At 39.8% G+C, this 288,358-nt stretch overlaps 1 protein-coding gene, 4 non-coding genes and 1 pseudogene across 7 annotated transcripts; all 6 read right to left on the minus strand.

Moving 5' to 3' along the window:
* Positions 1 to 55,015: 55,015 nt before the first annotated feature.
* ZFR (zinc finger RNA binding protein) lies at positions 55,016 to 191,780 on the minus strand. Of its 3 annotated transcripts, none has more exons than XM_053701176.1 (21): positions 191,700 to 191,780; positions 172,179 to 172,308; positions 170,977 to 171,058; positions 168,898 to 169,174; positions 168,486 to 168,621; positions 152,687 to 152,932; positions 152,222 to 152,466; positions 150,863 to 151,054; positions 141,908 to 142,160; positions 132,780 to 132,967; positions 126,349 to 126,468; positions 126,076 to 126,221; positions 112,192 to 112,354; positions 110,959 to 111,164; positions 99,316 to 99,466; positions 99,013 to 99,154; positions 95,652 to 95,749; positions 94,712 to 94,807; positions 58,310 to 58,421; positions 57,512 to 57,609; positions 55,016 to 57,428 (listed from the first exon to the last, which is right to left on the minus strand). In XM_053701176.1, exons 2-21 carry the CDS (start codon positions 172,213 to 172,215, stop codon positions 57,249 to 57,251), a joined length of 3,168 nt encoding a protein of 1,055 aa, XP_053557151.1. In that variant the 5' UTR covers positions 172,216 to 172,308; positions 191,700 to 191,780; the 3' UTR covers positions 55,016 to 57,248. The 3 variants fall into 3 exon arrangements, with proteins under 3 accessions (XP_053557151.1, XP_053557150.1, XP_053557153.1); XM_053701175.1 differs by lacking the exon at positions 191,700 to 191,780 and adding an exon at positions 185,473 to 185,682; XM_053701178.1 differs by lacking the exon at positions 191,700 to 191,780 and adding an exon at positions 185,473 to 185,679 and having other exon boundaries at positions 152,687 to 152,908.
* LOC128650676 (small nucleolar RNA SNORA66) lies at positions 126,534 to 126,671 on the minus strand. The gene has a single exon (XR_008400940.1). It is a non-coding gene; the product is annotated as a small nucleolar RNA SNORA66 (small nucleolar RNA).
* Positions 151,154 to 151,287, minus strand: LOC128650677 (small nucleolar RNA SNORA66). The gene has a single exon (XR_008400941.1). It is a non-coding gene; the product is annotated as a small nucleolar RNA SNORA66 (small nucleolar RNA).
* Positions 153,384 to 153,514, minus strand: LOC128650675 (small nucleolar RNA SNORA66). The gene has a single exon (XR_008400939.1). It is a non-coding gene; the product is annotated as a small nucleolar RNA SNORA66 (small nucleolar RNA).
* Positions 159,574 to 161,113, minus strand: LOC128648480 (interleukin enhancer-binding factor 2 homolog; annotated as a pseudogene).
* LOC128650673 (small nucleolar RNA SNORA66) lies at positions 170,783 to 170,916 on the minus strand. The gene has a single exon (XR_008400937.1). It is a non-coding gene; the product is annotated as a small nucleolar RNA SNORA66 (small nucleolar RNA).
* Positions 191,781 to 288,358: the final 96,578 nt, after the last annotated feature.

A 288,358-nucleotide genomic window follows, 5' to 3' on the forward strand; every position in this document is an offset into this window, starting at 1 on the left:
CAGAATAAATAATGAATAGAGAAGATGTGTGACAGAAATCCTTGGTCGCTTGTAAGTAAAACTTCAAGGCACGAACCACGTCCAAGTTATGTAACAGACGTTCCTTCTTAGACAAAGTTTTAGGACACAAGGAAGGAACAACAATTCCCTGATTAATATTTTTATATGAAACAACCTTAGGAAGGAATCCAGGTTTAGTACGCAAAACCACCTTATCAGAATGGAATATAAGATAAGGCAATGCTCCGCGCCGTATGTCTTGAAGATGGACCCACTCCGCGTCGGATGGATGAAGATAGAATATGCCGTTTGGATGAAGACTTCTGCCCGTCTGGAGGACCACTTCTCCTGGCTTCGTTGAGGACTTCGGCCCGGCTTGGATGAAGACTTCTCACGGTAAGTCGATCTTCAGGGGGTTAGTGTTAGGTTTTTTTAAGGGTGTATTGGGTGGGTTTTATTTTTAGGTTAGGGAATTTGGGCTTGCAAAAGAGCTAACTGCCCTTTTAAGGGCAATGCCCATCCAAATGCCCTTTTCAGGGCAATGGGGAGCTTAGGTTTTTTTTAGTTAGTATTTTATTTGGGGTGTTGGTTGTGTGGGTGGTGGGTTTTACTGTTGGGGGGTTGTTTGTATTTTTTTTTTCAGGTAAAAGAGCTGATTTCTTTGGGGCAATGCCCCGCAAAAGACCCTTTTAAAGGCTATTGGCAGATTAGTTTAGGCTAGGGTTTTTTTTTATTTTGGGGGGGCTTTTTTAATTTGATAGGGTTATTAGATCAGGTGTAATTAGTTTAAATTTATTTGTTTATTATTTTCTGTAATTTAGTTTTTTTTTTGTACTTTAGCTAATTTAATTAATTTAATTGTTGTTAATTTAGTTAATTATAGTGTAGTGTTAGTATAACTTAGGTTAGGTTTTATTTTACAGGTAAAATTGTATTTTTTTAGCTAGGTAGTTATTAAATAGTTAACTATTTAATAACTATTGTACCTAGTTAAAAAGGAAATTTATGCTTACCTGATAAATTGATTTCTTCTACGATACGACGAGTCCACAGATTCATCCTTACTTGTGGGATATTATCCTCCTGCTAACAGGAAGTGACAAAGAGCACCACAGCAGAGCTGTATATATAGCTCCTCCCTTCTCTCCACCCCCAGTCATTCGACCGAAGGTATAGGAAGAGAAAAGAAAAGCTTAAAGGTGCAGAGGTGACTGAAGTTTTGAAAACAATAATATAATCTGTCTAAAATGACAGGAAGGGCCGTGGACTCGTCGTATCGTAGAAGAAATCAATTTATCAGGTAAGCATAAATTTCCTTTTCTTCTACTAGATACGACAAGTCCACAGATTCATCCTTACTTGTGGGATACAATACCAAAGCAACAGGACACGGATGAACGCGAGGGACAAGACAGATACCTAAACGGAAGGCACCACTGCTTGAAGAACTTTTCTCCCAAAAATAACCTACGAAGAAGCAAAAGTATCAAATTTGGAAAATTTGGAAAAAGTATGAAGGGAGGACCAAGTTGCAGCCTTACAAATCTGTTCAGAAGCATCGTTTTTAAAAGCCCATGTGGAAGCCACCGCTCTAGTAGAATAAGCCGTAATCTTTTCAGGAGGCTGCTGTCCAGCAGTCTCGTATGCCAGGCGGATGATGCTTTTCAGCCAAAAAGAAAGAGAGGTAGCCGTAGCTTTTTGACCCCTATGCTTTCCAGAATAAACAATGAATAGAGAAGATGTTTGACGGAAATCCTTGGTCGCTTGTAAGTAAAACTTCAAGGCACGAACCACGTCCAAGTTATGTAACAGACGTTCCTTCTTAGACAAAGGATTAGGACACAAGGAAGGAACAACAATTCCCTGATTAATATTCTTATTTGAAACAACCTTAGGAAGGAATCCAGGTTTAGTACGCAAAACCACCTTATCAGAATGGAATATAAGATAAGGCGAATCACATTGTAACGCAGAAAGCTCAGAAACCCTTCAAGCAGAAGAGATAGCAACTAAGAACAAAACTTTCTAAGATAAAGGCTTAATATCCATGTAATGCATGGGTTCAAATGGAACCCCTTGAAGAACATTGAGAACTAAATTCAAACTCCATGGCGGAGCAATAGGTTTAAACACAGGCTTGATTCTGATTAAAGCCTGACAAAAAGACTGAACGTCTGGGACATCCGCCAGATGCTTGTGTAGTAAAATTGACAAAGCAGAAATTTGTCCCTTTAAGGAACTAGCTGATAATCCCTTCTCCAATCCTTCTTGGAGAAAGGACAAAATCCTAGGAATCCTAACCCTACTCCATGAGTAGCTCTTGGATTCGCACCAATAAAGATATTTACGCCATATCTTATGGTAAATTTTTCTAGTGACAGGCTGTCGAGCCTGAATCAAAGTATCAATGACCGACTCAGAGAATCCCCGCTTAGATAAAATCAAGCGTTCAATCTCCAGGCAGTCAGCTGCAGAGAATTTAGATTTGGATGTTGGAACGGACCTTGGATGAGAAGGTCCTGTCTCAATGGCAGTTTCCACGGTGGCAGAGATGACATGTCCACTAGATCTGCATACCAAGTCCTGCCTGGCCACGCAGGTGCTATCAGGATTACTGAAGCTCTCTCCTGTTTGATTCTTGCAATCAGACGAGGTAGGAGAGGAAATGGAGGAAACACATAAGCCAGGTTGAACGCCCAAGGTACTACTAGAGCATCTATCAGTACAGCTTGGGGATCAATTGACCTGGACCCGTAACGAGGAAGTTTGGCATTCTGATGAGATGCCATCAGATCCAATTCCGGTGTACCCCATTGATGAATCAATGACGCAAACACCTCCGGATGGAGCTCCCACTCCCCCGAATGAAAAGTCTGACGACTTAGAAAATCCGCTTCCCAGTTCTCTACTCCTGGGATATAGATTGCTGATAGGTGGCAAGAGTGAGTCTCCGCCCATCGGATTATCTTTGAAACCTCTATCATGGCTAGAGAACTCTTTGTTCCCCCTTTATGATTGATATATGCTACAGTCGTGATATTGTCTGACTGGAATCTTATGAATTTGGCCAAAGCCAACTGAGGCCACGCCTGAAGCGTGTTGAATATTGCTCTCAGTTCCAGAATATTGATTGGTAATAGGGACTCCTCCTGAGTCCAAACACCCTGAGCCTTCAGGGAATTCCAGACTGCACCCCAGCCCAAGAGGCTGGTGTCCGTCGTCACTATGACCCATGCTGGCCTGCGGAAACACATTCCCTGGGACAGCTGATCCTGTGACAACCACCAAAGAAGAGAGTCTCTGGTCTCTAGGTCCAGATTTATCTGAGGAGATAAATTCGCATAATCCCCATTCCACTGTCTGAGCATGCACAGCTGCAGTGGTCTGAGATGAAAGCGAGCAAACAGAACAATGTCCATTGCCGCTACCATTAACCCAATGACCTCCATACACTGCGCCACTGATGGCCGAGGAATGGACTGAAGTGCTCGGCAAGAAGTTAGAATCTTTGACTTTCTGACCTCCGTCAGAAAAAATTTCATGTCTCCCGAGTCTATCAGAGTTCCCAAGAATGGAACTCTTGTTAGTGGAACTAGTGAACTCTTTTCTATATTCACTTTCCAACCGTGAGTTCTTAGAAATGCCAACACGATGTCTGTGCAAGATTTGGTCAGGTGATAAGTTGACGCCTGGATCAAAATATCGTCCAGATAGGGCGCCACTGCTATGCCCCACGGCCTGAGAACCGCCAGAAGGGACCCTAGCACCTTTGTGAAGATTCTGGGAGCTGTGGCCAACCCGAAAGGAAGGGCCACAAACTGATAATGTTCGTCCAGAAAGGCGAACCTTAGAAACTGATGATGATCCTTGTGGATAGGAATTTGAAGATACGCATCCTTAAGGTCCACGGTGGTCATATATTGACCCTCCTGGATCATTGGTAAAATTGTTCGTATAGTCTCCATCTTGAACGATGGGACTCTGAGAAATTTGTTTAGGCATTTGAGATCTAAAATCGGTCTGAAGGTTCCCTCTTTTTTGGGAACCACGAACAGATTTTAGTTTGTGGCGTAAGAGGAAGTAGAGGGTCCACCTTTAAAGTTTCGAAAGGAACGAAAATTATTTTGTTTAGTCCTCATCTTAACAGTCTTATCTTGAGGTAGGGCATGACCTTTACCTCCAGTAATGTCAGAAATGATTTCCTTCAGTTCAGGCCCGAATAGGGTCTTGCCTTTAAAAGGAATAGCTAAAAGCTTAGATTTTGATGATACATCAGCAGACCAAGAGTTAAGCCATAACACTCTACACGCTAAAATGGCAAAGCCTGCATTTTTCGCCGCTAATTTAGCCATTTGAAAAGCGGCATCAGTAATAAAAGAATTAGCTAGCCTTAATTCTATCAAAATATCATCTAATGGGGTCTCAACCTTAAGAGACTCTTCTAGAGCCTCGAACCAAAAAGCTGCTGCAGCAGTAACTGGAACAATGCACGCTATAGGTTGTAGGAGAAAACCCTGATGAATAAACAATTTCTTTAGAAGACCCTCCAATTTTTTATCCATAGGATCATTGAAAGCACAACTGTCCTCAATAGGTATAGTTTGCCAAGAATCCCGAAAGGTGTCAGATATGGGAAACAACATAATTTATGCTTACCTGATAAATGTATTTCTCTTGTGGTGTATCCAGTCCACGGATCATCCATTACTTGTGGGATATTCTCCTTCCCAACAGGAAGCTGCAAGAGGATCACCCACAGCAGAGCTGTTTATATAGCTCCTCCCCTAACTGCCACTACCAGTCATTTGACCGAAGACAAGCAAGAGAAAGGAGAAACTATAGAGCACAGTGGTGACTGTAGTTTAAAAATAAAAAACACCTGCCTTAAAATGACAGGGCGGGCCGTGGACTGGATACACCACAAGAGAAATAAATTTATCAGGTAAGCATAAATTATGTTTTCTCTTGTAAGGTGTATCCAGTCCACGGATCATCCATTACTTGTGGGATACCAATACCAAAGCTATAGGACATGGATGAAGGGAGGGACAAGGCAGGCGCTTAAACGGAAGGCACCACTGCCTGCAAGACCTTTCTCCCAAAAATAGCCTCCGATGAAGCAAAAGTATCAAATTTTAAAAACCCATGTGGAAGCTACCGCTCTAGTAGAATGAGCTGTAATCCTTTCAGGAGGCTGCTGGCCAGCAGTCTCATAAGCTAAGCGTATTATACTCCTTAGCCAAAAGAAAGAGAGGTTGCCGAAGCCTTTTGGCCTCTCCTCTGTCCAGAGTAGACAACAAAAAATGCAGATGTTTGACGAAAATCTTTAGTAGCTTTTAAATAAAACTTTAAAGCACGAACCACGTCAAGATTGTGTAAAAGACGTTCCTTCTTTGAAGAAGGATTAGGACACAGTGACGGTACAACAATCTCCTGATTGATATTTTTATTAGATACCACCTTAGGTAAAAAACCAGGTTTGGTACGTAACACTACATTATCTGCATGAAAAATGAGATAAGGGGAATCACATTGTAAAGCAGATAACTCCGAAACTCTTGGAGCCGAGGAGATAGCTACTAAAAACAGAACCTTCCAGGATAAGAGCTTAATATCTATGGAATGCAAAGGTTCAAACGGAACCCCTTGAAGAACCTTAAGAACTAAATTTAAACTCCAAGGCGGAGCAACAGGTTTAAACACAGGCTTGATTCTGACTGAAGCCTCACAAAACGCCTGCACGTCTGGATCCTCAGCCAGACGTTTGTGCAAAAGAATAGACAGAGCAGAAATCTGTCCTTTTAAGGAACTAGCTGACAAACCCTTCTCTAATCCTTCTTGGAGAAAAGATAATATCCTAGGAATCCTGACCCTACTCCATGAGTAACCCTTGGATTCACACCAATGAAGATATTTACACCATATCTTATGATAGATTTTCCTGGTGACAGGCTTTCGCGCCTGTATTAAGGTATCAATGACCGACTCGGAGGAACCACGCTTTGATAAAATCAAGCGTTCAATCTCCAAGCAGTCAGCCGCAGAGAAATTAGATTTGGATGGTTGAAAGGACCCTGAAGTAGAAGGTCCTGCCTCAGAGGCAGAGTCCATGGTGGAAAGGATGACATGTCCACCAGATCTGCATACCAAGTCCTGCGTGGCCACGCAGGTGCTATCAAAATTATCGATGCTCTCTCCTGTTTGATCTTGGCAATCAGACGAGGGAGCAGAGGAAACGGTGGAAACACATAAGCCAGGTTGAAGGACCAAGGCGCTGCTAGAGCATCTATCAGCGCTGCCTTGGGATCCCTGGACCTGGATCCGTAACAAGGAAGCTTGGCGTTCTGGCGAGACGCCATGAGATCCAGTTCTGGTTTGCCCCAACGTTGAATCAACTGTGCAAACACCTCCGGATGGAGCTCCCACTCCCCCGGATGAAAAGTCTGATGACTTAGAAAATCTGCCTCCCAGTTCTCTACTCCTGGGATGTGGATAGCTGATAGATGGCAAGAGTGAATCTCTGCCCATTGAATTATCTTTGAAACCTCCAACATCACTAGGGAACTCCTTGTTCCCCCTTGATGGTTGATGTAAGCTACAGTCGTGATGTTGTCCGACTGAAATCTGATGAACCTCACTGCAGCTAGCTGAGGCCAAGCCTGAAGAGCATTGAATATCGCTCTTAGTTCCAGAATGTTTATTGGAAGGAGTGCCTCCTCCTGAGTCCACGACCCCTGAGCCTTCAGAGAGTTCCAGACTGCACCCCAGCCCAGAAGGCTGGCATCTGTTGTTACTATTGTCCAATCTGGCCTGCGGAAGGTCATACCTTTGGACAGATGGAGCCGAGATAGCCACCAGAGAAGAGAATCCCTGGTCTCTTGATCCAGATTTAGTAGAGGGGACAAATCTGTGTAATCCCCATTCCACTGACTGAGCATGCAGAGTTGCAGCGGTCTGAGATGTAGGCGGGCAAACGGAACTATGTCCATTGCCGCTACCATTAAGCCGATTACTTCCATACACTGAGCCACCGAAGGGCGAGAAGTAGAATAAAGAACACGGCAGGAATTTAGAATGTTTGACAACCTGTCCTCTGTCAGGTAAATCCTCATTTCTACAGAATCTATCAGAGTTCCCAGGAAGGAAACTCTTGTGGGAGGGGATAGAGAACTCTTCTTTTCGCTCACTTTCCACGCATAAGACCTCAGGAATGCCAGAACAATGTCCGTATGGGACTTGGCAATTTGGAAATTCGACGCCTGTATCAGAATGTCGTCTAAGAAAGGGGCTACTGCTATGCATCCTTTCCGCCAGAAGTGACCCCAGAACCTTCGTAAAGATTCTTGGTGCCGTAGCTAACCCAAAGGGAAGAGCCACAAACTGGTAATGCCTGTCTAGGAAGGCGAACCTGAGAAACCGATGATGATCTTTGTGTATCGGAATGTGAAGATAAGCATCCTTTAAGTCCACGGTAGTCATGTATTGACCCTCCTGGATCATAGGTAGGATGGTTCGAATAGTCTCCATCTTGAAAGATGGGACCCTGAGAAATTTGTTTAGGATCTTGAGATCTAAGATTGGTCTGAAGGTTCCCTCTTTCTTGGGAACCACAAAGAGATTTGAATAGAAGCCTTGCCCCTGTTCCTCCTTTGGAACTGGGTGGATCACTCCCATAACTAGGAGGTCTTGAACACAATGTAAGAATGCCTCTCTCTTTATCTGGTCTGCATATAATTGTGAGAGATGAAATCTTCCTTTTGGGGAAGAAGCTTTGAAGTCCAGAAGATATCCCTGGGACACAATTTCCAAAGCCCAGGGATCCTGGACATCTCTTGCCCAAGCCTGGGCGAAGAGAGAAAGTCTGCCCCCTACTAGATCCATTACCGGATCGGGGGCTGATCTTTCATGCTGTCTTAGAGGCAGCAGCAGGCTTCTTAGCCTGCTTACCTTTGTTCCAGGCCTGGTTAGGTCTCCAGACCGGCTTGGACTGGGCAAAATGTCCCTCTTGTTTTGCATTAGAGGGAGTTGATGCCGCGCTCATCTTAAAGATTCGAAAGGCACGAAAATTAGTTTGAGATAGTGGGTGATGGTAGTGCGCTTAGTGTAGGGTATTAAACACCTTAACTAAATAGCAGATCCTTCAAGCTACTATAGTGAAAAATTAACAAGTGTGAGAGGGAAAGTAAGGGCGCTAGGAAAGCTAAAAATACCACTGAAAGCTGAGAGATAAATTTATAATGACCAGGGACTTCTAATAGATTAATAATGTATTTAATGTACCATAAAGGATGACAAGGAAACAAAATTACAAAATTAAAAGGGACGTCTCCCAAAAAATTGCATAATAAAAAATCAGTATAAAATTATTATGAATAAAGACTGGATTCCAGTTAAACGTTGGATACTATGTACAAATAAAAGTTCATTCCTTAGGACCTTGCCAATTGCGAGATACAATGTCTATATCTAAAGTCAGATGTCAGATATACAGATAATCTTGATTGCTGTTCTATGTAATATTCCCACAATAGAAAATCTTTACTTCATCTGTATTTTGGTAGGCTAAAAAGTTAAAACGTCTTTATCTTTATCTTAAAATGCTTAACGGCAACTTTACCAAAGGCCGGTCTCTGTCAGGCAACTCCGTGTGTGCTCCACGAGAATCCGGCGTCTGATGTCACGGTTTCCACCTCGAGGGCTCGCCTCTGATCAGCCAATTGGAACCTCCGTGGGTCCCTGTCTGTCAGTCTGTTGTTATCCGGTCCGATTCTTAGTAGTTTGCTTATAGTTGGAGGTTGCTCTTAGTGCTGTGCACGCCACCTCTTTTTTATGGGTATCCGCCAAGGGATAAAAATAATGCAGGACAACCCGGGTTGATAATTCTTCTGTACAAAGGTAGTTAATCCTTAGATTGTGTTATGTGGTGCTGGTTTTCTACGCGTTTCACTCCTTTCAGAGCTTTATCAAGAATGACTAGCCCACATTATCCTCCTCCTTTTCAAGGTGTCTCTGTGTTCTGATTGGTCAAAGTTTTGCTTGATTAAAGAGATTGAGTTTTTCTGACATCTGACTCTTTGTTTTTTCTCTGACATCTGACTCTTAGTTTTTTCTTTTATCCTTAGTGGAATATTCACTGTATCTTTTAGGTCCTTTTCAAAAGAAAGATTCACATTTCTTTTTATAGTAACAAGTCATATTTAACAGTATCATTCAACTTCTATGTGGTATTTTACAATTATGTATTTAATAAACTGTCAGCAAAGATATATTCTTTTAAAATATAACTTTTTAGTCCAAGATGAAAGGGGATACATCTGATTCGGAATTTAAACCTCTAGGGTTCAGAGTATCATATTTGAAGATAAGTTCAGCCTCCTTGATTAGTAACTTTTTTTCAATGTTTCCCCCTCTCCAATGTTTTTTTATAGTTTTAATTCCCCAGTATGTTAAGTCCTTTGCAAGAATAACAAGCAAAAAAGCCCACTGGTTTTGTACCAAATAGATTTTTTTGTATTGTCAGCTTTTTGTTGTTTTTTTGTCTTTTGAGCTCACTTGGTGCTAATATCGATTTTAAGTTTGTGGCTTTTTTAAAGATGAAGGTAGGGTTACTTGGAATTTTTTCTCCTAAGATGTTATCCTCTTTTAGGATGTGCCAGTGCTTTTTGACAATTTTCTTTACCAGATTGTAATCTACATTATACTCTGTAATAAAGGGTTCTTTAATTTGTTCATCATTAGTATCTTTAGTTTTCACTTTATATTCTAACAGGGTCTTCCTCTCAGTGTTTGTGGCCCTTTGTATGGCTTTTCTCGTGTGTTCTTTATCATAACCTCTAGAGTTAAATCTTTCTTCTAGATTCTATTTGGTACAAAACCAGTGGGCTTTTTTCCTTGTTATTCTTGCAAGGCCTGTGGTCACAGTAAAAAAAATTAAAGAAATTAAGTTTAATAATTCCAAAGATATCTTTCAAATAAAAGAACTAATTAGGTGTACACATACATGTGCCATTTATATTTTAAAATGCACGTGTAATTTGTTTTATATTGGAGAAACGAAAAGAGCAATAAGGGATAGAATTAGGGAACACCTAAGGAGCATAGAGAAAGGGTTGGAGGACACCTATTTGTACAAACATTTCAAAACAGTTCACAAAGGGAGAACAAAGGACTTAACATACTGGGGAATTAAAACTATAAAAAAACATTGGAGAGGGGGAAACATTGAAAAAAAGTTACTAATCAAGGAGGCTGAACTTATCTTCAAATACGATACTCTGAACCCTAGAGGTTTAAATTCCGAATTAGATGTATCCCCTTTCATCTTGGACTAAAAAGTTATATTTTAAAAGAATATATCTTTGCTGACAGTTTATTAAATACATAATTGTAAAATACCACATAGAAGTTGAATGATACTGTTAAATATGACTCGTTACTATAAAAAGAAATGTGAATCTTTCTTTTGAAAAGGACCTAAAAGATACAGTGAATATTCCACTAAGGATAAAAGAAAAAACTAAGAGTCAGATGTCAGAGAAAAAACAAAGAGTCAGATGTCAGAAAAACTCAATCTCTTTAATCAAGCAAAACTTTGACCAATCAGAACACAGAGACACCTTGAAAAGGAGGAGGATAATGTGGGCTAGTCATTCTTGATAAAGCTCTGAAAGGAGTGAAACGCGTAGAAAACCAGCACCACATAACACAATCTAAGGATTAACTACCTTTGTACAGAAGAATTATCAACCCGGGTTGTACTGCATTATTTTTATCCCCTGGCGGATACCCATAAAAAAGAGGTGGCGTGCACAGCACTAAGAGCAACCTCCAACTATAAGCAAACTATTAAGAATCGGACCGGATAACAACAGACTGACAGACAGGGACCCACGGAGGTTCCAATTGGCTGATCAGAGGCGAGCCCTCGAGGTGGAAACCGTGACGTCAGACGCCGGATTCTCGTGGAGCACACACGGAGTTGCCTGACAGAGACCGGCCTTTGGTAAAGTTGCCGTTAAGCATTTTAAGATAAAGATAAAGACGTTTTAACTTTTTAGCCTACCAAAATACAGATGAAGTAAAGATTTTCTATTGTGGGAATATTACATAGAACAGCAATCAAGATTATCTGTATATCTGACATCTGACTTTAGATATAGACATTGTATCTCGCAATTGGCAAGGTCCTAAGGAATGAACTTTTATTTGTACATAGTATCCAACGTTTAACTGGAATCCAGTCTTTATTCATAATAATTTTATACTGATTTTTTATTATGCAATTTTTTGGGAGACGTCCCTTTTAATTTTGTAATTTTGTTTCCTTGTCATCCTTTATGGTACATTAAATACATTATTAATCTATTAGAAGTCCCTGGTCATTATACATTTATCTCTCAGCTTTCAGTGGTATTTTTAGCTTTCCTAGCGCCCTTACTTTCCCTCTCACACACGAAAATTAGTTTGTTTGGTCCTTAATTTATTAGACCTATCCTGAGGAAGGGCATGACCTTTTCCTCCAGTAATATCAGAAATGATCTCCTTCAGTCCAGGCCCGAATAGGGTCTGCCCCTTGAAGGGAATGTTGAGAAGCTTAGACTTTGAAGTAACGTCAGCTAACCAGGATTTAAGCCATAGCGCCCTACGCGCCTGTATAGCAAAACCTGAGTTCTTAGCCGTTAGTTTGGTTAAATGAACAACAGCGTCAGAAACAAATGAATTGGCTATCTTAAGCGCTTTAAGCTTGTCAAGTATATCATCCAATGGAGTTTCTACCTGTAAGGCCTCTTCCAGAGACTTAAACAAAAAGGCTGCAGCAGCAGTGACCGGGGCAATGCATGCAAGAGGCTGGAGAATAAAACCTTGTTGAATAAACATTTTCTTAAGGTAACCCTCTAACTTTTTATCCATTGGATCTAGGAAAGCACAACTGTCCTCGACGGGAATAGTTGTACGCTTAGCTAGGGCAGAAACTGCTCCCTCCACCTTAGGGACCGTTTGCCATAAGTCCCGTGTAGCGGCATCTATTGGAAACATTTTCTTAAAAATAGGAGGGGGGAGAGAACTGTACACCTGGTCTATCCCATTCCTTAGAAATAATTTCTGAAAACCTTTTAGGTATTGGAAAAACATCAGTGTAAACAGGCACTGTATAGTATTTATCCAAACTACACAATTTCTCTGGCACTACAATGGTGTCACAGTCATACAGAGTAGCTAAAACCTCCCTGAGCAACACGCGGAGGTGTTCAAGCTTAAATTTAAATGTAGACATATCAGAATCAGGTTGAAACATCTCTGAGTCAGAAAAATCACCCACAGAAAGAAGCTCTCCTGCCTCAGCTTCTGCATATTGTGAGGGGATATCAGACATAGCTACTAAAGCGTCAGAGAGCTCTGTATTTTTTCTAGTCCCAGAGCTGTCTCGCTTTCCTTGTAACCCTGGTAGTTTGGACAATACAGCTGTAAGGGTATGATCCATAACTGCCGCCATGTCTTGTAAAGTAAACGCCATGGGCGCGCTAGATGTACTTGGCGTCCCTTGAGCGGGAGTCAAAGGTTCTGACACGTGGGGCGAGTTAGTCGGCATAACTTCCCCCTTGTCAATTTCCTCTGGTTATAAATCTTTTAAAGACAGAATATGATCTTTATAACAAAGTAAAATCAGTACATTTGGTACACATTCTAAGAGGGGGTTCCACAATGGCTTCTAAACATAATGAACAAGGAGTTTCCTCTATGTCAGACATGTTTAAACAGACTAGCAATGAGACCAGCAAGCTTGGAAAACACTTTGATAAATGTAAACAAGCAAAAAATTAAAACGGTACTGTGCCTTTAAGAGAAACAATTTTACAGTGTGTATAATAGACTAACAGAGCATTGCACCCACTTGCAAATGGATGATTAACCCCTTAGTTTCAAAACCAGATAAAAAAAAACATATAAACGTTTTTTAACAGTCACAACAAACTGCTACAGTTCTGCTGTGGCCCTACCTGCACATACAATGACTTTTGAAGGCACAAAAACCCTTTGTAGAGGCCCTAAGTGTTCAGGGGACTCCTTCAGGGAAGCTGGAAGTCTCAAGCTGCAAAAACTACTGCACGATTTAGGCCTGAAATTAGGCCCCTCCCAACCTGTACTCACAGTGAGAGGGCCATAAAAAACTATCCCTAGGCAAAATCTAGCCAGCCATGTGGAAAAAACTGGGCCCCAATAAAGTTTTATCACCAATATGTAGAAAAAAACGTTTAAACACTTCCAGCAAACGTTATCTTATTTTCAGTAATGTGAGAAAGTAATAAGAATATTACCTTTTACAGCAAGCATGATACTAGTCGTTATTAAATCACTGTAATCAGGCTTACCTTAAATAAATCCGGTATTAACAGCATTTTCTAGCATATTCATTTCTCTAGAAAAATTTAAACTGCACATACCTCATAGCAGGAGACCCTGCACGCCATTCCCCCAGCTGAAGTTACCTCATCTCTTCAGTTATGTGTGAGAACAGCAATGGATCTTAGATAAACCACAGAATGGTAACAATCATTTGAAAAAAGATAGAAAAAACGGTCCTAAATTTGTCACTCAGTATAATAACCAATATCACAAAATTCAAGGAATTCTGAGAAAACATTGGAAAGTTCTCAAACTTGACCCCGTTCTGAATCAGATTATAGGGGATAAACCGAATGTCATTTTTAGGAAAAATAAAGACATCAAGAACTATATTGCACCCACTAAATTAAGAAACCCTAAATTTAATTTTACAACGATAAATAGATGGTGTGGGGGAAAAAATGGTTTATACCCTTGTAAAACCCTTGATTGTGTTTTATGTCCTATAATAGACAGTAATTCAACCCATTTTTCTAATCATGATGGAACTAAAAGATACCCCTGCAAAGATAGGTGCACCTGCCATACTACCTATGTAGTTTACCAATTAATATGCAAATGTGGGTTAATTTACATAGGTTGCACTAAGCGTAAAATAAAATATTGAGTAAGGGAGCATATAAGAAATATAGAATCTGGTTTTGACAATCACAGTGTTTCACGTCATTTCAAGATGTTTCATAATTGCAATCCATCTGATTTATCTGTCAAAATCATAGAATGGGTTAAACCTAATGTATGGGATACTAACAGGCTTTTAAATCTTAGAAAAAGGGAGACTTTTTGGATAAAGACCCTCAATTGTTTGGAACCTAAATGGTTAAATATTGACATTGATCTGCAAGCATTTCTTTAGCCCATCATATTTAGAAATGTATCAATTGTTTGCAATATGGATTCTATATATTTATTTTATGTGGTATCTTCTGTATAAAAATGAATTTTAGATATGATGTATATATATATATTTTATTACATTTAGTGTATTTTTATGCTTATTTAGTATTATCTTTACTAATATGTTTTTTATGAATTTTTATGAATTGTTGGAATTCTAATATATATATATATTTAATAGATTTATTAATATTGGTTTTATTTTAGAATGATATATATATAAATTATTTCACATTATCTTCAATAATTTAGGTTTTTAATGTATATGCTTTGTTTGTATAATTGTATTGGAATTGTAAATTTTCACTTTTGTATTTTCTTATATAGAGGTAATATTATATGGTGCTTTTTAAATTGATGTCCGTAATTCACACATTTGCTATTATAAGCGTATGTTTACATCCCCCTTTCCTTGTATTGTGCATATCATTAATCAACACTTACCCTATTGGTGGAATACGTGGGAGTGTTAACACACACAGCCTACAAGAGGGTATGTACGATACTAGCTATTCACTCTTGAGAAAGTCCCTACGTCACTGGGACGAAACGCGTAGAGCCCCGCCCCTTACACGTCAGTTGTTTGATCCAGTGAGGCCGTCCTCAGATCTCAGCCTGCAGCAAAGAACTTTTGGATTTTGGAGCCTAGGATCACTTACACTTGCTGGACAACAGATTAACTTGTTACCCTTGCTACCGAAAAAACTGACTTTATATTGGCTGCCAGCCTGGTTTCTGGCATCTTTGGGAACGCACCCAGCTGTTACTTTGCTTCCTCCCGGAGTGAATTTGGATATACTTCTGCCCTTCCCTGGAACTTCTTGGGACACACTTGAAGAGGGGATAAGTTGCTAAGTGTTATTTATACACTACATGCCTTTTTAATTTTGCACTTTGTGAGTTGCCACTTGTCTTTGTGAATGTTATTAAATTGTTTTATACCCTACATTTGAGTCTGCGCTCCTCTCCTCTGTTTTTTAGACTACTTGCTTTCAATCAAGGTCTGTGGATTCACCTGTTTTAGAGGAGCAGCCGGATTCTCTTTTTTGTCTATACCTGCCACATATATGGACTTGAATACCTTTTATGTTTACCCGTTTATGAACTGATATTGTTTATGAATTTAATCTGTCAATGTATGATCAGTAAGCATTATCTAGTTAGTTGATTTTTTTGCACTAGTAAGCAATATGTACTTTTGATATAGCTTATTTTTAGCCACTCAGCTTATAACAAGGGATTAGCGCTACTTCAGGTGTGTTGTTTCATCACACCTAATTCTTTTGCTTAGTTACAACCTGCTAAGATCATCAAAAACCACAGGCAGATTCTTCTTCAACTTTCTGCCTGAGGCTAAAACAGTACAACTCCGGTACCATTTGAAAATAATAAACTTTTGATTGAAGATAAACTACATAAATTCACCACATCTCTCTAGCTACTTCCTATCGTGTCGAGAGCTGCAAGAGAATGAATGGTAGAGGCAGTTAGGGGAGGAGCTATATAGACAGCTCTGCTGTGGGTGATCCTCTTGCAGCTTCCTGTTGGGAAGGAGAATATCCCACAAGTAATGGATGATCCGTGGACTGGATACACCTTACAAGAGAAATTTTCTTAAAAGTAGGAGGGGGAGAGAACGGAATGCCTGGTCTATCCCATTCCTTAGTAACAATGTCCGAAATTCTTTTAGGGACTGGAAAAACATCAGTGTAAGTAGGTACCTCTAGATATTTATCCATCTTACACAATTTCTCTGGTGGTATTACAATAGGGTCACAATCATCCAGAGTCGCTAAAACCTCCCAGAGTAACAGGCGGAGGTGTTCAAGCTTAAATTTAAAGGACATCACGTCCGAGTCTGTCTGAGGTAATACATTTCCTGAATCTGAAAGCTCTCCCTCAGACAGCAATTCCCCAACCCCCAAATCAGAACACTGTGAGGGTACATCGGAAATGGCCAATAAAGCATCAGAGGGCTCAGCATTTACCTTAATACCGGCTCTACTGCGCTTACCTTGTAAACCAGGCAGTTTAGGTAATACCTCTGTAAGGGTAGTAGACATAACTGCAGCCATATCTTGCAGAGTAAAAGGATAAGACACACTAGAAGTACTTGGCGTCGCTTGAGTGGGCGTTAGAGGTTATGACACTTGGGGAGAATTGGATGGCATAATCTGATTCTCTTCAGACTGAGAATCATCCTTAGACATACTTTTATCACCTAAAATATGTTCTTGTAATGTAAGGTCCTTTCAGTACATGAGGGACACAATGTAAGTGGGGGTTCCACAATGGCTTCTAAACACATAGAGCATTGACTTTCCTCAATGTCAGACATGTTGAACAGGCTAGTAATAACCAAAAAAAGTCTTGAAAACACTTTATTTATTGAAAAAACAACAATTTTGAAAAACGGTACTGCGCCTTTAAGAAGTAAAAAAGCGCACAATTTTTCCAAATCTGCTTTAAAATGCTAAAACGCTCACAATTTTAGCATATATCTATCTTATATTGTAGCCTAAGTTTGCACCACAAGTAAGGGACAAATTAACCCTCTATAAGCAAAACGTTATAAAAATTAAATTAACAACCACCTGCACCTCAGGGGTCTGAGAAATCTCCCTATGACTCCGTTAGCCTATGTCTTCAGTTTGGGCCCAACCGGAGCTGACGTTTGCTGCCTTCATGTGAAAATCAACTGTGCATCTGAGGCGCGAAAATTAAGCCCCGCCCATCATATGTGTCTCCCAGCCTAAAAAAACGCTATGAAGCGGTATAGGAACTAACCATGTGGGTACTTGCATCCCAAATAAATATATAAGCTATGTGAAAACCTCCAGTATAATGCCCAGTAACAGTGAACATAAAAAACGTTTCTGCCATAAAAACGTTATGTTGCCCTAGTGTCTAACCATGCTGCCATTCCAAAAACATTCCCACACAGGTCTCCAGTAAAACCCCTTCTTATACATAGGATTACTGAATGACTGAAAATACCTCAATGCTTGTAGCATGAAAAACGTTCCCCCCACTGAAGCTTTTCTAGTACTCCTCAGCCATTCTGTGGGAACTCATCTGGATCTTAGTGACAACTGCTAAGATCATAAACCTCCAGGCAGAAATCTTCTTCCATCTACTGCCTGAGGAAAAATAATACCATTTAAAATAAAAAAGTCTTGTTTGAAGAAAATAAAAACTATCATTTTAACACCTCTTTCACTTTACCTCTTCCTATTACTAGTATAGGCAAAGAGAATGACTGGGGGTGGAGAGAAGGGAGGAGCTATATATATACAGCTCTGTTGTGGTGCTCTTTGCCACTTCCTGTTAGCAGGAGGATAATATCCCACAAGGATGAATCCGTGGACTCATCATATCTAGTAGAAGAAATAAATACAAACTTGCCTGTAAAATAAACCCTAAGATAGCTACAATGTAACTATTAGTTATTTTGTAGCTAGCTTAGGGTTTATTTTATAGGTAAGTATTTAGTTTTAAACAGGAATAATTTAGTTAATGATAGGAAATTTAGTTAGACTTATTTAAATTATATTTAAGTTAGGGGGGTGTTAGGGTTAGACTTAGGGGTTAATAACTTTAATATAGTGGCCGCGATGTTGGGGCGGCATATTAGGGGTTAATAAATGTAGGTAGGTGGCATCGATGTAAGAGACGGCAGATTAGGGGTTAATATTATTTAATGTTTGCGAGGCGGGGGTGCAGTGGTTTAGGGGTTAATATGTTTATTATAGTGGTGGCGACAGATTAGGGGTTAATAAATATAATGTAGGTGTCGGCGATGTTGGGGGCAGCAGATTAGGGGTTCATAAATATAATGTAGGTGGCGGCGGGGTCCGGAGCGGCAAATTAGGGGTTAAAAATGTTTTTATAGTGTTTGCGATGCGGGAGGGCCTTGGTTTAGGGGTTAATAGGTAGTTTTTGGGTGTTAGTGTACTTTTTAGTACTTTAGTTATGAGTTTTATGTTACGGTGTTGTACCATAAAACTCTTTTAACTATTGACTTTTAAATGCGTTAGGACTCTTGACAGGGTAGGGTGTACCGCTCACTTTTTGTCCTCCCAGGACAGACTCGTAATACCGGCGCTATGGAAGTCCCATAGAAAAAAGGGTTTATGTAAGTCGTTTTGCTGTAAGGCCAAAAAAGTGTGCGGTGCTCCTAAACCTGCAAGACTCGTAATAGCAGCGGTAGGACCTCAACGCTGCTTTTTCAGCCTAACGCACAACTCGTAATCTAGCCCTAAGGTTTTGAAAATTATTTTATATGTTTAAGAACATGTAACATCCTATCCCGTTTTTCCCTAATGAACAGCATTCATTATTTTGCTTGTGATAATAAGCTTTACTATAGATTATAATATCATACATTTAGGCTTTTTATAGCAGCCTTTTTTTTTTTTTTTAAATATCTTTATTTTAACGTGCAACCAACAGATGGCATTAGGTACATACAGCAGATTTCAAGTAATACATGGTTACAAATCACGTGGTACCTTCAGTTATACAACAGATTTCTTAAAGTTTCTTTGAACTGAACCCTGAAAGGCAATGCAGTCTGTCTTGCACTATTTTTCACTGAAACAATTCTATACATAAACTATATTAAACTCTTAACTATCAGCTGGCGTGGTGTCTCCCAAACGACCTCCTCACTCTCCCCCTCCCCCAGGGAACTCCCTCAACTAAAATTTCCAGTTCACCATTCTCCCCGCAGTGTTGCCTCCAACATGTATTCCGTGTTCCTAAATGGTGCTATGACTATGGTGCGTGAACTATCTGGCAATGTGCGGATGAAGGGGCCCCACTTGTTACAGAAGGACAGGACTCTGGTGGTCATGTCACCCAGACCGTCAGCTTGTTCAATAAATAGTTGTTTCAGCAGTGTCTGTTTTAACTGTGCTACAGTGGGTGGGTTTCGTTTGAGCCAATTTTGAAATATTAGATTTCTTGCCATCAAGACTATATTATAGATGAATAAGCTTGCATGTTTAGGTATATCTACGAAGTCTAAGAACACCACATTCCGAAATGACCAGTCACTCCAGGAAGCGCGGACGTTTGTCTTTACCCAGTATGCCGTCATCTTCCAAAATCTAACCAGAGTAGGGCAACTCCACACCATGTGCTCAATATCTGTGTCTATTAGACCACATCTAGGGCATTTGCTATCTCTGTTCAATTTCCATCTCTGGAACTTTCTAGGGGTGACATAGCTGTTATGGAGTAACTTAAAGTGTGACTCTCACTTCTGATGAGAGAGAAGCTAGTTTGACTTTGTGTATGCTTTTCTCGACTTCCACAGTTGTTACGGCTGTCCCTAATTTCTCACTCCAAATGTCAGTTATCTTATTCGTGCAGGCAGTCCCTGCCGGCCTGTTCATTTTCGTGTAAAGTGGTGATATGGATGTGATATCATGTGTCGCTAGTTCTATGCTTTGTAGTATGGCAGTTTGATCTCTATTACTTCCTTCTCTGCGTAACTCATTGAAATAATGTCTAGCTTGCAGGTAGGCATAATGGTGAGTACTGGGCAAGTCAAATGTCTCCCTTAAGGATGCAAAGGTCTGCATGTGTTCCCCTTCCATCATCACTGCTTGACCTACTGTACGTAATCCCTGATTCCTCCATTGACTGAAGGCTTTGGTCGATATACCTGCAGGAAACTCAAGGTTGCCACACCATGGTAAATATGAGGTCTGTCTATGATCGACCCCAACTTCTTGCAAAACTGTCGCCAAGCTCTCGCGGGTTGACTTAAAAGTTCCATATCTTTTAAATATTTAGTCGCTTGCGCCTGTGTCATGTGTGGGATCATCTCCAGTGCCCATGGCTTTGTCTGTTCACCCTCCAACCCAAGGTCTGTAAACTTTCCCTGTCCCGTCATCCAATCTATAGCAAATTTACATTGAGCTGCCCAGTTGTAAAGCTCAAAATTAGGTAGTACTAGCCGCCCCCCCCCTACCTTGGGGCAGTAAGTTTGAGGTAGCTAATCCTATGCTTCTTGTCACTCCAAATAAATTTGAGCACTCTCCCTGTGATGTGGTTTAGGTCTAAGTGTCGTAATATAGCTGGTAGAGTCTGGAAAAAAAATAAAGTAACTTTGGAAAATAAATAATTTTTATAAGACCTACCCTCCCCGATAAAGACAAAGGCAACCGAGTCCACCCCCCAATCAAATTGTCTAATTTTTTAATCAAGGGACCATAGTTGATGGAGTACCATCTACGTGGATCTAGATGTAATGTGATGCCCAAGTATTTAAAGTTTTCGTCTACTATTTTGAAGTCATATCCGGGGATTTCTTTTCCTCCCCTAGACATTAACCAGAGGAGTTCAGTTTTGTCGGTATTAATCTTATACCCGGAGACCAAACCGAACTCCTCAATAACTTTCATCAGTTTTGGAATATTTATGTGAGGATCTTGCACATATAGTGCCATGTCATCAGCAAAGAGCGAGACAGGTAGAGTCGACTCACCTATGCGCATTCCCTGCCTTATCTTTACTGCCAATGGCTCTATGGCCTCTGTGGAGTGTAAAGGGTGGGGTAGGTGTGCCATTAACCAAGAGGGATGCTTGCGGCCTACTATAAAGATTCTCAATTGCCTTAAACGCGCCCTCCACCCCCATCTTGCCCATGGTAGTATAGAGATGCTCCCACAATACCTTATCAAAGGCTTTTTCCGCGTCTAAGAATAGCAGGGCCGCCTCCGCCCGCCCCTTTGTGTCCGATTTATGCTGCGCTGTGTTCCAATAGTACTGAATAATTGTTTGAACCCTTCTAATATTAAGCACTGAAGATCTCTGCTTAACAAAACCCGTTTGGTCCCCCGTGGATTAGTGATGGGAGGATATTAGCTAGTCTATTTGCGAGGATTTTGGTCAGAATCTTATAGTCTTGGTTGAGTAGGGAAATGGGTCGGTATGACTGTGTCAGGAGGGGGTCTCTTCCGTCTTTCGGGATAATACTAATATTAGCCTCAGCAAATCTGGGCGAGGGTCTAACCTCGTCACTGAGCATTTAATTGAATAACCGTGTTAAAGTTGGGCATATCACAATTCCCATTATCTTATAGAACTCTGCCGGCAAGCCGTCAGGTCCCGGGTTTTTTTTTTTATAGCAGCCTTTTTTTTTTTAATTTTTATTTATGATCCAAACACTGTCCAGAAATATTATTATAAAGCTGAAGACATAGCATAATCAAATAATACAATAGATTCATCAACATAATAATATATTCATTCATGCATATAGTTAAATTTAAACTAATCATCATATTAATCAAACATAAGCACTTCTTTTCCTGACAATGCTTGGGGTTTTAATTTCCATATAACCCTCCCTTATTTCCCCCACCCATGCGAAGAGACAACACAACAAAAAGCCAAGAAAAAAAAAAAAAAATTATGTTCTACCACTTCCTTCCTCTTGATGTTTACCAAATCCCTAATAAAACAAATTCTGTATTTCTGAAAGGAAAGATTATATAATCTCTTTCTGAGTCAGGGAATATTTTTAAAAAAGCCGCCCATTTATTAAAGAATCTTTTGATATCTTGTTCATTATTTATGTCCGAGTTTCTCTGATCTAATATACATTGCTTTTTCAAGCAGTTTTTTATTTCAGAGATACTCGGAGTTGTATGACTTTTCCACTTCTTACAAATTAAATATGTAGTGGCAAGAATGGTAGCGATTATTATTTTTTCATCAGTTTGCCTGTCATGTTCTTTCTTAAGGCAAAGTATTATCTGAAATAGTGTCAAAGAAACCTGTTCTATCTTTAATACCTTCTTTAGCCAATATTCAACCTTATTCCAGAGATTTTTAATCTTTGGGCAGTGCCAAAACATATGTGTTAAATTAGCTGCTTGGTGCAAACATTTAGGACATTTATTAAACCCTACATTCACACATTTGAAGCCTCTCTCGGGAGTAAAATACGCCCCGTGAAGAAGCTTGGCATGTGCCTCCCTCCAGGTTGCAGATAGTGTCACTTGTGCAATTTTTTTAATTGACAGTTGGATGATTTTGGAGTCAATATTACTCTGAGGGATTAATGTATTCCAGTAGGAAACCAACTTTGCCAAGACCGGCTCCCCTTTATTTGTACCCAGAAGATGGTAACACGGTGCAATAGACATATGACCATTCTTTGTTAAAACAAGCCAATCATTCAATTTACCTAGTCCCCATTCCCATCCTGCCCTTCTTAACTAAGTCTTGAGCAAAATGTCTTAATTGCAGAAACGCAAAAAAGTTTATGTTAGACAGGTCAAAGTCTCTTTTTAATTCTTGAAATGTTTTAATATATTTTCTTTCTTTATCAATTAATTGATGTACTTTTGTCAGCCCCAGAGCATGCCATTTTCTAAAAATTTCAGAATGTAAACCTGCTTGAAAAGCAGGGTTACCTATTATGGGCAAAAGATCAGTAGCGCTATTATTAATTGAGAGAAGAGTTACTATTTTATGCCAGGCTTTAAGAGGATTAAAAATTGTTTTAAGTCTTTTAATTTCTAAGGGGACTTCCTTAGGTGTTAAATGTAGTAATGCAGAGAGAGAATATGGGTAGCAGACATTGGACTCAAGGTGATTATTCAGAACATAATTGTTAGACGATATCCAGTCTGCTACAACTCGAGCAAGAAAAGAGAGATTGTATAACCTTATGTCCGGGAGAGCAAAGCCTCCATCTTTTTTTGGTACTGAGAGTTTCAAAAAAGATATTTTTGACCTCTTATTCTGCCATAGGAACTGAATCAATGAAGTATTAATTGAACGTATTTCCTTTCCCAGAAGAATTATTGATGTATTTTGGAGTATGTATAAAAGTTTTGGAAGTAAAGCCATTTTAAAAAGGGCGATTCTTCCAGAAAGTGATATAGGAAGATTTTGCCAGGTTAAGAGCTTTTCTTTAATCACTTTCACCACTGGAGAGATGTTCAAGGTATAAAGATCCGCAGCTCTTGTCGGAATGTGAATCCCAAGATATCTGAAAGAATCTATTACTTGATGGAAAGGGGTTTTTAATACTGAAGTTTTATTTTTCCTAAGCCATAGTATCTCTGACTTTGACGTGTTTATCATGTAGCCAGAAAATGCGCCAAATTGTTCCAGGATCTGTAAGAGTTTTGGTAAGTTTAGTTTGGTATTGGACAAGTAAAGCAACAAGTCATCAGCATAAAGGCCGATTTTTATTTCGCAGCTGCGAATCTTTATACCATCTAATTGTTGACGAATTTTAATTGCAAGAGACTCAATAGAAATATTAAATAGGAGCGGAGAGAGAGGACAGCCCTGCCTTGTTCCTCTGCCTAAAGAGAGAGGGGGAAATGTTGTTATTTACTATCAATCTTGTAGTTGGTTGTTTGTTTAAATTTTCAATAAATTCTAGAAAGTTACCTCTTATACCAAATTGCCTTAGTGATGATTTAATATGTTCATGAATTATAGAGTCGAAAGTTTTTTCATCGTCTAAGGAAATAATAGCCAGGTCAGGTAGGTCCTCTCCTCCGTTACTGGATGCAGCTTCAATATATTCTGTCACTAGTAAAGCTTCCCTAATTTTTGAAGCCGAGTTGCGATTGTTTAAGAAACCTGCTTGATTGGAGTGTATAATTTCTGAGAGTGGCCCCTGCAGTCTTGATGCTAGAATAGCAGTAAGAATTTTGTAATCCGAATTTAGCAATGCAATTGGCCTATACGATTCCTTGTATTCGGGATCTTTTCCATCTTTTAATATCAAAGTTGTGTAAGAGTTAGAAAATGAAGAAGGGATCAGTTTACCACTAATAAAAAAACTATTAAAAAGTGTGCAGAGATGTGAAGTAATTTCTCCAGTCAGAATCTTGTAAAATTCGTTAGGCAGACCATCTGGTCCTGCTGCCTTATTTAGAGAGAGCTTAGAAATTACTTCCTCTATTTCTTCTAAAGAAATAGGGGCGTTGAGACTTTCAGCCATTTCTGATGTGAGTATAGGATGTGTAATACCTCTCCAAAAATCATCAGATTTATGTGTGTCACTTATTTTAAATGAATATAATTCCTGATAATATTCATGGAATGCACCTATTATATCTTCAGCTTCGGAAAGCGGTTGTCCTTTGCTGTGCAATTTGTCTATGATTGGTTGTTTCATCTCATTTCTTATTAATTTGGCCAACATCTTACCCGATTTGTTACCATATTTATACAGCTTAGCCTGCATTTTTAGCTCTTTTTGTGTTTCTTGAAATAAGACAAAGGTGTCCCTTTCATTTTTTTGCTTTGACATACTTTGCCCAATTTGCAGGAGTTTTGTCAAGCAAGAAATGGTTGTAAGAATTAATAAGACATTGGCATGACTCTTTTTCTCTAATTCGGATTTTCTTATGTAAAGCTGAAGTATATGAGATTATTTCCCCTCTCATTACTGCTTTCGCAGTGTCCCAGAATATTTCAGGGCGGCTTAGATAATCTTTGTTAAAGTTTACATATTCTTTGTATCTATTTATAAGCCAATTCTTAAATTTTATCTCAGACATCAGATAATAAGGAAAGAAAAAACGTGATGCAGTGGGGCGTGTATATGAGAGCTGAAACTCAAGTATAATCGGCGCATGATCCGAGAGAAAAATTGATCCTATATCTGATTTTACCCCTCCCATTAACATACGTTCATCTATCAGAAATAAGTCAATTCTAGAGAGTGTCTTATGCGCCTTAGAGAGGCAAGTAAAATTCTGAGTGAGAGGATTTTGATGTCTCCAAACATCTCGCAATGCTAAGTTCCGCATAATTTTTTTAAACATCTTACCCTCTAAATTATCTTTTTTTTGTTTTAACTGCTTATCATTGCGCCTTAATCTATCAATCGGGCATTGTGGTGCCATATTATAATCTCCTCCCATTATTAGACAACCTTCTGTGTAAGATATTAATTTGGTCTGTAAAGCATTCCAAAATTTTGGATCAATTACATTAGGACCATATGTATTACACAGCGTATACATCTTCTGGGCAATCTTTATTTTCAATAAAACGTACCTCCCTTCAGGGTCAGGTTCGACATGTAGAACTTCAGTGTCAATTTTCTTGCCTATTACTATTGCAACCCCTCTTTTCTTCTGAACACTAGGAGCAAAATATATTTCTTTTACCCAAGTTGTCTTAAGTTTTAAAGATTCTTCAGCTGATAAATGAGTTTCTTGAATGAAGCCTATGTCAGTCTGAATTTTTCGTAGGTGATTAAGAATCGCCTTTCTCTTTATGGGGGTAGATATACCACCTACGTTCCATGATACTATTTTGCAATTATTTTTCCGTTTATTCATTTATAAAATAAGGAGGGAGGTGAAGGAAAGGGAAAGAAAAAAAAAATAATTATATTTATATAGTAAAAACACTCTCCGCATGGGTGGGAGTTGTACCATAAGACTCGTGTCTAGAAGAGACGCGATCTTACCCATAAGCAAAAGCCTGTATATTATATTTAATCCAATAAATGGAATTCAATTATATTTATAAAGCCTAGGAGCCCAGTGTATTATAAAAGCTCTCGGCCAGATGGGCTTTTTCAAAGAAGTGCGTAGCCTCACCAACTTTGACCTTTAATTTATAAGGAAATATTATAGTTGCCTGGAACCCTTTTTGTATCAATTTTGAACAAACAGGGGCAAGCTCCCTTCTCCTTGCTGCAGTATCAGCGGAGAAATCTTGAAACATCAAAATTGTAGTATCTCCTATTTTAACAGGTTGTTGTTTGCGGAAATATTGAAATAATGTAAGTTTATCTTGAAAATTTAGTATTCTGGCAATAACAGGCCTAGGCCTAGATCTGCCTTTGTTATCGGAACGATATGTGCCAATTCTATGCGCTCTCTCTATTGGAATAGGGTATAAGGTGGATGGCATCTTTAAAATTATAGGCAAAGTTTCTGAGATGAAATTGACAAGGTTATCATATTGCTGTTCTTCCGGTAGACCTATAATTCTAATATTGTTCCTTCTAGAACGATTTTCAAGGTCTTCTAATCTGTTTTGAATTTTCTGTATGTTAATATTCACACCTTCTAGGTTAGAGCTATGTGCAACTGTTAGGTCTTCCAGGTCCGACACTCTTTGCTCGGCTTCCTGCAACCTGTTGGAAAATTGGCGAACCTCTTGTGTGAGAGAAAGAAAATCTTGTTTGATTTCAGCTCTAAGAGCTTCAAATTTAGGAGAGAGCGCATCAGATATGCTAGCCACTAAGCTATGTATATTGGTTGTTTCTTGTATAACTGGTGCATTTAACAAAATTGGTTGTGCTTCCATGGCAACCTCTTGATTGCCCTTCATTTTCCTGTCTCTCTGTCTTGCTGCCATGGCTGGAGAGGGATTCCGGGGTGAAGCGTAGAGAAATTTATCCATGTGCCAGTGAGAGAGAAGAAAATTATAGTGGAGCAGTTTCCTCTGCGTGTAAAAAATGTGAAAAGGAAAAGGTGATTGTGGTAATAGGTCCTGTAGAAGAAAAAGTTCTTAGGTGGATAAGTGAGGAAGGGTATGTGTACAGTGATGGTCAAGTGGGGAAAGGAAGGGAAGGAGGGGGAGAGAGGGAAAAAAAAAAAAAAAAAAGGGGGGGGATTTCAATGTGAGTTAAACCAGTGCTGTTTGGTTGTGAGTAAGTCCAGCCAAGGATGCAAGGATCAGAGAATAAATCAGGTCAATTTGCCAAACCACCTAGGTTCTTAATATAAACTATGTATAGTAGTTTATAAGAGAGATGTTATCTCTAAGGTGTCTAATCCAGTATTTTATTTAAGTTTATAACCATCAGAGTGCTAATATTGTTCCAGCAGTTATATAAAACTAGCAAGCAGATAACTACACAGTAGCTTGTCTAGAACTTAATTCCTCCAATTCCACTAATTTGTTTTATTTGCCAGGAGAATGGGAAGTCTATTTTTTAAAGGAAAAAATAATTGAGAATCTTCGTGCTCCTATAAAACCCTTCTCCCTACAAGGTAATATAAGATTTTTATTTTCAAGAGAAATAAGAGATTTATTCTTATAGGGGAGTTATTATGTAAGGGGGCTGAGAAACTTTTATGCTTATATATGTGCTTCCTCACCAGCCAGTAATAAGTAGTAAAATACCTTCAACAGAAATTATAGCAACTTCCTTAATTGGCAAGCAACTATTTCCTAAATTATACTGGATAGCCTTCCATTTCTTTTCCTAAGACCCAGTAAAACTTTCAATAACCTGCTTCCCAGTCAAGAATTCCCCAGTTATAAAAGCAAGTCACTTTTAGAGAAGAGGAAAAAAGAGGAAAAAGGATACAATATCTTATTACACGATAAACATATTTTGCATTTTTCTAAACATTGGTATCTCTGCCATGATATGTCAGATATGTTTTTATAACGATTTTCGCCAAAGAATACTGTGATTCAAGTGTCCCAATAAGTCATTAACAGGCAGTAGTTCTGTGGGTACTGAAGGTAAAGTCAAGAATTGTTATAGTGATACTAAAGTTCAGCCGGCTCTTTTATGTGTATATAAATCTTTGCCTTACCTGTTTTTTTCGACTTAACAGCGTTCACCCAGTGACCAGGTAGGTGTACGAAGGGAGCCTTTAAATATAGTATCATAAGAGTAATAGGTACCTATTAAGAGAACATAGTATACTGCCACCTTCCTTGCCGCTCTGTCAGTACCCGGCCCGCTGTGTCTCTGAGCAATGAAGTAACTCCGGTCAGCTCCTCCAGCGGGAACGAAGACAAGAAGAAAGGAACCGGTTGCCGACAGAGCCGTCTCCCAAGCCAGCCCTCCCCTATATCTTCATATAGAGTCAGGGCGGAAAGATCCCAAAGCGCCATGAAGACGGGCCGCAGCTGCAGATTCCAGGGCCGACCAGACACAGCCCCAGCCTCCCACGCAACACCGGTGGGGGAGAGGGGGAGCAGGTAAGTTGCCAAAAAGCCTCAGGTCAGTGCCCGGTAGGACCGCTTCAAACAGCCGTCGCTCCCTGCTTGGTAGTGTGGTTCCGCAACCCCAGGTAATCTTCAGTTCTCCAGAGCTTCAGTGGAGGAGAGGAGGGTGTACAAAAAAGACCATCGTTCTGCTGTAGGTAGCTTAGCCAGGAAAATCAGGAGAGTTCCTTTGCAAATAAGAGAGTGTTGATCTACAGCGATAATCTCGACCTCCCACGCAGCACCGGTGGGGGAGGGAGAGGTAGGTAAAGAGACTGCTGCAAGCCTGCTAATGCTAATAGTAGTATTCAGAATGTTTAATCAGCAAGACAGGTAGAATGTACAAACGCAGCCTCGGCCTCCCACGCAGCACCGGTGGCGGAGGGAGAGGTAAGTAAAGAGTCTGCTGCAAGTCTGCTAGTGCTAAAAGTAGTATTCAGAGTATTTAGTCAGCAAGACAGGTAGAATGTACAAACACAGCCTCGACCTCCCACGCAGCACCGGTGGGGGAGGGAGGCACCTGGCTTCTCTTTACAATTTCTCCTTAGCGGTTAGGTATAAAAGTTCTAATATGTAAAAGAACAAAGGCTCCAAGGTGCAGGCTTTTTACAAGCTGACTAAAAGTGTCAGCGCAGTGGGATGTCTGTCCACTGCCTGGTTCCAAGAGCGTTGATACAAGCTGTCCAGGTAGCTACCCAGTTCTCTGGGTTCGGCACGAGAGGGAAACTCCGCCAGCAGCTGCAGGACTGGAAGGTAACCACACACAGGTGTTTGCAGTTAGCTCCTCCTCCGGAAACCAGCTCTTATAGCAGCCTTTTAATGAACTTTTATTTTGAATTTACAGTTTGTTTTTTATACTTATATGGTATTGCTATTTATCTCGCTTTGACCTTGATTATCAAGTAAATTTAATTTTTGTATTGTTTATGTTGCACCTCTAACTTGTCCCTCCTTTTATCTTGCCATTTGTACACCTAAATAGCAGACAATATCACTCTATTGAATCAGGACTAAATGCTACGAAAGCGATATGTTCAGTGTTTCCATTGGGAGAAAGAGGACCTAAGACTGTGATAGTGCAGTGGTTATCACATCTGCTTGACATGCACAAGGTCCTAGGATTGAGACTGAGTGGGACTACCAATTTCTTCATTGGTTGACGCAAGGACATTTGACCAATGTTTATTTTTGTAGATTGGTCACTATCTTTATAGTGATATTTTTTTTTTATATTATATTTTTATTGAGGATCTGAATAAGGCATACATGAAATATGATGAACATAACGCAACAATAATGAAATACAGGTATCATATAACACAATTCTGTATGGAAACATAGTGCATTTCTGAAAAGAAAATTCAAAAGCATAGTATAGAAATATAAAGCCTAATATTCTGTATGCTCCCTAGATGGTAAAAGAGGCCACTCTTGGACCTCAACAAGAGATTAATAACCATATATAGGGGCTATTTCTAATACGAAAGACCACTCTTGGATCTTTAAATGAGAACCTATTTTTTATAAATTTAATAAAGTCTCACACAAGCTGTAGTAAAGCCTTCTAACAAACATGAGGGGTCACTATTGGGCCCTGTCTAAGGTTTAATAACTGCAAAGAAGGCACTTGAAATAAAAAGGAAGAGTGCATATATATATATTTGTAGAACATTCTTGGAAATAGGGTGCGGTATAGACTAGAGAAACCGCATATTTAACCCTCCTAGAATAGGAGGTATATTATGTGTGGGGGGGGGGGGAGGTGGTAACTTAAGTATGTTAAGAATAAGGTATATAGTCTCAGGATTATATCCATGTATGAGATCTCATGGGCGTATGAATTGCTAGAGGAGAGGCTGATTATACACTGGGTTAATGGTTCATTTAGGATGGTGGAAGGGAGTGGACTTTATATAAAAGTAATATAAATGTAGGATCAGCCTAAATCAGGAGCGTATCCAGGGCTTTGAGATGAGGCTATGTATCACAGTATAGCTATTATTTTGTAGATTGGTCGCTATCTTTATAGTGATTTTAACGTTTATTATTGATGTTAACAGAGATCTCAATAATAAGATGTTTATTAGGGGCACAACTTTTGCCTTGTACCAATAGCTAATATGGTTAATCTTCATTTGCATAGTTTGATTTGTGCTGCACAAATGAATGTTTAATAACACGTTTACAAGCACAGATTGTTTTTGATACAGATTATTTAGTGAGATATTATCAATGTAAAGAGATTATTAAAAACAAAGACACTATAGGTCTGTTGATCTTAGGTGTAAAATCTGCTAACTTTTTAGTTACCGTTTCCTCACTAATATTACAATTATTTTAGGAAATTAGGATTCTGCTTGATGAAATTATTTCTTTTATTTGACAGAAAATAAGTATTTACATAGAAACAAGTTATGTAAGGGAAGGTGTAAAGGGGGAGAGATGGAAGCGGTGAGTGAGAAGAAAGCTTAGCCTACCCTATATACAATGGCAACTAATTTATATAGTCATTCATTCTCTCACACAGCCCAGCCCACACTCAGCTGTAAATTCCTCAGTCAGAGACAAGATGACATCATTAGATCAGTGGGGGTAAAACATCACTTCCTTAGGCTATTGGTGGTAGGAACAGACATATAATCAGAGGATTGTAGTTTATGACAGCACCTGTGAGATGCTGTTTGTAAGGTTGTAACATTTGTTTGTAAATCCTTTCTTATTTTGAGGCATTGTTTTGAAAGAAAGAGTTTGCTCAGATCTTCAACTGGTTTTCCCCCAAACTTGTCTTGTCACCTCTGAACTGAAACCAGCTGGTAACTGTAGGTCAAAATCACCAATGTTGTTCTTAATCTGCATTTAACCCTTTAAGTCCTTGATGTTGTAGACAAATGTCCCATAGCATTTCAATATCCAATAATGTCCATGGAAATAACAGTCACCAAGACAGGTCTAATTCTAGACAGAGCCTGAACAAAACATTGGATGTCAGGGAGCTAAGTGAGTCTCCTATGCAACAAGACTGAAAATGCCGAAATCTGTACCTTTAAGGAACTGGCAGCAAGACCCTTCTCCAAACCATCCTGGAGAAAGGACAGAATCCTGGATACTTTCACCTTATGCCAAGGATATTCATGCTTCTCACACCAGGACAAGACCTCCACACCTTATGGTAGATGCAACAAGTGACTGGCTTCCCTGCCTGAACTAGAGTATCAATCACTTTCAGAAAAGCCTCTCTTGGCTAAAACTAGGCGTTCAATCACCACGCAGTCAGCCTCAGAGAATCTAGATTTCGATGCTGAAAGGGGCCCTGTGACAGCAGATCCCTGCAACAGGGTAACCTCTATGGCAGAGAGGATGACATCCCCACCAGATCCACAAACCACATCCTCCACGGCCAAGAAGGAGCAATCAGAATGGCCGAGGCCCACTCCTGTTTGATGCATGCCACTATGCGACGTAGAAGTGGTAATGGAGGAAAAATGTAAGATAGGCTGAATACTCCAAGGAACCACTAAGGCATCTATCAGCTCTGCCTGGGGATCCCTGGACCTCGACCCGTATCGAGGTAGTTTGCAATTGAGTCTGGCCACCATGAGATATATCTCCAGCGTTCCCCATCTGTGACAAATCTCCACCAACACTTCGGGGTGAAGAGACCATTCCCCCGGATGGACGGACTGTCTGCTGAGAAAGTCCAGTTCAAAGATGTCCACACCCAGAATGTGAATCTCTGAGATAGAGCAGTCGTGGGACTCTGCCCACTCCAGAATCCGAGACACCTCCCACATCGCGAGGGAGCTTCTCATACCCCCCTGATGGTTGATGTAAGCCACCAAGGTAATGCTGTCGGTCTGGAATCTGATTAAACTGACCAAACCCAGAGAATGCCAAGCCTTCAGAGCATTGTAAAATTGCTCGTAGTTCTAGGATGTTGATTGGAAGGAAAGACTCCTCCATGGACCACTTTCCTTGTGCCATCCTGGCACCCCAAACAGCTCCCCATCCTGACAGACTGGCGTCCGTGGTCACAATCTCACAGGACAGTCTCAAGAAGGATGTCCCCATGGACAGTTGCTCCGGATGAATCCACCAAGAGAGGGAGATCCGAGTCCGAGCATCGAGGGATATCAGCTGTGATAGATCTGAATGATCGCCGTTCCACTGTCTCAACATGCACAATTGAAAAGGTCTGAGGTGGAAGCTGGCAAATGGGATGACATCTATGCTTGACATCATGAGCCCCATCACCTCCAAAAATTGAGCCACCGATGGGCTTGAGGAGGACTGAAGGGGCAAGACAGTTGGACGCAAGCTTCCTGCGCCGCTGATCTGTGATGAATAACTTTATGGACAGAGTCTATTATCGCGACCAGGAACTTCCCCCTATTGCTGGGAACCAGGGAACTTTTTCCTGAGTTTATCTTCCAACCGTGAGATTGGAGCAAAAGAAAAACCCTTGAATGATCCTCTACGAGGCTGAGCGATGGCGCCTGAACCAGGATGTCATCCAGGTAAGGCGCCACCGCAATGCCCCTGGATCTGGCCACTGCAAGCAGCGCCCCCAGAACCTTTGTGAAGACTCTCGGGGCCGTCGCCAGACCAAAAGGAAGGGCCACAAACTGGAAGAAATACAAATCTTAGGAACCTGAAGTGGACCCTGTGGATTGGCACATGAAGGTAAGCGTCCTTCAAGTCTATAGTCATCATGACCTGTCCCTCTTGAACTAAGGGCAGAATAGATCTGATCGTTTCCATTCTGAACGATGGAACACTCAGAAACTTGTTTAAACAATTTAGGTCCAGAATCGGGTGGAACGTGCCCTCCTTCTTTGGAACCACAAAAAGGTTGGAATAGTACCGTAGACCCCTCTCATCTAAGGGTACTGGTACGATAATTCTGAGATAGGCAAGATCTCTCACACACTCTAGAAAGGCCTCTTCTCCGGTCTTGAAGACAGGTTTGACAGGAGGAATCTGCCCTTGGGCGGATGGGATCTGAACCCTATCCTGTAACCCTGGGAGACCACTAATAGAACCCAAGGTCCTGAAACCATATGTCTGACAATAGAGATAATCTGCTCCCTACGTGATCCGGAGACCAGTCAGGGGCCGATTTCGTCTTGGTGGGCTTCTTGCTCTGCTTGGACTTATTTCAAGATTGAGCCGGCTTCCAAGATCCCTTGAACTGGTCTGCTTTCGCGGAGGGTTGCTGACGCTGGGCCTTGTCCGCATGAAAGGGCCGAAAAGTAGATCCCTTAGGCTTAGCCTTCTTATCCTGTCGTAGGAAAGCTCCCTTGCCTCCCGTAACCATGGATATAATCTAATCCAATCCTGGACTGAACAGGATCTTTCCTTGAAAAGGCAGGGACAACAGCCTCGCTTTAGACGTCATGTCCGCAGGCCAAGATTTTAGCCAGAGGCCTGCGCGCTAAAACAGAAAAACCTGACACCTTAGCATTCAAGCGAATAATTTGCATATTGGCATCACAGATGAAAGAATTGGCGACCTTCAGCGCCTTAATTGTCTCCTGTTAATCGTCAATGGATGTCTCCCCCTCGCCTCGACCATTTCACACAGGGATTCACACCAATATGTCGCACAGCTCCAGTGACCACCGCAACGGCCGCTGCTGATTGAAAAAACAGAATTTATGTTTACCTGATAAATTTCTTTCTCCAACGGTGTGTCCGGTCCACGGCGTCATCCTTACTTGTGGGATATTCTCTTCCCCAACAGGAAATGGCAAAGAGCCCAGCAAAGCTGGTCACATGATCCCTCCTAGGCTCCGCCTACCCCAGTCATTCGACCGACGTTAAGGAGGAATATTAGCATAGGAGAAACCATATGGTACCGTGGTGACTGTAGTTAAAGAAAATAAATTATCAGACCTGATTAAAAAACCAGGGCGGGCCGTGGACCGGACACACCGTTGGAGAAAGAAATTTATCAGGTAAACATAAATTCTGTTTTCTCCAACATAGGTGTGTCCGGTCCACGGCGTCATCCTTACTTGTGGGAACCAATACCAAAGCTTTAGGACACGGATGAAGGGAGGGAGCAAATCAGGTCACCTAAATGGAAGGCACCACGGCTTGCAAAACCTTTCTCCCAAAAATAGCCTCAGAAGAAGCAAAAGTATCAAACTTGTAAAATTTGGTAAAAGTGTGCAGTGAAGACCAAGTCGCTGCCCTACATATCTGATCAACAGAAGCCTCGTTCTTGAAGGCCCATGTGGAAGCCACAGCCCTAGTGGAATGAGCTGTGATTCTTTCGGGAGGCTGCCGTCCGGCAGTCTCGTAAGCCAATCTGATGATGCTTTTAATCCAAAAAGAGAGAGAGGTAGAAGTTGCTTTTTGACCTCTCCTTTTACCTGAATAAACAACAAACAAGGAAGATGTTTGTCTAAAATCCTTTGTAGCATCTAAATAGAATTTTAGAGCGCGAACAACATCCAAATTGTGCAACAAACGTTCCTTCTTTGAAACTGGTTTCGGACACAGAGAAGGTACGATAATCTCCTGGTTAATGTTTTTGTTAGAAACAACTTTTGGAAGAAAACCAGGTTTAGTACGTAAAACCACCTTATCTGCATGGAACACCAGATAAGGAGGAGAACACTGCAGAGCAGATAATTCTGAAACTCTTCTAGCAGAAGAAATTGCAACTAAAAACAAAACTTTCCAAGATAATAACTTAATATCAACGGAATGTAAGGGTTCAAACGGAACCCCCTGAAGAACTGAAAGAACTAAATTGAGACTCCAAGGAGGAGTCAAAGGTTTGTAAACAGGCTTGATTCTAACCAGAGCCTGAACAAAGGCTTGAACATCTGGCACAGCTGCCAGCTTTTTGTGAAGTAACACCGACAAGGCAGAAATCTGTCCCTTCAGGGAATCACATTTATTTAAATGAATAGGAATTCTGGCTTCCCCACATTCAGAACACAGTCTATCTGGTAGTTCAGACATGTTAAACAGGCATAAACTTGATAAGAAAGTACAAAAAACGTTTTAAAATAAAACCGTTACTGTCACTTTAAATTTTAAACTGAACACACTTTATTACTGCAATTGCTAAAAAACATGAAGGAATTGTTCAAAATTCACCAAATTTTCACCACAGTGTCTTAAAGCCTTAAAAATATTGCACACCAAATTTGGAAGCTTTAACCCTTAAAATAACGGAACCGGAGCCGTTTTAAGCTTTAACCCCTTTACAGTCCCTGGTATCTGCTTTGCTGAGACCCAACCAAACCCAAAGGGGAATACGATACCAAATGACGCCTTCAGAAAGTCTTTTCTAAGTATCAGAGCTCCTCTCACATGCGACTGCATGCCATGCCTCTCAAAAACAAGTGCGCCACACCGGCGCGAAAATGAGACTCTGCTTATGCTTTGGGAAAGCCCCTAAGAAATAAGGTGTCTAATACAGTGCCTGCCGATATTATTATATCAAAATACCCAGATAAAATGATTCCTCAAGGCTAAATATGTGTTAATAATGAATCGATTTAGCCCAGAAAAGTCTACAGTCTAAATAAGCCCTTGTGAAGCCCTTATTTACGATCGTAATAAACATGGCTTACCGGATCCCATAGGGAAAATGACAGCTTCCAGCATTACATCGTCTTGTTAGAATGTGTCATACCTCAAGCAGCAAGAGACTGCACACTGTTCCCCCAACTGAAGTTAATTGCTCTCAACAGTCCTGTGTGGAACAGCCATGGATTTTAGTTACGGTTGCTAAAATCATTTTCCTCATACAAACAGAAATCTTCATCTCTTTTCTGTTTCTGAGTAAATAGTACATACCAGCACTATTTCAAAATAACAAACTCTTGATTGAATAATAAAAAACTACAGTTAAACACTAAAAAACTCTAAGCCATCTCCGTGGAGATGTTGCCTGTACAACGGCAAAGAGAATGACTGGGGTAGGCGGAGCCTAGGAGGGATCATGTGACCAGCTTTGCTGGGCTCTTTGCCATTTCCTGTTGGGGAAGAGAATATCCCACAAGTAAGGATGACGCCGTGGACCGGACACACCTATGTTGGAGAAACAAACCCCGTGTGCTGAAACATCTTTCTCAACATGTTTTCCAGATTTTTATCAATGGGCTCATTATACGACAAACTATCCTCGAGAGGAATAGTCGTCCGCTTTGCGAGCATAGAAGTGGCCCCATCCACCTTAGGGATGGTACCCCACTACTCAAGCTGAGAGTCCGGAACGGGGAACAGTTTTTTAAAAGAAGGGGAAAAGAACGACTCTAATCGCTTCCATTCATTCTTAATATTTGCCATCTTAACGGGAACGACTGAGGCACTACCTTGTCCTCTTATACCTTGTCAATCTTAGGAATCGCAGGTCCTCCGGTACCTTAAGTTCTGGAACCTCCAGAGTAGCAAGCACCTGCTGTAGCAGAAAGCACAAAATCTACCTCCTAAACCTATAACCAGGCTCCTCTGCCGCCGGAGGTTTAGATGACAGACTCCGACCCAGAAGGGGCCTCCTCCGGAGTGGGCCTGGTCATCGTATAGAGCCTCTGGATCAGTCATCGGCATGGACAAACCCTACGCTTGTGCTTAGCAGAACGAAACCGCCGATTGCAGTTGGTCCGAAAAAAAATTTGGCCAACGAATATCTCCTGAAAGATTAACGGTTGGACCCCGGGGCGCTGCATGTGCAATCGGAGATGAATGTAAGTGGACGGCTCAGTAGTACTAGACATCCGTTTACATTTAGATGTAACTTTATCAAGGGATGTGGAACATAGTTAAGCAGGCTGATCTACCAGAACCTCCTCACAAACACTGTAATGAGACTTTGTTAAGGAAGGAGAGTCCTCCAATGCGTCAGACCTCCATCGCTTGCACGTTTGGGTAGATTAACTTTATTTCTAAAAAAGGCACCTTTATACCTCCAAGGACCCAGACTACAGAAACCGCTACGTCTCCTCCGCCACAGATCAAGAGGATATATAGCCACACACCAGTCACATGAAATGCCTGGCAGGACCGCCCCTGCACTAGGTAAAAATGCACCAAAAAATGGCCGCGCAAAATTTCCACAAGTAACCCGAAAGTTCCACACATTGCCAGAGCCTCATCATGCAGCAATGAAACAACAATATCATGTATAAACCCCCCCTGTTCAATAATTCCCCTTCCAGGAATATTAACCCTTGATTCTGTAAAGATAAAAAGGTGCCACACTGTGACTCTGTCTTCTATGTTATTATTAATAAAAAATGAAACAATCTTACCAGAATCTACACCGTGAAACAGGAACACGGCCCTTCAAGTGTGACAGGTTAGCAGCCTCGCTCCTGACATGGACTTGAGTGAAGAAAGCGGGCAGCAAAACTCGTCAACGCTGATTGCCTATGGAGCTGTTAATATGAGTCGGGATGGTTTTGCAGAAAGACTCTCCCTGAATCTCCGGACTCTAACTTTCATCCAGGCTATCACGGAGAAGCTGACAGGACTACTTAAAACTCCAGTCCCAATGCGGAGTACTACCCTCCATAAGAGACTACTCCGAAACTCTGGCACTCCTCTGCCATCCTCCTGTAAAGAAAGGCAAAGAATGACTGGGGGAGGTATTTAAGCCTTTGGTTTGGTGTCTTTGCCTCCTCCTGGTGGCCAGGTTCTTAATTCCCAACATTAATGAATGAAGCCGTGGACTCTCCTCCCCTTTAGATGGAAATGGTGTCATGAGGGGTAGCAGATTAAGTCCCCTGGCTATGCTGTACCAGTGTCAGAGTAGCTACAAATAGCCTCTGTGTTTCTGATGTGTAAAGGCACTTAACGCGACACCCCGCCACTGGCTTACCAGACATGTTAATATTAATGGACCTGCAGCATTATCCAGTAGAGAGTACATCCAGTGCAGGTATTGAGAACCACAGCGGATTGCAGTAGGAAATACCGGAGTCCCTCAGGGGGAGGCTAAGGATAAGTCCCTGCGACGCCTGAGTGTAGTTATGGCTGAAGTCCCATTATAGAAATGCTGTGCACACAACAGATTATTCCTGTGCCCCTGTATCATTCAGCTGCTGCTGTGAAGAGTCTTTTCTATCTTCTATGTAAAAGGAAATTTATTTCTTTTACGATACGATGAGTCCACGGATTTCATCCTTACTTGTGGGATATCGCCTCCTGGTCAGCAGTAGGAAGCCAAGAGCACCACAGCAGAGCTGTATATATAGCTATTCCCTTCCCTCCCACTCCAGTCATTTGACCGAAGTTAGGAAGAGAAAGGAAAAGCCAAGGTGCAGAGGTGACTAAAGTTTAACAAAAATAAAGACCTGTCTTGTAAAAACAGGATGGGCCGTGGACTCATCGTATCGTAAAAGAAACAAATTTATCAGGTAAGCATAAATTTCTTTTTCTTTTACAAGATACGATGAGTCCACGGATATCATCCTTACTTGTGGGATACAATACCAAAGCTATAGTACACGGATGAAACGGGAGGGACAAGACAGGGAACTTAAATGGAAGGCACCACTGCTTGAAGAACTTTCCTCCCAAAAACAGCCTCAGACGAGGCAAAAGCATCGAATTTGTAAAATTTGGAAAAAGTATGAAGAGACAACCAAGTTGCAGTTCAACAGAAGCATCATTTTTGATTGCCCATGAGGAAGCCACAGCTCTAGTGGAATGAGCCGTAATTAGTGCAGGAGGTTGCTGTCCAGCAGTCTCGTATGCAAACCGAATGATACTCTTCAGCCAAAATGAAAGAGAGGGAGCCGTAGCTTTCTGACCCCTACGTTTCCAAGAAAACATAATTATCAGGGAAGAAGATCCTTAGTGGCCTGCAAGTAAAACTTCTTCTTAGGAGGAGGATTAGGACACAAGGAAGGAACAACATTTTCCAGATTAATATTCTTATTAGAAACAACCTTAGGAAGAAAACCAGGTTTGGTATGTAACACTACCATATCAGAATGGAAAATAAGATAAGGAGAATAACATTGTAATGCCGAAAGCTCAGAAACTCTGCGAGCAGAAGAAATAGCAACCAAAAATAAAACTTTACAAGATAACAATATCTATGTAATGCATAGGTTCAAAAAGAACCCCTTGAAGAACATTAAAAACTAAATTCAAACTCCAAGGAGGAGCAATTGGTCTAAACACAGGCCTGATTCTAGTCAGAGCCTGACAAAAAGGTAGAACATCTGCCAGACGGTGTAGCAAAATAGACAAAGCAGAAATCTGTCCCTTTAAGGAACTTGCTGACAACCCTTTCTCCAATCCATCTTGGAGAAAAGACAAAATCCTGGGAATCCTAACCCTACTCCATGAGTAGCCCTTGGATTTGCACCAATAAAGATATTTACGCCATATCTTATGGTAAATCTTTCTAATAACTAACTTACGTGCCTGAATCAAGGTATCAATGACCGAATCAGAGAACCCTCACTTAGATAAAATCAAGCGTTCAATCTCCAAGCAGTTAGCTGCAGAGAAATTAGATTCGGATGATGGAAGGATCCCTGAATAAGAAGGCCTTTTCTCAATAGAAGCTTCCACGGGGGGTGCGACGACATGTCCACCAGATCGGCATACCAAGTCCTGCGAGGCAACGCAGGGGCGATGAGTATCACCGATGCCCTCTCCTGTTTGATAGGAACATGAAGCTATGCATCCTTTAAATCCACGGTAGTCATAAATTAACCCTCCTGGATCAATGGAAGAATGGTACTAATAGTTTCCATCTTGAAGGATGGAACTCTGAGAAACTTGTTTAGACTTTTGAGGTCTAAAATAGGCCGGAACGCTCCGAGGTCTCATACACAACGTAAGAATGCCTCTCTCTTTATCTGGTCTGCAGATAATCGAGAAAGAAGAAAATTTCTGAACTCCAACTGATACCACTGAGACACAATGTCCAAGGGCCTGAACATCTCTTATCCAACACGGGACAAAGAGAGATAGTCTGCCCCCCACTAGATCCGGTCCCGGATGAGGGGACGACCCTTCATGCTGATTTGGGAGCAGCAGTTGGCTTCTTGGATTGTTTACCCTTGTTTCAAGATTGGTCGTGCCTCCAAATGGTCTTGGTTTGAGAATAACTCCCTTCCCGATTAGCAGAAGAGGAGGAGGAGGGGACTCCTTTAAAATTTTGAAAGGAGCGAAAATCACTTTGTCGCCCTCTGTTTGGAGTTCTTGTCTTGAGGGAGGGACCCGTGCCTCCCGAGATATGTGAAATAATATCCTTCAAGTCGGGCCCGAACAGGGTCCCCCTTGTAAGGAATAGCCAAAAGCTTAGGTTGAGATGACACATCCACAGATCAAGATTACGAACAGAAGACACAGCGGGCTAAGACAGAAAATCCCAAACTCATAGCCGCCAACTTGGCAAACTGCAAGGAAATATCAGGATTTAATAACTGAATTTCCTTTAATATTGTTGTGTGCTTCTGTTCCATTCCAAGTCCCAAAGGATAAATGCCCACCAAGGAACAGCAGTAAAGTCCTAATAAAAATTACCTTTATTGTCACTTCAACTTTATTGTACAAAAACAAAGGTAGATACTGCAGTAGCAGGTGGAATCGAACTCCCAAGCTCCTGCTTGCAAGCACGTAAAGCTACCCCCACTAGACCACAGAGGGACACTATTCGCGTGCAATACTGCAAAATGTAATCACCCTTCAGAAATTAACATGCAAATGTGGGCGCCTGCCAATCATGGGATGTAGGTGAAGCGCCAGTAAAAGGGCACCCATCGTGGGACATAGACTTAAAAGTGTTACTGTACTCTTTAATCATAAACAGTAACCAGATATGTCACTGAGTAGACAAAAACTTAGGTTAACAAAAAAAAACATAATTTATGTAAGAACTTACCTGATAAATTCATTTCTTTCATATTAGCAAGAGTCCATGAGCTAGTGACGTATGGGATATACATTCCTACCAGGAGGGGCAAAGTTTCCCAAACCTCAAAATGCCTATAAATACACCCCTCACCACACCCACAAATCAGTTTAACGAATAGCCAAGAAGTGGGGTGATAAGAAAAAAGTGCGAAGCATAAATATAAGGAATTGGAATAATTGTGCTTTATACAAAAAAAATCATAACCACCACAAAAAAGGGTGGGCCTCATGGACTCTTGCTAATATGAAAGAAATGAATTTATCAGGTAAGTTCTTACATAAATTATGTTTTCTTTCATGTAATTAGCAAGAGTCCATGAGCTAGTGACGTATGGGATAATGACTACCCAAGATGTGGATCTTTCCACGCAAGAGTCACTAGAGAGGGAGGGATAAAATAAAGACAGCCAATTCCGCTGAAAAAAATCCACCCAAAAATAAAGTTTAAATCTTATAAAGAAAAAAACTGAAATATAAGCAGAAGATTCAAACTGAAACAGCTGCCTGAAGTACTTTTCTACCAAAAACAGCTTCAGAAGAAGAAAACACATAAAAATGGTAGAATTTAGTAAAAGTATGCAAAGACCACCAAGTTGCTGCTTTGCAAATCTGATCAACCGAAGCTTCATTCCTAAACGCCCAGGAAGTAGATACTGACCTAGTAGAATGAGCTGTAATCCTTTGAGGCGGAGTTTTACCCGACTCGACATAAGCATGATGAATTAAAGATTTCAACCAAGATGCCAAAGAAATGGCAGAGGCCTTCTGACCTTTCCTAGAACCGGAAAAGATAACAAATAGACTAGAAGTCTTTCGGAAATTCTTAGTAGCTTCAACATAATATTTCAAAGCTCTAACTACATCCAAAGAATGCAATGATTTCTCCTTAGAATTCTTAGGATTAGGACGTAATGAAGGAACCACAATTTCTTTACTAATGTTGTTAGAATTCACAACCTTAGGTAAAAATTTAAAAGAAGTTCCCAACACCGCCTTATCCTGGTGAAAAATCAGAAAAGGAGACTCACAAGAAAGAGCAGATAATTCAGAAACTCTTCTGGCAGAAGAGATGGCCAAAAGGAACAAAACTTTCCAAGAAAGTAATTTAATGTCCAATGAATGCATAGGTTCAAACGGAGGAGCTTGAAGAGCCCCCAGAACCAAATTCAAACTCCAAGGAGGAGAAATTGACTTAATGACAGGTTTTATACGAACCAAAGCTTGTACAAAACAATGAATATCAGGAAGATTAGCAATCTTTCTGTGAAAAAGAACAGAAAGAGCAGAGATTTGTCCTTTCAAGGAACTTTCAGACAAACCTTTATCCAAACCATCCTGAAGAAACTGTAAAATTTTCGGAATTCTAAAAGAATGCCAGGAAAAATGATGAGAAAGACACCAAGAAATATAAGTCTTCCAGACTCTATAATATATCTCCCTAGATACGGATTTACGAGCCTGTAACATAGTATTAATCAGAGTCAGAGAAACCTCTTTGACTAAGAATCAAGCGTTCAATCTCCATACCTTTAAATTTAAGGATTTGAGATCCTGATGGAAAAAAGGACCTTGCGACAGAAGGTCTGGTCTTAACGGAAGAGTCCACGGTTGGCAAGAGGCCATCCGGACAAGATCCGCATACCAAAACCTGTGAGGCCATGCTGGAGCTACCAGCAGAACAAACGAGCATTCCTTCAGAATCTTGGAGATTACTCTTGGAAGAAGAACTAGAGGCGGAAAGATATAGGCAGAATGATACTTCCAAGGAAGTGACAATGCATCCACTGCTTCCGCTTGAGGATCCCTGGATCTGGACAGATACCTGGGAAGTTTCTTGTTTAGATGAGAGGCCATCAGATCTATTTCTGGAAGTCCCCACATTTGAACAATCTGAAGAAATACCTCTGGGTGAAGAGACCATTCGCCCGGATGTAACGTGTGGCGACTGAGATAATCCACTTCCCAATTGTCTATACCTGGGATATGAACCGCAGAAACTAGACAGGAGCTGGATTCCGCCCATACCAGAATTCGAGATACTTCTTTCATAGCCAGAGGACTGTGAGTCCCTCCTTGATTGATGTATGCCACAGTTGTGACATTGTCTGTCTGAAAACAAATGAAAGATTCTCTCTTTAGAAGAGGCCATGACTGAAGAGCTCTGAAAATTGCACGGAGTTCCAAAATATTGATCGGTAATCTCACCTCCTGAGATTCCCAAACCCCTTGTGCTGTCAGAGACCCCCACACAGCTCCCCAACCTGTAAGACTTGCATCTGTTGAAATTACAGTCCAGGTCGGAAGAACAAAAGAAGCCCCCTGAACTAAACGATGGTGATCTGTCCACCACGTCAGAGAGTGTCGCACAATCGGTTTTAAAGATATTAATTGAGATATCTTTGTGTAATCCCTGCACCACTGGTTCAGCATACAGAGCTGAAGAGGTCGCATGTGAAAACGAGCAAGGGGATCGCGTCCGATGCAGCAGTCATAAGACCTAGAATTTCCATGCATAAGGCTACCGAAGGGAATGATTGTGACTGAAGGTTTCGACAAGCTGATATCAATTTTAGACGTCTCTTGTCTGTCAAAGACAGAGTCATGGACACTGAATCTATCTGGAAACCTAAAAAGGTTACCCTTGTCTGAGGAATCAATTAACTTTTTGGTAAATTGATCCTCCAACCATGATCTTGAAGAAACAACACAAGTCGATTCGTATGAGATTCTGCTAAATGTGAAGACTGAGCAAGTACCAAGATATCGTCCAAATAAGGAAATACCACAATACCCTGTTCTCTGATTACAGACAGAAGGGCACCGAGAACCTTTGTAAAAATTCTTGGAGCTGTTGCTAGGCCAAACGGTAGAGCCACAAACTGGTAATGCTTGTCTAGGAAAGAGAATCTCAGAAACGGATAGTGATCTGGATGAATCGGAATATGCAGATATGCATCCTGTAAATCTATTGTAGACCTATAATGCCCTTGCTGAACAGAAGGCAGGATAGTCCTTACAGTTACCATTTTGAATGTTGGTATCCTTACATAACGATTCAATATTTTTAGATCCAGAACTGGTCTGAAGGAATTCTCCTTCTTTGGTACAATGAAGAGATTTGAATAAAACCCCAGCCCCTGTTCCAGAACTGGAACTGGCATAATTACTCCAGCCAACTCTAAATCTGAAACACATTTCAGAAATGCTTGAGCCTTCACTGGGTTTACTGGGACACGGGAAAGAAAAAATCTCTTTGCAGGAGGCCTTAACTTGAAGCCAATTCTGTACCCTTTTGAAACAATGTTCTGAATCCAAAGATTGTGAACGGAATTGATCCAAATTTCTTTGAAAAAACGTAATCTGCCCCCTACCAGCTGAGCTGGAATGAGGGCCGCACCTTCATGTGGACTTAGGAGCTGGCTTTGGTTTTCTAAAAGGCTTGGATTTATTCCAGACTGGAGATGGTTTCCAAACTGATACCGCTCCTGAGGATGAAGGATCAGGCTTTTGTTCCTTGTTGTGACGAAAGGAACGAAAACGATTATTAGACCTAAATTTACCTTTAAAATTTTTATCCTGTGGTAAAAAAGTTCCTTTCCCTCCAGTAACAGTTGAGATAATAGAATCCAACTGAGAGCCAAATAAATTTATTACCCTGGAAAGAAAGGGAAAGCAGAGTAGACTTAGAAGACATATCAGCATTCCAAGTTTTAAGCCATAAAGCTCTTCTAGCTAAAATAGCTAGAGACATATACCTGACATCAACTCTAATGATATCAAAGATGGCATCACAAATAAAATTATTAGCGTGTTGAAGAAGATTAATAATGCTATGAGAATTATGATCTGTTACTTGTTGCGCTAAAGCTTCTAACCAAAAAGTTGAAGCTGCAGCAACATCCGCTAAAGATATAGCAGGTCTAAGAAGATTACCTGAACACAAGTAAGCTTTTCTTAGAAAGGATTCAATTTTCCTATCTAAAGGATCCTTAAAAGGAAGTACCATCTGCCGTAGGAATAGTAGTACGCTTAGCAAGAGTAGAGACAGCCCCATCAACCTTAGGGATTTTGTCCCAAAACTCTAGTCTGTCAGATGGCACAGGATATAATTGCTTAAAACGTTTAGAAGGAGTAAATGAATTACCCAAATTATTCCATTCCCTGGAAATTACTTCAGAAATAGCATCAGGGACAGGAAAAACTTCTGGAATAACTACAGGAGATTTAAAAACCTTATCTAAACGTTTAGATTTAGTATCAAGAGGACTAGAATCCTCTATTTCTAACGCAATTAAGACTTCTTTAAGTAAAGAACGAATAAATTCCATTTTGAATAAATATGAAGATTTATCAGCATCAACCTCTGAGACAGAATCCTCTGAACCAGAAGAACCATTATCAGAATGATGATGCTCATTTAAAAATTCATCTGAAAAATGAGAAGTTTTAAAAGACTTTTTACGTTTACTAGAAGGAGGAATAACAGACATAGCCTTCTTAATGGATTTAGAAACAAAATCTCTTATCAGGAACACTCTGAGTATTAGATGTTGACAGAACAGCAACAGGTAATGTAACAGTACTAAAGGAAATATCTGCATTAACAAGTTTGTCATGACAATCAGTACAAACAACAGCTGGCGGAACAGATACCATAAGTTTACAGCAGATACACTTCGCTTTGGTAGCTCCAGCACCAGGCAGCGATTTTCCAGAAGTATCTTCTGACTCAGTTTCAACGTGGGACATCTTGCAATATGTAATAGAAAAAACAACATATAAAGCAAAATTGATCAAATTCCTTAAATGACAGTTTCAGGAATGGGAAAAAATGCCAGTGAACAAGCTTCTAGCAACCAGAAGCAATAATAAATGAGACTTAAATAATGTGGAGACAGTGACGCCCATATTTTTTAAGCGCCAAAAAAGACGCCCACATTATTTGGCGCCTAAATGCTTTTGGCGCCAAAAATGACGCCACATCCGGAACACCGACACTTTTGGCGCAAAAGAACGTCAAAAATTACGCAACTTCCGGCGACACGTATGACGCCGGAAACAGAAAAAAAATTTTGCGCCAAAAAAGTCCGCGCCAAGAATGACGCAATAAAATGAAGCATTTTCAGCCCCCGCGAGCCTAACAGCCCACAGGGAAAAAGTCAAATTTTAAGGTAAGAAAAAATTGATTTATTCATATGCATTATCCCAAATATGAAACTGACTGTCTGAAATAAGGAAAGTTGAACATCCTGAGTCAAGGCAAATAAATGTTTGAATACATATATTTAGAACTTTATAAAAAAGTGCCCAACCATAGCTTAGAGTGTCACAGAAAATAAGACTTACTTACCCCAGGACACTCCTCTACATGTTGTAGAAAGCCAAACCAGTACTGAAACGAAAATCAGTAGAGGTAATGGTATATATAAGAGTATATCGTCGATCTGAAAAGGGAGGTAAGAGATGAATCTCTACGACCGATAACAGAGAACCTATGAAATAGACCCCGTAGAAGGAGATCATTGAATTCAAATAGGCAATACTCTCCTCACATCCCTCTGACATTCACTGCACGCTGAGAGGAAAACCGGGCTCCAACCTGCTGCGGAGCGCATATCAACGTAGAATCTAGCACAAACTTACTTCACCACCTCCATAGGAGGCAAAGTTTGTAAAACTGATTTGTGGGTGTGGGGAGGGGTGTATTTATAGGCATTTTGAGGTTTGGGAAACTTTGCCCCTCCTGGTAGAAAACAGAATTTATGCTTACCTGATAAATTACTTTCTCCAACGGTGTGTCCGGTCCACGGCGTCATCCATTACTTGTGGGAAATATTCTCCCCCACAGGGAAAGGCAAGGAGAGCACACAGCAAGAGCTGTCCATATAGCTCCCCCTCTGGCTCCGCCCCCCAGTCATTCGACCGACGGTTAGGAGAAAAAGGAGAAACTATAGGGTGCCGTGGTGACTGTAGTGTATAAAGAAAATTTTTTCAACCTGATTAAAAAACCAGGGCGGGCCGTGGACCGGACACACCGTTGGAGAAAGTAATTTATCAGGTAAGCATAAATTCTTTTTTCTCCAACATTGGTGTGTCCGGTCCACGGCGTCATCCATTACTTGTGGGAAACAATACCAAAGCTTTAGGACACGGATGAAGGGAGGGAGCAAATCAGGTTACCTAAACGGAAGGCACCACGGCTTGCAAAACCTTTCTCCCAAAAATAGCCTCCGAAGAAGCAAAAGTATCAAATTTGTAGAATTTGGCAAAAGTGTGCAGAGAAGACCAAGTTGCTGCCTTACATATCTGGTCAACAGAAGCCTCGTTCTTGTAGGCCCATGTGGAAGCCACAGCCCTAGTAGAGTGAGCTGTGATACGGTCAGGAGGCTGCCGTCCGGCAGTCTCATAAGCCAAGCGTATAATGCTTTTCAGCCAGAAAGAGAGAGAGGTAGCAGTAGCTTTTTGACCTCTCCTCTTACCAGAGTAAACGACAAACAAAGATGAGGTTTGTCTAAAATCTTTTGTTGCTTCTAAATAGAACTTTAAAGCACGAACAACATCTAAATTGTGTAATAAACGTTCCTTCTTTGAAACTGGATTCGGACACAAAGAAGGAACAACTATTTCCTGGTTGATGTTCTTGTTGGAAACAACTTTTGGAAGAAAACCAGGCTTAGTACGCAAAACAACCTTATCTGAATGAAAAACCAGATATGGTGGATTTCACTGCAAAGCAGATAATTCAGAAACTCTTCTAGCAGAAGAAATAGCAACCAAAAACAGAACTTTCCAAGATAATAACTTAATATCTATGGAATGTAAAGGTTCAAACAGAACCCCTTGAAGAACTGAAAGAACTAAATTTAGACTCCAAGGAGGAGTCATGGGTCTGTAAACAGGCTTGACTCTAACCAAAGCCTGAACAAAAGCTTGTACATCTGGCAAAGCTGCCAGTCGTTTGTGCAACAAGACGGATAATGCAGAAATCTGTCCTTTTAGAGAACTAGCTGACAACCCTTTATCCAAACCTTCTTGGAGAAAGGAGAGAATCTTTGGAATTTTAATCTTACTCCAGGAGAATCCTTTGGATTCACACCAACAGATATATCTTTTCCATATTTTATGGTAAATCTTTCTAGTCACAGGTTTTCTGGCTTGGACCAGAGTATCTATCACAGAATTTGAAAACCCACGCTTGGATAAAATCAAGCGTTCAATTTCCAAGCAGTCAGCTGCAGAGAAACTAGATTTGGATGTTCGAATGGACCTTGTACTAGAAGATCCTGTCTCAAAGGTAGCTTCCATGGTGGAGCCGATGACATATTCACCAGGTCTGCATACCAAGTCCTGCGTGGCCACGCAGGAGCTATCAGAATCACCGAGGCCTTCTCCTGTTTGATCCTGGCTATGAGCCTGGGAAGGAGAGGAAACGGTGGAAACACATATACTAGGTTGAACGACCAAGGCGCCACTAATGCATCCACTAGAGTCGCCTTGGGATCCCTGGATCTGGACCCGTAGCAAGGTATCTTGAAGTTCTGACGGGACGCCATTAGATCCATGTCTGGAATGCCCCATAATTGGGTTAACTGAGCAAAGACCTCCGGATGGAGTTCCCACTCCCCCGGATGGAAAGTCTGACGACTCAAATAGTCCGCCTCCCAGTTGTCTACTCCTGGGATGTGAATAGCAGATAGATGGCAGGAGTGATTCTCTGCCCATTGGATTATCTTGGTTACTTCCTTCATCGCTAGGGAACTCTTTGTTCCCCCCTGATGATTGATGTACGCAACAGTCGTTATGTTGTCCGACTGAAATCTTATGAACCTGGCTTCCGCTAGCTGAGGCCAAGCCAGGAGCGCATTGAATATAGCTCTTAGTTCCAAAATGTTTATCGGGAGAAGCGACTCTTCCCGCAACCATAGGCCCTGAGCTTTCAGGGAGTCCCAGACCGCGCCCCACCCCAAGAGGCTGGCGTCGGTCGTGACGATGACCCACTCCGGTCTGCGGAAACTCATTCCCTGAGACAGGTGATCCTGGGTCAACCACCAGAGAAGTGAGTCCCTGGTTACCTGATCTACTTGAATTTGGGGAGACAAGTCTGTATAGTCCCCATTCCACTGATTGAGCATGCATAGCTGTAATGGTCTTAGATGAATTCGAGCAAAAGGAACCACATCCATTGCTGCAACCATCAGTCCTATTACTTCCATGCATTGAGCAATGGAGGGTTGAGGAATAGAATGAAGAACTCGACAAGCTTTTAGAAGCTTTGCCTTTCTGACTTCTGTGAGAAAGATCTTCATTTCCACAGAATCTATTATTGTTCCCAGAAAAGGAACCCTTGTGGACGGTGACAGTGAACTTTTTTCTATGTTCACCTTCCACCCGTGAGATCTGAGAAAGGCCAACACAATGTCTGTATGAGCCCTCGCTTTTGAAAGGGACGACGCTTGGATTAGGATGTCGTCTAGATAAGGTGCTACAGCGATGCTCCTCGGCCTTAGGACCGCTAGAAGGGACCCTAGCACCTTTGTGAAAATTCTGGGAGCGGTGGCTAAACCGAATGGAAGAGCCACAAACTGGTAATGTTTGTCCAGAAAGGCGAACCTCAGGAACTGATGATGAGATTTGTGGATTGGGATATGCAGATACGCATCCTTTAGATCCACGGTAGTCAAAAATTGACCCTGCTGGATTGTCGGTAAGATTGTCCGAATGGTTTCCATCTTGAAGGATGGAACTCTGAGGAACTTGTTTAATATCTTTAAATTCAGAATTGGCCTGAAAGTTCCCTCTTTTTTGGGAACCACAAACAGGTTTGAGTAAAAACCTAGACCTTGTTCCCCGGAGGGGATTGGGTTTATCACTCCCATCTTTGATAGGTCTCTTACACAATGTAAGAATGCCTGTTTCTTTATCTGGTCTGAAGATAAGCGAGACAGGTGGAACCTTCCCTTTGGAGGAAGTCCCTTGAATTCTAACAGGTATCCCTTGGAAACTCTCTCTAGTGCCCAGGGATCCAGAACATCTCTTGCCCAAGCCTGAGCGAAGAGAGATAGTCTGCCCCCTACCAGATCCAGTCCCGGATCGGGGGCTACCCCTTCATGCTGTCTTGGTAGCAGCAGCAGGTTTCTTGGTTTGTTTACCCTTGTTCCAGCCTTGCATGGGCTTCCAAGCGGGTTTGGGCTGGGCCGCGTTACCTTCTTGTCTAGCGGCAGTGGAGTTATTAGCCGGTCCGTTCCTGAAATTGCGAATGGAACGAAAATTAGACTTGTTCTTAGCCTTAAAAGGCCTATCCTGTGGGAGGGCATGGCCCTTACCCCCAGTGATGTCTGAAATAATTTCCTTCAATTCCGGCCCAAAAAGGGTCTTACCCTTGAAAGGAATATTCAGTAACTTAGTCTTGGACGACACATCTGCCGACCAGGATTTTAGCCAAAGCGCCCTCCGCGCTACTATAGCAAAACCTGAGTTTTTCGCCGCCAATTTCGTTATTTGAAAGGCGGCATCCAATATAAAGGAATTAGCTAACTTTAATGCGTGAATTCTGTCCATGACTTCTTCATAGGAAGTCTCTTTCTGGAGCGACCTTTCTAGTTCTTCGAACCAAAAGGACGCCGCTGAAGTGACAGTAATAACACACGTAGCTGGTTGAAGGATGAAACCTTGCTGAACAAAAATCTTTTTAAGCAATCCTTCCAATTTTTTATCCATAGGATCTTTGAAAGCGCAGCTGTCCTCTATAGGAATAGTTGTGCGCTTCGCTAGTGTTGAAACAGCTCCCTCAACCTTCGGGACCGTTTGCCATGCGTCCCTTCTAGGGTCTACTATGGGAAACATTTTCTTAAATATAGGAGGTGGGGCAAAGGGTACACCTGGCTTCTCCCACTCCTTTTCCACTATGTTCGCTACCCTCTTAGGTATTGGAAAAGCGTCGTCGTGCACTGGGACCTCTAAAAATTTGTCCAATTTGCACAACTTCTCTGGTACTACCATGGAATCACAGTCATCCAGAGTAGCTAATACCTCCTTAAGCAAAGCGCGGAGATGTTCTAGTTTAAACTTAAATGCCACTAGATCAGGTTCTGCCTGTTGAGAAATTTTTCCTGAATCTGAAATTTCACCCTCAGACAGCCCTTCCCTTACAGCCAATTCCGATTGATGCGAGGGTAAAATAGATAAGGCATCGTCAGCGTCTGATTGTTCATCCTTTTTATCTGTATTTAAAACTGAACAATCACGCTTTCTCTGAAAAGCTGGCAGTTTGGATAAAAGATTTGCTATAGAATTATCCACTACTACTGATAATTGTTGCATAGAAATAAGCACTGGCGCGCTAGGTGTCGCCTGCGCGGGCAAAGCTGGTGTAGACACAGAAGGAGAGGATGTAGAGCTATCCCCACTACCTTCATTAGATAAATCATCTTGGGCAACATTATGAAAAATAACAGAGCTGTCCCTGATTTTGTTTGGACGCTATGGCGCAATTATCACAAACACTCGAAGGGGGAACCACATTTGTCTCTATACACACAGAACATAGGTTATCTGATGGAACAGACATGTTAAACAGATTTAGGCAGGCAAACAATGCAATAAAAACGATTTTAAACAAAAACGTTACTGTCTCTTTAAATAAAATGACACATTTATTTCTGAATGTTCAAAAAACTATGAAGGCAATATCCGATTTTTCTGAAATTTGGACCCCAGTGTCTTAATGCTTAGAAAGTATTGCACAGCAATTATGGAGACTCTAGCTCTTAAAACAAGCAAACCGGAGCTAATTGTTGGATTTAACCGTTTTTATACACTACAATCCCTGCTACAGACTTGTTGCAGCTTTTTACCTTCCTTAGGGTTCACCATTCACAGAAAAAAGCCTTTTGGAGTCACTTTCTGAGCCACAGGACCCTATCTGCATGCACTGCCTTGTAAATCAACTGTGCAGCTGAAGCACCAAAATGAGGCTTCCTCCCTCAGCACACTAGAGTGAAGGGGCCTTCCTGACTAGATTTAGGTGTCTAAAACAAGCCAGATCAATAAAAAACGTTCCCCAGTGTATGTGAGCTTATAAAATATTTCAAATGGTATCATATTGTAATAAAAACCAATCGATTTTGCCCCTAACAGTGTCTACCAGCATAAAAAACAAAAAGGGGAAGCCTGTTATCTTTTTTGCTGAGGTGAAAGAAAAATGGCTTACCTTTTCCCCTGAGGGGAAATATGACTGTCATCTAGCATTAGCCTGTGTTGTTAGAAGGAGACCAGTCATACCTGAAGCAGATGAGTCTGCAAACTGTTACCCCCAACTGAAGTTCTCTTGTTTCAACAGTCCTGCGTGATAACAGTAATGGATTTTAGTTACTGTCTGCTAAAATCATAGCCCTCTTAAACAGAAATCTTCATCACTTTTCTGTTATAGAGTAAATAGTACAAGCCAGCACTATTATAAAATAACAAACTCTTGATAGAAGAATAAAAAACTACAACTAACACCACAAACTCCTCGCCATCCCCGTGGTAGATGCTACTTGTTCAGAGCGGCAAGGAGAATGACTGGGGGGCGGAGCCAGAGGGGGAGCTATATGGACAGCTCTTGCTGTGTGCTCTCCTTGCCTTTCCCTGTGGGGGAGAATATTTCCCACAAGTAATGGATGACGCCGTGGACCGGACACACCAATGTTGGAGAAATGTATATCCCATACGTCACTAGCTCATGGACTCTTGCTAATTACATGAAAGAAAGTTCATTAGTCAAAGTTTACAGAGACTGAAAACCCTTTAGTGCCATGTTTTATTTAAATAAACTTCTCAATAGTATGTCCAATTTAATTAAAATATACTAGAGGCAAGCACTGCATGAAACAGTTGCAAAGAGTCAGAATGCTGCTTAAAGCATCTAAATCTGAAAGGATTCCTCTTAAAACATGGGGAACAGAGACATAACATAGAAGTAACAAAATGTGTGGTCTTTTGTGTCATGTTTAACAGCTGTCAAGAATAAATGTATTGCTTAAGGCAACTGATCAACAGTGAAACCTTTATACAGTTGCAATTAAATCCCCAATTATAGCACTCAGGAAACACCTAGTGTATTGTTTCCCCTAAGAGTCCATCCTTGAATGGGACACTGACCATCATAGCCGCTTGACAAAAGAAAAGTGCCTGACATATTGCGTGCTGGCAACACCTCTCTATTCGTGACAGAGAAAGCGTCCCATGCACACAAGGACTCTGCAAGCGGTGTGCACAACCTCTCAGCTGTATGCTCGTAAAGCACAGCCAAGGAGGCATCCGGTCCAAATAGCGCGCACACAATGGCGCGTAACAAAGCTCCGCCCCTCTGTGGGCGTATCAAGCTCAAACATGGAAAGCCAAGATGGAGCCGCCGAATGGCGCGCACACAACGGCGCGAAAACGAAGCTCCGCCCATCGTGGGCGGATCGAGCCCAATCTCCTGTGCGGGTAGACATTAGTAAAAACTAAATAGAGCTGCCGGGAGAAAGTAAAAACCAAACATCTCATAACTAGCACTATAACTGACCAGTACAAATCTTGTCAATAGTACCCAAACGTGTTAAAGACATTCATAACAAACATCTCCCTGTCGGCTGATAAAGTCTAAACATAAGCCGAAGTGAACAAGGGTATCGGTAAAAAAAAGTAACATAACAATCCTGTATATCTGTCACTAAAAACAGGCTAACACATACCGCAGTTCCCAAATCTATGTTATGACATCCTTAAAAATGATCACCCTGCCTGTCGGTTTCCAATAGAAACGAAAGTAACAGGGATACGCAACATATTATGTATAAACTTACATATCTCACATGAATCCTACACACTATTTAAGTGTTCTAAAGGAAAACCCTCCCTGTTGGCTGTTAAATAAGTTATAAGCCGCTGGGAATCATACAGCAGACATGTTGCCTCTGATATTCAGGACTGCCTTTGAAAAACTCATCCCCATTCCAGGGAGATAATGATATTTAATGTGTCAAAAATCTTCTGAGAACATAGCCAGAAAATAAAGCTTAGCACTTACCTTAGAAGGTTGCCCAGCAGTAAGACATCTCACCCGACTTGTGAAGTTCTCTCCTCCCCTTCACAGTGGCCTGTGGAAACAAAAAGTACTTAGCATATTCCCCCTCAAACTTTTATAAGCAGGGCAGCATAACAACTATGGGAGGCGCAGTGAGAATAATGTCCCACAAGTTCCCATGGCTTTAAAGCCACCAAATGCTTCTCTTTTTACTGAAGAGACTGATCTGGTCTAGGCTACACCCCAAAACAAAGTAGCACACTGTGGCACTACTTTAAAAATAATAAAATCTTGATTGAAGAATCTATAACACCTCACTCTGCCTCTTCCTATCACTAACACAGGCAAAGAGAATGACTGGAGTGGGAGGGAAGGGAGGAGCTATATATACAGCTCTGTTGTGGTGCTCTTTGCCTCCTCCTGCTGACCAGGAGGAGATATCCCACAAGGATGAAATCCGTTGACTCATCGTATCTTAAGAAATGATACTCCCCAGGGACACTGGAACAACCTCTATTCTCAACCATCTCCTACGATGACAAGAACAAAACTAAGAGAAAGGTGGGAGGGTTTTAAAGCTTTTGTATGGGTTGTTGACCTCCTAGTGGTCTGAAATATATCCCATATGTTAGAGGACTGTGTACCACATTTTAGAAGAAAGCCATTGTATGTTCTATCTGAATCACATACATTTTGGGGTTTCATGTCCCTTTTAAGATCTAACTAGTTTTTGTTTTTAAGCAAAATTTTGTCTAAATTAAAGTGTGTGCACGGCATATAAGAGAAAAAAAAAAAAAACAACGCACAAAGGAAATGTAGATTGTCAACTTTTAGTTTTATTTCACTGCAGTGCTGTGGCAACATATAATCTGAACCATAGCATACATCAACAGTATGATGACAACTACATTACATGACTGCCAGTATATTCAGCTTTTAATATAGAAAAAAAAAGGAGGACAAATAAGGTTTCCTTGGCTGGAATACTTAAATAATTGCTGTGTCCTCTATGGTGAAGATTAACAAATGTATGAAGCATCTTAATGGTCTCCTATCTTATTAGCTATTATTTTAAAGGGACCAAAAAGACGGCAAGATATTTCTGTAACAAACAAAAACATTTTTAAGACAAAACATCTTGTTTACTATAATTTAAAAAAAAAAAAAAAATCAGTAGCCAAACTCCACCCATCATTTGCCTGATTTGGAGGAGCCAATGTTGGCTTTAAGCCAACAAGGCTGTGTTACTGTATAAAGCGAAATGTTTTGCAGTTGTCATCTGTTAAAGCAAATGTAGTAGGGCAAGCTTTGAGAAGTCAGCAGGGTACACTCACAGCTAAGTGAATGGGAAAATATTGATTTTACAGAGCTTAATTACATGAAAATGGGACAAAATAATTAAGATTGCAAAATCTTACCTAAACATTTTATTACAATACCAAGGTGTTTCCTGTCCCTTTAACGTTTTCATCTATTAAAAATGATTGTTTAAAGCCAACAAGGAAGTGTGATAAAAAAAAAAACTGATTGTGAAGGCATGCATTGTCAGTGGAGACTGAAATGCACCAAACACAAGGGGCATCAGTGACAAGAACACTGTTCACGTAAAAACAATACATACTTAGTGGTTCAGCACTGCTGCTTTTAGTATTTCATGCTCTATTGATTATTTGGGCAGTATACTTTATGTTTTGGAACTAAGCTCGCCAAGGAAATTAACATTTGTTGCAAATACAAGAAGCAAGAAAATATTAAGCTGTTATGTTACGCCTTCAATGGTTTTACTGTAGGAAACACTCAAAATGTTAAATAGATTAAAATGCAAAATATTTAAGATACAACCTGCGTTAAAAGGAGGGGTTCAATAGTGTATATGAACAGACTGAGCTCCATGAAATGTGCAGTCTGGAAGATTTCTATAAAATTAGAGGACAACGTTTTTTTTTTTTTTTTTTTTTTTTAATGTTTTGTCTAGATGCAAACCTACTCATGATGCATCAAAGCTAAAGCCCAAACAGTCAATGTTGCTGTAATTAACAAAAGTCAGATTAAATCTTAACAAAGTTGATGTCAAATGAACAACTCACTTGGTATTAAAGCACTTAGCTGACAAAATGGGTGCAAAACACTGCAAAGATTAGTTGCCCTTCACAATGGAGAAGGGAGTAACTCACTGCATCTGAAACATTGGTCCTACTAAGACCTAGACAATTAGCATAGGATTGATACTTAAAATACAAGCTTTAAAAGCCAACCTATAAAAACAAAAATATCATGCAGTAATGACAAGTATGTAGCCGATACATTTTTGAAAGGCTATATCAGATATATATATATATATATATATATATATATCACCTTTTGCTATTACAACAGCAACCATACTTAAAGAAAGCTGCCTTTATTACACCTAGCTAACCACTTGAGACAACTGCCACAAGATTTGCAGAAATATTTTCTGTGAACTCAAATGGCAAAAGTGTCTTGTTAGATTTCTTACACAACAAATACATAATCAATTTACAGAAACAAAATAGTAAAATTAGTCATTAGTGTAGGATCCGGTCAAATCTAAGAAAGTAAATTACAATTAAAGAAGGGTCTCCCTTACACAATCCATTAAATAACTCCAAATACAGAGCTAACAAAAGCAAACTTAAAATTAAATAGTATACCAGATACAAAATAAAACTTTATTGAATATAATAGGCGACAAACTGTGGCCTACTATTCATACAGTTAAATTCTATCAACATAAAAAGAGTGGACATTCATTTACATGCAGTTTTCTCACTGGCCCTTGAGTACAGACAGGATAAGGTTTATAAATTCCTTATTCTAGAAGAGCAGGAAGTGTATGTATGGCTAACACACAAGAACATTCTATACAAATATTTGAAACCTTATAAAGCAAGGTGGCTTTCAATAAGGTCTCCAGTTGTTTAATACTCCTATTTGTGGTTACTACTAGGTTACCCCGCTACAGAGGTTAGTGAATTAACCCTTCATGAACAGAAATGGATTTGTCAAAAATCTACAACAGTGCAATTTACAAGCTATCATAATCTTTTTTATCTTTCTTTCCCTCTGCTTCAAAGCTGTCAACACCATCGCTGTCTCGTCTCCTCTTGCGATTACTGTGAATGCTGAACCGCTGGTTCATCTGAGACAAAGGATCCATGCCAAGCACTTTATGAATTTGACGAAATGCAAGCAGCCTCAGTGCAAACTGAACGAGAAAGGAAAATGGTAATCAGGTAAAAAAGGTACAAGCCTATGATAACAATCAAACCAACAATTTAAGAGTAAAACCTGAGCGCTGGAGGTAATGTCTTCACGTTGCTGATCTGTCATTGTAGCAAGTGTGTCATAAGGATCTTTTTCACATGGGTCCAGTAAACCAGGACCACCTGTTTAAAATAATAATAAAAAGCAATCTTCAAATTAATATCCCTGTGATGAACATTGTCAAAAGTGCAAAATGTTTGTCTAGGCCTGACATCTAGGGTAGGGGGGAGAATTTTTTTTTTTTTTAAAACTGTAATAGATTAGGAATTTACTAATGTAACTACAGTCAGTGTTTTGTGGTTTTAGATTGAAAAGTTTCCTAAATTTAAAGCACTAATGAGCAAACTGAATAATGTTATGACTTATTTTTTAGTCAACACTAATTTGGTAATAAAAAAAAAAATTTAAATAAAAAGTTGAGAAAATCCTTGACAGATGTTTTGAAACAGCTAGACAACGAAAACATTAACATAGATCTATAGATAAGTGCTTCTTATGTTTTCTTTGTGAGATAAAACAAATCAAAATCTATACAAGTGCCTTCCTACTCATTTAACACAAATTTAATAAATATGGATTTAAATTGTACAATTCAGTAAAATGCATACATTGCCCACAAGCGTCACAGTTCTATGTAACAGTAACATTGCTACTGAGCAGGCAGGTTCAAACAGCCTGGTTGGATTCAATCCTTTGGCTTTGAATCACTAATATAAATAATAAATATTTTGAAATAAATTTGCTCTCATGATTTTTTCTAGCCTTGATTTAAAGAGCATTCACTTCTCTATAGAACAAAAATAATTGTAAAAGTCTACTTGCCCTTCAAGATGATACCCGATGAAATGCATTCAAAAACTCTCCTCAAAGCGTCACCTGGACTCTGAGGTCCTGAAGAGCTACTTATTGCCTTCTCTACAAGCAATTCCAGGGCCTTTGCATTTTAAAAAACAAACAAAACAAAAACAACAAAAAACATTAAGTTAAATATGAAATATTTTGTATATGTAATAGCAGTGCTTGCTCTTTGAAAACACAACTGATTAAATGGGCTGAACTAACAGATCTCATTATCTAATCACTTTATATGAACCTAAAGGCTTTATCATATCACTGAGAGTCAACATTTGAAATTGAACGTTTTACTACTTCTGTGTCCTACAGCCACCAGGAGTCTAACTTCTTCTGCTTGAATTTGTGTACATCACTTTTTTGTACCCATTACTTCAGTATTTAAAATGTTCAGTATAGGTGGTGATTTAGCAGGCGAAAGCAGCTATTTTAAATGGCAAGTTAAAAGGACCACTCAATGCAGTAAATTACATAATTAAGTGCATAATAAAAACAGAATGATTTAACACCTACTGTGAATTTCAAATAAGCAGATTTTTTCTGACAAATTTATTTTTTCTACCATTTTAGCGCCCCCCCCCCGTGTCATGTGACAGACATCAGCCAATCACATACTAGTATACATATACCCTGTGAGCTTGTGCACATGCTCGGTTGGATCTTGTTTACCAGAAAGTGTGAGTATAAAAAGACTGAGCAAAATTTGAGAATGGTAAAAGTAAATGGAAAGCGTCTTAAAACGGCATGTTCTATTTGATTGAGTGTCCCTTTAAATAAGCTATTTGTAAATAATTTAATACACTCCACAAAGTACAACGGATCATTGTAAACACATCAAAGGAGAGAAAATGTTACAGTACACTTTCCCTATAAACATAGTTGTAGCAAAGCAATAGTGAAATAATAAAATGTTCTAACAAGCCTTTTCTGCACTTTTAGGTCTTTAAAATGACAGAGGATGTATGGACATTTGTTAAAATTTTGGTTAGATCATAGGGGGGAGGAAGACAAATAGAAAGTAGAATTGTGACAAGGCAAAGCTGAGTAATTTAAAATTATCTTGTTAGTAATTTGAAGATAAGCATTCAGTTCTTTGGTGGTCATGAAATGAATAATTGAATGGATTGATGAATGCCTTTAGAAAAATTAGACTTCCTTTCTTGACCTGAATTAGGAACAAGGAAGCCAACTTGTAAGTCAAGATGACCCTGAAACATCATCCAAAAAGTGTTTTGTTACATAATATCCCTAGCAACCTAAGGAAGGAAATCCTTGGAGTGTGAGGTCTTTAAAAGACATTCTATTAAAGATTAAAAGAAATAAAATGGTGTAGAGTGGAAATAAGCAAGTACACTGAAGACGTCTTACAAGAATGCCAAAGAGAGCTTGGGAAAACGAAGAACAATCAAACTCTCTAGTGGAATAGAGTACATTCCTGAAATAGAAACTACTGGGGAAAGACGGCAGAACCACCAACAATTCCTTTATTAACTTATTCCCTGATGTGTATAGCAAGAATACCTGTAGTGGATCCTTAAGAGAGAGAGAGCAGTAGAAGTGGCCTTCTCACCTCTACACTTACCAGGGAAAACGAACATGGCAGAAGATTGTCAAAAATCTTTATTAGTGTGAAGGTAAAAATTTCCTGATTAATATTGCGATCCGACACTACCTTAGGAAGAAATCCCAGCTTAGTACGAAGGACTGCCTTATCCGCATGAAAAGTAAGGAAAGGCAGAATCCTGATACTGACCAGAGAGATCTGCCAGAGGTTGGTGCAAAAATCTGACTCGGAGTACTGACTGACAAACCCTTCTCCAGGTTGTCCTGAAGAAAACAAATCTGGGAACCCTTAGACTACTGCACCAGGAGTTCCACATCCAGGTACTGACCAGGCCTGGCCCTGCTTAACTTCAGAGATCAGACAGAATCAGGTGCATTCAAGGCAGTGTGACTGTAGACTCCAAGAGAAACCCTTTGATTCACATCAATAAAGTTATTTGCCCATACTTTATGGTAAATCTTGCGAGTAACAGGCTTACGAGCCTGAAGCATGGTATCAATGGCCTTCTCAGAGAAGCCACGCCTAGCAAAAACTAGGCGTTCAATCTCCAAGCAGTCAGCTTCACAGAATCCAGTTTTGGGAGTAGGAAGGGACTTTGAAGTAGAAGGTCCTTCCACAGAGGAAAACTCCAATGAGGAAGAGAAGACATCTTCCCTAGATCCTCGAACCAGATACTGTGAGGTCAGACAGGAGCTATAAGAATCACAGGTGCTTTCTCCTGTTAGATATGAGCAAAGAATTGTAGGAGAGCAAACTGAGGAAACAGGTAAGCTAGACCAAAGTTCCAAGGGACCGCCAGAGCATCTATTAGAACAGCTAGAGGATTTCTTAATCTTGAACGGTACTTTGGAAGATTGATGTTCTGACGTGACGCCATCAGATCCAACATCAGAACCCCCCACCTGAGGGTTATCATTGAGAATATGCAACGAAACCTGAGGATTCCTCAAGGATGTCCCTGCTTAGCTTCCAATAGGGCAGATTCAGGGATGATCCTATTGTAGGATATGCGAAAAACTAGCCGAGACTGAGCTATCTGAGGTTTCACTACTAGCTATGTCACAGTAAACTAAACCAGCCCCCAAAAGTTAAAAGAGGTATTAAGAGCCTCTACCTAGTGGCAATGCTACCCGTGAATAACACTAGTACCAATACACTGAAGTCCCTTCATGTATGAGATCCAGTATAATAGGTACCCTTCTAGGTCCACAATATATAAATGGAATAAAGATGGCACCAGAGGTTTCTTGCAACTGGTTGCCAAACTGCCTTATCAGCAGCTCCCGTACTAGAAAATCCCAACTTTGAAGAGATTTTATAACATACTCCATGACTTAAATACCTCCCCTCATCCCCCAGTCATTCTGCCGAGGGAACAAGGAACAGTAGGAGAAATATCAGGGTATAAATGGTGCCAGAAGAACAAACAAAAAATGCTGGTCCGTCCAACGGAGAAAACGTGCGGGGGCCGTGGACTCTCCTCTCACAGATGGAAAGGAAATTATCAGGTAAGCATAATTTATGTTTTCCATCTTAATATGAGGAGAGTCCACGGATTCATTCCTTACTTGTGGGAAACATATACTTAAGCTCTAGAGGACACTGAATGAAAACAGCCTGCAAAACCATTCTCCTGAAAGCTGCTTCAGCTAAAGCAAAGACGTCAAATTTGTAAAACTTTGAATAAGTAAGGACGACGAGGTAGCTGCCCTACAAATCTGCTCCATAGAGGTCTTGTTCTTGAAGGACCAATAAGCCACAACTCTAGTTGAATGAGCCGTAATCCTCTGAGGAGGCTTATGTCCCGCTGTTTTATATGCTAAGCGGATAATGCTCCTCAAACACAAGGATAGGCAAGTGGAAGAAGCCTTCTGCCCTCCAAAGAATAGACAACAAACAATGCCGAAGTCTGTCTAAAATCCTTTGTACCCCTGACTTGGTATATCGCATACTACAACAATACCACAATACCGGTGAACTTGACTATCTTAAGAGACTTTCCCAATGAGAGTGTCACTTACAACTTGCTGTGTACAATAAACATCAATTGCAATCCATACTAAATCAGTTACCACAGCATACGGATTTGCATAGTGTATTTATCTCACTAGTTGAATTGGGGCTTTTTTACACTTGCCCAACACCATCCACTGTGTTGAATCAACTAAGGAAAACAAAAAAACGAACTGACAACAATTTGGCAGAACGTATCTGATTAGAACTTTTACACTTCATTTGTTTGTTTTCTGCCAGACAGGACCGTGCATTATAACCGACAAGTTTCTTAACTATTGCATTCTTTACAGGTGTCATTGCAGGGTTAACATTCTTATGTTAATAATTATTTCAACCATCATACAATTTCATTGTTAACACCTTTCACCTTTAACTATATAAGTTCTATACTAATGAAGGTGTAATTTTGTAATTTTACAATTTCGCAATTTAGTAACCCTGCATCTAAGATTACTTACCTAGGATTTATACCTGCACTTATGATCACTTACCTAGGACTTACACCTACACTTATGAAACTTGATTAACAAAATATATAAGCTGTTAAATATTTTTAAGCAATCACTCTCATCACCTGCATTGTGAACATACTCTCACACATAGTGAGCCAGCTTCTAACCTAGAAACTATATCCCAAGATCCCTTTTCCAGGATCTTTTAGCCTCTCTAGTTTCTAGCCAAATAGATTCTTTTCAGGCCTATCTCTATAATATCATTTAATTACTCCCATACACAAGTATATCAATACATACAGACACAATTTGCTTACCATTATGGCTGAAAGTAATATTCTCACAGGAGTAGTAGACATAGACAGAAGAAAGCTAATAATGAGTACAGTGCTTAAAGGTAACTCCACCAGAACAGATGAACCTTTGGAGGGGGATTTAACTAACATCTTTTCAGATTTAGAAAATAAGAAATACAAAGAAAGCAACCTTTGGTGGGACATAGAGTTCTTAGAACTCTATATTAATGAAAGAAAAGTCCCTAGGGGACTAAGGATGAAAAAGTATCCCTCTTTTGCATTAAATAACCAGGATTTCATGGATGAATGGAATAATAATTTGACCAACTGTTCCATCATCTTAATGAAGCAGCTGTTAAAACATAAAAAAGAAGAGAGGGATTCCTTACTAGTACAAATAGAGGAGATTGTAGAGTCACTAAAACCATTTGAACAAACAAAGAAATACATAGATTATAAAACACAATTAGACACTACCATGCAACAACTAGATTCCACACTATCAGAAAGAAAAGTGAGTAAGTACCAAAAGGATGTAAAAGATTACGAATTAGATATCGTATATTCGTGGCAAAAAGATAGACCAAATAGGCAAAAGGGCCATTCCCAACATAGTAACCACAAAAAACAGAATTTATGCTTACCTGATAAATTACTTTCTCCAACGGTGTGTCCGGTCCACGGCGTCATCCTTACTTGTGGGAATATCTCTTCCCCAACAGGAAATGGCAAAGAGTCCCAGCAAAGCTGGCCATATAGTCCCTCCTAGGCTCCGCCCACCCCAGTCATTCGACCGACGGACAGGAGGAAAAATATAGGAGAAACCATATGGTACCGTGGTGACTGTAGTTAGAGAAAATAATTCATCAGACCTGATTAAAAAACCAGGGCGGGCCGTGGACCGGACACACCGTTGGAGAAACAATTTATGTAAGAACTTACCTGATAAATTCATTTCTTTCATATTAGCAAGAGTCCATGAGCTAGTGACGTATGGGATATACATTCCTACCAGGAGGGGCAAAGTTTCCCAAACCTCAAAATGCCTACAAATACACCCCTCACCACACCCACAATTCAGTTTAACGAATAGCCAAGAAGTGGGGTGATAAAAAAGTGCGAAAGCATATAAAATAAGGAATTGGAATAATTGTGCTTTATACAAAATCATAACCACCACAAAAAAAGGGCGGGCCTCATGGACTCTTGCTAATATGAAAGAAATGAATTTATCAGGTAAGTTCTTACATAAATTATGTTTTCTTTCATGTAATTAGCAAGAGTCCATGAGCTAGTGACGTATGGGATAATGATTACCCAAGATGTGGATCTTTCCACACAAGAGTCACTAGAGAGGGAGGGATAAAATAAAGACAGCCAATTCCTGCTGAAAATAATCCACACCCAAAATAAAGTTTAACGAAAAACATAAGCAGAAGATTCAAACTGAAACCGCTGCCTGAAGTACTTTTCTACCAAAAACTGCTTCAGAAGAAGAAAATACATCAAAATGGTAGAATTTAGTAAAAGTATGCAAAGAGGACCAAGTTGCTGCTTTGCAAATCTGATCAACCGAAGCTTCATTCCTAAACGCCCAGGAAGTAGAAACTGAACCTAGTAGAATGAGCTGTAATTCTCTGAGGCGGAGTTTTACCCGACTCAACATAGGCAAGATAAATTAAAGATTTCAACCAAGATGCCAAAGAAATGGCAGAAGCTTTCTGGCCTTTTCTAGAACCGGAAAAGATAACAAATAGACTAGAAGTCTTTCGGAAAGATTTAGTAGCTTCAACATAATATTTCAAAGCTCTAACAACATCCAAAGAATGCAACGATTTCTCCTTAGAATTCTTAGGATTAGGACATAATGAAGGAACCACAATTTCTCTACTAATGTTGTTGGAATTCACAACTTTAGGTAAAAATTCAAAAGAAGTTCGCAACACCGCCTTATCCTGATGAAAAATCAGAAAAGGAGACTCACAAGAAAGAGCAGATAATTCAGAAACTCTTCTGGCAGAAGAGATGGCCAAAAGGAACAAAACTTTCCAAGAAAGTAATTTAATGTCCAATGAATGCATAGGTTCAAACGGAGGAGCTTGAAGAGCCCCCAGAACCAAATTCAAACTCCAAGGAGGAGAAATTGACTTAATGACAGGTTTTATACGAACCAAAGCTTGTACAAAACAATGAATATCAGGAAGAATAGCAATCTTTCTGTGAAAAAGAACAGAAAGAGCAGAGATTTGTCCTTTCAAGGAACTTGCGGACAAACCTTTATCTAAACCATCCTGAAGAAACTGTAAAATTCTCGGTATTCTAAAAGAATGCCAAGAAAAATGATGAGAAATACACCAAGAAATATAAGTCTTCCAGACTCTATAATATATCTCTCTAGATACAGATTTACGAGCCTGTAACATAGTATTAATCACAGAGTCAGAGAAACCTCTTTGACGAAGAATCAAGCGTTCAATCTCCATACCTTTAAATTTAAGGATTTCAGATCCTGATGGAAAAAAGGACCTTGTGACAGAAGGTCTGGTCTTAACGGAAGAGTCCACGGTTGGCAAGAGGCCATCCGGACAAGATCCGCATACCAAAACCTGTGAGGCCATGCCGGAGCTACCAGCAGAACAAACGAGCATTCCTTCAGAATCTTGGAGATTACTCTTGGAAGAAGAACTAGAGGCGGAAAGATATAGGCAGGATGATACTTCCAAGGAAGTGATAATGCATCCACTGCTTCCGCCTGAGGATCCCGGGATCTGGACAGATACCTGGGAAGTTTCTTGTTTAGATGGGACGCCATCAAATCTATTTCTGGAAGTTCCCACATTTGAACAATCTGAAGAAATACCTCTGGGTGAAGAGACCATTCGCCCGGATGCAACGTTTGGCGACTGAGATAATCCGCTTCCCAATTGTCTATACCTGGGATATGAACCGCAGAGAGTAGACCGGGGCTGGATTCCGCCCAAACCAAAATTCGAGATACTTCTTTCATAGCCAGAGGACTGTGAGTCCCTCCTTGATGATTGATGTATGCCACAGTTGTGACATTGTCTGTCTGAAAACAAATGAACGATTCTCTCTTCAGAAGAGGCCAAAACTGAAGAGCTCTGAAAATTGCACGGAGTTCCAAAATATTGATCGGTAATCTCACCTCCTGAGATACCCAAACTCCTTGTGCCGTCAGAGATCCCCACACAGCTCCCCAACCTGTGAGACTTGCATCTGTTGAAATTACAGTCCAGGTCGGAAGCACAAAAGAAGCCCCCTGAATTAAACGATGGTGATCTGTCCACCACGTTAGAGAGTGTCGAACAATCGGTTTTAAAGATATTGAGATATCTTTGTGTAATCCTTGCACCATTGATTCAGCATACAAAGCTGAAGAGGTCGCATGTGAAAACGAGCAAAGGGGATCGCGTCCGATGCAGCAGTCATAAGACCTAGAATTTCCATGCATAAGGCTACCGAAGGGAATGATTGTGACTGAAGGTTTCGACAAGCTGCAATCAGTTTTAGACGTCTCTTGTCTGTTAAAGACAGAGTCATGGACACTGAATCTATCTGGAAACCCAGAAAGGTTACCCTTGTCTGAGGAATCAATGAACTTTTTGGCAAATTGATCCTCCAACCATGATCTTGAAGAAACAACACAAGTCTATTCGTCTGAAATTCTGCTAAATGTAAAGACTGAGCAAGTACCAAGATATCGTCCAAATAAGGAAATACCACAATACCCTGTTCTCTGATTACAGACAGAAGGGCACCGAGAACCTTTGTAAAAATTCTTGGAGCTGTAGCTAGGCCAAACGGCAGAGCCACAAACTGGTAATGCTTGTCCAGAAAAGAGAATCTCAGGAACTGATAATGATCTGGATGAATCGGAATATGCAGATATGCATCCTGTAAATCTATTGTGGACATATAATTCCCTTGCTGAACAAAAGGCAAGATAGTCCTTACAGTTACCATCTTGAACGTTGGTATCCTTACATAACGATTCAATATTTTTAGATCCAGAACTGGTCTGAAGGAATTCTCCTTCTTTGGTACAATGAAGAGATTTGAATAAAACCCCATCCCCTGTTCCTGAACTGGAACTGGCATAATTACTCCAGTCAACTCTAGATCTGAAACACAATTCAGAAATGCTTGAGCTTTTACTGGATTTACTGGGACACGGGAAAGAAAAAATCTCTTTGCAGGAGGTCTCATCTTGAAACCAATTCTGTACCCTTCTGAAACAATGTTCTGAATCCAAAGATTGTGAACAGAATTGATCCAAATTTCTTTGAAAAAACGTAACCTGCCCCCTACCAGCTGAGCTGGAATGAGGGCCGCACCTTCATGTGGACTTAGAAGCAGGCTTTGCCTTTCTGGCTGGCTTGGATTTATTCCAGATTGGAGATGGTTTCCAAACTGAAACTGCTCCTGAGGATGAAGGATCAGACTTTTGTTCTTTGTTGAAACGAAAACGATTATTAGCCCTGTTTTTACCTTTAGATTTTTTATCCTGTGGTAAAAAAGTTCCTTTCCCACCAGTAACAGTTGAAATAATAGAATCCAACTGAGAACCAAATAATTTGTTACCCTGGAAAGAAATGGAAAGTAGAGTTGATTTAGAAGCCATATCAGCATTCCAAGTCTTAAGCCATAAAGCTCTTCTAGCTAAAATAGCTAGAGACATAAACCTGACATCAACTCTGATAATATCAAAGATGGCATCACAGATAAAATTATTAGCATGCTGAAGAATAATAATATCATGAGAATCACGATGTGTTACTTGTTGCGCTAAAGTTTCCAACCAAAAAGTTGAAGCTGCAGCAATATCAGCCAAAGATATAGCAGGTCTAAGAAGATTACCTGAACACAGATAAGCTTTTCTTAGAAAGGATTCAATTTTCCTATCTAAAGGATCCTTAAACGAAGTACCATCTGACGTAGGAATAGTAGTACGTTTAGCAAGGGTAGAAATAGCCCCATCAACTTTAGGGATTTTGTCCCAAAATTCTAATCTGTCAGACGGCACAGGATATAATTGCTTAAAACGTTTAGAAGGAGTAAATGAATTACCCAATTTATCCCATTCTTTGGAAATTACTGCAGAAATAGCATTAGGAACAGGAAAAACTTCTGGAATAACCACAGGAGATTTAAATACCTTATCCAAACGTTTAGAATTAGTATCAAGAGGACCAGAATCCTCTATTTCTAAAGCAATTAGAACTTCTTTAAGTAAAGAACGAATAAATTCCATTTTAAATAAATATGAAGATTTATCAGCATCAATCTCTGAAACAGAATCCTCTGAACCAGAAGAGTCATCAGAATCAGAATGATGATGTTCATTTAAAAATTCATCTGTAGGGAGAGAAGTTTTAAAAGATTTTTTACGTTTACTAGAAGGAGAAATAACAGACATAGCCTTCTTTATGGATTCAGAAACAAAATCTCTTATGTTATCAGGAACATTCTGCACCTTAGATGTTGAAGGAACTGCAACAGGCAATGGTACTTTACTAATGGAAATATTATCTGCATTAACAAGTTTGTCATGACAATCAATACAAACAACAGCTGGAGGAATAGCTACCAAAAGTTTACAGCAGATACACTTAGCTTTGGTAGATCCAGCACTAGACAGCGATTTTCCTGTAGTATCTTCTGACTCAGATGCAACGTGAGACATCTTGCAATATGTAAGAGAAAAAACAACATATAAAGCAAAATTGATCAAATTCCTTAAATGACAGTTTCAGGAATGGGAAAAAATGCCAAAGAACAAGCTTCTAGCAACCAGAAGCAATGAAAAATGAGACTTAAATAATGTGGAGACAAAAGCGACGCCCATATTTTTTTAGCGCCAAATAAGACGCCCACATTATTTGGCGCCTAAATGCTTTTGGCGCCAAAAATGACACCACATCCGGAACGCCGACATTTTTGGCGCAAAATAACGTCAAAAAATGACGCAACTTCCGGCGACACGTATGACGCCGGAAACGGAAAAGAATTTTTGCGCCAAAAAAGTCTGCGCCAAGAATGACGCAATAAAATGAAGCATTAACAGCCCACAGGGAAAAAGAGTCAAATTTTTGAAGGTAAGGAAAAATGATTAAATCAAAAGCATTATCCCAAATATGAAACTGACTGTCTGAAAAATAAGGAAAGTTGAACATTCTGAGTCAAGGCAAATAAATGTTTGAATACATATATTTAGAACTTTATAAACAAAGTGCCCAACCATAGCTTAGAGTGTCACAGAAAATAAGATTTACTTACCCCAGGACACTCATCTACATGTTTGTAGAAAGCCAAACCAGTACTGAAACGAGAATCAGCAGAGGTAATGGTATATATAAGAGTATATCGTCGATCTGAAAAGGGAGGTAAGAGATGAATCTCTACGACCGATAACAGAGAACCTATGAAATAGACCCCGTAGAAGGAGATCACTGCATTCAAATAGGCAATACTCTCCTCACATCCCTCTGACATTCACTGCATGCTGAGAGGAAAACCGGGCTCCAACTTGCTGCGGAGAGCATATCAACGTAGAATCTAGCACAAACTTACTTCACCACCTCCATCGGAGGCAAAGTTTGTAAAAACTGAATTGTGGGTGTGGTGAGGGGTGTATTTGTAGGCATTTTGAGGTTTGGGAAACTTTGCCCCTCCTGGTAGGAATGTATATCCCATACGTCACTAGCTCATGGACTCTTGCTAATTACATGAAAGAAAAGTAATTTATCAGGTAAGCATAAATTCTGTTTTCTCCAACATTGGTGTGTCCGGTCCACGGCGTCATCCATAACTTGTGGGAACAAATACCAAAGCTTTAGGACACGGATGAAGGGAGGGAGCAAATCAGGTTACCTAAACGGAAGGCACCACGGCTTGCAAAACCTCTCTCCCAAAAATAGCCTCCGAAGAAGCAAAAGTATCAAATTTGTAAAATTTGGCAAAAGTGTGCAGTGAAGACCAAGTCGCTGCCTTACATATCTGATCAACAGAAGCCTCGTTCTTGAAGGCCCATGTGGAAGCCACAGCCCTAGTGGAGTGAGCTGTGATTCTTTCAGGAGGCTGCCGTCCGGCAGTCTCATAAGCCAATCGGATGATGCTTTTAAGCCAAAAGGAAAGAGAGGTAGAAGTTGCTTTTTAACCTCTCCTTTTACCCGAATAGACGACAAACAAAGAAGATGTTTGTCTGAATTCTTTTGTAGCTTCTAAGTAGAATTTTAGAGCACGGACTACATCTAAATTGTGTAGCAAACCTTCTTTGAAACTGGTTTTGGCTTATCCGAAGGCACAGACAGGTTAAACAGGCTTAAACTTGTCAATAAAGCACAAAAAACGTTTTAAAACAAAACCGTTACTGTCTCTTTAAATTTTAAACAGAAAACACTTTATTACTGAATATGTGAAAAAGTATGAAGGGATTGTTCAAAAATTAACAAAATTTCACCACAGTGTCTTAAAGCATTAAGAGTATTGCACACCAATTTTCAGAGCTTTAACCCTTAAAATAACGGAACTGGAGCCGTTTACAAATTTAACCCCTATACAGTCCAAGCTATAGCCTTTGCTGTGACCTAACCAAGCCCAGAGGGGAATACGATACCAAGTGACGCCTTCTAGAAACTTTTCCAGCTACTTTCAGATCCTCACACATGCATCTGCATGTCTTGCTCTCAAAAAACAACTGCGCAGTAATGGCGCGAAAATGAGGCTCAGCCTACAACTGGGAAGGCCCTCCCTGACTGGAAAAGGTGTCTAACATAGTGCCTGCCATTAAAAAACGTTCCCCAAGTTTATAAATTTGAATTATCAGTATAAACATGTATAAAATGCCCAAATAAAGCAATCGATTTAGCCCATAAAAGTGTCTACCAGTTTTATAGCCCATATTAAGCCCTTTATTCTGTTTGCTTGACTAAGAAAATGGCTTACCGGTCCCCATGAGGGGAAATGACAGCCTTCCAGCATTACATGGTCTTGTTAGAAATATGGCTAGTCATACCTTAAGCAGAAAAGTCTGCTAACTGTTTCCCCCAACTGAAGTTACTTCATCTCAACAGTCCTATGTGGAAACAGCAATCGATTTTAGTTACTGTCTGCTAAAATCATCTTCCTCTCACAAACAGAAATCTTCATCCTTTTCTGTTTCAGAGTAAATAGTACATACCAGCACTATTTTAAAATAACAAACACTTGATAGAAGAATAAAAACTACATTTAAACACCAAAAAACTCTTAACCATCTCCGTGGAGATGTTGCCTGTGCAACGGCAAAGAGCATGACTGGGGTGGGCGGAGCCTAGGAGGGACTATATGGCCAACTTTGCTGGGACTCTTTGCCATTTCCTGTTGGGGAAGAGATATTCCCACAAGTAAGGATGACGCCGTGGACCGGACACACCAATGTTGGAGAAATAAGAATAAGAACAAAAACAAAAGAAAAGGCACCTTTAACCATACACCCAATGCCAAACGAGTTACATTTTCTAGCATTGATACAGACAATACAGAGGGATCACTGACTACAGAGGACATACAAGCACATACCTCAAATGAAGAAACAGCTAGCCATGACATCCCAGAAGGTAGACCAAAACTATCAACACTAGTACAAATACCTATTACTAGTAGCACACCAAAAAAGGATGTACCACTACGCTATCCAAGCAGAATAAAAAAGACAACACAAAAGAAGTAGGATCAGTAATCAACTTGTCTAGTACTATTCTCACTAGTTCTCAAATTAGTTTGTTAAACAAAGGGTTATCCTTTGCACCTTCCACCAATTTTGATCTATTTTCCACTATATTGGACATTAATGTTTTGGTTAGAAAAATCACTCTATACAAACACTTTTCACAAATAAAAAACACTATTGACACACAAGAGAACTGCACATTGTTAGAAAACACACAACATAGAGAGGTACATTCTATAGGTTTAAAATTCACTGACCTATGTGATCTGAATACACTAACTTCACTACAAGCAGTCACACTTAGAGAAGCTAGTATCTATGATTCCATTCCTAAACCTAAAATCTCAACACATACTAAATCGCACTTTTACCCAGTACACAGTAGGAGTGAAGCAATAGAAATGTTTCAGAATCTTGTAGAGTTAGAACTCACTAGTCTGCACTCCACCATAGAGTCTACACTCACCACAACCACTAATCCCATGAGCAAACAAAATCTATCCATCAGCGAACAACAAGCACTAAAGTCACTTAGTAACAATAATGACATAGTGGTCACCCCAGCGGACAAAGGCGGTGCAGTAGTTATCCTCAACACTGATGACTATAGAAGAGAAGTATATAGACAACTTAACGACAGAGAGACATACCACAAGCTTACTTATAACCCCACCAATAAGTACAAACAAGAACTTTATAACTTATTAGACTCTGCGGTAGAAGAGGGGTTTCTAAATCAAGAAAAAGCAGACCATTGCCTGGTAGAGTATCCTACCATTCCTACCTTTCGCATAGTACCGAAGATACAGAAATCTCTCATTGACACACCAGGCAGGCCCATTGTGGCCAGCAGAGGTTCACTATGCGAAAGGATAGGAAACTGGCTAGACAATATATTACAACCCATAGTCAAGTCACTACCTGGATACATACGAGACAGCACACATCTTATACAACAAATTCAAACTATTACATGGCAGCAAGATTACACTTGGTTATCTGTTGATGTATCAGCCCTGTACTCAAGTATCCCCCATGAGGAAGGCCTTAAAGCCTTTACTTACATGCTAAAGAGACACACCAGTTATCCTGAGGAATTTATTACATTTCTTGAAGAACTTACAAGATTCCTTCTTACACATAACTACTTTGTCTTCGAGGGCCAGTACTACCTCCAAAAATGAAAGTAGTAGTATATGGTAGATTCATAGACGACCCAATATTTATCTACAAGAAAAATACTGAACTAACCATTGAGGAAATCATTCATTTCTTTAATAATAATAATACACTAAATCTGTCATTTACGCATCAAAATAATGATAAGATCATCAATTTTTTAGATCTCACACTAGAGCATAATGCTGAAGGGAATATTACAACTAGTACATTCAGAAAACCCCTATCAAGAAATACTATACTCAGAGCTGACTCTTGTCATGCCCCACACATGCAAAAAGGCATCCCCAAGGGCCAATATCTAAGATTGCGGAGAAACTGCAGTTCTCTCCAATTATACCTTAAACAAGCAGATGAACTCACTAACAGACTTATATCTAGAGGCTACAAAAAAAGTGTGCTTCTCAAAATCAAATCCCAAGTAGCAAGGATAGATAGGGTTACATTACTAAAAAACAACAAAAAAACCACAACAGGCATAACTAACAGTAGCAACAACAAAAATCTCACATTTACAGAAGATATCCATTTTGTAACTAAATACAGCAATCAATTTTATACCATTACAAAGATTATCAAGAAATATTTACCAGTTCTCAATAGTGACATCACTTTGAGAAACAAATTACAGAAACATATAAGATTTGTAGCCAAAAAAGCGCCAAACATACGTGACAAGATCACACACAAATTCCATAATAAAATCTTACCATCCAGTAATTGGCTAACCCCTTCTAAAGGTAATTACAGATGTGGCCATGTACCATGCAAAAGTTGCAAATATACTGAAAAATGTTCAACGTTTAGTTCTTCAGAAACACATAAAACATATCCAATAACAGATAGAATGGACTGTACGTCCACTCACATAAAATATCTAATTACATGTACACATTGCCAACAACAATATATAGGGATCACGACACGCCCACTGAAGGACCGTATAAGAGAACATCTCTTATCAATAGAAGAGGAATTCCCTAGGACACCTGTGGCCAAACATTTTCATACACATGATAACAAACAGCCATTTTACATTTAAAGCCATAGAACACATAACAAACAATCCACTAGGGGGAGACAGAAACAAAATGTTGTCCAAAAGAGAAGTATATTGGATATTCATGTTGCAAACTAGAGCACCACAAGGCATGAACAAAAGATATGATGTTAATCTATATATAGAGTAAGCAAGATATGTTTCATTCACATATCATAAAGAATCCTCATATACAGTCCTCAAAATATAGATATAACCAACATCAACACACTATATATATATACTGCATCATACCCTAGGTTCATCAACAACATGGACTCAACCATTTTGAATCCAGTAATAATCAAACTTACAATCCATTGGGCTTAGTTCACTAGCTCCCATAGCATACACATAAGGCATATAGGTCAATTCCATATACCCTACCCTCTCTCTCCTCTGTTCCCACCAAAGGTTTGCTAAAATTATCTGTGCTTCATTTATCCAAGCATGATCCATCCCTCCCAATTAAAAAAATTAATCAAAAAGGATTTAAAGAAATAATTAAAAAAGAATTTTTCACATACCACTTCATGAGAAAATGCTTTTAACATAATTTATTCATTGGCCATATCTCTTTATCTTAGCATTTTTTAAAAACCATCTAGTTATGAACCAATCATTTAATATAACCCAGCATTCCTTCTTTAGGGTTAAATCTAAAAGTACATTAGTAACCAAGACTATTATTTAGTCTTTTTTACAGTTTCATAACAAACTATGTGAAATATATTATATATAATATCACATTAGCTAGGGATTCGATATACAATCCTCTAGCCAATAAGAGTGCTATTTTTTTTTAGATATTTCTACAACATCTCAGAAATGTTATTAATCATTTTAATGAATCACCATGTTCTATATATTGCTGTTGATTTATAGTGAGCTATATAATAGTTGTTGTACATAACTGTGGCTTTATAGATAACCACATATGTTTTCTTTCTGCAAGTGACCATCTTGGTCCACTTTAACACAAGCTCATAAAGTTCACTATGCTTTCTTGCAACTGTTCTAATTTTTAAAAAAATGAAACACATTGCTGTGATTTTACAGAGAGTAATATAATGTTCTTCCTCTGCAAGTGGCCATTTTGGTTGACTTCAACACAAGCAGACAAAGTTTAACAGGTTTTCATACAATTGCCCTATTTCAAAAAACGGAAAAAGAATGATATTTGTATATAAATACACATACCTTTATCTATAGCTCTCCTTCAAATGCACTAAGCTATTATTTTTACAAATTTCCAAGACATATGTAAAAACATTGCAACAGCATCAAAGTTAATTATTGAAAACCGTTTGTTAACAAGAATTATGCATTTAAATATTTGCCTAACATTATCTGTTCAAGAATGTAATCTGCTGCTCAGGACCTCTAAGTCAGGTGTGCACGATGTAATTACAAATCCAATCAGTGTAAGTTTACATCTACCAAAAGGGTTAACAAGACACCCCTTCTGATTGGTTACCCACACCCTTATAAGGACCCTGACCAGCAGAGACCATTATCTCTGATGAAGTGCATGTGCCCATGCGCGAAACGCGTAAGATAGGAGCTTACCAAGTGTCTGATAAGCCTGCTCCTAAATAAAACTTCATTTCATCTACCTCAAAGACTCAGCCTTCCTTTTTCCTCTTTTGTAAAATCCTTTGTAGTCTGGAGAACCTTAAGAACTAAATTTAAACTCCGAGGAGCAGAAAGTCTAAACACAGGCCTGATTCTAGACAGATCCTGAACAAAAGACTGAATATCAGGAAGCTCCGCGAGCCTCTTGTGCAATAACACAGAAAGAGGCAAGACCTGTCCCTTTAAGGAACTAGCGGCAAGTCCCTTCTCCAAACCATCTTGGAGAAAGGAAAGAATCCTGGACACCTTGGCCTTATGCCATGGTAATCCACGTTCTTCACACCAGAATAAGTAGGTCCTCCACACCTTATGATAGATGTGATGGGTGACCGGCTTTTCTAGCTTGAATGAGAGTATCAATCACTCTCAGAAAACCCTCTCTTGGCTAGGACTAAACGTTCAATCTCCACGCAGTCAGCCTCAGAGAATCTAGATTTTGATGAACAAAAGGACACTGTTCCAGCAGATCTCTGGGTAGCTTGGTATTGAGCCTGGACGCCATGAGATCTCTGGCAAATCTCCGCAAACACCTCGGGATGGAGAGACCATTCCCCCGGATGAAACGATCACCTGCTGAGAAAGTCCGCTTTCCAGTTGTCCACACCTGGAATGTGGATCGCTGACAGCGAGCAGTTGTGGGCCTCCGCCCAGTCATAGGGACAAACACAGAAGAGGTCAAGCCTTCAGAGCATTTAAGATCACTCGAAGTGCCTGAATGTTGATCGCGAGAAGAGATTCCTCTCGAGTCCACCGGCCCTGTGCCATCCAGGCACCCCAAACAGCTCCCTATCCTGCTAGACTTGCGTCCGTAGTCACAATCTACCAGGATGGTCTCAAGAAGAATGTCCCCTAGGAAAGGCGATCTGGACAGAGCCACCAAGAGAGCGATTCTCTCGACTGGTTGTCCAGAGAAATCTGTTGGGATAGATCCGAGTGATTGCCGTTCCATTGCCTCAGCATGCACAGCTGAAAAGGTCTGAGATGGAACTTGGCAATGGAATATCTATGTTGGACACCATGAGCCCAATCACCTCCATACACTGGGCCACAGGATGGCCTTAAGGAGGTCTGGAGAGCAAGATAATTGGAAGTAATTTTGCAACATCTCTCGTCTGTAAGGAATATCCTCATTCATATGGAATCTTATCATGCCTAGGAATTCCACTCTGGTAATGGGAACCAGAGAACTCTTTCCCAAATTTATCTTCCATCCATGAGATTGAAGAAACAGAAGAACTCTCGAATGGTCTTCTGCCAGCCGGCAGGACAGAGCCTGGACTAGGATGCCGTCCAAATAACGCGCTACTGCAATACTTCTGGATCTCGCCACCGCAACCAGAGCCCCTAGAACCCTCGTAAAGGCTCTTGGTCATCTGCTGCAGATCTCAGCAAACATCTCGGGGTGGAGAGACTGAAATGTCTGCTCAAAATATCCGCTTCCCAGTTGTTCACACCCGGAATGTGGATCGCTGAGAGAGTGAACAATTGTGAGTATCTGCCCATTCCAGAATCCGAGATACTTTCCGCATTGGTTTATGTATGCCACTGAGGTTATGTTGTCCAATTGGAATCTGATTAATTGGGATGGCCCTAGAGGGGGCCACGCCTTCAGAGCGCTGAATATCACTCTAAGTTCCAGAATATTTATAGGTAGATACAATTCATCTCGAGTCCATCTGCCTTTTGCCCTTTGGGCACCTCAAACAGCTCTGCATCCTGATAGACTCACATTTGTGGTTACAATCTCCCAGGATGGTCTCAGAAAGGATGTCCCCTGAGACAGCTGCCCTCGGTCGGGTCCACCAAGATAGGTATTCCCTCACCGGTCTGTCCAAAGATATCTGTTGGGACAAATCTGAATGATCGACATTGCATTGTCTCAACATGCACAGCTGCAGAGGTCTGAGATGGAACCTGGTGAATAGAATGACATTATGCTGGATACCATGAGCCCAATTACCTCCATAGACCTGGCCACAATGTCCTGTAGGATGTCTGCAGGGCTAGACAGTTGGACGCAAGCTTGCAACGTCTCTGGTCCGTCAAATATCTTTATCGCAGAAGAATCTAGTATTGTATCCAGGAACTCCACCCTGTTGCTGGGGACAAATGAACTCTTTCCTTCATTATCTTTCACCCATGGGATCGAAGTAGGAGGAGGAGAGCTCTCGAATGATCCTCCGCCAGACCGTAGGATGTAGCCTGGACCAGGATATTGTCCAGATACGGAGCCATTACAATCCCTCTGGCTCTCGCTACTGCGAGAAGAGCTCCTAGAACCTTTGAAAGAATCTTGGTGTCGTCGCCAGACCAAACGGAGGGGCCACAAACTGGGAGTGCTGTTCCAGGAAGACGAACCTTAGAAATTTGTCGTGATCCTTGTGAATTGGAACATAAAAGGTAAGCATCCTTTAGGTCTATAGTCATGAATTGCCCCTCTTGAACCAGAGGCAAAATTGACCTGATCGTCTCAATCTTGAACGATGGGACTGACAAAAACTTGTTTAGGGTCTTCAGGTCCAGAATTGGACGAAACGTGCCCTTCTTTGGGACCACGAAAAGGTTTGAATAATACCCCAGACCTCTTTCTGCTGGAGGAACTGGGACGATTACCCCGAGAAATGAGAGATCACTCACACACCCCAGGAAGGTGTCTTACTTTTCTTGAAGAGATGTTTGACAGGAGGAACCTGCCCCTGGGCGGATATGATTTGAAACCTATCCTGTACCTCTGGGCGACGACCTCCAGGACCCAAGTGTCTGTAACGTCTCCCCTCCAGGCCCCTGCAAAGAGAGATAGTCTGCCCCCTACCTGGTCCAAGGACGGGTCGGGGGCCGCAGCTTCATGACAATTTTGACTCGGCGGGCTTCTTATTTTGCTTGGACTTGTTCCAAGAGTTTGCTGGCTTCCAAGATCCCTTGTATTGCTCAAATTTTGCGGAAGGCTGATGGGCGCTGAGACTTGACTGTGCGAAAGGGACGAAAAGTAGATCCCTTAGGTTTGGCTTTCTTATCCTGAGGTAAGGCGGCACCCTTGCCGCACGTGACTGTAGATATGATGGAATCCAGGCCCGGTCCAAACAAAACTTTCCTCTTGAATGGGAGGGAAAGCAAGCGAGACTTAGATGTCATGTCAGCAGACCACGAATTTAGCCACAGAGCCCTGCAAGCTAAAACAGAAAACAATGGCGTCTTAGCATTCAGGCGAATAATCTGCATGTTGGCATCACAGATGAACGAATGCACTACCCTTAAGGCTTTGATTTAATCCAAAAATCTCCGAGGGGGGTCTCCACCTCGACCATTGCTGATAGTGCGTCACACCAATAGATAGCTGCACCAGTCACCGCAGCGACTGCTGCTGCCAGTTGGAAAACTAACCCAGTCAGTTGGACTTCATGGGTTCCTTAAAAGGAGGAGCTATCCTCAAGCGGAATGGTCGTTCACTTAGCGAGCGTGGAGATAGCACAATCCACCTTAGGGATGGTTCCCCACAGTTCAAGATGCACGTCCGGAACGGGGAAAAGCTTCAAAAGATGACAAGGGAGAAAATGGTGAACCCAGTTTCTCCCATTCATATTTAATAATGTTCGCCATTTTGATAGGAACTGGGAAGGCCTGGGGCACTACCCAGTCCTCGTAAACCCTATCCAATTTAGGGATCGAAGGTTACTCTGGTAGTTTCGGTTCTGGAACCTCTAGAGTGGCAAGCACTTCCTTCAGCAGGAAACGCAAATGCTCCATCGTAAATTTGAAATCTGGTTCCTCCGCTGATGGAGGCCTAGAGGTAGGATTCCGACTCAGAAGCGGCCTCCTCTGGAAAAAAAATAAATCCAGAGTTGTCCTCCACGGATAATCTGTCTGAGATATCCAGTGAAGTCGAAGACCCCTGAGACGGATAGCAGAGCCGTACCTTCCGCTTAGGACGAGGCATCGCATTTATGGCCGCAGAAACTGCCGTCTGCAACTGATCAGCGAAGTCTGAAGGCCAAAGTACCCCTCCCACGTGAGGATTAGTAGTGCCCAGGGGAACTGCTTGTGTAAATCGGAGATGCTTGTAGGGAATGCACCTCACGGGACAAAAAACCCTCAGAGGTGGACGGCTCAGTTGTACTAAATACTTTTTTTCTTTTTGGAAGTAGTAATATTGTCATAACATGTGGAACAGAGTTGTAACGGCGGTTCCACTGGAACCTCCTCACAGTATACACAATTAGTAGATTTAGATAAGGAAGGAGTATCCTCCAACATATCAGAGTCCTCCATAGCCTACGCCTTTATTACGGACTTGATTATTGATTAAATGGCACCTTTATATTCCAATGGCCGGGGTACTCACCACCTCCTATGACCCGGACTACAAGAAACGGCTTTTGTCTCCTCCGAACACAGGTAGAGAAAGAGGAAGTTACTGAGGCCACACCCGGTCACATGGAGTACCATGCAGGACCGACACCCTGCACTTAGCGAGAGACGTGCCAAAAAAGCCCGCCTCAATCTTTCTCCAACTGTTCCACACTGACAGAGCCTCATCTCACACAAGTGAAGTAAAAAAAAAAACACAATAAACTGTATATTAAAATCCCCCCTGTTCAATAACCCCCTTCCGAGGGTACTAACCTAGATTCTATACAGATAAAAGGAGTCGCACTGTGACCCTGTCTTCTTGTGTTATCACAATATATATATTTATATATATATATATATATTTATTTTTTTTAAAAGATCTTACGAGAATCAACGCTGTGGAACAGGAACACGGCCCTTCAAGTGACAGGTTTGTAGCGTCGCTCCTGACATGGACTTGAGAGAATAAAAACAGGCAGCGAAACTCGTCAACGCTGATTGCTTAAGGAGCTGTTAATCTGAGTCAGGATGGTTTTGCAGAAGAACTCCACCTGCATCTCCAGACTAACAGCATCTCATTGAGAGCATGGATGAAAGACAGGACTAAATGAAACTCCAGTCCCATTGCGAAGAGTACTACACACTACTTCGAATCTTCTGACACTTCTCTGCCAACCTCCTGTGACGAAAGGCAAAGAATGACTGGGGGATGAGGGAAGTGGGGGAGGTATTTAAGCCTTTGACTGGGGTGTCTGACTCCTCCTGGTGGCCAGGTTCTTATTTCCCACAAGTTATGAATGAAGCAGTGGACTCTCCTCCCCTTTAGATGGAAATCTAAGCTTACATGCAAAACTGATCTTTGCTGAACACAGGAACATCCTTGTGCTAAATCACCTTAATTGAAGTTGCTTTTTTACATTTGTTTTAACTTGAGCCCAGACTATCACTACTGGCTGAAGAAAATGGGAAATCATACAACAAGGTTTAAGAGACATGAAACCCAAAATTTCTCTTTCACGGTTAAGATAGAGAATCCAATTTTAAAAAAACTTTCCAATTCACTTCTATAATCAAATTTACTTTTTTTTTTTATGTTCACATTTTCGGAGGCTCCAGCTCCTACTGAGCATGTACACAAGTTAAGTGTATAAGTATACTAGACTGTAATTGGCTGATGGCTGTCACATGATACAGGGGGTCAAGCAAATGGGGGTAAATACATTTGTAAAAAAAAAAAATAATCTACTTATTTGAAATTCACAGTAAGTGTTAATGTATGGTCTTATTATGTACTTGCTAATTATGCAATTCTACAGTATTTAATGGTCACATAAAGATCTACAGAAGATCTGAACTACCAGCAAACCTCGTATAAGTTAAAGGGACACTGAACACAAAAAAATTTCTTTCGTAATTCAGATAGAGCTTGCAATTTTAAGCAACTTTCTAATTTACTCCTATTATCAAATTATCTTCATTCTCTTGGTATCTTTATTTGAAAAGCAAGAATGTAAGTTTAGATGCCGGCCCATTTTTTGTTAACAACCTGGGTTTTTCTTGCTGAATGGTGGATAAATTCACCCAGCAATAAAAAAGTGTTGTCCAGAGTTCTGAACTAAAAATTGGCTGGCTCCTTAGCTTAGATGCCTTCTTTTTCAAATAAAGATACCAAGAGAATGAAGAAAAAACATAATTTATGCTTACCTGATAAATTTATTTCTCTTGTAGTGTAGTCAGTCCACGGGTCATCCATTACTTATGGGATTATATCTCTTCCCCAACAGGAAGTTGCAAGAGGATCACCCAAGCAGAGTTGCTATATAGCTGCTCCCCTCACATGTCATATCCAGTCATTCGACCGAAACAAGACGAGAAAGGAGAAACCATAGGGTGCAGTGGTGACTGGAGTTTAATTAAAATTTAGATCTGCCTTAAAAGACAGGGCGGGCCGTGGACTGACTACACAAGAGAAATAAATTTATCAGGTAAGCATAAATGATGTTTTCTCTTGTTAAGTGTAGTCAGTCCACGGGTCATCCATTACTTATGGGATACCAATACCAAAGCTAAAGTACACGGATGAAGGGAGGGACAAGGCAGGAACTTTAAACGGAAGGAATCACTGCCTGAAGCACCTTTCTCCCAAAAATAGCCTCCGAAGAAGCAAAAGTGTCAAATTTGTAAAATTTTGAAAAAGTGTGGAGTGAAGACCAAGTTGCAGCCTTGCAAATCTGTTCAACAGAGGCCTCATTTTTAAAGGCCCAGGTGGAAGCCACAGCTCTAGTAGAATGAGCTGTAATTCTTTCAGGAGGCTGCTGTCCAGCAGTCTCATAGGCTAAACGTATTATGCTACGAAGCCAAAAAGAGAGAGGTAGCCGAAGCCTTTTGACCTCTCCTCTGTCCAGAGTAAACGACAAACAGGGAAGAAGTTTGACGAAAATCTTTAGTTGCCTGCAAATAGAACTTCAGGGCACGGACTACGTCCAGATTATGAAAAAGTCGTTCCTTCTTTGAAGAAGGGTTAGGACACAATGATGGAACAACAATCTCTTGATTGATATTCCTGTTAGAAACTACCTTAGGTAAGAACCCAGGTTTAGTACGCAGAACTACCTTGTCTGAATGAAAAATCAGATAAGGAGAATCACAATGTAAGGCAGATAACTCAGAGACTCTTCGAGCCGAGGAAATAGCCATCAAAAAAAGAACTTTCCAAGATAACAGCTTGATATCAATGGAATGAAGGGGTTCAAATGGAACGCCTTGCAGAACTTTAAGAACTAAGTTTAAGCTCCACGGCGGAGCAACAGTCTTAAACACAGGCTTAATCCTAGCCAAAGCCTGACAAAAAGCCTGAACGTCTGGAACTTCTGCCAGACGTTTGAGTAGCAGAATAGACAGAGCAGAAATCTGTCCCCTTTAACGAACTAGCAGATAAGCCCTTTTCTAAACCCTCTTGTAGAAAAGACAATATCCTAGGAATCCTAACCTTACTCCATGAGTAACTCTTGGATTCGCACCAATATAAATATTTACGCCATATCTTATGGTATATTCTTCTGGTAACAGGTTTCCTAGCCTGTATTAAGGTATCAATAACTGACTCCAAGAAGCCACGCTTTGATAGAATCAAGCGTTCAATCTCCATGCAGTCAGCCTCAGAGAAATTAGATTTGGATGGTTGAAAGGACCCTGAATTAGAAGGTCCTGCCTCAGAGGCAGAGCCCATGGTGGACAGGACGACATATCCACTAGGTCTGCATACCAGGTCCTGCGTGGCCACGCAGGCGCTATCAGAATCACCGATGCTCTCTCCTGTTTGATCTTGGCAATCAGTCGAGGAAGCATCGGAAATGGTGGAAACACATAAGCCATGTTGAAGACCCAAGGTGCTGTCAGAGCATCTATCAGCACCGCTCCCGGGTCCCTGGACCTGGATCCGTAATAAGGAAGCTTGGCGTTCTGGCGAGACGCCATGAGATCCAGATCTGTTTGCCCCAACAATGAATCAGTTGAGCGAAGACCTCCGGATGAAGTTCCCACTCCCCCGGATGAAAAGTCTGGCGACTTAGAAAATCCGCCTCCCAGTTCTCCACGCCTGGGATGTAGATCGCTGACAGGTGGCAAGAGTGAGACTCTGCCCAGCGAATTATCTTTGAGACTTCCAACATCGCTAGGGAACTTCTGGTTCCCCCTTGATGGTTGATGTAAGCCAGTGTCGTGATGTTGTCCGACTGAAATCTGATGAACCTCAGAGTTGCTAACTGAGGCCAAGCTAGAAGAGCATTGAATATTGCTCTTAACTCCAGAATATTTATTGGGAGGAGTTTCTCCTCCTGAGTCCATGATCCCTGAGCCTTCAGGGAATTCCAGACTGCGCCCCAACCTAGAAGGCTGGCGTCTGTTGTTACAATCGTCCAATCTGGCCTGCGAAAGGTCATCCCCTTGGACAGATGGGGCCGAGAAAGCCACCATAGAAGAGATTCTCTGGTCTCTTGATCCAGATTTAGCCGAGGGGACAAATCTGAGTAATCCCCATTCCACTGACTTAGCATGCACAATTGCAGCGGTCTGAGATGCAGGCGCGCAAATGGTACTATGTCCATTGCCGCTACCATTAAGCCGATTACTTCCATGCACTGAGCTACTGACGGGTGTGGAATGGAATGAAGGGCACGGCAAGCATTTAGAAGTTTTGATAACCTGGCCTCCGTCAGGTAAATTCTCATCTCTACAGAATCTATAAGAGTCCCTAGGAAGGGAACCCTTGTAAGGGGTAATAGAGAACTCTTTTCCACGTTCACCTTCCACCCATGCGACCTCAGAAATGCCAGAACTATCTCTGTATGAGACCTGGCAATTTGAAAAGTTGACGCTTGTATCAGAATGTCGTCTAGGTACGGAGCCACCGCTAGGCCTCGCGGTCTTAGTACCGCCAGAAGTGAGCCCAGAACCTTTGTAAAGATTCTTGGAGCCGTAGCTAACCCGAAGGGAAGAGCTACAAACTGGTAATGCCTGTCTAGGAAGGCAAATCTTAGGTACCGATAATGATCCTTGTGAATCGGTATGTGAAGGTAGGCATCCTTTAAGTCCACAGTGGTCATGTACTGACCGTCATGGATCATGGGTAGGATGGTTCGAATAGTTTCCATTTTGAATGATGGAACTCTTAGGAATTTGTTTAGGATCTTTAAGTCCAAGATTGGTCTGAAGGTTCCCTCTTTCTTGGGAACCACAAACAAATTTGAATAGAATCCTTGCCCGTGTTCCGTCCGCGGAACTGGGTGGATCACCCCCATTAGTAAGAGGTCTTGTACACAGCGTAGAAACGCCTCTTTCTTTATTTGGTTTGCTGATAACCTTGAAAGATGAAATCTCCCTTGTGGAGGAGAAGCTTTGAAGTCCAGAAGATATCCCTGAGATATGATCTCCAACGCCCAGGGATCCTGGACATCCCTTGCCCAAGCCTGGGCGAAGAGAGAAAGTCTGCCCCCCACTACATCCGTTTCCGGATAGGGGGCCCTCTCTTCATGCTGTCTTAGGGACAGCAGCAGGTTTTCTGGCCTGCTTGCCCTTGTTCCAGGACTGGTTAGTTTTCCAGCCCTGTCTGTAACAAGCAACAGCTCCTTCCTGTTTTGGAGCGGAGGAAGTTGATGCTGCTCCTGCCTTGAGGTTACGAAAGGCACGAAAATTAGACTGCTTGGCCTTTGATTTGGCCCTGTCCTGAGGCAGAGCATGGCCCTTATCTCCCGTAAAATCAGCGATAATTTCTTTAAGCCGGGCCCGAATAAGGTCTGCCCTTTGAAAGGAATATTAAGCAATTTAGATTTAGAGGTCACTTCAGCTGACCAGGATTTAAGCCATAGCGCTCTGCGCGCTTGGATGGCGAATCCGGAGTTCTTAGCCGTAAGTTTGGTTAAGTGTACGACGGCATCAGAAACAAATGCGTTAGCTAGCTTAAGTGCTTTAAGCTTGTTCATAATTTCATTCAATGGAGCTGTGCGAATGGCCTCTTCCAGAGACTCAAACCAGAATGCCGCCGCAGCAGTGACAGGCGCAATGCATGCAAGGGGCTGTAAGATAAAACCTTGTTGAACAAACATTTTCTTAAGGTAACCTAATTTTTTATCCATTGGATCTGAAAAGGCACAACTATCCTCCACCGGGATAGTGGTACGCTTAGCCAAAGTAGAAACTGCTCCCTCCACCTTAGGGACCGTCTGCCATAAGTCCCGTGTGGTGGCGTCTATTGGAAACATTTTCCTAAATATAGGAAGGGGGGGGGGGGAAGGCACACCGGGTCTATCCCACTCGTTGCTAATAATTTCTGTAAGCCTCTTAGGTATAGGAAAAACGTCAGTACACACCGGTACCGCATAGTATCTATCCAGCCTACATAATTTATCTGGAATTGCAACCGTGTTACAATCATTCAGAGGCGCTAATACCTCCCCTAGCAATACACGGAGGTTCTCAAGCTTAAAATTTAAAATTAGAAATCTCTGAATCCAGTCTCCCTGGATCAGATCCGTCACCCACAGAATGAAGCTCTCCGTCCTCATGTTCTGCAAATTGTGACGCAGTATCGGATATGGCTCTCCCATCAGCGCGCTCTGTCCTTAACCCAGAGCAATCGCGCTTGCCTCTTAATTCTGGCAATTTAGATAATACTTCTGTCATAACAGTAGCCATGTCTTGCAAAGTGATTTGTATGGGCCTCTCTGATGTACTTGGCGCCACAATATCACGCACCTCCTGAGCGGGAGGCGAAGGTACTGACACGTGAGGAAAGTTAGTCGGCATAACTTCCCCCTCGTTGTCTGGTGATAATTTCTTTACATGTACAGATTGACTTTTATTTAAAGTGACATCAATGCATTTAGTACACAAATTTCTATGGGGCTCCACATTGGCCTTCAAACATAGTGAACAAAGAGATTCCTCTGTGTCAGACATGTTTAAACAGACTAGCAATGAGACTAGCAAGCTTGGAAAATACTTTCAAATAAATTTACAAGCAATATAAAAAACGCTACTGCGCCTTTAAGAAGCACAAAAAACTGTCACAGTTGAAATAACAATGAACCAAATTAGTTATAGCAACCAAATTTTCACATTAAATGTATTAAGTTAGCAAAGGATTGCACCCACCAGCAAAAACAAAATTTATGCTTACCTGATAAATTCCTTTCTCCTGTAGTGTGGTCAGTCCACGGGTCATCATTACTTCTGGGATATTAACTCCTCCCCAACAGGAAGTGCAAGAGGATCACCCAGCAGAGCTGCTATATAGCTCCTCCCCTCTACGTCACACCCAGTCATTCGACCGAGAACCAACGAGAAAGGAGAAGCCAAAGGGTGCAGTGGTGACTGGAGTATAATTTAAAAATTTAGACCTGCCATAAAAACAGGGCGGGCCGTGGACTGACCACACTACAGGAGAAAGGAATTTATCAGGTAAGCATAAATTTTGTTTTCTCCTGTTAAGTGTGGTCAGTCCACGGGTCATCATTACTTCTGGGATACCAATACCAAAGCTAAAGTACACGGATGACGGGAGGGACAGGCAGGCTCTTTATACGGAAGGAACCACTGCCTGAAGAACCTTTCTCCCAAAAACAGCCTCCGAAGAAGCAAAAGTGTCAAATTTGTAAAATTTGGAAAAAGTATGAAGAGAAGACCAAGTTGCAGCCTTGCAAATCTGTTCAACAGAGGCCTCATTCTTAAAGGCCCAAGTGGAAGCCACAGCTCTAGTAGAATGAGCTGTAATTCTTTCAGGAGGCTGCTGTCCAGCAGTCTCATAAGCTAAACGTATTATGCTACGAAGCCAAAAAGAGAGAGAGGTAGCCGAAGCTTTTTGACCTCTCCTCTGACCAGAATAAACGACAAACAGGGAAGACGTTTGTCGAAAATCCTTAGTTGCCTGAAGATAAAATTTCAGGGCACGGACTACATCTAGATTGTGTAGAAGACGTTCCTTCTTCGAAGAAGGATTAGGACACAAAGATGGAACAACAATCTCTTGATTGATATTCCTGTTAGTGACCACCTTAGGTAAGAACCCAGGTTTAGTACGCAGAACTACCTTGTCTGAATGAAAAATCAGATAAGGAGAATCACAATGTAAGGCAGATAACTCAGAGACTCTTCGAGCCGAGGAAATAGCCATTAAAAACAGAACTTTCCAAGATAACAGCTTGATATCAATGGAATGAAGGGGTTCAAACGGAACACCCTGTAAAACATTAAGAACTAAGTTCAAACTCCATGGTGGAGCAACAGTTTTAAACACAGGCTTGATCCTAGCCAAAGCCTGACAAAAAGCTTGAACGTCCGGAACCTCTGACAGACGTTTGTGTAAAAGAATGGACAGAGCTGAAATCTGTCCCTTTAAGGAACTAGCGGATAAACCCTTTTCTAAACCTTCTTGTAGAAAAGACAATATCCTAGGAATCCTAACCTTACTCCATGAGTAACTTTTGGATTCGCACCAATATAAGTATTTACGCCATATTTTATGGTAAATTTTTCTGGTAACAGGCTTCCTAGCCTGTATTAAGGTATCAATTACTGATTCAGAAAATCCACGCTTTGATAAAATCAAGCGTTCAATTTCCATGCAGTCAGCTTCAGAGAAATTAGGTTTTGATGTTTGAAGGGACCCTGAATTAGAAGGTCCTGTCTCAGAGGCAGAGACCAAGGAGGACAGGATGACATGTCCACTAGATCTGCATACCAGGTCCTGCGTGGCCACGCAGGCGCTATTAGAATCACCGAAGCTCTCTCCTGTTTGATTCTGGCAATCAATCGAGGAAGCATCGGGAAGGGTGGAAACACATAAGCCATCCCGAAGGTCCAAGGTGCTGTCAAAGCATCTATCAGGACCACTCCCGGATCCCTGGATCTGGACCCGTAACAAGGAAGCTTGGCGTTCTGTCGAGACGCCATGAGATCTATCTCTGGTTTGCCCCAACGTCGAAGTATTTGGGCAAAGACCTCCGGATGAAGTTCCCACTCCCCCGGATGAAAAGTCTGACGACTTAGGAAATCCGCCTCCCAGTTCTCCACTCCCGGGATGTGGATTGCTGACAGGTGGCAAGAGTGAAACTCTGCCCAGCGAATTATCTTTGATACTTCCATCATCGCTAGGGAGCTTCTTGTCCCTCCTTGATGGTTGATGTAAGCTACAGTCGTGATGTTGTCCGACTGAAACCTGATGAACCCCCGAGTTGTTAACTGGGGCCAAGCCAGAAGAGCATTGAGAACTGCTCTCAATTCCAGAATGTTTATAGGCAGGAGACTCTCCTCCCGAGTCCATGATCCCTGAGCCTTCAGAGAATTCCAGACAGCGCCCCAACCTAGTAGGCTGGCGTCTGTTACAATTGTCCAATCCGGCCTGCTGAATGGCATCCCCCTGGACAGATGTGGCCGAGAAAGCCACCACAGAAGAGAATTTCTGGTCTCTTGATCCAGATTCAGAGTAGGGGACAAATCTGAGTAATCCCCATTCCACTGACTTAGCATGCACAATTGCAGCGGTCTGAGATGTAGGCGTGCAAAGGGTACTATGTCCATTGCCGCTACCATTAAGCCGATCACCTCCATGCATTGAGCTACTGACGGGTGTTGAATGGAATGAAGGACACGGCATGCATTTTGAAGCTTTGTTAACCTGTCTTCTGTCAGGTAAATCTTCATTTCTACAGAATCTATAAGAGTCCCCAAGAAGGGAACTCTTGTGAGTGGAAAGAGATAACTCTTCTTTACGTTCACCTTCCATCCATGCGACCTTAGAAATGCCAATACTAACTCTGTATGAGACTTGGCAGTTTGAAAGCTTGAAGCTTGTATCAGAATGTCGTCTAGGTACGGAGCTACCGAAATTCCTCGCGGTCTTAGTACCGCCAGAAGAGCACCCAGAACCTTTGTGAAGATTCTTGGAGCCGTAGCCAATCCGAATGGAAGAGCTACAAACTGGTAATGCCTGTCTAGGAAGGCAAACCTTAGATACCGGTAATGATCTTTGTGAATCGGTATGTGAAGGTAAGCATCCTTTAAATCCACTGTGGTCATGTACTGACCCTTTTGGATCATGGGTAGGATTGTCCGAATAGTTTCCATTTTGAACGATGGAACTCTTAGGAATTTGTTTAGGATCTTTAAATCCAAGATTGGCCTGAAGGTTCCCTCTTTTTTGGGAACCACAGATTCGAGTAAAACCCCTGTCCATGTTCCGACCGCGGAACCGGATGGATCACTCCCATTAGTAAAAGATCTTGTACACAGCATAGAAACGCCTCTTTCTTTATTTGATTTGTTGACAACCTTGACAGATGAAATCTCCCTTTTGGGGGAGAGGATTTGAAGTCCAGAAGATATCCCTGAGATATGATCTCTAACGCCCAGGGATCCTGGACATCTCTTGCCCAAGCCTGGGCGAAGAGAGAAAGTCTGCCCCCCACTAGATCCGTTTCCGGATCGGGGGCCCTCGATTCATGCTGTCTTAGGGGCAGCAGCAGGTTTTCTGGCCTGCTTGCCCTTGTTCCAGGACTGGTTAGGTCTCCAGCCTTGTCTGTAGCGAGCAACAGCTCCTTCTAGTTTTGGAGCAGAAGAAGTTGATGCTGCTCCTGCCTTGAAATTACGAAAGGAACGAAAATTAGACTGTCTAGCCTTAGGTTTGGCTCTGTCTTGAGGCAGGGCATGGCCTTTACCTCCTGTAATGTCAGCGATAATTTCTTTCAAACCGGGCCCGAATAAGGTCTGCCCTTTGAAAGGTATGTTAAGTAATTTAGATTTAGAAGTAACGTCAGCTGACCAGGATTTTAGCCACAGTGCTCTGCGTGCCTGAATGGCAAATCCGGAATTCTTAGCCGTAAGTTTTGTTAAATGTACTACGGCATCTGAAACAAATGAATTAGCTAGCTTAAGTGTTTTAAGCTTGTTTGAAATCTCATCTATAGTTATTGAGTCAAGAGTCTCTTCCAGGGACTCGGACCAAAAAGCGGCCGCGGCCGAGACAGACGCAATACATGCAAGGGGTTGCAATATAAAACCTTGTTGAACAAACATTTTCTTAAGGTAACCCTCTAATTTTTTATCCATTGGATCTGAAAAGGCACAGCTATCCTCCACCGGGATAGTGGTACGCTTAGCCAGAGTAGAAACCGCTCCCTCCACCTTAGGGACCGTCTGCCATAAGTCCCGTGTGGTGGCGTCTATTGGAAACATTTTTCTAAACACAGGAGGGGGGGAAAAGGGTACACCGGGCCTATCCCACTCCTTAGTAATTATCTCTGTAAGCCTCTTAGGTATAGGAAATACGTCAGTACTCGCCGGTACCGCATAGTATCTATCCAGCCTACATAATTTCTCTGGGATTGCAACGGTGTTACAATCGTTCAGAGCTGCTAATACCTCCCCTAGCAGTACACGGAGGTTTTCGATTTTAAACTTAAAATTAGAAATGTCTGAATCCATTCTATTGGGATCAGAACCGTCACCTGCAGATTGAAGCTCTCCGTCCTCATGTTCAGCATACTGTGACGCAGTATCAGACATGGCCCTATTATCAACAGCGCACTCTGTTCTCACCCCAGAGTGATCACGCTTACCTCTAAGTTCTGGTAATTTAGCCAAAACTTCAGTCATAACATTAGCCATATCCTGTAATGTGATTTGTAATGGCCGCCCTGATGTACTCGGCGCTACAATATCACGCACCTCCCGAGCGGGAGATGCAGGTACTGACACGTGAGGCGAGTTAGTCGGCATAACTCTCCCCTCGTTGTTTGGTGAATGATGTTCAATTTGTACAGATTGACTTTTATTTAAAGTAGCATCAATGCAATTAGTGCATAAATTTCTATTGGGCTCCACTTTGGCTTTAGCACATATAGCACAGAGATATTCCTCTGAGTCAGACATGTTTAACACACTAGCAATTAAACTAGCAACTTGGAAATACTTTTCAAAGCAATTTACAAATAAAATGAAAACGTACTGTGCCTTTAAGAAGCACAGAAAAAAAGTTATGACAGTTGAGAAATAATAAACTTGAGAAACTATAACATCAAATTCTTTCTGGTAAAAACACAATTTTAGCAAAGGATTGCCCCCATTAGCAATGGATAACTAACCCTGAATAGCAGAAAAAATGTACAGAAAATAAAGTTTTTTTATATCACAGTCAGTCACAATCTCACAGCTCTGCTGTGAGTGATTACCTCCCTCAAAATAACTTTTGAAGACCCCTGAGCTCTGTAGAGACGAACCGGATCATGCAGGGAAGACAAGAGACTTCTGACTGAATTTTCTGATGCGTAGCAAAAGCGCCAAAATAGGCCCCTCCCCCTCACACACAACAGTGAGGGAGATCAGTAAACTATCTTAAATTAAATAAAACGACTGCCAAGTGGAAAAAAAAAAACAGTGCCCAAAACAATTTTTCACCCAGTACCTCAGATAATTAAACGATTTAACATGCCAGCAAAAACGTTTAACATCAAATAAATGAAATGTCATTAGAAAGCCTGTTGCTATGTCACTGCAAATTAGGCTAAAGTCTTATGCATACAGTATTATCCCAGTGAAGTGCCATTCCCCAGAATACTGAAGTGTAAATATACATACATGACAGCCTGATAAAAGTTGCTACTACTGCATTTAAGGCTGAGCTTACATTATATCGGTATGGCAGAATTTTCTCAGTCAATTCCATTGTCAGAAAATAATATGCTGCTACATACCTCTTTGCAGGTTAACCTGCCCGCTGTCCCCTGATCTGAAGTTTACCTCACTCCTCAGATGGCCGAGAACAGCAATATGATCTTAACTACGCCGGCTAAAATCATACAAAAAACTCAGGTAGATTCTTCTTCAAATTCTACCAGAGAAGGAACAACACACGCCGGTGCTGTTATAAAATAACAAACTTTTGATTGAAGGTATAAAACTAAGTATAATCACCACAGTCCTCTCACACATCCTATCAGTTGGGTGCAAGAGAATGACTGGGTGTGACGTAGAGGGGAGGAGCTATATAGTAGCTCTGCTGGGTGATCCTCTTGCACTTCCTGTTGGGGAGGAGTTAATATCCCAGAAGTAATGATGACCCGTGGACTGACCACACTTAACAGGAGAAAGGATGATTAACCCCTTAATACCCTAAAACGGATAACAAATTAATAATTAACGTTTTTAACACAGTCAAACACACTGTCACAGGTCTGCTGTGACTGATTACCTCCCTCAAAATGAATTTTGAAGACCCCTGAGCTCTCTAGAGACGTCCTGGATCATGGAGGATGAAGTAGGAAGATTGTGACTGAATTTTTACTGCGCAAAAAAGCGCTAAAATAGGCCCCTCCCACTCATATTACAACAGTGGGGAAGCTCAGTTAACTGTTTCTATGCAGAAAACAAAGATAGCCATGTGGTAAACATCATGCCCCAATAAGTTTTATCACCAAGTACCTCACAAAAAACGATTAACATGCTAGTAAACGTTTTAAAAGCTATGAAGTGTTATTAATAAGCCTGCTACCAGTTGCTTTTACTGCAGTTAAGGCTCATACATTACTTCAGTATTAACAGTATTTTCTGAGTCAAATTCCATTCCCTAGAAAAATACTTCAGTGTGCACACACTCATCAGCCTAATACCAGTCGCTACCACTGCATTTAAGGCTGTACTTACATTATATTGGTATTAGCAGTATTTTCTCAGTCAATTCCATTCCTTAGAAAAATAATTTACTGCACATACCTCGTTTGCAGGGGGGCCCTGCATGCTATTCCCCTTTTCTGAAGTTACCTCACTCCTCAGAATGTTCGAGAACAGCCAGTGGATCTTAGTTACGTCTGCTAAGATCATAGAAAACGCAGGCAGATTCTTCTTCTAATGCTGCCTGAGAACAAACAGCACACTCCGGTGCCATTTAAAATAAACTTTTGATTGAAGAAATAAACTAAGTTTAAAAACACCACAGACCTCTCACAACGACCTATCTTTAGTTAGGTTGCAAGAGAATGATATATATATAATATATAGCAACTCTGCTTGGGTGATCCTCTTGCAACTTCCTGTTGGGGAAGAGATATAATCCCATAAGTAATGGATGACCCGTGGACTGACTACACTTAACAAGAGAAATTAATAGGAGTAAATTAGAAAGTTGCTTAAAATTGCATGCTCTACCTGAATCACAAAAGAAAAAAATTTGGGTTCAGTTTCCCTTTAAATAGGGCTTCAAAAACCACCAAAACGCTCCCAGTTTCACACCTGTGTAGACAGGTCAGGTAGTTTGCAGAGTACTTAAAGGGACACGCAACACTTTGAGATTGTAATATAAAATGTTAATTTAAGTCTAGTAAAAGAAAATTTAATGTAATTTTCATTATTTTGTCACCCTTTTCTGTGATTTAAAATGGACACGAAACCCACATTTTTCTCATTTAAAACAACTACATTTACTTCTATTATATAACTTGCTTCATTCTGTAGGTTTCCATTGTTGAAGGAGCAGCATTGCACTACTGGGAGCACATTGGTCATCCAATTACAAGAGGCATATATGTGCAGCAACCAATCAGCAGCTCCTGAGTCTGCCTAGGTATCATTTTCAACAAAGAATATCAAGAGAACAAAACAAATTAAACAGAAGTAAATTGGAAAATGGTTTAAAATCACTTGCTCCATCTGAATCCAGAAAGAAAAAAATGGGTTTCATGTCCCTTAATTCTGAAAATTGTGGTATTTCCACTTCCTCTGAATTTCTCTAAAGTAATGTCACACTGTATCTGTCCCTTATTGTCCTCAGCAGAAGAGATTAGGTGAAGGAGATGTAGGTTCAACATAGCAGCACCAATTGCTTTATAGAAACTAAAACTACACTTTAAACAACTAATATGATTCAGCCTGAGAGAAGTACAAAAGTTTTTTTTTTTTTTTAATAATTTGCTATTGATCATAAAATTATATATACACAACACATTTGAACTCCAGCCAGTAAAACAAGTACAGTTTAAACACTCTGAGACTAATATTAAATGTTTACATATGTGTAGAAAAACTTAGCAATATACTTTTATTTAGCCTTTTTCTGCAATTCTAATTTAGAATTTATTACTTTTCCATTTCTGAGATCTGGAAGTGTACATGGCAAACTTTACAAGCCCAACCCTCCCACACAGATCTCCCTAATTGGCTTCAGCAGAGATAAGAACTGCAAAACAATGGAAGGTTTGCTAAGATAATTGTGGTTAGCCATGTGTGCTCCAGTAGCAAGTCGGGATTAGCTCTTTCAAAGAAGGCAAGTGTTGGGTTATGTTTGGCTATTGTAACAAACGAGGTGATAATGCATTCCAAACATTTTCACACTCACCCAGTATGGTAGTCTATTGCAAGGCTGCAGAGAAATCTTGTAATTGCAGGGTGTTTACAGTCCCTCTAATGGGGGTTTACATTATGAGTTCATGTATCATTGTCTTCATGTATACCCCTAACTGTACTCAAACTTAGAGGGGAAGAGATTGTACATAGAAGTAAAAAAGGTACTTATTACTAAATCTATATATAACATTTGAAAGAAAAAAACAAAACAAAACTACTCTTACCCAGCTAGGGAAGTCGGACCATGTCGGCACACGTTGGCATAGGTCCCGCAGAATACGAATGATAATGACACAGGATTGCAATCCATTGGCTCTAGCCTTGTGTACAATAATAAAACAACATTAATCAAAACCATAAGGCTTAAACACCAGATTTATTGGAAGCTCAGAAAACGAGCTAACAATAATACTGGAATTTAACGTAATTGATAAAATAATGTATTACATTAATGTGCATAAACTAGGCAAGAAATGTTTCTTGATCTCCTGCAAACTGATATTTTTTTAGAAAAAAAAATAAAAATAAAAATGTAACATTTAAATTAGAAAATGACAAAACAAGATCCCCCCCCCCCCCCGCCAAAAGAAAAACAAACAAATAAAAAAAAAAAATAAGCAATGGTAGGGACTGAAAGGCTGCCCGAATCTGTTTGGTTTTTATTCTGTGTCTTTGCTAGAATGCAAAGTCACAATGTCAAACAGTTTCTTTGTACCTTTCACTTCCTACACTTCAGTTTAAAAGAAACAAGGTCAAATTTAAAAGCTAAACATGAAGCAGTCAACATGTATTCCATCTGTTAAGCAAAGATATTATGCAGCCTTATGGAATATTACAGATTCACAACACAGTTTATGATGGGACACAGAATGAGCCAGTCTTTAAGTAATGACTACGCTATGACCAGAAAAAATAAAATTAAAATAAAATGAAGCAAAAAAAAAACTCAAAAACAAACAGGAGACCTACATTAAAATTGGCAATAGCAGAATATAAAATTGTAAACATTAAAAAAAAAAAAAAATGTGTCTACATTTTTCTGGTCATTTCAATTTAAAATAAAACATTACCACGGACAAGTATGTCTTATATGCAACAAATTAAACATTAATAATGCTAATCTCTCATAAGGCTACAAGAAGAAAGTAAAATGATGTTGCGAACCTGGAACCACTTAGCGTGGCGTAGAGCAGCCAGAGCGTCAAGGCATTTTTGCCTGTCCAAGACGTCCGGTGGGTCTTTCACCATACCCGAGGTTACATCTAAAATGAATTGAATTGGCAAAGTGCAGTGAGGAACGGGTGTTTGACCAGGTGAGCAAGACACTTAATTTATATAGCTTCAGTGTCACACAAGCCATTATGAATATTTTAATTAATGTGGTGCCCTAATATTAAAACTAGCCAAACTGAATTTGTCAGCAGAAATAAGCTGAAAATATACAACTATGCGTATATGACCCATCTCCTTTGCATCTGGAGAAGGCAGATAAAAGGAAGTTGCAAGATATATCGTCAGTGACTGTGATAAACCTGCATTTAACGCACTGGTAGAAAATTTTGTTATATTCATAGAAGGAAGGATGGTTGGCCACAATGCACCAGCACAAAGAACACAAGACAGAAGGATGCAGAAATCCACCTAATGAAAATCAATATTTTATAATCGTATGTGCCTATTTTCTACCTTATATTTAACGGCAGTATATTAGTTGCCAAATGGGCAGCAAAAAAAAACAACTGACCTGCAAACAGACAAATACACAATAAGCTCTCACAGTTTATTAATTGTATCAATTTGGGATAACGATAATGTTATTTTCATTGCAACAACGTCATAGTCTATTTCTTATTTAAAAAAAAAAACAAACAAAAAAAATAATCCTTTATTTACGTTGTGGGTTTTTGCATCCATTTAATATTTGTCTGGACCAACCTCTTAAGAGTACAATTCAAGAACACTTTAAAATATACAGACTCATTTCTAAAATGCTCTTGAAATGAGAGGTTGATCTTCAGTGAAAGAGAGTGTTGTGTCCACATTATTTCTTGCATAAAGTTGACGTTACAATTTTTTACAACCAGAGTTCTTTACAAAATCAAGTTAATCGTCAGAAAATAGTGTGAACACTGCTTTTATATCAGGGAAGAAATGGGAAGAAAAGCAGATGCCTGGACTATGCAACCAAACCTCTCCTGACATAATATGACTGGTGTGACACTTGGCTAGAAAAAACCTTGGTCAAAAATCCTTCCGATTTCTTGGCAGCAATTCCTGGCAGGAATCAATTCACGAATAGAAGGCTTTAGAAGTTGATAAGCTAAGGATGGAAAACACATACTTGCTGGTGGAAAGATACATCAGCAAGGGTTAAAACATTTTAAATACCAACTCAAAGTGAAGGCTGTTTAACTGTTAAGCGCACAACCCTAGCAAGGAAAAAAAGAAAAGTTGCAATTAACAGTTCAACTGCAGCATTAAAGTGATGGTAAATCCGAGCATTGAGAAAAAACGCTAGGAATTACCATCACTAAAAATGAACTGTAGTTTCAGTCATCAGTTATTAATAAAAGGGTGCTAAACTAACCCTGTGCCGCGGCAGCTCACTAAACTCAGCAGCTCCGGCTGCCCACGGCACAACGCTCTTCTTCAAGCAGGCGATGCTTCCACCTGTAAACCAATAGTCGTGCGTGTTATCCGACATCCTAGCATGGCTATTGTTTTAGAAGTGGAAAACTACTAACTTATTGGTAAAGAATGCTGTGCCGTGGGTGGCCAGAGCAGCTGACTTTAGTGAGCTGCCGTGGCACAGAGAATATGAGTTAACACCATTTTAAATTTTTGTTAATAACTGATGACTGAAACTACAGTTTATTATTAGCGATGTAAATACTAGCGTTTTTTTTTTTTAAATGTTCAAATTTACCATCACTTTAAAGTTATACTTTCCCTCACAGTAAACGTTAACAGTTTTTATCCATAATTCTGCAGTATGTGCACAATTAACACAATAAACCTCTTGCCTTTTAAAAATAAGGTCATCACAGGTTTGTTCTCTAATCAAACCCCACTTGATTCACACTATTCAGATAAATGTAGTTCTCCTGCTACATTTATCTGAACAGCACAATCGAGTGGGATGTGGTTAGAGAATAACCCTGTGGCGCAGTAAAAACAAGAAAAAAACACTGTCAGCCATCTATAAGAGGAGGACATTTGGGTAACAAATATTTATCTTTAAAAAGTTGAGAGGCTCATTGCGCAGATATTGCACAATTATGGACAAAAGTTTTATGTTTACTTTCCCAATAAATTGAACATAAACTGCATGCAGGAATGAATGCCCCCTAGCTGTTCTACGTTTCTCCAAAACAAAGCCTTCCTGAGATTGTGACATGGTGAGGGAGCACAAGAATAAGTGAGATATTTGGTGTAAAAATGTAAAAGGTGTGAATGTATGGTTCTAATTAAATTACCAGGCAATCTCAATCAGATTTTTATCATATTCCACGGTTAAAGTTAATATGAAATGGTTCAGTATATTAACGTGGAATTTATTTTTCCTTAAACTCTTATATCTTTTATAAAATGTCCCAAAGAAAATGGCAACGATCACTCAGTCCAGCTCTTCAATTCTAGCAAATCCTTATTGGGTCAGACAAACGACTGTTTTGTTTCCTTTATGAACTAACAGCATGCAAGTTAAATGTACAAATCTAAACATAAAACAAAATCCCACTAAATGTTTGCTAAATATTTGATTAGAAGAACAATAATGATCAATACTGCCAATAGATTATGCTGCCTAATTATTCAGATCTACAGCTTTGTTAACATGGCAAATACTAGGGAACACATGCACATGTTTACCTGTAAAAACAAGCAAGCACAAAGTAGATATTAAAATTCTTAGCTATTTTTTTTTTATTGCACACAGCAACTTGCTCATTAATCGAAGTGTAGTTGCCAAAATCAAAGACAAGCTACGGACAAACGTGAAAGGAAACAAAGGTCTCCATCTGACCCATAGAGCACCAGAGCCAACATAATGCAGACACTAATCATGCGGCTGATGGCTTAAACAGTTTTTGGAAGTCTTAAAGAAAAGACTTGAGGAACAATGCTGGCATTAAAACATTTCATTTAAAAAAAAAAAAAAAAGATGCAAAAAGTTTCAGAACATTGAAGAACTTTGCAGCAATGTATTTTCTGCTATGCAAGCTAATAGGTGCCTATAAAATATTATTAAAAAATAAATAAAAAAAATCCATCAAAACAAGTCATAAAAAGGCACAATATGATAAGCACTACTTTCCAAGATCTAGTAAAATCTAAAACAGGTAAAACATTTTTTTTTTTATCAGGTTATGGTTTATATATAAAAAAATATAGTTCCGGCTGTCAGTTTGCATCTCATATGAAAGTGTGTGCCAGCATGTTCTGATCAAAACGTTGAATGCCATATTAAAGACAAATACAATTAAAACAAACAGTTGTACTAGTATCATTTTTAACATATTCCAACCTCCATCCTTCAGGTTTTCTTCTCTTATGACTGGAGAGGTCAAAGTTATTGTAACTTGCATTTTGGGTTCCACGCAAGAATTCAAAATAATGGCTGAATCAGGGATAGAGCAGCTAACTTCATATTTCTCCGGGCTTATAACCTGTAAGTAAATAGATATGGAGTATCTTCTATATTAAGACATTCAACCAAAAAGACAAAACTTAAAAGGCATTAAGAAAATATCAGAACAAAGACAAGGCCATCAACCAAAATTAAAAACATCTAATAAGGCATGACTTGCAAACAAACACAGCTACTTACAGAAAGTTGTTTAGGTAAGTTTTCTGCAATACGGTTAAGCAATGCTCTTGTTGGCTTCTCTGAACACAGTAGAACCAAGCTAACATTCCTATCTCCACGCAGGAGCAACCCCTTGGCCAGTACTCCAACACGTAAAACTCCCTTTAGAGCCCTGGGGGAAAAAAATAAAAAATTGAACAAACATGATAACACCTCCCACAACATTGCACTAATTATATTTAAACTATTTGGCCAAAATTTGAATATTACCCAAACCGATCCCCCAGCATGTCCTACTCAAATATTTTCTTTGTTTTGGGTTCCCTGCTCTTTTAAAAGAAAATTTATGCTTACCTGATAAATGTATTTCTTTTTTTAAAAGGATGAGTCCACGGATCATCCTTATTACTAATGGGATATTCACCTCCTGGTCAGCAGGAGGCGGCAAAGAGCACCACAGCAAAAGTTGTTAAATAGCTCCTCCATTCCCTCCCACTCCAGTCATTCGACCGAAGTTAAGGAAAGAAAGGAAAAACCAAGGTGCAGATGTGTGTCTGAAGTTTATAATAACCAACGACCTCTTACAAGAACAGGGCGGGCGTGGACTCATCGTGTCACAAAAGAAATACATTTATCATCAGATAAGCATCCTTTTCAGGACACGATGAGTCCACGGATCATCTTAATTACTAATGGGATTCAATACCCAAGCTAGAGTACACAGATAATACGGGAGGGACAAGACAGGGAACCTAAACGGAAGGCACCACTGCTTGAAGAACCTTTCTCCCAAAAGCGGCCTCAGCCGAGGTAAGTGTGTCAAATTTGTAGAACTTTGAAAAAACATAATTTATGCTTACCTGATAAATTTATTTCTCTTGTGATATATCGAGTCCACGGATTCATCCTTACTTGTAGGATATTCTCCTTCCCTACAGGAAGTGGCAGAGAGAGCACCCACAGCAGAGCTGTCTATATAGCTCCCCCCCCCAGTCATTCGACCGAAGGCTAGGAAGAAAAAGGAGAAACCATAGGGTGCAGTGGTGACTGAAAGTTTAAAAATAAAAATATATATGCCTGTCTTAAATAAATAAACAGGGCGGGCCGTGGACTCGATACATCACAAGAGAAAACAATTTATGCTTACCTGATAAATTTATTTCTCTTGTGGTGTATCCAGTCCACGGATCATCCATTACTTGTGGGATATTCTCCTTCCCAACAGGAAGTTGCAAGAGGATCACCCACAGCAGAGCTGCTATATAGCTCCTCCCCTAACTGCCATATCCAGTCATTCGACCGAAAACAAGCAGAGAAAGGAGAAACCATAGGGTGCAGTGGTGACTGTAGTTTAAAATTAAAAAATACCTGCCTTAAAATGACAGGGCGGGCCGTGGACTGGATACACCACAAGAGAAATAAATTTATCAGGTAAGCATAAATTATGTTTTCTCTTGTAAGGTGTATCCAGTCCACGGATCATCCATTACTTGTGGGATACCAATACCAAAGCTAAAGTACACGGATGAAGGGAGGGACAAGGCAGGTACTTAAACGGAAGGTACCAATGCCTGTAAAACCTCTCTCCCAAAAATAGCCTCCGAAGAAGCAAAAGTATCAAATTCGTAGAATTTTGAAAAAGTATGAAGCGAAGACCAAGTCGCCACCTTGCAAATCTGTTCAACAGAAGCCTCATTTTTAAAGGCCCATGTGGAAGCCACAGCTCTAGTAGGATGAGCTGTAATCTTTTCAGGAGGCTGCTGGCCAGCAGTCTCATAGGTTAAGCGGATTATGCTTCTTAGCCAAAAAGAAAGAGGTTGCCGAAGCCTTTTGACCTCTCCTCTGTCCAGAGTAGACAACAAACAAAGCAGATGTTTGACGAAAATCTTTAGTAGCTTGTAAGTAAAACTTTAAAGCACGAACCACGTCCAGATTGTGTAATAGACATTCCTTCTTTGAAGAAGGATTAGGACACAAAGACGGAACAACAATCTCTTGATTGATATTCTTATTAGATACCACCTTAGGTAAAAACCCAGGTTTGGTATGCAGAACTACCTTATCTGCATGGAAGATCAGATAAGGAGAATCACATTGTAAGGCAGGTAACTCGGAAACTCTACGAGCCGAGGAAATAGCTACCAAAAAAAGAACTTTAAGACGCAAATTTAAGCTCCAAGGTGGAGCAACAGGTTTAAACACAGGCTTGATTCTAACTAAAGCCTGACAAAATGCCTGAACGTCTGGGACATCCGCCAGACGCTTGTGCAAAAGAATAGACAGCGCAGAAATCTGTCCCTTTAATGAACTAGCTGACAATCCTTTTTCCAATCCTTCTTGGAGAAAAGATAATATCCTGGGAATCCTAACCTTACTCTGTGAGTAGCCCTTGGATTCACACCAATAAAGATATTTACGCCATATCTTATGATAGATTTTCCTGGTGACAGGCTTTCGTGCCTGAATTAAGGTATCAATGACTGACTCTGAGAAACCACGCTTTGATAAAATCAAGCGTTCAATCTCCAGGCAGTCAACCTCAGAGAAATTAGATTTGGATGGTTGAAAGGACCTTGAGGTAGAAGGTCCTGTCTCAGCGGCAGAGTCCATGGTGGAAAGGATGACATGTCCACCAGATCTGCATACCAAGTCCTGCGTGGCCACGCAGGCGCTATCAAGATCACCGATGCTCTCTCCTGCTTGATCTTGGCAATCAGACGAGGGAGCAGAGGAAACGGTGGAAACATATAAGCCAGGTTGAAGGACCAAGGCGCTGCTAGAGCATCTATCAGCGTTGCCTTGGGGTCCCTGGACCTGGATCCGTAACAAGGAAGCTTGGCGTTCTGGCGAGACGCCATGAGATCCAGTTCTGGTTTGCCCCAACGATGAATCAATTGTGCAAACACCTCCGGATGGAGCTCCCACTCCCCAGGATGAAAAGTCTGTCGACTTAGAACATCCGCCTCCCAGTTCTCTACTCCTGGGATATGGATAGCTTATAGGTGGCAAGAGTGAATCTCTGCCCAGCGAATTATCTTTGAGACTTCTAACATCGCTAGGGAACTCCTTGTTCCCCCTTGATGGTTGATGTAAGCCACAGTCGTGATGTTGTCCGACTGAAATCTGATGAACCTCATTGTCGCTAGCTGAGGCCAAGCCTGAAGAGCATTGAATATCGCTCTCAGTTCCAGAATATTTATTGGAAGGAGAGACTCCTCCTGAGTCCACGATCCCTGAGCCTTCAGGGAGTTCCAGACTGCACCCCAACCTAGAAGGCTGGCACCTGTCGTTACAATTGTCCAATCTGGCCTGCGAAAGGTCATACCTTTGGACAGATGGACCCGAGATAGCCACCAGAGAAGAGAATCCCTGGTCTCTTGATCCAGATTTAGTAGAGGAGAAAAATCTGTGTAATCCCCATTCCACTGACTGAGCATGCAGAGTTGCAGCGGTCTGAGATGTAGGCGTGCAAACGGCACTATGTCCATTGCCGCTACCATTAAGCCGATTACTTCCATGCATTGAGCCACCGAAGGGCGAGGAATGGAATAAAGAACACGGCAGGAATTTAGAAGTTTAAATTTTCATTTCTACAGAAAGGAAGAAAACTCTTGTGAGGGGGGATAGAGAACTCTCTTCCTCGTTCACCTTCCACCCATGCGACCTCAGAAATGCTAACACTATGTCTGTATGAGACTTGGCAATTTGGAAGTTTGACGCCTGAATAAGGATGTCGTCTAGATAAGGGGCCACTGCTATGCCCCGCGGCCTTAGGACCACCAGAAGCGACCCCAGAACCTTCGTAAAAATTCTTGGGGCTGTAGCTAACCCAAAAGGAAGAGCTACAAACTGGTAATACCTGTCTAGGAAGGCAAACCTGAGAAACCAATGATGATCTTTGTGTATCGGAATGTGAAGATAAGCATCCTTTAGATCTATTGTAGTCATGTATTGATGGTACGAATAGTCTCCATCTTGAATGATGGAACTCTGAGGAATTTGTTTAAGATCTTTAGATTCGAAATTGGTCTGAAGGTTCCCTCTTTTTTGGGAACCACAAACAGATTTGAGTAAAATCCCTGTCCCTGTTCCTCCTTTGGAACTGGATGGATCACTCCCATAACTAGGAGGTCTTGTACACAGTGTAAGAATGCCTCTCTCTTTATCTGGTTTGCAGATAATTGTGAAAGGTGAAATCTCCCTTTTGGGGGGGAAGCCTTGAAGTCCAGAAGATATCCCTGGGATATAATTTCCAACGCCCAGGGATCCTGGACATCTCTTGCCCACGCCTGGGCGAAGAGCGAAAGTCTGCCCCCTACAAGATCAGTTACCGGATAGGGGGCCGTTCCTTCATGCTGTCTTAGAGGCAGCAGCATGCTTTTTGGCCTGCTTACCTTTGTTCCAGGTCTGGTTAGGTCTCCAGACCGTCTTGGACTGAGCAAAAGTTCCCTCTTGTTTTGCATTAGAGGAAGTTGATGCCGAACTTGCCTTGAAGTTTCGAAAGGCACGAAAATTAGACTGTTTGGCCCTTGATTTGGGCCTATCCTGAGGAAGGGCATGACCTTTTCCTCCAGTGATATCAGCAATAATCTCCTTCAAACCAGGCCTGAATAGGGTCTGCCCCTTGAAGGGAATGTTAAGCAGCTTAGACTTTGAAGTAACGTCAGCTGAACATGATTTAAGCCATAGCGCTCTGCGCGCCTGTATAGCAAAACCAGAATTCTAAGTCGTTAGTTTAGTCAAATGAACAATGGCATCATAAACAAAAGAATTGGCTAGCTTAAGTGCTCTAGGCTTGTCAAGTATGTCATCCAATGAAGTCGCTACCAGTAAAGCCTCTTCCAGAGACTCAAACCAGAACGCCGCAGCAGCAGTGACAGGAGCAATGCATGCAAGGGGCTGTAGGATAAAACCTTGTTGAATAAACATTTTCTTAAGGTAACCCTCTAACTTTTTATCCATTGGATCTAAGAAAGCACAACTGTCCTCGACAGGGATAGTAGTACGCTTTGCTAGAGTAGAAACTGACTGCCATAAGTCCCGTGTGGTGGCGTCTATAGGAAACATTTCTCTAAAAATAGGAGGGGGAGAGAATGGCACACCTGGTCTATCCCATTCCTTAGTAATAATTTCTGTAAACCTTTTAGGTCTTGGAAAAACATCAGTGCACACCGGCACTGCAAAGTATTTATCCAGTCTACACAATTTCTCTGGCACAGCAATTGTATCACAGTCATTCAGAGCAGCTAAAACCTCCCTGAGTAACACGCGGAGGTGTTCAAGCTTAAATTTAAATGTAGAAATATCAGAATCAGGTTGCATCATCTTCCCTGAGTCAGAAACATTACCCACAGAAAGAAGCTCTCCTTATTCAGCTTCTACATATTGTGAGGCAGTATCAGACACAGCTCTTAAAGCGTCAGTATGCTCTGTATTTCGTCTAACTCCAGCGATATCTCGCTTTCCTCTAAATTCAGGTAGTCTGGCTAATACTGCTGACAGTGTATTATCCATGACTGCCGCCATGTCTTGTAAAGTAAACGCTATGGGCGCCCTAGATGTACTTGGCGCCATTTGAGCGTGAGTCCCTTGAGCGGGAGTCAAAGGATCTGACACGTCGGCATAACTTCCCCCTCGTCAGATTCCTCTGGTGATAAATTTTTTAAAGACAGAATATGATCTTTATTGCTTAAAGTGAAATCAGTACATTTGGTACACATTCTAAGAGGGGGTTCCACCATGGCTTTTAAACATAATGAACAAGGAGTAATTCTTTCAGGAGGCTGCTGTCCAGCAGTCTCATAGGCCAAACGGATAATGCTTTTTAGCCAAATGGAAAGAGAGGTTGCCGTAGCCTTTAGGCCTCTCCGCTTACCAGAACAAACAAACAATGAAGATGTTTGACGGAAATCTTTGGTTGCTTGTAAGTAGAACTTTAAAGCACGAACCACATCAAGATTGTGCAACAGACGTTCCTTCTTTAATGAAGGATTAGGACACAGAGAAGGAACAACAATCTCTTGATTGATATTCTTATTAGAAACAACTTTAGGAAGAAAACCAGGTTTGGTACGCAAAACCACCTTATCTGCATGGAAAATAAGATAAGGGGAATCACACTGTAAAGCAGATAGCTCAGAAACTCTTCGAGCCGAAGAGATAGCAACTAAGAACAAAACTTTCCAAGATAGAAGCTTAATATCTATGGAATGCATAGGTTCAAACGGAACCCCTTGAAGAACTCTGAGGACTAAGTTTAGGCTCCAAGGCGGAGCAACAGGCTTAAATACAGGCTTAATTCTGACCAAAGCCTGACTAGAAGTTTGAACGTCTGGAACATCTACCAGACGTTTGTGTAGTAGAATAGACAAAGCAGATATTTGTCCTTTTAGAGACAAACTAGCTGATAATCCCTTCTCCAAACCTTCTTGGAGAAAAGACAATATTCTAGGAATCCTAATCTTACTCCACGAGTAACCTTTGGATTCACACCAATAAAGATATTTGCACCAAATCTTATGATAGATCTTCCTGGTGACAGGTTTTCTAGCCTGAATCAGGGTATCAATGACCGACTCAGAGAACCCACGCTTTGATAGAATTAGGCGTTCAATCTCCAAGCAGTCAGACGCAGTGAAACTAGATTTGGATGCGAGAACGGACCTTGGATTAGAAGGTCCCGTCTCATTGGCAGGGTCCACGGTGGAACCGAGGACATGCCCACTAGGTCTGCATACCAAGTCCTGCGCAGCCACGCAGATGCTATCAGAATCACCGAAGCTCTCTACTGCTTGATTCTGGCAACCAGACGTGGGAGGAGAGAAAGCGGTGGAAATACGTAGGCCAGATTGAAGGACCAAGGTACTGCTAGAGCATCTATCAATACCGCCTTGGGATCTCGGGACCTGGACCCGTAACGAGGAAGTTTGGCATTCTGACGCGACGCCATCAGATCCAATTCTGGTGTGTCCCATAGCTGAATCAGCTGAGCAAATACCTCCGGATGGAGTTCCCACTCCCCCGGATGAAAAGTCTTACGACTTAGAAAATCCACCTCCCAGTTCTCTACTCCTGGAATATGGATTGCTGAGAGATGGCAAGAGTGATCCTCTGCCCATCAGATTATTTTGGTTACCTCCATCATCGCTAGAGAACTCCTTGTTCCTCCTTGATGATTGATATAAGCTACAGTCGTGATGTTGTCCGACTAAAACCTGATGAATTTGGCTGCAGCAAGCTGAGGCCACGCCTGAAGCGCCTTGAATATCGCTCTCAGTCCTAGGATGTTTATCGGAAGAAGAGATTCCTCCCGAGACCATAAGCCCTGTGCTTTCAGGGAGTTCCAGACTGCACCGAAGCCTAGCAGGCTGGCATCTGTTGTTACAATGAGCCACTCTGGCCTGAGGAAGTACATTCCCTGAGACAGGTGATCCTGAGACAACCACCAGAGAAGAAAATCTCTGGTCTCCTGGTCCAGATGCAGTTGAGGAGATAAATCTGCATAATCCCCATTCCACTGTTTGAGCATGCATAGTTGCAGTGGTCTGACGTGTAGGCGGGCAAAAGGAACTATGTCCATTGCCGCTACCACGAGTCCGATTACCTCCATACACTGAGCCACAGATGGCCAAGGAATGGAATAAAGAGTTCGGCAAGTGATTAAGAGTTTTGATTTTCTGACCTCCGGCAGAAATATTTTCATTTCTACCGAATCTATCAGAGTCCCTAGAAAGGAAACTCTTGTAAGAGGGAAGAGAGAACTCTTTTTTATGTTTACCTTCCACCCGTGAGATCTCAGAAAAGCCAACACAAAGTCTGTGTGAGACTTGGCTAGCTGAAAAGTCGACGCCTGGATTAAGATGTTGTCTAGATAAGGCGCCACTGCTATGCCCCGAGGTCGTAGAACCGCCAGAAGGGACCCTAGCACCTTTGTGAAAATTCTTGGAGCCGTGGCTAATCAGAAGGGAAGAGCCACAAACTGGTAATGCCTGTCTAGAAAGGCAAATCTGAGAAATTGATGATGATTTCTGTGAATAGGGATGTGTAGATACGCATCCTTTAAGTCCACGGTAGTCATATATTGACCTTCCTGGATCAGAGGCAGAATAGTCCGAATGGTTTCCATCTTGAATGATGGAACTTTGAGGAACTTGTTTAGAATTTTGAGATCCAAGATTGGTTTACAGACAATCGAGAAATATGAAATCTCCCCCTTGGAAGGGAGTCTTTGAATTCCAGAAGATATCCCTGGGACACAATTTCTAAAGCCCAGGGATCGTGAACATCTCTTGCTCAAGCTTGAGCGAAGAGAGAGCGTCTGCCCACTACTAGATCCGGTCCTGGATCGGGGGCTACCCCTTCATGCTGTCTTAGAGGCAGCTGCAGGCTTTTTGGCCTGTTTACCCTTGTTCCAAAAACCAGGAGAGAGATATGAGGGCACCAAACACCCAAACAATAATGCTATAACAGTCCCGTATCAAAGATACCACAGGGAATATTTCCCCGTACCCTTGTTCCAAGCCTGGTTAGGTCTCCAGACTGACTTGGATTGGGCAAAATTCCCCTTTTGCTTTGTAGCAGAGGAAGCTGAAGCGGAACCACTCTTGAAGTTCCGAAAGGAATGAAAATTATTTTGTATTATATTTGATCTATCCTGAGGAAGGGCATGACCTTTCCCTCCCGTGATGTCTGAAATAATCTCCTTAAGTTCAGGCCCGAATAGGGTCTTTCCTTTGAAAGGGATGTTCAAAAGTTTAGATTTAGATGACACATCAGCAGACCAGGACTTAAGCCATAACTCCCTGCATGCTAAAATGGCAAAACCTAAATTCTTTGCCACTAATTTAGCCAGTTGAAAAGCGGCATCTGTAATAAAAGAATTATCCAACTTAAGGGCCTTGATTCTGTCCATAATCTCCTCTAATGGAGTCTCCATCTGAAGAGCCTCTTCTAGAGCCTCAAACCAGAAAGCAGCTGCAGTAGTTACAGGAACAATGCACACAATAGGTTGGAGAGAAAAACCCTGATGAACAAAAATTTTCTTCAGGAGACCCTCTAATTTTTTATCCATAGGATCTTTGAAAGCACAACTGTCTTCGATAGGTATAGTTGTACGCTTAGACAGAGTAGAAATAGCTCCCTCCACCTTAGGATCTGTCTGCCACGAGTCCCGCATGGTGTCAGATATGGGAAACATTTTCTTAAAAACAGGAGGGGGAGAGAACGGAATACCTGGTCTATCCCACTCCTTAGTAATAATATTCACAATCCTCTTAGGGACTGGAAAAACATCAGTGTAAACAGGAACCTCAAAGTATTTATCCATTTTACACAATTTCTCTGGAACCACTATATGGTCACAATCATCTAGAGTCGCTAATGTCTACCTGAGCAATAAGCGGAGGTGTTCAAGCTTAAATTTAAAGGCCGTCATATATCAGAATCTGTCTGAGGAAGCGTCAGAAATCAAACTCTATCCAACTGACAGCCACCGAAGGTTCAGAATAGTCTAAAGTAGCTAAAATCTCCTTCAATAGAAATTGGAGGTATTAAAGCTTAAAACTAAAATTAACCTCTTCAGTTTCTGAAGATTTTTCTACTTAAGTGTCAGTCTGAGATCTCACCTTCAGAAGTTACTGAAGTATTCTCCTCAGACATCAGAGAAAGATTGGCTAATGCAGACCTAGAGACAGAAGCCTTACTATCAGGCAGATGTTTAGATTTTCTCTTACGCTTACCTGATGAAGTGAAAGCTGACAAAGCTGCTGTTACTGAAGAAATCTGAGCGGCAAAATCCCCAGGTGAATAAACACTCCCAGGTGGATGAGAGGACACAGAAGGCACAGTATGAGGAACAACTAAGGCTTGGGGCGTCTGAGGAGAAAGCTGCGGCTTGTCATGCACAGCAGTATCCTGAGAGACACTTGGCTCAGAAGGGAAAACATTTTCTTTACATTTTCAAGTTTTTTCTAAACAAGAGGAACAAAACTGCATAGGTAGTTCTATCCAGAGAGATAAAATGATCCCGATAACTGGTCCCATAAGCAATTTCCAAATACAGAAATTTTAAAGGGACAGTCTACACCTTAGTCATACTCTGCTGAATAGCATTGACAGTCTGTTGAATCCAACTAGTGAGTCTTTTGTGATTGGAAGCAATATGCAGCCCAGATTGTGATTTCATCAGTGGGTGGAGCTTTGCAACCATTTCAAACTGGCCAGAAACAATATTAATTGCAAAATAACTTTTACCATTCATGCTGCATGCTATAGAAAAGGTGCAGGAGGCTATGTGCAGCTTAATCGAAGGATAGACTTTAAAGATGACTAAGGTGTAGACTGTTCCTTTAATGTAAAAAACAACATTTTTAATTTTTCAGATAAATAGTAATATTAAATAGTAAATATTAAATACTAGAATCGAATTCAAATATATAAATATAACTTAAAAAAAAAAAAAAAAATACCGTCCAGAAAGAAATGTCCCACTAGTAAGAGCAACTCTCTAGAAGTGATTTCCTCCTCTGGTAATCCGGTGAGCTGATAAACGGAAGCCGATTCAAAAGATGTTCAAGAAGAGACAAAGACGGCTTCACTAAACTCTTTAACCGCTCCGCTCTGTAAAAGCGGAAGTGCGGTCGTCACAAAAACTGTCAGAGAAATTGACACAGCTCTAAAAAGAGCTGCAGTTTAAAAAATGGCTAAAGTATCAAGACCGTTTAATATAATGGTAATCCAGTGGCCCAACAATGAAAAAGATATATGTTAAGCCCTGAAACTAGAAGCTCAATTATGTAGTAGGTTACCAATAAAGATTCCTTTACTTCCCTGGCCAAGTGAACTCCCCATATAAACTGACTTTTTTCATACTATATAAAAATACCCAAGTGTCATGTCCTTAATTAATAAGGAGTATTAAATCCCAAAGGAAGGATCTGAAAGAGGATTAACCTCTTAAGTGCTGCTATCCTTCCGTACCTAGAAGGCAAAAAGCACTTACATTAGATCCAATTGCATGATAGTGGCAGGCACTTCACTCCCTGTCATAGATCTGTAGGAAAAGAAAGAACAGAGTTATTAACTCTGGCTTTCTGCAAAGGGGTAGCAAAGTGTTAAAAGTAAAGCAAAGACTTCCTCGCTGCCTTTTAACTGCTAAAAGCCACCACTACTCTTACTCAAGAGATTGACATGGACACAGCTAGACCCCAATCCTTGCTTGCAGGGAAAAGTACCCATAAAAGGATTAAAATATTCAGACACCAACTACGCACAACCTCCATTGACAGAGGCAAAGATAATGAATGGAGGTTATGGGCAAGGCAGTTACACTTAACAGCTTTGCTGGGGTGCTCTTTGCCTCCTCCTGCTGGCCAGGAGTTGAATATCCCACTAGTAATTAGAATGTAGTCGTGGAACCTCCATGTCATAGGAAAGAAATATATGTATGAATAATACATATTACAATGATTTCTATAAGACAGTACTTTTTTCATTACAACAATGAAACAGACTGTCTCATATCCCTTTGATGATCCATATAGAGCATAACATTTTAAAATACTTTCCAATTTACTTATATGATTAAATTGTGCTGTCTCTTTATATGCAAATCTACTGTATTTAATGGTCCTTTAAACACATGACAATTGTGGCAAAAATAAATACCTTTCTTTAGTAGAGTCTTTCTTCTCATCACTTTCCTTGCTTTTACTTTTGTCTTGGTCAGCCATAGAGTCAGACACAAGTTTAAGAGCTCTTTCGGTTAGAGAGACAATTTTTTGAACTGCCTGCAATTCATCCTCTGTTGGATAGATGGCTGCATGCTTTGTCATGACATAGCGGTCATCAGATGAATCTGGCCTTCGTAAAGGCTGTTAAGGAACAAAGGGGAAAAAAGTATTAAGACCCAGCTATATCTCAATAACTAGGAACATATTTTATATTACACATAAAAAAAACATATTACAATACAATACTTACGGACCAGTAAACACCTTTTAACATGGACATTAAACACTAAATACATTTTATATGCATTCTATTGGGGTTATTACCTGCATTCTTCTAGTCATGAGTGACACCATGTTGAAACCTAAATTTCACTAAATTTGCACATGAACAGTAACTTCTTCAGGTACCTGCAGTGAAACCTAGGATCCAAAAGTCAGCACCCATAATTAGAGGGGGTGCATGAAATATATTTTGTGCTATGAAAGTATAGTTTTTTTTTTTTTTTTATGGATTAAAAAATAGTTTAGAATACTGTATTGACTAGCTTATAAAGTTCATAACTACAATGAACCCTAATTCCAGGAATTTAAAAGGTGCATACAGATGTTGCTAAGAGGACGTAATGTTTGTCCATGAAGATTAATCAGTTTAGAAAGAAGAGAGAGAGAAAGAAGAGAAAGAAAGAAGAGAGATATGAGAAAGAGGATATATATATATATATATATATATATTTGTATTTTGTCTAGCCTTCTGTTTGATATTAAAATTATATGGAGCCAAACTTTTTCCCCCAACACATTGCCAGAGGTTTAAAATTCTACTTTCATACTAAAACTGTTGCCTTTTTTTAAAAAACAAACGAAAACTAATATTAATGTATAAAGTGTGCAAATACCATCTAAATTAACTTTAAACCCTGTTAAATATAATTGCTATATTCCATAGTCATTGCCCTTTATGAAGATATTAGATAAGGGAAACCTAGGTTTCAACACGGTGGAGCCTATTGCAGTGATCACCAGTCAAGGAACCACCACCCAGCAACAGCAGTTCTCTGATGTCGACATTAAAGACATAACGGGAAAACGCAAGGATGTTTATCTACTTTGCCACAGAGAAAAAGTACAGCTCTATATAAACATCCATATGGGTTAAACATCGACATACTCCTGGGCCTTGAGGTTGTGGAGGCATCCCTGGTCTAACACCCAACAACCCAGGAGGCCCTGGAGGCCCATGTGGGTAGCCGCCCTCTGGTGCTCTTCTCCGATCATCCCAATGATGCTGTTCTTCTTCCATCCTCCTCCAGTACATATCTTCTTCATAACGCCTATATGGGGAGAAAAAAGTAATGGAATGTTTTTGAACAGATTAGCCACCAAGTTTATCAAGACCTAATAATCTAGATAAGGAAATCAAGTGTAATTAATTGCAGAGTTTTAACAACTCAACCACATTTTAAATTTAAACAAAGGTCCATTATCGGTCTTATATTAAAAAATTGTAATCCTTGACAGCAATACACAATTAAGAGTTAAGATTTATTGTTTTGACTCATAAAACATACTGAATTTTCTCCTCATGTTTATAAGTACAGCACATGAAGCAGGAAATGGTTTATGGGAGTTAACAACTACTTATAACTTGGAGAAAGGCATAAGCTTTTAAGTGCTTCGTGAAAAATGCATCTGAATACTCTGCTCCTCCTCCGACGATTCCTTTGCCTCATGCATGATACTACACCCTAGAGACAACGTAGCTCTGAAACCCTGTCAGTTCAACAGTGCCTCCCCTAAAGGGCTGCTTAGGTTCCCTCAATTTGATTTCCAGTTCTCTTTTTTTCTACATTATCCAAAGATGAACCCGTAAACCCCAGTGTTCCGCAAACATCTCTAAACATTTCACTCCATTTCTTTCTCAACTGGATGGTCAAGAACTTGGTGTTGGTGGTAAAATGTTCCTTTTCAAAATAATGCTTGCAAGTTTTTGTTGCTATATATCAATCAATGAAGAGTGACAACCCCAAACGACTGCCTTGTGGTATTTGCACACTTCCATCCTAAACAGAATATAAAAATCTGTTGCATGATCTTAGGTTGCCTCTTTCCCCAAGTGTAGATGCTGCGATTATAACATTTGCCATCTAGTCTATAAATTGATTGATAGACTCCTCTTAGATTTATCAAGGGGTCGTAGCGCCATAGGCAGCAGGTTTGCATAAGAAAACCTGTACTAGAGATTTAAGAAGCAGCTGTAAAGAGACAGCTGCGACCTAAACAACTTCACCAGCTGTTATGTGGTGTAAGTCAATCCCCCTAGGGAGATTAGCTGCGCAAGAGCAGGGGGCAGCATTGCAAAGCTTGGCAGACAGGGGAGAAGATGCCCGCTCCTTTACGCCTTACTATCTTAAATCTGGCCCTTAACTGCCAACTATATACTGAAGTCTTCCTCAAGAACACTATTTAAATAAGTGCTCGACAAATCTGTTTAAAAATTAGGAGCCAATAAGAATATTTAAGAGCCAGACAGTGCTGTTTGTATACAGATATATGGAGACTAACCCAAAAAGTTAGGAGCCAAGGGTAGCATTTTATGAGCCAGTGGCTCCATGGATTTGTCGAGCCCTGATTGAAATAGACATTAAACACAAATTGTAAACTACAAGAATACGATCCTTAATTTTAGAATAATTGTGCAATGAAAACTGCAACTTTATTTTGTCAAATTAGTATAGTGTTGTGTATTTTGTCTTCCTTTCTCCAACATTGGTGTGTCCGGTCCACGGCGTCATCCTTACTTGTGGGATATCTCTTCCAACAGGAAATGTCAAAGAGTCCCAGCAAAGCTGGCCATATAGTCCCTCCTAGGCTCCGCCCACCGCAGTCATTCTCTTTGCCGTTGAACAGGCAACATCTCCACGGAGATGGTTAAGAGTATGTGGTGTTTAGTTGTAGTTTTTTTATTCTACTATCAAGAGTTTGTTATTTTAAAATAGTGCTGGTATGTACTATTTACTCTGAAACAGAAAAAGATGAAGATTTCTGTTTGTGAGAGAAAGATGATTTTAGCAGACAGTAACTAAAGTCGATTGCTGTTTCCACATAGGACTGTTGAGATGAAGTAACTTCAGTTGGGGGAAACAGTTAGCAGACTTTTCTGCTTAAGGTATGACTAGCCATATTTCTAACAAGACTGTGTAATGCTGGAAGGCTGTCATTTCCCCTCATGGGGACCGGTAAGCCATTTTCTTAGTCTCAAACAGAATAAAGGGCTTAATATGGGCTATAAAACTGGTAGACACTTTTATGGGCTAAATCGATTGCTTTATTTGGACATTTTATACATGTTTATGCTCATAATTCACACTTATAAACTTGGGGAACGTTTTTTTAACGTCAGGCACTATGTTAGACACCTTTTCCAGTCAGGAAGGGCCTTCCCAGTTGTAGGCTGAGCCTCATTTTCGTGCCATTACTGCGCAGTTGTTTTTGAGAGCAAGACATGCAGATGCATGTGTGAGGACCTGAAAGTGGTTGGAAAAGTTCCTAGAAGGCGTCATTTGGTATCGTATTCCCCTCTGGGCTTGGTAAAGTCACAGCAAAGGCTGTAGCTGGGACTGTATAGGGGTTAAATCTGTAACCGGTTCCGGTTTCGTTATTTTAAGGGTTAAAGCTCTGAAAATTGGTGTGCAATACTTTTAATGATTTAAGACACTGTGGTGAAATTTTGGTAAATTTTGAACAATTCCTTCATATTTTTTCACATATTCAGTAATAAAGTGTGCTCTGTTTAAAATTTAAAGAGACAGTAACGGTTTTGTTTTAAAACGGTTTTTGTGCTTTATTGACAAGTTTAAGCCTGTTTAACATGTCTGTGCCTTCAGATAAGCTATGTTCTATATGTATGAAAGTCAATGTGTCTCCCCCTTCAAAATTGTGTGATAATTTTGCCATAGCGTCCAAACAATGAAAGGACAATACTGTCACAGATAATGAAGTTGACCAAGATGATTCATCAGATGAAGGGAGTAGACATGGTTCTACATCATCTCCTTCTGTGTCTATACCAGTTTTGCCCACGCAGGAGGCCCCTAGTACTTCTAGCGCGCCAATGCTTATTACCATGCAACAATTGACGGCTGTAATGGATAACTCCATAGCTAATATTTTATCCAAAATGCCTGCATATCAGAGAAAGCGCGATTGCTCTGTTTTAAACACTGAAGAGCAGGAGGGCGCTGATGATAATGGTTCTGTCATACCCTCACACCAATCTGAAGGGGCCATGAGGGAGGTTTTGTCAGATGGGGAAATTTCAGATTCAGAAAAAATTTCTCAACAGGCTGAACCTGATGTTGTGACATTTAAATTTAAATTAGAACATCTCCGCGCACTGCTTAAGGTGGTGTTATCTACTCTGGATGATTGTGACAACTTAGTCATTCCAGAAAAATTATGTAAGATGGACAAGTTCCTAGAGGTTCCGGTGCACCCCGACGCTTTTCCTATACCCAAGCGGGTGGCGGACATAGTGAATAAGGAGTGGGAGAAGCCCGGCATACCTTTTGTTCCCCCGCCTATATTTAAGAAGTTATTTCCTATGGTCGACCCCAGAAAGGACTTATGGCAGACAGTCCCTAAGGTCGAGGGGGCAGTTTTTACTCTAAACAAGCGCACTACTATTCTTATTGAGGATAGTTGTGCTTTCAAAGATCCTATGGATAAAAAATTGGAGGGTTTGCTTAAAAAGATTTTTGTACAGCAAGGTTACCTTCTACAACCCATTTCGTGCATTGTTCCTGTCACTACAGCAGCGTGGTTCTGGTTCGAGGAACTAGAAAAGTCGCTCAGTAGAGAGACTCCATATGAGGAAGTTATGGACAGAGTTCACGCACTTAAGTTGGCTAACTTTTATTTTAGATGCCGCTTTGCAATTAGCTAGATTAGTGGCAAAAAATTCAGGGTTTGCAATTGTGGCGCGCAGAGCGCTTTGGCTAAAGTCTTGGTCAGCGGATGTATCATCCAAGACAAAATTGCTTAACATCCCCTTCAAGGGTAAAACTCTCTTTGGACCAGAATTGAAAGAGATTATCTCAGACATCACTGGGAGAAAGGGCCACGCCCTCCCACAAGATAGGCCTTTCAAGGCCAAAAATAAGTCTAATTTTCGTTCCTTCCGTAATTTCAGGAACGGACCGGCCTCTAATTCTGCATCCTCTAAGCAAGAGGGTAATGCCTCACAGTCCAAGCCAGCCTGGAAACTGATGCAAGGCTGGAACAAGGGTAAGAAGACCAAGAAGCCTGCTACCGCTAACAAAACAGCATGAAGGAGTAGCCCCCGATCCGGGACCGGATCTAGTGGGGGGCAGACTCTCTCTCTTTGCTCAGGCTTGGGCAAGAGATGTTCAGGATCCCTGGGCGCTAGAAATAGTTTCTCAGGGTTATCTTCTGGAATTCAAGGAACTACCCCCAAGGGGAAGGTTCCACATGTCTCACTTATCCTCAAACAAAATAAAGAGACAGGCGTTCTTACATTGTGTAGAAGACCTGTTAAAGATGGGAGTGATACACCCAGTTCCAATGACGGAACAAGTAATGGGATTTTACTCAAATCTGTTCGTAGTTCCCAAAAAAAAGAGGGAACCTTCAGACCAATTCTGGATTTAAAGATCCTAAACAAATTTCTCAGGGTACCATCGTTCAAAATGGAAACCATTCGAACGATTCTACCCACTATCCAGGAAGGTCAATTTATGACTACCGTGGATCTAAAGGATGCGTACCTACATATTCCTATCCACAAAGAACATCATCAGTTCCTAAGGTTCGCCTTTCTGGACAAACATTACCAGTTTGTGGCCCTCCCATTCGGATTAGCCACTGCTCCAAGGATTTTCACAAAGGTACTCGGGTCCCTTCTAGCGGTCCTAAGACCGAGGGGCATTGCAGTAGTACCATACTTGGACGACATTCTAATTCAAGCGTCGTCCCTTTCAAAAGCAAAGGCTCATACAGACATCGTTCTGGCCTTTCTCAGATCTCACGGATGGAAGGTTAACATAGAAAAGAGTTCTCCGTCTCCTTCAACAAAAGTTGTCACGACCGACGCCAGTCTAGTGGGCTGGGGCGCGGTCTGGGAATCCCTGAAAGCTCAGGGACTATGGTCTCGGGAAGAGTCTCTTCTCCCGATAAACATTCTGGAACTAAGAGCGATATTCAATGCTCTCAGGGCTTGGCCTCAGCTTGCAAAGGCCAGATTCATAAGATTCCAATCAGACAACATGACGACTGTTGCGTATATCAATCATCAGGGGGGAACAAGGAGTTCCCTGGCGATGAAAGAAGTGACCAAAATAATACAATGGGCGGAGGATCACTCCTGCCACCTATCTGCAATCCACATCCCAGGTGTGGAAAACTGGGAAGCGGATTATCTGAGTCGTCAGACATTCCATCCGGGGGAGTGGGAACTCCACCCGGAGATCTTTGCCCAGTTGACGCAATTATGGGGCATTCCAGATATGGATCTGATGGCGTCTCGTCAGAACTTCAAGGTTCCTTGCTACGGGTCCAGATCCAGGGATCCCAAGGCGACTCTAGTGGATGCACTAGTAGCACCTTGGACCTTCAACCTAGCTTATGTGTTTCCACCGTTTCCTCTCATTCCCAGGCTGGTAGCCAGGATCAAGCAGGAGAGGGCCTCGGTGAGACTTGGTATGCAGACCTGGTGAATATGTCATCGGTTCCACCATGGAAGCTACCTTTGAGACAGGACCTTCTTGTTCAGGGTCCATTCGAACATCCAAATCTGGTCTCCCTCCAGCTGACGGCTTGGAGATTGAACGCTTGATTCTATCAAAGCGTGGGTTTTCAGATTCTGTGATAGATACTCTGGTTCAGGCCAGAAAACCGGTAACTAGAAAGATTTACCATAAAATATGGAAAAGATATATCTGCTGGTGTGAATCCAAGGGATTCCCATGGAATAAGATAAAAAATCCTAAGATTCTTTCCTTTCTGCAAGAAGGTTTGGATAAAGGATTATCTGCGAGTTCTCTAAAGGGACAGATTTCTGCTTTATCTGTCTTACTACACAAATGACTGGCAGCTGTGCCAGATGTTCAAGCATTTGTTCAGGCTCTGGTTAGTATCAAGCCTGTTTACAGACCTTTGACTCCTCCCTGGAGTTTAAATCTAGTTCTTTCAGTTCTTCAAGGGGTTCCGTTTGAACCTCTACATTCCATAGATATTAAGTTGTTATCTTGGAAAGTTTTGTTTTTGGTTGCTATTTCTTCTGCTAGAAGAGTTTCACAGTTATCTGCTCTGCAGTGTTCTCCGCCCTATCTGGTGTTCCATGCAGATAAGGTGGTTTTGCGTACTAAGCCTGGTTTTCTTCCAAAGGTTGTTTCTAACAAAAATATTAACCAGGAGATAGTTGTACCTTCTTTGTGTCCGAATCCAGTTTCAAAGAAGGAACGTTTGTTACACAATTTGGACGTAGTCCGTGCTCTAAAATTCTATTTAGAAGCTACAAAAGATTTCAGACAAACATCTTCTCTGTTTGTCGTCTATTCTGGTAAAAGGAGAGGTCAAAAAGCGACTTCTACCTCTCTTTCCTTTTGGCTTAAAAGCATTATCCGATTGGCTTACGAGACTGCCGGACGGCAGCCTCCTGAAAGAATCACAGCCCACTCCACTAGGGCTGTGGCTTCCACATGGGCCTTCAAGAACGAGGCTTCTGTTGATCAGATATGTAAGGCAGCGACTTGGTCTTCACTGCACACTTTTGCCAAATTTTACAAATTTGATACTTTTGCTTCTTCGGAGGCTATTTTTGGGAGAAAGGTTTTGCAAGCCGTGGTGCCTTCCGTTTAGGTAACCTGATTTGCTCCCTCCCTTCATCCGTGTCCTAAAGCTTTGGTATTTGTTCCCACAAGTAAGGATGACGCCGTGGACCGGACACACCAATGTTGGAGAAAACAGAATTTATGCTTACCTGATAAATTACTTTCTCCAACGGTGTGTCCGGTCCACGGCCCGCCCTGGTTTTTTAATCAGGTCTGATGAATTATTTTCTCTAACTACAGTCACCACGGTACCATATGGTTTCTCCTATTTTTTCCTTCTGTCCGTCGGTCGAATGACTGGGGTGGGCGGAGCCTAGGAGGGACTATATGGCCAGCTTTGCTGGGACTCTTTGCCATTTCCTGTTGGGGAAGAGATATCCCACAAGTAAGGATGACGCCGTGGACCAGACACACCGTTGGAGAAAGTAATTTATCAGGTAAGCATAAATTCTGTTTTTCACTGATTACCTGTCGCCATGAGCAAAAGATTTTCCAATTTACTTCTCTTACCAAATTAGCTTTATTCCCTCTGTAGCCTTTATTAAAAAGCAAACATGCACTGCCAGAAGCTAAACTGTTGATTGGCTGATGCACATATATGTCTTGTGTTGCCTAACCTGATGTGTTCAGTTTGCTCCCAATAAGTGATTTGCTGCTCTTTCAAAAAGATACTAAGAGAATGAAGCAAATTTGAGAATAGAAGTAAACTGGAATTTAAAAAAAAAAAAAAAAAGAGTATGCTCTCTCTCAGTCATACAAGACAAATGTGGGGTTTCATGTCCCTTTAACCCTAGAAAAAAGAAAATTTATGCTTACCTGATAAATTTGTTTCTTTTTAGACACGAGTCCACGGATCTTCATCCTTACTTGTGGGATTTCACCTCCTGGTCAGCAGGAGGAGGCAAAGAGCACCATAGCAGAGCTGCTATATATAACTCCTCCCTTGCCTCCCACTTCAGTCATTCAACCTAAGTTAGGAAGAGAAAGGAAAAGCCAAGGTGCAGAGGTGTCTGAAGTTTACAAAAATTAATAACCTGTCTCAGAGAACAGGGCGGGCCGTGGACTCATCGTGTCTAAAAAGAAACAAATTTATCAGGTAAGCATAAATTTTCTTTTCAAAGACACGATGAGTCCACAGATCTTCATCCTTACTTGTGGGATACAATACCAGAGCTAGAGTACACGGATGAAAAGGGAGGCACAAGACAGGGAACCTAAACGAAAGGCACCACTGCTCGAAGACCCTTTCTCTCAAAAACAGCCTCAGCCGAGGCAAAATTATCAAATTAGTAAAATTTAGAAAAAGTGTGAAGAGAGGACCAAGTTGCAGCCTTGCAAATCTGTTCTACAGAAGCTTCATTTTTGAAGCAACAGCCCTAGTGGAATGAGCCGTAACCCTTTCAGGAGGCTGCTGTCCAGCAGTCTCATATGCAAAACGGATGATACTCTTCAGCCAAAAAGAGAGGTAGCCGTAGCTTTCTGACCCTTACGTTCTCCAGAGAAAATGACAAACAAAGAAGACGACTGGCGAAAAGCCTTAGTCGCTTGTAAATAAAATTTCAAAGCACGGACCACATCCAAATTGTGCAAGAGACGTTCTTTTTCAGAAGAAGGATTAGGACACTAGGAAGGAACAACAATCTCCTGATTAAGGTTTCTGTCTGAAACAACCTTAGGAAGGAACGAACCCTTGTTTAGTACGTAAAACTACCTCATCCGAATGGAAAATAAGGTAAGGTGAATTGTATTGCAATGCCAAAAGCTCAGAACACTCTTCGAGCTGAAGAAATGACAACAAGAAATAAAACTTTCCAAGATAACAACTTAATATCTAAGGAATGCATAGGCTCAATTGGAGCCCCTTGAACTTTAAGAACTAAATTCAGGCTCCATGGAGAAGCAATTGGTTTAAACACAGGCCTGATTCTAACCAAAGCTTGACAAAAGGACTGAACGTCTGGGACATCCGCCAGACGTTTGTGTAACAAAATAGACAAGGCTGAGATCTGACCCTTTAGGGAACTTGCTGATAAACCCTTCTCCAATCCTTCTTGGAGAAAGGACAAAATTCTGGGAATCCTAACTCTACTCCATGAGTAGCCCTTGGATTCACACCAAAAAAGATATTTACGCCATATCTTATGGTAAATCTTTCTAGTCACAGGTTTACAAGCCTGAATCAAGGTCTCTATAAACGAATCAGAAAAACCCAGCTTGGATAGGATTAAGCGTTCAATCTCCAAGCAGTCATCTTCAGAGAAATTAGATTTGGATGAAGGAAGGGTCCTAGAATGAGGAGATCCTTCCTCAATGGGAGTCTCCAAGGTGGCAGGGATGATATGTCCACCAGATCGGCATACCAAATCCTGCGAGGCCACGCAGGAGCAATGAGGATCACGGATGCCCTCCTCTCCTGTTTGATTCGAGCAATGACTCGAGGAAGAAGTGCAAACAGAGGAAATAGGTATGCAAGAATGAAGGACCAAGGAACCGCCAGAGCATCTATCAGTTCTGCCTGGGGATCCCTGGACCTTGACCCGTATCTCGGGAGCTTGGCCTCATTGGATCTCATGGCATTCTGACGAGATGCTATGAGATCCAACTCAGGCCGACCCCATTTGAGAATCAGTTTGGAGAACACCTCCAGATGGAGTTCCCACTCTCCCGGATGAAAAGTCTGCCTGCTCAGAATGTTTGCCTCCCAGTTGTCCACCCTGGGATATGGATCGCTGACAGATGGCAAGAATGGGCCTCCGCCCACTGGATTATCTTGGCTACCTCGGTCGTCACTAAGGAACTCCTCGTTCCTCCTTGATGATTGATGTAAGCCACTGTTGTCGTGTTGTCCGTCTGGAATCTGATGAACTGGGCTGAAGCCAACTGAGGCCAGGCCAGAAGAGCATTGAAAAATCGCTCTCAGTTCCAGTATGTTTATAGGAAGAACAGACTCTGCCTGAGTCCACACTCCCTGAGCCTTTAGGGAATCCCAAACAGCACTCCACCCTAGAAGGCTGGCATCTGTTGTCACAATCACCCAGGACGGTCTGCAAAAGCATGTTCCCTGGGATAGATGATCCAGAGACAACCACCATTGAAGCGAGTCCCTTGTCTCCCGATCCAGAGTTATTCAAGGAGACAAGTCTGCATAATCTCCATTCCACTGCCTGAGCATGTTTAACTGCAGAGGTCTGAGGTCAAACCGAGCAAACAGAATGATGTCCATCGCCGCCACCATCAATCCAATTACTTACATACACTGGGCCACTGACGGCCGAGGATTGGACTGAAGGGCTCGACAGGTATCTAGAATCTTTGATTTCCTGACATCTGTCAGAAAAATCCTCATAGATACAGAATCGATTAGAGTTCCCAAGAAAGTCACCCTTATCTTTGGAATAAAGGAACTCTTTTCCAGATTTACCTTCCACCCGTGAGTTCTCAGAAAGGACAGTACAGTGTCGGTATGAGCCACTGCTTCCTGACAAGATGGCGTCTGGATTAGAATATTGTCCACATAAGGCGCCACCAAAATGCCCCGCGGTCTTAGAACCGCCAGCAAAGACCCCAAAACCTTTGTGAAAATTCTGGGTGCAGTGGCCAGCCCGAAAGGAAGAGCCACAAACTGAAAGTGCTTGTCCAGAAAAGCAAACCTTAGGAACTTGTGATGATCTTTGTGGATAGGGATATGAAGGTATGCATCCTTCAAGTCCACTGTCGTCATAAATTAACTATCCTGGATCAATGGAAGAATGGTACGAATTGTGATGGAAGTCTGAGAAACTTGTTTAGACTCTTGAGATCTAATATAGGTCTGAAGGTTCCCTCTTTTTTGGGAACCACAAACAGATTTGAGTAAAAACCCTGTCCCTGTTCTGGAACAATTACTCCCAGGGAGGATAGGTCTTTTACACAATGTAAGAACGCCTCTCTTTTTATCTGGTTTGCAGATAATATTGAAAGAAGAAACCTTCCTCGGGGAGGAAAAAGTTTGAACTCCAGTTTGTGTCCCTGGGACACTATTTCTATAGCCCAGGGATCCTGAACGTCCCGCACCCAAGCCTGAACGAAGAAGGAAAGTCTGCCCCCCACCAGATCCAGTCCCGAATCGGGGGAATGCCCTTGATGCTGTTTTGGATTCAGAAGCAGGTTTCTTGGACTGTTTACCCTTGTTCCAAGACTGGTTGGGTCTCCAATTAGGTTTAGATTGTGAATAGTTTCCTTCCTGTTTAGAGTAGGAAGAGAAAGAATTTCCCTTGAAATTACGAAAGGAACGAAAATTACTCTGTCTTCCCTTTTGTCTACTTCTCTTATCCTGAGGAAGGAGATGACCCTTACCTCCCGTGATATCAGAGATAATTTCCTTCAGGCCAGGACCAAACAAGGTCTTTCTCTTGTAGGGAATTGCTAGAAGCTTAGACTTGGATGACACGTCTGCAGACCAAGGTTTTAACCATAAGGCTCTGCGGGCCAGGATAGAGAACCCTGAACTCTTAGCTGGCAATTTAGTAATTTGCAGACAAGCATCCGTAATAAAAGCATTGGCTAACTTCAGAGCTAGAGCTTTAATCCTATCTTGAATCTCCTCTAAAGAAGTTTCAGTCTTAAGAGACTCTGACAGAGCATCAAACCAAAAAGCCGCCGCACTAGTGACAGTAGCAATGCACGCAGCCGGCTGCAATAGCAGACTCTGGTGAACATAAATCTTTTTAAAGAGACCCTCCAATTTCTTGTCCATGGGGTCCTTAAAGGCACAACTGTCCTCAATAGGAATAGTAGTTCGCTTGGCTAAGGTGGAGATAGCTCCTTCCACCTTAGGAACCGATTGCCAAGTTTCCTTGATAGCGTCAGCTATAGGAAACATCTTTTTAAAAATAGGAGACGGAGAGAGGGGAATACCTAGTCTCTCCCATTCCTTAGAGACATCAGAGTAAGTATGAACTTCAAAATATCTGTCCAATTTACTAGACTTCGCAGGAGTAACAACTACTGTGGAATCACAGTCGTAAGGTAACCAAAACCTCCCTGAGTAACAGGCGGAGATGTTCTAGTTTAAATCTGAAAGAAACAACCTCTGAATCAGTCAAAGGCAATGAACTCTGAGTCTGAAATTTTGCCTTCTGATAGAACCTCTATACCCTCCATCTCAGTTCCCTGGGATGGTACATCTGAGAATGCCACCATGGCATCAGAAACCTCACTAGTAACCAGGTTGTCTTTCCTCTTACGCTTGCCTTGTAGCATAGGAAAGGCCAACAACATATCATCATGTCCTTTAAGGTAACTCCAGCAGGCGCTAGAGCAGAAGCACTGCTTGTGCGGGCGTTAAATCTTTGGACGCTTGGGGAGAAAGCTGCGGCATACTCTGAATCTCATCATTAGACTCCTGAGAAGCATCCGCCTTCGAAACATTTTGAGCATGAAAAATCTTTTCTTTATAGCTTAAAGGGACAGTCAACACTCGACATAACATTAACCTATATGAAAAAATTAAAAGTGACGATCCGCCTGCAACGTACCCACTTTCTTTTACTTCCTTCCTTCACCTTTTAATCTTGTACGATAACTTCTCGATTCTGATGTGAATATGGCTGACCGCAACGTCACCCTTTGGAACATGAACGAGCAGGGAAAATATTAGAGAAGGGGACGAAGGAGGATGGGGAGGAGTTTGGCGGACATATCTACATGACATATACAATAGTATTTTGGTTGATTACTCCAATACAGTTAGAGTGTTTCAACATGCGATGCACTACAGCGGAATCTTATGTTCCTGATCTAAGGTATAGAGTTAAGTTACGTAAAGTGTTGACTGTCCCTTTAAAGCCCTCTCAATACATTGAGGGACAAAAAGGAACTGGAGGTTCCACATTGGCATCCAAACACATGGCGCAAGTAACGTTATTTACAGCTTCTAAATCCATTTTAGAAAAACAGACAATTTTTTTTTTTTTTTAAACTACACTTTTATTGCATGGAAAAAACAGTTGTAAAATGGGAACCAAATCAAAAATAGCACTTATTAAACATGTGTGAATAACAGAACACTGTGCTTTTAAATTTTAAATGCAACTATTTCTCTGTTCAAAATAAAAACGTATCAATGTTATTAACAACAAACGTCTGTCTTTGTTCAAAAAACACTAGCAGACACCTCTACGCCTCAGCAGCTCTGCTGAGGCGCCTACCTGCCGACCGGACAAATTTCTCCTTCACTGTAACTCCCGGCAATGCATTAAGGAAAAGAACTCTGTAGCACTAACAACTGCTCAGTTAAGCAGGAACAGCCATGCGGTTCCAGAGCAATGAAAGGCGTCACTGTCCACAGCTAAACCGGAACTGCTCCGGATGTCAGACTAAATGACACTGTGCAGTAGATTGTGAGCGGGCTTACATGGCGCAAGTAAAAGCAAGTGCGCAAAATGGTGGCCCCGCCCCTCGTGGGCGTTAACAACCAGACAGCCCATGTAATAAAACTACAGAAAATAATAACGCCTCTTCCCAGTAACGATAATGACAAAAATCATTGTCCAGCTTTACTCCCTGCCCCAGTGCCTGTACATACGTTGCCATAAAAAACAACACCCTCCATACATAAAGAACCAAAAGTCCCAAATCAAAGGCTCCACTGCCTTAAATAAAAGTATATTCTGCCCACTTTCCTCTGAGTTCTTCTCTTTTCCCAGAATAAAAAGTTTGCACTTACCTTAAAGCTGTCTGACAGCAGGACAGTCCAACAGGTGTAAGAGGTCCTCTCCCCCCTGTGGAAGATAAGGCCTGAGTTAGTACTTGCTTAGGCCATCAGGATAAGGGCAGCATAAATATATGGGAGGCGCAGTGAGAATTATGGCCCACCAATTCCCATTGCTTTAAAGCCACTAAAAGCTCTCCTGTAGAGACTGATATGGACTACGGCTACAAAGCAGAACACTCTGGCACTACTTTAAAAATAATAAACTCTTGATTGAAAAATCTAAACACCTCACTTTACCTCTTCCTATCACTAACATAGGCAAAGAGAATGACTGGAGTGGGAGGGAAGGGAGGAGCTATATATAGCAGCTCTGCTGTGGTGCCCTGTGCCTCCTCCTGCTGACCAGGAGGTGAAATCCCACAAGTAAGGATGAAGATCCGTGGACTCATCGTGTCTTTAAAAAGAAATAAGATTAGAACGCTTAAAGAAAAATATATGCTATGCTGGCTACCTCATCTCCATTCTCCATCGCTCTTCTTCCTCCCGCCTTCGCCAGTACTCTTCTTTCTGCATTTGTTTCCGCATCTTCTCTTCTTGGATCTTTCTAGCTCTTATACTGGGTTTTACTTCTACTTGTAAATCTGGATTTACTTTTTTCTGTTAAAAATAAAAAAAATTACATCACAACATGTATCTTGGTGGAAGTATCGAAATTACTCACTCATAGTGATATTATAAAAGTCAATAAAATTAGCTAAGAATTAGAAATATTACATGAACTAACCTTATACTGCAGCCTGTGCCTTCTTCCTTTTAAATGCATCTCTTTTGCATTGGGATCATTAAAGCTGCACTCACACAGTTTGCAGTGGAAACGAATAACTTTTCCTTCATCATTTCGAACCTTAAATGAAAAGAATATTAAAATCTCTCTCTAGCAAACACGGCCTATTTTTACGATTAGAAATGTATTGTGTAGCAGTAAGGATTATGCAGCCACATGTATTAAACTGCAGGCTGAAGTATTCCCGACTGCTTTGAGTAGTATAGCAAACTTGTTCCCCTTAAATCTGCAACGTCTTGCAGAATTAGTGATCTAGTTTGCACAAAATGATCCACGAATTTAAAATAAGACATTTGATAAAAAATGAAGTGTTAATAAACATAATGAGAATATGTTATCCAGTATATAAACTTGTTGTTGGCACATATCTGTTAAACAATTTATCACGCAGCTGCAGACCAATTGGACACACTTTGTATTTGTCAATATAGTGCCAACATCATCAAAAAACAAATTATGCTTACCTGATAATTTCATTTCCATCGAGGGGAGGAGAGTCCAAGGCTTCCTTCATTACTATTGGGAATTAAGAACCTGGCCACCAGGAGGAGGCAAAGACACCCCAGCCAAAAGCTTAAATACCTTCCAAACTTCCCTCATCCCCAAGTCATTTTGCCGAGGGAACCAGGAAGAGTAGGAGAAATATCAGAGTAAAAAAGGTGCCAGAAAATGAATAAATTTAGGGCTGCCCAACAGAGATACGGGCAGGAGCCGTGGACTCTCCTCCCCTGGATGGAAATGACATTATCAGGTAAGCATAATTTAGGTTTTCCATCTAAAGGGGAGGAGAGTCCACAGCTTCATTCATTACTATTGGGAACATATACCCAAGCTCTAGAGAACACTGAATGAAACCAGAAGGGTAAAAGGCGGACCCTAATCTGAGGGCACCACAGCTTGCAAAACCGCTCTCCCAAAAACATCAAATTCGTAAAACTTTGAAAGTGTGTAAGGACCAGGTAGCCGCCTTACAAATTTGCTCCATAGAGGCCTCATTCTTGAAGGCACAAGCTCTAGTTGAATGAGCCGTGATCCTCTGATGAGGCTTATGTCCCGCTGTCTCATAAGCCAAGCGAATCAAGATCCTCAACCAAAAAGACAAAGAAGTAGCAGAGGCCCTTTGCCCCTTGCGCTACCCAGAATACACCACAGAGAGAGATGTAGACTGTCTGAAATCCTTGGTAGCCTGAAGATAAAACTTCAAGGCACGAACCACATCCAGGTTATGAAGTAACCTATCCTTCGAAAAAGAAGGGTTAGGACACAAAGAAGGAACAACTATTTCCTGATTAATGTTATGGTTAGACAACACCTTGGGAAGAAATCCCAACCCAGTGCGAAGTACAGCCTTATCCGCATGAAACACCAGATAAGGAGGATCACATGGCAAGGCAGCTAGATACTCTGCGTGCCGATGCAATAGCCAACAGGAAAAGAACCTTCCAGGACAGAATCTTAATGTCTATGGAATGCATAGGTTCAAACGGAACCCTCTGTAAAACCGTAAGGACTAAGTTTAAGCTCCAAGGTGGAGCAGACTGTCTAGAGACAGGCCTGATTCGAGACAGAGCCTGAACAAAATTAAATGTCAGGGAGCTCAGCGAAATCTGTCCCTTTAAAGGAACTAGCGGCAAGACCCTTCTCCAGACCCTCTTGGAGAAAGGACAGAATCCTGGATACCTTCACTTTATGCCAAGGATATCCATGCTTCTCACACCAGGACAAGTCCTCCACACCTTATGGTAGATGCAATGAGTGACTGGCTTCCTTGCCTGAATTAGAGTATCAATCACACTTTCAGAAAAGCCTCTCTTGGCTAAGACTAGGCGTTCAATCTCCACGCAGTCAGCCTCAGAGAATCTAGATTTTGATGCTAAAAGGGGCCCTGTGACAGCAGATCCCTGCAACAGGGTAACCTCCATGACGGAGAGGATGACATCCCCACCAGATCTGCAAACCACATCCTCCGCGGCCACAAGGAGCAATCAGAATGGTCGAGGCCAGCTCCTGTTTGATGCGTGCCACTATGAGACGTAGAAGTGGTAACCGAGGAAAAAAGTAAGCTAGGCTGAATCCCCAAGGAATCACTAGGGCATCTATCAGCTCTGCCTGGGGATCCCTGAACCTCGACCCATATCGAGGTAGTTTGCAATTGAGTCTGGACGCCATGAGATCTATCTCCGGCGTTTCATCTGTTACAAATCTCTGTCAACACTTCAGGGTGAAGAGACCATTCCCCCCGGATAGGACTGTCTGCTGAGAAAGTCCGCTTCCCAGTTGTCCACACCCAGAATGTGAATCGCAGAGAGCGAGCAGTCGTGGGACTCCGCCCACTCCAGAATCCGAGGCACCTCCCTCATTGCGAGGGAGCTCCTCGTACCCCCCTGATGGTTGATGTAAGCCACGAGGTAATGTTGTCGGTCTGAAATCTGACCGACCCCAGAGAAGGCCAAGCCTTCAGAGCATTGTAGATTGCTCGTAGTTCTAGGATGTTGATTGGAAGGAGAGAGACTCCTCCCTGGACCACTTTCCTTGTACCATCCTGGCACCCCAAACAGCTCCCCATCTTGAGACTGGTGTCCGTGGTTACAATCTCCCAGGACGGTCTCAAGAAGGATGTCCCCATGGACAGTTGCTCCAGAAGAATCCACCTAGAGAGGGAGTTCCGAGTCCGAGCATCCAGGGATATCAGCTGTAATCGATCTGAATGATTGCCGTTCCACTGTCTCAACATGCAAAATTGAAGAGATCTGAGGTGGAATCTGGCAAATGGGATGACATCTATGCTTGACAATATGAGACCTATCACCTCCATACATTGATCCACCGATGGGCTTGAGGAGGACTGAAGGGCAAGACAGGTGGACGCAAGCTTTCTGTCGCCGCTGATCTGTAATATCTTCATGGACATAGAGTCTATTATCGTGCCCAGGAACTCCACCCTATTGCTGGGAACCAGGGAACTCTTTCCTGAGTTGATCTTCAAACCGTGAGATTGGAGCAGAAGAGCAGCCCTCGAATGATCCTCTGTGAGGCTGATAGACGGTGCCTAAACCAGGATGTTGTCCAGGTAAGGTGCCACCGCAATGCCCCTGGTTCTGGCCACTGCAAGCAGCGCCCACAGAACCTTCATAAAGACTCTTGGGGCCGTGGCCAGACCAAAAGGAAGGGCCACAAACTGGAAGTGTTGGCCCAGAAATGCAAATCTTAGGAACCTGTAGTGGTCCCCGTGGATTGGCACATGAAGGTAAGCGTCCTTCAAGTCTAGTCATCATGAACTGTCCCTTTTGAACTAAGAGCAGAATAGATATGATTGTTTCCATTTTGTACGATGGAACACTCAGAAACTTGTTTAAACACTTTAGGTCGAGAATCGGGCGGAGCGTGCCCTCCTCTTTTGGAACCACAAAAAGATTGGAATAGTACCCTAGACCAGTGTTTTTCAACCAGTGTGCCGTGGCACACTAGTGTGCCGTGAGAGATCCTCAGGTGTGCCACGGCAGACTGACAACAGTGTGACATATTTTTTAAACTTTGCTTGTTTTTTACTCCCAGCGCAGGGGTAGTTTGTAGGAGGCATGGCATAACAGCACAATACATACAGTATGTGTGTGTTTGTGTGTATGTGTATATATATATGCTGTATTAGGCTACAATGTGTGATTTTTTTTTAAATTTTGGGATGGTGGTGTGCCACGGCAAAAAAAAGGTTAAAAATCACTGCCCTAGACCCCTTTCTGCTAGGGGTACCGGTATGATAACCCGAGGCGAGATCTCTCACACACACTCTAGAAAGGCCTCTCTTCTCCGGTCTTGAAGACAGATTTGACAGGAGGAATCTGCCCTCGGGCGGATGGGATCTGAACCCTATCCTGTAACTCTGGGAGACCACTTATAGAACCCAAGGGTCCTGAACGTCCTGCAACCATGCGTCTGAGAATAGCAATAATCTGCCCACTAAGTGATCCGGAGACCGGTCAGGGGGCTGCCCCTTCATGTTGATTTAGTCTCGGAGGGCTTCTTGCTCTGCTTAGACTTGATCCAAGATTGAGCTGGCTTCAAAGATCCCTTGGACGGGTTCGCGTTTGTGGCGGGTTGCTGGTGCTGGGCCTTGTCCACACGAAAGGGGCGAAAAGTAGATCCTTTAGGTTCATCCTTCTTATCCTGCGGTAGGAAAGCACCCTTGTCTCCCATAACCGTGGATATAATCCAATCCAATCCTGGACCGAACAGGATCTTTCCTTGAAAAGGCAAAGACAACAGCCTCGCCTTAGAGGTCATGTCTGCAGACCAAGATTTTAGCCACAGAGCCTTACGCGCTAAAACAAAAAAACCTTACACCTTAGCATTCAGGCGAATAATTTGCATATTGGCATTACAGAAAGAATTGGCAATCTTAAGCGCTTTAATCTTCTCCTGTATCTCGTCAATGGATGTCTCCCCCCCTCGACCATTTCACACAGGGATTCACACCAATATGTCGCAGCTCCAGCGACCGCTGCTGCTGGCTGAAAAACAAACTGTGTGCTGAAACATCTTTCTCAACATGTTTTACGGCTTTTTATCCATGGGCTCTTTAAACTACGAACTATCCTCGAGGGGAATAGTCTTCCGCTTCGCGAGCGTGGAGATAGCCCCATCCACCTTAGGGATGGTCCCCTACAGCTCAAGCTGAGAGTCCGGAACGGGGAACAGTTTTGTAAAGGAAGAAGGGGAAAAGGAAAAACCAAATCACTCCCATTCGTTCTTAATAATATTAGCCATCTTAATAGGAACCGGGAAAGACTGAGGTACTACCCTGTCCTCGTATACCTTGTCAAGCTTAGGTTCCTCCAGTATCTTAATTTCCGGAACCTCCAGAGTAGCAAGCACCTGCCATAGCAGAAAGCGCAAATTCTACATCCTAAACCTATAACCAGGCGCCTCCGCAGGTTTAGATGACACAGACTCCGACCCAGAAAGGGCCTCCTCCAAAGAGTCGAAGTGGGCATCGTCATCGTATAGAGCCCCCGGATCTCCTATCAGCGAGGACGAACCCTGGGCTGGGCTGGGCCGGGCCACTATGATAAACCCTACGCTTGCGCATAGCAGAACGTGGTAAGGCATGGATCACTTTCGAAACCATCGATTCCAGTTCGCCCACAAAATCTGACGAATCTCTCCCGAAAGAGTAACGATTGGACCCCGCTGCACTGCATGTGCAACCGGAGATGAATGCAGGGAACACACCTACCGGGACAAAGAACCCTCAGATCATCCGTTTTACATTTAGATTATGTAACTTTATCAAGTCATGTGGAACATAGTTGAGCAGGCTGGTCTACCAGAACCTACTCACAATAAACACAGGAATGAGACTTTATTAAGGAAGGAGAGCCTTCCAACGCGTCAGAGTCCTCCATTGCTTGGTTAGATTAACTTTATTAAAAAAGGCACCTTTATACCACCAATGGCCGGGGCACTCGCCACCTCCTAGGACCCGGACTACAGAAACTGCTACGTCTCCTGTGCCACAGATCAACAGGAAGGATAGTCACACCCAGTCGCATGGAATGCCTGGCAGGACCACCCATGCACTAGGAAAAAACACGCAAAAAAATGGCAGCGCAAGTTTAAGCAAGTAACCTGAAACTTCCACACATTGCCAGAGTCTCATCTCGCACATAACGCAGGAACGACACAAACAATATAATGTATAAACGCCCCCTGTTCAATAATCCCCCTTCCAGGAATAAGCCTTGATTCTGTAAAGATAAAAAGGCGCCACACTGTGACCCTGTCTTCTATGTTATCATTATTAATAAAAAATTATACTATCTTACCAGAATCTACGCCGTGGAACAGGAGCACAGCCCTTCAAGTGTTACAGGTTAGTAGCCTCGCTCCTGACATGGACTTGAGTGAAGAAAGCAGGCAGCAAAACTCGTCAACGCTGATTGCTTATGGAGCTGTTAATATGAGTCGGGATGGTTTCGCAGAAAGACTCTCCATGCATCTCCAGATCCTAACTTTCGCCCAGGCTCTCACTGACAGGCTGAAAGGACTACTTAAAACTCTACTTCCCACTGTGAAGAGTACTACCCTCCAAAAGAGACTTCTCCGAAACTCCGGCACTCCTCTGCCATCCTCCTGTGACGAAATGCAAAGAATGACTGGGGGGGATGAGGGAAGTGGGGGAGGTATTTAAGCCTTTGGCTGGGGTGTCTTTGCCTCCTCCTGGTGGCCAGGTTCATAATTCCCAATAGTAATGAACAAAGCCATGGACTCTCCACCCCTTTAGATGGAAATAGACAAAAACATGATTTTTACAATGTTAACAGAACCGAAAATTACTTTGACAGTTCAAAAGAAAGAAAGAAATGCTAACAAACCTCCTCCACATAATCATGACCAACCGGCTGCACATCACTTTGCAGGGCTGCAAGAGTCTGAGCAGCATCTGAGACTGGATCCATCTTTGCATCTTGTGACTGCACGGTAGAATTTGATGAGACCTTTAAGTTATCTGACATTTTGCTTTCATCCATTTTATTCCCGGTCGACTGCAGTTTGTTGCCACCTGAACAGAATTTAACAGTGTAATTTGTACCAACACTACCATTTAACACACAGTAGTGTATAGTTTAAAGGGACAGTATTACCACCAAAAAAAATATTCCCTTTAGATTGTTCCCAATGATCCATTTTACCTGCTAGAGTGTATTAAATTGTTTACAAGTAGCTCCTTTACCCCTATTTTGGCATTTGAAATAAATATACCGAAAGTTTCTATACTGGAGTATCTAGGCTATTAGCAAGTCTATGTAATTACAGCCAGCAGAAGAAATTACACTCCCAGTGGGATGCAGGATAGTTAAGAAAATTTTATTTTTCAATTGTCCTATATAAGTATTGAGCTTTGGTTTTCAAGACTAATACAAGATAAGGAAGCATGCGAGTGTACACAAAGTGATAACATAATGAGATCTGATATTACCTGCAAGCTCAACCCAATTCAATAGGCTGTGTTTTAAAAGCACAAAACCAGCTTATTCATATACACAAATAAACCTGAAAATACAATTTCTTACACATTTTATACACTGCAGCTGGTATAACAAGTCATTGAAAATACATTAAGGGGAAAAACTATTTTACAGTATACTATCCATTTAAGTTGAAAAAATTAGAAACCTGATTTTTAAATTATAGCTTTGGATAGGATTAACAAATTTGTCTGAAATCTAGAAGTTGCATCCTGATTGGGCAATCACTATAAACCAGAGAAATCTAAACTGCACCAGTTACACTACTGTTTAAGATATCTCATTTTGAAGAAAAAAAAAAGGATCGTTTTCACAGGTTTTTGACGTAATTGTCAAATATTAAAAAAAAAAAAAAAAATGTAAGGAGACCAATACTATATTTTAGTTATTTCCTTCAAAGATTTCTTAAAATGGTGTTTAATTGTAAATGCTGCATAAGACATTTGATCTTTGTACTTAAACGTTTGTATAAACCTGAAAGGAGGCTGAAAATTGTAAACCTATTTACTTTGGCAATGAATGCAAAACTGAAATTTTGTTTTTAAAGATATTACATAAGAAAATCAAAATTTATGCTTACCTGATAAATTTCTCTCTTTCCAGACATGGAGAGTCCACAACGTCATTCCAATTACTAGTGGGATATTCAACTCCTGGCCAGCAAGAGGAGGTAAAGAGCACCCCAGAAAAGCTGTTAAAGGGAAACTGAACCCAACGTTTTTCTTTCATGATTCAGATAGAGCATGACATATTAAGCAACTTTCTAATTTACTCCTATTATCAATTTTTCTTCATTCTCTTGCTATCTTTATTTTAAAAGCAGGAATGTAAATCTTAGCAGCCAGCCCATTTTAGGTTCAGCACCATGGATAGTGCTTGCTTATTGGAGGCTTACATTTACCCACCAATATGCAAGCTTAACCCAGGTTCTCAACCAAAAATGGGCCGGCTCCTATGCATCACATTCCTGCTTTATAAATAAAGATAGCAAGAGAACGAAGAAAAATTGATAAGAGTAAATTAGAAAGTTGCTTAAAATTGCATGCTCTATCTGAATCGGGAAAGAAAAAAAACTTGGGTTTAGTATCCCTTTAAGGATAACTTCCCTTACCCATATTCCTGTGTCATTCAGCCGAAGGAAAATGGCAAAAGAAGAAACACAAGGGTGAAAAAGGTGCCTGAGGTTTAATCAAAAAAATGGCTGAATTACAAAAAAATAAAAAAAAATAAAAAAATAAAAAAAAGTCTCATAAGCAAAACAAATCATACTTCTTAACCAGAGGAAAAGAAAAGTAGAAGTGGCCAGAGAAAACAACAGGGCAGAAGATTGACGAAAACATTACAACATCCAGGTTATGCAAAAGAAGTTCCTTAGGAAAAGGAGGATTAGGACAAAAAGAAGAAACAATAATATCCTAATTAAAGTTTTGATCCGACACCACCTTTGGGAGAAACCCCAATTTAGTACGACAGACCGCCTTATCTGCATGAAATATAAGATACGGGGAATCACACTGCACAGCTGAAAGCTCAGAAACTCTGCGAGCGGAAGAAATGGCAAGGAGAAATAAAACTTTCCAAGATAATGTTATATCAACAACATGCATCCGTTTGAACGGAGCCTGCAGCAAAACTTTAAGAACTAGGATAAGGCTCCAAGGAGGAGCAACAGGCTTAAACACAGGCCTGATTCTGACCAGGGCCTGAACAAAATCTAGAACATCTAGTATTCTGCCAGATGTTTGGGCAAAAAGACAGAGCAGAAATCTGACCCTTCAGAGTACTAACTGACAAACCTTGCTCCAGGCCACTCTGAAGAAAAGAAAAAATTTGGGGAATCCTCACCAAACTCCAAGAAAAACCTATAGCTTCACACCAAAAAAGGTAGTTACGCCATATCTAATGGAAAATCCTACGAGTAACAGGATTATGAGCCTGAAGCATAGAATTAAATTTGGACTGCCTGCAAAAAAAACCCCATCTAAACAGGACTAGGTGATCAATCTCCAGGGAGTCGGCTTCAGAGAATCTAGATTTGGAAGGAGGAATGGACCGTGAATTAGGTCCTTCCTCAGAGGTAACCTCCAAGGTGGATGAGATGACATCTCCACCATATCCACAAACCAGATCCTGCGAGCCAGACAGGAGCTTTTAGAATCATAGACGTCCTCTCCTGCTTGATACGAGCAATGACTCATGGAAGGAGAGCAAAACGGAGGAAAAAGGTATGCTAGCCAAAAAACCCAAGGGACCGCCAGAGCATCTATTAGGGCAGTCTAATTATCTCTAGACCTAGAACCGTACTTTGAAAGCTTGGCATTTTGACGAGACGCCATCAGATCCAACTCTGCAACTCCCCACCTGAGGGTTATCCTGGAGAACACTTCCAGATGGAGAGTCCACTCCCCGGGAAGAAAAGTCTGTCTGCTCAGAAAATCTGCTTCCCAATTGCCCACTTCAGGAATGTGGATAGCAGAAAGGAGACAATCGTGAGCTTCCGCCCACTGTAGAATGCAAGTCACCCCCTTCATGGCCAAGGAACTCAGAGTTCTTTCCTGGTGTTGATGTAAACCAATGAGGTGATTATGTCTGACTTGAGTCTGATAAACCGGACTAACAATAAGTGAGGCCACGCTGACAGGGCATTGAAGATTGCTCTCAACTCCAAGATGTTTATGGGAAGAGAAGACTCTTCCCGAGACCACAGGCCCTGAGCCTTCAGAGAACCCCAAACAGCTCCTCAGCCTGACAGACTGGCGTCCGTAGTCACAATCACCGAGGAAGGTCTCGGGAAGCAATTGCCCAAGACAGATGTTCCTGTGAAATCCACCACGAGAGAGAGTCTCTTGTTAGGGGATTCAGATTAATCGTCTGATAAGGAAATGCACTTTGAAGATGGAACTAGAGAACGTTTATCCAGATTCACCTTCCACCCATTCGAACAGAGAAAAAACAACAACATCTCTGTATGAGATTTTGCTAGTTGAAAAGATGACATCTGGATAAGGCGCCACAGCAATTCCCTGGGATCTGATCAGTGCCAATAGGACTCCCAGAACTCTTGTGAATATTCTGGAAGCTGCAGCAAAACCAACCAGAAGGGCAATAAACTGGAAATGCATGTCCAGAAAAGGCAAACCTTAGAAACTGGAAAATGATCCCTGTGAATGGGAACATGTAAATATGCATCCTTCAGGTCTATGGTCGTCATGAAATGCCCTACCTGGACCAAGGGAAAAATGGAATGAATAGTTTCCATCTTGAAGGACAGAATACTTAGGAACTTGTTTACACACTTTAGGTTCAGGATGGGGCGAAAAATCCCCTCCTTTTTGGGAACCACAAATAGATTTGAATTGAATCCTAGACCTTGATACTTTAGAGGGACTGGTACAATAACTCCCAGGGAGGATAGGTTCTTCACGCAATTTAAGAAGGCCTCCCTCTTTACCTGGATAGAGGATAAACTAGACAGGAGGAATCTGCCCCTTGGAGGGCAAGACTTGAATCCTATTCTTTAACCCTGGGATACTATGTCCACAGCCCATGGACCTGGGACATCGCGTATCCAAGCCTGCCGAAAAAGAGAAAGTGTGCCCCCCACCTGATCCAAACTCTGATTGGGGGCAGGCCCTTTATGCTGATTTAGTCAGCTGAAGGCTTTTAGTTTTTTTCCCCCTTGTTCCAGGGCTGGCTGTATTTCCAAGTGGACATTGATTGGTCTGGAAGAGGAGAGGACTTTCGTCCCTTAAAGTTGCAAAAAGAAGGACAAATAGAAGTCCGTCGACCCCTAGGTCTATTCTTCTTGTCCTGAGGTAGGAAAGAACCCTTTCCACCTGTAAACTCAGAAATGATTTCTGCCAGACTAAGACCAAACAGAGTTTATCCTTATAAAGCAAAGCCAAATGCTTGCCAAGATTTCAAACACAGAAGCTCTGCGGGCTAGCACAGTGAAGATATACATTTTAACTCCCAGTCTAATCACCTGAACACTTCTGAAAAATAAAAGTGCATAACACTCATTACACTGTGTGTGCATAATACTCCTTAAACAGAGTGTATATGGTACTCATTACATGGCGAGTACATAAAGAGAACATAATACTTAATACACTGGGTACCTAACTCATTACACTGAGTGACAAACATAGGCAGCCTGCAGATCCTCCCTCACAATCTCTATGAAAAAGATCCCTTGTTAATGGATGTTAAGCGCATCTCTCTAAACTATCATATAGGCTAAAATGTACCTGCCCACAATGGCGGAACAAAACTGCGCACCAAGCAAACAGGACCCTCAAAGCAAGTCCGGCCAGGTAGAGCCCAGTATGCAAAAACAGCACAACTAGCGTGATCACAAACTGCTAGGGGGAGGAAATAAAACGACAGGCTCCAAGACAAAATAAGCCCACGGCATTTAACCCAACAAAAAGGCAAGGCGTGGGAAAATACTTCTACGTATTAAGACTCTAACTTCGCCATAAACGGTCCGGTCCCTCAGCAGTTAGTAAAAACGAGGAAAAGTAATACAAATACCAATACATACTGGGCTCTATATAAAGCTGTATTTGTAGCAAACAGACCGTGCAGAGAAATAAAGTGGAACATTTCACTCCTTTTAGAGCCAGTCCCCACATACTATAAAACCTGGGTCCGTATAGAAATACCCTGTCATTGAAGCGGCAAATCCCTGATTATATAACTGCTCAGCTGCAATGTGTCTTCGAGATCAGTAAATCTCACACTGTGATAAAAATCTCTATTTTATTTCAAACACAAAGTGTCAAAAATCTGTCCACAATAAGAATCCCTAACTAAGGATTACTATGTCCCAGAAAAGATCCATATGAGGATTAACCTGTTAAGTGCTGCTGTCCTTCAATACCTAGAAGGCAAATGCACTTACCTTAGATCCAGCTGTAGGACAGATGCTGCAGGTACTTCACTCCCTGTCATGGACCTGTAGGAAAAGAAAGAGCAGGGTAAGTAACTCTGCTACCCTTTTTTGTAGAAAGCCAAAGTGTTAAAAGTAAAGCAAAGACAACCTTGCCGCCTTTTAACTGCTAAAAAGTCACCACTACTCTTACTAAAGAGATTGACATGGACACAGCTAGACCCCAATCTTTGCTTGCAGGGAAAGTACCCATAAAAGGATTAAATATCTTCATACACCAACTTCACACATCGTCCATTGACAGAGGCAAAGAGAATAACTGGGGATTATGGGTAAGGGAAGTTACACTTAAATGGACAGTATACACTCATTTTCATATAACTGCATGTAATAGACACTACTATAAAGAATAAGATGCACAGTATAAAACTGTTTAAAAACTTACTTAGAAGCTCTCAGTTTAGCTATGTTGAAAAGGTAGTTGGAAAGCCCACTGCAAGTGGGAAATAAGACACTCCCCCCTCCACCACCTTTTGCATATGAAAAGACCCTTTACACAAACAGGAGCAAGCTGGAGAAGGTAGCTGACAGTATTCACATAAAACTTTGGGGCTTGGTTAGGAGTCTGAAAATCAGAGCAATGTTATTTAAAGGTAAGCAAAACTAAACTTTTTTAAAAAAAAAACAAAAAAAAAAACAAAAAAAAAACAGAATTTATGTTTACCTGATACATTTCTTTCTCCTACGGTGTGTCCGGTCCACGGCTTCATCCTTACTTGTGGGATATTCTCATTCCCTACAGGAAGTGACAAAGAGCACAACAGCAGAGCTGTCCATATAGCTCCCCCTCTAGCTCCGCCCCCCAGTCATTCGACCGACGGTCAGGAGAAAAAGGAGAACCATAGGGTGCAGTGGTGACTGTAGTGTACAAAAACAAAAATTTTAAACCTGACTAAAAGCCAGGGCGGGCCGTGGACCGGACACACCGTAGGAGAAAGAAATTTATCAGGTAAACTTAAATTCTGTTTTCTCCTGTTTTCTCCTGTCCGGTCCACGGCTTCATCCTTACTTGTGGGAACCAATACCAAAGCTTTAGGACACGGATGAAGGGAGGGAGCAAGTTAGGTAACCTAAACGGAAGGCACCACTGCTTGTAAAACCTGTCTCCCAAAAATAGCCTCCGAAGAAGCATAAGTATCGAATTTGTAAAATTTGGCAAAAGTATGCAGAGAAGACCACGTCGCTGCCTTACAGATCTGTTCAACAGAAGCCTCATTCTTGAAGGCCCATGTGGAAGCCACAGCTCTAGTAGAATGAGCAGTAATTCGTACAGGAGGCTGCAGTCCGGCAGTCTCATAAGCCAATCGGATGATGCTTTTTTAACCAGAAGGAAAGAGAGGTAGCAGTAGCTTTCTGACCTCTCCTCTTACCAGAATAGACGACAAACAATGAAGATGTCTGTCTGAAATCCTTTGTTGCGTCTAGAGAGAATTTTAAATCACGAACCACATCTAGATTGTGTAACAAACGTTCCTTTTTAGAAACTGGATTAGGACACAGAGAAGGAACAACTATTCCCTGGTTAATATTCCTATTGGAAACCACCTTTGGAAGAAAAACCAGGTTTGGTACGTAAAACGATCTTATCTGTATGGAACACCAGATAGGGTGAATTACACTGCAAAGCAGACAATTCAGAAACTCTTCTAGCAGAAGAAATAGCAACCAAAAACAAAAAACTTTCCAAGATAGTAACTTAATATCTATGGAATGTAAAGGTTCAAACGGAACCCCTTGAAGTACTGAAAGAACTAAAAATTTAGACTCCATGGAGGAGTCACAGGTCTGTAGACAGGCTTAATTCTGACCAACGCCTGAACATCTGGCACGGCTGCCAGACGTTTGTGTAACAAGACAGACAGAGCAGATATCTGTCCCTTTAAGGAACTAGCTGACAGACCTTTCTCCAAACCTTCTTGGAGAAAGGAAAGAATCCTTGGAATTCTAACTTTACTCCATGAGTAACCCTTGGATTCGCACCAATAGAGATGTTTCTGCCATATCTTATGGTAAATTCTCCTGGTTACAGGCTTTCTAGCCTGAACCAGAGTATCTATAACTGATTCCAAAAACCCACGCTTAGATAGAATCAAGCGTTCAATCTCCAAGCAGTCAGCTGCAGAGAAACTAGGTTTGGATGTTTGAATGGACCTTGCACTAGAAGGTCCTGTCTCAATGGTAGCTTCCATGGTGGAGCCGATAACATATTCACCAGGTCTGCATACCAAGTCCTGCGTGGTAAAGAGTATGTGGTGTTGGTTGTAGTTTTTTATTTCTTCTATCAAGAGTTTGTTATTTTAAAATAGTGCCGGTTTGTACTATTTACTCTGCAGCAGAAAGTGAAGAAGATTTCTGTTGAGAGGAGTAGGATTTTAGCACCAGTAACTAAAATCCATTGCTGTTCCCACGCAGGACTGTTGAAACCAGAGAACATCAGTTGGGGGGGAACAGTTTGCAGGCTTAACTGCTTCAGGTATGATCAGTCATTTTTCTAACAAGACCATGTAATGCTAGAAGACTGTCAGAAATTCCCTCTGGGATAGGTAAGCTACTTGTTCAGAGCGGCAAAGAGAATGACTGGGGGCGGAGCTAGAGGGGGAGCTATATGGACAGCTCTGCTGTTGTGCTTTCTTTGCCACTTCCTGTAGGGAATGAGAATATCCCACAAGTAAGGATGAAGCCGTGGACCGGACACACCAATGTAGGAGAAAAAAAAAAAAACTTCATGGGCTTTATAAATAGATCTACAAAACATTTATGCTGGCCAGAAGTTGAATATCCCTCTTGCAATTGGAATGACGTTGTGGACTCTACATGTCAAAGGAAAGAAACCGTTTTTGGATTGACCACTGTAAAAAGACAGTTTTTTATAGCAGTTTCTCGATTCAAGTAAAATAAATAAATAAAATAAATCATGGTGGTGAGAGTCCATGATCCTTTACTTCTGGGATTGAACTTGTGGCCACTAGGAGGCAGAAATTCCCAAAATGTCGAAGAGAACTTCTTCCCTTTCACCTCACTGTTCCTGCGACACATGTAGAAGGCTTGTGACTAACTCCTTCACTGGGAGTAATTATGTCACTACCCAATACTCCAATCTCCCCTCTGTCTCTCAGTAGCAGCACTCGAAAGAGGAAAATAGACCTCAAATCAGTCTGAGGCCCCCTCAAAATCTGGAGCACCCCAATTCTTCACCTTTCTCCTGGGAAACAAACATAAGACTGACATACCTGTGAGGTGGGAGAGATGAAGTGCTTTTGGAAGTTTTGTGAATATTTGCCTCCTCCTAGTGGCCAGGACTTGAATCCCAGAATAAATGGATTGTGGGCTCTCACCACCTTATTAAAGGAAACTCACATTTTACATCACATTGTGAAATTCAGGTGAATGTACTCAAACAGCCATGATTGGCAGTATAAAAAGGTTGGAGAAATATAGAATACATTCAAGACCCTCACATTCTTAAAAGGGCAAGAAAGGGGGGGGGAGATATCCAATTAAGCAATGAGAATCTACTTGCCAACAAAGGTTATTTTGGGTGTAGATAACTTCTTGACAATGCTGTTGGAGGAGATGCTGGACATTTTGCTGCTGCTTCCTGTGCCAGAGCTAGAAGTTAGAATTTTTACAGCAGACGAAGTCCCATTGGTGCTAGGTGCATTACTTGCAGAGGCAGCTGATTTGGAAACCACAGCAGAGGTAACAGACTGGTTAACAACATTTGGTTCAGTAGAAGGAATGGGTTTGCCAAGTTTGGTATGTAATTTCACCACCTGAAGAGAAAAAAAATTAAATAAAAACACTCATATTAAACTCCCCTTTGACTATAATGAAGGACCACTAAACACAGTAAAATAGCAGAATAAATGCATAATGGATAGACAATGAAAAAGCAAAGTGCCAAAATTAGTTATTTACCTTCCTAATGCATCAATTGACAGCCAATCACAAAATGCATTTAAGTATATACTATGAATCTTGCACATGCTCAGTAGGATCTGGTGCCTCATCAAAGTGTGCATATAAAAAGATTGCGTAAATTTAGATAATGGAAGTGAATTGGAAAGTGGTTTACAATTGTGTGATGTATCAGAATCATGAAAGTTTAATTGTGACTTGACTGACCCTTTAATCTCATTACTTAAAACACAATATACACAATATTTGGTCAGACACCTCTCCATTTATTTTTTAAATAAATGATTGACTTCAAATGAGTTATCAGATTAGCAGTTCTTTGCAATTTGTTTTTAATATCCCTTATATTACTTTTTTCTCTTTTGTTTCTATTTATATATATTTTTCTTACTCTCTCCTCTGTGTTTCTAACATTACAGTTGAAGATTTGTTTTTATTTTGTAAAATAGATGTTCTTCTGCTAAGAAAAGCATTTGTATTTATGCATGCAATAAGCTTCCCCGTCCACCAATTAAATAGTGCGAGTTCTGGTTATCAGCAAGTGAGGATGCACTTAGGCCCAGTTATTCAAAGAAATCAACTACCTGTTAGATTCATGGCTATGTTTAACCTCTTAAGGACATTTGACGGAATTTTTCCGTCATAAAACAATTGAGCAAACTGAAAGCTGTGTCCTTAAAGGGTTAAATTGTTTTCTTTCATAACCTAAATAGAAATGTTTAGTTTACTGTCCAGAGGTGCAGTACTTGACAACATGATTAGACATCAAATAAACTAAATGGGAGTATTACACAAAGCACTTACTCTAAGGTGTAGTACCACGCACTAAACTATTATTCCCAGAAAAAAAAGAGCTGCTTAATTACATAGCTCCGCCTCAGTAAGTCTATAAAAGGTTGTGTTCAGTGTCTTCACATCTGCTAAAATAGATTCAACAAAATGAAGAATTTGAAAAACGGTTTACAAGAAACTTGAAGTCAAATTGAATAATTATTTAGAAAATAGATATTTTAATTGTAATCAACTTTCCAATTTACTTCTATTATCATATTTGCTCTGTTTTCTTGGTATAATTGGTTGAAGAGGAAATCTAGATAGGCTCATAGGGGCATAAAAATATGCACGTTTCTTTAGTACACTATGGCAAATGTGTTTAGCAACATTGTGATTTACAAACACAAATGGCCCAGTCCCTACAATTTACCTGGAAGTAAATAGGGACAAAAAAAATGGAAGCTGCATGAAACCGTTTTGTCAGATGATATTTTTATCTTTTTCTCTGGTGTTCCTGAACAAAGGACCCTTGCTAAACAAACACAATCCTATGCATGTATATGGTGAATAAGCATGCACTGTTTACACATGTGCACAGTAGAAGAGGTGGAAGTCCTCCCCTCTCGTCTTCCATTAAGGTAATTTAGCAAATTTCATGGGGCATTTAAATTTGAGTTAACTGAACTTTAAAAAAAAACAAAACAAGAAAAAAACGAAATTTATGCTTACCTGATAAATTTATTTATTTCTTGACATGGTGAGTCGACAGATAATCATCAAAAACTGTTGGGAATATCACTCCTGGCCAGCAGGAGGAGGCAAAGAGCACCACAGCAAAGCTGTTAAATATCACTCCCCTACCCACAATCCCCCAGTCATTTGACTAAAGGGAAAGGAGAGAAAGGAAGTAACAAGGTGCAGAGGTGCCTGAGGTTTATATAAAAAGAAACTGAATACAGGGCGGGTGGTGGAATCACTGTGTCAAGAAAGAAATACATTTATCAGGTAAGCATACATTTCGTTTTCTTTCTAATGTCCACGGATCATCATCAATTACTGTTGGGAACCAATACCCAAGCCAGAGGACACAGATGATAAGGGAGGGACAAGACAGGAACCTAAACAGAAGGCACCACTGCTTGAAGAACCTTTCTCCAAAAGAAGCTGCAGCCGAGGCAAAAGTATCAAATTTATAGAATTTGGAAAAAGTGTGTAAAGTTGACCAAGTTGCAGCCTTGCAAATTACAGCCCTTGTGGAATGAGCTGTGATTTTCTCAGGAGGTTGCTGTCCAGCAGTCTCATATGCCAAGCAATTAACGCTCTTCAGCCAAAGGAAAAGTGAAGTAGCCGTAGCTTTCTGACCCTTGCGTTTCCCAGAAAAGCAAACAATGCGGAAGACTGACTAAAGTCCTTAGTTGCCTGCAAATAAAATTTTAGCGCTCGCACAACATCCAGATTATCTAACAAGCGTTCTTTGTGATGACACAAAAGCTATGATTTCCCGATTAATATTCTTGACCAAAACAACCTTGGGCAGGAAACCAAACTTAATACGCAGAACCACCTTATCAGCGTGAAATGTAAGATAAGGGGAATCACACTGTAAAGCAGAGAGTTCAGAAACTCTTCGAGCAGAGGAAATAGCAACAAGAAACAAAACTTTCCAAGATAACATCTTAATATCTAAAGAATGCATAGGCTCAAACGGAACCTGTTGTAAAACTTTAAGAACAAGGTTAAGACTCCATGGAGGAGTAACAGGTTTAAACACAGGCCGAATTCTAACCAAGGCCTGACAAAACGATTGCACGTCTGGCACATCTGCCAAGCGCTTATGTAACAAAGTAGACAATGGCGAAATCTGACCCTTTAGAGTACTTGCCAACAAACGGTTCTCCAGACCATCCTGGAGAAAGGACAAAAACCTAGGAAACCTTACTCTACTCCAAGAGTATCCTTTGGATTCACACCAATACAAGTATTTACGTCAGATCTTATGGTAAATCCTGCGAGTCACAGGCTTACGAGCCTGAATCAAGGTTTTAATGACCGACTCTGAAAATCCACGCTTAGATAAAACTAAGCGTTCAATCTCCAAGCAGTCAGCTTCAGAGAAACGATGTTTGGATGAAGTAAGGGACCCTGAAGTAGAAGGTCCTTCCTCAGAGGCAGTGTCCAAGGTGGAAATGATGACATTTCCATTAGGTCTGCATACCAAATCCTGCAATGCCACGCCGGGGCTATGAGAATTACAGACGCCCTTTCCTGCTTGATTCGAGCAATGACTCTTAGGAGGAGAGTGAACGGAGGAAACAGGTATGCTAGGCTGAAGTTCAAAGGAACTGCCAGAGCAACGATCAGAAATGCCTGCGGATCTCTTGACCTCGAGCCGTATCTCGTTGGCATTCTAACGAGAAGCCACGAGATCCAACTCCGGCTGCCCCCACTTGAGAGTCAAGCTGGAAAACAAATTCAAATGAAGTTCCCACTCCACGGGATGAAAAGTCTGTCCGCTTCCCAATTGTCCACTCCTGGGATGTGGATCGCAGAAAGACAGCAGTTGTGGGTCTCCGCCCTCTGAATAATTCGGTCTACCTCTGTCATGGCCAAGGAACTCAGAGTTCCCCCCTGGTGGTTGATGTAGGCCACCGAGGTTATGTTGTCCGACTAGAATCTGATAAACCGGACTAAGGCTAACTTGAAGATTGCTCTCAGCTCCAAGATGGGCAGGACTGACTCCTCCTGGGTCCATAAGCCCTGAGACTTCAACAAGCCCCATACTGGTCCTCAACCTAGAAGGCTGGCATCCGTGGTGACTATCACCCAGGAGAGGGCCTGCGGAAGTCCCCTGGGAGAGATGATCCTGAGAAAGCCACCACGGAAGAGTCTATTGACGCCTGATATAGATCTACACGCGGAGACAGGTCCGTATAGTTCCCGTTCCATTGTCTGAGCATGCATAACTGCAGAGGTCCGAGATGGAACCAAGCAAACTGAATGATGTCCATGGAAGCCACCATCAGACCGATTACCTCCATACATTAAGCCACTGACGGCCGTGGAGAGGACTGAAGGGCAAGACAAGAGTCGAAAATCTTTCTTTTTCTGACCTCCGTCAGAAAAATCTTCATTAACAGGGAGTCTATTATGGTCCCCAAAAATATGACCCTTGTAGCTGGAACCAGAGAACTTTTTTCCCCGAATTACCTTCCATCCGTGGGATCGAAGACAAGACCACAAGATCTCCGTATGAGATTCTGCTTGTTGAAAAGATGGCGCCTGAACCAGAATGTCGTCCAGATAAGGTGCCACTGCAATGCCCCGAGATCAAAGCACAGCTAAAAGAGCCCCCAGAACCTTTGAAAAAAATTCTGGGAGCTGTTTCAATGCCGAATGGAAGGGCCACGAACTGGAAATGATTGTCCAAAAATGCAAATCTCAGAAACTTGTGATGGTCCCTGTGAATGGGAACAAAGTTATGCATCCTTTAGGTCTATGGTTGTCATGAACTGACCCTCTTGTACCAAGGGAAGAATGGGGCGTATAGTCTCCATCTTGAAGGATGGCACTCTGAGAAACTGGTTTAAACATTTTAGATCTAGGATTGGTCGAAAAGTTCCCTCCTTTTTGGGAACTACGAACAGATTTGAGTAAAATCCCAGACCCCTTTCCTGAAAGGGAACTAGAACTATTAGCCCCAGGACGGCAAGGTCCTTGACACAATGGAAGAACGCTTCTCTTTTTATCTGGTCTACAGATAATCTGGTGAGGAGAAACTAGCCTCTGGGAGGAAAAGATTAAGTCTATTTTGAATCCCTGGGAGACAATGTCCACCGCCCAGGGATCCGGTACATCTCTTATCCAAGCCTGGAAAAAGAGAGAGTCTGCCCCTTACAAGATCCGCTCCCGGATCGGGGGCCAACCCTTCATGCTGACTTAGAATCAGCTGAAGGCTTTTTAGATTGATTTCCCTTATTCCAGGACTGGTTGGACTTCCAGGAAGGCTTGATCTTGCTTGGAGGAAGGGGAGGAAGACTTGCCTTTAAAGTTACCTAAGGAACGAAAATTACTCAGACGTCCCTTTTGCTTATTCTTTTTATCTTGAGGAAGAAAAGAAAGCTTCCCTCCAGTAATATGAGATAGTTTCTGCCAAACCAGGCCCAAACAAGGTCTTACCCTTGGAAGGAATAGCCATGAGCTTAGATTTAGATGAAACATCCGCAGACCAGGACTTCAACCACAAGGCCCTGCGGGCCAGGAACGCAAAACCAGAAATTTTGGCTCCCCGTTTAATAACCTGTAAGGAAGCATCTGTAATGAAGGAATTGGTTAACTTCAGAGCCTTAATCCCGTCCTGGATCTTATCAAAAGGGGTATCCGTCTGAAGAGATTCAGACAGCGCATCAAAACCAGTAAGCTGCAGCGCAGGCGACAGTGGCGATACACACCACAGGTTGCCATTGTAGACCCTGGTGGACATACATCAGCCTCCAATTTTTTATCCATTGGATCTTTAAAATAACAACTATTCTCTATGGGAATAGTAGTCCTCTTGGCTAAAGTGGAAATCGCTCCTTCTACCTTAGGAACCGTTTTCCACAACTCCTTAAAAAAGGTATAATGAACCCATATTTTTTCTTTTGTGATTCAGATAGAGCATGTAATTTTAAACAACTTTCTAATTTACTCCTTTTATCAATTTTTCTTCGTTCTAATGCTATCTTTATTTGAAAAAGAAAGTCCAGAACCATGGACAGCACTGGTTTATTAGTGGATGAATGTATCCACCAATCAGCAAGAACAACCCAGGTTGTTCACCAAAAATGGGCCGGCATCTAAACTTACATTCTTGCTTTTCAAATAAATATACCAAGAGAATGAAGAACATTTGCTAATAGGAAAAAAATAGAAAGTTTCTTAAAATTGCATGCTCTACCTAAATCACAAAAGAAAAAATTTGGGTTCAGTGTCCCTAGAATCCGCTATAGGAAACATCTTCTTAAAAATAGGAGATTGAGAAAAGGGAATACCAGGTCTTTCCCATTCTTGAGCAATAATCTCCGCAGCGTGGTCAGGAACCGGAAAAACCTCCACCGCGGAGGGAGCATCAAAGTATTTGTTCAATTTACTAGACTTTTTAGGATTGACTACAATAGTTGTGCCGGAGTCGTCCAAAGTAGCCAAAACCTCCTTAAGTAATAAGCGAAGGTGTTCTAGCTTGAATCTGAAGGAGCATTTGCCTGGAATAATGGTGGCTCATGGTCAAAATATTTTATCTCTAAGTTCTCTCAATGCATGAGGAACAAAAAGGAACTGGGGGTTCCACCTGAGCATCAAAACATAACTGACAAGCAGTAACACTGCCTGGGATAATGGTTTGAAAAGCCTCCTGATCTATTTTATGTAATAAGTGTAAAAATGATTTATTTGAAAATAAATAAATGTGTACTGTCTCTTTAAATAGAAATGTGTGCTAGCGCAACAAACCAAATAAACCTCAGGCTACCTATACACCTCAGTAGCTTTACTGAGGTGCCTACCTGTCCTGCAGCTCAGAGTGACTTCCCTCACAGAAGAAACAATCCCCTTACAACAGTAATCTCCATGACCAAAAGTTAAAGTATAAAAACATCTATAACACACAGCCACCATAAATCACCTCAGTGTCTCAATGCCCAAACGGCCTAAAAGAAACCCCAAACATGAAAGTTTAATAAAGTCCCATATTAAATAAGACAGCTTTTTTTTTTTTATTAATTGTATTTATTACCAGCATAGGGTACAATACTAAATTGTTAAATTAGGATACACCACACAGGGTGAAAGAAAGAAAAAAGGAAGCTGTTAATTTGATGAAACAATATAGTCCGGTTCAACAATCATCAATATCTAATACATCAGAGATTCAATGTTCATAGTTTCGATGCAAGCTATATATAAGAAAAAACAGGAAAATAACTCATCTAGCATATATGCAAATATACCTCGATGCTGGGATTTTATTATTTTATATGCTAAAACAACTCCGTTAACCATCCATAAACAAGAACGGGAAAAAAAAAAAAAAAAAGTCCTGCGCCCCTTCTCCCCAAATTGTTGTTTAGTCCAGAAACTATTGATTCAACCAGGACGCTGGGAAAACTCCTGTAAGCACCGCCATACAGAAAAAAATCTGATTGTTTCTGAATATCTTCCGGAAAAGAGCATATTACCTTGAACCATTTGGGAAAAAAAAACTCTTAACGGGTGTATCCTGAGCAGAATCTAAATCATATTGTTCCATACCGATTTGTAATAAGACTCTCCTGATAAACTCTTTTATACTTGGGCTATAGTTTGATTTCCATGAACTTACTATCATTTTTCTGCCAATCAATATTGCTGTATTGATGAATTTACTATTTTCATCCCTATATAATTTTTCATGCATAAATATGTCTACTAGAGGGTAAGTAGTCTAAGAATTTGTTTAACCAATACGTAACCTTAAGCCAGAAATCTGACCTTAGGGCATGTCCAGAAACAATGTTTTATATCCGCTAATTGATATAAACATCTCAAAAGTTAAAGTATAAAAACATATATAACACACTGAGCCACCATAAATCACCTCACAGTCTCAATGCCCAAACTGCCTAAAAGAAACCCCAAACATGAAGGTATAATAAAGTCCCATATTAAATAAGACAGCTTTTAGCTGTAACAAGTGCCGGCAATCTCCTTGCAAAAAGAAAATTAAAATGGCACTTACCTGAAAGTGCTGTCCGGCAGCAGGACAGCTCACCTGGTTTGAGAGGGTGCAGCACCTCACATGGACCTGTGAAGAGAGAAAAACTGAGTAAACCTACTCAGGTTTTCTAGTTAGGGCAGCAGATTCTTGAGAAAACGCAGTGAGGATTGTACCTCACAAGTTCTCAAGTGCTCAAAAGCCACCACTGCACTACTGAAGAGACTGATGTGGACTAGGCTAGACCCCAGAATGTAACAGAATAAGCTTACTCTGCTAAAAAAAAAAAAATCTTGATTGAAGAAAACTTCTCATCAGACACCTAAACTTCACCTCCTCCTTGCACTACAGGCAAAGAGAATGACTGGGGGATTGTGGGTAGGGGAGTGATATTTAACAGCTTTGTTGTGGTGCTCTTTGCCTCCTCCTGCTGGCCAGGAGTGATATTCCCAACAGTAATTGATGATGATCCGTGGAATCACTGTGTCATTAGAAAGAAAAACACAAACTAAAGCTATTCATAATGAAAATGATGAGAACACAGACGCACTAAGTAACTCTGTGTTTGGGATAATGCCAAAACAACCATACATAGTGTACCAATGTTTAAAATACAATTATCCTCTGCATTTAAAAAGGGACTGTAAAGTAAAAATTAAGCATTCCGGATTCATGTAGTGTGTGCAATTTTAAACAACTTTCCAGTTTACTTCTTTTATCAAATGTGCTTTGTTCTTCTGGCATCCCTTGTTGAAGAGTAAAGCTAGGTAGATTGATAGGAGCATGCACATATCTTTTGCATTCTATGGCATCAGTGTTTGAAACTATATATAACACTGCTGCCAGATGGGTAAAGGACACATGCACACTCCTGAGAACTCCTATAACCTCTGATATCTCCTATAATTACTTAGAACTAAAAAACTAAGCAAAATTGTGAATAGAAGTAAATTATCTGGTCTATTCGATCCATTTAAGTTTAATTGTGAATGTATTGTCTAATTAAAAACAAAATCACATGATAATATGCAGTAATAGTGAGGTGTATGAATGTACCTTCTGATGCTTTGCCCCTCGAATATGAGCTGCATAAGCATCTGCTCCTGTACAAGAAACATCACAAAGCTCACAGCGGAGCTGGTTCTGGGTTCCACGAACTGCTGTGTTGTTGCTAGTTGTATTCTGGGAAGCTTTTAAAGCAGCTTCTTTTTTCTTGTGTTTCTGCCCTTCTAAATGTTCCTTGTAGGTCTATTAAAACAGTTAATGGAAAACAGTAGATTTGTATATATATTTATATATATATTTGTCCCTTTCATTAAACAAAACACAAATAATGAAATAAAAGAATTATGATGTTGGGTGCAAATTGCAACCAAGGAAATAATGTTCCAAGGTGTCTTAATTTCAACCACCTCATATTTTAGCAAACATGTTCCCCTCACTTCTGCATCTGGCGGCAGAGCAAGTGATCTGGTTTGCAAACAAATTACATTACAAATGCGTTAGGACATTAAACACCCATTGCTTGTGTGTAAAACTTGTGCTCGTCTCACGACTCCCTCCTGTAATGTGCAATTGCTGCAAGTTGAAGAGCTGGTTTAGGCATTTTTGCAACATTTTGAAAACATAGGTTACAAAGTTAGCTCTCTCTCTCTCTAGGAAGGGTGGGACAAAGCATAATTTTTGCACAAAATCAAGTGTTTAATGGGATGTTAAATAGTAAATCCATGCTAGACAATCATGTATTCAAATATTAGACTTCTAATAACATGTAGATGTATTTTAACAATTATATTAGTTGTTTAAATATAATAAGTTTCTATAAAGTACTTTAGTTTCTATAAAGAAACGGGTGCCATCGTGTTTGAAATAGTTTTCTATTTATCGATTTGTACAAACAAAGCTGTGTAGAATCCCTTTTAGGTTATATTATCTTGTTTGCACAGTCTTTTTATTGCCTGTTTTGTATCTGCCCTTAATTGTCCTTAGCAGGGGAAACAGATAAGGAGCAACTTAAGTTAAAACATGGCAGCACCTGTTAATTTACAAAATCTCAGCGGAATTTAGACAACCAACAAATTTCATAGCTCAATAACAGGAAAAGGGGACAAAAATGTATATAGGGTGTGAAAAAAGGGAAGCCCCCTAACCCGATCCCATCATTGAAATCTCGCAATCGCATTGATGATCGTGTGATTTCAATTTGTTTATATCAGAACATTGTTCCGACGTAGACAAATTAGCCCGGTCATAAAAAAGTGAATATCCCTTAAAGTCTTAGCAAAACAAACTGCAAATTTTAAATGTATTAATCAGCCAGTAACTGAAAAACAAAGTGTAAAAGGTGTCAAAATGTCATGCATTTACTGATTAATAATCCATGACAAAACTGGTCTCAATTTCATACGTTTTTACCTGTGGCCCAGCACAGCTGATCTTACAGACATCACAATAGTGGATCTGAGGAGGTTTGGGGGGTTGTTTAGGTTTTAGTTGTTTGCTAGGAAATTGTGTTTTCTTTGTGAAGTTGGTCCCAGTCCAGGCGGCTGTAGCTGCAGCAGCCGCAGCTGCTGCCGCCTGTTTCTGTTGCTGCTGCTGCTGTTGATAGTATGAAGATGCTGCGGAATAAACTGCTGCTTCATATCCAGAGTATGAGGCACCTAAGAGATAAATATGCCACACACAAAGTTAGCTTAAACCATCAAGACTGAAAACACACTTAAACATCAAATCAAGATATTTTAAAAACGTTCAAATGCAATACAGCTCTAGCTGTACAAAACCAAGGACCGGAGATTATCAAAAGCTTACAAAAAAAAAAAAAAAACAACACACTAAACATAAACTTTACAAAGATCGCAAATGAGAAAAAGCACTTACCAGAATAGGTAACAGCAGTTGTACTATAAGTAGCACTTTGTGTGTATGACGGTACCACAGTCGCTGCAGCTGGTACAGGCTGCACAGTGGAAGATACAGGATAGATAGAGAAGGTTGTAGTAGCTGGACTAGGGTTTGCAGGCTTGATGGCAGTCACCTGCCTAGTTTGTTGAGCTTGAGTATATTGTGCAGCACCCTGGCTGTAGCCAGCCTTGGGGGCAACTGGAAGAGACAAGGCGAAAGGAGCTGGTACACAGGAGGAAAAAAAAATGTGTAGCAGAAAATAACTTAATTTAGTTAGATCATTTGGGTTACTGGTTAACAACAAAAAACACAAAACTTAATTTGCTCTATAAAGATCAAGGACAACCACATATTAAAATGAAATATCATAATGTCAGCAACAGGTAGGTACAAGTGCATGAAGCATTTCATTTCCACAATGACCTCAACATATAACAGAGAGAGAGAAATAAAGTTCACTTTCAGCCCAGCATTCACATTTTTAAAATGTTGCAACTGTAAAAAGGAGCATTACATTAAAAACTGAAATGCAAATCAGCCTATTTCAGATTTGATCAAAAACATCTATGCAAAACAAAGGCATAATCCAAAAATGTTTCTAGTTAAAGCTATCACTGTTTCAGCAATAACTTATGGTGTGCACATGACGGAGCATCAACTGTACACAAACATTTTATGTAGGGTAGAAACAGTAACCAAATAAATATTGTTTCTAAGGCGTCTATATTTCAACCACTTATAATTTAGCAAACATGTTCCCCTCACTTCTGCAACTGGATGCAGAGCAAGTGATCTGGCTTGCAAATAAAAGTTTTCAGTACAATTTGGAATTCTGAAGCTCTAAGAGACAGATAGATACATTTACACGTCAAGAAATTGTCCATAAAGGAGTCAAATTCAACGAGAACACAAACTGTCAGCCGCCAACGCAATATGCATAACTGCTGGTTCTCAGAGCAGGAGCAAGCTGTCAATGTGGGAGAATGCAGCATACAGATGGATGTTCTGTATGTGCCCAAGATAGGAAAAAAAAAAAGCGAAACAGTATTCCTTTGTACAAGGCTTTCATTTTGCATATTTTTAAGTATCAGATACCTCCTTGAGCTTTGTTGTAGGGCTGGCATGACATAGCCAGAGCTTGCTAGTGACCACGTCACTCTGTGTGTGTACTCATAGTTTGCTCATTGCTTGAGAGTAAAAACTGAAGCACCGCAGTCACTTTTTTTTCTGGACAACAAACAAATCACTTTGCTCTTGAGCACTAATGCTCTAGTCTCTTCCCGTAGGCAAAGAGCAAGCTACAGGTGCAACCTCTCACACAGAACATCCTACAAATGTGATAGACTGACCTTTGTGGAAAGAGGTACTTGACATTAAAGGGACATTATACACTCATTTTTTCGTTGCATAAATGTTTTATAGATGATCTATTTATATAGCCCATAAAGTTTTTTTTTTTTTTTTAAATAAATGTATAGTTTTGCTTATTTTTAAATAACATTGCTCTGATTTTCAGACTCCTAACCAAGCCCCAAAGCTTTATGTGAATACCGTCAGATACCTACTCCAGCTTGCTCCTGTTTGTGTAAAGGGTCTTTTCATATGCAAAAGAAGGGGGAGGGGGGAGTGTCTTATTTGCCACTTGCAGTGGACTTTCCAACTACCTTTTCAACAGAGCCAAACTGACAGCTTCTAAGTAAGTTTTTAAACAGTTTTATACTGGATTTTTATATCAGTATCTGTGCATCTTATTCTTTATAGTAGTGTCTATTACATGCAGTTATATGAAAATGAGTGTATACTGTCCCTTTAAAGAAATTTAATTCATGCTTATCTGATGAACTTAATTTCTTTCTTGGCAGTGAAAGTCCACAAATTCATTACCTATGGGAAAAACTTCACCTGGCCACCAGGAGGAGGCAAAGACACCCCAAACAGAGCATTAACTATCCCTCCCACTTCCAAGTAGTTCAAGCCGAGGATAAGGAAAAGTAGAGATTAAAACATATAGAGAGGTGCCATAAGACTGCCGCCACTAAATTATTTCAGGGCAAGTCGGACTCTCACTGCCAAGAAAGAAAACAATTGATCAGGCAACCTGTGGAGTCCACGCAAACTATTTTAGGGAGGGAAAGGAATGCAGTCCTAAGAACTAGGCACCACCGCTAGAAGAACCTTTCTCCCAAAAGAGGCCTCTGTTGAGGCAAAAACATCAAATCTGTAAAATTTTGTGAAAGTATGCAATAGAGACCAAGTAGCCGTCTTACATATCTGCTCAACTGAAGTCTTTTTCTTGAATGCCCAGGAAGAAGACACAGCACAAGTAGAATGTGCCGTAATTCTTGATGGAGGCTGCTGACCCGCTTCTATATAGGCCATGCGAATCAAACTTCTGAGCCAGAAAGACAGGGACACAGCTGTGGCTTTCAGTCCCTTGCACTTACCAGAATACAGGATAAACAAGTAAGGTGATTGACTAAAACCCTTACTAGAACTTTAAAGCTGTAACAACATCCAGATTATGTAATAGCCTCTCCTTAGAAGAATTAGGATTTGGACAAAGACGGAACAACAAATTTCTTGATTGATGTTGTGAGTTGAGACAACCTTTGTCCAAAGTACAGCCTTATCCGAATGGAACACCAGATAAGACGGGTCACACTGAAGGGCACTTCTGATACACTATGAGCAGAGGAAATAGCAAAATTTTCCAAGTAAGTAACTTAATATTAATAGAATGCATAGGCTCAAACGGAGCCTGCTGAAGAACTCTAAGAACAAGATTAAGGCTCCAAATAGGTTTGAAAACAGGTATAATTCTAGCAATAGTTTGAACAAACGACTGAACATCAGGCAAACTTGCCAACCTCATGCAGCAACACAGAAAGAGCAGAAATCTGACCTTTAAGAGAACTAGCTGTCAGGCCCTTCTCTAAACCATCCTGCAGAAACTGAAGAATGCAGAGTCTTCCCTTTGTGCCAAGGAAATCTGCGTTCTGCACACCAAGACAGATAAGCCCACCATACCTTAGGGTAAATACGCCTGGTAACCGGTTTACGTGCATGAACCAGATTAACAATCATTGCCTCAGAGAACACTATCTGGGACAAAACTATGCATTCAATCTATATGCAGTCAGTCTCAGAGAATCTAGATTTTGAAGCTTTTCCCTGCACTGATCTGTGAGATAAACATGCAGACAGAATCTATGATGATCCAAAGGAAATTTACTCGTGTTGGGAGTGAGGGAACTCTTTTCCAGATTTAATTTCCAGCCATGCGCCTTAAGATACAAGAGTAACTTCTCTGTGTAAGTTGTCGCTAAGATGTAAAAAAAGGCACCTGAACCAAGATGTCGTCCAGGCATGGCGCCACAGCAATCCAAGAACCTGGTAGCCATAGATAGACTAAAAGGAAAGAGCTATGAACTGGTAAAGCTTGTCCAGGAAAGCAAAAATGTAGGTACTGAAAATGTGAAGATATGCATCCTTTAGGTCATGAATTGACCCCTCCTGTAAGAGAGAGGAACAATGGACCTGATGGTCTCTATATTGAAGGAAGGTACCCTTAAGAATTTGAAAAGGCAGTTCAGGTCTAAGATGAGACAAAAGGTTCCCCTCTTTTTTGTGATCGATGAATAGGTTTGAATAGAATCCTCCCCCCCCCCTTCTGCCTGAGGTATGGGGACAACAACACCCATACATACCAGATCATCTACACATCTTAGGATAGCTGTTCCTTTTTCCTGCTTCCCTGAGATATTTGAAAGGAGGAACCTGCCAATTGGAGGACGAGATCAGAAACCTATTTTGTATCCCTGAGATATGGCGCAAACTTCCTGAAATAGATAATCTGCCCCCTACTTGAGCCTGGGTCAGACCCTTCATGCCGACTTGTCTGGTGTTGATTTTTTGGGCGGCTTGTTCTTGTTCCACACCAGGTTCAGCTTCCAGGTACTACTGGGTGTCTCAGACGTGTTTGTTAAAGTGCTCCTCTGTGTATTGTTCTGACAAAAGAACCGAAAAACATCTTATAGATGTCTCTCAGCTCTAGATTTCTTATCCTGAGGTAGAATAGCAGCCTTACTGCCAGTGACAGTAGCAGTAATAAAATCCAGACCAGACCCGGCCCAAATAAGGATTTCCCATTAAAGGTTCAAAGACAGTAACCTACACTTGGAAACCATGTCCGCTGACTAAGACTTTAGCCAGAGAGCCCTAGTGGCTAGCACAGCGAAACCAGGTCTTGGCATTGAGGCAGATGATTTGAATAATGGCAACAAAGATGAAATTGGCTGTTTTTAGGACCTGAATACCATCCAATGAAGATTCTACAGAAATCAGATCAGATAAAGTATCACACCAAAAGACCTCTTCCCAGATAACCCTCTAGCTGTCTATCCTTAGGGTCCTTAAAAGATGTGTTATCATCCAGAGGGATAGTAGTTTAGCCAGGGTGGAAATGGCCCTGTTTACATAAGACACGGTATTCCATATTTCAAAATGGCTATTACACTAGGTTTTTCTCACTCCTTGGTTATGTCGTCTGCCACCAATGACTTTACTGGGAACACTTCAGGAGTTTTCAACTTCGGCTTAAAACATCATGTCTAATTTATGTACCTGTTTATCCTCTGAGGGTTAAGACTCAGGTACACCTAATGTACTTAAAACCTCTTAGTATCTTAAATGCTCAATTTTAAATCTAAATGTAATATCCTTATATTTCCTTTCAGATTCTCTAGAGGAGTCAGAGGATGAAAGCTCTTATTCAGAGCTAGCCAAGGAGTTGTCAACATCATAAGGTTGTCTATGACTACTGCAGCTCCCACAGAACTACTGGTTCTAGACTCAGAGGAACAGTGCTTAACCTTCCTCTTCATTTTTACAGCAATTGGCATACCACTCAGGGCAGCAGAAACCACAGATTGTAACTGGGCTGCAAAATTATGTGGAAAAGTTCTAACCCCTGTGCAATGTCACAGAACTGCATGTGCAGGAGTAGGGGTCATCGTTCGCACCTGTAGAACTGGCATATCTGAGCATACAGGGGGCGGGGGCACACTGTATGAGACTTGCGTAGCATACATTTATTTACATTAAACAAAGTAGTAGAACTGATTGCCTCCTGACCAGGTTCTAGCATAGAATCATCCATTCTGAATAAGAAAATGCTACAGGATATAACCCTGATGGTGCACACAATAAATGTATTAACAATACCGTGAGTCTCAGGTTTTCTCCCCAAATGTTTTGCCATTAACAAACTAGAGCAGGTAGATGCTCTGTTTGAGGTACCTTACAGCCTCCATATCAGGCCGAGACTCCTGTGCCGCCGCTCCACTCAGAAGCTGTTGCGCACCGACTGATGCAGAAATGCCGCCCAAAACTGCCTGGGGCAGGAACAGTTCGACATGCCCACCGCCACAGGCCGTGTGTTAGGAAGAGCGCTCTATTAAAGAGCCTATATCAGTGTTATTAAACACAATCTGAAGGAGTCTAGGCATAAAGTTCCTCTTGTGGGAATTCAAGCGTTTGCGTGAGCCTTTTGTAGCGTGAAGCCGACAAACCCCCTGAGTCCGACATCAGCTGGCTGCAGAGCGATTCTAAGTCTATAGTTCTGACGTGCCCCTCTAAAACCAACCCCTATCATCAAGTCCCAGAATTGCCATAATAAAGGAGTCTTATTTAACCTCTTACTGTCCTGTCCCTTAGTCTGTGACAAAAGACCCTCCTAGACTGTTGGAAATCTAAGTAAGGAAGGTTTGTCTCCATTAGGCAACAAGCCATTAGATATTACATTCAGTACTTCTCCCTCTTCTGCCTGGAGAATCCTGAAACACAAAAGGAAATCAGTGTTCCTAACCACGTTTACCTGAAAAGGGAGAAAAGCATGGTTAAGCTGAAAGAGGCAAAGGAACTTCCCTGCGACTTCCAGTAGCGAGGACACACCAAAACTCTACTAAGGAGTATTACATGGCTTTCAACAACTCCCCTGCTGTCTCTCTTGAAGGAAACAATCCATTGAGAGCAGAGCACCTCTCTCTGCCTACCTCCATAAAACGAGGCATAGAACTACTGGGGTGGTAGGGGGAGGAAAATGTTATCCTCTGTATGGGGTGTGCCTGCCTCCTCCTGGTGTCCAGGTGAAGTATTTCCCATAGGTAATGAATGAATTTGCTTACTGCCATTAGAAACAGAACACACACACACACACACATATACATATATATATATATACACATATACATATATATATATATATATATATATACATATACATATATATATACACATATATATATATACACACATATATATATATATATATATATATATATATATATATATATATACACACATACACATAGTATTCAAATAGGATAAGCACTCACAGCCGTCTATGTAATAAACAATTTTATTGGTGAAGTTTCGGGACAATAAAACAGTCCCTTCCTCTGACTTTTATTGTCCCGAAACGTCACCAATAAAATTGTTTATTACACCGACGGCTGAAGTCCAGTGAGTGCTTATCCTATTTGAATACTATTGAAATACCCATAGAGCACCCTGGCGGTTGATGACAGATAGTGAGAGTGCACACACCTACAACAAAAATTACTGGAAATACACACTATATATATTTTTTATTTATTTATTTTACACACACATACACACACTATGAAAGCGCGCACATTTAGTTAGTAGGTAGACTGGAATCCATGCTATACCATTAATAATGCATCATAATTTGCACATTTTTATTTCATCACTGAATTTACTATGTATAACTACTTTATTCATTTAAAGTGAATTTGAATCAGTGTCCGGATTTTAAAAATACTATTAAAAAAAAAGGGCATATTTTTTTTTTTTTTTTTAAACATCTGTCACTGTTTAATCTTAAATTTTCTCAAAGTTAACAGGCAATTGTGAATAAAATAAACTTAGGGAACGGGGAAATACAAATTTATTTTCAGCTAGAAAAGTTTAGCTACAGTATATAAAAACAAAATCGCAACACAAGCAGACATCAGAAATAATGGTGGGTTTGGTCCATCAAACAGACCTTCTTCCTTGCAGAGATACGAATTAACAACCTTTTTAAAAATAGGTTACTCGTGTTTCCATGTTTTCTTCTTCCTCAGCACATTCAGCTATTTCTTGTTGATCCTCATCTTCCCCTTCCTTTTTCTCTGGTGGTCTCTCAAAGGCCTTCTCTGAAGGGGTCACTATAACTCCCTCCCATGTGGACATTTCAGTGGCAAGAGCACTAGCATCTTAGTCAAAACCAAGAATCTTCCTATATCCGCCATGTGACGGAATTCGAACCAGTGTCTGGGCTGTATAACAAACCATATCATGTTGCTCAAGTGTCATGACTGTGTGAACTCTGAAATTCCCACTTTTACACGGATCTGTAATGTCAACAGAACCTGGGAGGAAGAGACCGGCAGCAAGTATTTGAAGACAGCGCTTGTAATCCACATACAGTGCAAGTGGTTGTCTAGAAGGGTTATTCATAACTGCATAATGTGCCAAGAGGTCCAAGATCCACGGAGTTAAAGGCTCAAACCCAGCAAACCTGCCCCTTAAATCCTTCAGCAATCGCACCAAAACCTTCACTGTTGAATGTGAGGCGTTTTCTTCAAACCAATGGCCATGTCTGATAGCTGCCAAGGCACTCTGCAGAACTTTAAAGTCCAAGTGCAGTTCCAGGTCCAGTTTGCGTAGGTTTGGAGGAACAGTAGTGATAAGAATTTTCACTGTGGCATCTGCAGAACTGATCTCAAAACCAGTATCATTTGTTAGAACGCAAGGCACTGCTGAAGTTCTTACAATGCTAAGAGTTTCCACAACTTTAATTCCTAAAGCTGAAACAGCTTCCAAAGTGGGCTGAATCTTCAAGATGACTACAAGGTCTGCTACATTGTGGCCTGTGGTCATAGTCCCCTTCCTGTAAAATCCAACTTGACGAACTTCTTCAATTTGCACCTCAAAGTTTCCAGGAGCCACAATTAGGATATCAATGACATTGTTTATTTTTGTTACAAGGGACAGAATAGAAGCCTGTTCAGCGGGTGTGGGAGCCCGATCTTGGTTTCTTTTAAGAAGCGCTTCATTAAATGGTGCCTCATCTGGGGCAGATTTTACGCATGGGAAGGCCATTTCACACACGTGGAAATCAAAAGGGATGTGTGAAACGAAAGGTCTGAAACCTGAACCAGGTCCCACGCTGGAGCCAAAGGGGCCAGGTCCACGTGCTCGTTCACCCCTCATCTCTGCTTGCTGTTACTTCTAAGGCTCCGGGACAATGCACACTATTTAAGCCGCGAGGCAGCGATACTCTAAAAACGGGCAATTTCATTCATAAAACTTAACATTGCGTTTTTTTTAAAAATACCTTTTTCTGCAGCAAAGCCGGATCGGCGATCCCCCGCCTGCTTCTCATGCTGTACTTAGCACAGCAATGACAAAACCGGATTTCTCCAATCACGGCATGGCTTCACGAGATGGACACTCTAGGGTGCACGCTATGATTGGATGAAGCTAGTTTCGTCATTGCTGACATAAGTACAGAGGAGCTGCAGGCGGGGGATCGCTAATCTAACTTTGCTGCAGAAAGGGGTATTTTTTATTATTTTTTTTTAACGCTGCAATGTAAAGTTTCATGAATAAAAGTGCCCCTGTTTTTAATAGTATTTTTAAAAACCGGGCACTAATTAAAGCTTACATTTACTTTAACCTAAAAACCCCTTCCCAAAAAAAATGAAAATGTAAGCTTTATGATTAGTCATTAAGCACACACACACAAAAAAAAAATTTTGCAAGGATGAAAGCAATTTATTAACCATAAGACATCACCTCCATACTATTAATAGATATGTACACAAAGTCTAAAAGGGACATAAGACATTTAAAAAAAACAAAAAAAATGTATGCTTACCTGATAAATTTCTTTCTTTCTTGAAATGGCGAGTCCACGGAATCATCTTAATTACTGTTGGGAATACCACTCCTGGCCAGCAGGAGGAGGCAAAGAGCACTACAGCAGAGCTGTTAAAGGGACATTAAACCCAATTTTTTTCTTTCATGATTTATATAGAGAATACCATTTTAAACCACTTTCTAATTTACTTCAATTATCTAATTTGCTTCATTCTCTTGATATTCTTTCCTGAAAAGCATATCTAGATAGGCTCAGTAGCTTCTGATTGGTAGCTGCACATAGATGCCTCATGTGATTGGTTCACCAATGTGCATTGCTATTTCTTTAACAAAGGATATCTAAAGATTGCAGCAAATTAGATAATAGAAGTAAATTGGAATGGTGTTTAAAATTGTATTCTCTATCTGAATCGTGAAAGAAAATTTTTGGGTTTAATGGTCCTTTAAGTATCACTTCCCATAAACCCCAGTCATTCGACCGAAGTAAAAAGGAGAGAAAGGAATAACACCAGGTGCAGAGGTGCCTGAGGTTAACATAACAAATGCACTGTCTAAAAAAACAGGGAGGGCCGTGGACTCACCGTGTCAAGAAATAAATAAATCAGGTAAGCATAAATTTGGTTTTCTTGGAATCATCTTAATTACTGTTGGGAATCAATTTCCAAGCTAGAGAACACAGATAAGGGAGGGACAAGACAGGTAACCTAAACAGAAAGCACCACTGCTTGAAGAACCTTTCTCCCAAAAGAACCTCAGCCGAGGCAAAAAATCCAAATTTAAAAACTTGGACAGGACATGCAGAGAAAACCACTACACCACATCTCCCTTTGTATAACAAACGTTCTTCCGAAAAGAAGAACTATGACGAAGAGAACATTTTCTGTCCGAAACCACTTCAGGAAGGAACCCAATTTAGAACAAAGAACTGACTCATCTGCAAAAAAAAAAAAAAGAAAAAAAAAAGAAAGAAAGAAGAGAAGGGGCCAACCACACAGCAAAACAGAGTTCCAACACTGAGTAAGCCTGAACCATGGTCTCAGTAACCAACTCAGAAAAAAAACACGCTTAGAGGACTAAGCGTTCATGTCTAAATAGACCGCTTCAGAGAAACAAAATTTTAATGAGATAAAAAAGGACCCTGAACAAAAGGTCACAACTCAGAGGCAGATTTCAAGGTGGAAGAGATGACATCTCCTCTAGGTCTGCATAACAGGTCTTGCAAAGGGCACGCAGGGACTAATAGATCACCAACGCTCTCTCCTGATTAATACAAGCAATGACTTGTGGAAGACTAACAACTGGAGGAACAGGCATGTCAGCCTGAACACAGAGGAACCGTCAGAGCATCCATCAAAGTGACCAGAGGATCTCACACACCATACCTCTGCCACTTGGCAATCTGCCGAGACGTCAGAACCAACTCCAACACCCCCATTTGAGGGTTAAGTTGGAGGACACCTCTGGAGAGTTTCCACTCCCCATGATGCTATCCAGTTGTCCACTCCGGAAAGTGGATGACAAAAGGACAACAATTGAGAGCTTTCGCCTACTTTACAATCCAATTCACTTCCAACATGGCTAAGGAACTCAGAGTTCCTCCCTGGTAGCTGATGTAAACCATTGGAGAGGTATTGTCTGACTGGATTCAAGCTAAGGACAACTGAGGCAAGACTATCAGAGAATTGTAAAACACTCAACTCCAAAATGTTAAGTAGGAGAGCAGACACATCTACGCCGAAAACAAGCCCCAGACATTTTCCCAGTCCAGATCGTTAGCTTCCGTGGTCACATCCCCCAGGAATGTCTCTAGAGACATGTCCCCCGAGACAGATATTCCTGAGAAGCCACCATGGAATATTCTATATTTATCCTCTCCATTCCATGGATTACCAAAGTGATTGATGACCGAATAAGCCACAACACAACATCCTGTGGGAGGATTCGAACTCTCTAACTTTGATTTCCCAGCTAGGTGTGCTAACCACTAAGCTATACGAGAGGGACTTTTTTTTTTAAAGAACCAAGAGCTTTAGCTGACCACAAGCTCTCTAAATTTGAGTCACTGAAAAAATGGCTAAGCTATTCGCTGATAGCTGGGCAGAAAGAGAGGAAAAAGGGAATAAATCCTCGATATCTGACTTATGTCAGAAATCTTCTCCTAGATAGAGAATCTATTAAGCCAACAAATTCAACCTTGTAGATGAAAACTTCTCCAAATTCATCTGCCATCCATGAAAAAGCAGATTGGACCCGACCTCCTGAAGAGATCTTACTCGAAGAAGGATGATGCCTAACTCATATTGTCCAGAAGAGCACCCACATCCTAGATTGACAAGACTGAGAAACTTGAAAAGATCCGGAACCATGGAAATTATAAGAACACCCCCTCCAGGTCTAAATTAGATATGAATAGACCCTCCTGAAACAAAGGAAAAGGGTACTAATTTGAAGGTCAGTCCCGTTCTCAGACTGAAATAGAAACTATCACTCCCAGAGAGGAATGTCCGAACCCAGTTTACCTGGATTGCAGATACTGGAGAAATCTGTCTTAGAGAGGAAAACTTTAAAATGGACACAAGAAGATCTGACTGACTCTGCATAAGAGAAGAAAAAGGAAAACTGTCCTTTAGACTCATTCTCTTGTCGTGAGATAGAAAAACCCATTTTCTCCCAAAAAGTCAGACAATAAATCTGCCAGACCAAGTCCAAACAAGGTCTCATACTTAAAGGAAAAACCAGAAGCTAGGGTTTGGAGGAACATATAATTTGAAACTGCCACTGCAGAACTATAAATCCTAGACCGTACCACTAAGATACCGAAACGCTTCTCAGCCGACCAAAAAGTCAGCTACATTGTCCGCGGCTAACAAAGCAAGTCTACTAAGACAATGCTCTAAATGAACAACAAAACCTCCAACCTCAAATCCATGAATTCAAAAGTGAACTAACTACATTTCATAGGATCGTGGATCTCTGAGCCATAGTAGAAAAACTCTTCTACACAGGGCACTGTGCATTATACTGGAGTTAAAGACAGGAAAATCCCTTTAAGGATGAGAGACAGGGAGAAAGATATCCCTAGCTTCTCCTATTCCTGTGAAATATCCAAGGCACGTCAAGAACACGTCCTCATAGAAGGAACAGAGAATTTTTTTTTATTTTTTTTTATCAATGTCGTCCAAGTAGCCAAAACCCTGTATAAAATTACACAAGGTGAAGAAGCATACATCTGAAGGATAAAACTTCAGTATCGGGTGAAGGAATTACACTGTCCAATTCTGAGATTTCACCCTCAGAAAAACAACCGGCGAATCTCCTCAAGAAGAGAGATCCATCTGCGAAGAAGAAAGAGGAACATAAACCTTTCCGAAATATAACATATCCTCTTGCATATTTCATAAAGTTAAGAAAAAAAAAAAAAAAAACACAGACAAAGCCGCAGATATTGCAGAAAATGCAAAATCTGTAAGCAAACATACTCCTCCTGGAGACTGAGGAACCGAGGGGCACTGCATGTGACACCAAAAAGGCTTGGGACTTAAAGGAGAGAGCTGTGGCATTGCCTGAACAGCATCACCCTAGGAGACATAAGGCTCAGATTAATGTATACCTCAAGCTTAACTGACAAAGAGGTACAGACATATCTAGAACAGACTAAAGCTATTCTATTTTAAATAAATTTAAAAGTATATAAAATAAATCTATATTAACATCTATATTATTCTACATTTCAAAATAATATATATATATGAACAGAAAGACATAAAAACACAGAGAATAAACAGGGGGGGGGGGGGGAGGAGTTTCTCATCCAGCAAGAACTTTATCTTATCAATAGAGCAATGATCAGCAAATAAATCCCTGCATAAGAAATTAGGCTCTTGAATATAAAAGGAGAGAGCTGTCCTCTCAACAAGAACCTTTATTTGATAAAATAGAGACATTAGCATATAAATATATCTTGTATATCTCTAGCAACAATTCTCAATGCTGCCAAGGCAAAACGAACAACCCCTATGGCTATATTTAACAGTGCGATATATACACAATATCCGACAGAGCCTTAATCTAGGATACGGAACTAATTAATAACTCCCATGTCGGAGAAACAAGGCAGGGAAAAATTAATACAGACGCCTCTAAAAACATGGCGCCGCTCCGATAATTTGAAGGAGGCGTGGCCAAAATCGGCACGGAATGGAAGCTGGATTCAACTCCCTCATTCCGACTGCTCAATTAGAAGGGGTTCCTTTCCAGAGAAGTTTCTTAATTATCACTTCCCAGACGATCTACACTGGCAAAGTCGAGCAGTTTCCACTCCTTACCGCTCTGTTAAGCATTTCTAAGAGCGGGGAAGGAGGATACAAATGTGTGCTCAGTAAATAAAAGATACAAACACATGTACGCAGCATCTTAGAAGGGCGCCATTCTCGCTCTACAAACATTCCAGTCTTAAACACGAATGCACTAAACGGGGCTGCTAAGCTTACATGGCAACAATGTTAATGCCACAAATTTTAATCCTGTACATAATAAATAATCTCCCAAATATAGAGATATTTGATCTGAGCCCCGAGACAGTTAACCCCTTCCTTGCTATGAAGGAGGTTAAACCCTTAAGTCTCCAACACATGCAATAAAGTGCCTGCCAACTGCCTCAACCATCCATAAAGGATTTTGTCCCATTAAAAAGCAGAGGGTCTTAACCCCTTTAGTGCCCGCCTTCTAGCCCCAGAAGAACAAAAGGCACTTGCCTGCATTCTAGCCGTCCGGCAGTCAGATGACTCACAAAGTATGAGAGGATGCCGCTCTTCACAGAGACCTGTGTAAAAAGAAAGACAGTAAACCTATTCAGGCTTTCCATACCAGGGCAGCAACATGTTAGCTTTAAAGCAGTTAAGAACTTGTAAAGTGTGCTTCACTGCATTTTCCTACCACAGCCTTGCTGAAGAGACTAACGTTGAGTACAGCTAGACCCAATTGTGATGGAAGATCCAAGCAATCTTGCCCAGACTTCAAAATAAAGTCTTGATAGAAGAATCTTAATCAGGGCACCTAATTACTTCACCTCCTCCTTGCACTAGAGAGAATGACTGGGGTTTATGGGAAGGGAAGTGATACTTAGGGACCTTAAACACTGAACTTCTAGTCACTTAAGTTTTAATGCTTTTAGTGTAGGTTATAATGTTTTAAACCAAACCACAATGCTATTTTTTTCATATATAAGCCTATCTTCTAATAATTAATTTTAAACTCCTCCGTTTCCCCATTTTTTTTAATCAGCCGTGCAGATGCTGCTAATGGTCTGGGCACTATTCCGGATGTGGCTTACTGTGAGTGCGCACGCATGCAAACGTCGCACTATCCAGCATACACTCAGCAGTAGCAGCGATCGTAAGCATGTCTCAGGCAAAAGAGAGCTGACAGCTAACTGCTCGATAGCGAGCTTCATAGTGATTGAATGTGATCTATGTCAGATGAGCGGATGTAGTAATGTGTGTATATATATATATATATATATATATATATATATATATATATATATATATATATATATATATATATTTTACTACATCCGCTCATCTGACATAGATCACATTCAATCACTATGAAGCTCGCTATCGAGCAGTTAGCCGTCAGCTCTCTTTTGCCTGAGACATGCTTACGATCGCGGCTACTGCTGCGTGTATGCTGGATAGTGAGACGTTTGCATGTGTGCGCACTCACAGTAAGCCACATCCGGAATAGTGCCCAGACCATTAGCAGCATCTGAGTTTCATGGCTGCAGTCATAAAAGCACGCATGGTTATTAGACACCTCGGGCACGCGCATCACGTTATCGCCAATATGAGGAGAGAACATACAACCACCGCATTCAGGTGTAAAATTGAAAAAGAAAAATATTTGCAAAGAACTTAGATAGCAAAGTAAAAAAAACTAATACAATTCAAATCTATAAACAGTTTGTAAAAATACATCATAATTACATGTAAACAGAAGGTGTTTAGGGTCCCTTTAACAGCTCTGCTGTGGTGCTCATTGCCTCCTCCTGCTGGCCAGGAGTGGTATTCCCAACAGTAATTAAAGGGCCATTATACACTCATTTTTTCTTTGCATAAATGTTTTGTAGATGATCTATTTATAAAGCCCATAAAGTTTTTTTTATTTTTTAAATGTTTAGTTTTGCTTATTTTTAAAGAACATTGCTCTGATTTTCAGACTCCTAACCAAGCCCCAAAGTTTTATTTGAATACTGTCAGCTACCTTCTCCAGCTTGCTCCTGTTTGTGTAAAGGGTCTTTTCATATGCAAAAGAAGGGGGAGGGGGGAGTGTCTTATTTCCAACTTGCAGTGGGCTTTCCAACTGCCTTTTTAACAGAGCTAAACTGAAAGCTTCTAAGTATGTTTTTAAACCATTTTATACTGGATTTTTATATCAGTATCTGTGCATATTATTCTTTATAGTAGTGTCTATTACATGCAGTTATATGAAAATGAGTGTATACTGTCCCTTTAAGATGATTCCGTGGACTCACTGTGTCATTAGAAAGAAAATAATTTAATGTAACACAAAAACGAGCAGTGGAACTACCAAAATGGGTTAGACAATTGGCAGGGAAAAAAAAAAAAAAAGATAAAATTGATTGCTTCAGTATTAACGTAAATTTTTTTTTTGTTTCTTTTAAATATTACAAAATAGTTCATGAAAAAATTATTCCTTGAAATAAAGTTTATATCCCTTACAAATCATGTTTATAGAAAGGTCATATTCCCTAGCTTAATCGGTAATATGGGCACAAGCTATTAAAATTTGTTATATAACATACCTGTCTGGTAATAGGATTCAGCCACAGAAGGTTGAGGTTGTGCCACTGCAGCAGCTGTTGCTGTTGGCTGCTGGTAATATTGTTTGCTGTCATATGCTACAGCAGGTGCAGTGGATCTGACATAAGAATAGGAATCCTATATATATGAAAAAGGAGAGCAAACGGCTAAGATGTTTAGTTTAAAAGAGAAATACCATAATGCTATTTAAAATACATAAGAAAAAAGGTAAAACTGCTGTGCGCTGTTCAATTTGTCAATATTGTGTTTGGGTGGGTTTTTTTAGGTTTATAAACAAAAATTATATAAAACATCTATTTTCTAGCGACTTTTATATTAACTTTCTAGTATGTGCGCTAAGCAACCTTATTCACATTGATTATACAACTTTCTGAAACTGCATTTTTCACTGACCTGGTAATTCTGTGTTGTGACAGGGGGTGGTGGAGGTGGAGCTTCCTGTTGCCTTTGTGTGTAGCCATAATCTGTTGCTGTGTGAGCTGTTGGGTATCCCCCATAGGCAGCTGCAGTAGCTGCCACTGCGACAGGCGCAGGCCGAGCAACAGCAACGGTGGCTGCTGCTGGGGCATAGGCTGCAGTAACAGTGTGAGCAGCAACCGGAGCCTGATGTACTGTGTAACTTGCTACCGTTGTAGGATGTGAATAGGCTACACCAGATGCCGGCTGTTGGCTAGGGGAAAAAAAAAAAAAAAAAAAAAAAAAAATAGATTATAGTTAACATGTATCTAATAATACACAAACAGCACATATTCCCAGCTTTACAAGTGAAATAATGTACATATCTTTAAAACTAATGTTAGTTAAAGCAATGAATTTTCCATGAAATTACATGTTAACTGGAAAAGTTGAAGTGATCAAACATTTAGGTCTCTTGTTCGCAACATTAAGGGGAAATTAAACTTTTCCTAAATAAATTTAAAAAAAAAAAGGAGTTGTTTAAAAGTGCTTAAAGGGACATTAACCATTAAATAAATGGTAGATATAAATGATATATTGAAAATAAAAATTACCCTAAGAACAGTATATATAGTTAAAAAAAATTATATTCATTGTTTAAATGTTGAAGAAACTATGTTGTGACAAATTACCCTTATCTAATCTGTTCTGCTAAGAGCAAACAGGGAGAAATAAAGCCACTTAAAGGGACAGTACAGTGTAAAATTGTTTATCCATTTATGTATTTTCAATGACTTGTTATACAAGCTGCAGAGTATAAAATATTTGAGAAATTGCATTTTCAGATTTGTGTATATGAAGTAGCTGGTTTTGTGCTTTTAAACCACAGCCTACTACAATTGATTGAACTTAACAGGTAATAGCAAATCTCATGTTACCACTCTGTGTACACACACATGCCACCTTATCTTATATTTGCCTGGAAAACCAAAGCTCAATACTTAGAGAGAACACTGGAAAATTATGATTTTATTACTCAACTATCCTGCACCACTGGGAGTATAATTTCTTCTTCTGGCTGTGCTTAAATAGCTTATCAATAACCTAGACTCCAATATTGAAACTTTCAGTATAGGTGGGGATACCACAGGCTAAAGCTAAACTAGGAGTAAAGGAGCTACTTGTAAACAATTGAATACAGTCTAGCAGGTAAAGTGGATCATTGGGAATAATTTAAAGAGGTGACCATTTTTGAGTAAACTGTCAATATCAGCTCATTTATAACTGGCCTCAGCATGAAATAGCAACAGGCGTCTCAATGGGAAAATCAGAACACACACAATTTGCAGTTTAATTACAGGAAAAGTAGAAAAAATAATCGTGGTAGATTCCAAAGCTTATTTTACTACGTTTCAAAAGTGTCCAATGTCTAAATATACATATACAAACAAAAACAAGACTGGATACTGGCAGCCAAGGTGACATCTACCTGAGTGCTGTAATAAAACTAGTAAATAATAAATCTGCACTTTTAGGATGTTTTAGCAATAAGAGTCATATACATATTTAATTCAGTGTCAAAATATCCAGAGTGTGTGACTTTATTCATGTAGAATTATTTGCGTGTGTTTGCATTTTCTTTTCCTGCACTGTTATTGGTTGACGAGTTTAAAATACAATCCTACATTGCATGCTGCCTGCCAGCATACTGGAGCCTTGCACATGCACCGGGGCTTGAATTCTAGAAAACATAAAGCCTATTCTAAATATAAATTTGGCACAAAGTCCTTCTGAAATTAACTCAAAATTATTGATGTCTTTACTATGTATTTTTATGGTGCTAACATTAATTGTAACAGACGCTGCATATAAACAAACTGAACTATGTGCTGGTATAGAAGCTTTAGCCTGAAAATTAATTTTTCTTAGGCTGCCCTTCTATAGCCACTGTTACTTTAGCAAACATGTTCCCCTTGCTTCAGCAACAACACGCTGGGCTAGTGATCTTGTTTGCAAATTATACTGGCATTACAGAAGATGATCTTAACCTTCATAAGAAATTGAAAGTAACCTTACCTATACTGGGCTGCACCACCATGGGTAAAACCAAAGTAGTTGCCAGTAGCCATTTTGGCTTCTTCACCAAGCCGGCTGGGCACTAAAAGAGAAGAATGAAACGTAAAAAAAAAATGTTTCAATAATAAAATCAGGAACAAAAAAACACAAAAACAATTAAAAAAAAAAAAAAAAAAACACATTAACCCCTTCTGCCATACGGATGTAGGATTTAAGTCATAGCCCCATCGTATATATACAAATATAGGATATATAGTCCTGAGGTCTTCTTTAACAATGTCCTTAAAAGGAAAAAAAGGAAAGGAAAACACAATAGCGAAGTTCTGTGTACTGGCAGACTGTCCTGCCAGTACCTAAGATCGTGGTGACCAATGGGGGGGGGGGGGGAAAGAGAGCTATTTGGGAGGTATCAGGTAGGGATTGATGCTCTGTATAAAAAATGTACCTTACAAGATAACTGATTGACGCTGTTACTGCCAAGAAGTAAGGCACACAGCTGCAATGAGCGCCATTCTAATTGCCAAAAAGCAATGGCAAAGCCATGCATGTCTGCTATTTCTAAACAAATGGGATTTCATATTTAAGTGAGAAACGCAAAGTTTATGACAATGTTAGCAATTTGTTTCTATATGATTCTATCTAGCGGCCAAATGGTGGCATCAAATGTACCAAAATGGGTCTAGATCAATACCTTGGCTTGTCTAAAATATAAATATATATAGTTTTCATAAGTAAATAAAAAAAAAGCTCTATTTCTGCTTAAATAGAGTGAAAGCAAAAAAAAAAAGTTTTTCGCTGAAATTCCTGGCAGTGAAGGGGTTAAATGAGTGGTCTGAGAAGAGTTTTGCAGTCTACAATTTCAATAACATTGGCTCAGTAAAAAAAAAAAAAAAAAAAAAAAAAATTGTGTATATATAGATATATATATATATATATATATATATATATATATATATATATATATATATATATATATATATATATATATATATATATATATATATATATATATATATATATATATATATCCGATTGTGAAAATGACATATCTAGTTTACTTAGAATTTACTCAATGCCAGATTACTTCTGTTATGGAATCTGCAGATATGCTCTTTTGTACCCTTCATTTTGTCTGAAATATCTATTATATATATCTATATCTATCTATACATACACATATTTATTTAATAAAAACGACTTACCATAGGTGAAGGAAACAACTGGACATATAGGAATCATCTGTTCTTCCTTCTGTTAACAATGTGTGAACTATAAGCTACTTGTTGCAACACACATGTACAGTCGTGTGATTTATCTGGACATGCACAGAACCTGTAGAGAAAATCACTGTTAGTTTTGTTAAAGTATTGATGCATTTATAATACACACACCAATAAGTTACTTGGCCCCAGTACAAGCACACGATTAAATAAAAATTTAGATTAAATTTTTCTTTGCATAAATGTTTTGTAGATGATTAGAGAGATATAGATATAGATATAGAGAGATATAGATATAGATATAGAGAGATATAGATATAGATATAGAGAGATATAGATATAGATATAGAGAGATATAGATATAGATATAGAGAGATATAGATATAGATATAGAGAGATATAGATATAGATATAGAGAGATATAGATATAGATATAGAGAGATATAGATATAGATATAGAGAGATATAGATATAGATATAGAGAGATATAGATATAGATATAGAGAGATATAGATATAGAGAGATATAGATATAGATATAGAGAGATATAGATATAGATATAGATAGATATAGATATAGAGAGATATAGATATAGATATAGAGAGATATAGATATAGATATAGAGAGATATAGATATAGAGAGATATAGATATAGATATAGAGAGATATAGATATAGATATAGAGAGATAACATAATTTATGCTTACCTGATAAATTCCTTTCTTCTGTTGTGCGATCAGTCCACGGGTCATCATTACTTCTGGGATATAACTCCTTCCCAACAGGAAATGCAAGAGGATTCACCCAGCAGAGCTGATATAGCTCCTCCCCTCTACGTCAGTCCCAGTCATTCGACCAAGAATCAACGAGAAAGGAGTAACCAAGGGTGAAGTGGTGACTGGAGTATAATTTAAAAGATATTTACCTGCCTTAAAAAACAGGGCGGGCCGTGGACTGATCGCACAACAGAAGAAAGGAATTTATCAGGTAAGCATAAATTATGTTTTCTTCTGTTATGTGCGATCAGTCCACGGGTCATCATTACTTCTGGGATACCAATACCAAAGCAAAAGTACACGGATGACGGGAGGGATAGGCAGGCTCATTATACAGAAGGAACCACTGCCTGAAGAACCTTTCTCCCAAAAATAGCCTCCGAAGAAGCAAAAGTGTCAAATTTGTAAAATTTGGAAAAAGTATGAAGCGAAGACCAAGTTGCAGCCTTGCAAATCTGTTCAACAGAGGCCTCATTCTTAAAGGCCCAAGTGGAAGCCACAGCTCTAGTGGAATGAGCTGTAATTCTTTCAGGAGGCTGCTGTCCAGCAGTCTCATAGGCTAAACGTATTATGCTACGAAGCCAAAAAGAGAGAGAGGTAGCAGAAGCTTTTTGACCTCTCCTCTGTCCAGAATAAACGACAAACAGGGAAGAAGTTTGGCGAAAATTTTTAGTTGCCTGCAAGTAGAACTTGAGGGCACGAACTACATCCAGATTGTGTAGAAGACGTTCCTTCTTTGAAGAAGGATTTGGACACAAGGATGGAACAACAATCTCTTGATTGATATTCCTGTTAGTAACTACCTTAGGTAAGAACCCAGGTTTAGTACGCAGAACTACCTTATCTGTGTGAAAAATCAGATAAGGAGAATCACAATGTAATGCTGATAACTCAGAGACTCTTCGAGCCGAGGAAATAGCCATTAAAAACAGAACTTTCCAAGATAAAAATTTTATATCAATGGAATGAAGGGGTTCAAATGGAACACCTTGTAAAACGTTAAGAACTAAGTTTAAACTCCATGGCGGAGCAACGGCTTTAAACACAGGCTTGATCCTAGCTAAAGCTTGACAAAAAGCCTGGACGTCTGGATTTTCTGACAGACGCCTGTGTAACAAGATGGACAGAGCTGAAATCTGTCCCTTTAATGAACTAGCCGATAAACCCTTTTCTAAACCTTCTTGTAGAAAAGACAATATCCTAGGGATCCTAACCTTACTCCAGGAGTAACGTTTGGATTCGCACCAGTATAGGTATTTGCGCCATATTTTATGGTAAATCTTTCTGGTAACAGGCTTCCTAGCCTGGATCAGGGTATCAATAACCGACTCAGAAAAACCACGCTTTGATAAAATCAAGCGTTCAATTTCCAAGCAGTCAGTTTCAGAGAAGTTAGATTTTGATGTTTGAATGGACCCTGTATCAGAAGGTCCTGTCTTAGAGGTAGAGACCAAGGTGGACAGGATGACATGTCCACTAGATCTGCATACCAAGTCCTGCGTGGCCATGCAGGCGCTATTAGAATCACAGATGCTCTCTCTTGTTTGATTTTCGCAATCAATCGAGGAAGCAGCGGGAAGGGTGGAAACACATAAGCCATCCCGAAGTTCCAAGGTGCTGTCAAAGCATCTATCAGAACCGCTCCCGGATCCCTGGATCTGGACCCGTAGTGAGGAAGTTTGGCGTTCTGGCGAGACGCCATGAGATCTATCTCTGGTTTGCCCCAACGTCGAAGTATTTGGGCAAAAATCTCCGGATGAAGTTCCCACTCTCCCGGATGAAAAGTCTGGCGACTCAAGAAATCCGCCTCCCAGTTCTCCACTCCCGGGATGTGGATTGCTGACAGGTGGCAAGAGTGAAACTCTGCCCAGCGAATTATCTTTGATACTTCCATCATTGCTAGGGAGCTTCTTGTCCCTCCCTGATGGTTGATGTAAGCTACAGTCGTGATATTGTCCGACTGAAACCTGATGAACCCCTGAGTTGTTAATTGGGGCCAAGCCAGAAGGGCATTGAGAACTGCTCTCAATTCCAGAATGTTTATTGGAAGGAGACTCTCCTCCTGATTCCATAATCCCTGAGCCTTCAGAGAATTCCAGACAGCGCCCCAACCTAGTAGGCTGGCGTCTGTTGTTACAATTGTCCAGTCTGGCCTGCTGAATGGCATCCCCCTGGACAGGTGTGGCCGATAAAGCCACCATAGAAGAGAATTTCTGGTCTCTTGATTCAGATTCAGGGTAGGGGACAAATCTGAGTAATCCCCATTCCACTGACTTAGCATGCACAATTGCAGCGGTCTGAGGTGTAGGCGTGCAAAAGGTACTATGTCCATTGCCGCTACCATTAAGCCGATCACCTCCATGCATTGAGCCACTGACGGGTGTTGAATGGAATGAAGGACACGGCATGCATCCTGAAGCCTTGTTAACCTGTCTTCTGTCAGGTAAATCTTCATTTCTACAGAATCTATAAGAGTCCCCAAGAATGGAACTCTTGTGAGAGGAAAAAGAGAACTTTTCTTTTCGTTCACTTTCCATCCATGCGACCTTAGAAATGCCAGAACTAACTCTGTATGAGACTTGGCAGTTTGGAAGCTTGAAGCCTGTATTAGAATGTCGTCTAGGTACGGAGCTACCGAAATCCCTCGCGGTCTTAGAACCGCCAGAAGGGCACCCAGAACCTTTGTGAAGATTCTTGGGGCCGTAGCCAATCCGAATGGAAGAGCTACAAACTGGTAGTGCCTGTCTAGGAAGGCAAACCGTAGATACCGTTGATGATCTTTGTGAATCGGTATGTGAAGGTAAGCATCTTTTAAATCCACTGTGGTCATGTACTGACCCTTTTGGATCATAGGTAAGATTGTCCGAATAGTTTCCATTTTGAACGATGGAACTCTTAGGAATTTGTTTAGAATCTTTAAATCTAAGATTGGCCTGAAAGTTCCCTCTTTTTTGGGAACCACAAACAGGTTTGAGTAGAACCCTTGTCCTTGTTCCGACCGCGGAACTGGATGGATCACTCCCATTAATAACAGATCTTGTACACAGCGTAGAAACGCTTCTTTCTTTATCTGGTTTGTTGACAACCTTGACAGATGAAATCTCCCTTTTGGGGGAGATAATTTGAAGTCTAGAAGGTATCCCTGAGATATGATCTCCAGCGCCCAGGGATCCTGAACATGTCTTGCCCAGGCTTGAGCGAAGAGAGAAAGTCTGCCCCCCACTAGATCCGGTCCCGGATCGGGGGCTCTCGGTTCATGCTGTCTTTGGGGCAGCAGCAGGTTTCCTGGCCTGTTTGCCCTTATTCCAGGACTGGTTAGGTTTCCAGCCTTGTCTGTAACGAGCAACAGCTCCTTCCTGTTTTGGTGCAGTGGAGGTTGACGCTGCTCCAGTTTTGAAATTCCGAAAGGGACGAAAATTAGACTGTCTAGCCTTAGCTTTGGCTTTGTCTTGAGGTAGGGCGTGGCCCTTACCTCCTGTAATGTCAGCGATAATTTCTTTCAACCCGGGCCCAAATAAAGACTGCCCCTTGAAAGGTATATTAAGTAATTTGGACTTAGAAGTAACATCAGCTGACCAGGATTTTAGCCACAGCGCCCTACGTGCCTGTATGGCGAATCCAGAGTTCTTAGCCGTAAGTTTGGTTAAATGTACTACGGCCTCCGAAATGAATGAATTGGCTAGTTTAAGGACTCTAAGCCTGTCCATAATATCATCTAGCGTAGATGAACTAAGGTTCTCTTCCAGAGACTCAATCCAAAATGCTGCCGCAGCCGTAATCGGCGCGATACATGCAAGGGGTTGTAATATAAGACCTTGTTGAACAAACATTTTCTTAAGGTAACCCTCTAATTTTTTATCCATTGGATCTGAAAAAGCACAGCTATCCTCTACCGGGATAGTGGTACGCTTAGCTAAAGTAGAAACTGCTCCCTCCACCTTAGGGACCGTTTGCCATAAGTCCCGAGTAGTGGCGTCTATTGGAAACATCTTTCTAAATATTGGAGGGGGTGAGAACGGCACACCGGGTCTATCCCACTCCTTAGTAACAATTTCAGTTAATCTCTTAGGTATAGGAAAAACGTCAGTACTCGCCGGTACCGCAAAGTATTTATCCAACCTACACAGTTTCTCTGGTATTGCAATGGTGTTACAATCATTGAGAGCTGCTAAGACCTCCCCTAGTAATGCACGGAGGTTCTCCAATTTAAATTTAAAATTTGAAATATCTGAATCCAATCTGTTTGGATCAGAACCGTCACCCACAGAATGAAGCTCTCCGTCCTCATGCTCTGCAAGCTGTGACGCAGTATCAGACATGGCCCTAGTATTGTCAGCGCACTCTGTTCTCACCCCAGAGTGATCACGCTTGCCTCTTAGTTCTGGTAATTTAGACAAAACTTCAGTCATAACAGTAGCCATATCATGTAATGTTATCTGTAATGGCCGCCCAGATGTATTAGGCGCCATAATATCACGCACCTCCCGGGCGGGAGATGCAGGTACTGCCACGTGAGGCGAGTTAGTCGGCATAACTCTCCCCTCGCAGTTTGGTGAAATTTGTTCACATTGTACAGATTGACTTTTATTTAAAGTAGCATCAATACAGTTAGTACATAAATTTCTATTGGGCTCCACCTTGGCATAGGAACAAATGACACAGATATTTTCCTCTGAGTCAGACATGTTTAACACACTAGCAATAACTTGCAACCTGGTTATAATCTTTTTTAGCAAAAAACGTACTGTGCCTCAAAGAGGTACTTAAACGATTAAATGACAGTTGAGATAATGAACTGAAAAACAGTTAAAGCATCAGGTTTAAAATAACACAACTTTTAACAAAGGTTTGTTCCCATTAGTAAATAACTAAATTTGACATAAAAAATTATAGAGTAACGTTTATATTCACAGTCAATAAAAATTCTCACAGCTCTGCTGAGAGAATGTACCTCCCTTCAAAGAAGTTTGAAGACCCCTGAGATCTGTCAGTGAACCGGATCATGCAGGAAATATAATAGTAGCTGACTGGAATATTTTGATGCGTAGCAAAAGAGCGCCAAAAACGGCCCCTCCCTCTCACACACAGCAGTGAGGAGAAACGAAACTGTCACAATTTAAAGCAGACAATTGCCAAGTGGAAAATAATGCCCAAACATTTATTTACTCAGTACCTCAGCAATGTAAACGATTCTACATTCCAGCAAAAACGTTTAACATGACATATTTATTAAAAGGATTAGTGACCTTTAACAGAGTAGTTCCGGTGAAAAACCATTCCCAGAATACTGAAGTGTATACATACATGTCATTATAACGGTATAGCAGGATTTTTTCATCAATTCCATTCAGAAAATAAAAACTGCTACATACCTCAATGCAGATTCATCTGCCCGCTGTCCCCTGATCTGAAGTCTTTACCTCCCTCAGATGGCCGAGAACAGCAATATGATCTTAACTACTCCGGTTAAAATCATAGTAGAAAACTCTGGTAGATTCTTCTTCAAACTCTGCCAGAGAAGTAATAACACGCTCCGGTGCTATTGTAAAATAACAAACTTTTGATTGAAGTCATAAAAACTAAGTATAATCACCATAGTCCTCTCACACATCCTATCTAGTCGTTGGGTGCAAGAGAATGACTGGGACTGACGTAGAGGGGAGGAGCTATATCAGCTCTGCTGGGTGAATCCTCTTGCATTTCCTGTTGGGGAGGAGTTATATCCCAGAAGTAATGATGACCCGTGGACTGATCGCACATAACAGAAGAAATAGATATAGAGAGATATAGATATAGATATAGAGAGATATAGATATAGATATAGAGAGATATAGATATAGAGAGATATAGATATAGATATAGAGAGATATAGATATAGATATAGAGAGATATAGATATAGAGAGATATAGATATAGATATAGAGAGATATAGATATAGAGAGATATAGATATAGAGAGATATAGATATAGAGAGATATAGATATAGAGAGATATAGATATAGAGAGATATAGATATAGAGAGATATAGATATAGAGAGATATAGATATAGAGAGATATAGATATAGAGAGATATAGATATAGAGAGATATAGATATAGAGAGATATAGATATAGAGAGATATAGATATAGAGAGATATAGATATAGAGAGATATAGATATAGAGAGATATAGATATAGAGAGATATAGATATAGAGAGATATAGATATAGAGAGATATAGATATAGAGAGATATAGAGAGATATAGATATAGAGAGATATAGATATAGAGAGATATAGATATATTTCTCCCATCTGGGGTTGTTGTAAAATTATATATAGTTTTGCTTATTTTTTTTTTAATAACATTGTGCAGATTTTCAGACTCCTAACAAAGTTCTAGATGTATACAGACGTCACATTGCTTTTGTTTGTATAAAGGGTCTATTCATATCTATTTCAGTGGGTGTTCCAGACTAAACTCAACTCATCAACAGTGCTAAATTAGGAGCTTCTAAGTAAGTTTTTAAAAAGGTTTTATACATGATTTTTATATCTGTCCATTTTATTCTTTATAATAGCATCTATTACATGCAGTTAAATAAAAATGGGTGTATACTGTCCCTTTAAGCAATGGGTTATTATAACCAGTTTTTCACAATTGCAATACAAATCCGAAGTCCAAGTTGCTTCTTTATAATTAAACAAAAAAGTCCTACTATTACATTGTAAAATTTTAAAGGGATATGAAACCAAACAATTTTCTTTTGTGTTTTAGACAGAGCATAACATTTAAAAAAAAAAAAAAAAAAAAAGTTTACAATTTTATATTATCAAATTTGCTTCATTCCCATGATATTCTGTGTTTAAAGGGATACTAAACCCAATTTTTTCTTTTATGATTCGGGTAGAGCATGCAATTTTAAGCAACTTTCTAACTTCCTATTATCAATTTTTCTTCATTCTCTTTGTATCTTTATTTGTAAAAGCAGCAATGAAAGCTTAGAAGCCGGCCCATTTTTGGTTCAGCACCCTGGATAGCGCTTGATGATTGATATTTACATTTAGCCACCAATCAGGAAGCGCTACCCAGGTGCTGAACCGAAAATGGGCCTGCTCTTCAGCTTTCATTCCTTCCATTTGAAAATTGTAAACTTTTTTTTAAATCCACCAGCACAGGCACATGGGCAGATTACTATCCCTTTAAAAGGGGAGGAAACACCAAAAATGTTATTGTTTAAAAAGATAGATAATCCCTTTATTTACCATACCCTTGTTTTGCATAATCAACACTGTTATAGAAATATACTTTTTACCTCTGTAATTACCTTGTACCTAAGCCTCTGCTGACTGCCTCCTTATCTCAGATCCTTTGACAGACTTGCATTCCAGGCAATTAGTGCTAACTCTTAAAGGAACATTAAACCCCAAATTTTCTTTCATGATTCAGACAGAGAATACAATTTTAAACAACATTCCAATTTAATTATATTATCTAATTTGCTTCATTCTTTAGATATCCTTTGTTAAAGAAATAGCAATGCACATGGGTGAGCCAATCACATGAGGCATCTATGTGCAGGCACCAATCAGCAGCTGCTACTGGGCCTATCTAGATATGCTTTTTTTTAGAAAAGAATATCAAGAGAATGAAGCAAATTAGATAATAGAAGTCAATTAGAAAGTTGTTTTAAATGGTATTCTCAATCTGAATCATGAAAGAAAATGTTTGAGTTTAATTACCTTTTAAATAACTTCACGTGCATGAGCACAGTGTTATCTATATGAAACACATGAACTAACGCCCTCTAGCTGTGAAAAACTGTCAGATACAGAGGTGACCTTCAAGGGCTTAGAACTTAGCATATGAGCCTGCCTAGGTTTAGCTTTCAACTAAGAACAACAAGAGAACAAAGCAAAATTTATGATAAATGTAAATTAGAAAATTGTTTAAAATTGCATTCCCTATCGGAATCATGAGTTTAATTTTGACTTTACTATCCCTTTAACCACCAAAGAAAGCACATTACTTTTTTAAAAATGTTATTCTGCCCCCAGTGCAAGAACACTTATTACATATTTTTTCATCACACGACAAAGGTCATCCTACAGATTGTGTAACTAAATTGTGTTACCTATACAAATTGTGTGTTTAAATATAATCTAGATTTTTCTTATTGCAAACCTAGAGAGCAAGTGTATTATACCCAATTCAATGTTGATATATTAATGGAAGGGAACACTTCAATGCATTTGCTACCATATTTATTTTGGAGCCAAACAAACATTCTATAATAATCCTACATCAGGGGGAACTCTCTTGGTTTATTTTTTTAAGAGCCTTTTTTTCTGATAACAGGGCTTTTAACAGAATTGTGTGTGCACTCTCGCCAACACCATACAGCTGCCAGGGTGCTGTAAAAAAAAAAAAAAAAAAGTGTCCAAAAGTTTTAAAATAAAGCACTCACTGGGCTTCAGTCAACTGTGACAATCCTTTTATTACTGTGACATTTCAGGACTGCAGGGACGCTTGCAGTCCTGAAACGTCACAGTAATAAAAGGATTGTCACAGTTGACTTAAGCCCAGTGAGTGCTTTACTTTTTGAAGTGTGTGTGTATATATATTTTAAAATTACAGAGAAAACAAAGCTATCCAAAATAAAAAATCTCCCCCAAAATAAAAAACACCCCCTAATCCAATAAGTAACTACCAATAGCCCTTAAAAGTTAAACAGCTTTTACCTATTAAAAAAAATACCAATTACCCCTTAACAGTAAAACCACCAACCCAACAATTCCCCAAAATAAAAAAAATAAGTCTAAAAAAAACCCAAAAGGGCATTTGTATGGGCATTGCTTCTAAACAGCTCTTTTTCACCCATAAAAAAAAATGCCTAATCTAAAAAACAAAACACAAAAAAAACCCCACAAAAAACAAACCTAAGTCTAACCCCGAAATAGGTACTTCATAGTTCCTGAAGTCCGGCGGAGAAGGTCTTCATCCAGCACAGGGACATCTATCTTCATCCGGAGCAAAGGTGACCGTGGAGCAAGACCGGCATGGAGTATCCTCTTCATGCGGTCGCCTCCACATATTGAATATTTAATGCAAGGTACACCATTTCGGTAGCTTGCATTCCTATTGGCTGAAATTTGAAAGCGTCCAATAGGATGAGAGCTACTGAAATGCTATTGGCTGTTGAAATCAGCCAATAGGATTTCAGTAGCTCTCATCCTAATGGACGCTTTCAAAATTTCAGCCAATAGGAATGCAAGGTACCCCAACATAAATGGGGTACCTTGCATTCAACCTTCAGCGTGCGGTAGCGTCCGCGGTCACCTCCGTTCGGATGAAGATAGATGTCCCCGCCGGACTTCAGGAATAGTGAGTACCTATTTCGGGGTGTTTTTTTTTTAGATTGGGTGTTTTTTTTATGGGCGTGTAGTTTAATTTAGGGTGGATTTATTATTTTCATAGGATTATTAGATTAGATTTAAATTTTTATTTTTTTTTGATAATTCCGTTTAATTTTTTCTGTAATTTTAGACTTATTTTTTGTAATTTTATATTTATTTAATTTTATCTTAGGTTTTTTTATTGTAACTTAGTAATTTTTTTTATTTTATGCAATTAGGGTTAATTTAGGGTGAGTTAGGTTAGGGGTATTAGTAATTAAATTAGTTATTTGCGTTGTGAGGGTTTGGTGGTTTAGGAGTTAATAGGTCAATTAGGTTTATTGGGATATGGGGTTGGCAGGTATGGGGTTAATATTTTAATTAGGTTATTTGCATTGTTTAATTTGCGAATTAGAGGTTAATTACTTTATTATTTTGCGATGTGGGGGCTGGCGGTTTAGGTGTTTTTTTTTTAATATTTCTTGCGGGCGCTTAGCTGGTTTTGTTTTGTTTTTTTAAATACTTTGTATGGGCGGTTAGTTTATTTTTTGTTATATTTCGTGCGGGCGGTTAGGTTATTTTTATTATTGTGTGCGGGCAGTTAGATTTTTTGTTATTTCGTGCGGGCACATGTTTTTTCCTTAATGCTTCGTTTGGCTATGCTGCATACAAGTGGATTCCGAAAATGGCAGTATGATGAAAGAATACACCTGCGGGGGATTCTTTCACCACCCTGCTATTTTCGGAATCCACCTGGATGCAGCGGATTCTTTTGGCTGCGTGCGCAACCAACATTCTTTTGGCTGCATGCGCAGCTGGCGATGGGTGCGTTACAAAACAAGATTATAGTGTGCGTGTATATATATTTATATTAGGTTCGGCTTGCAGTAGCATGATCGTGGGGGGCACACATGGGTGTCTATATGTGAACGTGTGAAGGTAAATATAGTATCCAATTGCTGATAACTACAATACTTTTATAAAGATCTTTATTAAGTTATTTTTTCAATTATTGTTTCATTATTATTATTATTATTATTAATGCTCCAAATGATTTTAACTCACTTTATAAATCACGTCTATGGACTTAAGGTATCTAAATGTGCACGCTACCTATCTCTTCAACAAAAAACATGAGAACTAAGCAAATATTGACAATAGTAAATTGGAAACTTTTTTTAAAATTACATTTTCTATCTGAATCATGATAGAAAAAAATTTGGGTTTCATGTCACTTTAAAGGGACAGTCTAGTCAAATTTAAACTTTCATTATTCAGATAGGAGATGTAATTTTAATCAACTTTCCAATTTACTTTTATTATCAAATTTGCTTGGTTTTCTTGTTATTCTTAGTTGAAACTAAACCTAGGTAGGCTCATAAGCTAATTTATAAGCCCTTGAGGGTTGCCTCTTATCAGGTTTTTTAAATTGCTTTTAACAACAAGAGATTGTGGGCCATATAGATAACACTGTGTTCAGACACGGAGTTATTTAAGAGTTTGCACAACACAATGCTAAATGCAACTCAATAGATTTTATATAGTCAGTGTCATGTGATCAGGGGGCTGTCAGAAGCTTCTTAGATACAAGGTAATCGCAGAGGTAAAAATAGTATTAATATAACTGTAGGTTATGCAAAACTGGGGGATGGGTAGTAAAAGGATTATCTGTCTTTTAAAACAACAATTCTATTGTAGACTGTCCCTTTAACTTGCCTTATTTTTCTACTTATTGAAGATACAAAAAAACAAACAAAACAAAAAACAGTGCTTGCTGGTTTAGACCAGCATTTTAGCACTCAAGTACCCCCCCAACAGGCTAGAATTTCATTATATCTTAACTAGAACACAGGTGAAATAACCAGCTGATCAATAACCACGGTTACTATATATGTGCATTTGCGTACTTTATGACCTAATGGTGGCCACAAGCCGCATTTGGCTCTTTTTTGAGCAGGATTTATTCTTGTAAAAGTGCAGCACACAGATCTGTGCAAATTCAAATCTCAGTGGGTTATTTCACAAGAATATAAATCCAGCTCCGAAAAGAGACCAATGCGGCTTGCAGCTACCGTCTTCCTGATTTGTTAGGTCACAAAATGCACAAATGTATATATTTAACCGTTACTTACCTGCTCTCACCTATCAGCTGTTTATTTCACTAGTGCCCTAGTTAAACACCACAAGATATTAAAGGGACACTGAAGCCAAATTTTTTTCTTTTGCGATTCAGATAGAGCATGAAATTTTAAGCAACATTCTAATTTATTCCTATTATCAAATGTCCTTCATTCTTTTGGTATCTTTATTTGAAATGCAAGAATGTAAGATTAGATAAAAAAAAGCTTTGATGCCTTTTTCATATAAAGAGAGCAAGAGAATGAAGAAAAAAATAATAGGAGTAAATAAGAAAGTTGCTTAAAATTGCATGCTCTGTCTGAATCACAAAAGACAAAATTTGGGTTCAGTGTCCCTTTAATATAAATAGTTTAATTAATTAGATGTAGTAAAACAAGTTTGCAATATACTTTCATTTATTTTGTTCCCCTTTCCTAAAATTTAATTCTGAATACCATGGGCTTTCCAATTCATGTTCAAACCATGGAGGTGCAGACACGACAATATTCCACAGTCATTGGTTGCACACTCTAGTAAGCCATTTATAATCATTCCAAATTGGCCTAAGCAGAAAAAGGCAAACAAAATTACAATATGATGGCGCCCATTGCTTTAGCGACAAACTTTAGCATCACTGGCCAGCTGGAGAATGAATCTTCTTCAACACAACTTTAAGCCCATACGAATTGCAGGTTTCTTCAGAACAGAGTAGTACTTATTTTTGGTCAAAGTTTAGATTATCTTGTGCATCCACACCCATGAATATTAAATGTATGTTTTATACATTGTGGCATTAGCCTCTTGTTCTATCATCTCCTCACATGAACTCTGCCATTGCAACGAAAACAAATTCAAATTTGATCAGTAAAAAAAGATATTTCCTTCCTTCAAAATGTGAAATTTATTAATTGTTTGAACTATACTAAAACGTTTACATTTTTGTGAAGATAGCACGGTTCAGAGACAACCCCCCTCATGAAAACCACACTGCCTTTTATTTTTGCTTACTGGGGTAGGACGATCCTGTTCAGCAGGCCTTGAGTTATGAAGTAGAAAAGCATCTGCAACCCCACTGTTATCTCATTCTACTGGTCTTCTGATGGGAAGGTCACTTTAGGCCTGTCTGGCCTTGCTTTCAATGAAAATGATTTCCTTTCAGAGAATCTCCTCAGTGTGCTTTGCATTGACCCCCTTAGAAATATTCTAGTACTAGCTGCATTTTGTAGTTGGGAAAGTGTTTCAACACAGGAGTATAATATGTGAAGCAAATAGAGGACACAATTACAAAACTTATATAACAGGAATATACAAATAGAATTAAAAATCAGATGTTAAAGTGAATGTCAAGTTTGATGAATCAGTGCCTGTTTTTTAAAAACCCTATTAAAAAAAGCAGGGGCACTGTCATTCAAACTTTACATTTCACTTGTTTTGTTATTAAATACTTACCTTTTAATCTTAAAAGCTGCTCCAGTGCTTCCCCCGCCGTCACAACCCTCTTCATGTGTCAAAAATGACGAACCCGGCTTCCTCCAATCACGGCGTTGTCTAAGGCAATGATTCCCCGGGGGGGGGGGTTAGGGTGGAGGAAGCCAGGGGCATCCTCCAATTACGACTCTAGGGGGAAGAGTCGTAATTGGAGGATGCCGTATTAGTCATTGCTGACGTATGAAGTGACGAGCAGCAGGAGGGGGGAATCGCTGGAGCGGCATTCAAGATTAAAAGTTTTTTCCCCCACGTCTCAGCATATGTCGAGCCCAAAACAAACGTGATATTTGCACAATATAAGTTGCACGACAAAATACAGCAGGCTCTGGAACAATTTGAGCAGTTTGTAAGAGACTTGCGGCTCCTTGCTCGGGACTGCATTTATACACAGAGCAATGAGATGATCCAAAACCGCATTGTCTTTGGCACACACTCTCCAAGGGTGAGAGAAATTATTAAATGTCAGGTCAGAGTGAAAGGGACACTGAACCTAAATTTTTTCCTTTGTGATTCAGATAGATCATGAAATTTTAAGCAACTTTCTAATTTACCCCTATTATCAAATTCTTTATTCTCTTGATATCTTTATTTGAAATGCAAGAATGTAAGTTTAGATGCCGGCCCATTTTTGTGAACAACCTGAGTTGTCGTTGCCGATTGGTGGATACATTCATCCACCAAATAAAAAGTGCTGTCCAGAGATCTGAAACAAGAAAAAAGCTTAGATGCCTTCTTTTTCAAATAAAGATAGCAAAAGAATGAAGAAAAATTGATAATAGGAGTAAATTAGAAGAAGGTTGCTAAAAAAAAAATGCATGCTTTATCTGAATCACGAAAGAAAAAAATTGGGTTCAGTGTCCCTTTAACACTGGAGAAAGCAAATGATAGCCAGATCACATGAATTGGCAGAGGCAAAGCTACTGTCCATTTCCAGAAGCCCAGGCACTCTTTGTTTAAATACCATTCACAAAGTTTCCCACCACATGAGCAATGGTGTGGGGGGCGGCAGCATGATTCCCCTCACATACAGAAGTATGAACAGACTTTACGATCTCGTAGCTCTGACCCAGCGCACCCCGCAGAATGTGAATAAAGTAGAAAACCACGTGCTGCCCACTTTCAATGTCATACAAGAGGGAAAGTATGCAAGTCTTGTGAAAAACAAACACTTCAAAGTCTGCAGCTTCAGCTGCAGGAAAAGTGTCCATGCTGTAAATAAAGATGGTGTTGACCCAGAAGAGTGTGAGGATATGTTTGTAGATTTAGTGTCTACACTAAACAGTTCAGCCATGGAGCAAGCCTTTGCCTGTTTCCAAGTCGGTCCAAAACTAAATTGAATTAAAGATGGACACTGGATTATCAGCTAACGTAATTTGTACGAATACAATAAGCTGAAAACACAGTGCACTCTGCTACCAGCACCTCGCCCCCTGTATGGCTATGGTGGTGAACACCTGGCAGTTGAAGGCATATGTGAACTGAAATGCCAGCACAAAGACTCAAATGTTCCCGACAGTCTACATCATAGACACAAGGGTATATTTGGCCTCATCAAACTGATACTATCCATCGCAAACAGTCCAAGTGAAATACCAATCAAGGAGAAATTCACAGACATACTCAAAATAATCTGCCTATTCCATGGTGAGTGTACCATACACTTAAACCCACAGGCAGCCCAATAGTGCACCCATCGAGATGCATCCCTCTCTCATTACTCAGCCGCCTTAAAGTGAAGGTCCATTTTGATGAATTAGTGCCCGGTTTTTAATAAACCTATTAAAAACAATAGCACTTTAATTCATCAAAATTGACATTTCACTGTTTTCCTTTTAATCCTGGCAGCCGCTCTAGCACTTCCTCTGCCAGTCGCAAGCCGTCTTTGTGGGTCCAAAATGACGAATCTGGCTTCCTCCAATCACAGCATTGCATCAGGCCAAGATTCCCCCTGGGGGGAAAGCTGTGATTGGAGGAAGCCTGATGCTCAGTACTTTAGTGTCCTAGACGCCAAATCTGGCTATTGGGCTATTAAGCTCACTGAAGATTCCTCTAAACTCACTACTTTCAACAGTATTCTGGCGACAAGTTCTAACATCTCCCTTTCGGGATATTAGACCAAGATGAATTCCAGCGGAAAATAGGATTAAACTTATGAAGGTTTAAATAAAGTAACAAGCCTTAGTCGATGAAATCCTCATATACAGGAAAACCAAAGAAGAGCACTATCAAAACCTTGCCACTATGTTTTAGCATTCCAGAGATAAGGGTGTCAAACTTAAAAGGGATAGTAAACCCAATTTTTTTCTCTTTTGATTCGGATAGAGCATGCAATTTTAAGCATGTTCTATTTTACTTCTATTATAAAAAATGGCTTCGTTTTCTTGCTATCTATATATTTTGCTGATTGGTGCCTGCATTTAGCCATCCAATCAGCAAGCGCAACCCAGGTTCTCAACCTAAAAAAGCTTTTATTCCTGCTTATTCAAATAAAGATAGCAAGAGAAGAAGAAAAAAATAGAAGTAAATTAGAAAGCTGCTTAAAATTGCTACTCTGTATCATTAAAGAAAAAAATGTGGATTTAGTATCCCTTTAACGTAGAAAAAAAGACTAAATTTGTGCCACAGAAGTCAGTTATTTTGGGCATCTTCTTATGACTTACTACAGCCCGATCCTGCTAAAATCAATGCTGTGAGACATGGACCCACTGAAAGACGAAGATGAACTTGAAACAGTGCTAGGCAAGATCAACTAGATCTAAAAAATGCTCGCCCAACCTTTCTGACATCGCTGCAACAACTTCTAAAGGAATTAAGTGTACAGGTAGCCCTCAGTTTACGCCGGGGGTTAGGTTCCAGAAGTAATGGTTGTAAATCGAAACCATTGTAAATTGAAACCCAGTTTATAATGTAAGTCAATGGGAAGTGAGGGAGTTAGGTTCCAGGCCCCTCTCAAAATTGTCATAAGTAACACTTAATACATATTTTTAAAGCTTTGAAATGTAGACTTTAAATGCTAGACAGCATTATAAACTTAATAAAATAATCACACAACACAGACTTCACTTGCATTTTTCTGCAACCGTTCTTTCTATGCATTCCAATCTGGACTGAGTTATAGACAGGAAGATCTTGATCCTTTGAAATCTGCTCGATAGCTCAAGTCTGGTTAAACGGATTAATTTCAGCTTGCTTGGCTTTGCTGCAACACAAGCGGACAGCTCCACCTACTGGCTATTTTAATATATGCACTGCTTCTCAATGCTTTTCTATAGCAGTCACATGACTAGAAAAAAAGGTTGTTATTCTGAAACGGTGTAAATTGAACCGTTGTAAAACGAGGGCCACCTGTATTTGTGTGGGACAAACAAGGCGAAGCTTTCAACAAAATAAAAGCTGCTCACATGCAAGCCAGGGCCAGTATAGCATAATTTGATCCTCACAAAGAACTAAAGCTGCAGGTTGATGGTTCCAAGTATGGACTCAGCAGTATTGCTAAAGATGGAAGACCTATCCCGTATGCATCAAAATCACTCACTGAAAGTGAAATTAACTATAAAAAAACTTTTTGCCATATTGTTTGGCTGCAAGCGTTTTCCATCAATATATCATCTTTCACAAATCAATGGCATCAAGTTCTCCAAGGCTTCAAAGAATAATTCTACAGCTCCAGAGGTATAACTACACTATCATTCACCGCCCAGGCAAAGACATTCCAGTTGCAGACTGTCCAGAAAGTCATTATCTGACCACAACTCAAGTGTCAGTGAAGTTATGGACATCCAAGTGCACACTGTATATAGCAGTCTTCCGGTCAGTGACCCAAAGCTACAAGAAATCAAAACTCAGATTGAAAGGGGCCCACAGATCCAAACACTAAAAGGACATTATACAAAATGTTGGCCTGATGACAGAAAGAAATGCACTCAAAACGTCTTGGAATTCTGGAAAAACAGATGAAATCATACCTACATGGCATGATCTTTAAAGGCGAGAAAATTGTTGTTCCCTCAAGCCTTCGCCCAGAAATAATGTCACACATACACGACAGCTACCTAGGTATTGAAAAGTGCAAGCAAAAAGCCTGTGATATACTAGTTGGCTTGGAAAGGAAACAGACTAAAATTGTCAGTAAGTGCTCCATAATGCCTCAAATATACGGTCCTTCCAACTCTAGAGAGCCCATGATCAGCCACAGAGTACATGACAGACCGTGGCAAATGACTACAGATTTATTCACCTGGTACAATATGGATTCTGAATAACTTTACTACAGCAGATACATCGAACTGGGCAGACTTTACAGCACAACATTCGCTGCTGTCATACACAAGTTAAAGGCTGCCTTCCCAAGGCATGGGATCCCTGAGAAAATCATATCAGACAACGGACCACTGTATGTATCCACCGAACTTAAAGCATTAACCAATGCATGTTTTTTTTTTTTTTAATCACATCAAGTCCATACTATCCACAAAGCAATAGATTAGCTGAGAAAACCGCACAGACAGAAAAATCACTACTAGAAAAGGACAGAGCAGACAAAAATCCATACCTCAGTATCTTGGAATATTGTAACAGCCCTTTCGATAACTTAAAGTCGCCAGCACAGCGGTTTATGAGTCGCCGCCTGAGATCCATACTTCCAACTTTTGACCAAAATTGTCCATCACAAGGAAGTCAGAACCCGAAGGCTAAACAGTCAACAGCTTCAGGAGGAGCTACTACAAGTCAGCTAGACCATTATCACAACTCGCTGAAGGGCAGACAGTTTGAGTTCAGGAACATGGTCAGTGGCACCCAGCAGTCATCAACAAAGCAGCTAATACCAACAGATGTTACTATGTGCACACAAGTAATGGGCTAGAGTACCATTACAACAGACATCAGCCCCAGTCACAGCATCAGGGAAATGCAGTCTTAGTACCAGAGAAGATCAGACCAGGTAGCACAACACTGCACCATCTGAGGACATTACGCATCAAATTCATCACCAATTTAAAAAAAGTGCTGTCCAGAGTACTGAACCAATAAAAAAAAACCAGCTTAGATGCCTTCTTTTTCAAATAAAATTGCATGCTCTATCTGAATCACGAAAAAAAAAATTGTGTTCAGTGTCCCTTTAAATGCTCGGTAGCATTTTCATATAACATCTCTTAACAAAACAACATTTTTGACTGCAGCAATAAACTCCTGTATGCATTCTCTCTTCTGAGTTGAGCAGTGTATCACCTAAATTAATCTGCAGTTATTTTTGCAGTAATTGGTGTCTATATACTAGTATCAGTAGCAGGGTGTCACTACTTGAAGTACCTCAGAAACCAGTCCTTCTGCTGCTTATCTCTCGACAAAGCATAGCCTAAAGCCAAGCAGTTACTTTGAGTTGCCTATTTTGCTGATTAATTATATCGGATTTCAAATTCCACCAAAGGGTGGATCCGCTCATTTGCTAACAGAGGAGTGTATGTACATTTCCAGTCGCCGAGTCTCAGTCACCCTTGCAACAAATGGGCTAAAAAAGCCTTTCCATTTGCGGCCGCAACGGCAGATGTGCATCCTGCTGTCCACAAGCGCAACATCCCCGCCCCCAAAAGGGACATCACCAGCGGTCACACAGGCTAAGGCCTAGTCGCTTACTCGGTGCTTATAACGAGTAAGTTAGGTGACCCCGTACACAAAAACGTTAATATTTCTCTCGTATAAACGATACTGCAAACAATTTATATAAACAACAATTAATAACAACGCACCTGTTCGACTAACTGCAGACTCCGACTCACAGATCTTCTTGTACAGGAAATGACGTATAGTATTGCAACGCACGAAGCAAAGAAGGAGGACTAAGTGGCGCGATGACGTAAAAGTCATGCGCATATGGCGGTAGCCATCTTGAGGTTGTAGTGTGAAAATTGCTAATGTTAGCGTTCATTTTACCACGAAGAGTTAAAGCGTCTGTATGCCAACCATATTACGTCATCACGCACATAGCGCAACTAGTGACCATGCTTTGGATTGTTCTGGAACAAAACGTAGGAGACTGTTAAAGCGGAGACAATACGGTTATTCGTGACGTTTCCTTCTTTAAGACACATATACATTGCAAATACACGTAAAATGGCTTCATTGTAAATGTTTTGATTGGTGCCAGGTCACTTTATGAAACAGCTAACGCTGCAATAAAGCACAATGAAAAATATAATAAAAATAATAATGTGATTATCTGAGCTCAGAAATGGGACATACTAAACTGCATATGGGGATGATGATTGGCTGCAATGCTTAACACTATCAATAGGTGTCAGTATATTTTTTTCACACATTCATGGTAATGATTATTATTATTATCGTTTATTTGTAGAGCGTCAACAGATTCCGCAGCGCTATAAACAAAGGGGGAGTACAACAAAACAATTATAGGGATCAAATGGGTAGAGGGCCCTGCCAAGAGTTGCACTGTTGTAGTCAGCTCTTAAGAAGGTGATCTACAAACAGCTGGACTCTTAGGCTTACATGCTAAGGGGATTCAGGGAATAGCAATGGAGGAGTGGAACTGGTATAAAGTAAGGTTAGCATAGGACTATGCATCCCTGAACAGTAGAGTCTAGCTTCCAAAACTAGGGGAGAGTCTTGTGGGGCGAGGCAGAGAGTTCCATAAGATGGGAGCCAGTCTGGAGAAGTCCTGTAAACGGGAGTGCGATGAGGTAACCAGAGAGGAGGAGGTCATGAGCAGAGCGATGGGGACAGGAGGGAGAGTATCTGGAGACAAGGTCTGAGATATAGGGAGGAGCAGTGCAGTTGAGGGCTTTGTATGTCAGAGTGAGAATTTTGTGTTTGATCCTAGAGGCAAGAGGAAGCCAGTGAAGGGATTGGCAGAGAGGTGCAGCAGATGAAGAGCGACGTGGCAGAGGCATTCATTATAGATTGTAAAGGAACTAGGCGGCAGGTGGGGAGACCAGAGAGAACAGAGTTGCAGTAATCGAGGCGGGAAAGAATGAAAGAGTGGATTAAAATCTTAGTTGTGTCTTGTGTAAGGAAGTGTCTAATTTTAGAGATATTTTTAAGGTGGAAGCTGCAGGCTTTAGCCAAGGACTGAATGTGAGGAGTGAAAGAAAGATCTGAGTGAAATGTGACCCTGAGACATCGGGCACGCAGGGTAGGAGTAATGATGGAGTTCTCCACAGTTATAGAGAGATTGGGGTGGAGATTTTAGAAGAAGGGGGGAAAATGAGGAGCTCAGTTTTGGAGAGATTTAGCTTGAGGTAGTGAGAGGACATCCAGGAAGAGATGTGAGAAAGACAGTTAGTTACACGGGCTAGCAAGGAAGGAGATAGGTCTGGTGCAGAGAAGTAGATATGGGTGTCGTTGGCACACAAATGATATTGGAAACCGTGGGACTTTATTAGGGAACCTAGTGATGACCTGTAGATTGAGAAGAGAAGGGGACCGAGGACAGAGCCTTGCGGTACTCCGACAGAAAGTGGTGACGGGGCAGAGGAGGCCCCAGAGAAGGCTACACTAAAGGTACGGTTTGACAGGTAGGAAGTAAGCCACAAAAAGGAAAACAATATACAGAGGTGCAAGATTGAAAAAAAACTCACAATATTCTGTACAAATGAACTAAGAACTGATACTCTCCTTTAGGTCAGACCGCAGCCTTCTTGCAGTCTCTCCCTTGTGACTGTGTATAGATAGATAGTAGTAGTAGATGGCGCTGGTCTATTGAATGATTTTCTCTAGTAAGTGAAGAGAAAAGAGGCTTGATGCATATATTGAAGCCAATTAATATGGGTGCAGTATACTCACTCCATAAGATGAATCTTTACAGCTGAAAGGGAACGTAGCGTCAGATGGCAAGAGTCCACAGGTTCCTGGAGTCAAATACTGAATTTTCAGGTTTATAAAAAAGTGGACTATAAATGAATAGAGACCCAAATGACAAAAGTATCTAGTGTATAATTGAAAAAAATGTAGTAACTTACTCCATAAATAAGGAGATTCCAGCTCAGCACATCAAAACAAGATCTTGACAATCTTTCAACAAAGGATAAAAGGTTTATTTGCTCAACGTGTTTCAACGTATTACACGTCTTTATCAAGAGCATACATTAAAATAAGTAAAACAGGTAAGTAAAACCAAGTATTGAGTGTGTTTGCTGTGGCTACAGGGCTGGTTTATATACAGGGAGTGCAGAATTATTAGGCAAATTAGTATTTTGACCACATCATCCTCTTTATGCATGTTGTCTTACTCCAAGCTGTATAGGCTCGAAAGCCTACTACCAATTAAGCATATTAGGTGATGTGCATCTCTGTAATGAGAAGGGGTGTGGTCTAATGACATCAACACCTTATATCAGGTGTGCATAATTATTAGGCAACTTCCTTTCCTTTGGCAAAATGGTTCAAAAAAAGGACTTGACAGGCTCAGAAAAGTCAAAAATTGTGAGATATCTTGCAGAGGGATGCAGCACTCTTAAAATTGCAAAGCTTCTGAAGCGTGATCATTGAACAATCAAGCGTTTCATTCAAAATAGTCAACAGGGTCGCAAGAAGCGTGTGGAAAAACCAAGGCGCAAAATAACTGCCCATGAACTGAGAAAAGTCAAGCGTGCAGCTGCCAAGATGCCACTTGCCACCAGATTGGCCATATTTCAGAGCTGCAACATCACTGGAGTGCCCAAAAGCACAAGGTGTGCAATACTCAGAGACATGGCCAAGGTAAGAAAGGCTGAAAGACGACCACCACTGAACAAGACACACAAGCTGAAACGTCAAAACTGGGCCAAGAAATATCTCAAGACTGATTTTTCTAAGGTTTTATGGACTGATGAAATGAGAGTGAGTCTTGATGGGCCAGATGGATGGGCCCGTGGCTGGATTGGTAAAGGGCAGAGAGCTCCAGTCCGACTCAGACGCCAGCAAGGTGGAGGTGGAGTACTGGTTTGGGCTGGTATCATCAAAGATGAGCTTGTGGGGCCTTTTCGGGTTGAGGATGGAGTCAAGCTCAACTCCCAGTCCTACTGCCAGTTTCTGGAAGACACCTTCAAGCAGTGGTACAGGAAGAAGTCTGCATCCTTCAAGAAAAACATGATTTTCATGCAGGACAATGCTCCATCACACGCGTCCAAGTACTCCACAGCGTGGCTGGCAAGAAAGGGTATAAAAGAAGAAAATCTAATGACATGGCCTCCTTGTTCACCTGATCTGAACCCCATTGAGAACCTGTGGTCCATCATCAAATGTGAGATTTACAATGAGGGAAAACAGTACACCTCTCTGAACAGTGTCTGGGAGGCTGTGGTTGCTGCTGCACGCAATGTTGATGGTGAACAGATCAAAACACTTACAGAATCCATGGATGGCAGGCTTTTGAGTGTCCTTGCAAAGAAAGGTGGCTATATTGGTCACTGATTTGTTTTTGTTTTGTTTTTGAATGTCAGAAATGTATATTTGTGAATGTTGAGATGTTATATTGGTTTCACTGGTAAAAATAAATAATTGAAATGGGTATATATTTGTTTTTTGTTAAGTTGCCTAATAATTATGCACAGTAATAGTCACCTGCACACACAGATATCCCCCTAAAATAGCTATAACTAAAAACAAACTAAAAACTACTTCCAAAACTATTCAGCTTTGATATTAATGAGTTTTTTGGGTTCATTGAGAACATGGTTGTTGTTCAATAATAAAATTAATCCTCAAAAATACAACTTGCCTAATAATTCTGCACTCCCTGTACAGGTGAACAATTAGTTCCAATTTCCTGTTGAGCACAGGAAATTGGACTCACAAAAACTTCATAAAATGTTTAATACTATATATATATGCATCAATAGTAAACTATTCCTGAAAATAAAAAATGAAGAAAAATATATTTTAAAGAAAATCATTTAAAAACCATCAAAGTTTAAAAATAGAGGCTTAGTTTAGTATTGATACGTTATTTAACCAATCAAAACACTTCTTGGATATTTAGACCAATGAACAGGGCCGGATTTCCCATTAGGCACAGTAGGCATGTGCCTACAGGCGCCTTGCAGTGAGGGGCGCCTGCCTGTCAATAATAAAAAAAAAAAAAAAAAAAAAAAAAAAAAATTTTTTTTTTTTTTTTTTTTTTTTTTTATGAGGGCATTTATTTTAGTAAGAATTGTGCTGCCAGGTGCCTACAAAGTCGAGTGTTTCATTGGGAATATGTTACAGCAGTTGAGGGAGCCATGAAGGAGAGAGGGGCAAAGATTAAAACTAAACCCCTCCCATTGAATTTCTAAATTCTAATTTTAAACACATTTGTTGACCCCTGGATTACATATAATCTACAACATTCCATGTTTTCCTTTGAGAGCAACATCATATGATATTTATATTTCAGAACAAAATAAATGTAACATCTGTGTGTGTTTGTACCAAAAATATCAGAGTTTACAAGATTTTTTTCCCTACATTTTATATTTTCTTCCACTGGCTGCACAGGTTGTTGATGGTGATGAGCTTGCATGCTGCTAGTTTTAATATTGCTATTGTTTACACAAAACTGTGTTTGACTCCAACAAAATGTTAAGCACATAGTCAAAGTCATCTCCAGAAAAGCAATACACTAATGGCTTGTCAATAAACATGTCCTATGAGCCCATCTGGGTCTGCACAGATGTGTATTGCTGTCTCAGAACTGACATTGACTATGTGTTTAACTCTTTTGCAAGAGGCTAACACACTTCTCTGCAAGCACTAGTGCAATAATAAAATGCCCAGCAAACTGTCACATTTGATGTCCCTTTAAATAGGGTTTTCTTTAGAATATTTTGCATTAAAAGTTTAACATGATTTGTTTTTGTTATACATAATAGAAATTGTATGGCCATTTGAGTCAAGTGAATATTGATTTTTGGTGTAGCTTCCATTACAACAAATATTGCAATTGGTGTGTGTATTTGTGTATCTCCATAAAAGGGAAAATGTAATTTTACATCTAATATTTATTTTTAGTTGTCCTAAATAATAATAAAAAAAAGTCCTCATTTTTTCCACTTTTTTCTAGGGGGGGTGGGGGGGGTGGGGGGGGCGCTTCAGGTTTTTGTGCCTACAGGCACCTGAGATGTAAATCCGGCCCTGCCAATGAACAGACAGTAGTATAAAGTCCTCAATCGAGTAGTCCGTTGTGTAACAGTTCCTTTTCAGGTCCGATCTGTGGTCATGTGCTTTTCTTGTCCAATCAGAGGACGGCTGTAATCCAAGGGTGAAAGCATCAATCCGGAAGAGTCAAAGTTCTGTGTACTAATAGAGGGAGTGTCCCGAATGACATCAGACATACATCTCAGCCAATAAAACAAGATAAATAATTCTGAAACAAAAGCAGGAAAAGAGTGACCAGTATTTGCTCTTCAGAATGAATCTGAAACATTTGTGACACGCTACATTCACATTTCAAAAAGGGGATCCGTACGGCACATTCATATTACAAAAAAGGGGGTTCAATATTCTATTAAACTGTCACGATATTATTACATCTCATGCAGAGATATTCTACGTCTGAATTATGAGTATTGTAGGAACATATAAAGTAAAGTGCCTGATTTGCAAAAGCCCAATATATACTGACAGTGACGTTAACTGTTGTGGGTTTAAAATAATTATGATCATTGTCACGATGTCATTACATCTCATATAGAGGTATTATGCGTCTAGATTACATTCATTGTGGGGCCATATAAAGAGGAATACCTGATTTGGGAAAAAACGATATATATATAGTCAGTGGCACTAACTATAATAATGTGAAAAAATTACAACTTATATGTCTTCTAATTAAAGGGACAATACATAAAAACTAAATATCAAGATTGAGATGGTTGTACCTACCCAAACAAATAAAATAGCCATATGTAACTTCCATAGCAGAAAAGAATACATTAATGTGCATTTATATGAATCATGGTGAGAGCCCACAAATCTAGTAGCATTATTATAAATAAATATTTTGTTTAAGGAAATTTCATGGTGAGAGCCCACAAATCTAGTAACATGATTATAAATAAATATTTTGTTTAAGAAAATTTCAAATATTGTCTCTAACATAAGAAATAATAAAAATAAATAGATATGTGCAACATTTGAATAGTGAAAATGTAATTGTGCTTATTTACTATAGAAAGTCCCTATACTAATGCATGATATGAATAAAAAAATAAAAAAAATGAATAAAAAAATAAGTGTGATATCTTAAATGTGAATGTGATGTCTTAAATATTAATTTAATCCTAAAATATAACATAAGTGTGAATGGTATGTGTGAAGTGTTGATGAGATACCTAAATGTACCTGATAGTTTATAAGTGTAGCATTAATTTAATAATGTGTCAAAAATAGTGTATTAAATTAATAGTGATATAATTGATATATTAGATAAAAGCTGCTATCCTAATGTCCTTGTTTAGACCCCATTGGTTGTAGGTTCTCATAGTGTGAATCCACCAAAGTTCCCTTCTGTCTAGTTCTTTTTCCAGCTTCCCCCCCTCCAGTGGGTAGACACTCTTTCTATACCCAACCAGAGGAAATGATTTTTGTTGAAATCTTGACAGGAATTACAATCTAGGGGTACACCGTGATCTTCATGCTTTTTCTCTATTTTATTGAGATGTTCTAGTATACGTGTTTTTAAAAACCTGGTTGTTTGGCCTAAATATTGGATCTTACAATTGCACTGTAGAAGGTAAATGACGTTAGTGGTTTTGCATATTATGAAATGTTTAATAATAAATGTTTGTCCTGTAGTGGATGAAGTAAATGACTTGTGTACCCTTTTTGTGTAGTTACAACCCTTACACCGACCACAGGTGTAGAAGCCTTGTAGGTTCGCGATGGATAAAGGAATTTTTGGGGTCATCCCTTTAATTAATGAAGGTGCTAATTTCTGTTTAAAATTGTGGCCTTTTCGAAATGTAATTTGTGGTTTGGAGGGAATAATTTTATCTAATACTTCATCACTCTTTAACACGTGCCAGTGTTTGTTTATGATGTTTTTAATTTGATTATGTCCTGAATTAAATGTTGTTATAAACCTAGGGAAGGAGCTTTCTTGTGATTGTATACGTTTATGTCCTTTAAGTATCTCCCTTCGATCTAGATTTTTGGCATACTGTCTATCGAGTTCTAATGTCTCTGCCTTGTATCCTTTTTGTAAAAATCTTTTTTTTAGCATGATGGACTGTTCCTCATAATCGTCTAATTGGTCACAATTTCGTCTGAGGCGTTGAAATTGGCCTTTAGGGATGGCTTTAAGCCAACTGGGATGATGTTGGCTGTCGTGTCTGATATATGTGTTAGTATCAGATTTTATAAAATGTGTTTAAGTGTGTATAACTCCCTCTCTGATGGAAATGGACAGATCTAAAAAGGTGGCCTCTGTTTTATGATTTTCAGGGGTAAGTGTAATGTTCATATTATTGCTGTTCAAGTGGGAAATGAAAAGATTTAAGGTTTCTAGGTTTCCTTCCCAGATACAAATGACGTCATCAATATATCTCCGCCATGTCACCAGGCTCGCCCCGAGCACGCCACTGGTCCATACATAAAGATGTTCAAAATGGTCCATATAGATATTGGCATAGCTCGGGGCGAACCTGGTGCCCTTGGCGGTTCCACAAATTTGTAAATAATATTGATTGTTAAACCAAAAAAAATTATGACTAAGCATAAAATCAATGGCTGTAATAATGAACTCCAAAAGTTTATTAGACAAATTGGGATCTTGTTCTAATTTCCATTTCACAGCTGCAATACCCTTTTGATGGTCTATTATAGAGTATAATGAAGTAACGTCCATGGTAACCCAATAATAATTGGGTTCCCATTTAATCTGATTGATTATATTCAAAATATGTGTAGTATCTTTTAAATAAGATTTGGAGTTTTGGGCAAATGGCTGTAATAAAAAATCAATAAAGGAAGATAAGTTAGCTGTTAATGAATCAATGCCTCTAATAATGGGGCGCCCTGGGGGGTGGATTGGGTTTTTGTGCAACTTGGGTAGAAAATAAAAAATAGCTGTTTTAGAATTGTTCTGGTATAGAAAGTCGAATTCTTGTTCAGATATAATCTCTCTATCAAGGGCTTGAGTAAGAACCTCACGTAATTCTTCACAAAATACTTTTTTTGGTGACCTATCGAGAATTTTGTAGGTATTAACATCAGATAATATATTGTTGGCCTCCTGTAAATAAAATTCTCTGTCCATTATTACCACTCCCCCGCCCTTGTCAGCCTCTTTAATCACTATGTCTTCTCTTTTATTAAGATTTTTTAAGGATTCAGATTTAGTTAAATTATGAAACTTAGGTTGTTGTTTTATATTTTCTGTGTCCTTAAGGATTAACTTACCAAAAACATCTATGCTAGATCCCTTACAATGACTAGAATAAAAATTAGATGGATTTTTAAATTTGGACTTTATTAGGGAACCTAGTGATGACCTGTAGATTGAGAAGAGAAGGGGACCGAGGACAGAGCCTTGCGGTACTCCGACAGAAAGTGGTGACGGGGCAGAGGAGGCCCCAGAGAAGGCTACACTAAAGGTACGGTTTGACAGGTAGGAAGTAAGCCACGAAAGGGCTGTGTCACAGATGCTGAAGGATTGGAGGGTTTGGCGCAAAAGAGGGTGGTCAACAGTGTCAAAGGCTGCGGACAGATTAAGGAGGATAAGCAGAGAGAAGTGGTCTTTTGATTTTGCTGTAAGTAGGTTGGTAACCTTAACAATAGCTGTCTCTGTGGAGTGATGGGGACGGAATCCTGATTGCAGTGGGTCAAGAAGGGAGTTTAACGTAAGGAAATGGGATAGGCGTGCATATACTAGTTTTTCGAGAAGCTTTGAGGCAAGAGGGAGGAGGGAAATAGGGTGGTAGTTGGAGGGGGAGCTGGGATCAAGGGAAGGTTTTTTGAGGATAGGTGTGACCAGTGCATGTTTCAGCAATGAGGGAAATATACCGGTGCTGAGGGAGAGGTTGAAAATGTGTGTTAGTATAGCGTTATGGGTAGCAGAGAGGGAGGGGAGTAGCTGTGAGGGGATAGGGTCAAGGGGGCAGGTAGTGAGGTGAGAGCGCAGTATAAGTGCCGAAACTTCTTCCTCAGTAACAGGGGAGAATGAGCTAAGTTTAAGGTTATGTGGGTTGTGGTTGAGTGAGAGCATTTGAGGGGGGGAGAGAATGGAATTATGTTGAGAGCTGATTTCATTTCTGATGGAGTCAATTTTGTTATTGAAGTGGCTGGCAAAGTCTTGAGCTGACAGAGAAGTTGTATTAGGAGGTGGGGGAGGGAGGAGGAGAGTATTGAAAGTGGAGAACAGACATTTTGGGTTTGAAGAAAGATTAGAGATAAGAGTAGAGAAGTAGTGTTGCTTATGGAGATTAAGGGCAGAATAGGAGGAGTTCAAGATGAATTTGTAATGAAGAAAATCCGATGAACTCCGAGATTTTCTCCAGTGCAGTGACTGCTGTAACTCAAAATATGTTGTTATTTTCTGCAGTGCTTGATACTTAGTTGCATAAAGTAGTTGCAAATGTTTAACTATTCACTTGCTGATATATATTGTGACAGAAAGCAAGGCCTGGTTATAAATGGAAGATATTTAAGACCAAGCATTGTACATGCTATTTCTATTTTCAGTTAAAACCCCAGGGAGAAAGAGTGTGTATTTGATTATCCCAGACAGATGTGAAGCTGTCCAGCAGCTAATCACAGGTGTGGCTAATTAGAAGTTGTGAGGGTTTAAATAGCAGCCTCACTTAGGCCTTGAGAGAGATATACAGCTACAGAAGCTGGTGTGTGTGTTTGTTACACTGTGTAAAAGACTTTTGTTCCTGTGAACTGTAACAGGACATTATTTTTACAAAGCACTTGTGGAATGCTGTGAAGTGCTGGGACACATTTAAAAGTACTTAACTTTGCTGCAGAGGAAGGATTTCCCTCTTTTGAAAATGAACTGCCTGTTTGTTATTTCTGTGAAAAATAAAGCCTTTTAAACTACAGTGGATTGTCCTGTGCTGCATTTGTGCCCTAGAAGACTGTCGTTAAAAGTGTTCCTGTCACAATATATATATATATATATATATATATATATACAGCTGTATAATGGAATCATTATAAATTATATAGAAATAATAGAAAAATTAGTCAATACTTTTGAAGGACTACATTACTGATTTAATATAGTAAATTTATGTGTAAAGCACTACATTTTACCTGTTTTAATAGTAACCTGGGAATAGATGTTTTAAACATGGGGATTATGGGTTACACATGCCAAGGAAAATATTTGTTTTATTTCTGATAGGAGTATGGTTATAATTATTTATATACATGGGGATTATGGGTGGAATAGTATACAATGTAGAGGCCCAGCACTAGTACCCAGGCAAATAGGTGCACGCTGTAGAGACCCTGCAATAGTCCCTTGTAGAATCCAGAAAAGCAGAAAAACAGCAGCACCTTGTTAATGCAAAAAATCTTCCTTTATTGGTTTAACATCATGGCAGACAGGAGATACAACGTTTCGGTCATACACTGACCTTAATCATGTTCTCAACATGATTAAGGTCAGTGTATGACCGAAATGTTGTATCTCCTGTCTGCCATGATGTTAAACCAATAAAGGAAGATTTTTTGCATTAACAAGGTGCTGCTGTTTTTCTGCTTTTCTGTATTATGGGTGGAATGTCATGGTTACACATGCAGAGGAACACACTTGACCTGTTTCTGATAGGAATATGGGTATATTTATTTTTATACATAGGGATTATGGGTGGAATATAATGGTTACACATGCCAAGGAACATATTTGACCTGTTTTTGATAGGAATATGGGTATAATTATTTTTCTACATGGGGATTATGGATTGAAGGTCATAGTTACACATGCCAATGAACATATTTGACCTGTTTCTGAGAGGAATATGGGTATAAATATTTTTATATAAGGGGATTATGGGCGGAACACCATGGTTTCACATGCCAAAGAACATATTTGACTTGTTACTGCTAGGATTATGGGTATACATATTTTTATATATGGGGATTATGGGTGGAATATTATAGTTATATGTGCCAAGGAACATATTTGACCGGTATCTGATAGGAATATGGGTATAATTATTTTTCTACATGGGGATTATGGGTGGAATATCATGGTTACACATGCAGAGGAACACATTTGACCTGTTTTTGATAGAAATATGGTTATAGTTATTTTTCTACTTGGGGATTATGGGTGGAATATCATGTTTACACATGCCAAGGAACATATTTGACCTGTTTCTGATAGGAATATGGGTATCATTTTTTTTTCTACGTGGGATTATGGGTGGAACGTCATGGTTACACATTCCAAGGAACATATTTGACCGGTTTCTTACAGGAATATGGGTATAATTATTTTTCTATCTGGGGATTATGGGTCGAATATCATGGTTACACATGCCAAGGAACATATTTGACTTGTTACTGCTAAGAATATGGGTATAAATATTTTTATATATGCGGATTAGGGGTGGAATATGATGGTTTCACATGCCAAGGAACAGATTTGACTTCTTACTGCTAGGAATATGGGTATATTTATTTTTATATATGGGGATTTTATGGGTGGAATATTATAGTTACATGTGCCAAGTAACATATTTGACCGGTTTCTGATAGGAATATGGGTCTAATTATTTTTCAACATGGGGATTATGGGTGGAATATCATGGTTAGACATGCCAAGGAACATATTTGACTTGTTTCTGATAGGAATATGGTTATATTTATTTTTATACATGGGGATTATGGGTGGAATGACATGGTTAAACATGCAGAGGAACACATTTGACCTGTTTCTGATAGGAATATGGTTATAATCATTTTTCTACTTGGGGTTTATGGGTGGAATATCATGGTTACACATGCCAAGGAACATATTTGACTTGTTACTGCTCGGAATATGGGTATAAATATTTTTATATATGGGGATTATGGGTGGAATATTATAGTTACATGTGCCAAGGAACATATTTGACTGGTTTCTGATAGGAATATGGGTATAGTTATTTTTCAACATGGGATTATGGGTGGAATATCATGGTTACACATGCCAACGAACATATTTGATTTGTTTCTAATAGGAATATAGGTATAAATATTTTTATATAACAGGATTATGGGCGGAATATCATGGTTACACATGCCAAGGACGATATTTGACCTGTTTATGATAGAAATTTGGGTATAAATATTTTTATATAAGGGGATTATGGGCGGAATATCATGGTTACACATGCCAAGGAACATATTTGACTTGTTATTGCTAAGAATATGGGTATAAATATTTTTATATATGGGGATTATGGGTGGAATGTCATGGTTACAAATGCAGAGGAACACATTTGACCTGTTTCTGATAGGAATATGGTTATAATTATTTTTCTACTTGGGGATTATGGGTGGAATATCATGGTTACACATGCCAAGGAACATATTTGACCTGTTTCTGATAGGAATATGGGTATAATTATTTTTATACATGGGGATTATGGGTGGAATATAATGGTTACACATGCCAAGGAACGTATTTGACCTGTTTCTGATAGGAATATGGGTATAATTATTTTTATACAAGGGGATTATGTGTGGAATATAATGGTTACACATGCCAAGGACCATATTTGACCTGTTTCTGATAGGAATATGGGCATAATTATTTTTCTACATGGGGATTATGGATTGAATATCATGGTTACACATGCCAAGGAACATATTTGGCCTGTTTCTGATAGGAATATGGGTATAAATATTTTTATATAAGGGTATTATGGGCAGAATATCATGGTTACACATGCCAAATAAAATATTTGATTTGTTACTGCTAGGATTATGGGTTTACATATTTTTATATATGGGGATTATGGGTGGAATATTATAGTTACATGTATTAAGGAACATATTTAACCGGTATCTGATAGGAATATGGGTATAATTATTTTTCTACTTGGGGATTATGGGTGGAATATCATGTTAACACATGCCAAGGAACATATTTGACCTGTTTCTGATAGGAATATGGGTATAAATATTTTTAATAAGGGGATTATGGGCGGAATATCATGGTTACACATGCCAAGGAACATATTTGACTTGTTTCTGATAGGAATATGGGTATAATTATTTTTCTATCTGGGGATTATGGGTTGAATATCATGGTTACACATGCCAAGGAACATATTTGGCTTGTTACTGCTAAGAATATGGGTATAAATATTTTTATATATGCGGATTAGGGGTGGAACAAGATTGTTTCACATGCCAAGGAACATATTTGACTTGTTACTGCTAGGAATATGGGTATACTTATTTTTATATATGGGGATTATGGGTGTAATATTATAGTTACATGTGCCAAGTAACATATTTGACCGGTTTCTGATAGGAATATGGGTCTAATTATTTTTTTAACATGGGGATTATGGGTGGAATATCATGGTGAGCAATCAAAAGAGGAAAACTACACAATATGGTTCCTTCGGTTATTCAAATGTAAACAGTATTCATGCTTGAGTGTCCTAAGTAAACAGTCCTTGTCCACAGGGCAGAGCACATAAAACTGTTTCAAACAAATATATATATATTGGAGTCTGTCTTACCGCGTCCGGTCCATGGGTGCGATCAAATTGCTGTACCTTGTTGTAAGACCGAAGTCCGTTTCAACACTTTCTCCCGGAAACCTCCTCCGATTCAACGGTATCCAGAGTCTCCAGGTTTCCTGAATCGGCTCGGTACGTGATAGACACACCCTCTTCAGATGCGTGCAGTAGCTCTCCAATGGTTGAAGTTTCTTGACGTGCCTGCCTTGCTCGATGTCGGACCAATCCGGAGAAGAGATGGGAGGAGACACTCAATCCTATTGGTGTCTGCGTCCGTGCTCACTGTGGGGAATCCTCTGAGTATTTCAACAAATAACATGTCAGGAGCACCGGTAAATGAAAAAAGTAGCTTTTATTCTCGCATAAACAGCTACAAAGTAAAGGTTCTAATAATTAATGCTTGACAAAGTAAGAACTCCGTTTGCATAGATATAGTGAGGCTTGACAGCAGCTGGTTGGTCAAATTGGAGAAAAAGAAAAAACAGCTGACATGTTTCGGCTTTGCAGCCGTACTCTTTTTTTTTTTTTTGCAGCCGTACTCTTAGCTGATAAAAAATTAAAAACAAGCGCCTTCCTTCCTCCAATTGGCCAAACAGTGAACCAATCCAAATGCTTTAGCTCACAAGCCTACATACCTTTTAACATAATCATGAAATTACATTTTTATTCATGTCTCCTAAGAATGTGCAACCCCATATTGTAAATAGTCATCATCCTGTTTCAAAACCTAGTTTGTATATAACGCTATCTAACTTTAGATACTGCCAAATTTGTAATTGTTACTACCTTTTGATCGTTCGATTTACTTTGTTGTCATTACCATATTAATTTTATCCTAGAATGTACTGACTAAATGGGGATATGAATATGCTTTGCCTGAGAAAAACTGGTTGCTACTCAAAGACTAGATGCCACCCTCTCATTTACCTGATATTGCATGGATGCAATGTATTTAAATAACTAAAATCTGTTGATTTACATAAGGTACTAGTATGAGGATTGCTATTTGCAGAGGGTGCCCATACTTTTTACATAAGATACTAGTATGAGGATTACTATTTGCAGAGAGAGCTCATACTTTTTAAAAACAGTTTTCAGTATACATTTTAATAAATTGTCTCAATGCCAATAGTTGATCAAATCATAGGAAGAGTTAAGCCCAGAAGGTGTTCTGGTCCCCAATTTGAAGATCCAGAACACCTCCTGTCTGCCCAGAAGAAGCTCTCTATCGCCCCCTCTTGGTAGAACTGAAATCTTTTCTATAGCTGTCCATCTAAAGCTATCAGTCCCTTTGTCATGATTTTGTACGAAATGTTGTACTAATGGGGTTCTTGATTTACCAATCCGAATTGTTGAAAGGTGTTCCCTGATGCAAGACCTTATCTCTCTCGTCGTGAGACCCACATATTGAATTAGGCAAGTAGTACAAGTGATCAGATAAATAACATACTTTGATCTACAAGTAATACAAGACTTAATTTCAAAGGATTGACCTGTGGTTGTGGACTGAAAAGTATCCCCACAAATTACTTTTTCACAGGCCACACAGTCCCTGAAATTGCATCTATGCATTCCTTTCACCATAAGCCAGGCTGAGCCTCCTGGCTGTGTAGTCTTGAGTTTGGTAGGGGCTACCTTGTTGCCAATTGTCATATTTCTTTTATAGGCAAAATGACAACCTGATTTGGCAATGTCCATTAGATCATCATCTGCAGAGAGCATATTAAAATGCTTCTTGATGATACCACAGATGTCACTATATTCCATAGAATAATCTGTAATGAAAAGAGGGCCTTTTTTAAGCTGTTTTTTAGCTGGACCAATGGTCTTGTCCTTAGGAAACAAAAGGTCTTTCCTTTCTAATCCATCTGCTGACTTCCTGGCTTTTTTGATTGTTCTATGATCATAGCCTCTGCTTTTGAGTCTCTTTGTTAACTCATTACTCTCCCTCACATAGTGGTCATAATCACTGCAATTTCTCTTGACCCTTATGTACTGTCCCTTTGCTACTGCTCCAAACACATGTGGGGGATGACAGCTTTTTGCGTGAAGCAACGTGTTCCCCGTTATTGGCTTCCTGTAAATTGTTGAAGATACTTTCTCACCAATTTTGCCTATAAGGGTAACATCAAGGTAGTTGATGCTGCTACTATCACTTTCAAAGGTGAATTCAATCCCTTTGTCATTATTGTTTAAGTAGTCAACAAAAGCATCAACTCTCGTTGCGCTGCCACTCCACACAAACAGGAGATCATCAATGAATCTCCTGAAAAAGACTATATCGTCTTTATATGGGTTTCTATCTCCAAATATGTGGCACTCCTCCCACCAACCCATGAACAGGTTGGCGTAGGAGGGGGCAAATTTGGCCCCCATAGCAGTCCCACACATTTGGAGATAGAAACTACCATTGAACTCGAAGAAATTATGCGTCAAAAGAAAACGTGTGACTCTATTCACATAATCACATAGTGTGGAGTCATTGCCATAATATTTCTTCATATAGTAGTCGACCGCTTACAACCCCTTCTCATGGGGGATAGAAGAGTAGAGAGATTTCACATCAACGGTGACCCACCTGTAACCATCTTGCCAAATAATGTCTGACACCAAATTTAAAACATGTTTGGTGTCTAAAACATAACTTGACAGTCGCCTAATCATAGGCTGTAAAAGTGCATCAAGCCACTCCGATAGAGGTTGGAAAAGTGACCCAATGCCACTGACAATGGGCCTGCCTCTAACATCAGTGAGTGACTTGTGCACTTTTGGCAGGTGGTTAAATACGGGCATTCTGGGGTGGCTCACAAATAAATATTCACCAGTTTCTTTATCTAATAGTCCCAATTCGAGACCATCATCAATAAGATCCTTAAGCTGCCTCTGAAAATCCTTTGTTGGATCATAGTTCAATACCCGGTATTCCTTTATATTTGAGAGTTGTCTGTTTGCCTCCCCGACAAAATCATCCCTGTCGAGGATAACTACAGACCCCCCCTTGTCTGCTGAGCGAATCACCAAATTAGGATTCTCACTCAGTTTTTGTAATGCCTGTCTCTCAGTCACTGTGATGTTCGGTTTATAAAGTCTCTCACGATAATGTAAATTCGTGAGATCTTTTTCTACTCTTAATTGAAATTTTTTAATTACAGAGCTTCTGTCTTGAACAGGGTAGAATTTTGAGGGCCTCTTGAATTTGGGCAGAACAGTGTGTGCATCATCCAGGTTAGACTCATCTTCATCCATTAATGTTTGCAGAGTTCTAACATCACACTGTTCCCCAAAACTCAATGTGTCCTCTTGTTCTAAAACTCCTGTTGATGACTGACTCAGGTCAGTCACCATAGAGTCCCTGTGTGATTTAAATTTTTGAAAATGTTTGTGAAGCGTCAACTTTCTAACTAGTTTGTTTACGTCCAATAGTGTGTTAAAAAGATTGAAACTAACAGTGGGGACAAATCCTAAACCCAGTTCCAAAACTTTTATTTCTGTTTTGCTCAGTGCATAAGTGGACAGATTAATAATACTCATAGTCTCTGGATCATTTACTTTTTCCTTAATGTGTATCTTCCCTTTGGAGTATCTCTTGTATCTTGCCCCCCCACGTCTCCTCATGGGGGGGCTAGCGAGAAAACCTGATTAGCCTGTGCTTTTTCTATATTGGTGACAGTGTTGAAAGTGTTACCTGCAGTTGTCTCAGGTCTGCTTAAATTATATTTAGAATAAGCATAAGGTCTTGCATTCTTAAGGATAGGTGCTGCAAAGCCGAAACATGTCAGCTGTTTTTTCTTTTTCTCCAATTTGACCAACCAGCTGCTGTCAAGCCTCACTATATCTATGCAAACGGAGTTCTTACTTTGTCAAGCATTAATTATTAGAACTTTTACTTTGTAGCTGTTTATGCGAGAATAAAAGCTACTTTTTTCATCTACCGGTGCTCCTGACCTGTTATTTGTTGGAATATCATGGTTACACATGCCAAGTAACATATTTGACTTGTTTCTGATAGGAATATGGTTATATTTATTTTTATACATGGGGATTATGGGTGGAATGACATGATTAAACATGCAGAGGAACACATTTTACCTGTTTCTGATAGGAATATGGTTATAATTATTTATATACAGGGGATTATGAGTGCAATATCATGGTTACACATGCAGAGGAATACATTTGACCTGTTTCTGAAAGGAATATGGTTATAATCATTTTTCTACTTGGGGATTATGGGTGGAATATCATGATTACACATGCCAAGGAACATATTTGACTTGTTACTGCACGGAATATGGGTATAAATATTTTTATATATGGGGATTATGGGTGGAATATTATAGTTACATGTGCCAAGGAATATATTTGACTGGTTTCTGATAGGAATATGGGTATAGTTATTTTTCAACATGGGATTATGTGTGGAATATCATGGTTACACATGCCAAGGAACATATTTGATTTGTTTCTAATAGGAATATGGGTATAAATATTTTTATATAACAGGATTATGGGCGGAATATCATGGTTACACATGCCAAGGACGATATTTGACCTGTTTATGATAGAAATATGGGTGTAAATATAGTTACACATGCCAAGTAACATATTTGACCGGTTTCTGATAGGAATATGGGTCTAATTATTATTATTATTTTTTTTTATATTTTTATTAAGGTTCTAAGGTAGGCATACAGAAAATACGAAAAGCAAAACATAATGGCAATGGTATACAGACATGGCAAAAAACTATTAAGTATGCAAACAGAGTACAGTATAATGCCAAAAAAAAAAAGGGAATACAAGGGTATAATCTGGAAATATGGCGCCTATTGCTTCAGGAGTCCCCCATATGATAGAAGAAGCCACTCTTGGACCTCACTTGGAAGCTCAAAACCTTAGTCTGGGGGATATTTCCAGGGGAAAGAGACCACTTTTGGATCTCCAATGAGAACCTCTATTTTATATGTTAATAACGTTTCAGAAAAGTGTATATACCAGGGTAGTATAACAGAAAAGTGTATATATCAGGGTAGTATAATATAGTGTTAGAAAGATATAACTAGAGCTTTGCCTGCCAAACAACTAGAATAGGAGATTTTAAAGGTAGGATCTGTTATATGGAGAAGCCACACCTAGGTTTAAGAGTTTTAATTATGTGGGGCCTAGGGTCTAATATATACAGTGAACGCAACTCACTTTGGGTGTATATAGAACCACCAAGTTGTGGGGAATTTCTATAGTCAGACTAAACCTCTGCAACACAGATAGGAGGGGAAAAGGCCCAGCCACAATGGCTAAGGGAGGAAAGAATCAAGCGTTTGGTACAGTACAAGAAGGAATACTGTGTTTGACTAATAACGATAGTCTATGCTGGGACCAATAAATAAATCTCTTCTATGTGGGGTAAGGAATCTATGCAGTGCCATGTATCCAAATTAAGCGCCATCTAGGGAAAAGAGCATCATCGGTAATATCCTAGGTGAAGGCTATAGGCTCTAAACTTTAAGGGTTGTTAATAACCCAGGTAGGTGCAAGTATGAGGGGAAAAACCTCCCACCACCCTGGCCACAGATGGCGAGAGAAAACAAAAAGAGCCACTATTGTAAGCTAAATCCCTAAGTGCATATAAATAGGGGCAGCAACTGGGAGAGCGGTTGTATAGATTGTATTTATATATGTAAATAGTGTATAAACTAGATACCGAATTGTAGGTGTCTGTCTATTTGTAAACCTGTGAACAATATGCAAACGGAAGGGAATCTCTGAATGCAAGCAAGATAACACTACTGAAGCCCTACAATAGTGTAGGGAATGTTTCATAGACCCAGAAAGGGTATACACTAATGAGTAACAGTCCTAGAGTGGGGCCATAATTAAAATAACACATAATATTCTTAGCAAGGAAAAACAATACATGCAATTGCTGGAAGTAGTTAAAGCAAAATAAAAGAGCATAAACACACAACTAGCAGTTAAATAATGACCTATGAGTTGCTGTTAGAATTACCCTTGGCAATTGTAAGATATAGAAGGGTCCACCAGAAGTCATTCCAGCCTCTTGTCTTGTTCATTGCTTAGGACTAAAGGGTAGCCCCCAGGGAACCCCCATGTAGGTCAATTCTAGGGGAGTATAACTAGGGCACAATAGAGCTGAGGCATTATCAAATATGTATATAAAGAATACCTCAGAGTCCGCAACTGGGTGGGTACAGGGACATTGAATTAGGGCCTCACTAAGGCCTAGATTTGGAGTTTGGCGTTAGCCGTGAAAACCAGCGTTAGAGGCTCCTAACGCTGGTTTTGGCCGCCCGCTGGTATTTGGAGTCAGTGATTAAAGGGTCTAACGCTCACTTTTCAGCTGCGACTTTTCCATACCGCAGATCCCCTTACGTCAATTGCGTATCCTATCTTTTCAATGGGATCTTCCTAACGCCGGTATTTAGAGTCGTTTCTGAAGTGAGCGTTAGAGCTCTAACGACAAAACTCCAGCCGCAGGAAAATAGCAGTAGTTAAGAGCTTTCTGGGCTAACGCCGGTTCATAAAGCTCTTAACTACTGTACCCTAAAGTACACTAACACCCATAAACTACCTATGTACCCCTAAACCGAGCTCCCCCCACATCGCCGCCACTCGATTAAAATTTTTTAACCCCTAATCTGCTGACCGCCACCTACGTTATACTTATGTACCCCTAATCTGCTGCCCCTAACCCCGCCGACCCCTGTATTACATTTATTAACCCCTAACCTGCCCCCCACAACGTCGCCGCCAGCTACTTAAAATAATTAACCCCTAATCTTCCGACCGCAAAGCGCCGCCACCTACGTTATCCCTATGTACCCCTAATCTGCTGCCCCTAACACCGCCGACCCCTATATTATATTTATTAACCCCTAATCTGCCCCCCTCAACGTCGCCGACACCTGCCTACACTTATTAACCCCTAATCTGCCGAGCGGACCTGAGCGCTACTATAATAAATGTATTAACCCCTAATCCGCCTCACTAACCCTATAATAAATAGTATTAACCCCTAATCTGCCCTCCCTAACATCGTCGACACCTAACTTGAATTATTAACCCCTAATCTGACGACCGGAGCTCACCGCTACTATAATAAATGGATTAACCCCTAAAGCTAAGTCTAACCCTAACTCTAACACCCCCCTAAGTTAAATATAATTTAAATCTAACGAAATAAATTAACTCTTATTAAATAAATTATTCCTATTTAAAGCTAAATACTTACCTGTAAAATACATCCTAATATAGCTACAATATAAATTATAATTATATTATAGCTATTTTAGGATTTATATTTATTTTACAGGCAACTTGGTAATTATTTTAACCAGGTACAATAGCTATTTAATAGTTACCTAGTTAAAATAATAACAAATTTACCTGTAAAATAAATCCTAACCTAAGATATAATTAAACCTAACACTACCCTATCAATAAATTAATTAAATAAACTACCTACAATTACCTACAATTAACCTAACACTACACTATCAATAAATTAATTAAACACAATTGCTACAAATAAATACAATTACATAAACTAGCTAAAGTACAAAAAATAAAAAAGAACTAAGTTACAAAAAATAAAAAAATATTTACAAACATAAGAAAAATATTACAACAATTTTAAACTAATTACACCTACTCTAAGCCCCCTAATAAAATAACAAAGCCCCCCAAAATAAAAAATTCCCTACCCTATTCTAAATTAAAAAAGGTAAAAGCTCTTTTACCTTACCAGCCCTGAACAGGGCCCTTTGCGGGGCATGCCCCAAGAATTTCAGCTCTTTTGCCTGTAAAAAAAAACATACAATACCCCCCCCCCAACATTACAACCCACCACCCACATACCCCTAATCTAACCCAAACCCCCCTTAAATAAACCTAACACTAAGCCCCTGAAGATCTTCCTACCTTGTCTTCACCATCCAGGTTCACCGATCCGTCCTGAAGAGCTCCTCCGATGTCCTGATCCAAGCCCAAGCGGGGGGCTGAAGAGGTCCATGATCCGGTCAAAGTCTTCATCCAAGCGGGGCAGAAGAGGATCTTCCATCCGATTGAAATCTTCATCCAAGCAGCATCCATCCGGAGCGAAGCGGCAGGATCCTGAAGACCTCCAGCGCGGAACATCCATCCGGCCCGACGACTGAACGACGAATGACTGATCGGAACAGCCAATAGAATGCGAGCTCAATCTGATTGGCTGATTGGATCAGCCAATCGGATTGAACTTGATTCTGATTGGCTGATTCCATCAGCCAATCAGAAAATTCCTACCTTAATTCCGATTGGCTGATAGAATCCTATCAGCCAATCGGAATTCGAGGGACGCCATCTTGGATGACGTCCCTTAAAGGAACAGTCATTCGTCGTTCAGTCGTCGGGCCGGATGGATGTTCCGCGCTGGAGGTCTTCAGGATCCTGCCGCTTCGCTCCGGATGGATGCTGCTTGGATGAAGACTTCAATCGGATGGAAGATCCTCTTCTGCCCCGCTTGGATGAAGACTTTGACCGGATCATGGACCTCTTCAGCCCCCCGCTTGGGCTTGGATCAGGACATCGGAGGAGCTCTTCAGGACGGATCGGTGAACCTGGATGGTGAAGACAAGGTAGGAAGATCTTCAGGGGCTTAGTGTTAGGTTTATTTAAGGGGGGTTTGGGTTAGATTAGGGGTATGTGGGTGGTGGGTTGTAATGTTGGGGGGGGGGTATTGTATGTTTTTTTTTACAGGCAAAAGAGCTGAAATTCTTGGGGCATGCCCCGCAAAGGGCCCTGTTCAGGGCTGGTAAGGTAAAAGAGCTTTTACCTTTTTTAATTTAGAATAGGGTAGGGAATTTTTTATTTTGGGGGGCTTTGTTATTTTATTAGGGGGCTTAGAGTAGGTGTAATTAGTTTAAAATTGTTGTAATATTTTTCTTATGTTTGTAAATATTTTTTTATTTTTTGTAACTTAGTTCTTTTTTATTTTTTGTACTTTAGCTAGTTTATGTAATTGTATTTATTTGTAGCAATTGTGTTTAATTAATTTATTGATAGTGTAGTGTTAGGTTAATTGTAGGTAATTGTAGGTAGTTTATTTAATTAATTTATTGATAGGGTAGTGTTAGGTTTAATTATATCTTAGGTTAGGATTTATTTTACAGGTAAATTTGTGTACCTGGTTAAAATAATTACCAAGTTGCCTGTAAAATAAATATAAATCCTAAAATAGCTATAATATAATTATAATTTATATTGTAGCTATATTAGGGTTTATTTTACAGGTAAGTATTTAGCTTTAAATAGGAATAATTTATTTAATAAGAGTTAATTTATTTCGTTAGATTTAAATTATATTTAACTTAGGGGGGTGTTAGTGTTAGGGTTAGACTTAGCTTTAGGGGTTAATCCATTTATTATAGTAGCGGTGAGCTCCGGTCGTCAGATTAGGGGTTAATAATTGAAGTTAGGTGTCGGCGATGTTAGGGAGGGCAGATTAGGGGTTAATACTATTTATGATAGGGTTAGTGAGGCGGATTAGGGGTTAATACATTTATTATAGTAGCGCTCAGGTCCGCTCGGCAGATTAGGGGTTAATAAGTGTAGGCAGGTGTCGGCGACGTTGTGGGGGGCAGATTAGGGGTTAATAAATATAATATAGGGGTCGGCGATGTTAGGGCAGCAGATTAGGGGTACATAGGGATAACGTAGGTTGCGGCGGTTTACGGAGCGGCAGATTAGGGGTTAAAAATAATATGCAGGGGTCAGCGATAGCGGGGGCGGCAGATTAGGGGTTAATAAGTGTAAGGTTAGGGGTGTTTAGACTCGGGGTACATGTTAGAGTGTTAGGTGCAGACGTAGGAAGTGTTTCCCCATAGGAAACAATGGGGCTGCGTTAGGAGCTGAACGCTGCTTTTTTGCAGGTGTTAGGTTTTTTTTCAGCTCAAACAGCCCCATTGTTTCCGATGGGGATATCGTGCACGAGCACGTTTTTGAGGCTGGCCGCGTCCGTAAGCAACTCTGGTATCGAGAGTTGCATTTGCGGTAAAAATGCTCTACGCTCCTTTTTTGGAGCCTAACGCAGCATTTGTTTGAACTCTCGATACCAGAGTTAAATTTATGGTGCGGCCAGAAAAAAGCCAGCGGAGCGTTAACAGCCCTTCTACCGCCGAACTCCAAATCTAGGCCTAAGAGCATAGGGTATTGTAAATAAGGGAAATATCGGTAAACATTTTACATTCCCCATCTTGGTGCTATGCGTGGAGCAGGGAATGCGTCATGGGTAGCTAATTTTTAACAAGAGTAGTGAGGGATCGCCATGCTGCTCTTTATAAAATACAGGCATGCATATCATGATAACCTGGGGATCATAGCCCCACTCTTATAGCAAGCAATCACCCCTCAAGTAATAAAGCCAAATGGTAAGCATGCAGTCCACATGCAGAGAATGCTCAGTCATTGAGTTATGGTAATATTCTCCAGTAGTTCCCACTCATGAGGAGAGAGAAGCACGATAATGTTCCAGCTCAGCATCTCCGAGCGAATGCAGGTATTGATGCAGATTCACCCTTGCTCCATGTGCTATACTTTCTAGGGACAGTTCGGATCCCAACTCCAAGTCAGGCAGGATATATTGGGGTTCTGCGTCTCCCCTAGATACATGAACTCGCTGGTCTGGCCGGAATCCCCTGCTAGGGACTCCTTAGGGATATGTGTGGCTAAGATCCATAGCGGAACAGGAGTTGTCCCCCCTTCACTTGCCTCCGCCGCAGCCATGGGACATATGACAGGCATCTGCACAGGTAGAGTATTGCGGTCTTCACCTTTCGGCGAAATCACATGTGGGTTCCAGATCACACTGTTCCGAGACAGTACTAAGGATGGGGTAAGCCTTGTGGGTCCAGCCATTTCAATTAGGGGCAGAGTAGCGAGGGCTTCCATGCAAGTCTCCAGACGCTCTGCTAGTTGCACAGTCCCCCCAACCATCTCTCCAGCAATGGGACTGGAGGTGGGCGGTGTGCGCCGGGGCCCCAGAACGCCACCACCCCCCTCTTCTATAACGACAGGCTCTGGTTGAGGTGGCTGCAGGACCGAGCTATCATTGCCACCGGTCAGGGAATTGTGTAGCGCGTCCGCTAAAGCAGCGTGGTGGTCGTCAATTAAGGTGCGCAGCTCCTCCCAGAAAGAATTGGTTATCTCCATAATAGATGGACAATGTTGATCTTTAGGCAGGCAGATAAAACGTGATAAGTCTTTTAGTTTCTTGCATTAGACACTCTGTGCCTCTTAACGACAAGGCCCTAGTGTGCCTCGCCGGGGGGTATAATAAAAAGGCCTCAACCTTCCAAGCTGCTCCGGGCACTCAAAACTGCAGATATCTTGTCGCTATTAGGCTTGCTAGATGCAGGTTCTCAAACTATTTGAAGATCTGTATGATTTACTAACATTCGAGCTGTGTAGAAAGTCATTTCAAGGGAAGATAGATAGGATGCAGGAGCAGTGTGGAAAAAAGCAGCCTATCATGGCCGCCACCCGGAAGTTCCCCCGTCTAATTATTTTTCAACATGGGGATTATGGGTGGAATATCATGGCTACACATGCCAAGGAACATATTTGACCTGTTTCTGATAGGAATATGGTTATATTTATTTCTATACATGGGAATTATGGGTGGAATGTCATGGTTAAACTTGCAGAGGAACACATTTGACCTGTTTCTGATAGGAATATGGTTATAATTATTTATATACATGGGAATTATGGGTGCAATATCATGGTTACACATGCAGAGGAATGCATTTCACCTGTTTCTGAAAGGAATACGGTTATAATCATTTTTCTACTTTGGGATTACAGGTGGAATATCATGGTTACACATGCCAAGGAACATATTTGACTTGTTACTGCTCAGAATATGGGTATAAATATTTTTATATATGTGGATTAGGGGTGGAATATGATGGTTTCAAATGCCAAGGAACATATTTGACTTGTTACTGCTAGGAATATGGGTATACTTATTTTTATATATGGGGATTATGAGTGGAATATTATATTTACATGTGCCAAGGAACATATATGACTGGTTTCTGATAGGAATATGGTTATAGTTATTTTTCAACATGGGGATTATGGGTGGAATATCATGGTTACACATGCCAAGGACGATATTTGACCTGTTTCTGATAGGAATATGGGTATAAATATTTTTATATAAGGGAATTATGGGCGGAATATCATGGCTACACATGCCAAGGAACATATTTGACTTGCTACTGCTAAGAATATGGGTATAAATATTTTTATATAAAGGGATTATGGGTGGAATGTCATGGTTACACATGCATAGGAACACATTTGACCTGTTTCTGATAGGAATATGGGTATATTTATTTTTATACATGGGGATTATGGGTGGAATATAATGGTTACACATTCCAAGGAACGTTATTTGACCTGTTTCTGATAGTAATATGGGTATAATTATTTTTATACATGAGGATTATGTGTGGAATATAATGGTTACACATGCCAAGGACCACATTTGACCTGTTTCTGATAAGAATATTGGCATAATTATTTTTATACATGGGGATTATGGATTGAATATCATGGTTACACATGTCAAGGAATATATTTGGCCTGTTTCTGATAGGAATATGGGTATAAATATTTTTATATAAGGGTATTATGGGCAGAATATCATGGTTACACATGCCAAATAACATATTTGATTTGTTACTGCTAGGATTATGGGTTAATATATTTTTATATATGGGGATTGTTTGTGGAATATTATAGTTACATGTACCAAGGAACATATTTGACCAGTATCTGATAGGAATATGGGTATAATTATTTTTTTACATGGGTATTATGGGTGGAATATCATTGTTACACATGTAGAGGAACACATTTGACCTGTTTCTGATAGGGATATGGCTATAATATTTTTTCTACTTGGGGATTATGGGTGGAATATCATGTAAAAACATGCCAAGGAACATATTTGACCTGTTTCTGATAGGAATATGGGTATAAATATTTTTATATAAGGGGATTATGGGCGGAATATCATGGTTACAAATGGCAAGGAACATATTTGACTTGTTTCTGATAGGAATATGGGTATAAATATTTTTATATATGGGGATTATGGGTGGAATGTCATGGTTACACATGCAGAGGAACACATTTGACCTGTTTCTGATAGGAATATGGGTATATTTATTTTTATATAAGGGGATTATGGGCAGAATATCATGGTTACACATGCTAAGGGACATATTTGACTTGTTAATGCTAGGAATATGGGTATAAATCTTTTTTTATATTTGTATTATGGGTGGGATATCATGGTTACACATGCCAAGGAACATATTTGTCTTGTTACTTCTCGGAATATGGGTATACATATTTTTATATATGGGGATTATGGGTGGAATATCATAGTTACATGTGCCAAGGAACATATTTGACCGGTTTCTGATATGAATATGGGTCTAATTATTTTTCAACATGGGGATTATGGGGGGAATATCATGGTTACACATGCCAAGGAACATATTTGATCTGTTTCTGATAGGAATATGGTTAAATTTATTTTTATACATGCCAAGGAACATATTTGTCTTGTTACTTCTCGGAATATGGGTATACATATTTTTATATATGGGGATTATGGGTGGAATATCATAGTTACATGTGCCAAGGAACATATTTGACCGGTTTCTGATAGGAATATGGGTCTAATTATTTTTCAACATGGGGATTATGGGTGGAATGTCATTGTTACACATGCAGAGGAACACATTTGACCTGTTTCTGATAGGAATATGGGTATAATTATTTTTATACATAGGGATTATGGGTGGACTATAATGGTTACACATGCCGAGGAACATATTTGACCTGTTTCTGATATGAATATGGGTATAATTATTTTTATACATGGGGATTATGGGTGGAATATAATGGTTACACATGCTAAGGAACATATTTGACCTGTTTCTGATATAAATATGGGTATAATTATTTTTCTACATGGGGATTATGGATTGAATGTCATGGTTACACATGCCAAGGAACATATTTGACCTGTTTCTGATAGGAATATGGGTATAAATATTTTTATATAAAGGGATTATGGGCGGAATATCATGGTTACACATGCATAGGAACACATTTGACCTGTTTCTGATAGGAATATGGGTATATTTATTTTTATACATGGGGATTATGGGTGGAATATAATGGTTACACATTCGAAGGAACGTTATTTGACCTGTTTCTGATAGTAATATGGGTATAATTATTTTTATACATGAGGATTATGTGTGGAATATAATGGTTACACATGCCAAGGACCATATTTGACCTGTTTCTGATAAGAATATTGGCATAATTATTTTTATACATGGGGATTATGGATTGAATATCATGGTTACACATGTCAAGGAATATATTTGGCCTGTTTCTGATAGGAATATGGGTATAAATATTTTTATATAAGGGTATTATGGGCAGAATATCATGGTTACACATGCCAAATAACATATTTGATTTGTTACTGCTAGGATTATGGGTTAATATATTTTTATATATGGGGATTGTTTGTGGAATATTATAGTTACATGTACCAAGGAACATATTTGACCAGTATCTGATAGGAATATGGGTATAATTATTTTTTTACATGGGTATTATGGGTGGAATATCATCGTTACACATGTAGAGGAACACATTTGACCTGTTTCTGATAGGGATATGGCTATAATATTTTTTCTACTTGGGGATTATGGGTGGAATATCATGTAAAAACATGCCAAGGAACATATTTGACCTGTTTCTGATAGGAATATGGGTATAAATATTTTTATATAAGGGGATTATGGGCGGAATATCATGGTTACAAATGGCAAGGAACATATTTGACTTGTTTCTGATAGGAATATGGGTATAAATATTTTTATATATGGGGATTATGGGTGGAATGTCATGGTTACACATGCAGAGGAACACATTTGACCTGTTTCTGATAGGAATATGGGTATATTTATTTTTATATAAGGGGATTATGGGCGGAATATCATGGTTACACATGCTAAGGGACATATTTGACTTGTTAATGCTAGGAATATGGGTATAAATCTTTTTTTATATTTGTATTATGGGTGGGATATCATGGTTACACATGCCAAGGAACATATTTGTCTTGTTACTTCTCGGAATATGGGTATACATATTTTTATATATGGGGATTATGGGTGGAATATCATAGTTACATGTGCCAAGGAACATATTTGACCGGTTTCTGATATGAATATGGGTCTAATTATTTTTCAACATGGGGATTATGGGGGGAATATCATGGTTACACATGCCAAGGAACATATTTGATCTGTTTCTGATAGGAATATGGTTAAATTTATTTTTATACATGCCAAGGAACATATTTGTCTTGTTACTTCTCGGAATATGGGTATACATATTTTTATATATGGGGATTATGGGTGGAATATCATAGTTACATGTGCCAAGGAACATATTTGACTGGTTTCTGATAGGAATATGGGTCTAATTATTTTTCAACATGGGGATTATGGGTGGAATGTCATTGTTACACATGCAGAGGAACACATTTGACCTGTTTCTGATAGGAATATGGGTATAATTATTTTTATACATAGGGATTATGGGTGGACTATAATGGTTACACATGCCGAGGAACATATTTGACCTGTTTCTGATATGAATATGGGTATAATTATTTTTATACATGGGGATTATGGGTGGAATATAATGGTTACACATGCTAAGGAACATATTTGACCTGTTTCTGATATAAATATGGGTATAATTATTTTTCTACATGGGGATTATGGATTGAATGTCATGGTTACACATGCCAAGGAACATATTTGACCTGTTTCTGATAGGAATATGGGTATAAATATTTTTATATAAAGGGATTATGGGAGGAATATCATGGTTACACATGCCAAAGAACATATTTGACTTGTTACTGCTAGGATTATGGGTATACATATTTTTATATATGGGGATTATGGGTGGAATATTATAGTTACATGTGCCAAGGAACATATTTGACCGGTAACTGATAGGAATATGGGTATAGTTATTTTTCTACATGGGGATGATGGGTGGAATATCATGGTTACACATGCAGAGGAACATATATGACCTGTTTCTGATAGGAATATGGGTATAAATTTTTTTCTACGTGGGGATTATGGGTGGAACATCATGGTTACTCATGCCAAGGAACGTATTTGACCGGTTTCTTACAGGAATATGGGTATAATTTTTTTTCTATCTGGGGATTATGGGTTGAATATCATGGTTACACATGCCAAGGAACATATTTGACTTGTTACTGCTAAGAATATGGGTATAAATATTTTTATATATGCGGATTAGGGGTAGAACATGATGGTTTCACATGCCAAGGAACATATTTGACTTGTTACTTCTAGGAATATGGGTATACTTATTTTTATATATGGGGATTATGGGTGGAATATTATAGTTACATGTGCCAAGGAACATATTTGACCGGTTTCTGATAGTAATATGGGTCTAATTATTTTTCAACATGGGGATTATGGGTGGAATATCTTGGTTACACATACCAAGGAACATATTTGACCTGTTTCTGATAGGAATATGGTTATATTTATTTTTATACATGGGGATTATGGGTGGAATATCATGTTTACACATGCCAGGGAACATATTTGACCTGTTTCTGATAGGAATATGGGTATAAATATTTCTCTTGTAAGGTGTATCCAGTCCACGGATTCATCCATTACTTGTGGGATATTTTCCTTCCCAACAGGAAGCTGCAAGAGCATCACCCACAGCAGAGCTGTCTATATAGCTCCTCCCCTAACTGCCACTAACAGTCATTCTCTTGCAGCTCTCGACAAGGGAAGTAGCTAGAGAGATGTGGTGAATTAATGTAGTTTATCTTCAATCAAAAGTTTGTTATTTTTAAACAGTGCCGGTGTTTTTTTTTACCTCAGGCAGAAATTAGTAGAAGAATTTGCCTGAGGTTTTTGATGATCTTAGCAGGTTGTAACTAAGGTCCATTGCTGTTCTCACACATAACTGAAGAGTATGGGAGACTTCAGCTGGGAAAACGGCCTGCAGAATTAACTGCCCTGAGGTATGTTCAGTATATTTTTTTCTAGAGGATTATAAGAACTAGAAAATGCTGACAGTGCCTGATATAGTTAAGGTAAGCCTGATTGCAGTGATTTGATAACGACTGGCATCATGCTTGCAGTAAAGGGTAATTTTCATATTACTTTCTATTATGGCTTAGTATGTTAAACGTTATATATATAAGAAACGTTTTTTACTGAGGTGATAAATCTTTATTTGGGGCCTAGTTATCCACATGGCTGTTATTTTACTCCTAGGAATAGTTTAAGGCCCTCTGACTTTGAGTGTATGGTGGGAGGGGCCTATTTTCGCGCTCTAATTGCGCAGTTGTTTATTACATTCTGAGACATCCAGCTTCCCTGAAGGAGTCCCCTGACATATTGGACCTCTGTAAAGGGTTTTTGTGCCTAAAAAAGTCGTTTTATGGGAAGGTAGGAGCCACAGTAGAGCTGTGGCAGTTTGCTTGTGACTGTTATAACGGTTTTTACCGTTTTTTTTGCTTCGTTTTTGAACCTGAGGGGTTAATCATCCATTTGCAAGTGGGTGCAATGCTATTTTAGTCTATTATATACACTGTAAAAATTTCATAGAGTTAACTGCTTTTTTCACTGTTTTGCAGTTTTTGTGTTTGTTTTTTTCCCCTTAAAGGCACAGTACCATTTTTTATATTCTGCTTTTTCACATTAATTAAAGTGTTTTCAAAGCTTGCTGGTCTCATTACTAGTCTGTTAAACATGTCTGACATAGAGGAAAATCCTTGTTCATTATGTTTAGAAGCCATTGTGGAACCCCCTCTTAGAATGTGTACCAAATGCACTGATCTTACTATAAGTTATAAAGAACATATTCTGGCTTTAAAAGATTTATCACCAGAAGAAATTGACAAGGGGGAAGTTATGCCGACTAACTCTCCCCACGTGTCAGAGCCTTTAACTCCAGCTCAACAGGCGCCAAGTACATCTAGCGCGCCCATTGCGTATACTTTACAAGACGTGGCAGCAGTTATGAATCATACTCTTACAGAAGTATTGTCCAAACTGCCAGGGTTACAAGGAAAGCGAGACAGCTCTGGGACTAGAAAAAATACAGAGCTCTCTGACATAGTAGCTATGTCGGATATACCCTCACAATGTGCAGAAGCCGAAGAAGGAGAGCTTCTATCTGTGGGTGATTTTTCTGACTCAGGGAAGACACTTCAACCTGATTCTAATTTGTCTTAATTTAAATTTAAGCTTGAACACCTCCGCATGTTGCTCAGGGAGGTTTTAGCAACTCTGGATGACTGTGACGCCATTGTAGTCCCAGAGAAATTGTGTAAATTGGATAAATACTACGCAGTGCCTGTTTACACTGTTGTTTTTCCAATACCTAAGAGGTTTTCAGAAATTATTACTAAGGAATGGGATAGACCAGGTGTACCGTTCTCTCCCCCTCCTGTTTTTAAAAAGATGTTTCCCATAGATGCCGCTACACGGGACTTGTGGCAAACGGTCCCTAAGGTGGAGGGAGCAGTCTCTACTCTAGCGAAGCGTACAACTTTCCCTGTCGAGGACAGTTGTGCTTTTCTAGACCCAATGGACAAAAAATTAGAGGGTTACCTTAAGAAAAATTTTATTCAACAAGGTTTTATTCTCCAGCCCCTTGCATGCATTGCCGCTGTCACTGCTGCTGCGGCCTTCTGGTTTGAGTCTTTAGAAGAGGCTCTACAGGTAGAAACTCCATTGGATGATATCCTTGACAAGCTTAAAGCCCTTAAGCTAGCCAATTCATTTGTTTCTGACGCCGTTGTTCATTTAACCAAACTAACGGCTAAGAACTCAGGTTTTGCTATTCAGGCGCGTAGGGCGCTATGGCTTAAATCCTGGTCAGCTGACGTTACTTCAAAGTCTAAGCTTCTCAACATTCCCTTCAAAGGGCAGACCCTATTCGGGCCTGGACTGAAGGAGATCATTTCTGATATTACTGGAGGAAAAGGTCACGCCCTTCCTCAGGATAGGTCCAACAAATTAAGGACCAAACAGTCTAATTTTCGTGCCTTTCAAATCTTCAAGAGTGGCGCAACTTCAACTTCCTCTAATACAACACAAGAGGGAAATTTTGCCCAGTCCAAACCGGTCTGGAGACCTAACCAGACTTGGAACAAAGGAAAGCAGGCCAAAAAACCTGCTGCTGCCTCTAAGACAGCATGAAAGATCAGCCCCCGATCCGGTAACGGATCTAGTAGGGGGCAGACTTTCTCTCTTCACCCAGGCTTTGGCAAGAGATGTCCAGGATCCCTGGGCGTTGGAAATTGTATCCCAGGGATATCTTCTGGACTTCAAAGCTTCTTCCCCAAAAGGAAGATTTCATCTCTCACAATTATCTGCAAACCAGATAAAGAGATAGGCATTCTTACATTGTGTTCAAGACCTCCTAGTTATGGGAGTGATCCACCCAGTTCCAAAGGAGGAACAGGGGCAAGGCTTCTATTCAAATCTGTTTGTGGTTCCCAAGAAAGAGGGAACATTCAGACCAATCTTAGATCTCAAGATCCTAAACAAATTTCTCAGGGTCCCATCCTTCAAGATGCAGACTATTCGAACCATCCTACCTATGATCCAGGAGGGTCAATATATGACTACTGTGGACTTAAAGGATGCTTATATGCACATTCCGATACACAGAGATCATCATCGGTTTCTCAGGTTCGCCTTCCTAGTCAGGCATTACCAGTTTGTGGCCCTTCCCTTTGGGTTAGCTATGGCACCACAAATCTTTACGAAGGTTCTGGGGTCACTCCTAGCGGTCCTAAGGCCGCGGGGTATAGCAGTAGCCCCTTAACTAGACGACATTCTAATACAGGCGTCGAATTTTCAAATCGCTAGGTCCCATACAGACACTGTTCTGGCATTTCTGAAGTTGCATGGGTGGAAAGTGAACGAAGAAAAGAGTTCTCTATCCCCTCTTACAAGAGTTTCCTTCCTAGGAACTCTGATAGATTCTGTAGAAATGAAGATATACCTGACAGAGGTCAGGTTGTCAAAACTTCTAAACTCCTGCCGTGTTCTTTATTCTATTTCTCGCCCTTCAGTGGCTCAGTGTATGGAAGTAATCGGCTTAATGGTAGCGGCAATGGACATAGTGCCGTTTGCCCGCCTACATCTCAGACCGCTGCAACTCTGCATGCTCAGTCAGTGGAATTGGGATTACACAGATTTGTCCCCTCTACTAAATCTGGATCAAGAGACCAGGGATTCTCTTCTCTAGTGGTTATCTCGGGTCCATCTGTCCAAGGGTATGACCTTCCGCAGGCCAGATTGGACAATAGTAACGACAGATGCCAGCCTTCTGGGCTGGGGTGCTGTCTGGAACTCCCTGAAGGCTCAGGGCTTGTGGACTCAGGAGGAGACACTCCTTCCGATAAACATTCTGGAACTAAGAGCGATATTCAATGCTCTTCAGACTTGGCCTCAGCTAGCTGCGGTCAGGTTCATCAGATTTCAGTCGGACAACATCACGACTGTAGCCTACATCAACCATCAAGGGGGGAACAAGGAGTTCCCTAGCAATGTTGGAGGTTTCAAAAATAATTCTATGGGCAGAGGTTTACTCTTGCCATCTATCAGCTATCCATATCCCAGGAGTAGAGAACTGGGAGGCGGATTTTCTAAGTTGACAGACTTTTCATCCGGGGGAGTGGGAACTCCATCCGGAGGTGTTTACACAGTTGATTCAACTTTGGGGCAAACCAGAACTGGATCTCATGGCGTCTCGTCAGAACGCCTAGCTTCCTTGTTACGGATCCAGGTCCAGGGATCCCAAGGCAGCGCTGATAGATGCTCTAGCAGCGCCTTGGTCTTTCAACCTGGCTTATGTGTTTCCATCGTTTCCTCTGCTCCCTCGTCTGATTGCCAAGATCAAGCAGGAGAGAGCTTCAGTGATTTTGATAGCACCTGCGTGGCCACGCAGGACTTGGTATGCAGATCTGGTGGACATGTCATCCCTTCCACCATGGACTCTACCGCTGAGGCAGGACCTTCTACTTCAGAGTCTTTTCAACCATCCAAATCTAATTTCTCTGCGTCTGACTGCTTGGAGATTGAACGCTTGATCTTATCAAAACGTGGTTTCTCCGAATCGGTCATTGATACCTTAATTCAGGCTCGAAAGCCTGTCACCAGGAAAATCTATCATAAGATATGGTGTAAATATCTTCATTGGTGTGAATCCAAGGGTTACTCATGGAGTAAAGTCAGGATTCCCAGGATATTATCTTTTCTCCAAGAAGGATTGGAGAAAGGATTGTCAGCTAGTTCCTTAAAGGGACAGATTTCTGCTCTGTCTATTCTTTTGCACAAGCGTCTGGCGGATGTTCCAGACGTTCAGGCGTTTTTTCAGGCATTAGTTAGAACCTGTGTTTAAACCTGTTGCTCCGCCATGGAGTTTAAATTTAGTTCTTAAAGTTCTTCAAGGTGTTCCGTTTGAACCTCTGCATTCCATAGATATCAAGCTTTTATCTTGGAAAGTTCTGTTTTTGGTAGCTATCTCTTCGGCTCGAAGAGTTTCAGAGTTATCTACCTTGCAGTGTGATTCCCCTTATCTGATCTTCCATGCAGATAAGGTAATTTTGCGTACCAAACCTGGGTTTCTTCCTAAGGTGGTATCTAATAAGAATATCAATCAGGAGATTGTTGTTCCATCACTGTGTCCTAATCCTTCTTCAAAAAAGGAACGTCTATTACACAATCTTGACGTGGTTCGTGCTTTAAAGTTTTATTTACAAGCTACTAAAGATTTTCGTCAAACATCTGCATTGTTTGTTGTCTACTCTGGACAGAGGAAAGGCCAAAAGGCTTCAGCAACTTCTCTTTCCTTTTGGTTAAGAAGTATAATTCGCTTAGCTTATGAGACTGCTGGCCAGCAGCCTCCTGAAAGAATTACAGCTCATTCCACTAGAGTGGTGGCTTCCACATGGACTTTTAAAAATGAGGCTTCTGTTGAACAGATTTGTAAGGCGGCGACTTGGTCTTCGCTTCATACTTTTTCTAAATTCTACAAATTTGATACTTTTGCTTCTTCGGAGGCTATTTTTGGGAGAAAGGTCTTACAGGCAGTGGTGCCTTCCGTTTAAGCGCCTGCCTTGTCCCTCCCTTCATCCGTGTCCTATAGCTTTGGTATTGGTATCCCACAAGTAATGGATGAATCCGTGGACTGGATACACCTTACAAGAGAAAACAAAATTTATGCTTACCTGATAAATTTATTTCTCTTGTGGTGTATCCAGTCCACGGCCCGCCCTGTCATTTTAAGGCAGGTGTTTTTTATTTTTAAACTACAGTCACCACTGCACCCTATAGTTTCTCCTTTCTCTTGCTTGTCTTCGGTCGAATGACTGGTAGTGGCAGTTAGGGGAGGAGCTATATAGACAGCTCTGCTGTGGGTGATCCTCTTGCAGCTTCCTGTTGGGAAGGAGAATATCCCACAAGTAATGGATGAATCCGTGGACTGGATACACCACAAGAGAAATAAATTTATCAGGTAAGCATAAATTTTGTTTTTTTATATAAGGGGATTATGGGCGGAATAACATGGTAGGAACATATTTGACTTGTTACTGCTAAGAATATGGGTATAAATATGTTTTATATATGGGGATAATGGGTGGAATGTCATGGTCACACATGCAGAGGAACACATTTGACCTGTTTCTGATAGGAATATGGTTATAATTATATTTCTACTTTGGGATTATGGGTGGAATATCATGATTACACATGACAAGGAACATATTTGACCGGTTTCTGATAGGAATATGGGCATAATTATTTTTATACATGGGGATTATGGGTGGAATATAATGGTTACACATGCCAAGGAACATATTTGACCTGTTTCTGATAGGAATATGGGCATAATTATTTTTCTACATGGGGATTATGGATTGAATATCATGGTTACACATGCCAAGGAACATATTTGACCTGTTTCTGATAGGAATATGGGTATAAATATTTTTATAAGGGGATTATGGGTGGAATATTATGGTTACACATGCCAAAGAACATATTTGACTTGTTACTGCTAGGATTATGGGTATACATATTTTTGTATATGGGAATTACAGGTGGAATATTATAGTTACATGTGCCAAGGAACATATTTGACCGGTTTCTGATAGGAATATGGGTATAATTATTTTTATACATGGGGATTATGGGTGGAATATCATGGTTACACATGCAGAGGAACACATTTGACCTGTTTCTGATAGGAATATGGTTATAATTATCTTTCTACTTGGGGATTATGGGTGGAATATCATGTTTACACATGCCAAGGAACATATTTGACTTGTGTCTGATAGGAATATGGGTATAAATATTTTTTTTAATTTTTTTTTAAATAGAGATTTTTATTGGGGTTATGCGGAAAACAATACAATTTATGCAAGATAATATGGTACAGAACATATATAAATGGTACATTTCACATATATTACTTCCATCTTAATAGATAAGATTTACAACATAGGCAATACTCGTTGAACATTGGGGGCAATACCTGCACCTCTTGGTACTTGGTATAGACTCTTGAGGAGGAAAGTGAATGATTAAGGGAAATCTAGAATAGGTTGACATTTAGTGCGTCCCAAGATATTAACACTAAGAGCGCCAGTCAACCGCTTAAGTATACTAAAGTATGCAAGTATTATGCAATAATTAAAATGCGATATAGAGCTTAGAAGGTAACAATTCAAATGGTATCAAAAATGAAGGTGCTATTTATAGATTCAAACAATATAGTTTGGTGACTAAGTGTGGTATAACATTTTAGCTACTAACTGAAGCAAGCAAGTCCATATTAATGCGGGGAACAACTTATATATGAATAGCCATTGAGTTTCTATATGAATGCTAACAGGGGGTGGCAAGAAATATATGAACAATGCAAGTGAATTGTAAAACTTGTAGTATCTCAACCCTTCAGCGTGAATTAATAAGTAAACAAACTACATCAGCAATTTTTGTGCAAGATCTCCACTTACCACCATGTAAAGCAATTATTGCATATAGTTTTAACCTTTTTGCTAGTATATTATTAAACAAGCAAGCAAACTCAGCAGGTAAAGAAAAACAAGTCCAAAAACAGGAATAAATGCTTAACTGCAAAGATTGCTATTGAAAATATCCGCATCCACATCTATGACAGAAAGAACAATATCTGGGAGACCTATGTGTGTATAGATAAAGAAGATGTGAGAGACTATGAGTATAGAGATACTGTGCAAAGCACCAAAGATAGCAAGTCTATGCAAGATGGTGGCACCATAAAGAAAACTGGAAATTGCACACAGTACAGCCCGTATAAGACCAGCATCTACAATTAGTATTATTCCCCTGGGTATGTTAGCCTGACCCACAGGTGTCTGAGCGTGTTTATGTTGAAACATTGCCTTGAGGCGGACACATTAAGGGTAAAATATAGTTGTACATTAGCCGTCACAAATTAAACTGTAAATTCTCACCTGTGCATATTAATATGGTATAGCTCCTCATGCATATAAACATAATACAATATGGTAAGATCAATGCTGCACGACCTAAAGCACAGGAACATACTATGAAAACTAAATTGAACTGAGGCTAGGGCAAAAAACTGGTTAACTAAACATTATAAACTGAATAGATTAAACATGAAGGGAAGTCCTTAGCACAAAGCTATGGATCTGTATAGCTAGCATGCAATACATATAGCAAATAAAAGGTTGCATAGGGAATGTAATTAAGGTTGTACAAATGAGAAGACTTTGTTAACAGAAACAAACAATCAGTTCTCCGCTTTTCTGAGTAACTGTAAAGTAACTGTTCATCATACTCAGGTTTAATGACCATCATGTAATGATAGGGGAGTCAAGATAGCAGTATCCAAACGAATAGAGTACTCAGAGTCTCGTTAGAAATGTTACCGCTTAGAGGGTATGCTGTGTTCCTAGCTGTAGTATCATAGGTGTTAATGAGAAAGTCATTCCACTCCGATATCGGTACTGGAGTTATTCGCACAATATATATTAAATATGCCTATCCAATTCCCCTCTTAATGTCAAGGATTGCATACAAACTTTCTTGGCACTGCCATGGTAGCAATCTGTAGGGCTGTCTCGCACAGGAGCTCTCTTTTAAAGGCACAGATCTCCTCACACCGGTACCAAACTCTCCTCAGCGTTACATACTTGGGAAGCTTTAACGATCAGGACCAAAGCAGCTGGTAAGGTCTTCTTTAATGTGAATACCGTAGGTTCTTGGTTCAGCAAACGTTCTGAGCAATCTGTAGTTGGATATCTCTTTGGTGTACTGTTGTCAGAGGCATCGGATGATAGGTAAAATCCCGTCTCACTCACGCGGGTCGCTATCTTCAAACATTTCACTCCTAGAGAACTCTGTACTAGATGCCAAGCAAGTGGGAGACACTGTGAGCATACAACTCTCCAGTTCTCTGGAGTTGCCATGGGTATGAGTGAGTGAGCGGCGTGTGCTGTGAGCACCGGTGCTGTCTGCTGAGGCTTCTTGACTATTTGGTGCTTGAGCAACACTCTGCATCCGTCCAAAAAGGTATGCATCTGCTTTACAATCCGATCTGCAGCCTCCATTATTAGATAGAAAGGTAAGTCCCAAATCGAAGGTTAGAAATAATAGTTTCTCGGCAAACTTGCTGTCTGTTGAAAGTGCCGCCTAGGCCGCAAGATGGCTGCCCCTGGCTCTGAGCGCGATGCTGAACGCAGTAGTTCTGAGAGGCTTTGTGTATGCAGGATCCCACTCCTTAAAATCAGCTTCTGAAAACGGCTGTGCTCTCTAGACTACAATATTAGCTAAATAGAAAAATCTGTGTAACCCTGACGGTCGCCAAATTAGTTTTTTATATGTATTATGGTCAGAGCTGTTGAGATGTGCGACCGTCCGGATCCAAACTTGGCAACGCCCCCCTAAATATTTTTATATAAGGGGATTATGGGCAGAATATCATGGTTACACATGCCAAGGAACATATTTGACTTGTTTATGATAGGAATATGGGTATAAATATTTTTATATAAGGGGATTATGGGCGGAATATCATGGTTACACATGCTAAGGAACATATTTGACTTCGTACTGCTAGGAATATGGGTCTAAATATTTTTATATATGGGGATTATGGGTGGAATATCATGGTTACACATGCCAAGGAACATATTTGTCTTGTTACTGCTCGGAATATGGATATGCATATTTTTATACATGGAGATTATGGGTAGAATATTATTGTTACATGTGCCAAGGAACATATTTGACCGGTTTCTGATAGGAATATGGGTCTAATTATTTTTCTACATGGGGATTATGGGTCAAATATCATGGTTACACATGCAGAGGAACACATTTGACTTGTTTCTGATAGGAATATGGTTATAATTCTTTTTCTACTTGGGGATTATGGGTGGAATATCATGTTAACACATGCCAAGGAACATATTTGACCTGTTTCTGATAGGAATATGGGTATAAATATTTTTATATAAGAGTATTATGGGCAAAATATCATGGTTACACATGCCAAGGAACATATTTGATTTGTTACTGCTAGGATTATGGCTTTACATATTTTTACATATGGGGATTATGGGTGGAATATTATAGTTAGATGTACTAAGGAACATATTTGACCGGTATCTGATAGGAATATGGGTATAATTATTTTTCTACATGGGGATTATGGGTGGAATATCATGGTTACACATGCAGAGGAACACATTTGACTTGTTTCTGATAGGAATATGGTTATAATTATTTTTCTACTTGGGATTATGGGTGGAATATCATGTTAACACATGCCAAGGGACATATTTGACCTGTTTCTGATAGGAATATGGATATACATATTTTTATATATGGGGATTATGGGTAGAATATTATTGTTACATGTGCCAAGGAACATATTTGACCGGTTTCTGATAGGAATATGGGTCTAATTATTTTTCTACTTGGGGATTATGGGTGGAATATCATGGTTACACATGCAGAGGAACACATTTGACTTGTTTCTGATAGGAATATGGTTATAATTCTTTTTCTACTTGGGGATTATGGGTGGAATATCATGTTAACACATGCCAAGGAACATATTTGACCTGTTTCTGATAGGAATATGGGTATAAATATTTTTATATAAGGGTATTATGGGCAGAATATCATGGTTACACATGCCAAATAAAATATTTGATTTGTTACTGCTAGGATTATGGGTTTACATATTTTTATATATGGGGATTATGGGTGGAATATTATAGTTACATGTACTAAGGAACATATTTGACTGGTATCTGATAGGAATATGGGTATAATTATTTTTCTACATGGGGATTATGGGTGGAATTTCATGGTTACACATGCAGAGGAACACATTTGACTTGTTTCTGATAGGAATATGGTTATAATTATTTTTCTACTTGGGGATTATGGGTGGAATATCATGTTAACACATGCCAAGGAACATATTTGACCTGTTTCTGATAGGAATATGGGTATAATTATTTTTCTATCTGGGGATTACGGGTTGAATATCATGGTTACACATGCCAAGGAACATATTTGACTTGTTTCTGATAGGAATATGGGTATAATTATTTTTCTATCTGGAGATTACAGGTTGAATATCATGGTTACACATGCCAAGGAACATATTTGACTTGTTACTGCTAAGAATATCGGTATAAATATTTTTATATATGCGGATTAGGGGTGGAACATGATGGTTTCACATGCCAAGGACATATTTGACTTGTTACTGCTAGGAATATGTGTATACTTATTTTTATATATGGGGATTATGGGTGGAATATTATAGTTACATGTGCCAAGTAGCATATTTGACAGGTTTCTGATAGGAATATGGGTCTAATTATTTTTTAACATGGGGATTATAGGTGGAATATCATGGTTACACATGCCAAGGAACATATTTGACCAGTTTCTGATAGGAATATGGGTCTAATTATTTTTCAACATGGGGATTATGGGTGGAATATCATGGTTACACATGCCAATTAACATATTTGACCTGTTTCTGATAGGAATATGGTTATATTTATTTCTATATATGGGGATTATGGGTGGAATGTCATGGTTAAACTTGCAGAGAAAGACATTTGACCTGTTTCTGATAGGAATATGGTTATAATTATTTATATACATGGGGATTATGGGTGCAATATCATGGTTACACATGCAGAGGAATACATTTCACCTGTTTATGAAAGGAATATGGTTATAATCATTTTTCTACTCTGGGATTATGGGTGGAATATCATGGTTACACATGCCAAGGAACATATTTGACTTGTTACTGCTCGGAATATGCGTATAAATATTTTTATATATGGGGATTATGGGTGGAATATTATAGTTACATGTGCCAAGGAACATGTATGACTTGTATGGTTTCTGATAGGAATATGGTTATAGTTATTTTTCAACATGGGGATTATGGGTGGAATATCATGGTTACACATGCCAAGGACGATATTTGACCTGTTTCTGATAGGAATATGGGTATAAATATTTTTATATAAGGGATTTATGGGCGGAATATCATGGCTACACATGCCAAGGAACATATTTGACTTGCTACTGCTAAGAATATGGGTATAAATATTTTTACATATGGGGATTATGGGTGGAATGTCATGGTTACAAATGCAGAGGAACACATTTGACCTGTTTCTGATAGGAATATGGTTATAATTATTTTTCTACTTGTGGATTATGGGTGGAATATCATGGTTACACATGCCAAGGAACGTTATTTGACCTGTTTCTGATAGGAATATGGGTATAATTATTTTTATACATGGGGATTATGTGTGGAATATAATGGTTACACATGCCAAGGACCATATTTGACCTGTTTCTGATAAGAATATGGCATAATTATTTTTATACATGGGGATTATGGATTGAATATCATGGTTACACATGTCAAGGAACATATTTGGCCTGTTTCTGATAGGAATATGGGTATAAATATTTTTTATATAAGGGTATTATGGGCAGAATATCATGGTTACACATGCCAAATAACATATTTGATTTGTTACTGCTAGGATTATGGGTTAACATATTTTTATATATGGGGATTGTGGGTGGAATATTATAGTTACATGTATCAAGGAACATATTTGACCGGTATCTGATAGGAATATGGGTATAATTATTTTCTACATGGGGATTATGGGTGGAATATCATGGTTACACATGCAGAGGAACACATTTGACCTGTTTCTGATAGGAATATGGCTATAATTATTTTTCTACTTGGGGATTATGGGTGGAATATCATGTTAAAACATGCCAAGGAACATATTTGACCTATTTCTGATATGAATATGGGTAAAAATATTTTTATATAAGGGGATTATGGGCGGTATATCATGGTTACAAATGCCAAGGAACATATTTGACCTGTTTCTCATAGGAATATGGGTATAAATAATTTTATATAATGGGATTATGGGCGGAATATCATGGTTACACATGCTAAGGAACATATTTGACTTGTTACTGCTAGGAATATGGGTATAAATATTTTTTTATATGGGGATTATGGGTGGGATATCATGGTTACACATGCCAAGTAACATATTTCTCTTGTTACTTCTCGGAATATGGGTATACATATTTTTATATATGGGGATTATGGGTGGAATATTATAGTTACATGTGCCAAGAAACATATTTGACCGGTTTCTGATAGGAATATGGTTATATTTATTTTTATAAATGGGGATTATGGGTGGAATGTCATGGTTACACATGCAGAGGAACACATTTGACCTGTTTCTGATAGGAATATTGGTATAAATATTTTTTATTACATGGGGATTATGGGTGGACTATAATGGTTACACATGCCAAGGAACATATTTGACCTGTTTTGATATTAATATGGGTATAATTATTTTTCTACATGGGGATTATGGATTGAATGTCATGGTTACACATGCCAAGGAACATATTTGACCTGTTTCTGATAGGAATATGGGTATAATTATTTTTCTATGTGGGGATTATGGGTGGAATATTATGGTTACACATGCCAAGGAACATATTTGACTTGTTACTGCTAAAAATATGGGTATAAATATTTTTATATAAGGGGATTATGGGCGGAATATCATGGTTACACATGCCAAGGAACATATTTGACCTGTTTCTGATATGAATATGGGTATAATTATTTTTATACATGGGGATTATGGGTGAACTATAATGGTTACACATGCCAAGGAACATATTTGACCTGTTTCTTATATGAATATGGGTATAATTATTTTTATACATGGGGATTATGGGTGGAATATAATGGTTACACATGCTAAGGAACATATTTGACCTGTTTTTGATATAAATATGGGTATAATTATTTTTCTACATGGGGATTATGGATTGAATGTCATGGTTACACATGCCAAGGAACATATTTGACCTGTTTCTGATAGGAATATGGGTATAAATATTTTTATATAAGGGGATTATGGGCAGAATATCATGGTTACACATGCCAAAGAACATATTTGAATTGTTACTGCTAGGATTATGGGTATACATATGTTTATATATGAGGATTATGGGTGGAATATTATAGTTACATGTGCCAAGAAACGTATTTGACCGGTTTCTGATAGGAATATGGTTATATTTATTTTTATAAATGGGGATTATGGGTGGAATGTCATGGTTACACATGCAGAGGAACACATTTGACCTGTTTCTGATAGGAATATTGGTATAAATATTTTTTATTACATGGGGATTATGGGTGGACTATAATGGTTACACATGCCAAGGAACATATTTGACCTGTTTTGATATTAATATGGGTATAATTATTTTTCTACATGGGGATTAAGGATTGAATGTCATGGTTACACATGCCAAGGAACATATTTGACCTGTTTCTGATAGGAATATGGGTATAATTATTTTTCTATGTGGGGATTATGGGTGGAATATTATGGTTACACATGCCAAGGAACATATTTGACTTGTTACTGCTAAAAATATGGGTATAAATATTTTTATATAAGGGGATTATGGGCGGAATATCATGGTTACACATGCCAATGAACATATTTGACCTGTTTCTGATATGAATATGGGTATAATTATTTTTATACATGGGGATTATGGGTGAACTATAATGGTTACACATGCCAAGGAACATATTTGACCTGTTTCTTATATGAATATGGGTATAATTATTTTTATACATGGGGATTATGGGTGGAATATAATGGTTACACATGCTAAGGAACATATTTGACCTGTTTTTGATATAAATATGGGTATAATTATTTTTCTACATGGGGATTATGGATTGAATGTCATGGTTACACATGCCAAGGAACATATTTGACCTGTTTCTGATAGGAATATGGGTATAAATATTTTTATATAAGGGGATTATGGGCAGAATATCATGGTTACACATGCCAAAGAACATATTTGAATTGTTACTGCTAGGATTATGGATATACATATGTTTATATATGAGGATTATGGGTGGAATATTATAGTTACATGTACCAAGGAACATATTTGACCGGTATCTGATAGGAATATGGGTATAGTTATTTTTCTACATGGGGATGATGGGTGGAATATCATGGTTACACATGCAGATGAACACATTTGACTTGTTTCTGATAGGAATACGGTTATAATTATTTTTCTACTTGGGGATTATGGGTGGAATATCATGTTAACACATGCCAAGGAACATATTGGACCTGTTTCTGATAGGAATATGGGTATAGTTATTTTTCTACATGGGGATGATGGGTGGAATATCATGGTTACACATGCAGAGGAACACATTTGACTTGTTTCTGATAGGAATATGGTTATAATTATTTTTCTACTTGGGGATTATGGGTGGAATATCATGTTAACACATGCCAAGGAAAATATTTGACCTGTTTCTGATAGGAATATGGGTATAAATATTTTTAAATAAGGGGATTATGGGCAGAATATCATGGTTACACATGCCAAGGAACATAATTGACTTGTTACTGCTAAGAATATCGGTATAAATATTTTTATATATGCGGATTAGGGGTGGAACATGATGGTTTCACATGCCAAGGACATATTTGACTTGTTACTGCTAGGAATATATATATACTTATTTTTATATATGGGGATTATGGGTGGAATATTATAGTTACATGTGCCAAGTAACATATTTGACAGGTTTCTGATAGGAATATGGGTCTAATTATTTTTTAACATGGGGATTATGGGTGGAATATCATGGTTACACATGCCAAGGAACATATTTGACCAGTTTCTGATAGGAATATGGGTCTAATTATTTTTCAACATGGGGATTATGGGTGGAATATCATGGTTACACATGCCAATGAACATATTTGACCTGTTTCTAATAGGAATATGGTTATATTTATTTATATACATGGGGATTATGGGTGGAATGTCATGGTTAAACTTGCGCCAGCTAGTGCAACACAGCGGCTAAGCTTTACGCTAGACACAACATCACGCCTTGGTGTTAGATGGTGGATGAATATTCTTTATCGTTATGGCGTCTAGAGAGCAGATCACAGAGGAGACAGCACTTGCCCTCCTGGAAGAACATTTTGCTACACTAAATGCATGGCTGGACCGCCGCCTTGAAACACTACTCATCCCCTACGATGCCAAGCACCGGGACCCGGCTTCCTCCCCGCATGGCCGAGTCGTGGCCGTTGAGATCAAAAAGCAAGTGAGCGCCGTGCCAGGGGTCCAGGCCGAGGCCACTACTTACCTTCAGTGTCCCTCAGTGCGTTTGGCAGCCTGGCCCGGGCGCGGGTTTGAGAGGGGAATAAAGGAACATGATTACCGGTCTCATGCTTTTCTGTCAGGACTACAGCGGATGTCCTTTTCTTTTCAGACCCAGAGGCGCATAATAGCTCCCGGGGGGCTGCGTGAGTTCCAGAGGGGGTATGACCCTTCAGATTTTCGGCCATATGCATGCGGTCTGATGGAGCCCCTACTTATGACACCAGAGATCCTGCCGGCTGGATGCGCCATACAGTTGCTGGTGCGGGTATGCAGAGTGGGTGTCGGCTGAAATGTTGGTTTATTTTGTTGGGGTGGTCACTCCTAAATGAGAAACCCTGTGACTCTATAGTAGCACCATTCCTAAAACCAGTAACTTTTGTGCTTTCTAACATGACCGAGGATTTAATGCAGGCCCTGTTCCTACAAACTTATTTAGACTCATACATGTTTTTCTACGTTTTGTATGTGTAGGTTCTATTGGCCCCCTACTTGTAGTGCTAAAGCCGTATATATGTTCTTTGAACTATGCTATATATATAGGTGTAGCACACGTTGCAACTGTTGCCTCCATAGTTGGGCTTCTTATATTTATGCACGCATTCTTGTACCCAAAGTTAAGTAAAATATATATGTATTAGTTTTGCTGCCTAAATATCATGTTCACATAACCTTTCCTAGGAGTTATCTAAATAGGCTTTATTTGTTGCCGGGGAGCTCCCTTTTGGCCAGTACCTTGGAGTATTTAGCCTTTTGTTTTTTTTTGGGATTGGCAGGGAGAGCTTAATAGTTTGCACCATGAATGTATGTCTCCTCCCCACCCATAACATATTAATATATACAGATTTGCTCTGTCAGCGGCCGAGATAGGGCTATCTGACCAGATTCTCTTTGTCTTCTAGGGAGGGGTAGGAAATTATAGACATAAGCATGCTTTCCTCCCCTATACTGAGGCGCCATATTATGGAGGCTTGTTTTGCTAATCACTCATTTGTCTAGACTTGCTATACTAACTCGCTAATAATGTCGATGGCATAATATATGCATTTTTCATCTCACTATGTACGCCCCCCTTACATGCAGATAGGGGTGACTGAAACCCTCTGCAAGCGTAGGCAGAGTTAGGGAGTCTCTGCCCTTCCTTAGGTACTAGCTGTTGTAAGTATATACACCTCCTATGTCTGTATATAATTGTGTACGGCCCAAGAGGGGCCTCTCGATAGTAGGAGGTCAGAAGAGAGATCATTCTATTGAAACCCTCACATGGTATACCTGGGTAGCTTGAGGCCCAAGAGAGGTCAGTAATTTCTTAGAGGGCAAAATAAGAGGTTTATTAGTTAGCACCTTACACATTTCCCTTATTTCTACTAATTAAGGTACCCCTAATTCACTAAAAGATATATGTGCTGAACTGTGTACATTTGAAAGGGTTTATCCCATTGCAGTTATATGATCCTCCTGAGATTGGTAAGTAATTGCCCAAGGTTTTTTTTTTATGTAACCTTTGTTTAGTTTGGAGGTTAGATTACTTCTCACATTAGGGGTATGTGTAATTTGAGGCTTTTTAGAAGCCTATAATATCTTGAAGGATATAATAGAATGTTACAGTGTATATCTCTCTCTACAGATGCTTATTTTTTTCTGTTGTTTTTTTGTTTTTTAACTTGTTGACAGAGATCTGTATTGAACTGTGCATATTGGTGCTTATTTTTCTTTGTACTGTTAAAACCTCAATAAAAAAATGATTTAAAAAAAAAAACATGCCAAGGAACATATTTGACCTATTTCTGATATGAATATGGGTATAAATATTTTTATATAAGGGAATTATGGGCGGTATATCTTGGTTACAAATGCCAAGGAACATATTTGACTTGTTTCTGATAGGAATATGGGTATAAATATTTTTATATAAGGGGATTATGGGCGGAATATCATGGTTACACATGCTAAGGAACATATTTGACTTGTTACTGCTAGGAATATGGGTATAAATATTTTTTTATATGGGGATTACGGGTGGGATATCATGGTTACACATGCCAAGGAACATATTTGTCTTGTTACTTCTCGGAATATGGGTATACATATTTTTATATATGGGGATTATGGGTGGAATATTATAGTTACATGTGCCAAGGAACATATTTGACCGGTTTCTGATAGGAATATGGGTCTAATTATTTTTCAACATGGGGATTATGGGTGGAATATCATGGTTATACATGTCAAGAAACATATTTGATCTGTTTCTGATAGGAATATGGTTATATTTATTTTTTTACATGGGGATTATGGGTGGAATGTCATGGTTACACATGCAGAGGAACACATTTGACCTGTTTCTGATAGGAATATTGGTATAATTATTTTTATACATGGGGATTATGGGTGGACTATAATGGTTACACATGCCAAGGAACATATTTGACCTGTTTCTTATATGAATATGGGTATAATTATTTTTATACATGGGGATTATGGGTGGAATATAATGGTTACACATGCTAAGGAACATATTTGACCTGTTTTTGATATAAATATGGGTATAATTATTTTTCTACATGGGGATTATGGATTGAATGTCATGGTTACACATGCCAAGGAACATATTTGACCTGTTTCTGATAGGAATATGGGTATAAATATTTTTAGATAAGGGGATTATGGGCGGAATATCATGGTTACACATGCCAAAGAACATATTTGACTTGTTACTGCTAGGATTATGGGTATACATATTTTTATATATGGGGATTATGGGTGGAATATTATAGTTACATGTGCCAAGGAACATATTTGACAGGTATCTGATAGGAATATGGGTATAGTTATTTTTCTACATGGGGATGATGGGTGGAATATCATGGTTACACATGCAGAGGAACACATTTGACTTGTTTCTGATAGGAATATGGTTATAATTATTTTTCTACTTGGGGATTATGGGTGGAATATCATGTTAACACATGCCAAGGAACATATTTGACCTGTTTCTGATAGGAATATGGGTATAATTATTTATATACATGGGGATTATGGGTGCAATATCATGGTTACACATGCAGAGGAATACATTTCACCTGTTTATGAAAGGAATATGGTTATAATCATTTTTCTACTCTGGGATTATGGGTGGAATATCATGGTTACACATGCCAAGGAACATATTTGACTTGTTACTGCTCGGAATATGCGTATAAATATTTTTATATATGGGGATTATGGGTGGAATATTATAATTACATGTGCCAAGGAACATGTATGACTGGTTTCTGATAGGAATATGGTTATAGTTATTTTTCAACATGGGGATTATGGGTGGAATATCATGGTTACACATGCCAAGGACGATATTTGACCTGTTTCTGATAGGAATATGGGTATAAATATTTTTATATAAGGGAATTATGGGCGGAATATCATGGCTACACATGCCAAGGAACATATTTCACTTGCTACTGCTAAGAATATGGGTATAAATATTTTTACATATGGGGATTATGGGTGGAATGTCATGGTTACAAATGCAGAGGAACACATTTGACCTGTTTCTGATAGGAATATGGTTATAATTATTTTTCTACTTGTGGATTATGGGTTGAATATCATGGTTACACATGCCAAGGAACGTTATTTGACCTGTTTCTGATAGGAATATGGGTATAAATATTTTTATACATGGGGATTATGTGTGGAATATAATGGTTACACATGCCAAGGACCATATTTGACCTGTTTCTGATAAGAATATGGGCATAATTATTTTTATACATGGGGATTATGGATTGAATATCATGGTTACACATGTCAAGGAACATATTTGACTTGTTACTGCTAGGATTATGGGTATACATATTTTTATATATGGGGATTATGGGTGGAATATTATAGTTACATGTGCCAAGGAACATATTTGACAGGTATCTGATAGGAATATGGGTATAGTTATTTTTCTACATGGGGATGATGGGTGGAATATCATGGTTACACATGCAGAGGAACACATTTGACTTGTTTCTGATAGGAATATGGTTATAATTATTTTTCTACTTGGGGATTATGGGTGGAATATCATGTTAACACATGCCAAGGAACATATTTGACCTGTTTCTGATAGGAATATGGGTATAATTATTTTTCTATCTGGGGATTACGGGTTGAATGTCATGGTTACACATGCCAAGGAACATATTTGACTTGTTTCTGATAGGAATATGGGTATAATTATTTTTCTATCTGGGGATTACGGGTTGAATATCATGGTTACACATGCCAAGGAACATATTTGACTTGTTACTGCTAAGAATATCGGTATAAATATTTTTATATATGCGGATTAGGGGTGGAACATGATGGTTTCACATGCCAAGGACATATTTGACTTGTTACTGCTAGGAATATGTGTATACTTATTTTTATATATGGGGATTATGGGTGGAATATTATAGTTACATGTGCCAAGTAACATATTTGACAGGTTTCTGATAGGAATATGGGTCTAATTATTTTTTAACATGGGGATAATGGGTGGAATATCATGGTTACACATGCCAAGGAACATATTTGACCAGTTTCTGATAGGAATATGGGTCTAATTATTTTTCAACATGGGGATTATGGGTGGAATATCATGGTTACACATGCCAATGAACATATTTGACCTGTTTCTGATAGGAATATGGTTATATTTATTTCTATATATGGGATTATGGGTGGAATGTCATGGTTAAACTTGCAGAGAAAGACATTTGACCTGTTTCTGATAGGAATATGGTTATAATTATTTATATACATGGGGATTATGGGTGCAATATCATGGTTACACATGCAGAGGAATACATTTCACCTGTTTATGAAAGGAATATGGTTATAATCATTTTTCTACTCTGGGATTATGGGTTGAATATCATGGTTACACATGCCAAGGAACATATTTGACTTGTTACTGCTCGGAATATGCATATAAATATTTTTATATATGGGGATTATGGGAGGAATATTATAGTTACATGTGCCAAGGAACATGTATGACTGGTTTCTGATAGGAATATGGTTATAGTTATTTTTCAACATGGGGATTATGGGTGGAATATCATGGTTACACATGCCAAGGACGATATTTGACCTGTTTCTGATAGGAATATGGGTATAAATATTTTTATATAAGGGAATTATGGGCGGAATATCATGGCTACACATGCCAAGGAACATATTTGACTTGCTACTGCTAAGAATATGGGTATAAATATTTTTACATATGGGGATTATGGGTGGAATGTCATGGTTACAAATGCAGAGGAACACATTTGACCTGTTTCTGATAGGACTATGGTTATAATTATTTTTCTACTTGTGGATTATGGGTGGAATATCATGGTTACACATGTCAAGGAACGTTATTTGACCTGTTTCTGATAGGAATATGGGTATAATTATTTTTATACATGGGGATTATGTGTGGAATATAATGGTTACACATGCCAAGGACCATATTTGACCTGTTTCTGATAAGAATATGGGCATAATTATTTTTTACATGGGGATTATGGTTTGAATATCATGGTTACACATGTCAAGGAACATATTTGGCCTGTTTCTGATAGGAATATGGGTATAAATATTTTTTATATAAGGGTATTATGGGCAGAATATCATGGTTACACATACCAAATAACATATTTGATTTGTTACTGCTAGGATTATGGGTTAACATATTTTTATATATGGGGATTGTGGGTGGAATATTATAGTTACATGTACCAAGGAACATATTTGACCGGTATCTGATAGGAATATGGGTATAATTATTTTTCTACATGGGGATTATGGGTGGAATATCATGGTTACACATGTAGAGGAACACATTTGACCTGTTTCTGATAGGAATATGGCTATAATTATTTTTCTACTTGGGGATTATGGGTGGAATATCATGTTAAAACATGCCAAGGAACATATTTGACCTATTTCTGATATGAATATGGGTATAAATATTTTTATATAAGGGGATTATGGGCGGTATATCATGGTTACAAATGCCAAGGAACATATTTGACCTGTTTCTGATAGGAATATGGGTATAAATATTTTTATATAAGGGGATTATGGGCGGAATATCATGGTTACACATGCTAAGGAACACATTTGAGCTGTTTGTGATAGAAATATGGTTATAATTATTTTTCTACTTGGGGATTATGGGTGGAATATCATGTTTACACATGCCAGGGAACATATTTATTATTATTATTATTATTATTATTTTTATTATTATTATTATTATTTTTATACTTTATTTATTAAGTGCCAACATATTCCGCAGCTCTGTCCATGGATACAATTCATTTAAATAAAACAATACGAGACTTGTAAGATACAGGACAAAATTTACAAACACATACAGGAGGGATTGAGGGCCCTATTCCCGTGGGAACTTACAATCTAGAAGGGTAGGAGGTTGAGAAACAGGAGGTGAGGACTGCAAGATTGAGAAGGATGTTAATACAGAGTTAGATGAGGGAAATATTATGGTTACACATCCAGAGGAACACATTTGACTTGTTTCTGATAGGAATATGGTTATAATTATTTTTCTACTTGGGGATTATGGGTTGAATATCATGTTTACACATGCCAAGGAACATATTTAACCTGTTTCTGATAGGAATATGGGTATAATTTTTTTTCTACGTGAGGATTATGGGTGGAACATCATGGTTACTCATGCCAGGGAACATATTTGACCGGTTTCTTACAGGAATATGGGTATAATTATTTTTCTATCTGGGGATTATGGGTTGAATATCATGGTTACACATGCCAAGGAACATATTTGACTTGTTACTGCTAAGAATATGGGTATAAATATTTTTATATATGCGGATTAGGGGTAGAACATGATGGTTTCACATGCCAAGGAACATATTTGACTTGTTACTGCTAGGAATATGGGTATACTTATTTTTATATATGGGGATTATGGGTGGAATATTATAGTTACATGTGCCAAGGAACATATTTGACCGGTTTCTGATAGTAATATGGGTCTAATTATTTTTCAACATGGGGATTATGGGTGGAATATCTTGGTTACACATACCAAGGAACATATTTGACCTGTTTCTGATAGGAATATGGTTATATTTATTTTTATACATGGGGATTATGGGTGGCATGTCATGGTTACACATGCAGAGGAACACATTTGACCTGTTTCTTATAGCAATATGGTTATAATTATTTTTCTACTTGGGGATTATGGGTGGAATATCATGTTTACACATGCCAGGGAACATATTTATTATTATTATTATTATTATTATACTTTATTTATTAAGTGCCAACATATTCCGCAGCGCTGTCCATGGATACAATTCATTTAAATAAAACAATACAAGACTTGTAAGATACAGGACAAAATTTACAAACACATACAGGAGGGATTGAGGGCCCTATTCCCGTGGGAACTTACAATCTAGAAGGGTAGGAGGTTGAGAAACAGGAGGTGAGGACTGCAAGATTGAGAAGGATGTTAATACAGAGTTAGATGAGGGAAATATTAGGTAAGTGAAATTAATTTATTATTGAGTTGGGTGGTAGGCTTCCCTGAACAGAAAAGTCTTCAGGGAGCATTTAATGGAAGAAAGATTAGGGCAAAGTCTGACAGCACGAGGGAGAGTATTCCAGAGGGTAGGTGCTGCACGACAGAAGTCCTGCAGTCTAGCATGAGAGGAGGTGATAGTTGCGGATGCAAGGAGCAGGTCATTGTTGGATCTTAGTGGACGGGCTGGAGTATACTTGTGTATTACAGAGGATAGGTAGAGGGGAGCGGCGTTGGTGAGAGTTTTGTATGTAAGGGTGAGAATTTTGAATTTAATTCTGCTGTGAATGGGGAGCCAATGAAGGGACTCACAGAGAGGTGCAGCAGATACAGATCAACGGGAAAGGTGGATCAGCCTGGCAGAGGCATTTAGGATGGATTGAAGGGGGGAAAGGCGGGAAAGAGGAAGGCCAGCGAGTAGGTTGTTGCAGTAGTCAAGTCGGGAGATAACAATTAGGGAGTGGATTATTTGCTTTTGTGGTGTCAGCGCTCAGAAAAGGGCGAATTTTGGAAATATTGCGTAGATGATTGCGGCAGGATGTAGAAAGCGATTGGATATGGGGGATGAAGGATAGATTTGAGTCAAGTGTGACTCCGAGGCAGCGGACTTGGGGCGATGGGGAAATGGTGATGCCTTCAACAGGGATAGAGAAGTCAGAAGTCGGCGTAGAACTTGAGGGGGGGGATAAGAAGTAGCTCAGTCTTGGACATGTTAATCTTTAGGTGGTGAGAGGCCATCCAGGACGAAATACCAGATAAGCAGTTGCTGACATGAGAGAGGACAGAAGGAGAGAGAGCAGGGGTGGAGAGGTAGATCTGGGTGTCATCAGCATAGAGGTGATATTTGAAACCATAACTGTTGATAAGTTTACCCAGCGAAGAAGTATAGATGGAGAAGAGTGGAGGACCCAGAACAGATCCTTGAGGTACTCCAACAGACAGAGGCATAAGAGAGATGGAGTCACCGGCAAATGACACATAAAAAGACCTGTGAGAAAGATAGGAGTGAATCCAGGAAAGAGCAGTGTCACAGAGGCCAAAAGAGCTAAGGGTCTGTAGGAGGAGGGGGTGGTCAACTGTGTCGAAGGCAGCTGAGAGGTCAAATAAGATGAGTATAGAGTAGTGGCGAATATTTTTAGCAGAGAGAAGATCGTTTGTGACCTTGGTAAGGGCAGTCTCAGTTGAGTGTTTTGGGCGGAATCCGGATTGCAGTGGGTCAAGCAAGGAGTTGGTTTGACCTGTTTCTGATAGGAATATGGGTATAAATATTTTTATATAAGGGGATTATGGGCGGAATAACATGGTAGGAACATATTTGACCTGTTACTGCTAATAATATGGGTATAAATATTTTTTATATATGGGGATAATGGGTGGAATGTCATGGTCACACATGCAGAGGAACACATTTGACCTGTTTCTGATAGGAATATGGTTATAATTATTTTTCTACTTGGGGATTATGGGTGGAATATCATGATTACACATGACAAGGAACATATTTGACCGGTTTCTGATAGGAATATGGGTATAATTATTTTTATACATGGGGATTATGGGTGGAATATAAGGGTTACACATGCCAAGGAACATATTTGACCTGTTTCTGATAGGAATATGGGCATAATTATTTTTATACATGGGGATTATGGGCGGAATATCATGTTTACACATGCCAAGGAACATATTTGACTTGTTTATGATAGGAATATGGGTATAAATATTTTTATATAAGCGGATTATGGGCAGAATATCATGGTTACACATGCCAAGGAACATATTTGACTTGTTTATGATAGGAATATGGGTATAAATATTTTTATATAAGGGGATTATGGGCGGAATATCATGGTTACACATGCTAAGGAACATATTTGACTTCGCACTGCTAGGAATATGGGTATAAATATTTTTATATATGGGGATTATGGGTGGAATATCATGGTTACACATGACAAGGAACATATTTGTCTTGTTACTGCTCGTAATATGGGTATACATATTTTTATATATGGGGATTATGGGTAGAATATTATTGTTACATGTGCCAAGGAACATATTTGACTGGTTTCTGATAGGAATATGGGTCTAATTATTTTTCTACATGGGGATTATGGATAGAATATCATGGTTACACATGCCAAGGAACATATTTGACTTGTTACTGCTAAGAATATGGGTATAATTATTTTTATAAATGGGGATTATGGGTGGAATATCATGATTACACATGCCAAGGAACATATTTGACCTGTTTCTTATAGGAATATCGGTATAATTATTTTTCAACGTGGAGATGATGGGTGGAATATAATGGTTACGCATGCCAAGGAAAATATTTGACCAGTTTCTGATAGGAATATGGGTATACTTATCTTTATACATGGGGATTATGAGTGAAATATCATGGTTACAAATGCCAAGGAAAATATTTGACCTGTTTCTGCTAGGAATATGGGTATAATTATTTTTCTATGTGGGGATTATGGGTGGAATATTATGGTTACACATGCGAAGGAACATATTTGACTTGTTACTGCTAAGAATATGGGTATAAATATTTTTATATAACGGGATTATGGGCGGAATATCATGGTTACACATGCCAAGGAACATATTTGACCTGTTTCTGATAGGAATATGGGTATACTTATTTTTATACATGGGGATTATGGGTGAAATATTATGATTACAAATGCCAAGGAAAATATTTGACCTGTTTCTGTTAGGAATATGGGTATAATTATTTTTCTATGTGGGGATTATGGGTGGAATATTATGGTTACACATGCCACGGAACATATTTGACTTGCTACTGCTAAAAATATGGGTATAAATATTTTTATATAAGGGGATTATGGGCGGAATATCATGGTTACACATGCCAAGGAACATATTTGACCTGTTTCTGATAGGAATATGGGTATAACTATTTTTCTATGTGGGAATTATGAGTGGAATATCATGGTTACACATGCCAAAGAACATATTTGATTTGTTACTGCTAAGAATATGGGTATAAATATTCTTATATATGTGGATTATGGGTGGAAGATCATGGTTACACATGCGATGGAACATATTTGTCTTGTTACTGCTCAGAATATGGGTATACATATTTTTATATATGGGGATTATGGGTGGAATATTATAGTTACATGTGCCAAGGAACATATTTGATGGTTTCTGATGGGAATATGAGTATAATTATTTTTCTATGTGGGAATTATGTGTGGAATATCATGGTTACACATGCCAAGTAATATATTTGACATGTTACTGCTAAGAATATGGGTATAAATATTTTTATATATGGGGATTATGGGTGGAATATTATAGTTACACATGCCAAGGAACATATTTGACCAGTTTCTGTTAGGAATGTGTGTATAATTATTTTTCTATGTGGGGATTATGGGTGGAATATCATGGTTACACCTGCCAAGGAACATATTTGACCTGTTTCTAATAGAAACGTGGGTATAATTATTTTTATACATGGGGATTATGGGTGGACATCATGGTTACATATGCCAAGGAATTTATTTGACTGGTTTCTTATAAGAATATGGGTATAATTATTTTTCTATGTGGGGATTATGGGAGGAATATCATAGTTACACATGCCAAGGAACATATTTGACTTGTTACTGCTAAGAATATGGGTATAAATATTTTATATAAGGGGATTATGGTTGGAATATCATGGTTAAAATGCCAAGGAAGATATTTGACCTTTTCCTGATAGGAAACATGGGTATAAATATTGTTTACAAGGGGATGATTGGTGCAATATCATGGTTACACATGCCAAGGAACATATTTGACTGGTTTCTGATAGGAATATGGGTGTAATTATTTTTCTATTTTGGGATTATGGGTGGAATATCATGGTTACACATGCCAAGGAACATATTTGACTTGTTACTACTAAGAATATGGGTATAGTTATTTTTTTTACATGGGGACTATGGGTGGAATATCATGGTTACACATGCCAAGGAACATATTTGACTGGTTTCTGATAGGAATATGGGTTTAATTATTTTTCTATTTTGGGATTAAGGGTGGAATATCATGGTTACACATGCCAAGGAACATATTTGTCTTGTTACTACTAAGAATATGGGTATAATAATTTTTTTACATGGGGACTATGGGTGAAATATCATGGTTACACATGCCAAGGAACATATTTGACAGGTTTCTGATAGGAATATGGGTATAATTATTTTTCTATGTGGGGATTATGGGTAAAATATTATGGTTACACATGCCAAGGAATATTTGACCTGTGTCTGATAGAAATATTGGTATAAATGTTTTTATATAAAGGGATTATGGGCGGAATATCATGGTTACAATTGCCAAGGAACATATTTGACCTTTTACTGATAGGAAACATGGGTATAAATATTGTTTACATTGGGATTATTGGTGTAACATCATGGTTACACATGCCAAATAACATATTTCACTTGTTGCTGCTAAGAATATAGGTATACATATTCTTATATATGGGGATTATGGGTGGAATATTATAGTTAAAAAACTACCATCCTTTCTAAAAGACTCAACTCAAGTCTTACAATTACTAGATAACCTCAAAATAGAGGGAGATATAATATTGGCTACGTGCGATGTAACATCGCTGTACACCAATATTGCACACAATCTAGGTATTAAAGCTGTTTCCAACTTTTTATCAAAAGATGACACTATCGATAAAGAACAGAGAGAGTTTATCTTAGAAAGTATCAGATTTATCTTGGTGAATAATACATTCTCCTTTAATCAGAAAATGTATGTGCAAATAAAAGGCACTACGATGGGCACCAGGTTTGCGCCAAGCTATGCGAACCTATTTATGGGAGATTGGGAATCTGACTTCCTGGGTTCGAGTAGCTTGGCGAAAAACCTGGTGTCCTATAAGAGATACATAGATGATATTCTTATACTATGGAAAGGGAATAATACCACACTAATCGAATTCTTTTCAGCTATGAATACAAACAATAGAGGATTACATTTCACATACGAAATAAGCAAAGAAAGGATTTCATTTCTTGACCTTGATATAACACTAGAAACAGATAAATTTAGCACAAAAACATTTTTTAAAAAAGTGGATGCTAATAATTTTATACATGCGGAAAGCTGCTATTTGTCCAAATGGAAAACCAATATCCCTAGAGCTCAGTTCTTAAGAATAAGAAAAAACTGTTCAAACCTATTAGATTATGAAGAACAGGCACAAATTCTGAGCAAAAAATTTGGAGAAAAGGGCTATGAGGATACGCTAATAGAGGCAAATTATGAAGAAGTTAAACACATAGATAGAGCAACACTACTTACTTATAAAGATAAAAACAATACCGAAATACAACCAATAGATGAAATATCAGTGCCTTTCATCACTAATTTTAACAGAGAACATAAAAAGATGGAAAAATAATTAAGAAACATTGGCACCATGTCAGAGAGGATCCAATTATATCCAGAAACCTAAAAACATTACTAGCGCCAAGTGAGTTTAAGACAAAACTCCCCCTTAAAGAACAGGATCTGTTAGGGAACACATTAAAAGGTTTCTACCCTTGCCACTGCTGCAGATCATGTAACTACAGCAATAAAATAAAACAGTACTCCTCCACACAGACGGGTGAAGTATTTCCCATCATGGATACAATACGATGCACAGATAAGGGGATCATCTATTTAATACAGTGTAGCTGTAGAAAACAGTACCTAGGTGAGACCTCAAGAACACTAAGGGAAAGAATAAGGGAACACCTATGCATAATAGAAAAGGGAAAGATGGACACACACCTTTATAGCCATTTTAGGAATGTCCATAATAATAGACTTAAAGATTTCTCTTTCTGGGGAATAATGAAAGTTAAACGTGACTGGAGAGGGGGAAATTATGAGACTAAATTACTCAAAAGAGAGGCTGAGCAAATATACAATATGAAAACTTTATACCCTCTAGGTCTTAACTCAGAACTGGATTTAAGCCCCTTCATGTATGATTAAAAATGCCAATTTGCTCCACATCCAGTATACATATATATTTTTTTCTAAATTTAGTAATCCTCTAATAAAGACCTTTCTAATGTATTTTTTATCTTATTATGTGTATTTTTTATTATTTTTTATCTTATTATGTTTATTTTTTATATGGAGAATGTTGTTTAATATGTTTATAATAATTTTACTGCTGAATTTTAAAGGATACCACCTTACTGCTGAATTTTAAAGGATACCACCTTAAATATCCTAAAGACACTGAACTATATACTACTGCTTAGAATGAAAAATTACCACCTTAAAGGTCATTCAACAATTGAAACACACACCCACAGAATATTTGACCAATGAAACACCTATGAGGTGTTTATTAAGAAGCTTTAGAAGACAGGTTAACACTTCTTGAAAAAGCCCCAGGAAGGGGAGAAACGCGTTGAAGTTGTTAAACTACCATCCACCTTTGAGACACTTTAGATCTCACCCTCTATTTGTATAATATAAGAGGATTGCTGCCACTTTTTATTGCTGCCACTTCTCTTATGGAAAGAGTTTGCTTGCAGCCGTAAACCAGGAAGGAAGATTTCTGATACACAGATCCCGGAAAGACCGACCCAGCTTTCACTGAAAGCAGAGAGTACGCGGACACCACGCGAAGTCAGCTGAAACGACTACACGCTACCTGACGACCGACACAGAGTCACGTGATTTGCCGTGGGGAAACAGAGGACGCCAGCAAAGCCCAAGCTGGTTACCAGTGACACCGCTCCTGTAACTCTCAAGAGGCGGGTAGAGGACACAGCCTGTGTACTGGACAAAATCAAAAGGACCAATATACTCCACTACAGACAGCCGCCTTCTATACTCCTAATAACGCAATACAAGGTACCACTCTCAAATGTGCATAAGTTTGATCCAATACTCAATGAGCAAGTTCAACTACATTTGAGAGCATAGTGTATTAGATACTATTGGTGGTATACTAAACCTACGCTGCATAGAGAAAAGACTAAGTGCACTGATTCTATACAGGCTTTTCTATATATCCCTATATTTTTTATATATTTATTTATTTATTTATAACTTGTTCTAGCTGTATAAACTGGACGTCCAGATTTTACTGTTTGAGTGTTATACTTATACACACCTTTGAGTGCTCTTTTAGCTTATTTATCATCGTTTTTACATATGTATTTTTTTGCTTATTAATTAGAACTAGGGAACTACTCTGCATGACATTGTACCTCTCTACTGTAATCTGCTTGTTTGAGCTAGTCTTTAGAGTTAGGTTCCACTGCCCTGCATATCCTTTCCCACTTATTTCATACTGTGTATATGCCTGACATTTTAGACATTGTATTTCTAATAAATTTTCTTGGAATTTTACAATAGTGCTTGTCATTATATAACAGACATATTAAGATACTTAGAGACCTATTATTTACTATTTAAATATATTTATATATATACTTTTTATTCAAATTTATATATTTTAGATCTATCCTAGCTGTAAGCGTCAATACTTCCATCTCTCTGTAATATTATAGTTACACATGCCAAGGAACATATTTGACTGGTTTGTGATAGGAATAGGGGTATAATTATTTTTCTACGTGGGGATTATGGGCGGAATATCATGGTTACAAATGCCAAGGAACATATTTGACCTTTTACTGATAGGAAACATGGGTATAAATATTGTTTACAAGGGGATGATTGGTGCAATATCATGGTTACACATGCCAAGGAACATATTTGACCGGTTTCTGATAGGAATATGGGTGTAATTATTTTTCTATTTTGGGATTATGGGTGGAATATCATGGTTACACATGCCAAGGAACATATTTGACTTGTTACTACTAAGAATATGGGTATAGTTATTTTTTTACATGGGGACTATGGGTGGAATATCATGGTTACACATGCCAAGGAACATATTTGACTGGTTTCTGATAGGAATATGGGTTTAATTATTTTTCTATTTTGGGATTATGGGTGGAATATCATGGTTACACATGCCAAGGAACATATTTGTCTTGTTACTACTAAGAATATGGGTATAATCATTTTTTTACATGGGGACTATGGGTGGAATATCATGGTTACACATGCCAAGGAACATATTTGACAGGTTTCTGATAGGAATATGGGTATAATTATTTTTCTATGTGGAGTTTATGGGTAAAATATCATGGTTACACATGCCAAGGAATATTTGACCTGTGTCTGATAGAAATATTGGTATAAATGTTTTTATATAAAGGGATTATGGGCAGAATATCATGGTTACAAATGCCAAGGAACATATTTGACCTTTTACTGATAGGAAACATGGGTATAAATATTGTTTACATTGGGATTATTGGTGTAACATCATGGTTACACATGCCAAATAACATATTTCACTTGTTGCTGCTAAGAATATAGGTATACATATTCTTATATATGGGGATTATGGGTGGAATATTATAGTTACACATGCCAAGGAACATATTTGACTGGCTTGTGATAGGAATAGGGGTATAATTATTTTTCTGCGTGGGGATTATGGGTGGAATATTATTGTTACACATGCCAAGGAACGTATTTGACCTGTTTTTAATACGAATATGGGTGCAATTATTATTCCTCCATATTTTTTCCATTCTGTTAGTAATAGAGGACATGTATCCTTTGTAAAATTTGCAGATTCCTTATCACTTTTAAACTATGATGTTTTACTCTTTCCAATTAACAATGACCTAACTTTATATGGACGAGATTTGCACTGGTTTTTGGCTGTAGCAGACCTAAAATCTAAAACAGTGACAATAATGGACTCACTAAACAATTAATATAACTCATACTGTGCTATTGTTCAAAAAATGGTCTATTGCATTCACACTCTCTTTCCCTCAGATGAGTTTCTTGTAGCAGACTGGACCTGGATTGCCCGAAACAAAGTAATTCTTATGACTGTGGAGTGCATGTCATCCTAAATTCGTACATTCGATGTAGTGGTCTCAAATATGTGAGGAATTTTGACAGCAATAAAGTTAGACAGTGGATACACAGCAAGATTCTACAAAGTTGATTACTCATACCTGACCACTAAACAAACCACAAAGCACACATTTGTAGCAGGAAAAATTGAGAAATACAGCCCACCAATGGTCAAAATGGCAGAACAGGACACACAAGACCTGCTGGTGCAATGATAAATGCTGACACCGTATGCTGTCGGCATTTATCGATGTGCGGCAGACATGGTTCGCTATAGCGGATAATGTCCGTCCGCACAATGATAAATTGACCCCTAAGTGTTGTGTGTCGAAACTGGTATCACCAGAAGTGTGGAGGACAGAAGAGTAGACCAACAACATATTTTATTTGTTTACAGTGTAAAAGAAAGTAGCACCAAATTTTATTATTACTATTTAGTAGAATGTTAAATTGTCCTTTTAAATTTTTTTGGTACATAGCTATTCAAAACAATAAACATGTAAATAATAAATTACAAAATAGTTCTGATAAACTGCTCTTAATGTGAATTTAAATTGCCTGGGATAAACTGGATGTTTATTGACATTGAATTCCATTAATGGAGACACAAATTAAAACACTCTTCCTGCCCAGTTATTTAATAATAGTTTACATTTGTAAATTACCCCTCATGATCTCCCAAGGAAATAACCAGATATTTTTCCTTTTGTTATGTTTAGCATGAACGATGGAAAATTCTCAATTCCAGCCTAAGGGGCCGATTTATCATGCAGTGTATGCTGCAGTTTCTGCGCGAGCCTTTGGGCTCGCTGGAAACAAGAGTTAAGGAGCAGTGGTCCTAAGACCACTACTCCTTAACTCGTCCACCACCTCTGAGGCGGTGGACAGCAATCATCCCGATCTGATCGGGATGATTGACACCCTCTGCTAGAGGCCGATTGGCCATGAATGTGCAGGGGGCAGCATTGCACAAATGTTGGCATTTATCGATATGGGGCGGACATTTATAAATCGGCCCCTAAATATATGAAGCTAAATTGTTAGGTGTTATTTTCAGTGAGGGAGAGTGTCAGTCAGCACTTGGCCTGGATCATACACTGTCACCTGGAAATGAATTGGTTACTTGATAACGGTATATCCCAGAGAACAGAAATCAGACCACGCAGCAATCAGTCTAACATCTGCTCTGTTTATTAGAAGATGAACAATACATTTTATAGGCAGTGGTTACAGCATAGAGGGTTAACACGGTGACGCGTTCATGACTACATCATTTTACACAGTGTTTCTCAGGAAAGAAATAAGCTCATTATTATAATTGGGTAAAAAGGAGTTTTGAGAAGAAGTATTTCTATAACCATAATAAAAGTACATCTGGGCCCATAGCCCAGCCCAAAGCAAGGCTGTGTGGGCATCTTATAGAGATAACGGGCTTCCAGGCACATCGCCAGGAACATTCACAAGGCCATTCTAGCTATACAAATATTCATAACATCTACATCTTTCTCACTACCTAATAAGCTGTTATAATAAACCTTTCTTAGACAAGATATATGCCTACTATATGGCAACTAAAACAAGATGGCGTCAGTAAGGCTAACATATCCTAACATACCACCCTTTTATTCTAACAGAATAACATAAAAGAAAAAAAATTAACGAATATAAAGAACTCTATAGAGAGATGGCTGATTAGTTACATTGTGGAAAAGGTAATGGTGAGTATTGGTGTGAGTACTGGTAATCTTATTAATCACACACACAGTAAACTTATACATAAAAAAGAAAGCAAGAAAGAGAAAGAGAATAAATGCAATACCCATTAAAATTTTCATACCAAGGGCTCCTAGCCAGGAACCCAGACCAAAGGACCAATCTATTCCATCGAAGAGACCTTTAGGCTGTTTACGTATCTGTGATTGAATGTCATGCAAATTATCAAGATCATGGTGTATTCTACCAGTGTTATTCCAAATAAAAACACAGCAAGAAGAACCTATGCGCTTACATACTCCTCCTTCTGCGGCTAGCAAATAATCTAGAGCCATTCTATTCTGGAGAGCGGTTTGAGCTATCTGTTCTTGTCACATAGTCAAGGACTCTATAGCATCTGAGGTAGAATTGAAGGCTGCATCTACAAGTGTGGCAAACAAATTAAGCTTATAATATAATCGCATTGCAGCTGCAGTAGGAAACCAGGATGCAGTAGCTATTTCGGCATTACTAGTCTTAACTGTGAAACTAGAAGCTCTACATGTGCGCAGTTTATCACTAGGGAGTGTGTCATGAATACTTAATGCTGGGGATATGTAACCCAAGTAACAGGGTGATAGATGACTACATGGTATAATTTTAACTGCCCATCTTTCACAAAGCCAATAATAACCATAAGGTAACTTAATAACTGGAGGACAGGAAGGAAATCTTCTCCTCTTGGCTTCTGGAGAAGCACCTGTTTGCTTACCTATATTTCTATTGTTATGCCAGAACCAGTTACGAATTGTGTTATGTGGTTCAGTGTAATTAACAGTAAAGTTGTGAATATACTCAAAAGAAAGATAAGACCCATCCCATACATTTAACAGTGTAGCATTAACTGGTGTAGCTGCATTGTAGATTAAAGCAACTGTAGTGGGCCCTTGACTTAGTGTACAGGGATGGAAAATAGTACCATTAAGATTATGGGAAACAATAACACTATGGTTTACACAATTAACTAAGTGGACCTTACCCTTTTCAGAACCTTTATCAGTGTTAATTATTGGTGTAAAATTCCACATAGTATCATCATTTATCATTTGTGTCAAGTTGTCTGCGGTGATAGGAAAACAAACAAAAGGATAACCCCATTTTCCTCCATGAGGCACATAACCACAAACCCAACAAGAGTCAGTCTGATTGGTCACCTTGTATAAGTTAGTTGCAGCTTTAACAAATGCATTGTCAGTTTCCCACGACGACACATGCAACTCTCTTGTGTCACGGGTAAGAGGGATAGATAAGGGATTAGTGACATTGTCAATTACACTTTTATTATTATTGTGCCGGGGCGCACCAGGACTAGGGAATGGCTTGGGATTGTGCAGGAGCGCACCAGGATTGAGGGTCAGGAACAGGATGATAATAGTTGACATCAGGAATGCTGCTGGCAAGAGGTACCACACTACTCGGGACCCAATGGAATCATGGAACGGCCAGGGTTGATGTCGTCTGGTGCTTTCTTTATCCGATTCGCATGGATCCATACTGGGGCTTCCTCCGTGAGGACAGCGGTTCTCGTCACAGCAATCACTGTAGTTGGAAGGCCAAAAGGAGGATCCAACGAATTATTCTTGTGGAGCTGTTTCACCAGGACAGTATCTCCAGGCTTGAACGGGTGTGTCGGGGTACCTGTGGGTTGAGGGAGAGTAGAAGAAATATCACCATAGATGCCATTCAATGTTTCAATCAATTTACTCACATATTCTTCCCTTACAACATTTATGTCTCCCCTTACCACAGGAGAACCTTTTTGTTTACACCATGGGGTTGGAAAAGGTCTGCCCATCAAAATTTCAAAAGGTGAATAACCCGTAGTGGCGCTAGGGGTTATTCTGATTTCTGCCAATACTGCAGGTAAATGTTCAAGCCAATTAGTAAATGTACCAGTTCCCTTCATGAATTTATCTTTAATTGATCTATTCATTTGTTCTACCTGCCCTGACGACTGTGGATGATAGGGAATATGAAATTTCCAATCAATGGATAACATAGTACAAACCATTTGTGTAATCTGTGAGGTAAAAAGAGTACCTTTATCACTGTTTATCTGTAATGGACAACGCTACAGTACGTGCATTTCCTCTAGTGGTTGGAAATGCCTCAACCCGCTTACTGAATTGATCAACAATGACTAAAAGATACTTGTACCCACCTCGGGCAGTTGGCATGTGTGTGTATTAGTCATGAAAATGACTAATAAACAAAGGTGCAGCTATTTGTGGGATTCCTACTCTCCCCTTCTCGTCTGACCACAGGCCATCCCGGCCTTTGGTCAGACCTGCAGACCTCCAAGTCTGTAAATCAGTTTCAGTTACGCCAAATTGAAGTTGCGCCACATCCACATCAGATGCTAGTGCAGGAATCATTACCATATGTAACTGTTCATGTGTATTAGTGTTGAGAAAGTCAGGGTGTGGTGGTCCATGAAGTGCAGCTTCTTTAGCTATTGTGTCTGCAAAATCATTACCATACCTAATGTCAGTGGAGTCAGTACTGTGACCTTTACATTTAACAATTGCTAGTTTATGTGGAAATTTAATTGCATCCAAGAGTTCCTGTACCAGTGAAGAATGTGAGATACTCTTACCATCAGCAGCAACAAAACCTCTATTCTGCCAGATTACTCCAAACACATACCTTGAGTCAGTGTAAATGGTCACATCTTTCATTGCAAACGCTCTACATGCCTGAGCTAGGGCTACCAATTCAGCTGCCTGAGCTGACACAAAAGGCAGGGAACCAGCCGTAATCACTGTGTTAGGCAACTGTACCACGGCAAAGCCTGTAAGATAAACACCATCAGCAGGTTTAGAACATGACCCATCAACAAAAACAACTTCTCCCTCCTCTAGTGGAGTTGTTTGTAAGTAAAGACGCAGTGACGTCTCTGTGTGTACAGTGTCTATACAATTGTGGTCATCAGTCTGTTCTAAAGGACCATTAGAAATCAATGCATGTAAAAAAGTGCTGGGCCTCCCGTAGGTGTAATGTATTTGATAGTGAGGTTAGCAGTAGATTTGAGAATTGTTTCATAGCCTGACCTTCTCTTTGCGGCCATATGTTGTGTAGTGAGATTGTTTAATACTTGCAAGACTTGATGTGATGTGTGCAATGTCAAAGGATGTGACAGTACCAATGTTTGTGCCGACTCCACCATTATAGCGCATGCTACAGTAGCTCTTAAGCATGCCGGCATACCCTGTACCACCGTTGGCAACAATTTTGAATAAAAAGCTACCGCTCTGTACCCATTACCGTGTTCCTGAGCCAGGACCCCTGCTGCTGTACCTCCCCCTTCTTTGCAATACAGGTGAAATGGTAGGTTGCAGTTCGGTAAACCTAAGGCAGGAGCGGAACAGAGAGCCTGCTTGAGGGTGCGGTAGGCTTCATCAAGAGCCTTTGTCCAGTGGATTTGTTCCCGTTCATTCTGACCTGTAACTGAGCGTAAAATATGGTCATAATATGAACAGTCTGGTATCCATTGCCTACAGTAAGTAACCATACCCAAAAAGGATAACATTGCTGCATTTGTTTGTGGTCGAGGAAGAACCATGAGAGCCTTAACTCTTTCAGGGGATAACAGTCTCTTGCCTGCTGAGAGAAAAAAAAACAGGTATGTTACTTGTGAAAGACAAAATTGCATTTTTCTCAAAGTCACTTTGTGTCCTGCATCTGCTAAGTGCTGAAGCAAATGGAGAGAGTCAGTTTTACAAGTCTGTTCGTCAATACTGCACAACAACAAATCATCCACATACTGTATCAATGTGGAACCTCCAGAAGGTGTCCAGGATTCTAGGGTCTTACGAGCTACAGCTGAGTACGCGGCGGGGGAGTCGATAAAGCCCATCGGCAATCGATTCCACATATACTGATCCCCTAAGTATGTGAAACCAAACAACGGTTGAGTGTCGGGATGCTCAGGGATGCTAAAGAATGCACTGCAGAGATCGATGGCTGTAAAGCAAGTTGCAGTACTTGGGATGGCTGTTAAAATGGCATTAACATCTGGCACTATCGGGGCAAGTGGTTGCACTAAGGCATTTACTGCTCGCAAGTCTTGTGTAAATCTATATTCTTTACCTCCAGGTTTAGGAACAGGATTATTAGGTGTATTGTATGGTGACAGTGTACGCTTAATAATACCCTTAAATAATAGTTCCTCAATTACAGGAGCTATTCCTCGTTCCTTTTCTTTTGACAAAGGGTACTGTTTAATATACACAGGTTTAGCATCTGGTTTGAGAGTAGCTTGATATGGTGTGCATGAAATGAAACCTGGATCATTAGACCCAGTGGCCCATAAATTGTGTGTTAATTCACTGAGTGCATCTGGAATGTCTTTAGTGATGTGTGAAGCATGTGTGAATGCATCGGGCTCTAGTTGTACAGGTATAATCTTGGGAGTGTTCACAATACCCCTACCATATTTCCACACCCATAAATGTTCAGGTGATTGCAAGTATGCTGTATCTGGTGTGAGTACAACTACCTGAACTGGCGCTGTACACATTTCCCTATCAACATTGTCAGTAATCCAGGGTCTGTAAAAGTCTTGTGTCACAATTTTGTCAGGGTGTGAGGCATACTTAAAGACATTCTCAAGAGTATGTAAACTGTCAGTGTCAAGGTACAGTTGTTTAGTAAGGACAGGTTCATGATCAGCTGCATACAGTGACTGAACAGTGTCCCAGGGAGTGTCAACAAGCAGTCCACCCATAGGCCTCTATTTATCAAGCCGTCAACCGCAAATACGCTGGAATTTCACAACGTAATTGTGGAGATCTTGATTCCCCTTATTTATCAAACCCTACAGACTGGCAAAAGTAGAATTTTGTGACGTAACATACGATCCACCATTCTCAGTCCGACACAGATCGATGCTTACGTCACTACAGATGTTCCGAATGCAAATTCGGCACTATCTGACTACTTTTGCTAGTTATCAAATTTCTACCAGGTACGCTCGGCACTATTCCGGCCCAGCGTACCTGGTTTTCAATCCGCCGCCCTGGAGGCAGCAGATGCCTCAGGAATCAATGGGAGTCTGAAAGCAGCAAAGCTCATGTTCGCTGCTGCCCGATATCCCATTGATTCCTATGGGAGAATAAAAGTTATGTTTACACCTAACACCCTAACATGTACCCCGAGTCTAAACACCCCTAATCTGCCGCCCCGCCACCGCCGGCCCACCTACATTATACTTATTAACCCCTAATCTGCCCCCCCGACACCGCCGCCACCTACATTATATTATTAACCACTAATCTGCCCCCCGCCACCGCCGCCACCTACAATATACTTATTAACCCCTAATCTGCCCCCCGACACTGCAGACACCTACTTTATACTTATTAACCCCTAATCTGCCTCCCCGAAACCGCCGCCACTTACATTATACTTATTAACCCCTAATCTGCCCACCCCACCACCTACATTATACTTATTAACCCCTAATCTGCCATCCCCAACGTTGCCGCCACTATATTAAATTTATTAACCCCTAAACCTAAGTCTAACCCTAACACCCCCTAACTTAAATATAATTTAAATAAATCTAAATAAAAATTCCTATCATTACCTAAATTATTCCTATTTAAAACTAAATATTTACCTATAAAATAAACCCTAAGCTAGCTACAATATAACTAATAGTTACATTGTATCTAGCTTAGGGTTTATTTTTATTTTACAGGCAAGTTTGTATTTATTTTAACTAGGTAGAATAATTACTAAATAGTTATGAACTATTTAATAACTACCTAGCTAAAATAAATATAAATTTACCTGTAAAATTAAACCTAACCTAAGTTACAATAACACCTAACACTACACTATAATTAAATAAATTACCTAAATTAAATACAATTAACTAAATTATATACAATTATCTAAAGCACAAAAAACAAACACTAAATTACATAAAATAAAAAACAAATTACAGGATATTTAAACTAATTACACCTAATAGCCCTATCAAAATTAAAAAATGCCCCCCCCCCAAAAAAAAAAAACCTCTAGCCTAAACTAAACTATCAATGGCCCTTAAAAGTGCCTTTTGCGGGGCATTGCCCCAAAGAAATCAGCTCTTTTACCTGTAAAAAAAAATTCAAACAACCCCCCAACAGTAAAAACCACCACCCACACAACCAACCCCCCCAAATAAAATACTAACTAAAAAAACCTAAGCTCCCCATTGCCCTGAAAAGGGCATTTGGATGGGCATTGCCCTTAAAAAGGCAGTTAGCTCTATTGCAGGTCCAAACCCTAAGCTAAAAAAATAAAACCCATCCAATACACCCTTAAAAAACCCTAACACTAACCCCCTGAAGATCGACTTACTGTTCTGAAGACCGGACATCCATCCTCAAGGAAGCGACAGAAGTCTTCATCCAACCGGGCCGAAGTCCTCAATGAAGCCGGGAGAAGTCTTCATCCAAGCCGGGTGAAGTGGTCCTCCAGAGGGGCAGAAGTCTTCATCCAGATGGCATCTATTTTCATCCATCCGACGCGGAGCATCCTCTTCATCCGGAGTCTTCTTACTGAATGACGGTTCCTTTAGAAGACATCATCCAAGATGGCGTCCCTTAGATTCCGATTGGCTGATAGAATTCTTTCAGCCAATCGGAATTAAGGTAGAAAAATCCTATTGGCTGATTGGACCAGCCAATAGAATGCAAGCTCAATCCTATTGGCTGATTGGATCAGCCAATAGGATTGAAGTTCAATCCTATTGGCTGATTGCATCAGCCAATAGGATTTTTTTAACCTTAATTCCGATTGGCTGATATAATTCTATCAGCCAATCGGAATCTAAGGGACGCCATCTTGGATGACGTCATTTAAAGGAACCATCATTCAGTAAGAAGACTCCGGATGAAGAGGATGCTCCACGTTGGATGTCAATCTTCAGGGGGTTAGTGTTAGTTTTTTTTAAGGGTGTATTGGGTGGGTTTTATTTTTAGCTTAGGGTTTGGGCCTGCAATATAGCTAACTGCCCTTTTAAGGGCAATGCCCATCCAAATGCCCTTTTCAGGGCAATGGGGAGCTTAGGTTTTTTTAGTTAGTATTTTATTTGGGGGGGTTGGTTGTGTGGGTGGTGGTTTTTACTGTTGGGGGTTGTTTGTATTTTTTTTTACAGGTAAAAGAGCTGATTTCTTTGGGGCAATGCCCCGCAAAAGGCCCTTTTAAGGGCTATTGGTAGTTTAGTTTAGGCTAGGGTTTTTTATTTTGGGGGGGCTTTTTTATTTTTATAGGGCTATTAGATTAGGTGTAATTAGTTTAAATATCCTGTAATTTGTTTTTTATTTTCTGTAATTTAGTGGGGGGGTTTTGTGCTTTAGAAAATTGTATATAATTTGGTTAATTGTATTTAATTTAGGTAATTAATTATAGTGTAGTGTTAGGTGTTATTGTAACTTAGGTTAGGTTTTATTTTACAGGTAAGTTTGTATTTATTTTAGCTTGGTAGTTATTAAATAGTTAATAACTATTTAGTAACTATTCTACCTAGTTAAAATAAATACAAACTTGCCTGTAAAATAAAAATAAACCCTAAGCTAGCTACAATGTAATTATTAGTTATATTGTAGCTAGCTTAGGGTTTATTTTATAGCTAAGTATTTAGTTTTAAATAGGAATAATTTAGGTAATGATAGGAATTTTATTTAGATTTCTTTTAATTATATTTAAGTTAGGGGGTGTTAGGGTTAGACTTAGGTTTAGGGGTTAATAAATTTAATATAGTGGCGGTGACATTGGGGACGGCAGATTAGGGGTTAATAAGTATAATGTAGGTGATGGCGGTGTAGGGGGGGGCAGATTAGGGGTTAATAACATAATGTAGGTGGCGGTGGTGTAGGGGGCGGCAGATTAGGGGTTAATAACATAATGTAGGTGGCGGTGGGCTCCGGGAGCGGCAGGATAGGGGTTAATAAGTTTATTAGAGTGGCGGTGGGCTCCGGGAGCGGCGGTTTAGGGTTTAATAACTTTATTTAGTTGCGGCGGGGTCCGTGAGCAGCGGGATGGGGTAAAACAGTATAGTATAGTGTGGGTGTTTAGTTACAGTATACCAACAAAGCTGGGAAAATGCCAAAGAGCAGCGAGATTGATGACTGTCAGTTAGCAACAGTCCACTGCTCATCACCCCGTACTTGGTGCGCAGCTTTTTGACAGCTTTTTTGGTAACTTTGGAGAGCGTATTCAGGTCCGCAGCAGCGATGTTAGGTGATGTTAGGCGAGCGTATTGGTGCCGTCGAATGCAAGTAAGTTGACGACTTGATAAGTAGGCCCCTTAGAATCTATGCTAACAGACATTTGCATTTTATCCATTAAATCCCTTCCCAAAAGATTAACAGGACTATTGGGTATTATGCGAAAAGCATAAGTAAACCTGGTTGAAGGGCTGTCATTTGTGTACACTTCTAAAGGGGGTGTTTTCCTTGACACATAAATGGGACTCCTCCAATGCCAACAGATTTTTCACATGTATTAGTTACTGGCCCATTGTATTCTCTAGCAGAAATGCTAGATTTTGTTGCTCTGCTATCTACCAAAAAATCATGTGGGACACCTTGCACAACTAAGGACATTAATGGTAAATCCTGCCAATGATAAGACAATTGAGCCGTATAATATGTGAGAAGTCCCTTCTGCTGGCAATCCTAGCATAGGAGCTTATTCTGATTCTGGGAAGGAGTCCAGGGAATCTGGTATTGAGGAGCGTTGCTGGGATTCTGGGGGGAGTTATTATTCCCATTATACTGATCATTTCTGTCCCTTTTAGGATGTGGGAAGTTTCGCTGCCAATGATCAGTAGCCCCATAATTCCAGCAAGATCTGTCTGAAGAGATGTTTATACCTCCTCTCCTGTTACCATTCCACTGAGATCTTTCTCTCCCTCTCCCTTTAAAACTTCCCTTTAAAACTTCTATTCTGTCCTCTTCCTCTCCTGTTAGCTGAATCATTAAAGGGACAGTCTACACCAGAATTTTTAATGTTTTAAAAGATAGATAATCCCTTTATTACCCATTTCCCAGTTTTGCATAACTAACACATTTATAATAATATACTTTTAACCTCTGTGATTATCTTGTATCTAAGCCTCTGCAAACTGCCCCTTTTTCAGTTCTTTTGACAGACTTGCAGTCTAGCCAATCAGTGCCTGCTCCCATATAACTTCTCGTGCACAAGCACAGTGTTATCTATATGAAATACGTGAACTAACACCCTCTAGTGGTGAAAAACTGTTAAAATGCAATCTGAAAGAGGTGGGCTTCAAGGTCTAAGAAATTAGCATATGAACCTCCTAGGTTAAGCTTTCAACTAAGAATACCAAGAGAACAAAGCAAAATTGGTGATAAAAGTAAATTGGAAAATTGTTTAAAATTAAATGCGCTATCTGAATATTGAAAGTTTATTTTGGCCTAGACTGTCCCTTTAAACATACTCTCTTGACCTTTCTCATTACACATATGAAAAACATCTGCCACATCTTTCTCTCGCACAGCCTTTTCAAATTCTTCCACTTTCATCGCATGTATGCCTGAAATTGTCTGTCTCACCAATTGCGCAGTTTGCAAATGCATATTATTCAACAGATGTTGCACATACAATTGCCCTAAATCTCCTTGCGTCCCCAAACAACATTCTTGTCTCCAACAGTCACCAAATCTTTTCAAAAAGTCAGATACCTGTTCACCTTTCTTCTGCTTACATGCACCAGCTTTCGTGATATCTCTACGATCACCATGCTGACTTTTAAAGAATTTCTCAATCACAACCCACATTTCACTTACAACTTTTGGTTCTCTCCACACATACCCAATACCATCTGGAATATCATATTTAGTATCTAATAACTTATACACATCAGAAAAATCTACATCTGCATATTTGGTAATCACATTTAACAAAAACCTATAATCAGGACCACCCAGACACATATCGTTTGTGACCCTTTTAAGATAGGTAATTGCTCCCATCAGGTGCTTCACAGGGTCATGGCATTTCAGGGCTTAATCCATCAAACGCTCTGAGTCAGGGGGTCTAATTATAGTTTGTTCACCTATAGTTACAAATGGCACATCTGTGACAGTGTCTGCATTCTGCATGTGTGATCTCGTGTGCTTCCCTACAGGGCTAGATCACTAACAGCTTTAGTCTGTCTTGGAGCACTCGGTGGCCCCCCCTTCCTCACCCACAACATTCTTAAACACAGGAGCCAGCTTCCTCACTGAATCTTCAACGCTGTGATCACTGACAGCTTGAAATCCCCCTTCCCCCTCCCTCTCTGGAGTGGACATCTCTCTGCCTACACTGCTTCTGTCCTGAACAGAAACTGTTAACCTCTTCATAGCTACTAAAGATGCAACAGCAGCGTCTTCCACCTGCTCTGTCTCCCTTCTTCGTGCCCCATTAAACGCAACTAATGAGGGATACAATGCAGGTAGAGGAGCTGAGGGAACAGCTGGAGCTGAGGGAATAGCTGGATATGGAGGGGGCAGGGTGTTACAATCGGTCCAAAAAGAAGACAGTTTCACCCAAACCTCTCCACATTCTCTCATGTATTTCTTATCCCATAAGGGGTCTCCACCTGGACCCTGATAAGCAGGATCCTTTAAACACATACCCCTTATAGTAACATGCCTGTACAAGGGAACGGATTTGCTTCCTGAGGATATAATGAGTCCAGCCAGATAAGTTATCATTAAAGGGAATAGAATAGAAAGCACCTCCTATTCTAGTTACAAAATCTCTGGGAGTTTCCCCTTTAACAGGCTGAGGGTTTGTAATACGTAAGGTATTCTTACCAGCACTAGATGGTACATGCTGAACAGATTTATACTTAATATTACATTTCTTTTTTTTTTTTTTATCATGTTTTTTTTATTTAAGGTTCATTTAAAGGTATACAACATTGCATGAATAAAATTCTTATGTCACATGAGATAAAATATCAGTGTTACAAGGAGTTCTGACAATGAAAATTAAATCATAGAAAAACACAGAGCTAACAATATATAAACCATGTGAACATCATATTACTGAAATATCTGTCACCTAGGGATCCTCTAAATAGTACAGTAGGGCTCACTTGGACCCTCTAGCATATACAACATACTGACCTAGGAGACCCCCTATGACTCTCAAATGATGAACCTCTTTTTTTTCAACACTTTATGTTTTACATACCAAATAAACTTGCGATATTATTCTCGTAGCTTAATAGGTCACTATTAAACCTAACTGAAATATCAACTCAGGGTGGGAGGGAAAATTATGTAATATGCACAATTTGCAGGTAATGGTGAAAAACGTGGTGAAGGTTGCGGCATAGGCGAGAAAAGCCGCATAATTAGTACTCCTTAACGGGAGGCACATTGTGGGTTGGGGGGGGGAGGTGGGTATATATATGTATATATATCATGTTATAAGGTGTTAGAAACATGGGGCAGAGGGGGCTTTTTATGTTGTAATTCAAGGTACACACGCTGTGATGAAACAGGACATCGCAGTATTGTAAAGAATCATCTAAGGACCTGGTTTACAAATATATGTATAGAGAGGGTTACTCATGCATTAGATTGATGTAGAACCTGACCTACCAGAGCTGAAAAAAAGTTTTGTAGTTCAGCTTCGGGACTATCAGGTGAACTATATAGAATGCAGGGCCAGCCTGCATAAATATATATATGAAATGTATAAATGAAAAGCTACATATGGTAATATATAGGTTCTGTTGAGGCGCAAACGTTTGGAGCTATCTGTAAGGATTGATGGGTATATGTAATGAAGGACACTAGCATTTCCCATCTACCTATTTGAACTTCTTTTCATAAATATGTTGTCCATATCATCTATAGGGGTACAGATGAGAAGGCTCAGGGGTCTCGGCCGCAGACCCCCCAGCCTTAGGGGCAGTCAAAATGTCAGGGGACAGCATAAGATATTGTGTTTCAATCCCCAGTGTCAATTTACTATATAGGGTGTGCAAGGGAGTATAAATGTGTATATATATATTAAATCCTTAGACAGTCAGCTGGATCCTAACCGACAGCCTTCATATGGAACCAATGCACTTACAAACAAGGCATGGTACATACTATTGTCTATCACTTTAAAAACAAAAACTCAACCAAAGCATTTGTTGTAAAATTTGTATAGGACTGTAACCCTCCAATATTTATACATGAATACAGATATCTCTCTTTTTGGAAGGGAAGAAACACAATTAATCAGTAGCATACTGTTATCAGCTATTATGCAAAAAGGTAGGGTAGCTGTAGCTATGTTAATACAATATAGTCATATGTGAGATAGCAGAACATGAAATATAAACTTTTTTAACAGCCTCATATTAACCTAGACAGTGTTTGTATAGTCTGCAAAAATTAAAACAAATAGATGGAACTTATAACTAGAAATAGAAAAACAGATCATATATAAGATGGCAAAAAGAACGCTACTAAAATAAGAATGGCTGACTCCCAAATTTAGGTCTTGTAGTAAATGTAAGGGTGACATTGTGTTTGCCGAAAGTCAGAGTTCTGGGTTAATGAAAATCCTTATAGCGACCTCACCCCAGAGGAGCATGGCAGAAAGGATAGAACAGGTCTAACTGGGAGTGCAGCAACAATGTCAACTTGTGGACTGCGTGAGTCACAATCCGACGCCATATTTGGCCCTCTCCAGTCCCATAAATGCTCCAAGATCTAGCCTTCACCCTTCTTGAATGCTTGCGGGGCAGCGGTGGGTAACCTCAGGGTGTTAGTGAGCTGGCTGAAAATTACCTTAGGATAGTCTGTTGGTCTGTAATTCAGCGTGAGTTCACACGATCGCGGCTTTCCTCCCTGATATGATGCCTTCCAAACTCGCTCAGGCTGCATGTTAAGGCTCACAGCCATTATGTGCACCGGAATACACACACTTGTAGGGGACTCCATGCTTTTTCCTCTCTGCCTTTCTTGTTTATCATATGCAGTTGTAGCGGCCATAATCTGCTGTTGCTGCGGGTCCCAGTCAGAAACGCTCCCTCTCAGTGTAGCTGTAGTTACAGTCTGCTTAGGCTCGGATTTAACTGACTCAGCCATTCTCGAGTGTATCAGTCCTCCTTCAAGTTTTAGACCTGGAGCGGCTTCTAGCCCCATCAGTAAGGTGTGCTGTGTATCCCGCTGTCTGTCAGTTCTCGCAGCACCTTCCCACACTTTCAGAATGCTCTTTTCAAGGCTGGCAAAGTGATCATTCAATAGGCTGCGTAATGCCTCTAGGAAAGAAAGGCTCAGAAGTTCCGTTGTTGGCCTAATTGGTGCCGCCAGGTTACTTGCCGCCATTCTGGGAAGGTTCGCTATCCTGGAGTGCCCTCAGGACTCGGGGCTCTCCAGCTGTATTGCTTAAGCCTTTAGTCACCTTATTTTTGAAATTTGAACTGAACTGAGCGGTCAATTATATGTTTATTAGGAAAAAATAGCCGGAGCTATACAAGCTTGCGACCGCTCAGTTTCAGTGCCGGCTCCGCCCCCCTAATATTACATTTCTGAATCTAAGCATTACTATCACAATTTTTGCTATGAGCAGACCCCATTTCCACAACACAATAATAGCAGCAATAATCAAATGCACAATCACTTCATATTTTCTAAGCACAGCACAGTACAGTTATATGGCAGTATCAGCATAAGCAATCAAGCAAAAGCAGCACCAAATACCAATTCAATTCCAGTGATAGGTAACTCAAACTCTATTATTGGAATATATAGGGAAACTTCAACACAGGTGAGACTCTAACTCACCATAACACAGCACTGTCTCTCTGCACGGGGGACTTAAACCACCCGTCAAATGCAGGCTAACTTCTGCACCGTACCCGCGCTCTAGCAGGACTGTAACCTGTCTAGACTAGCAGGACTTTAACCTGTCTAGAAGTGTTAACACAAATGCCGGCAGGACTCAAACCTCCGCAAACCTGCACCTTTACCACAGGAACCCCTTAACCCTTTATATATATATATCACCAACACCTATTATATAAATTTAGGTTCAGATTCACAGAGGGAAAAGCAGAGTAAAAAAACACATATATAATTACCCAGTGTGAATCCCACTTCTGACACCAGAATTGTTAGGTGTTATTTTCAGGGGAGGAGAGTATCAGTCAGCACTTGGCCTGGATCATACACTGTCACCTGGAAATGAATGGGTTACTTGATAACGGGATATCCCAGAGAACAGAAATCAGACCACGCAGCAATCTAACATCTGCTCTGTTTATTAGAAGATGAACAATACATTTTTTTATTTTTTTTTTAATATATTTTTTATTGAGGAATAAAGAAATAAAACAAAACATTACAGACAAGTTGCAGGACAGAGATTTCAAATCACAGATGACATATTCTGTATTGCTGCATAGTATGAAAGCTGTAAACTCAAACAGACCATATATAAAGTAATGGGTATGTCTGGACAACAACAAGTGTTGCCCTTCATTGCAACGCAACCTTGAAACCTTATTTTTTTCCCCTTTCTATAATAGTGTAAAATTGAGTCATATATACCCCTTCATATTAAAGAATACCATATAATGAAGGTATATACCCACTGAATTTAAGGTTCACTTATGGGCCCATGTTAAATCTTAACTCTTAAAGGGGACTCACAACAAGTAATAGATGAGTACATAGGGGTAATGTTCTAAAAGGGTCCAGAATATAACCTGATATGGAGAAGGTAAATAGTTAACTATGTGATGGAGATATCTCTAGTATTAGAACTAAATCACAAATCTTAGTGTGGAGTGGGGATTCCTAAATAACCAAACTGAGTACTGTAATTTGAGGTTGGCAGCTTGTCTGTAGGGAGGGAAGAGCAAACCACAGGTCTTCCAAAAAGTAAGTAATGCTATATTTACAATTCAAACTTATAGAACAGAGATTGTCCAAAGGATAGGGCAGGGGTAATCTCACATAAAAAATATATAGAACAGCAGGAACTAATTTCCATCGAGTATGGTTAGCAAAGTATATAACAATCAATTAGTGTGCCGAGGGCTTACCAATAAACATAATAAAACAATCAGTTGATATTTACATAAGTTTGTAGCGTGGACTTACTCATAATAGTAAGAATTATCTATAGACCTTCACTGGGACAGCCATAAACTGTTAATCTAATAGATTGCGTACCTCAGCTCTAGATTGAAATATGCAATGTAAGGGTATACATCCTATTAACAGGTTGCGGTCAAACCAATATTTAGCCAAAAACAAAACCTTCCCAGTCTGGACTAAAGCAATAGTAAGCAGAGAGTCATATATTTATAGTAGCCAGAGAATTAACAATACAACAGGCTTGCTATTATAACCGTGCATGTATAATGTTCTGGAGCTCAATGTCCTACGAACAAGCCGCTTACTGTCAGGCGTCAGTGAATTAACCTACACCCGATTTGCATAGGCTAGATGAATAAAAAGGACAAATCCTCTCCCTATATATCCGGCAAAAGTTTTGTACGATTTCAGACCAAGCGTCCCACCGGTCAATTCTAGGGTCGGCAAGCACACGGGGAAACCATATCTTAGTGGTACCTGGAGATTGAGGTAAGTGGAGTAGTGCTCCATGTGGGGTCTCTATGGGCAGAGCTGGAAACCCTATATGGCCTAGGTCCTCTGATCTCTCAGCGTGTGCAATAGCACCAAGCTAATCACATCAGCCTGGCTACACGCGGCCCCTTGGTTTGGCTCCGTAGCTCTCGACAACTCATACCGGGCTTTGAACGGCTCCACTTCAACTGACTCTTCCCCCAGATTGATTTCACACCTCACGTGAACCCATAATCTTAGCGGAATGTCCATAGTGTCATCACCCCATTGTAATGGATCGGTAGGGATACTGTGGGAGGCTGAGGGTTGTAGTAACATGTGTTAGGCTTAACTCCTCAGACACCTCTGCTGGCTGGGCTTCCGACTTTTGTTGTACACCATCTCTAACATTTTCCTCCATGAACTGTGCGTTCAAGCCACACACCGGAGCTTGTTCTTTCAGAGAAGGAATAGATATATTACTCCATTCAGCACTTATACTCCGTTCTAGGTGGTCAAAACATATTTCCAGAGCATTGACTATCTGCTCTAAGTTGGCCGCCCCATCAGATTCCATTATCTCACACCGCTCAGTTACGGACAAGATATAACTGTAAATTGGTAGTAAAACTTTGATGTAGTAAGCGTTTCTCCTTTATAGATAAGGTTTATGCAGCACTGTTCACTGCCTATAACCCAGAATCTTAGAAATCCTGGGGGGGATTATGCGGCAGCCCAAGTGGCTCGGGTAAGCAGACTCAGAGAACCAGAACTCTGCCACGCGGTCAGCACCTCCACCGCTTAGCTGAGGAACATAGGAAAGTCTATCTTCGAAGTATGTACCCACAAACTCCACTGGGGTTCCAGAGAGCACCTCACCAATAATCTCTGCTATATTAAAACAATTTTTATATAGGAAATAACCCCCAAAAGTCCAGATAGAGTTAGGAGCTTCTCTCAAACATGACCTTCCGCAACAGCTGCAGGCTCCGCCCCCCATGAACAATACATTTTATAGGCAGTGGTTACAGCATAGAGGGTTAACACAGTGACGCGTTCATGACTACATCATTTTACACAGTGTTTCTCAGGAAAGAAATAAGCTCATTATTATAATTGGGTAAAAAGGAGTTTTGAGAAGAAGTATTTCTATAACCATAATAAAAGTACATCTGGGCCCATAGCCCAGCCCAAAGCAATGCCGTGTGGGAATCTTATAGAGATAATGGGCTTCCAGGCACATCACCAGGAACATTCACAAGGCCATTCTAGCTATACAAATATTCATAACATCTACATCTTTCTCACTACCTAATAAGCTGTTATAATAAACCTTTCTTAAACAAGATGGATGCCTAAGACAAAATGGCAACTAAAACAAGATGGCATTGGTAAGGCTAACATATCCTAACAGCTATCCTCTTGTCTTGTAAGAAAGTCTAACCTACTGTTTCACATCAATACAAATGAGCATATGAAAATGCACTTGTTCAGTAAGAATGGACTGTTTTCTGTAATACATTTATTGTGTTTGTTGTTATTATGGCCTTGGTATGGACATAATCTATATTGATGTTTGAGATACATGCTCCATCTAAAAATAGTTAGGTTAAAAAAACTTTATACATAAGTAGGGTATCTGCAAATTGAGACCCTATAAAAACTAGATGGCTAGTTGAGTTTGTGAACTAAAAATATTTCTAGTGTTGAATTTGTAGAAATGTTTACTTGTAGCCTGTACTTCTTGTAACCAGAAGTATTAGAAATAGGTCAAATATGTTCCTTGGCATGTGTAATCATAATATTTCACCCATAATCCCCTCGTAGAAAAATAATTATACTCATATTCCTATAAGAAACATGTCAAATGTGTTCCTTGGTATGTGTAATCATGATAACCCATAATCCTCATGAAGAAAAAATATTATACTCATAATCTTATCAGATACAGGTCAAATATGTTACTTAGTATGTGTAACCATGGTATTCCACCCATAATCCCCATGTAGAAAAATAATTATAACCATATTCCTATCTGAAAGAGGTCAAATATGTTCCTCGACATGTGTAACCATGATATTGTACCCATAATACCCATGTAGAAACATATAACCATATTCTTATTATAAACAGGTCACATATCTTACTTGGGATGACTAATCATGATATTCCACCCCACCCATAATCCCATTATATAAAAATATTTATAACCATATTCTTATCAGAAACAGGTCAAATATGTTCCTCAGCATGTGTAATCATGATATACCACCCAAAATCCCCATGTATAAAGTATTTATATCCATTTTCTTACCAGAAACAGCTCAAATATGTTCCTTGGCATGTGTAACCATGATATTTAACCCATTATCTGTTATGTTCGTGCAATATTTCCTATCAGACCAATCCTGGCCAGTATTCTTATTTTAGCATCAAGTGGAAACATAAGGAAAAATCCCAGAACTAAAGTTAACGGGTTGAAAGAATGTGGTAGTACAGGAACAGCAAACACAATGAGCAGCAAGGGTTAATGAGGAGAAGGCCAAAGAGGTGAGTAGGGCTCAGAAGTAAGCAAGTAGTTCTATGCCCCTGAGAAACACAATAAATAAAGCAAAAGGAATGCTCACCAGACAGTGCAGGGTTCCTTAAGAGTAGGCAGTTCAATCTTTCTGAGTTTCCAAAAGGGTTAAGCAAATTAAGGGTCACAAGGCAGTGCAGGGTTCAGTAACAGGCAGGCTGTCAAATCTTTCTGAGTATCAAAATGGTTAAGCAAAGGAAAGGTCACAAGGCAATGCAGGGTTTAGAAAAAAAGCAGGCAGTCCAATCTTTCTGAGTATCAAAAGGGTTAAGCAAAAGAATGGTCACAAGGCACAGGGTTCTGTAACAAGCAGGCAGTCCACTATAGAACACTGGCAAGTTGCTACAATAGCACCCAGGAGTACACAGGGTTAAACCTATTCTTGGGCAGAGATTACATGAAAAGGAGTTACTTACATAGGCGCAGGTTCACGCCAATGACACACAGGTGATGTTCAGAGCGGCATTAGCAGTACTCGTGGCACGCAACAACAACCCTGTGGGGCCATGGCAACGACCGGAGGAACAGAGGTGGGGCAACATTATCCCCATGTAGAGAAATAATTATAACCATATTCTTACCAGAAACAGGTCAAATATGTTACTAGGGATGTTTAACGATATTGCACCCATAATTCAATGCATAAAAATAATTATACCATTATTCTTATTAGAAACAGGTTAAATATGTTCCTTGACATGTGTAACCATGTTATTCCGCCCATAATCCCCTTATATAAAAATATACCCATATTCCTATCAGACACATGTCAAATATGTTCCTTGGCATGTGTAACCATGATATTCCACCAATAATCCCCATATATAAAAAATATGTATACCCATATTCCTAGCAGTAACAAGTCAAATATGTTCCTTGACGTGTAACCATGATATTCCGCCCATAATCCCCTTTATATAAAAATATTTATACCCATATTCCTATCAGAAACAGGTTAAATATGTTCCTTGGCATGTGTACCCATGATATTCCACCCAAAATCCCCATATATAAAAAATATTTATACCCATATTCTTAGCAGTATCAGAAACAGGTCAAATATGTTCCTTGGCATGTGTAACCATGATATTTCACCAATAATCCCCATTTTTAAAAATAATTATACCCATATTCTTAGCAGTAACAAGTCAAATATGTTCCTTGGCATGTGTAACCATGATATTCCACCAATAATCCACATATATAAAAAATATGTATACCAATATTCCTAGCAGTAACAAGTCAAATATGTTCCTTGACATGTGTAACCATGATATTCCGCCCATAATCCCCTTTATATAAAAATATTTATACCCACATTCCTATCATAAACAGGTCAAATATGTTCCTTGGCATGTGTACCCATGATATTCCACCCATAATCCCCATATATAAAAAATATTTATACCCATATTCTTAGCAGTATCAGAAACAGGTCAAATATGTTCCTTGGCATGTGTAACCATGATATATCACCCATAATCCCCATTTTTTTAAAATAATTATACCCATATTCTTAGCAGTAACAAGTCAAATATGTTCCTTGGCATATGTAAACATGATATTCCACCCATAATCCCCATGTATAAAATTAATTATAACCATATTCCTATCAGAAACAGGTCAAATGTGTTCCTCTGCAAGTGTAGCCATGATATTGCACCCGTATACCCCATGTATAAAAATAATTATAACCATATTCCTATCGGAAACTGATCAAATGTATTCCTCTGCATGTATAACCACTATATTTCACCCATAATCCCCATGTATAAAAATAATTATACCCATATTCCTATCAGAAACAAGTCAAATATGTTCCTTGGCATGTGTAAACATGATATTCCACCCATAATCCAAAAGTAGAAAAATGATAACCATATTCCTATCAGAAACAGGTCAAATGTGTTCCTCTGCATGTGTAACCATGATATTCCACTCATAAACCCCATGTATAAAAATAATTATAACCATATTCCTATCAGAAACAGATCAAATATGTTCCTTGGCGTGTGTAACCATGATATTCCACCCATAATCCCCATGTAAAAAAAATAATTATACCCATATTCTTATCAGAAACAGGTAAAATATGTTCCTTGGCATGTGTAACCATGATATTCCACCCACAATCCGCATATATAAAAATATTTATACCCATATTCCTAGTAGTAACAAGTCAAATATGTTCCTTGGCATGTGTAACCATGATATTCCACCCATAATCCCCATGTATAAAAATAATTATACCCATATTCCTATCAGAAACAGGTCAAATATGTTCCTTGGCATGTGTAACCATGATATTCCACCCACAATCCGCATATATAAAAATATTTATACCCATATTCCTAGCAGTAACAAGTCAAATATGTTCCTTGGCATATGTAACCATGATATTCCACCCATAATCCCCACGTAGAAAAATAATCATACCCATATTCCTATAAGAAACCGGTCAAATATGTTCCGTGGCATGTGTAAACATGATATTCCACCCATAATCCAAAAGTAGAAAAAACATAATTTATGCTTACCTGATAAATTTATTTCTCTTGTGGTGTATCCAGTCCACGGATCATCCATTAATTGTGGGATATTCTCCTTCCCAACAGGAAGTTGCAAGAGGATAACCCACAGCAGAGCTGCTATATAGCTCCTCCCCTAACTGGCATATCCAGTCATTCAACCGAAACTAGCCGAGAAAGGAGAAACCATAGGGTGCAGTGGTGACTGTAGTTTAAAATTTAGACCTGCCTTAAAAGGACAGGGCGGGCCGTGGACTGGATACACCACAAGAGAAATAAATTTATCAGGTAAGCATAAATTATGTTTTCTCTTGTTAGGTGTATCCAGTCCACGGATCATCCATTACTTGTGGGATACCAATACCAAAGCTAAAGTACACGGATGAAGGGAGGGACAAGGCAGGTACTTAAACGGAAGGGACCACTGCCTGTAGAACCTTTCTCCCAAAAATAGCCTACGAAGAAGCAAAAGTATCAAATTTGTAAAATTTTGAAAAGGTATGAAGCGAAGACCAAGTCGCCGCTTTGCAAATCTGTTCAACAGAAGCCTCATTTTTAAAGGCCCAGGTGGAAGCCACAGCTCTAGTAGAATGAGCTGTAATCCTTTCAGGGGGCGGCTGTCCAGCAGTCTCATAGGCTAAGCGTATTACGCTCCGAAGCCAAAAAGAAAGAGAGGTTGCCGAAGCCTTTTGACCTCTCCTCTGTCCAGAGTAAACAACAAACAGGGAAGATGTTTGACGAAAATCTTTAGTCGCTTGTAAGTAAAACTTTAAAGCACGGACTACGTCCAAATTATGTAAAAGACGTTCCTTCTTTGAAGAAGGATTAGGACACAATGATGGAACAACAATCTCTTGATTGATATTCTTGTTGGAAACTACCTTAGGTAAAAACCCAGGTTTTGTACGCAGAACTACTTTATCTGTATGGAAAATCAGATAAGGAGAATCACATTGTAAAGCTGATAACTCAGAGACTCTACGAGCCGAGGAAATAGCCATCAAAAACAGAACTTTCCAAGATAAAAGTTTGATATCAATGGAATGAAGGGGTTCAAACGGAACTCCTTGAAGAACCTTAAGAACCAAGTTTAAGCTCCATGGAGGAGCAACAGGTTTAAACACAGGCTTAATTCTAACCAAAGCCTGACAAAATGCCTGGACGTCTGGAACCTCTGCCAGACGCTTGTGCAAAAGGATAGACAGAGCAGAAATCTGTCCCTTTAAAGAACTAGCTGATAATCCTTTATCCAAACCCTCTTGGAGAAAGGACAATATCCTAGGAATCCTAACCTTACTCCATGAGTAATTCTTGGATTCACACCAATGAAGATATTTGCGCCATATCTTATGGTAGATTTTCCTGGTTACAGGCTTACGTGCCTGTATTAAGGTATCAATGACTGACTCGGAGAAGCCATGCCTTGATAAAATCAAGCGTTCAATCTCCATGCAGTCAGTCTCAGAGAAATTAGATTTGGATGATTGAAAGGACCTTGTAGTAGAAGGTCTTGTCTCAGAGGCAGAGGCCAAGGTGGAAAGGATGACATGTCCACCAGGTCTGCAAACCAGGTCCTGCGTGGCCACGCAGGCGCGATCAAGATCACCGATGCTCTCTCCTGTTTGATTTTGGCAATCAGTCGAGGGAGCAGAGGAAACGGTGGAAACACATAAGCCAGGTTGAAGAACCACGGTGCTGCTAGAGCATCTATCAGCGTCGCTTCTGGGTCCCTGGACCTGGATCCGTAACAAGGAAGCTTGGCGTTCTGGCGAGACGCCATGAGATCCAATTCTGGTGTGCCCCAACGATGAACCAATTGTGCAAACACCTCCGGATGGAGTTCCCACTCCCCCGGATGAAAAGTCTGACGACTTAGAAAATCCGCCTCCCAGTTCTCTACACCTGGGATATGGATCGCTGATAGATGGCAAGAGTGAGTCTCTGCCCAGCGAATTATCTTGGAGACTTCTAACATCGCTAGGGAGCTCCTGGTCCCCCCTTGATGGTTGATGTAAGCCACAGTCGTGATGTCCGACTGAAATCTGATGAACCTCAGGGTTGCTAACTGAGGCCAAGCTAGAAGAGCATTGAATATTGCTCTTAACTCCAGAATATTTATTGGGAGAGGTTTATCCTCCTGAGTCCACGATCCCTGAGCCTTCAGGGAATTCCAGACTGCATCCCAACCTAGAAGGCTGGCATCTGTTGTTACAATTGTCCAATCTGGCCTGCGAAAGGTCATACCTTTGGACAGATGGACCCGAGATAGCCACCAGAGAAGAGAATCTCTGGTCTCTTGATCCAGATTTAGTAGAGGGGACAAATATGTGTAATCCCCATTCCACTGACTGAGCATGCATAATTGCAGCGGTCTGAGATGTAGGCGCGCAAATGGCACTATGTCCATCGCCGCTACCATTAAGCCGATCACTTCCATGCACTGAACCACCGAAGGGCGCGGAATGTAGTGAAGAACACGGCAGGAATTTAGAAGCTTTGATAACCTGGACTCCGTCAGGTAAATTTTCATTTCTACAGAATCTATCAGAGTTCCTAGGAAGGAAACCCTTGTGAGGGGTGATAGAGAACTCTTTCCCTCGTTCACTTTCCACCCATGCGACTTCAGAAATGCCAACACTATGTCCGTATGAGATTTGGCAATTTGGAAGTTTGACGCCTGTATCAGGATGTCGTCTAGATAAGGGGCAACTGCTATGCCCCGTGGTCTTAGGACCGCCAGAAGAGACGCCAGAACCTTTGTAAAAATTCTTGGGGCTGTAGCTAACCAGAAGGGAAGAGCCACAAACTGGTAATGCCTGTCTAGAAAGGCAAACCTTAGGAACCGATGATGATCTTTGTGAATCGGTATGTGAAGGTAAGCATCCTTCAAATCCACTGTGGTCATGTAGTGACCCTCCTGGATCATAGGTAGGATTGTCCGAATAGTTTCCATTTTGAACGATGGAACTCTGAGGAATTTGTTTAAGATCTTTAGATCCAAAATTGGTCTGAAGGTTCTTTCTTTTTGGGAACCACAAACAGATTTGAATAAAATCCCTGTCCTTGTTCCATCTGTGGAACTGGATGGATCACTCCCATTATTAGGAGGTCTTGCACACAGCGTAAGAATGCCTCTTTCTTTATCTGGTTTACAGATAATCTCGAAAGGTGAAATATCCCTTGTGGGGGGGAAGCTTTGAAGTCCAGAAGATATCCCTGAGATATGATCTCCAACGCCCAGGGATCCTGAACATCTCTTGCCCACGCCTGGGCGAAGAGAGAAAGTCTGCCCCCTACGTTGCCGGATAGGGGGCCGTTCCTTCATGCTGTCTTAGAGGCAGCAGCAGGCTTTCTGGCCTGCTTGCCTTTGCTCCAGGCCTGGTTAGATTTCCAGGCCGGCTTGGATTGCGCAAAAGTTCCCTCTTGTTTTGTAGCAGAGGAAGTTGATGCTGCACCTGCCTTGAAGTTTCGAAAGGCACGAAAATTAGACTGTTTGGCCCTTGATTTGGTCCTGTCCTGAGGAAGGGTATGACCCTTACCTCCAGTAATGTCAGCAATAATTTCCTTCAAACCAGGCCCGAATAGGGTCTGCCCCTTGAAGGGAATGTTAAGTAATTTAGACTTTGAAGTCACGTCAGCTGACCAAGATTTAAGCCATAGCGCCCTACGCGCCTGGATGGCGAATCCAGAATTCTTAGCCGTTAGTTTAGTCAAATGAACAATGGCATCAGAAACAAAAGAATTAGCTAGCTTAAGTGTTCTAAGCTTGTCAAGTATTTCAGTCAATGGAGTAGCTGTCTGAAAGGCCTCTTCCAGAGACTCAAACCAGAACGCCGCAGCAGCAGTGACAGGAGCAATGCATGCAAGGGGCTGCAGGATAAAACCTTGTTGCATAAACATTTTCTTAAGGTAACCTTCTAATTTTTTATCCATTGGATCTGAAAAAGCACAACTGTCCTTGACAGGGATAGTGGTACGCTTTGCTAAAGTAGAAACTGCTCCCTCCACCTTAGGGACCGTCTGCCATAAGTCCCGTGTGGTGGCTTCTATTGGAAATTTTTTTCTAAAAATAGGAGGGGGGGAAAACGGCACACCGGGTCTGTCCCACTCCTTAGTAATAATTTCTGTAAACCTTTTAGGTATTGGAAAAACGTCAGTACACACCGGCACCGCGTAGTATTTATCCAGTCTACACAATTTCTCTGGCACTGCAATTGTGTTACAGTCATTCAGAGCAGCTAAAACCTCTCCAAGCAACACCCGGAGGTTCTCAAGCTTAAATTTAAAAGTAGACATATCTGAATCAGGTTTCCCCGAGTCAGAGACGTCACCCACAGACTGAAGCTCTTCCTCAGCTTCTGCATATTGTGACGCAGTATCAGACATGGGCCTTAAAACATCTGCGCGCTCTGTATTACGTCTAGCCCCAGTACTATCGCGCTTTCCTCTGAATTCAGGCAGTCTGGCTAATACCGCTGACAGGGTATTATCCATGATTGCCGCCATGTCCTGCAAGTAATCGCTATGGGCCTTGAGCGGGAGTCAAAGGGTCCGACACGTGGGGAGAGTTAGTCGGCATAATTTCCCCCTCGTCAGAATCCTCTGGTGATAATTCTTTTAAAGATAACAGCTGATCTTTATTGTTTAAAGTGAAATCAATACATTTAGTACACATTCTCCTATGGGGTTCCACCATGGCTTTTAAACATAATGAACAAGGAGTTTGCTCTATGTCAGACATGTTTATACAGACTAGCAATGAGACTAGCAAGCTTGGAAAACACTTTAAATCAAGTTAACAAGCAATATAAAAAAACGTTACTGTGCCTTTAAGAGAAACAAATTTTGCCAAAATCTGAAATAACAGTGAAAAAAGGCAGTTAAACTAACGAAATTTTTACAGTGTATGTAACAAGTTAGCAGAACATTGCACCCACTTGCAAATGGATGATTTACCTCTTAATACAAAAAACAGATTAACAAAACGAAAAATATGTTTTTTAAACAGTCATAACAACTGCCACAGCTCCTACTTTTGAAGCCTTTTGAGCCCTTCAGAGATGTCCTATAGCATGCAGGGGACTGCTGAGGGAAGCTGAATGTCACAGTTTGTAATTTTAACTGCACCAACTGTAACTTTTATACTATAACAGTGGAAAGCCTCAGGAAACTGTTTCTAGGCAAAAATAAAGCCAGCCATATGGAAAAAACTAGGCCCCAATAAGTTTTATCACCAAAGCATATATAAAAACGATTAAACATGCCAGCAAACGTTTTATATTGCACATTAATCAGAGTATATACCTCTGATAGCAAGCCTGATACTAGTCGCTATTAAATCACTGTATTTAGGCTTTAACTTACATTAATCCGGTATCAGCAGCATTTTCTAGCAAATTCCATCCCTAGAAAAACTTAACTGCACATACCTTACTGCAGGAAACCCTGCACGCCATTCTACCTCTGAAGTTACCTCACTCCTCAGACATATGTGAGAATAGCAGTGGATCTTAGTTACTTCTGCTAAGATCATAGAAAAACGTAGGCAGATTCTTCTTCTAAATGCTGCCTGAGATAAAATAGTACACTCAGGTACCATTTAAAAACAATAAACTTTTGATTGAAGAAAAAACTAACTATATTTTACCACTTTCCTCTTACTACCTCCAGCTATGTTGAGAGCTTGCAAGAGAATGACTGGATATGGCAGTTAGGGGAGGAGCTATATAGCAGCTCTGCTGTGGGTGATCCTCTTGCAACTTCCTGTTGGGAAGGAGAATATCCCACAAGTAATGGATGATCCGTGGACTGGATACACCTAACAAGAGAAATTATAACCATATTCCTATCAGAAATAGGTCAAATATGTTCCTTGACATGTGTAACCATGATATTCCGCCCATAATCCCCTTTATATAAAAATATTTATACCCATATTCCTATGAGAAACAGGTCAAATATGTTCCTTGGCATGTGTACCCATGATATTCCACCCAAAATCCCCATATATAAAAAATATTTATACCCATATTCTTAGCAGTATCAGAAACAGGTCAAATATGTTCCTTGGCATGTGTAACCATGATATATCACCCATAATCCCCATTTTTAAAAATAATTATACCCATATTCTTAGCAGTAACAAGTCAAATATGTTCCTTGGCATGTGTAACCATGATATTCCACCAATAATCCCCATATATAAAAAATATGTATACCCATATTCTTAGCAGTAACAAGTCAAATATGTTCCTTGACATGTGTAACCATGATATTCCGCCCATAATCCCCTTTATATAAAAATATTTATACCCACATTCCTATCATAAACAGGTCAAATATGTTCCTTGGTATGTGTAACCATGATATTCCACCCATAATCCCCATATATAAAAAATATTTATACCCTTATTCTTAGCAGTATCAGAAACAGGTCAAATATGTTCCTTGGCATGTGTAACCATGATATATCACCCATAATCCCCATTTTTTAAAATAATTATACCCATATTCTTAGCAGTAACAAGTCAAATATGTTCCTTGGCATATGTAAACATGATATTCCACCCATAATCCTCATGTATAAAAATAATTATAACCATATTCCTATCAGAAACAGGTCAAATGTGTTCCTCTGCAAGTGTAACCATAATATTGCAACCGTATACCCCATGTATAAAAATAATTATAACCATATTCCTATCGGAAACAGATCAAATGTATTCCTCTGCATGTATAACCACTATATTTCACCCAGAATCCCCATGTATAAAAATATTTATACCCATATTCCTATCAGAAACAAGTCAAATATGTTCCTTGGCATGTGTAAACATGATATTCCACCCATAATCCAAAAGTAGAAAAATTATAACCATATTCCTATCAGAAACAGGTCAAATGTGTTCCTCTGCATGTGTAACCATGATATTCCACCCATAAACCCCATGTATAAAAATAATTATAACCATATTCCTATCAGAAACAGATCAAATATATTCCTTGGCATGTATAACCATGATATTCCACCCATAATCCCCATGTAAAAAATAATTATACCCATATTCCTATCAGAAACAGGTCAAATATGTTCCTTGGCATGTGTAACCATGGTATTCCACCCACAATCCGCATATATAAAAATATTTATACCCATATTCCTAGCAGTAACAAGTCAAATATGTTCCTTGGCATGTGTAACCATGATATTCCACCCATAATCCCCATTTATAAAAATAATTATACCCATATTCCTATCAGAAACATGTCAAATATGTTCCTTGGCATGTGTAACCATGATATTCCACCCACAATCCGCATATATAAAAATATTTATACCCATATTCCTAGCAGTAACAAGTCGAATATGTTCCTTGGCATGTGTAACCATGATATTCCACCCATAATCCCCATGTAGAAAAATAATCATACCCATATTCCTATCAGAAACCGGTCAAATATGTTCCTTGGCATGTGTAACCATGATGTTCCACCCATAATCCCCATGTAGAAAAAAAATTATACCCATATTCCTATCAGAAACAGGTCAAATATGTTCCGTGGCATGTGTAAACATGATATTCCACCCATAATCCAAAAGTAGAAAAATTACAACCATATTCCTATCAGAAACAGGTCAAATATGTTCCTCTGCATGTGTAACCATGATATATCACCCATAATCCCCATTTTTTAAAATAATTATACCCATATTCTTAGCAGTAACAAGTCAAATATGTTCCTTGGCATCTGTAAACATGATATTCCACCCATAATCCCCATGTATAAAAATAATTATAACCATATTCCTATCAGAAACAGGTCAAATGTGTTCCTCTGCAAGTGTAACCATAATATTGCAACCGTATACCCCATGTATAAAAATAATTATAACCATATTCCTATCGGAAACAGATCAAATGTATTCCTCTGCATGTATAACCACTATATTTCACCCAGAATCCCCATGTATAAAAATATTTATACCCATATTCCTATCAGAAACAAGTCAAATATGTTCCTTGGCATGTGTAAACATGATATTCCACCCATAATCCAAAAGTAGAAAAATTATAACCATATTCCTATCAGAAACAGGTCAAATGTGTTCCTCTGCATGTGTAACCATGATATTCCACCCATAAACCCCATGTATAAAATAATTATAACCATATTCCTATCAGAAACAGATCAAATATATTCCTTGGCATGTATAACCATGATATTCCACCCATAATCCCCATGTAAAAAAATAATTATACCCATATTCCTATCAGAAACAGGTCAAATATGTTCCTTGGCATGTGTAACCATGGTATTCCACCCACAATCCGCATATATAAAAATATTTATACCCATATTCCTAGCAGTAACAAGTCAAATATGTTCCTTGGCATGTGTAACCATGATATTCCACCCATAATCCCCATGTATAAAAATAATTATACCCATATTCCTATCAGAAACATGTTAAATATGTTCCTTGGCATGTGTAACCATGATATTCCACCCACAATCCGCATATATAAAAATATTTATACCCATATTCCTAGCAGTAACAAGTCAAATATGTTCCTTGGCATGTGTAACCATGATATTCCACCCATAATCCCCATGTAGAAAAATAATCATACCCATATTCCTATCAGAAACCGGTCAAATATGTTCCTTGGCATGTGTAACCATGATGTTCCACCCATAATCCCCATGTAGAAAAAAAATTATACCCATATTCCTATCAGAAACAGGTCAAATATGTTCCGTGGCATGTGTAAACATGATATTCCACCCATAATCCAAAAGTAGAAAAATTATAACCATATTCCTATCAGAAACAGGTCAAATATGTTCCTCTGCATATAGAAAATATATGCAGAGGAACATGATATGCCACCCATAAACCCCATGTATAAAAATAATTAAAACCATATTCCTATCAGAAACAGATCAAATATGTTCCTTGGCATGTGTAACCATGATATTCCACCCATAATCCCCTTGTATAAAAAAATTATACCCATATTCCTATCAGAAACAGGTCAAATATGTTCCTTGGCATGTGTAACCATGATATTCCACCCATAATCTGCATATATAAAAATATTTATACCCATATTCCTAGCAGTAACAAGTCAAATATGTTCCTTGGCATGTGTAACCATGATATTCCACCCATAATCCCCACATAGAAAAATAATCATACACATATTCCTATCAGAAACCAGTCAAATATGTTCCTTGGAATGTGTAACCATGATGTTCCACCCATAATCCCCATGTAGAAAAAAAATATACCCATATTCCTATCAGAAATAGGTCAAATATGTTCCTTGGCATGTGTAAACATGATATTCCACCCATAATCCAAAAGTAGAAAAATTATAACCATATTCCTATCAGAAACAGGCCAAATGTGTTCCTCTGCATGTGTAACCATGATATTCCACCCATAATCCCCATGTATAAAAATAATTATACCCATATTCCTATCAGAAACCAGTTATATATGTTCCTTGGCACATGTAACTATAATATTCCACCCATAATCCCCATATATAAAAATATGTAAACCCATATTCCTAGCAGTAACAAGTCAAATATGTTCCTTGGCATGTGTAACCATGATATTCCGCCTATAATCCTATTATATAAAAATATTTATACCCATATTCCTATCAGGAACCGGTCAAATATGTTCCTTGGCACATGTAACTATAATATTCCACCCATAATCCCCATATATAAAAATAAGTATACCCATATTCCTAGCAGTAACAAGTCAAATATGTTCCTTGGCATGTGTAACCATGATATTCCGCCCATAATCACCTTATATAAAAATATTTATAGATAAAAAATGGGTTATTTATGGGGCGCCACAGGCAATCTGTTTTTTGTTTTTTAAATTTTAGTAGATAGTAAAAAAACAAACAAACAAAAAAAAACAGATTGCCTGTGGCACCCCCTACATAACCCCTTTTTTATTTGTATAATTTATATGGAGAGTCATTTGTGAAATACTTCACTAGTAAGGGAGGCTATATTCTGGTATAGAGTTGACACAGTTCAATTAAACTTTTCTTTACGCATTGTCAAGAAATATATATACCCATATTCCTATCAGAAGCAGGTCAAATATGTTCATTGCACCTGTAACCATGATATTCCATTCATAATCCCCATATATAAAAAAATATTTATACCCGTATTCTTAGCAGTAACAAGTCAAATATGTTCCTTGGCATGTGTAACCATGATATTCCACCCATAATCCCCATGTAGAAAAATAATCATACCCATATTCCTATCAGAAACCGGTCAAATATGTTCCTTGGCATGTGTAACCATGATGTTCCACCCATAATCCCCATGTAGAAAAAAAATTATACCCATATTCCTATCAGAAACAGGTCAAATATGTTCCGTGGCATGTGTAAACATGATATTCCACCCATAATCCAAAAGTAGAAAAATTACAACCATATTCCTATCAGAAACAGGTCAAATATGTTCCTCTGCATGTGTAACCATGATATATCACCCATAATCCCCATTTTTTAAAATAATTATACCCATATTCTTAGCAGTAACAAGTCAAATATGTTCCTTGGCATCTGTAAACATGATATTCCACCCATAATC

This window comes from Bombina bombina, chromosome 2 (assembly GCF_027579735.1).
Source record: "Bombina bombina isolate aBomBom1 chromosome 2, aBomBom1.pri, whole genome shotgun sequence".
NCBI classification, from domain to species: Eukaryota; Metazoa; Chordata; class Amphibia; order Anura; family Bombinatoridae; genus Bombina; species Bombina bombina.

Excerpts from the sequence above, each read along its gene's own strand:
- ZFR (XM_053701176.1), bottom strand. The coding sequence starts at position 172,215 with ATGATTCCTATATGTCCAGTTGTTTCCTTCACCTATG. Across the intron at positions 95,750-99,012 it reads AGAAAACCTGAAGGATGGAG|ATGTAACCTCGGGTATGGTG; the intron begins GTTGGAATATGT and ends AATTCATTTTAG. Across the intron at positions 58,422-94,711 it reads GGTCCGACTTCCCTAGCTGG|GCCCTGGAATTGCTTGTAGA; the intron begins GTAAGAGTAGTT and ends TAAAATGCAAAG.